General features: G+C 37.6%; 26 protein-coding genes, 6 long non-coding RNA genes and 1 other non-coding gene across 71 annotated transcripts in view; 18 read left to right on the top strand and 15 right to left on the bottom strand.

Annotated features, from left to right (window-relative positions):
* Positions 1 to 8,217, bottom strand: part of bma (SCY1-like protein bma) — a 17,793-nt gene extending 9,576 nt beyond the window's left edge. The window contains exons 1-7 of one of the 5 annotated variants that reach the window (XM_011631612.3): positions 7,701 to 8,217; positions 4,243 to 4,467; positions 3,613 to 3,747; positions 3,230 to 3,457; positions 1,311 to 1,431; positions 914 to 997; positions 1 to 87 (exon numbers count right to left, since the gene is read on the bottom strand). The exon at positions 1 to 87 is cut by the window's left edge and continues 59 nt beyond it. In XM_011631612.3, coding sequence (XP_011629914.2) covers positions 1 to 87; positions 914 to 997; positions 1,311 to 1,431; positions 3,230 to 3,457; positions 3,613 to 3,747; positions 4,243 to 4,395 — 808 coding nt within the window. In that variant the 5' untranslated portion in view covers positions 4,396 to 4,467; positions 7,701 to 8,217. Of the gene's footprint in view, positions 88 to 913; positions 998 to 1,310; positions 1,432 to 1,872; positions 2,420 to 3,229; positions 3,458 to 3,612; positions 3,748 to 4,242; positions 4,468 to 7,090; positions 7,552 to 7,700 lie in introns of those variants that run through there. The other 4 variants (XM_089071100.1, XM_089071099.1, XM_089071101.1 and 1 more) reach the window with 4 other exon arrangements.
* Positions 1 to 18,956, top strand: part of LOC105422333 (DDB1- and CUL4-associated factor 11) — a gene marked incomplete at its 5' end in the record, with an annotated part of 29,904 nt that extends 10,948 nt beyond the window's left edge. The window contains 9 exons of the mRNA XM_089071142.1: positions 14,298 to 14,385; positions 14,552 to 14,786; positions 14,885 to 15,031; positions 15,104 to 15,279; positions 15,361 to 15,453; positions 15,602 to 15,842; positions 16,005 to 16,157; positions 16,230 to 16,336; positions 16,701 to 18,956. Of these exons, the coding sequence (XP_088927268.1) occupies positions 14,298 to 14,385; positions 14,552 to 14,786; positions 14,885 to 15,031; positions 15,104 to 15,279; positions 15,361 to 15,453; positions 15,602 to 15,842; positions 16,005 to 16,157; positions 16,230 to 16,336; positions 16,701 to 16,826 (1,366 nt within the window). The remainder of the gene's footprint in view (positions 1 to 14,297; positions 14,386 to 14,551; positions 14,787 to 14,884; positions 15,032 to 15,103; positions 15,280 to 15,360; positions 15,454 to 15,601; positions 15,843 to 16,004; positions 16,158 to 16,229; positions 16,337 to 16,700) is intronic.
* tan (C45 family peptidase tan) overlaps positions 1 to 27,720 on the top strand; it is a 39,720-nt gene extending 12,000 nt beyond the window's left edge. Inside the window, exons 1-10 of one of the 3 annotated variants that reach the window (XM_089071136.1) lie at positions 19,239 to 19,534; positions 19,707 to 19,989; positions 20,152 to 20,256; positions 22,085 to 22,202; positions 23,767 to 23,964; positions 24,353 to 24,457; positions 25,476 to 25,692; positions 25,861 to 26,101; positions 26,355 to 26,560; positions 27,204 to 27,720. In XM_089071136.1, coding sequence (XP_088927262.1) covers positions 22,089 to 22,202; positions 23,767 to 23,964; positions 24,353 to 24,457; positions 25,476 to 25,692; positions 25,861 to 26,101; positions 26,355 to 26,560; positions 27,204 to 27,310 — 1,188 coding nt within the window. In that variant the 5' untranslated portion in view covers positions 19,239 to 19,534; positions 19,707 to 19,989; positions 20,152 to 20,256; positions 22,085 to 22,088 and the 3' untranslated portion in view covers positions 27,311 to 27,720. Of the gene's footprint in view, positions 1 to 19,238; positions 19,535 to 19,706; positions 19,990 to 20,151; positions 20,257 to 20,714; positions 21,117 to 22,084; positions 22,203 to 23,766; positions 23,965 to 24,352; positions 24,458 to 25,475; positions 25,693 to 25,860; positions 26,102 to 26,354; positions 26,561 to 27,203 lie in introns of those variants that run through there. The other 2 variants (XM_011631606.3, XM_089071137.1) reach the window with 2 other exon arrangements.
* eEF2 (eukaryotic translation elongation factor 2) lies at positions 27,708 to 35,008 on the bottom strand. Its single transcript, XM_011631608.3, has 14 exons — positions 34,849 to 35,008; positions 33,272 to 33,486; positions 32,984 to 33,177; positions 31,843 to 32,051; positions 31,534 to 31,767; positions 31,329 to 31,442; positions 30,988 to 31,134; positions 30,560 to 30,800; positions 30,210 to 30,377; positions 29,714 to 30,003; positions 29,341 to 29,550; positions 29,075 to 29,257; positions 28,716 to 28,973; positions 27,708 to 28,339 (listed from the first exon to the last, which is right to left on the bottom strand). The coding sequence occupies exons 1-14, from the start codon at positions 34,849 to 34,851 to the stop codon at positions 28,271 to 28,273; spliced, it is 2,535 nt and encodes an 844-aa protein (XP_011629910.1). The 5' UTR covers positions 34,852 to 35,008; the 3' UTR covers positions 27,708 to 28,270.
* A 1,233-nt stretch (positions 35,009 to 36,241) lies between these two features.
* Ercc1 (DNA excision repair protein Ercc1) lies at positions 36,242 to 39,379 on the bottom strand. Its single transcript, XM_011631605.3, has 5 exons — positions 39,131 to 39,379; positions 37,970 to 38,088; positions 37,603 to 37,797; positions 37,187 to 37,372; positions 36,242 to 37,118 (listed from the first exon to the last, which is right to left on the bottom strand). Exons 1-5 carry the CDS (start codon positions 39,207 to 39,209, stop codon positions 36,930 to 36,932), a joined length of 768 nt encoding a protein of 255 aa, XP_011629907.1. The 5' UTR covers positions 39,210 to 39,379; the 3' UTR covers positions 36,242 to 36,929.
* Positions 39,380 to 39,398: 19 nt separating this feature from the next.
* On the top strand, positions 39,399 to 40,227 carry LOC148937719 (uncharacterized). Its single transcript, XR_016138027.1, has 2 exons — positions 39,399 to 39,774; positions 39,873 to 40,227. It is a non-coding gene; the product is annotated as an uncharacterized LOC148937719 (long non-coding RNA).
* Positions 40,228 to 40,800: 573 nt separating this feature from the next.
* On the bottom strand, positions 40,801 to 48,931 carry LOC112552237 (uncharacterized). Of its 5 annotated transcripts, none has more exons than XM_089071115.1 (9): positions 48,796 to 48,931; positions 47,733 to 48,333; positions 46,900 to 47,365; positions 45,629 to 45,745; positions 44,163 to 44,252; positions 43,873 to 44,100; positions 42,930 to 43,101; positions 41,941 to 42,007; positions 40,801 to 41,794 (listed from the first exon to the last, which is right to left on the bottom strand). In XM_089071115.1, exons 1-9 carry the CDS (start codon positions 48,875 to 48,877, stop codon positions 41,638 to 41,640), a joined length of 1,980 nt encoding a protein of 659 aa, XP_088927241.1. In that variant the 5' UTR covers positions 48,878 to 48,931; the 3' UTR covers positions 40,801 to 41,637. The 5 variants fall into 5 exon arrangements, with proteins under 5 accessions (XP_088927241.1, XP_088927243.1, XP_088927242.1 ...); XM_089071117.1 differs by having other exon boundaries at positions 40,801 to 41,755; XM_089071116.1 differs by lacking the exon at positions 41,941 to 42,007.
* On the top strand, positions 42,116 to 48,044 carry LOC148937718 (uncharacterized). 3 transcript variants are annotated; one of them, XR_016138019.1, is made up of 5 exons: positions 42,116 to 42,294; positions 42,862 to 43,075; positions 43,866 to 46,570; positions 46,675 to 46,766; positions 46,874 to 48,044. It is a non-coding gene; the product is annotated as an uncharacterized LOC148937718 (long non-coding RNA). The 3 variants fall into 3 exon arrangements; XR_016138018.1 differs by having other exon boundaries at positions 46,661 to 46,766; XR_016138017.1 differs by having other exon boundaries at positions 46,644 to 46,766.
* Positions 48,932 to 49,833: 902 nt separating the features above from the next.
* Positions 49,834 to 52,761, bottom strand: cactin (cactin, spliceosome C complex subunit). Its single transcript, XM_089071109.1, has 6 exons — positions 52,398 to 52,761; positions 51,454 to 52,310; positions 51,197 to 51,373; positions 50,908 to 51,109; positions 50,297 to 50,795; positions 49,834 to 50,178 (listed from the first exon to the last, which is right to left on the bottom strand). The coding sequence occupies exons 1-6, from the start codon at positions 52,649 to 52,651 to the stop codon at positions 49,990 to 49,992; spliced, it is 2,178 nt and encodes a 725-aa protein (XP_088927235.1). The 5' UTR covers positions 52,652 to 52,761; the 3' UTR covers positions 49,834 to 49,989.
* A 150-nt stretch (positions 52,762 to 52,911) lies between these two features.
* Positions 52,912 to 54,658, top strand: Cks30A (Cyclin-dependent kinase subunit 30A). The gene is made up of 3 exons (XM_011631600.3): positions 52,912 to 53,243; positions 54,055 to 54,182; positions 54,257 to 54,658. Exons 1-3 carry the CDS (start codon positions 53,188 to 53,190, stop codon positions 54,322 to 54,324), a joined length of 252 nt encoding a protein of 83 aa, XP_011629902.1. The 5' UTR covers positions 52,912 to 53,187; the 3' UTR covers positions 54,325 to 54,658.
* Positions 54,659 to 55,223: 565 nt separating this feature from the next.
* On the bottom strand, positions 55,224 to 56,678 carry Vps25 (vacuolar protein sorting 25). Its single transcript, XM_011631602.3, has 4 exons — positions 56,521 to 56,678; positions 56,031 to 56,176; positions 55,611 to 55,829; positions 55,224 to 55,538 (listed from the first exon to the last, which is right to left on the bottom strand). The coding sequence occupies exons 1-4, from the start codon at positions 56,580 to 56,582 to the stop codon at positions 55,426 to 55,428; spliced, it is 540 nt and encodes a 179-aa protein (XP_011629904.1). The 5' UTR covers positions 56,583 to 56,678; the 3' UTR covers positions 55,224 to 55,425.
* A 733-nt stretch (positions 56,679 to 57,411) lies between these two features.
* On the bottom strand, positions 57,412 to 59,298 carry LOC105422291 (uncharacterized). The gene is given in 4 exon segments (XM_089071186.1): positions 57,412 to 57,940; positions 57,943 to 58,241; positions 58,243 to 58,841; positions 59,284 to 59,298. Coding segments are annotated over 4 exon segments (1,059 nt in total). The 3' UTR covers positions 57,412 to 57,794.
* A 277-nt stretch (positions 59,299 to 59,575) lies between these two features.
* LOC148937717 (uncharacterized) lies at positions 59,576 to 62,763 on the top strand. Its single transcript, XR_016138023.1, has 2 exons — positions 59,576 to 59,796; positions 62,141 to 62,763. It is a non-coding gene; the product is annotated as an uncharacterized LOC148937717 (long non-coding RNA).
* On the bottom strand, positions 60,523 to 64,286 carry LOC105422290 (E3 ubiquitin-protein ligase RNF34). The gene is made up of 6 exons (XM_011631598.3): positions 63,964 to 64,286; positions 63,201 to 63,393; positions 62,794 to 62,905; positions 62,091 to 62,466; positions 61,833 to 62,013; positions 60,523 to 61,080 (listed from the first exon to the last, which is right to left on the bottom strand). The coding sequence occupies exons 1-6, from the start codon at positions 64,135 to 64,137 to the stop codon at positions 60,905 to 60,907; spliced, it is 1,212 nt and encodes a 403-aa protein (XP_011629900.2). The 5' UTR covers positions 64,138 to 64,286; the 3' UTR covers positions 60,523 to 60,904.
* A 45-nt stretch (positions 64,287 to 64,331) lies between these two features.
* On the top strand, positions 64,332 to 88,315 carry LOC105422288 (uncharacterized). Of its 5 annotated transcripts, XR_016138022.1 has the most exons (5): positions 68,635 to 68,709; positions 70,260 to 70,416; positions 70,871 to 70,982; positions 77,453 to 84,544; positions 85,696 to 88,315. It is a non-coding gene; the product is annotated as an uncharacterized LOC105422288 (long non-coding RNA). The 5 variants fall into 5 exon arrangements; XR_016138020.1 differs by lacking the exons at positions 68,635 to 68,709; positions 77,453 to 84,544; positions 85,696 to 88,315 and adding an exon at positions 64,332 to 65,021 and having other exon boundaries at positions 70,871 to 71,788; XR_967238.3 differs by lacking the exons at positions 77,453 to 84,544; positions 85,696 to 88,315 and having other exon boundaries at positions 68,630 to 68,709; positions 70,871 to 71,788.
* Positions 65,651 to 68,525, bottom strand: LOC105422287 (uncharacterized). 2 transcript variants are annotated; one of them, XM_089071140.1, is made up of 4 exons: positions 68,258 to 68,525; positions 67,801 to 68,140; positions 67,496 to 67,633; positions 65,651 to 67,215 (listed from the first exon to the last, which is right to left on the bottom strand). In XM_089071140.1, the coding sequence occupies exons 1-4, from the start codon at positions 68,523 to 68,525 to the stop codon at positions 67,086 to 67,088; spliced, it is 876 nt and encodes a 291-aa protein (XP_088927266.1). In that variant the 3' UTR covers positions 65,651 to 67,085. The 2 variants fall into 2 exon arrangements, with proteins under 2 accessions (XP_088927266.1, XP_088927267.1); XM_089071141.1 differs by having other exon boundaries at positions 67,502 to 67,633.
* Positions 78,688 to 108,946, bottom strand: LOC105433218 (uncharacterized). Of its 4 annotated transcripts, none has more exons than XM_089071132.1 (6): positions 108,788 to 108,946; positions 108,338 to 108,431; positions 87,358 to 87,653; positions 86,412 to 86,665; positions 85,944 to 86,108; positions 78,688 to 84,567 (listed from the first exon to the last, which is right to left on the bottom strand). In XM_089071132.1, exons 2-6 carry the CDS (start codon positions 108,357 to 108,359, stop codon positions 84,276 to 84,278), a joined length of 1,029 nt encoding a protein of 342 aa, XP_088927258.1. In that variant the 5' UTR covers positions 108,360 to 108,431; positions 108,788 to 108,946; the 3' UTR covers positions 78,688 to 84,275. The 4 variants fall into 4 exon arrangements, with proteins under 4 accessions (XP_088927258.1, XP_088927255.1, XP_088927256.1 ...); XM_089071129.1 differs by lacking the exon at positions 108,788 to 108,946 and adding an exon at positions 108,510 to 108,666; XM_089071130.1 differs by lacking the exons at positions 85,944 to 86,108; positions 108,788 to 108,946 and adding an exon at positions 108,510 to 108,669.
* LOC148937716 (uncharacterized) lies at positions 95,009 to 98,240 on the top strand. Its single transcript, XR_016138026.1, has 2 exons — positions 95,009 to 97,954; positions 98,036 to 98,240. It is a non-coding gene; the product is annotated as an uncharacterized LOC148937716 (long non-coding RNA).
* Positions 108,947 to 109,988: 1,042 nt separating the features above from the next.
* On the top strand, positions 109,989 to 112,098 carry LOC105422285 (alpha/beta-tubulin-N-acetyltransferase 9). Of its 2 annotated transcripts, none has more exons than XM_089071148.1 (6): positions 109,989 to 110,262; positions 110,556 to 110,665; positions 110,796 to 110,852; positions 110,915 to 111,055; positions 111,363 to 111,457; positions 111,909 to 112,098. In XM_089071148.1, exons 1-6 carry the CDS (start codon positions 110,186 to 110,188, stop codon positions 112,050 to 112,052), a joined length of 624 nt encoding a protein of 207 aa, XP_088927274.1. In that variant the 5' UTR covers positions 109,989 to 110,185; the 3' UTR covers positions 112,053 to 112,098. The 2 variants fall into 2 exon arrangements, with proteins under 2 accessions (XP_088927274.1, XP_088927275.1); XM_089071149.1 differs by having other exon boundaries at positions 109,994 to 110,262; positions 111,905 to 112,098.
* A 139-nt stretch (positions 112,099 to 112,237) lies between these two features.
* LOC148937715 (PXMP2/4 family protein 4) lies at positions 112,238 to 113,813 on the top strand. The gene is made up of 5 exons (XM_089071144.1): positions 112,238 to 112,527; positions 112,612 to 112,805; positions 112,890 to 113,002; positions 113,079 to 113,149; positions 113,240 to 113,813. The coding sequence occupies exons 1-5, from the start codon at positions 112,393 to 112,395 to the stop codon at positions 113,402 to 113,404; spliced, it is 678 nt and encodes a 225-aa protein (XP_088927270.1). The 5' UTR covers positions 112,238 to 112,392; the 3' UTR covers positions 113,405 to 113,813.
* On the bottom strand, positions 113,686 to 127,349 carry LOC105422283 (arf-GAP with dual PH domain-containing protein 1). Of its 3 annotated transcripts, XM_089071134.1 has the most exons (7): positions 126,780 to 127,349; positions 116,503 to 116,588; positions 115,899 to 116,124; positions 115,195 to 115,393; positions 114,757 to 115,116; positions 114,453 to 114,675; positions 113,686 to 114,377 (listed from the first exon to the last, which is right to left on the bottom strand). In XM_089071134.1, the coding sequence occupies exons 3-7, from the start codon at positions 116,054 to 116,056 to the stop codon at positions 114,310 to 114,312; spliced, it is 1,008 nt and encodes a 335-aa protein (XP_088927260.1). In that variant the 5' UTR covers positions 116,057 to 116,124; positions 116,503 to 116,588; positions 126,780 to 127,349; the 3' UTR covers positions 113,686 to 114,309. The 3 variants fall into 3 exon arrangements, with proteins under 3 accessions (XP_088927260.1, XP_011629894.1, XP_088927259.1); XM_011631592.3 differs by lacking the exon at positions 126,780 to 127,349 and having other exon boundaries at positions 116,507 to 116,665; XM_089071133.1 differs by lacking the exon at positions 126,780 to 127,349 and having other exon boundaries at positions 113,686 to 114,675; positions 116,507 to 116,666.
* LOC105422281 (uncharacterized) lies at positions 118,024 to 119,421 on the top strand. Of its 2 annotated transcripts, none has more exons than XM_011631591.2 (3): positions 118,024 to 118,532; positions 118,602 to 118,940; positions 119,016 to 119,421. In XM_011631591.2, exons 1-3 carry the CDS (start codon positions 118,468 to 118,470, stop codon positions 119,263 to 119,265), a joined length of 654 nt encoding a protein of 217 aa, XP_011629893.1. In that variant the 5' UTR covers positions 118,024 to 118,467; the 3' UTR covers positions 119,266 to 119,421. The 2 variants fall into 2 exon arrangements, with proteins under 2 accessions (XP_011629893.1, XP_011629892.1); XM_011631590.2 differs by having other exon boundaries at positions 119,013 to 119,421.
* On the top strand, positions 124,227 to 135,298 carry LOC105422280 (uncharacterized). Of its 3 annotated transcripts, XM_089071112.1 has the most exons (9): positions 124,227 to 124,672; positions 128,001 to 128,086; positions 128,890 to 129,142; positions 131,002 to 131,102; positions 131,256 to 131,407; positions 131,511 to 131,759; positions 132,109 to 132,571; positions 133,210 to 133,728; positions 134,444 to 135,298. In XM_089071112.1, exons 3-9 carry the CDS (start codon positions 129,055 to 129,057, stop codon positions 134,879 to 134,881), a joined length of 2,010 nt encoding a protein of 669 aa, XP_088927238.1. In that variant the 5' UTR covers positions 124,227 to 124,672; positions 128,001 to 128,086; positions 128,890 to 129,054; the 3' UTR covers positions 134,882 to 135,298. The 3 variants fall into 3 exon arrangements, with proteins under 3 accessions (XP_088927238.1, XP_088927237.1, XP_088927240.1); XM_089071111.1 differs by lacking the exon at positions 128,001 to 128,086; XM_089071114.1 differs by lacking the exons at positions 128,001 to 128,086; positions 128,890 to 129,142.
* Positions 135,299 to 137,230: 1,932 nt separating this feature from the next.
* Positions 137,231 to 138,987, top strand: LOC105422279 (uncharacterized). The gene is made up of 3 exons (XM_011631588.3): positions 137,231 to 137,578; positions 137,900 to 138,022; positions 138,097 to 138,987. Exons 1-3 carry the CDS (start codon positions 137,394 to 137,396, stop codon positions 138,272 to 138,274), a joined length of 486 nt encoding a protein of 161 aa, XP_011629890.2. The 5' UTR covers positions 137,231 to 137,393; the 3' UTR covers positions 138,275 to 138,987.
* Positions 138,988 to 140,388: 1,401 nt separating this feature from the next.
* On the bottom strand, positions 140,389 to 159,011 carry LOC105422277 (zinc transporter ZIP1). Of its 3 annotated transcripts, none has more exons than XM_089071126.1 (8): positions 157,873 to 159,011; positions 152,361 to 152,602; positions 151,732 to 151,899; positions 151,219 to 151,383; positions 150,945 to 151,100; positions 150,311 to 150,518; positions 149,957 to 150,083; positions 140,389 to 141,178 (listed from the first exon to the last, which is right to left on the bottom strand). In XM_089071126.1, exons 2-8 carry the CDS (start codon positions 152,573 to 152,575, stop codon positions 140,958 to 140,960), a joined length of 1,260 nt encoding a protein of 419 aa, XP_088927252.1. In that variant the 5' UTR covers positions 152,576 to 152,602; positions 157,873 to 159,011; the 3' UTR covers positions 140,389 to 140,957. The 3 variants fall into 3 exon arrangements, with proteins under 3 accessions (XP_088927252.1, XP_088927253.1, XP_088927251.1); XM_089071127.1 differs by lacking the exon at positions 157,873 to 159,011 and adding an exon at positions 154,250 to 154,391; XM_089071125.1 differs by lacking the exons at positions 149,957 to 150,083; positions 150,311 to 150,518; positions 150,945 to 151,100; ... (2 more) ...; positions 152,361 to 152,602; positions 157,873 to 159,011 and adding exons at positions 144,671 to 145,817; positions 146,656 to 148,077.
* Positions 154,750 to 161,734, top strand: LOC148937714 (uncharacterized). The gene is made up of 2 exons (XR_016138025.1): positions 154,750 to 155,526; positions 157,451 to 161,734. It is a non-coding gene; the product is annotated as an uncharacterized LOC148937714 (long non-coding RNA).
* Positions 161,735 to 163,651: 1,917 nt separating this feature from the next.
* jar (Myosin heavy chain 95F jaguar) lies at positions 163,652 to 179,270 on the top strand. The gene is made up of 18 exons (XM_011631585.3): positions 163,652 to 163,809; positions 171,343 to 171,536; positions 171,907 to 171,980; positions 172,063 to 172,192; positions 172,491 to 172,655; positions 173,067 to 173,479; positions 173,705 to 173,973; positions 174,087 to 174,244; positions 174,328 to 174,492; positions 174,661 to 174,884; positions 175,060 to 175,251; positions 175,335 to 176,318; positions 176,579 to 176,718; positions 176,906 to 176,950; positions 177,348 to 177,468; positions 177,556 to 177,673; positions 177,869 to 178,084; positions 178,446 to 179,270. The coding sequence occupies exons 2-18, from the start codon at positions 171,356 to 171,358 to the stop codon at positions 178,595 to 178,597; spliced, it is 3,747 nt and encodes a 1,248-aa protein (XP_011629887.3). The 5' UTR covers positions 163,652 to 163,809; positions 171,343 to 171,355; the 3' UTR covers positions 178,598 to 179,270.
* LOC105422331 (fatty-acid amide hydrolase 2-B) lies at positions 179,114 to 186,650 on the bottom strand. 2 transcript variants are annotated; one of them, XM_089071121.1, is made up of 10 exons: positions 186,227 to 186,650; positions 183,559 to 183,729; positions 183,130 to 183,349; positions 182,449 to 182,666; positions 181,824 to 181,935; positions 181,242 to 181,540; positions 181,060 to 181,161; positions 180,221 to 180,388; positions 179,927 to 180,011; positions 179,114 to 179,794 (listed from the first exon to the last, which is right to left on the bottom strand). In XM_089071121.1, exons 1-10 carry the CDS (start codon positions 186,227 to 186,229, stop codon positions 179,553 to 179,555), a joined length of 1,620 nt encoding a protein of 539 aa, XP_088927247.1. In that variant the 5' UTR covers positions 186,230 to 186,650; the 3' UTR covers positions 179,114 to 179,552. The 2 variants fall into 2 exon arrangements, with proteins under 2 accessions (XP_088927247.1, XP_088927248.1); XM_089071122.1 differs by having other exon boundaries at positions 179,927 to 180,106; positions 186,227 to 186,649.
* Positions 186,651 to 188,278: 1,628 nt separating this feature from the next.
* On the top strand, positions 188,279 to 217,060 carry Axn (protein axin). 4 transcript variants are annotated; one of them, XM_089071079.1, is made up of 9 exons: positions 188,279 to 188,674; positions 188,853 to 189,009; positions 211,245 to 211,400; positions 211,590 to 212,397; positions 212,778 to 212,942; positions 213,147 to 213,799; positions 213,879 to 214,195; positions 214,262 to 214,551; positions 214,628 to 217,060. In XM_089071079.1, the coding sequence occupies exons 3-9, from the start codon at positions 211,313 to 211,315 to the stop codon at positions 214,752 to 214,754; spliced, it is 2,448 nt and encodes an 815-aa protein (XP_088927205.1). In that variant the 5' UTR covers positions 188,279 to 188,674; positions 188,853 to 189,009; positions 211,245 to 211,312; the 3' UTR covers positions 214,755 to 217,060. The 4 variants fall into 4 exon arrangements, with proteins under 4 accessions (XP_088927205.1, XP_088927204.1, XP_088927207.1 ...); XM_089071078.1 differs by having other exon boundaries at positions 213,144 to 213,799; XM_089071081.1 differs by lacking the exon at positions 212,778 to 212,942.
* Positions 217,061 to 217,450: 390 nt separating this feature from the next.
* Positions 217,451 to 224,776, bottom strand: LOC105423344 (uncharacterized). 3 transcript variants are annotated; one of them, XM_011633065.3, is made up of 5 exons: positions 224,542 to 224,776; positions 220,528 to 220,687; positions 220,190 to 220,317; positions 218,393 to 218,515; positions 217,451 to 218,055 (listed from the first exon to the last, which is right to left on the bottom strand). In XM_011633065.3, exons 1-5 carry the CDS (start codon positions 224,597 to 224,599, stop codon positions 217,976 to 217,978), a joined length of 549 nt encoding a protein of 182 aa, XP_011631367.1. In that variant the 5' UTR covers positions 224,600 to 224,776; the 3' UTR covers positions 217,451 to 217,975. The 3 variants fall into 3 exon arrangements, with proteins under 3 accessions (XP_011631367.1, XP_011631369.1, XP_011631368.1); XM_011633067.3 differs by having other exon boundaries at positions 218,393 to 218,500; XM_011633066.3 differs by having other exon boundaries at positions 218,393 to 218,503; positions 224,542 to 224,775.
* A 766-nt stretch (positions 224,777 to 225,542) lies between these two features.
* sturkopf (lipid droplet associated hydrolase sturkopf) lies at positions 225,543 to 227,266 on the bottom strand. Its single transcript, XM_011633068.3, has 3 exons — positions 226,648 to 227,266; positions 226,356 to 226,547; positions 225,543 to 226,272 (listed from the first exon to the last, which is right to left on the bottom strand). Exons 1-3 carry the CDS (start codon positions 226,954 to 226,956, stop codon positions 225,838 to 225,840), a joined length of 936 nt encoding a protein of 311 aa, XP_011631370.2. The 5' UTR covers positions 226,957 to 227,266; the 3' UTR covers positions 225,543 to 225,837.
* TRNAF-GAA (transfer RNA phenylalanine (anticodon GAA)) lies at positions 227,258 to 227,330 on the top strand. The gene has a single exon. It is a non-coding gene; the product is annotated as a tRNA-Phe (tRNA).
* Positions 227,331 to 230,420: 3,090 nt separating this feature from the next.
* On the top strand, positions 230,421 to 278,831 carry wge (BAH domain and coiled-coil containing protein winged eye). 5 transcript variants are annotated; one of them, XM_089071073.1, is made up of 23 exons: positions 230,421 to 231,343; positions 254,512 to 254,736; positions 256,306 to 256,434; positions 257,578 to 257,586; positions 259,225 to 259,509; positions 260,576 to 260,992; positions 261,580 to 261,810; positions 263,578 to 263,745; positions 265,780 to 265,806; positions 266,293 to 266,547; positions 267,598 to 267,708; positions 267,801 to 268,022; positions 268,358 to 268,518; positions 269,088 to 269,729; positions 269,845 to 271,856; positions 271,967 to 272,273; positions 272,446 to 272,655; positions 272,769 to 273,095; positions 273,441 to 273,851; positions 274,425 to 274,653; positions 274,752 to 275,193; positions 275,523 to 276,555; positions 277,120 to 278,831. In XM_089071073.1, the coding sequence occupies exons 2-23, from the start codon at positions 254,532 to 254,534 to the stop codon at positions 277,339 to 277,341; spliced, it is 8,055 nt and encodes a 2,684-aa protein (XP_088927199.1). In that variant the 5' UTR covers positions 230,421 to 231,343; positions 254,512 to 254,531; the 3' UTR covers positions 277,342 to 278,831. The 5 variants fall into 5 exon arrangements, with proteins under 5 accessions (XP_088927199.1, XP_088927200.1, XP_088927203.1 ...); XM_089071074.1 differs by lacking the exon at positions 257,578 to 257,586; XM_089071077.1 differs by lacking the exon at positions 260,576 to 260,992.
* The last annotated feature ends 2,492 nt before the right edge of the window (positions 278,832 to 281,323 follow it).

The following is a 281,323-nucleotide window of genomic DNA, read 5'->3' as shown; positions in this document are numbered from 1 at the left end:
CGTGATTGTAAATCGCGCATATCGTCATGCCCAGGCTGTACATATCGCTGGAGAAGCTCGCGAGCTTTTTCTGCTGCACTTCCGGCGCTGCAACAACAGAGGGTTGGTACAGAGGGATGCAAACAACGTGGAGCGAATCATCAATAATGCAAATAAGAGATCTCTTCGCGCAGCCACGAGAGGAAAGCCGTTCCCTGGTAACGGATTCGATTTTCGGTTTACGAGTCGATTGCAAAGTTTCATCGCTAAAGTTCGAGGGCAATGAAGTTTTTTGTATATAAAATCAATCCCGTCGCTCGCGCGCAGGTTTATTTTTCTTTCCTGCATATGTAATCAAGCGACTTGTTTACGTATCGACGATTGGAATATTTAAAATTTTACGTTCAATCAGAATTCATCAAATATTCTCGATTATGAAATGAAATTCGAATTTATATTGTCGCGACGACTGTGTGTCTAGTATTTCCTAGACACGTTGTGTACTTTTACCTTAGGCACGATTATGCAATAGAGTTGTCTTTATCCAACACACGAAGCTTGCGGGAGGGAAAACAAATATTTACCGGATTAAATATTTAATGTACACTCGAAATATCCGTAAGTTTGTATTTAGCTATTGTAGAGAAATTGATTTCTTTATAAAAAGAATCTCTCTATTTGCAAAGGCATGATACAAGATCTCCGTTTATGGAAAAGCCGTTTATGGAAGCCGTTTCTATTTATGGCCCGCGTTTATTACTCCGTGTTACTTTCATGTGAAGACTCGGAAATGTACTTAACCATGTTAAGTGCCGACGAAAGGCAAACTCCACGATTTTATTATTCAAACTTGCATGACTCGTAAAACGCACGTCGTTACTAGAGGCAGCTTTCTCAGCGTGGACGCGTGTTAACAACCTCCGCGATGTCTTACCTATATAATCAAGATTCGGTTGAGTCATTTTTGGCATGTGCTTCGTCCACGATTGCACCGTTATCGGTATCTCTTTGGCTCCCTCTAACAAGCGAAACGCATTCCAACTTAAGGGTAGAATTACGCATCTATCTTTCTTAATCTCTAGCTAATTACATCATTTATCTTTTATCTCGCAAAATTTTGCTTATTCCGTATCTTAATACTGTTCTATATAATGAATAAATTAAAATAATTTCAGGATTTAATGATTCTTTCGCTTTGTCGTATTGAGCAATTTGATAGGAAGCGTAATATATACTTTATGTGATGAAAAGTGTCTGATATTGACTAAAAATGGACAAACTTCGATTAGCGTTGCTATCTTTAGTACCAGGGATGACGAGATTGGACTCACCGATAAACTCGAACCCCGACAACTTCCACGTGCCCCTTTTCGTAATAATAATGCTCGTCGGGCAAACATTTCTATGGAGAAATTTACAGTTGCCATGAAGAAATAATAGGGCCTCTGTGATCTGTAAAAAAAGTAATAAAAAGTTTGTAATGTCAACTATTGGACGTTCGCTTTTTTAATTTCAATATTTTTTGTAGCGTTTCATGTAGTTTGTATGTTATTTCCTCGTGGATAGAACAGTTTTATTAAAATACCTAAAAATTCTACCAGGATCTATGGATTTAAAATTAAATTTTATTGAGCTATCAAAATAATTATGTAATTTAAATTTATTACTAGAATATTAAAAAATTGCAATATTATCATGCTTAAACGTTCCGTATAATAATTTTAATGGCCCAACAAAATTATTTCCAGATCTGTATTTGGTCAAATTTTTAAATGTTTCAGCAAAACCATTCTTTCGATGTTGCAATTCTAATACTTTTTAATATTCCCTTTTTAACATTATAATTTATGTTTATTTTCCATAGCAGCTCAAGTAGATTTAAATATTACTCGCCAAAGACATAATTGCGTGTTCGAGTCGTTAAATTGCATTGCTGAACGCGATTGCTGTTACACGGCGGCACAAGTTTCGTGGTTTGAGGGGGTTGGCGACATTAAGCATTCTATTACATCCCTCGTAATACATTCTATTATGCGAGCTACGTCGAAGAGTGGCACCGCAGTGATGGAGGTGATTTCGCGTGGTTGCAACCAGGAACTCGTTTTTGAGAAAATTCACTTTGACCATCCTCTCTCTTTCTTCCCCTCATCACCTTTCCATTTTCCCTCTTTTTCTCTCCTTCTGCCTCGTTGATGCACGCATGCGCTCGGATTCGACTTAATTTTCCGCAACGCGACTCCGTTATTGTATCTACGTTGTGCTTACGCACAATGTCATGGTCATGCATGCGTACTCATATGTCGAAATCGTCTCTTCTATTTGTCATTACCGCCTATATCTAATTCGAGCTGTAACGTGCGCATTATATCGTAACAATGTAATATAATATGAGGATAGTTTTTATCGAAAGCTTCGATCACGCGTTTATTGAATATTGTACAGACATACACACACACACACACACACACACACACACACACACACACACACACACAGAGAGAGAGAGAGAGAGAGAGAGAGAGAGAGAGAGAGAGAGAGAGAGAGCACAAAGAAGAGCATTGACAATATCATGACCTGGATAAAAGCACTTAAAAACACACCACTTTGTTCTTCTCCCCCGTGATCTTACTTTATACACGACTTAACTGTTAATGGACGAATGCCATTATCAGTGCGCTGGATTTTAAGAGATCGCAAGGTATGTCTGCGAAAATAGATAAACAAGACGAGTGAGATTTACGAAAATCAGTTTATCGGGATATATAGTCAAAAGAGAAGTTTCATAAATATTTCCTTATGTGACGTTAAGTCGTGTTTCCTAAATATTTTTTTATGTGACTCGGATCGAAATCCTTTTGTTGACAAATGATTTAAATTCTACAAAAAGAATAGTTTTGTTGGCAAATCTAAAAATTTGGTCAGACACAAATCTGAAAATAATTTTGTTGGGCCTTCAAGATTATTACGTATAACATTCACGTTTATTGTTAGAAGAACATTTTTGGATTATTATCATATTTACACGTCCTGCATAATAATTTTAATGGAAAATTATTTTTATTATCTTCAGATTTTAAATTTGCCAGCAAAATCGTTGCTTCCGCGTATGACTTTTACGAAAATTAAAATTATAAAATTATATAAAATTTAATATATTAAAATGATAATATAATGTTTAATATATTATAATATAAAAATCCCCTGGAAGTTTTTTATCGATAATTCGATCTTTGACATCGTGCTCTCTTACCTGCAACAATCCGTACTTGACCTCCAACTCGTGCAGCTCGTATTCCTTGATGAACGAGCGATGATGGCTCGTAATCGCCGGATGATTCTGTTTGCCCATCGGTCCCGAGGATTGCGCTGCGGGGGTATTCGCCAATTGTTCCTTGTACGCCAGGACGTTTGCCAGGCTGGCGAGGACCGGTTCCGAGGCGAAGGCCAACGTATCCGCGCACTCCTCCACTTTGTACGCCTACATCGCCGGTCAAATATAGCGCATATCGATCTACGGAGTGGCTCGCAAAAACGCTCGACGATACGCGACATATAGAGATAACGATCGAAACTGCATTCGAGTGAATTCGCGTGTCAGGCGAAGCCACCTCGAGTGAGCGCGTCAACACGTACCTGAAGAAGCTTCGGATGCGAGTACCGTTCCATCTGAGCGGCGCCCGCACGCAAAATATCCGTGACCGTTTCTCGCCGTTTCGGCTTATGCAGCTTCTCCACGGATCGCTTGTCGAACAGGAATATCGAGACCTCCTGCAAGCAGGAGTAAACGGCATTCCTTCCGCGCACATATCGCCGACATCCCCTCCCCCCCCCCCCGCAATCTCTGAAGTACAATCGAATTCCGAGTCATCGGAATTCGAGCACGAGGACCTCTCGATCTCCCCGAAGTTGGACACGAGATCGAAACAATGAATTGTCCTCCGTTCTCGCGCTCGCGAATCCTCCGCTCGAATCCCCCAGAACTGGAATTCTCTCCGAGTCCGATCAATTCGAATGTAATCCACGACTCGATCACCTCTCTTTCTGTCTCCTCCAGATCCGGATATCGTTAGAAAGATGGGGGAAACTGAATCACGGTTAAAATTAATCGACATCGCAGCACTCGGACGTCGTTAGCGATGGCTAAACCGTTTATCAATATCGCCGTCGGCACGATACTAAGGAAAGTAAGAGATCCAAAGCGTGAGGGGAGGGGAGGGGGAGCAAACGCGAGATTTTTCTCCCGCGATTTTTACTGCTAGTTACCATCCTGTCCTTTTTCCGATAGCCGTCGTATATGCGCCAGACGTTTTCCGGCCCGGCCGTGGCGGACTGCTTGCCGATCTCGTACGTGTTGCGTATTGGATCGGGAAGCAAGTCGCACGGCGCCGTGCTGCTGCCCCTGGACTTCGCGAACATGATGAATCGGCCAACCAGCCAGAGGAACCAGCCCCCTTCAGTGGAACAGCGTCGATCTCGCCCGTTTATTATCTGCCAAACCGAAATCACCGTCGACCGCGTTATTCTATCGCTCTGGAGGATAAAGGAGGGGTTAGAGGAAGAAGAGCGACAGAAGGGGGCAGGGGAAATGGGTAAGGGAGGTCCGGGGTGAAATATCGGTGTAATATCGGGAAAGCGATCTCTATGTTCGTTCGTGACAATGGAATATGCCGCGCTACGTGAGGTACGCTTTTTCTCTCTCTCTCTCTCTCTCTCTCTCTCTCTCTCTCTCTCTCTCTCTCTCCCTCTCTCTCCCTCTCTCTTTCTCTCGCGTGTCTGTATAACACGCGAAATCGGATTCATCAAAATTACACCGATTTTAAACATTATTTTTTTCATCGCTGCCTTTGTTGCGAGAAAATTTTTGCGAATTGACGCGACCGTGCGTAAAAAAAATGGACGAACCGGGAGGATTTCGCGCCGCGAAATTGCGAGAGCAAGAATTCGTATTTGTTAAATTCCATTCCGTTCCTTTCTCTCCATCCCTGCATCTATTTGTGTTTGTCCCTCTTGACAAGACAATCATGAAAATTAAAATAAATTTTACCGAGCATTGAGGGATTAAAGGGATTAATGGGTGGATTTCAACAAAGTGAGAGAGAGAGAGAGAGAGAGAGAGAGAGAGAGAGAGAGAGAGGAGTTTATATTGCGCAATCATGTTACAGCGAATTTTTGTAATTTTTAAATTGTTCGATTTTTTAATTTCATACATTTATTTCCATTCTTACAAATTTATTTTATTTTTGTACTCAAACAAAAAGATTGAAAGAGAATTGAAAGAGTAAAATGAAAAAAAATATGGTGCACGTGCTCAAAAATAGCGTATAATTTATTAGTAAAAGAACGTAGGCGTATACGAATCCACAGAGCATTTAGGAATTTAAAAAAAACAATTCGCACAAATTTCAATTTTGAATATTTTATTTTATAAAACTGTTTCAACGCGCTTTAATTAACATACATTTAACAACATAAATAATAGTTTCATTTTTGTTTCATTTTACAAAAATAAATTTCTCTTTCATTCTATTAAATTTTTGAAAGAATGCTCCGTGTGATTTACGATTGATCTTTTTTTCTTTGTCAAGATTTAATTTGTACTCTCTGTGTGATTAATTAAATTTTTTTAGTCCGCGCTTTTATGTTGTACGAAATATCCAAATATGGCATTCTTTGAATCGGGAATTGAATCCATTTGAGGCATCGCTATAACCGACAACTTATTAATTATCGACATTGAAAGTTGAAATTAAGCGGAAATGAGATTCCGTTATTCTCATTTGCGGATCCGCGGTTTAATTTGGAAATTCACTTTTTCATCCCGATATGTTAAGTAATCCCGTAAATATTGAGCTTGGAAGTCCAGTATCGATTTGCAATGAAATACAAAAACTGGCTGTTTACTGCCGTGCAAATTGCGAATTAAACATTAAACGCGAGAAGATCTCGAAAAACGGAGCAAATGATATTTTTGCGAGGGAAGAAATCTTTGAATGTTCCTTTTGATATCTGGCGACGTGTTCTGAATAGAGGGAGCGGAATTGTGCTTCTAAATTTATATAATGCAAAACGAGAGGGCTTTCACATATGTATGTATATATAACTGAAATTCCCTTAAAGAGACGACTGAATAGATGGGAATGAGAGAAAAGGGTAAAGAGAAAATCTCTTATCAATTCAAATTTATATATCATCCACATTTCAATCTTTTACAAATAAATCCGTTTAAAGAATAAAAATCGCGGAATATTTTGTTTGTAGAATTTATGTTTTGACGTTTGAAACACACAATGAATTTCCACTCTTCTTTGAGAAAAATATCTCGTGTCATTTTTCACGCTTCCATCGCCGAACATAGGGATAGAGATCATTTTTGCACGTCCTTGATACAGGAATATAACTTTGAAAAAGCAATTTTTTTCCAGATATCGGATCGCAAGTATAACGCGATTGAAGCAAATCATCGTTAATTATTCAGTCGATTCGTTAGAGAACGTGACTGGTTGCGCGAGTGCACACTTATTATTACACGCTTTCTTGCACATGTACGTCTCACACAGACACATATTCGTTCGTTACAAGATTCCAATTTGATGTCAGTAACGATACATCCGTCTTTTTGGCAGCACGTAAAAAGGTCATGATCAGAAGAGAAAAAAAAGCGGCTAAAAAGAGAGAGAAAAAGAGAGGATGAGGAACAGAGAGGAAACAGAGCAGACCACCAAATGATGGAAGTTAAACAAGAGCGACAGAGATAGACGACGTTATATCTCATTCCTCAAGCTCTTTCTCCTTTCTCGAGAAATTTCCCGTGCAGGAAATATGATTCCTGATAGAGGCGTCCTTCGTTTCGAGCCGCGTTCGTTTCTTTCCTCTTCCTTCCTTCCTTCCTTCCTTCCACCCGTCAGCTTCCCTATCGCCGTGAAGAGGAGACCTCTCGCTTCTCCATCATCCACATTCTCCCGTAGAATTAATATCGCCCCGTGAAATCCTAATCGCCATAAGTTCTCGTCGGATTGACGTTAACGGGTGTTATCCGCTCCGGTAAATCGATATTAGCGCGCGAGTCGTTAGCGTTTAGCAGCGTATACCTAGAGCGCACCCCTAATCGCACCTCCGATTTTCGACACGATGTCCTCGGGGCGACATTATCCTGCCGGATTTCTCAATGACCTCAATTTCATCCCTGTCATTCCGTACTTTCCTTTCCTTTTCCTCGCGCGCCGCCTCCGTCGCGTCTCCTCCGCCGCTCGTTCGCGTGACGCGAATTTCTTTCCGCACACATGCGAATTGGAAAATCGTGGCACAAAGGAAGAAAGGAAGGAAGGAAGGAAGGAAGGAAGGAAGGAAGGAAGGACGACAAAAAAAATCTCGGGGAAGATGTGTTCTAGCGCAAAAAGACAGTCGTCACGTCTAAGCACTTCGCGAAATATCGCGAGCGCGTGCGGCTGAAACATGCGCGGCCGTCGTCGCCGTCACTGTCACCGTTACCGTCACCATCGTCGTCGTCGTCGTCGTCGTCGTCGTCGTCATCGTCATCATCATCGTTGAGACTCGAACGAAGCTACATGGACTCTCGCGAAGAGGTGGCGATAAACAATACACGCATACTCACGCATGTATCACGCACAGTACACCACGGAGATGTCAAAGAAAGGCAAACATAGAGCATAGAGCGCACGGGACAGATAGACGAACGGGGAGCGCGAGAGTGTGTGACTCACCTGTTGCCGAACGATATCGGGAAACGCGCGATAGCACCACCACCGCACATAGGCTCTCTCTCTGTATCGAGAAGAGGAAGAGGAAGTGGAAAGAGGAAACACCGCGGCGACGGCGGCGGCGGCGACGGCGGCAGCGACGGTGGTATTAGTGGCTGCGGCGGTGGCGGCTGGAAAAGAGAGCAAACAATCGCGCGGGTTCGCGCGAGTAGAGCGGAACGGAGCGGATTGTATAATAAACGCGTGGGGCGCGCGCGCGCGCGCGCGCGCGCGTGCGATGCACGGCGACGCGGATCGAGCTTCCGCGCGGGTGGCACGCGCCCGAATATATGTACGTGTGTGATACGTGCGTACGTGCGTGCGTATATAATGTATATATATATATATATATATATATATATATATATATATTTGTGTGTGTGTGGTGTGTGTGAGTGTGTGGTGTGTGTGTGCGCGGTCGTACAGCCGCCGCGCCGCGGATGGTTGCGCCGATGGTGTATCGCGACGGTGGACTGGCGCGACCGTAGGAGAAGAGGATCCTGTTATCCTGTAAACAGGCCCCTTCCCCCGCCCGTCTGCTCCAGCGGCGGCGTATCGCCGTCGTCGTCAACGTCGACGTCGACATCGCCGTCGACGGCGGTGGCGGCGGCGGTGGTGGCGGTGGCGAAGAGTACGCGCGTGCGCGCGCGCCCTCCGCCTCCTGACTCTCCGCCGGCGCTTGGCAGGTCCTCGCCCGGCTCCGAGCTCAGGGTGTAGGCCTGTGCGTTGCCTGGAAATTATAGGTCTGGGTTGCAGGGTAGGTAGGTTGGTAGGTTGGTAGGTAGGTAGGTAGGTAGATAGATAGATAGATAGATAGATAGATAGGTAGGTAGGTAGGTAGGTAGGTAGGTAGGTAGGTAGATAGATAGGGTAGGTGCTGGTTATACGCACGCAGGAGATGTATATAGAGGCGAGAGAGACGGAAAGAATGGGAATTGATGTGAGAGATACGGGAGTTTTTGCCTCTCGGCTCTCAGCTCGGCGCGGAGAGGCCGAAAAACTTGCCCTACCTGCATCAATACGCTCGATTTTCTCTGTTCCTTTGGCAACCGAGATGTCACCGAGGTGATGAGCGATTGTCCGCTGAGCGACCGGCTGACCTGACTGATTGACCTACTACTAGCGGTGTGACTGATACGCCAAGTTTCTCCTTCTTTAACTTCTTGTTTGAGTAATCGCGAGCTCGTAACGTTTTTTTGTTTTTCTAGGAAAGAATATTTTTACTGAAATATTGAAATTTGAGATACGGAAACAGATCTGAAAGTAATTTTATCGAACTTCCAAAATATTTATGTATAATACAAATATAATACAAATTGATTGCTAATATTATTATGTAGAATGTAGTACAAAATTGATTACTAAAACATTAAAAATTTTCTCAAGATTATCGTTATACTCAAGCGGTTTATATAATAATTTTGATGGCTTAACAAAATTATTTTCATCTACATTTGGCCAAATCTATATTTTTACACTTCAGCAAAACCGTTTTCTTCGTATATGTAATTTTAGCTATTTTGAGCGTCTCGATTTTATTATTGCACCAGTAATTTTCATTACTGCCGGGGTAATTTTGAAATTTGTATTTAAAGAAGAAGGGGGGCGTTAATACAAAGATATATGAGTGTCGACGTAATTGAGAACAGTGTCTTTTTTTATTTTGCAGGATTTTAAGATAAAATAAGATTTTATAGCGTAAAACCTATATTTGGCTATATGGGCTTTCGTGTGATCGAAGCTCTCTCGCGAACGAGAGATAAATGGAATACGCGGCACGGGGATAAAACGAGTCTGGGGCTCGCGGGTTCGCGAAATCGCATCTAAAACGAATCTCGCAAATTGCTCTCGTCTCACCTCGTCCCCGCGTTGAACTCCTCAGATTTCGCCGTGTACAGATTCTGACGTCACGCGCGGCTTCAGCAGAAATACGAGTCACGGTCGCGTCCAACTCGGCATTGTGGCAAGTTTGTCGCGAGTCAATGAATCAATCGATAGACCGATCTAATTTAGTCGTGATCATGCTATTGTGTCGCGGTGTCTATTGTACATACATCCAGCCCGATCGGATCTTTCTCATCAATCTGCTCTCACTGACGATTGTCGGCGTATCCCGGCCCGGCAAATTTATATCGCTATGAGAGATCTGGTACTCCAATCGCCCGTAACGCTCGTTTCGATTATAATACGATTGAGTGTAATTTCAGATAGGAGAAACTACGGTTTTACGGTTGATAACGATTTATGAATAAAATTCCATATGGAAGTTGTTGAACGAAAGATATAATGATTAAATATTTTTCAATGCTTTTTGATATTTTTCTTTTTCACAGTGCATATAATACGTTATGCATATTTAACGACGTTTCATAATAGAGAAAGAACCACAAATTGGCAGGTGGTTCTTTTGAATTTACATGAATTACATTTCTCTCTCTCTCTCTCTCTCTCTCTCTCTCTCTGGTGTCTAAAACATTCGCGAGCTCATGATATTTGCTAATATTTCTGTTTTTAGCTAGTAAAGCTAGCTTTACATATTTCGTTCTGTATATGAGATTAATTATAAACATAGTCAAGATGATGTAAATATTTGCAGCCCCATTTGTAGCCCGAAACATTTGTCGCTTTCATTATTGACACGCGAATGGTTAGTGAAATCAAATAATACGCTGTGTATATTAATGCGAATTAGATGGAAGATTTAATTATGTATTTTCTTTGAAAATAAATGGCCACTTGTTCACTATTTATCGATTTTTAAACATTCATATTTTTTTCTCGCTTGAGTTTAACACGAGTTTACGAGATATAATGGAACGATTTCAACCGGCATCCAATATTCGCCTAGCTAGTATTCTTTTTCTTTTATTCCATAGAACTGAAGAGGATTAAGCGCCTCATTAACTTAATCTTCTTAGCGGCAATGAATATATAATATTAAGTCATTGATATAAATCAAAAACTGCTTGTCTCAACAGAGAAAGAACAGATTTGCTGACAAATTTAAAAATGTGACCAAATACATAATTAAAATAATTCCGTTGGACCTTTAAAATTATTTTGTACGACATTCAAATTGATTGCTAGAAGATAAAAAATCTTTGCAATATTATTTTCGTGCTTAAACATTCTACATAATAATTTTGATAGCCCAACAAAATTATTTTCAGATCTACATCCGATCAAATTTTTAAATTTCCAAATTGTCCGTGAAATTATAATATCTCGTGATCTTTCAAGATTCGCGTTTTTCGGCTCGAGGCTTCGTTTGGAAATCAGAAACGCGCCTAGGCAGAAACGTAAATCGAGTCGTTCGGTGAATATAAAATCAGGAATCCAGCGAAGAAATTTCCTGCGAGAATCCCTTCGCGCACATTATCGCGTCCCGTTATCTGCATTCCGGAGCGTTGTCATCGGCGAGACCATTCTCAGGACGAGAGCAGCAGCCGGTGAACATTTCCGCACGTCGAACCATCGTTGTACAGATACGATTGGATGCGGGACAATCGGAAATAGTGGCGCAATATTCGCTAACGTTATTAGCGCCCGCCCTCGTAACGTGATCGACAAGGCCGAAAGTGATGACGCGTCATCGTGGTGTTTGACGATTTTTCACGATTTTCCAGAGGAAAAATCTGACAGTCTGTACATTCCATAAATACGCGCCCAATCTAATCTACGCTTGGATATGACGCCGATATAACGGCGAGTTCAATATCTCGCGGGCTCGGATGTGTCCGTAAATGTCCGACTATCTAATCTATTAATCTGTAATCCTATGAAAGCGCGTGGGATAATAATTTTCCGCCCTTGCACCGCCGCTTTATAAACAATCAAATCGCGGCTTTGAATCTCGCGCGTGCAATAATGAAATGACATGTCACGCTGCCCAGGTTGAATACTCTTAATTCCGAATCATGATCACCGTGAAATCGGTTTCCGTGTTTCTCTCTCTCTCTCTCTCTCTCTCTCTCTCTCTCTCTCTCTCTCTCTCTCTCTTTCTCTCAGCAAAACGACCATATTTTTCTCTCGTAACGTCAAATGCACTCGGTAACATGAGATAAAATATCAAGATTTGATCAATTTGGCTATGGTTATTAAATTCCTCTTTTTTTTTACGCAGATTTCAAAATCCAAAAAAACTTCGTTAAAATGTCGCGAGGCAGCAAAGTAGTAAAGGGGCAAATTCTCTTTGGCTAGAAATTGCGAAATAAATTTTTCGAAATTAAAAGTGGAAAAACGAATATCCGCAGTGGAATCACTTATCACGTTAATCTATTTGCTTCGTACACGTTGAATATCCAATTAGCCATACGTTGATACGAGGTATGAGATCGTCATAATCCGCTATTGATCTAACCGCGAAGCTAATTGTCGCGAAATTAATCATCGCGCAGAATTAATTAATGATTTCCTGGCGTTTCGAAGTTCGAATCACAGCCACGTGTCTGGCCTGAATTTCGCGACCCCGCCACGTAAACTTTTAATATCGCTGTCCTGCAACACCCTAATCCCTCGGTAAACTCCTCTCTCGATCTACGTGACCTTTACCTCTGTCCTGAACTTCGAAACACGCTTCCGAAGTTTGGACGTTTTACCTTCGAAATGTTATATCTTATAAGCCATAACGAATACGACCCAATTTGCATAATCAGACGTGAGCTTTCCGATAATCCGGAAGGTTCTGAGAGAATTTTCGCAAAAGTCTAACGATAATCAAGATTCACGGTGGACGATTCGCAAGTTCAGTTATCAATGAGAAAAAAGAGAAAGGATATATCGTGTTTATATGTTGCGTGAAATCGTGAAACTGTGCCGAGATCGCGTGGGTCGAGATGGTATGAAGTGGTATGTTTTAGATGCGTCTGCGATTTTCTTGCGATGTAGAGAAAAGAGACGCTTGGATGAATATCATCAATATCGAGTTGTCAGTAAATATGCGATTTTTTTTTTCTTTTATAGACTCAAGAGATTTTCAAAATAGAAGGAAATTTCTCATCTCAGTGGAGATTCACTTAATATCGACAATATATTAAATATAACAAACATACATATTACAGTTTCGCGGAAATTTCATATTTGCATGTGATAGATAAAAATGATTTTATATACGTTGAAAAATGTATGAAATACATTTAAATATAAAATTGTCTTGATTCGAAACTCCAATTAATCAGAAACTAATTTAACCGATAAAATCGCTTGAAGCATAGTTTTTACAATTTATACAATTTGTTGTTCCTAATTCAATCTTTTTTCTATATGTGAATTAACAAAAATCGGTTTGTTGATTATGAACATATTAAAAAAATTAAATTTCATCTATGTTTTCAACTGTTTTTCAGATAAGTTAATCAGTGAGACTGATATGTATAAACAAATAACCGATATTGAATCGCCATATCAAAAATTCGGTATTCGACTTTGAAGGGCTGTCATTTTATAATGATTATAGTAAGTTTTTTAAATTATTTAAACACGAGTAAATAATTAGGCATTTAATAAATTAATAACAAAATATTTGCTATTAATATTTATAATTTCATACATATAATTACATATTTTAACTAAAAACTGATATTTATTTGTTATTGTTGTATAAAATCTAATTTATACACAGAATTAACAAGGTATTGATAAATGGATTTATTTGTAAAATATTTGCTTTATTCTTCGTAATAAATGACGAAAACAATACTTCAGTTTTTTTTATTTTTATACAAAACAAATAAAAAAACTGATATAACAAAATAGCATGCTATTAAATGTCAAACTATTGTATTTTCCTTTTCAAATTGACATTCAATTCAGGATATTTTAAATAATAAATCTAAGATTTTTTTTATAACTGAACTATAGTGTACACTTTGTATTTAAAATGGAATAGATATCTATGTTCGAAATCTGATGGAAGCGACAAGGAAAGTTTTAATGCAATATAATAGATTTTTAATCAGTAATGTAATTCATATCAGTGCATTAATAAAATTAATTGGAATTTGCTTGAAGACATTTGTTTTCCGTTCAAAGAATCGATCGGTGTTGTTTTTCGCGCGCCATTCAAGACGCACATGCGAATTTGCGTAGCCTTCAAAGTGCATACGCATCAAAAAAATCCGCCAATCAAATCGCCGTATACAAAAGGCGCTACATCATTATGTTCCTCGCATTGGACGTTTAATTGGTCGATCCGGCATCTGTATCGCACCGCAGTGTCAAATCTACGATCTTTTAACCTTCTTTTTTTTCCATGTGTATCGCGCGCTATTTTCCTAATCCGATCCTTAACCTATCCACACGTCTTTCACTCCATTGCGCTTTGCTGTCGACATTCTCGGCTAACGTTTCGCCAATCACCGTATACCGACACTCTTTTTCTTGCTCTCGTTGGTTGTGCTTCATCTGATATTCGTTTGCGGAAACGAGAGAACGTTCCTTCCGAAAAAGCGCCTGCACGTGAACGTCATCTTCGTGCACTACGTTCGTCGGTCGGCCACATAATCCTTCTGCGCTCAGCGGCACGACCGTGCCTAACATCCTTGGTACCATTTCTTGTTCCAGAAATCGAATTATAGACTCCGATGATGAGAATAGTGAATATCTGCGAACTGACACAAGCTCGAGAAATCCAGATACAACCAGGATAGTCGTAAGTTGCAAGCTGGCTTCTCTCTATTTCTGCCAATACAAAATAATCTTATAATTTTGGCTTAACTTAATATTTATTTAATTCTTTGAACTAAAAAAGATATAAAAATATAAATTAAATTGGGATTAAAGTTTTGAATTTTTGAAAATTTATTGTGATATTTCAGAACAATGATATCAATTGTATCACCAAATCTACCTGCGGATTCTCCGCGAATGTGTCGATTATACCTTTAATACAAAAAAGACCTCTCAGCCTTGAAGGTTTCAGCTCTAGCCAAAGGTGTAAGATAGGAAATAGTCTTTTACCAAACGTGCCAAGCTTTGTACAACAGTTCTCTTCGAAAGTATTTTGTGGGTCATTTTCCAAGGATGGAAACTTTTTTATCACTGCCACTCAAGGTAATTTTAGCATTGTATTATGTGTTTGCTTTTATACCGCAGTTGTGGTTTCCTTATTAGACTTGATCAGCTGATCAATTATATGTTTGTTTTTATAGATAAATGGTTGTACATATATCGAACGCATGAAAAAGGATTTAACTTATACAGTCAAATGCTAGCACGTGACGTTGGCTGGAGTGTTCTGGATGTAGCATTCAGTCCGGATGGTAACTACTTTGCATATTCAAGTTGGGCTGATTGCTGTAAGTAACATTACGATTAAACATGATTGTATAATGAGAGAGAATTCACGCATCTTCTAACATTTTTTACAGTATATCAATGCCACATATCTGGAGAATCGCTGGAGACATTGCCATTATCTCCAGGCGTACGACGATTCTGTATTTTCTCACTTGTTTTCTCAAACGATGGCAGGGAGATCTTTGGTGGTGCCAATGATAAATGTATTTATATATATGATCGTGAGTGCCAACAGCGAGTTTTGAGGGTTTGTAGGATTATTGAGAATTTAGCGGAGAAAGTGCGCTTGTCATTCTTTATACTTTTACATGTTTCTTGATTATTGTAGTTTGAGAGTCACGATGAAGATGTGAACGGTATAGCTTTCGCAGACGATAGTTCGCAAGTCTTCTACAGCGTCAGCGACGATGGATTATGTAAGGTATAATTGAATCATCTGAGAGACCGCTTTCTTCAACAGTATAAGTCGAGTGTCGCGAGAGAAATCGATGTGCTCGACTATGAACCGATACGTGATTATTCGAAAAATTCTTACTCTATACGTCTTCAATGTCTTCCTGTCGGTTTAGGTATGGGATAGAAGAACGATAAACGAATCTAATCCGCGTGCGGTTGGAGTGATGGCCGGTCATAGGGACGGGATCACGTACGTTGATTCACGCGGCGACAAACGGTATTTTATAACCAATTCGAAAGACCAATCCATCAAGTTATGGGACATACGCATGTCCTGCAGTAATAGTGCCCAGCAAAACATTCGCCGTTTTAGTCACGACTGGGACTATCGGTGGCAGCCAGTGCCTCAACGATGTAAATATTTATTTAAACCAAAAAGAAAAAAAAATATTGTTAGACAAGCTAATTATCCTTATTTCTAAATTATTCAGATACATATCTGAAATGTCTAAGGTGACAATTGTTCTCAATCATTGTATATAATTGTCGAGTACATATAACATTTTCCTGTTTCAGTATGGGTACCGGGCATGTTAGAGGATGATACCAGTGTTATGACATATTATGGTCATTCAGTCCGTAAGACTTTAATACGTTGTTGTTTCTCGCCGCCAAATACCACTGGTCAGAGATTCATCTGCTCAGGAGATTCATTAGGTCGAGTCGTCAGTAAGTTCCGAATTCTGCTATTGGTCATGTTTCAATACACGAGGCTACCGCGTAATTCTTTGTCTTTTACAGTATACGATCTTCTGACGGGACAAGTAATCCGCAAAATGAAAGGTCATGCGGGATGCGTACGCGATATTAGTTGGCATCCTTACAATCATTACATTGTTACCTCATCTGTAAGTAAAATTATCAAACTGCTAAAATATTTCTATATATTCGAATGAAAGAGAAATCTCAATTGTTGAAAGCTGTTGTTGTTGTTGTTGTTGTTGTTGTTGTTGTTGTTGTTGTTGTTGTTGTTGTTGTTGTTGTTGTTTTTAATTCACATCTACAAAGAAAGAAGGAAATACTTATATTATTTTTTTAAAGAAAAGAATTGAAGTTTTCCATCTTCCGAATGTTTATGTAAAATTTGTTTTTTTATGTGTATATAATGATTTAAAATTGTGATTACGTTTTTCAATTCACGATTTATGTACAATTACTTACGTCGTTACGATAAGATACGTATAAATACAACATTACATATCATGTTTTTAGTGGGATGGTAGAATAGCTAAATGGGAATATAGTGAAATACGATCGTTGATGAATGATGAACCACCACCGTTACGACGGAGTGAGAGAATAGCTGCTCGAAGATTAAGGACACTCGAAAATGTGTGAGATTCTCTATTTTTCATTGTTTCTTTTATCTCTTTTTTTTCAAAGCGAACTTAGCGTTTGCTTGAGAAAAAAAGAATAGAGAAGACGTCCAAGAAAAATCTGAATACCCATTTTTTTATGTGTCCACCGAGGATACAGATAAATATTACAAGACTGAATGACGAACGCGATTTTCCGTATCTGTCATTGTGTTAACACATTTTGTGAGAAAACGATTTTCACTGTGATTGATTTCTCGCGTTGATGTTAATATTGACACAGATTGACATTGATTATTGATACAGATTAAAAATCGTTGTTTAATCTATTTCAATAATACAGCAATCCGTTTAACTTGTGCGACCAAGAGCTTCCCCCCTTTCTCTTCACATCATTTATAAATATTTTATATTGTGAAATATTTTAACTGAATTTCAATCACTCTTATCTTGTTTTTATCTTTGATAAGTCATATCTTATCTCGTCAAACGTAACTTCAGTTGATAAATGCAGTCGATTCTTATAAGAAATTTATGTGAAAATCTTTCTTCTTCCCGATATTGATGAATTCTAACTTTAATTATAAGCTTTGATAATTCTTATTTAAAATTTATGTCGTTAAAATACTAAACGTACAAAAAAAAATGCTTGAAATATTGTAAACGTATGAATTTATTACAAATTATCAAGGTTTTGCAAACTACTTCATAATTTGTTTTAATTTTAAAAATATTTTATTATATTACTTAAGTCAACAAAAAAATAGAAGCGATAGGGAAGAATTGGTCGGAGATAAAAGCTATTGCCTCTAACAGACTAAGATAGAAAAGATTTATAGATGTCTTATGCTCCACATAAGGATAAAAATAAAAGGATAATATATATATATATATATATATATATATATATATATATACATATATATACATATATATATTATTTAAAATTAAATTTTAAGATATAAATATTTTTTAACATGTCATTTTTTTCTTGTCATTAGAATAAAAACAAAATTTTATGACCTAGTTAAAACTTAATTGATTTAAAAATCAAGAATTTAATTATATTTTTAATTATGGAAAACTTTTTTAATTGTTGGAAATAATATTCTAGTATTTTAAACAATTTAAAAATTCTTTGATTATGCACTATAAAATGCTTCTTTTCTTATGTCTTTCACAAAACGACGTGTATTTAGAAATATCAATGTTAGGAAAAATTTCATCCTTTAGGATGTAAAAGTACTTGCAAAAAATTGTTTCTCTGAGCTTCAGATATTAAGCATATTCAATTCATCAAAATCAGAAGAAGGAAGAGAAAGTCTTATATTTTCTGGTTAGATTAACATTTTTACCTATTGGACCATTTCGACATACTATTCGATAAAGAAAACTACTTTTGGACTGATCTTTTTCCAAAATATCTGTATTTGGGTCGCTCCATCGTCCGTTTTTGTACAGAGAATTTGCACAGTGAACATTTGTTGAAAATTACACATGTGTAATTAATGCTGAAGTCGACAGATGTTTCATGCTGTACAAAGAGAGATTCCTTTGCGATTGTAATTGTAATGTACAATACTATTATACAAAAAGTAAGTCCAGCGCGTTTATATTAAACGCGACAAGTCCCTTGTACAATCAAAACTTTAATTGAAATTAAATAATTTTGCGTTGCTTTTTAAACGCAGAATAGTGTTCTTACGGTCGCAAAGCATCCTCATTCTGTGATACACAGTAATATTTATCTTAAGGCTATAAACACACACGCGTAGAAGCATTTTTAGAAATTTTTTCACCGCGCTAGAACATATTTTGATCAGATATCGAAATATATGCAAATATTGCAAAAAATTTACATAACATTTGAAATGTTATGAAACGAATCGATTTAACGAGCAATTAATGAAATATTAATTAATTGAAATATTGTTAAAACCACATAGCGTGGCGGGAAAATACCGCTTGTGCGCCGAGTCTTGTTAATTAATTGACTATTAGATAATTAACAAGAGGCAGGACAGTCGGGGCGATCCATGATTTCGAACCGATAATGAAACCTTCACCGCAATTAATTGTAATTTTTTATCTCGAAAAATGTAACATATTGTTGGTTTAATAAAATGCCATATAATTCGGCGTTTTAATATTATTAATCTTAATTCTTTCTTTAACCTATCAAATTTCTCCTTTTACTTAAATAAAGAAGTTCTGGAGTTACAAGACATTTTTTTTTAATTTCTCTTTTCGAAGAATCGTCTCTTCCTCTTAAAAGAATTAATTTATTTTGTACAATACAATTAACAGTTATTGTATTACGTATACTGTATGATTTTTTCCTTACATAATTACTTCATTTTATTATCTTACTCTTAGATACTAACACGTAATTTAATGCATGTCATTATGTAACATGAAATTTAACACGTGTAAGAGGAAAAAATGAAAACATCTGCAAGGCATTCGCGTTTTTTACAATGCAAGATCTTTGAACTGACGTGACCTTTCATCGATACGCCGAAGCCACTAGTAAACTAGACGATAATTGATTTAACTTGCGGGAAAAGTAAGAATTTGGAAGCCGTACAGATTCTGATCGATCGATCGTGATGTAACCTCGGAGCTTGCACGAATGTCGCGATTGCGGATGTACTAAAAATATGTAAAACTTGCTTGTCCAAATAAATCAAATAAATCCGTTATGAGCAAATCGTGGTCGTCTTTATCTACGTAAGTGTTGATATATTTCTTGTAGTGCGCGAGAATCTTGCTGGCCTTCCATCTTAAACACATTTTGTTAAATCCTTGGAGAAATATTGTACGATATGCAATGGACTAGTTATCTCGGGACAAAAAAATCCACATAATTGTCTCCGTAATCGTCATGTATATTCTCTTGCAGGTTTTTACATAGAAATCTGTTAACAGATTCATGATGACAAAGGCTTTTCCAGATTTAGCGGTGAAGATATACCACGATGGCAATGTGTTTTCTGGAACGGTCCTTGAACGCGACGCGGTTCGCGCGAGGGAGAATCTCAGATGAAAACTTTCCGTAAAACGAACGCGATCTTATTTGGATCTAAATGCACCGCTATAAATAATTAGACGGAGCTATAGAAGGAGCTATCTTAATTTCTAATGTGATACCACATTTATGACGATGATACGTGTGTATAAACGAGGTATATATTTTTCCGTATATTTTTCCCCCGTCCCATTATTCATCGCAATTACATAACGCAGACGAACTATGTTATCTTGCGGCAAATAAAAGATTGGACGGATCCGAAAAGGATCTTATCGAAAAGATATCGATTTTGTATCATCTTGCAAATTTTTTTCAGATGAATCTCCGTTCTTCCCCGGGAGGAAACCATTACTCTTGGAAATAGATAAAATGCGCGATAGTATTAATCATGCGATGTAAATGAATCGCAAAGAAAAAATTGGTAAGCATCTCAGGTGTTCCTTAATCTTACTTCACGTAATTTCGATATGACAAAACATGTTTTAATTGATCCAGAATGCCTTTCTAAATCGCTTATTTGATTAAATTCGGTCAAGAAGCGATCAAGGAGCTCCACTCCGAAACGGATATCCGTACACGAAAAGAACAATTTTGCTGACAAATCTAAAAATTTGGCCAGATACAGATCTAAAAATAATTTAGCTGGACCTTCAAAATTATTACGTACAACGTTTAAATTGATTGTTAGAAGATGAAAAATTTTTGCAGTATTGTTGTGATACTTGAGCGTTCTGTATAATAATTTTGACAGTTCAATAAAATTATTTTCAGATTTGTATATGGCCAAATTTTTAGATTTCCCAGCAAAACTTTTCCTCTTCGCATCATCGGTGCTATCGCTCCACAGCGAATTCGATCCGATTGAGGTGATAATAGCGAGCAGGTGTTAATTAAGCTTCCCTTCTCTCTTGAACTATTATCCTCATGTCTCTCCCAGTTTTACCTACGAGATCGTCTCAAGGTAATGGACCGTGGCGATACGCAAATCCTTATTCTTTATATTTCTTTTCTTTTGTTTCCTCGTTTAAGTTGCGGTAAGCGAGCGCCGCCCGCGCAGCATTTACCGCGGCATAAAGCGATAATGCAACTCTATAAAAGCCAGATAAGAGACACTCGCGAGTCTTCCCAGTCGCGAAGACCGTCAGTCGCGCCGATCGTTACTGGCACGTGCCAATAGTTAAGATAACAAATATCGCTTTGCGCGAGTGCCCCTACACTTGATATCGCGATTGTGTTCCACTTGCGACGTTCTTCTTTTTCCGCGCATCGCGAAAAAATCAGGTAGCGTATCGACGAATTTAGCCTCCTTTTCCTTTTCCCATCGTCTCTCTCTCTCTCTCTCTCTCTCTCTCTCTCTCTCTCTCTGCTTTTTTATTTATTAATTTTTTTTTAATTCAAAGATTGCAGAAATTGTCACATGCTCTCATATAGATCGATGAGATATATCTGTATGAAAATTATGTAAGCTAAAATGATATTTATGTATTACACCGATTTTTACAATATTATGTATATTTTGGTGTATATTATGTGTTAAGAATCCATGCATTATCTCATAAAACAAAAAATTTTTAAATGAGTTAAAAGAGAAATAAGAAATTCGGCATCAGTGTACAAGAATCACTTGCAACGATTAACACGAACGTTGTACGATTAATTGACTTGATAAATCAGTCGAATGTTAATTGAAGGCGAGTTTGATATTCTGTGGTATTCAGGGTAATTCCCGAGAAAAAGTAAACAACGCAATAATAAGAAACATAAATTATGAACGCCGGATCTTGTGTGCGATTGTTATATTATAAAATAATGCAAATAATTATACAATTAATAATAAACAAGTGGAAAAGCAAACGAGCCCCCGATCGGGTCGAAACTTCGTTCATTATGTTTTGTCATGCGATTGTATTTTAGTTTTATAAAATTGAATTTTATTTAATTTTTTCTCAACTGTGTTTTATCATCATTATACGTTAAACTAGAATTTTATCTTTATGAATCATGCAGCATTGAAGATGACCCGATCGAAGTCGAAACGTTTGCTTTTCCATTTGTTTATTATTGATTGAATAATTATTTGTATCGTTTTATAATACAACAATCGCGAGATCCGGCATAGTTCATAGTTTAGACTCCTTGTTATTGCATTGTTTTTATAAATGTTAACTATAAATTTTCATTTATTTATTATTGGAAAAAGTAAACGTTCGATTGGAAAAAGTAAACATTCGTTCGATTTTCCACGACAGAAACATGGCAACTGCCGAAACGTGCAAAATCAAATCGACGATCAAGAATATTGGCCGCAGAAATGTCGTTCCCATAATCCACGTTCGAGGAACGCACTACGACATCGGCTTCGACATCGTAAGAATTATAGACGATATTTATTCGACGATTATTTCCGTACAGATTTTGTGAATGCACAATGCAATTTTTTAAATTATCGAGCGTTGCACTTCTCTGAGATTTTTCTCAACTTGAAAATAAATAATTTTTTTCTTTATCGTTTCCAAAGTTTCCCATTTTGATATTAGGACCAATGAAAAAATATTTGGTAATACATTTTATCATTTTATCATTCATTCAAAAAGGGAGCCAATTGATTTCTGTCATATATTTTTTATCACATATTATTTTTCTTGGTATCAATATTAATTAATTAGTTTTAATCGATCGATTAATTTCTATACATACACATATAATATTTTAAGATAGAAAATAAAAATCAATAGGAACTTCTATTTTATGCTGGAAAATCCGTAAAATTGAAATCCGTAAAATTGAAATCCGTAAAAATATTTCTATACGGAAAGGACTTTTGCTATACATTTATACTTTAAAATTTGATCACATACAAATCTGAAAATAATTTTGTTAAATATTTATGTAGAATGTTCAAATTAATTATTAGAACATAAGAAATTTTTACAATATTATCATTATGCTCAAATATAATAATTTTGATTCAACAGAATTATTTTCAACTCTATATCTTGTCAAAATCTTTTAGATACTTCAACAAAGTCATTTTTTCCATATAAAAATATACTTCATTAATAGAATCTTCTTTATAAATATATTTATTCTAAAATTAATCGTAAATTTTTTAATAATCACAGACAAATAATTATTTAGTAGTAATGCATATTTATTTTTACTTTATATTTGTAGTCTCCTGAAGAGGAGAGAGGAAAGTATAAAATGTAAAACTATTTTTATAAGATATGTCTACCCTCGTCCGTCTTGATTGCTATATAATTATTTCATTATTGACAATTTTTATGTCATAGTCTTGTGTACGTATAACATTCGTTTTACACTAATATTTAAAGTAACAGTCATAATTTAATACTTATCATATTCTCTAACGTGACATATGATAATCAACATTCTGGTTCTCTCGACCGGTATTTCGGAATTCGACGCTGTCACTTTTAGCGTCACAAGTCAAGCATGTTCTATCGCGTTTTCTGCTTCTTTGAATGAAAGAAGACCATATTAGAAATGCAAATTGCCACTTGTCAGCAGCCAACGTGATTTATAGTGACACTTGCGCGGGACAATACGAGTAGCGTGCAAATCACGATAGCCAATGGCAGCTCACGATGATATCTCGTGGTCCGATTCGGAGGAACGAACTCCGGTATATTACACATGATATAAGAAGGTGCATAGATAATCGAATCGACACAAGGGCGGGGGGAGGGGGAAGGGCAGGTCGCGATAACGTTTGAATAGAGGGAAAAGAGAGTAAAGAAAAGAGAACGGTCGAACGGGTGCTATGACGTCACCCGGATTAAATTCCTGCTGTTCTACATATAATTAGCACGCGAGACATTGAACGGCATAATCACGGTATATCCGTTCGATAAAAATTTTCTACACTTACGCAACCCGTTCGCTTCCTCTCCCGTTTTTTTCGCATTAGGGGCGCACCTTCGCCAAAATAATCCAAGATTTCGTGGACATCTATCAATCGCTGAACGAGATCTACCTGCCGCTTTATGGAACCGAGGAGGGAAAGAAGATTTATGATGAAACCCTTGAGGTAGTGAAGAAACAATTTCCGCAATATTTGCGGGAGATCGAGGGGACGGCGAACGGCGCGAATGTGCCATTTCATAAGGTAACGAGAAACAGCTCTGGAAAGGAAAAAAATTAGAAATTTTTTCGAAAATCAATTAATTATTACGGTATAAAAGGGAGATTTATAATTTTCATTTTTTTTTTTTATGAGGGGTCTTAATCTTTTAATCTCGGTTTAATTTAGTCTCTATCTCTTTTGAGTTCTTTGAACTGAAGGATAAAAGGTAGGCCGTTGATTAAAACCGTGATTAAAGTTAATCTGTATTGTTAATCTATATTGGTAGAAATGCACATAAATTGATTTCCTCGTAAATCTTGCAAATTTCCCTCGGTTCGCTTTAATTATTTTAATAGTAAGTCGATAATAATGAAAATTGAGTAATTGTGAGGATTTCGGGATTAAATAAAATGTAATATCACCGTTGCAGTTGTTCCTGATGCATCTGGACGACATTCTTCCAAATGTTGTCGGAATGCAGGGAAACGCACTTCCAGTCGGTTGTTCAACCATCATGTGCAATCAACCTGGACATGTAAGAGTGACAATAAATTAGAATAGATTACAGTATTATACGCAGTCTCGCTGCGTATAATGTTGTAATAAGCAGTTTTTTCAAAGCGAAATATTACGGACTTTAAATAAGACATCAATGAAGATATATGATGAAATTCCACGATTAATAAATACAGCAAGTAGTTATTATGTCAGCTAACAAATGAACAAGAGATAAATCAAATTTCAACTTTCTTTGAAACAGAGCCAACTAACGAGCTTTATTTTTATCTTTTATTGATACGTGTAAGTAATTACCTGTTGCAGTAATTATTTCCGCGTTATTTCGTCTATTTGATTTATAATCGTTCTAATAACGCGAAATATTAAATATGTATGAATGTACACACCTGTGCCAGATGCTGTCAATTTTATTTTCTGTGAAAAACAATAGTGATGACGCCGAGATAAATTATCAATTTAGCACTATTTCTTCCTCTAAATCTCTTTACACACAATTACTAATTTATATCACCAAAGACGAAATCACACGCGCTATTTCACCATGGCGATACTAACTTAACGATATTTGCAAGTAAATATTTATGCATTAAGTTCAAAATCCATACAATATAATCCATGCAATATTGCATATTCATTATATGATTAATGTTATATTATTTTTTTATTTACACATCTTAAATATTCACTTATATATCAGTATTAAATATGTAAATTAGTTCAATGCCTTTAGATATATTATTTTCTATAAAAATCTTTCCTTGCATTGAAATCTGACAATTGATTAAAAAATGAACTAAAATATATAATGATATAATGAAGTAATGAAAATTATTTTAATATAATAACTAATAATAACTAAGTTTTTATACTAAGTTTGATCCATAAATAAAGCTGGAATTCTGCAAAAAGGATATCGAATTAATTTCACACATTTAATATTTTATTACATCTTGCGAGATTTATTACTCTTATTATACCTATTTATTTAGTGTTATATTCTCTGCTCTTATTCTGACGAGTGTTTAAAAACGCAGGAGATTCTGGGTCACAACGAGGATGCCCTTAAGGAAACCTTGAACCACTGGTACCTGGTGAATGCTCACGTAATCGAGGCAGGCTACAGAGAGGAAAAGTTCACATCGCTCTGCTACGCTGGTTTCTTACCGGGCTACACGATGAGCTATAATCATCACGGCCTCGTTTTCAGTATCAATACCATCTCTGCCGCGGTCTTGCGATCCGCCAAGACTCGTGAGTTTTGGTCCCCGAGTACCAAGAATCTTCATAATTTAATCGTTAATTACATAAAGTCATCGGGGACAAATTAATTTTGCATTGAAAACATTTTTATGTAAAACATTTCTATATAAAAATTCGATAAATAGTTTTATCCCCCAATCGAGATCTCGTTGCTCACAGCGCGGTACTTCATAACGCGAGCGCTGTTGGGCGTGGAGAACTTCGTGCAGGCGCAGCAGACCCTGAGGAACGAGGGCTACGGCGCGGCGGAGGGCTTCTCGGTGAACATGACATTCCTCACGCAGGAGGGCGATCGGATGTTTCACAACGCCGAGGTGGGCCCAGCCGAGGTCGGCGCCGATCGATCGCGACTCAGCATCCTGACCGTCAGCCCTGGTGAGAACACGTCGCACTGCAACAGGTACATAATGATACCCACATTGCCATGCATTTGCATATGCGTAGACAGAATATACTTCAAACTTTGCAAAACGACGATGTTTGCTTACCTATCACGCTCCCCGAAGTCGAGTTTCCTTCGCTTACTCCCGCCTCTTCTTTATCATTCAACTGTGATAGCGCGAAATACTGAAATAACCGGATAATATACGGCAATTCTATTATCGCAAAACTCATTGTGTTTGTCCTCATATAACGCACTCCTACGGTTTCAGGTACCTACGCCTTAAGGTGGCGGAAATTAAGAAAGCCATGCTGGAAAGCAGCATCAGCAGAGAGAAGACGATTTCGAAATATCCGCCAATAAAAAATCGTCAGGACGTAATCAGTGTACTTAGCGATCAGACGGACAAGGATTACAGGATTTATCGAGAATACGACAGTGCTGGGGCTGATGATAGAGTCAAGACGATTGCCACTGGTACTGAGTTACAGAATCGAATATTTAAACGTTTTCCTTTTTTATTTGCTTTTCTCCTGTCAAATATAAATTAACAATAACATTACATCAATGTTACAATTTTTTTAATCAATATAATATAATAGATGGATGTACATTCGGGGAAAAGTTACCGAAGGCATATCATTTAAATTATTTTTTATACTTCTCATTTTTTTGATTTATAGACTAATGAGATTATCCTGAATATTCTCAGTACGTTTTAAGATACTTCTTGGAATATCCTGAACATATTTTGGATAATTTTTTTGGCACATGTAACTAAAATTGATCCCTTTTGCTAAATTAGTAATATACATATAATCATACATGTAATCATACATAGCAGGCTCAAGCATGAATTCAATGACTACACGTCATTCGAAACGGAAAACGCAATAAGTACAAAAAAATTTCATCATATTTATTTAAGATTATCCTATTGTTGTGTTCGAGAGATCGAAACTAATTAAAATTCTAATACAGTCTTACGTGCTTTTTCAATGAATCAGGCCTCGCTTAATGGAATTGCGAATACTATGAATGTCTCAAACGCAAATAAAAAGAGAAAAAATTGCGAAAGACTTCAGGAACTGATTGAGAATCTATAATGTATTTGTTTCAGGCATCTTTGACTGTGTTGAGCGTACGTGGTCCATCTATACAGATATGCCACGATGCAACGATCCGCTGTTGGTGATACCTATGCAACTCCGAGACTCCATCCCGTAATATTGCAAAGTGTAGAAATAATATTTGTTTCGTTCGCGAAAATAATTTACCGCATTGACATTACTATGATGACGTAATATCAATGTACGTAATATCAATAATCTTGATATAAAAAAGTATGTAGCATTTACAATAGATATAATAAAAAAAAGCTAATGCAATTTGTTTAAGAAAATATAATCAAGATAGATTCGAAGATACGTTCGAAGTTAAAAAATGCGCCATTAAACATTTGCAAAGTGTCAGTGTTAGAAAAAGTCATTCTGTTAAATGTAAGTGAAATTTTATAAGTTAAAAATTAATCATGCAATACTTTTATTAAAATAAATTGATTAAACTTAATTAGTAATCATCACGATTGTATTAATTAAGGGAAATAAAGGAAAACTCGGCGCTGTTCTATTTCGTAATTCCAGCTTTAATTTCTTGATATTTTTGTAGTATGAGTACATTGTTGTGATGATTCTTCCTCTTTAGTATTAGTAGCTTCGGGAACCATTCGCATCCAATTGGTTGAAAGAGTTCAATATAAAGTAAAATATTAAATTCCAGTAAAAAAAGAGGCAATGTAAACAATTACAGAATTATTTTTTACTCCTTTAAACAAAGAGTGGCGCGGTAAACGCCATAATAACAATCATAGCTATTCACCCAATATGCTAAAAAAACGTAAGCAACCGGTCGATCTTGTTACCGTTCTTAATTAAATAAATGTACAAAATATACCCCTTTGCACTTTTACATGCAGATATACGCCGCATATTCCTTTTTTTCGTTTCCTTCATTATAATTACATTTTATTACTCTTGTTCGTATTTATAATTGCGTGTCTCTCATGGATGATTGCGCAAAACAAAATTCATAGTAAATCGATGTTGTAATTGTATACAACAGCTTTAGCGATATTAATCGAATTACAATATTTAAATAGGTATTTAAATATGGTGCGCGGACTTGAGGTTACAATTTGTCAAGGTATGCATTCAAGTCTGGGAGACCCTCCTTCAAACCCTTCCTCTTACGTGTATCCTGCAAGAAAATACAAATTTTCATTAAAATATCATAATATTGTAATATTGCAATAAGCACAATGTTTCGATCTAAGTTTCTTTATTGGAAAAAAATTGTTCGTTTCCCTATTCGAGTAAACCAGCACAATTAACTGGAATACCAAAACTAAAAAACGTTTTCTTTTCCACGAGAATAAAAACAGCGGAGTATTGATCGTCACCGCCATCAGTTATGCACGTGGTAAGACACAAGAATATCAAAATGCTCAATAATGAACAATCACATAAGCCAATAAAGAGAAATGTTAATATTAAAATAAAAAAAAGAATTAATATTAAAATAAAAAAAAAGTTAAGTTAATATTAAAATAAAAAAAAGAATTAAAAATACAAACCTGTACAACTTGATAAGGTCGAGAGTTGAGCTCCATTGGATCACCCGGCAGGATCTGCCAGTGATCGAACACGCATTGTGGGAAAGCTTGGCCACCGGTGTTGGAGCGCAGATCGGCAGTGAAGCCGAAGGATTCGTTTACGGGAAGGTACGCTTTAACGACGAACATGGGAGTACCCGCCACTTGTTGTTCTTCGAATACGTGACCTCTTCTACGATTCAACACACCATAAATACCGCCAACCGCTACCTCTGGGCACTGTAAAAATATAATTTCGATATTTGCTCATTTCGTCGACTTTTTCTCATATATAAAATCGACAACGTATGTCGTCACCAAGTCAATTTTGATGAATTTACCTGAATTTCACATAAGTATACGGGTTCCATGATACGGGGTGAGGCAGTGAGAAGACAGGCATAAAGGCACCGTCTTGTGGTAGGGATAATTTGACCACCTCCTCTGTGGATTGCGTCGGCGTGTAATGTTACATCATGAATGTTGAAACGTACGCCTCTCAAGTTCTCCTCCGAAAGAACGCCCTGCGGTAACATAAAAGTGAATTAACGACGAACATTCGACAACAAATTCATATTCGATTTAAGATAAGAGATTTCCTTTTTACCTCTTTTGTTGCCCATTGGAATCCAGCTACCACAGAATCCTTAATTTCATTAAGGTACTGTACACCCTTGGTGCAGTCGACCAATATGTTAGGACCGCTACCGTCAGGTCCGAAGCACCAGATTTTCCTCGCCTCCGTCACATCGTAATCGTATTTCTCGTTCAAGTAACGAGCACGCACTTTGAAATCATCTCGCGGATTAACTTCGCCCTGCAAAAGTCGACACATCAAAATTTATTTTTGGTTCAAACCTTGAAATTGATTAATATAAATTATCATGCTAACGTTCCATTTTTTTGAATATTACGTTTAGCTTTATTTTAAGATATTAATGAAAAATTAATTTTCTTGGGAAAAAAAAAAAAACACTTACGCTGTCAATATCCTCAGCGAGACCATCTGGCATTGGACAAGCCATCATGAACAGACGATTGTGCTTGTTCGGAGATTTCGACAGACACATTTGATTCGACTGTTCGGAGATCGTTTCTCTGTATGACACAACAGGATCGGACTTCTTGATCGGAATGCACGCATGATCCTCTTCCAGATCCTTGAGACAAATCTCAAGATGCAATTCTCCAGCACCGGCGATGATATGTTCGCCGGATTCCTCAATGATACATTGTACCATAGGATCGGACTTTGCCAAACGTTTGAGACCTGTCGAATTGAGCTTATTTGAATCATAAACGCTGCGATATATTCAACGATATTTAACGAAATTTAATATATCCTCAGATGGAAAAATTTTAATCATGGTTTTCATAACCCAATGCTCGATAAATCTCTCATCATGTTAAATCATACAGACTTCCAGCAAAATGTGATTACATCTAGACTTAATATAAATTACGAAGCTTACAAACCTTCAACCAATTTTGGCAAATCAGCGGGATTCTTTGGCTCGACTGCAACACGTACAACAGGCGACACAGAGAACTTCATAACTTTCATGTTGTGCGCGTCCTTAAACGTTGTAATGGTACCAGTTTTAACCAAAAATTGATCGACGCCGACAAGACCGCAAATATTACCTGTACAGACAAACTATGAGTTATCACATGTGGATATATAATTAAGTAATTGTAATTTCATTTCGTTAAATCAGCTGGCCGTTCTATGTATCTATCATAAACAAGTCAGAACAGGTCTGTAAAGAACAAACATCATACATATATACAATTAAAAATAAAATAAGCCCAAATTTAATACTAACCAGAAGGCACATCTTCGATAGCTTCAACGTAACGACCCATCATCAGAATAGTACGCTGAATAGCTTTCTCATACAGATCCTCCTTCTTGCCTGGTTGGAAGTTGGGTCCCATGATGCGGGCCTTCATGCCAGTACACACCTTACCCGAAAATACTCGGCCGAAAGCATAGAAACGTCCTTTGTCCGATGTCGGTACCATTTTCGAGACATACATCATCAATGGCCCATTTGGATCGCAATTCTAATTAAAAAACAATTTAATTAATAAAAAAAAATTAAATCTCTTTACTTACAATAATTATTAATGACTCTTCTATCAACTCAGTATTTCTAACTTTCTTCATTACGTTCAGCACAGGTCTGTGAAATATTTATCATCATGTATCTGTTAATATTAGATATTCAAAAAATTAGCACATATCACGAACCTTAATTCCAATAGCAGCTTCATCATCGAGCGGTCCTTCGTACAACATCTCCATACGGTATTTTTGAGCAGTTACAGGAGAGGGCAGATGAATGGCAATCATTTGAAGAAGAGCTTCTCCAGCAGGCAACCATGTTCTCATAACAACCTAAAAAAATCATACAACACGATGAAAAATACATTCCAAGGAAAATGAATCAGTGTATAATTGTTTCAAATGTTTCTCAGAATTTAGCGTTCCCTCATTATAATAAATCGGAAGAGGTGTCAGAAAAAAAAGCTATAAAATTATCATCATTATTTCTATAGAACATATATATATCTGCATGATAGAAAAAATACCTTTAATAGAGCCTTTCCATCCTTATCTTTATCTTCGGGCTTCAGCACGATACCCAGCTTCTGCAGAAGATTGTCTGCTTCCTCCTTCTTATAGTTCATAATACTATCAAATACCTGCAAATAATATTTTTTGTCTTAGTTAACAATATCTTTCATAGTGATAATCGTAGATGATCTTATGTAACGTTGTGTAATGATTGCTCACCTTATAAATTGGATCTAAGACGTACATGCAGAAGGATCGTTTATTATCTGCCTCTTTCTGTTTACTCCATTTTTTGGTTTTGGGATTGAAGAAGGATTCACCCCATAATCTATTCATAAGTTTTACCACGTCAATCTTGAATTTCTCGGCGTACATTTCGGAGAATTGTTTTAGGGTGAAAGCCCAGCCGTGAAGACCGGAACCAAAACCTACAGAACCTTTGCTGGGGTCTACCTATATATAACAAATATATGTTTAGGAATTTATTATATATATATATATATATAAAATACTTTGTATTTCACTTACTCTAACTTCTCCCATAGGACCGTCATCGTCGGAATACGTCGCGATAATAACGTTTACATTTTCGACGATACGCTGGAAGGTTTGATAGAGGTCTTCACTATCAAGCTGAAGTTCCAACAAAGCACGATCCATTTTATTCATGAATAAAACGGGCTTGATACGCTCAGCGATCGCCTGTCGCAATACAGTTTCAGTTTGTACGCATACGCCTAAGCAAAAATAAGTCAATAATTGCAATTGCTTTTCTCATTCAACAAAATTGTTAAAGTCAATTGTTTTCTTGTAAGAATTGCATTACTATAAAACACTGAATATATTTTGAAAACAATCAAGGATGTCTATTTTTTAAATATAAAAAAAATTTCTGAAAATTCTCGAAGTTTTCAAATATTTTTGTCCAAAATTCCCGATAAAATTAAAGAATTATTAAATTTTAAAATAAATTTATTTTATTATATATTTTATTGTATTGTGCTTCTCTTAATTTTCTGATCACAAAGAATAATAAAGTTTAAAATTTTAAATTTGAATATAAATATTTTAATTCACTCATTGTAAGGGGACATTGAATTTTTTTCATAAAATTTCGCAAGTTATCCATATATAGCATACACATACATACATAATATATAGGAATAAGTATATCGTATCGATTGTTAACTTGAATGATTACCAGCTCGCATTGTAAAATCAAAATTACAAAAATTTTTTTCTGAGAAAAAATTTACATTTAGAAATAAAATTTCAAAAAATTTTCCGAATATGTAATATAATATGTAATATAATATGTAATAAAATTCAAAAATATTCTGATTTTTAAAAATAAAAGAAAAAAGAAGTGAATAAGAATTCCAGATCTTTTTTTCTAAAAAGTAGACATCTTGATATATCATAGATGACAAAAGGATAATGTAGCATTTGTATCGTAGCGATGTTAATAACGGACATAAAGATAGAGGTCCATTAACAGCGTTTAAATACAATTGCTTTTATTCTTCTTCCATTGCACTGTCAGCACTGTCAATGTATACCGATCAGTTTATGCAAACCAAACGGTATACTGCAGAGTAACCCTTGTATGCTGGAAGATTAACTTTTTCAAAGAGACTGATATATAGGGAAAGAAAATCATAACACATACCGGATACACAATCGACAACAACGAGGGCTCCATCAGTAACACGAAGGGCAGCTGTGACTTCGCTTGAAAAATCTACGTGTCCAGGTGAATCAATCAGATTAATTAAAAAGCCCTTCTCGTCTTTGTCACGTTGATCGGGATTTTTGATAAAAACTAAATCTTTCTCATCGAGTTCGAAGAACATGGAAATAGCACTGAAAGAAAAGCAGTGAATGAGAGAGATATTAATGCGTACTGAAAATAAATAATGTAAAATTCAGAGGAAGAACACGAGGAACGTGAACTTACGTGGACTTAATGGTAATACAACGCTCCTGTTCGTCCTTGCGCGTGTCTGTGAATCGGGTCTCGCCAGCCTTGGCACCAGCGATAATACCTGCCTTAGATACAAGGGAGTCGGTCAGAGTTGACTTTCCATGATCGACGTGCGCAATGACGGACATATTCCTGATGTTTTTCTTCTTGTCCATCATGGCACGGATCTCGTCTACTGTAAAGTTCACCTGCAACAACAGATATTCAACAATTGAAGTATATTTCATCTTGCTGGGACAATCGTTTATTACTAAAACCTATCATAATTAATCAATAATTTATGTCTATACACATAAATGTACAAATATAAAAATTAAATTAACAGTTATCTATACTCTACTTTACTATATATATATATATATATATATATATATATACTTTCTCATATGACTATTGCAACATATTGCAACATTGCAGAAAAATGGATCTTTCACAAATTCAATTAGAAAACGACCTTTTCACAATATACCGAGTATTAAATCATGTTTTAATTGTCACAAAAACAAAATACCTTTGTGATAGACTCCAAAACTAACCATATTGGAACGCACTCCAGATTCGTCGAAGTATTTTAATACGCAGAATTGTCTCGAATTAATTTTAAAGAAGATATCATCTCACTGTTATAGACATATCTATCTATATACCGCGTTACATTTTTCAGTAATCACATGTTACATGACATGTTGCACAATACCACAAAGGAACCCTTCGAAACGTTAGCAGCATTTTTTCGCATGTGAATTTTCGGTCTCAATCCATTGTCCCCGGAATCATCGTTGACGAAAGTCCCGAGGGAACGACGCTGTTCTAACGAGCACGTTGCCTTGCGTGTCGACAGACACGCGAGCTCCATCACGCCACGTTGCAACATATTTCGCTGTTCGAAACATATTTCCTTTGTTCGGAGCATCTCGTGACGACTTTCCGGGGACAATCGACGCAATTTTCCCCGAGTGCGGATTCTCGATTTCAGAGGGAGAATCGCAATCGAGGGAGGATTTCGAAGAACAGCGTTGTCTCGCCGACCTCCTCCTTTCCCCGTTTCCCCTCAACGAGCACGTTGCGTGTCGGCAGCCACGCGAGGCGCGACACGTTGCGAGACGACGGAACATATTTCCGCTCACGGGGAACACGTTGCGATGTCGTCGAACGTGACGGCTTAATTTCTTGGACTCGCGTCCGCGATGACGCATCCCATGCGGTGATCGACAATCCAGATTCATTCTTTCGCTGGTCGGAACGCTGACGGGGATTCCGTGCGGGGCAAATTGCGCAATCCGAAGTAATCGACGGCGGCCGCGGTGAGTTGCAGGAGGAGCGAGCGACCGAGCACGGTTCCACGAGCAAGAGGAGGGTAGGAGGGAGAGGAGGCGCCCCCCTCGTGCGGAAGTTCGGTCGTAGAGACGAGCCTCGGCGGCGTGCTTGGCCGCCACCGCCGTCGCGAGGGTCCTTTCCGCGGGGTATCGGTGAAAAATATTGGCGGTCGCGCGAACGCGATGGCGCGCGGGAGAAACCCGCGGCAACGGCGTCGCGACGCGGCTACGTACCATCTTGGATGTTGTCCGATTGCCGACGGCCTGTTCCAAATAATACGTGCACCAACTATGGCGGACTCCCTCGGAAAGAACAAGCTATCCGTTGTGAGCCCGAACGTCGCCTCTTATGCGTGAAGAGAGCGCCGCGTTGCGGCGGCGCGCACTCCTGCGCCCCCGCACTGCCGCCGTCGGCCAATGCGTGTCGGGCTGCGCGTGCGCGACCCGGGCGGCGCGGTCGCCGCGTCGTCGACGGGTCTGCCATTGGATAAACTAAATTGTCCACGTTATCAATTGGACAATTAGTTATTAATCTTCTGATAGGTGGTCTATTAGAAATTCCTAAGCCACCGGCCAATGCGAGAGAACACATTTGTATAAATTGAAAAATTCAAATGTAATGCAACTTTTACATGTGTATAATCGTAAGTTGAAATCATTATATATGTAATAAATAATTATGATTTCTACTACTTATTTATTACATGAAACAAGTTAGTAGCAGATATATCGTCAGATGCATGACGATTTACATCTCCTGTCCTGATTTACATGAATTGCTTCTACCCACACATTGTCTTATCTTTTTCTATATCAAAACTCTGGTTTACAAGAATAATGTGGACGGAGCAAAGTATTTATACAAATATTTATATAAATATTTTTTTAGGCGGGGAATAAGATCTGCGAAATAAAAGGAAAAAACATTACGGCTATTTTGATACCTCAGTTTTTTGTCTGTTATATTATTCGATGTTATTCGAGATTATAACGATCAAGAGACCGATTCTGTATTTTAAAACGAGATGAAAATTATAAAAGAAAAAATCTATTAGAGTATCTGCGATTTTATATATCGAAGGCTATAGTCAATATAACACTACAAACGCTTCGAAGGATTTGATTGTCTAATCAAAAAAAAAGAATTTTACTAATGCACTAATAAAAAAATGCTTCAAAACATTTGTAATAAGTCCTTGACGGTATTCTACATCTAATAAATTTCTTTACTTTTATAATTTTTACTTTGTTTCAAAATATAAACTCAATTTCCATATGTTATAATAGATCACAACTAATGAAATTATCCGTGTCGCCGCCATTATAATCCCTCATATCCGTTTTCAATGGCTGCATTCAGCAGAGAAGACAAAAATCTTCGATATGATTGCCCTTAATTTCCTAATGGATCTAAATGTATAAACCAATCTATTGAAGAATCTTACAATAGTTGCAAAATTGCTTTTTATGCTGAACGCAACTAATTTCATTCCCCTCTTTGTTTTTCACTCCCACGTCATTGTATTCTATCCTTACATCCATGATTAAGTTTTAATTTTTCGCTCGGTATTATATATTAATGAAAATATTTATAGGCATGCTGTCGCGATCGGCTGATAAAAATATCTTTAAGATACCAACAATTTTTTATTTGACAGTCAATCGCGTAACATGATGTCTATTATATTTTTACATTGAAAAGTTATTTCCTACATATTTCCCACCCTAATCAATTCAATCTGCTAAAATTAAAAAAAATTTTATAAAAACGTTTTAGAAAAATGTATCTTCTGTTTCATTCCATTTTTTCCCTCATTTTTCTTAGTTAAACTATAAAACACATAAGATCAATTTTTAATTTTACCTCAAATATTTTTATATTATTGTTATATTATATTATTTTAGATTAAAATTATTTTTAAATCTAACATTTCTAATCCTAATTATAAATATATCATTTCATTGTACATTTGGTCGAAAATAACATTGGACAATTGATAGTAACAATAAACAATTTCAATAAGTAAGATCTAATGCGTCTAATAAATCTTTTTCTTTTTTTGATTTATAAATTAAAAATCAAAATGCTTATACTATAAATCACATGTAATTTCAAGACTCACGATGTAACAATTCAAAATCACAGCTAAATTTTTCCCTTTAATAAATCAGAAATTAAATATAATATCGACTACTTCCCTTCCTTTTATAAAAAATATTTAATTATAAATTCATTGATTCTATATGATATATAATTTCATCATTGCATAAGATATTCAATATATATGTATACATTTCTTTATTTTGTATTGATTTTACGCACGTAAAAAAGGTTCATGCAAAATTTTGTGAAGCTTTTGAGCTTTGTGTAAACCAAATCCAGGACACAAAGCCAAAGTACTAGGTTGTGCTTTTATAATGTCAGTTAATATACCAAAAGTTGTAAGAAGAGTTGTGGCATCAGTTTTGTTTACAGATCTTACTGTTGTTAAAGCATTAACCAACTGCAATAAATATTAATTATGTAATTGTAAATAAATATTTTTAATCTCTTTTTATGTTTAAAATATACTTTTTGATGGGGCGCTATATCGTTGCGTTCCATAATATCGTCGGGAGGTTTGTTTTCATATATTTTGTAAGTTTCAATAATCTTTCCTGCATCTTCCGCATTCCATGCTAATATCATTGTCATATCTGCCAAAATGGAAATCCTTGTTAGATGTTTTAAAGCATGATGAGGATCAGCAACATCAATCTAAATAAAAAGAAGCATTTTAATATAGATATAAAAGATTATACAAATTTGTTAATTTACATAAAAACTTGAAAAATTATAACTTATGAATATAAATGATTGAAATTGAAAAATTGCATTGATATTATAATATTGCATATTAATAATATAATTGCATTTAATCATATTTAATATACAAAACATCATAATCATAGTTAAGTATTTTATAAAATATTACTAAAGTTACATACCTGTACCAAAAGCACTCTTAAGTTATAAGCATTGCCTAATAATTTCAGCCTTTCATGAATATAATCAGGATTCAGTTGATGATAACGGATTGATAAAAAAAGAGCACATGTAGTTTTGCCCATTACATAGTCTGGTATAATGTCGGAATATTCCCATAGTGCATTTGTTATAAACTTCAATAATGGATTGCCTTTCTGTAGACATTATTAATCATAAATTTTTAAAAATTCTCTTTAAGTTTTAATAATTGATTTAAATTTTTTTAACATATTCATTTTCTGTAAAAAATATTAATTTTAATTAACATAATTTGCAAAATATTTACTTTTAAATTTTATTTTTACATTTTAAAACATAAAACAATACCTGTTTTGGGCTGACAAGAATAGTATTGATTGTGTTCAAAGTTTTTGTTGTATAAGTTTCAGATTTGGCGACTGAAAAATCCTCGAAAAATTCAGATTTTTTTAAGTTATTGAAAGCAGCTGAAAAAAAGAGTCTTATAAAATAAATAGATGAATTATATAATTGTATATAATAATCAAATTATTGGTAATTATTTAAAATACTGGTCTTCATCTCAGATTTTGATTAAAAAACATGCTACAATCTTACAGATTGTTTCGATGTATAAATTGCTACAAATAAACTATGTTCTTACTTTTGCACTTTTCTTAAAAAACCATTACTTCAAAACTTGTTTCTTTTTTAATTCAGCTGATGAAAAATATCTCTTGTGACATAGGAACATCAATGTTTCCTTGTTAATATTTAATTCATTTTTCACAATTTATTACTGATGCCAACACACCACATTGAATTAGAAAATTTACTTAACTCATCTCTTTTTGCTAATAATTGAATAAATATGAATAATTGCATTGTTGCTGATGTCATAGACAATGCTAATGCTTCACTTGTTTTAAAATTTGCACATCATGATGCACAGCGCATGCAGCTAAAGTACGCACACATAGCGCATAGCGCTATATCGAATCACTATGACAAATTTTTTCAAATCAAAAAAGTGTCAACTTTATCACTTAATATCTCGGTTCGCAAGGTAGACCGCCGCGTTTTTCTGTCAGATTCTTTTATTTTGAGTGAAACCGCGTCGATTGAGCCCAATTTTATCAAAATTAGAAGTGAAGACCGATATTCTAAATAATTACTAAATTTTATAAAATTGTAAAATAACACCTGAAATTATCAAATCAGTTGAAAATAAAATTTGCTACAAATTTTTTCATCAATAGAAATGTAAAAAAAATTTATTAATAAAATATGATAGCAAAGTTACTGTAGAAACTGAGCAGAATATGCTATAATTTAAATAATATATTTCACTGTAAAATAATTCTAACCTATTTAATTCTATTCTATTTTTGCTAACAGAATATATATCAACATATATAGCAACAGATTATCGAAAAAACAAATATAATTAACAATAACCTAGCTTAATATTCTATTTAACTATGCTGACAAACTGCTAGCAAAACTTTGCTTAATCATAATGTAACTTACATTGAAAAGAGGTATTTTTAGTTTGTTTTGAAGGGAATGCATTATCCAAATCTTCTGAACTTTTTCTTCTATTACTCATAATGTTTTATTACACAAATAATATGTAAACGTTAGAGTTGCAGTAGTTAACGCGCTACTTGTAACGTTTGCTATTAGTTTTTTCAATAATAAATTAATAACAACAACTATATTCACTCCTTATTAATGTACTCACCAGTACTGGCACTACCAGCAGTACTAAAAATTCATTTCGTTATTAAGCGGCGTCTACAATGAGATTTTAAGACATAAGTGTCGGTCCACAATAGGTGATTTAAGCTTTAAGAAGTAAGAAATTGATCAATTATAATCGAATATGAAAAGAATAATCGACTATGATTGGTCAATTTCTTATGACTTAAAGATTAAATACTTATTGTGGACCGACACTAAGACCGACACGAACAGAATGAACAAGTTTTCTTTTGGTTCTTTCGCTGTGATTGGTTTGCGCGTTCCGTTCCGCTGTGGATTTCCGCGCCATGGGACACCAGCCTAAGACTTAAGAAATTAGCTAACCATAATCAATTATTCTTCTATAAATCGATTGACCAATTTCTTAAGTCTTACGTCTTAAAATCTCATTGTAGACACCGCTTTAGCTGGTAACGTACTGCAATCATAGGCTGCGTTCAGCAGGGAAAGTAGATCAGTGAGCAAATCAGTTCAGTGATTTTTTATTATGATTGGTTTTTACACTTAGGTTCAACGAAGATCTAAAAGCAAGGACCACAGCGGAACGGAACGCGCAAACCAATCACAGCGAAAGAACCAAAAGAAAACTTGTTCATTCTGTTCGTGTCGGTCTTAGTGTCGGTCCACAATAAGTATTTAATCTTTAAGTCATAAGAAATTGATCAATCATATTGAAAAATCACCGAACGCTCATTGATCTGCTTTTTCTGCTGAACGCAGCCATTGACTTCTATATACTCCTTGGGTCTGTTCTTTTTAGCTGAACTAGCTGCACTAGTTCAGAGTTTATCTTTCTTCTTCCAGTATAAGAAAGAAAGATAAACTGTGAATTAGTACGATCAGTTCATCCAAAAAAAAACAAACTTATAAACTGCTAACTCCTTGAGATCGAGTGTGTATCTTTAGCTGCGTTCCGATATTCACTGCCAGTATTGAAAATAGGCCTGTTCTTTTTGACTGAACTGGTTGTACTAGTTCACAGTTTATCTCTCTTTCTCACACTGAAAGAAGAAAGATAAACTCTGAACTAGTGCAGTCAGTTCAGCTAAAAAGAACAGACCCACGATCGACTCCTTGCTGTCATCTACGAGTATCGAATCTCTTCGAGAACTTGCGTCGATTATCGTAAGGATTTTAAAATAGGAATAAAAGATTCGGTATTTTTAATTCGGGACATTTCTATTGCAACTTCTATAAATCAAGATGAATCTTCCTAACGAGTAATTTTAAGATTAGTCAGCAAGAAGGGGTTATCTTCAAACGTAAGTTTCTTTTTTGAATGGACTTTATTTTATAAAATTTGTCCGTTTGTGAGTAAGTTGTAAAGACTTGATTGCAAATTGTCGTTTGATCGAGTTTTCTCGCTAAGACGTTTATTTTTTTTATATAGCCTAGTATTCTATATTTTTCATCTTTTTCTTTTCTCTCTCTCTCTCTTTCTCTCTCTCTCTCTCTGTCTTCTTTTATCCTCTAATTATACGTTTTAGGTACAAAAAGTACAACATAGCGTACCTACAAGGAACCGATCTAATCCAATATCGATACCAAGATGATCACGAACTGGAATAATAATTCGCCAAGACATGTACATATAATATACGTTGATGGTTAACTTACATTGTAATCAAACATAAATCGTGTTACAATTATGCACATCACTGATCGATAACGTCTAACAACATTCGTGCGTTCACGCAAAGTGCACGTCAGGTGTTGTAAATCAGAATTCTAAATTATCGCCTCACTTTTAAAATTATTACTTTAGATGCTTACTCAGAAATCACTAATTACATAATAGACGATTACACAATCGTCCGCAATTAATAAAAATAACTTGAGCAGAAACGAGTTTTAAGTAAAAAACTGCGAGTCCCCATACGAACGCTATGTTACAAAATTAACGTTATTTCGTATAAAAACACAGATGAATCACTTCTAGAAAGTACATAAGCGATATTTGATTAATATAACGTTCTAACATTTAAGTGAAGAAGATTCATGGACCGATTTTGCTGAAGTACTTAAAAATTTGGCCAAAGAATTAAAAATAATTTTGTTCGACCATAAAAATAATTAGTTGTTAGAGTTAAATATGATGATAAAAACTTTTTATATTCTAATAATCAATTTGAATGTCCATAAAAAATTCAGTGGTCCAACAAAATTATTTCTAAATTTATATTCAGCCAAATTTCTAGAGATTTCAGTTCTTTCCATGTTGATGAATTTTTTAACGGGTCCCTTTGCAGCTTTTTTCATGGATGTTCACGCGATCAGGGTTGAAAGTCCTTCCGCAATGTTTGCAGGGTACCAGTTGACTCAAGTGCGTCATCCAGTTGACCTCCGCCGTCGCTGCCTGGTCGATTACCATATTTCCTGTGCGGGGATCCTCTGCGAACAGTGAAGTCGTCATTGCCGATTGTATCGAACCTTGAAAAGCGTAGGAGTATCTTTTAAAGAGGTGCTCGATTATGAAATCGATTTGCAAATGATTTGCCTGTTATCTGACTCAACAATCTCGACTGATCGATTTTCGAGGCAAATCTGCTGATAGAGAATTTAGATTCACGAGTTACCGCCGAGTCTCGATGTATGCGGCGACGCTCGGATTTAAATTCTCTCTTGTAATCCTTGTGCATTTTCCTGAACATGAAAATTGAGTGACATGGATGGAGAAAATTGTCACCGCGTTCTGTCAATGATTATCGATTTGTCCTTTCCGTGTCGGCGGCACTCCCGATCGAGAATACATCTGCGGTGCATGTATAATTAATCAGGACTACACCCACTTCCATTCTATAGCAGGATACGGCGAACATTATGGAATCATAAATCATACATGCACGTGTAATCGCTTCGGCCCAATTGACTCACTCGACTCTGTACGTAGTGCTCTTGACCCTGACAGCGGATTCAGAATCAACGTCAAGGTGAGAGATAGAAATATGCGCGAAAGGACAAACGTTGTATCGCGTATTGAGGAATAACATATATAGCTCCGAAAAAATGATCGATTCCGAGCATTATATATCCTTTTCAAGATTGCCTTTGCACTAGGCGAAGGAGATAAAAAAATATATTTAACGAAACGAAATTAAAAATAATTAAGTAAGTAATAGTCCATAAGTTTAATTCAACTTTAAAATATTGAATTTTTATTTTGAATTATATTTCTATACAAAAAGAATGATTTTACTGAAGTATTTAAAAATTTGATTTGATTCAGATCTGACAAGAATTTTGTTGGACAAAATAATTATGTATAGAATGTTTCAATTGGTGAGAATGTAAAAAGCTTTTATAGTGTATTTTATTATAATTATTTTGTTATTATAATTATTATTTATATATAATTATTATTACTATATTATTACAATTATTTTGATTTTCAACAAAATTATTTTTAGATCTACCTTATCATATTTTTAGAAATATGAGCAAAACCATTCTTTCCGTGCAATGTATACCTCTCTGACGATAATTCTGTCGTCATTTAGTTTCCAGATTACGTTTATATTCATGTATACGTGCCAGTATTACGGGGACGAGAATATTGACTGCTTACGTATATATATAATCTCGGGTTTTTGCGGCTCCTTTCTTCTTCGAGCCGGTGATAGCTTGTCATTCTCGGCGTGCCACTTCTTTAAACACTGCGGCTCGTGGATAGCAATACTGGAGGATCCGAAATCTCGGCCACAAATGTAACATGTAATAGTCCTCTTTTGCGATAAATCCTAGAATCAAATGATTTACATCTGTTTATCCCTTTTTCTATTTATAAAGCATTCGAAGAACATTATCCCGATATGATTTGATTCTAATGTTCTATTTCCAGCAAGTTACTTTATTTTACAATTCTACACGAAAAAAACTGTTTTGCTGTAATATTTTAAAAAATTTGATCAGATACAGATTTTTTAAAATAATTTTGTTGAATCATAAAGTAATTATATAGAATACTTGAACATGATGATATTGCAAAATTGTTTTATATTCTAGCAATCAATTTGAATGTTCTTAAATGTCCTATTATTTTTATTTATTTTGATGACCCAACAAAATTATTTTCAGAGATATTCTATTGGAGTAGTTTTTAGATATTTTAGCTGTTCTTTCTGTATTGCGTGAGATAAGAATGCTTTATTTTATAAGTAATTTCGCGCAGAAAAACATTTATATATGAAAATTTTGAATTAATTTGTCATTGTAAAATATTAAGAGGGTACGCATAGTAACATTTCTAAAAAAATTCTTTTTTTTACATTTTCCAATAGATTGATATCTTATAAATGCTTCTAAAAGATTTTTTAATGAAATTCGAAATATTTCTCGAGTTGTATAAATTATAATGTATTTGATCAATCGCCCTAAAACAATCCTTAGCCTAAATTATTTACTATAGTATATCCCTTTAAAAAGATTGAATGCAAAAAAAAATATTTATGCAAAAGATGTTCAATGACTCAAATTTAAAACGTGAACATTTTTCATGTCTCAGGACTTACTGGATACATCGATGATGAATTTTCCTGATTGCTGCCAGTTGATTTTTGCCTGTAGAGGGCTTGATCTTTCTGCTGGTTCGTCGAATCATTCTGTGCCCATCGTCTATTGCACTGAGGCTCATGGATTTTAATGCTTCTAGTACCGAATTTCCGACCGCAAACACGACAGGGAACAGTGGGTGGTACAACATTTCGAGTATTCGCCGGCGTGGCCGATCGTTCATTATTCTAGAAGAACAAACGATATGTTGAAAAAACATAATGCCAAAGTGGCAAAATGAGTTTGGTACCTTTGGAGTGGCTTTGCAACTTCTCTCGTGGACTGGTAATCGTTCCGGTAAAAACGTCCTCCCACATTTCGCACATGGAACTAATTGCTCCTACAAAAGAAAAACTCCAGGTTCTCGTATTTTTATAATTACAATAAAATATATATAGTTATTACATTTAAATCTTATATAAAGAAATATATTAATTATGAATTAATATATTTGATAAAGATATTGATAAAGACAGTACTAATTTAATTAATAATTATAAAACGGTATGAAAAAGATTATTCGTTAAGAACAAAGTGTCTGTCTAGCTATCTTTAAATATATAACAATAGTTGTATATTAGTTGCAGCAGTTGAAATGGCTAATAATCACGAAGCATTAAAATCACTAATCATTCGATATATAAGGAACAATTCTGATTTTATAATCATCGAAGCTCCTCCTCGTACAACGCGCAATTCTTATTTAATATGCGCTCGTGAGAGTCGTATGCATATGAGATGTTAAAGAGTAGTCTTTAATATTCGACGTCAAAATCACGCACTCGTGAACGACACGAAATCTTCATATACCGCGCACGCGATACACATTTTTCTTGCGAGTTATGCAAACTCTATTCTGCATAAAGTAGTAACGAATTTTTCAAAATTTAAATTACTTAGATTTTCTCTTTTTCTGATTTCGAAGATAAATCTAATTTCAATTCTCCAATTCTTTTCGCATTCAATTTTACTTTGCCAAAGAGCTTCTTAAAGCGTGTGCTATAATTGATCCTTACGTCATCGACAAATAAGCATTGCGTCAAAATTAACGAAGCGCAAATAACAATGTTTGTTCATGCGGAAACAACACATCGCTACATATAGAAAAAAAATTAATATATTAAATCTAATACATTCCAATTAATACAATTATTGTTTCATATAGGTATATAAGCAGCAATATATATTTTTCTTACAAAGATTGAATAATCTTAAATTTTAACAATACGATAATTTGATTTTAATATTATAATTAATTTTGATTTTTTGATTAGCAAATCGATATTTTTGAAATAAAATTAAAAAATAATTATCACAAGAATTTTTAATAATTTAATTTAATAATACAAATAGCTAATTCTAAGAATAATATATCAATAGAAATATAATTTAACTTTAATTTTAAGAAATTATAATTCTTCTGTTAAAACTATAATGTTTTAATTTTCTTCCAAAACTTTTTCTTTCAGTTCATGAAAATTATTATTGAATAATAAAAATATATTTTTAGTAGAATTCTATATATAAAATTTCTTCATATAATCAAATTATATTTATTTTGATATGAATGATATCTATTTAATTTTATTTCAATGTTTACGTATCAAGAGTAAAAAATGCTCTTAAAACAAAAATCTTTTTCTGTGTAAGAATAGCAAGTCCGTGATATATTTAATACTTGATTAATATTATCGACAACAGACGATGTCGATATACCTGACTTTGCTCCCATGCGGCTGCGTTCCAATCATTGTGCTCGATCCCAACCACAGGTCTCTGCGGTCTGGGCCGTCTTTGAGACGGAGGCAGCGAATTATTCTCACGTTCCCATTTCTGTAATATAGACATTGACTTGAGTAAACTTGATAATAAATAAATAGGAAGCTATTATAAATAATAAATATCTAAACATATACTCTAAAATATAATGAAACAATAATTAACAAGTAAATAAGTCTGCCATTATGAAAAAAAAATACTTGAAGAGTCGCTTTTCTCTGATAAAAAAAACTTCGAATGCATTTGTTGTACGCGACTTCTTAATGACAATGTAGAACGTAATGTATAACGTACAACCTACAACTATTTTATTAATTTTACATTGCAGCACATTGCTCCGCGATGGCTAATGTCTCTTATTTCATAAAAAAATATATAATATATATATATATATATATATATATATATATATATATATATATATATATACGCTTATCGCGTAGTTAGCTTAAGGGTGAGTGTGTGCGAGCGCGAATTTTACTTATCGATCGCGAGGATCGCAACGTGAACGTGAGATAAGTATCGCCCGGCGTCACGTTCAGCGTTAAAGTAGTGCAAACGCGCAGATGCAGAATGTATAGAGCATTCATTAAATAATCCATCGTTACGGGAAAAAAACACGGCCGGGTCGGTCGAAGACACGGCCGTGTAAGCGCGCACAAATTGCCGCAACCGATCGCCTGCGTTATAGTTCTCGCTCAACTATGACACATCGGTTACACGAATGCGTACGAATGCATCTTGATATCGAGCTCGATGATATATGCAACGTGGCGTTACACCACCATCGATCTCGCGGAAGGGCCTTGACTTATTACATGCGCGCTATCGCTCCAAAGCTATTATATTAATATAAGCCGTAATGAAATTCTCTTCCACGTAAGGGGAAATTTATTGGCTGCTTTCCTTTGCTTGCTTTCAAAATGCCAGTTGCCTTTCACTCTAATTTTAGACTTCGTCTATTTTAAGGCTTTATTGCATAGGAGACTCGAGATAGAAAATAAATCGTGCTATCACGCGATAAACATCAACCAACAATTAATTATATTAATATTCTAATTTCTTACTCAACAATGTAAGTTATGTATCGTACTACACTTATATATTGTTGAATAGAGATTATAATTTTAACGTAAGGTCAGATGGTTAATTGATGTTTACCAAGCAATTATTATATTTCAGAATATCAATGTCGAGGCCGCCTTTACCTCCATGCACTTAGGCTCGTGTATGGGAAAGCTGGCAGTGCCGAATTCCCGGCCGCATATATAGCATGTGACAGTCCTGGGACCTCGTTTCATCGGCGCGGATGATGATCGGCCTTGCTGGTCCGAGTCCTGAGGAACGATCGGGTCCGATTCGTCCAATTTGTTTCTGTTCCGGTCGCTGCGGAAGTTCAACGCCACCGGCTTTTGAATAGACTTTGGTACCGATGGCATCACGGGTTTTGATTTCGTCGTCGTCGTCGTCGGCGTCGGGAGATCTTTGATCTTGATCTGACTGCTCTTCGGATGACTGTGGAATCTTTCCGGCTGATCTGGACGTCCGCAGGTCTTGCAGGGCTCCGGAGCGCTTCTCGTTACCGACGTGGCGGTGAATATCTCCAGGTCACTCGACAGACCGGTCCTCGAGTTCTTCTTCTTCACAGTTGATAGCACTTTGGGGGGACTGTTTCTAATTGCGTGAATACAGATTACGTAAGTATAATGTGGTAAGAGCGAATGAAATAATCGTAATCTTTAAATGGTGATGTAATTATTTTCCATAAGTAGACTGCAAGACATTTTAGAATTTTAATGAGCTTTAAATAATAACATGATTATTTTTTTAGAAGGAAAATGCAAGATATTTTCGGATTTTAATAAGCTTCAAATAATGACATCATTATTTTCCATAAGTAAAAAGCAAAATATCCTTTCTTTCAATGATTTCCAAATTTAATAATCCACTGATAACTAAATACAAATGTTCGATATTATTTAATGATGTATGCAAGAGTATTGTCAGTTCAATCGCTATCACAATCTTATCTATTACTAACTTATTGTTGTTGTCGTCGAGCCTCCTGATGTCGGAATTTCGTTTGGCGGCGGCGTGCTCCTGTGTCACGGCGGCCGCGTGTGACGTGGCCTTCTGACTTTCGGCGGACGATCGCGATCGGTCGATCTCCTCCATCTGGCCCGGTGCGAACCGGTGCGGCTCGTAAATCTGCTCGAAGCTCCGTCGCTGACGACGCACTGGAACGTCACCGTGGAACGACCAAGTGGTGGTCGCGACGCTGACGACGGCGCTCTGGCGTCGTCGTGTGGTCGACGGCGGCGACGGCAACAGCAACGACGATGACGACGACGACGACGACGACAATGTCGTTGTCATGCCCCCACCGACCGACTTGTCATTCACGAATGACCGATGAATACGCGTCATCGAGTCGCAGAGCAATTCCTTACTGAGCAATGACATGTCGAGTTTATCCACGAGCGCGGGGTCCAGGACGCTCGGCCTCGCGAGATTCGCCGTCTTCGGTCTCTGCGGCTCCTCCCCGCAGAACGCCACGCGCTTCATCTTCGGCGGCCAGGTACCGGTGTGCGCCGCATTTTTCGTCGCTGCCTTCTTCCTGCCGCCTGTTGCCTTGGTCGAATCTATTTAGACGAGGAGATGATCTATCGTTGACTTGAAACGTCGACGATGTAGAACGTAGATCGATTAACCCATTGAAAGCCATAGTCGCGAAAAGTTTCAAGTTTATGTGCATTCATTCATTTTTCAAATACTGCAGTTATCAGGCAATTTCGACAATTAATTCTTAGAAACTGCTTGGAAGTAAATTGAAAGATGCTACGGAAGAATACTTAAAAGAAGACTATAACTCTAATAAGAAGACTATATCGTTATCGTGTGTAGCTTCATTTACGTAAGATTTCATTTCAAAAATAGAATGTAGGTTTTCAATGGATTAGCACGTTAGCATATTGTACATCTCGGAAAGAATCAATCAAATCAAATCCTTAGGTAATTTGCTTTTGAATTGATATAATCAATGTGCCATTTTAGGAATGGATTAAAAAAATATTGCTGACGCAATGAATACGAATAAACATTACCTTTCGGGATATCCAAGTCATCCTTTATTATGAGGAACGTTTTCTGCGACAGGAACTCGCACGGTCCTTTCTTCCACTTCATGACGATCCTATCGATATCGCAATTCTCACAGATCGCGGATACGAGAGTTCTTCGCGAACATTATAATATTCTTTGCCGACGATAAGCTTTCTTTTGCGAACGCATCTGTAAGTTTGCTTTCGCATCGAAAAATAAAATCAATTTAAAAGAAAAAAAAGAAGTTAGCTAAAGTTTTCAATCAGCTGCACTTCAATTTCATCATTTGGAAGTCATAAAACGTCATTCCGTTTGTCTTATCGGCGACGTTCCGGAGAAACTTCGTGCTGGGAAATATTTCCCATTGCCTACTAACTTTCGCTTATATCTCTGACATAGTCGTCGCTTTTCTTCAAATGCGAATTACTCAGTTGACGTCACGAATGTACAGTATTTTCCATCTGACAAATAAGTAGTAAGTAACGTTCCGATGTCTGTGTTTCGAATGAATTATCGCGAGTATCCCACAGGAATTTAATTAAAATTATAATATTTATTTAAAGAAATGATGCGACGCCGAAAAATAACTGCGATTACATTATTCGCGATAAAAATACGGGAACGCTTTCCTGTTTCGCAAATCGCACAACACAAAAATGTTAAAAACGGCTATAGTAATCGACGCGCACTCCAAACAATCATTTATTTTTAATTGTGCGTAAGCGTAAAACGGAAGCGAGGGTCCCGACGACGCGCAGCTCCTTGCCATCGAATTACGCGGCGCACTGCGAGCTCGGCTTTACCTTGCCATTAGCTTCGCATAGCTTTTACCTTGCTATATATGTATGAGTGTGCGGTCGACTGTGTGACAGTACACAGGTGGCAGACGAAAAATCGATCCAACGCCACGTCGTTTAAAAGGATTATACTGCGCCCGACGTGTGTTCTCATCGTGCGGAAGTCGTTCGAGAGAGCGATAAAACTAGGCGCAATTGCAACCTACGGAAGCCGCACGTTACGTTGTAATAGAGCCACTGCTATTTAATAGAGATCTTTTTTATTCTTTTTTTTTTTATAAGTATAATATTAAAAAATTCGGTCGCGTTATATTGTACAATGGAACGATACGGAATATATACAAATTGTCTCCATAAAAAATTATAAGTATTATATAACAATATATATATATATATATATTATCGGCGGTATCTGTATCTTTTAAAGTGGAACCACAATTGAAAAATATTGTTATGAAATTGACATCTGAATCCACGTTTGTACGAGTATTCCCATTCACGATTAACGATCTTGAACGCGATGTCCTCGTAGGGTGGACCAGCATGGAATCGTAGAATGGCGAAATCTTTATTATCGGCGCAGGGTGTCTGAAAATAAAAGTCTGGGATTACTTAACTGAGATATTAACATCAACGAAATTAAAATATTTAAATTGTTAATGCTAATACAAAAAAATCATAATTTTGCAAGAAAAAAGTATCTTACGAGGAAGTATTCCGGCGTGGTATTTTTATCGATGAGATCCGGATAGAAGATATTGAACTTGTAGCCCTGTACGATTTTTGGCGGTGGATTATCCATGTCATAGTGCGTCTGATTGTATTTGTTCCATTCGAAACCGGTGTGCACGCGATTGAAGTAACGCGGTTTACGCGGCCGATACTTATCGGACCATAAGTAAATCTGCGCCTCCAATGACGACTCGACGCTGAACTGTGCCTCGTCCGAACCCATGCCCTTGCGTGCCTCCCGGTGCATGGCTTGCTCCTCGGTCGTCAGCACGTTTTGAATTTTCCTGCCAGTGCTGAGAACTTGTTGTCTCGCGTATTCCAATCGTTGGTTATCTTCGTCCTCCTGTGTAACCAATGTACCTGGTTCAAGCTGCGAGTAGGGTATATAAATTGGCGAGTAGCCTCCCGCTTCGTATTCGCGGAAGGATTCGGACAACAGATCGTCGGCGGCGTTCGTCTCCTCTTGATCATCACTGAAACACACGGTATAATTATACATTTTTTTGTTGCCGGCAGGGAAAAGATAAAGAATCGAATTTCAATATAACAAAGAAAAAAATTCAGTTCAAAAAATAGGATATTTACTCAGATTGACTATCTTCATTCTTTTCAACAGCTGTGCTTGTGGAAGGTTCATCTTGCTTTATGGTGGATTCACTCTTCTGTGTCTGTGAACCTTCTGCCTCGTTCTCCGCTCTGGCCACACCTTGCTCCGCGATCAAAACCTCCAACTTTTTACGCAAGTTCTCTTGATGCCGATCTCTAAGTCGTGCCCTCGCCATGTGGGCTATATGTTTAATACTTCATGTGAATCGTATGTATTATTATTTGAAGTTTTCGAAAGCATTCTTATATCATATATATCATATCTTACCTTTTAATTGAGACAAAAGGCTTTCCCAATATCCAATATCGACACCTTCTGGCTTCCCTGTAATTTTCGCCTGAATCTGTAATTGTAAGGCTTCCAATTGTGCCGCAGTCTTGCCCTTAAAAATAGCTGTGACATCTTTGGCGACCGACTCATGAATTCCTTCTCTTCTGCCAACAGCTGAAAAAAGAAAGGGCGGTATAATGCATATGAATAAGAATGATAAAAATAGAGGAAAAGAAAAGAATCATTTTTCTTACCAACTTCATATTCCGTCCGTTCCAATTTTCTGAGCTTATGCAACTCGTCTTCCACAATCACTGTTATATCATTCCAATAATCTAAATTCTTGCCTCTCTCCAGTTCCTTATAAACTTTTATGTCCTCTATTAGATCCTCCAAGTCTTTCACGTGCAAGCCTCGTAGGTATGTATATGGCTCATGCATTTCCACTGCATCAACCTCTTCCTCCGCACTGATGTATTTGGCAAGAAGATCGATAGGTTTCGCTCGACCATCTTGAATCCTGATACGAGATCTCAGTCTAGCTTGCTCAAGGTGAAACTGATCTTCCTGCCGGGCCCATTGTTCTAACTGAGCAGCCTCCTTGCCTCTCTGCAACATGGTCATCTCTTCTTCCCTTTGTGATCGTTCCAATTCCCTTTCTTGTCTCCTCTTCTTCACCTTCTCCAGCTCTCTTTTATTTTCTTCTTGTTTGTGTCTATTACGAATCTCCAATTCTTCTCTACCCACACCAAGTAAACCTTCCTTTCCTAATTTTTTTGACCAGACAAAGGTAGACAGAATATTGCCATCTCCGAATGGATTATCTGTATTTGTATAATGTAAGTAGTCATTATCCCAGCCCATTCTCTCCTTGCGCCTACGTTCCTTGGCTTCCTTCTTCTTCAGGCGACGTAGGCGCTTCTCCTCCGGCGTTTCTGTTGCTTTCATCAGTTCCTTCTGCCGTTTACGCTCTTCCAGCTGTTTCTGTCGTTGCTTTTGTAATTTCTCCAACAACTTTGTAGAATCCGAGGATGAATCCGTAGACATGTCATCACTGGACTTACTGGTCGAGTCGGACGAAGATGAGGATGTGGACGATGAGGACGATTCCCTAAATAAAAAATATACACTGTACAGACCTCGCTGCGAGAACACAGTATCTCACGGGATAACCTAAAATTAAAAAAAAACAGCTTACCTCTTTCGTTTTCGTTCCTCGTTCTTCCGCTTAGAAGATTTTCTCCGAGACAAGTCACGACGCGTGCGGGAATCATCGTCCCTTGAGTTTTTATGCCTTTCCCTGAATCTCCCCTGTTCTCGTCTAGATCGCGAGCCTTCGGATCGCTCTGCACGATCGCGATCTCTCCGCGACGTTCGTTCCTCACTCCTGTAATCATCCTCCCGCTCCTTCCTGGACTTGTGAGTACCGCGATCGCGTGAGTATCTCTCCATCGCGCCGACGTAAGAAAAAAATAAATAAACGGACGAAAATCTTCTCTGCGACACCTAACCTCATTTCTCTCCCGCGAGAGAGAGAGAGAGAGATAAAACGAATCGGAAGAGTTTCGACACGCGCGCTATCTATTGTGGTCGACGCAGCTGATTCCGGACTATGTGAGTCAACGTGGGAGATAATTCATCGTCGAGGCGTCACAAAAATTATAAAAAATCGTCTGCGGGATCGCAAATCCTCGCAAATTCATCGCGTTTCTCTGCCCCGTTTGCGCATTCCGTGGTCGAGAAGTTCGAAATCTGAGGTGTCTCGAAGGAAGAAAAAGACTCTTCTTTGACTCGCGAGTCCCTAACTCGGTGCACCGTCGCTCGGCCGATATATCCGTTAGAACTTTCAAATTAGAGAGCATACGAACGCACGCGGTCGAGGGTGGTTTTTCGAAGGGCTCGCCGTGTCTTCTAGGCCGGAGCGCGCGCAGTGATCCTGGTCTGGTGTCATTCCTTTATCTCACGTCATCACGGAGTCGAAGGACGCGATGCCACACGACATTTACTATTCCGACAAATATTACGACGATAAATACGAGTATAGGTGGGTAATATCCGTACCCTGCGTGAGTTCTCAAAACGCGGCCCCCCTTTGCACGCAAAATAAGACGCAATGGCGTCTCCCCTTTTAAAAAAATAGCAAGCTGAGACGGCTAATGTTCTGTTTCTTATCTCTTTTATGTGTCATCCATTTCGCTTTGTGTCATTTTTTTGTTTTTTTCCTTCTCTCCTGTTTATCTTTAATTTTTTTTATTTCTCGGTGACTTTGAGATCGAAACGTTTAAATGGTCGATCGAGAAAGTTCGCCAAGCTGACCCTCTCCATTCACAGCGAGATTCCACTATTGTTTGAGATTCGAATTTGGATTGTAAATCTAGTTCGGATTAAATCGCCGGTTAGATCAATCTTTGTCAATCAACATAGATTTTGCGCAGACTTGTTCATATTATAAAGACGATTATGAGAAAAAATGAAAATAAATAATGCGAAATTACAGTTAAAAATCATATCGTGATTTTTAATGTTTATTTTTAAGTGTTAAAAGATTACGTTCTTTCTAAATCAACAAATGACTTAATCTCTTGTTTCTTTTCTCAAATTATGAACATCTAAAAGAGATTTGAGATTTCATAGGTAAAATTTATTATACACATTTGTCATTTTCATTTCAAATGCATTAAAGATAATATGCAATTTGCAAAAGTAATTGTTCTTAAACTTAAATGAATTAAAAAATGAGAAAACGTTAAGTATCAAAAATTCTAAACGATGCCTTCCTATGTTTGAGTATCTTTAATTTAAGTATATTATTTGTCCATTATTTTAATTTCATTCTTTCCTTGTGAATTTTTCAGGCACGTCGTTTTACCAAAAGAAATGGTGAAACTGGTGCCACGAACTCATCTGCTTTCTGAACAAGAATGGAGAGCTATTGGAGTCCAGCAAAGTCAAGGATGGGTGCATTATATGATTCATGATCCTGGTATATACCTAATACAATATTCTGATATTTGACTCATCACCAAATGAAGATCTTCATTAAATATTTTGTTTCAGAACCACATATTCTGCTGTTTAAAAGAAAAATAACAACGCCTGTGGAAATGAGAGGGGAGAAGAACTGAATACGGCGAAGTCATGTCGTCTTGTAAATAACAATTCAGATCATGTTCATATTCGTAGTGGAACACAATTGCGATCGTAAATCACTAGCTACTTCTCTCTTTCTTGATCTTGTAAACAGGATGCGTGTTGTGTACTAATGCGCTGTCTAATGTCGAATTTATTTTTTAAAAATCCAATTGAAAAAATCACGCGAACTAATCGTATAAAAATTTTTTGTTAAATTCCACAGAATAGTCCATGGTCTTTTTATTTTTAAATTACTTCGCATGCCATTCGTAAAAAGATGTCAAGCAAGTATGCTGTATATATGTCTATAAAGTATCTTAGATATTATTTCAGTTTAATTTTCATTTCTCATTCTTTTCTTATCGAAACTCGAGAATAAAAGGTACATCACGATACATATATATATACTAACTCTGACACAAAGTATTCTAGTTATTTAAATACTGTAGTTGTGAAGCGAAGTATTTCGTAAAAACATGTGATCACAGTGCCTTGTAGAAATTTACTTCAAAATTTTCAATTAAATTAGGGCGCTTAGAATAATCACTTTCTTTCTTTAAGTTAACACTTAACGCAAGAATTTTATAATTTATACAAGGGAAACGTAAACACATTTTAAGTTCTAGAATTCGTTCGTTTTGATTTTAGCACCTTGACTTTGGCACAAAAAGCTTTGTATTTATTTCGCAATTTCGAAATGTTCTCCGGTTTCGACTAAACATGTGCCGTGTACGATTTATGTATCTTAAGAGCTATGTAACTGGATACAATTCAATTTCATACTCGAAATACATCATGCGTTCCCACATTCAAATTCCAAGTTAGCTTAGCAGTCGAGATTTTGGTTTTTTTTTTATAAGAAAAAAAAAAAGAAAAACATGTACTGCTGATATTGTGTTAAATAAATGTTTGCACTTATGAGCAATGTTACTTTCTTTACATCACTTAAAAGAATTAATCCACTAATGTCAAGAATTTATCCACAAATATATATATATATATATATCTAAACGCATATATTAAATAAGAGCACGTTAAATATAACTTGTATACTCGTGCGATTTTCGACAAATAACAATAATATTTTCCAAACGTTAGAAAAATTTAACACCTTGATTGTCATCAAATTGAATAATCTCTGCCTTCCTGGCGGCTTCTAATGTCCTGAGTGATCTGATTAGTACTTCTGTATCCAAACCATGAAACTCTAAGACAAAATACATTTATTTATGATTATTCATGATGATATCAATAAATAATGTAGATTTTATGATTTTACCTTGTTCAATTGTGTCTTCCCCTTGCGTTAGTTCAAAAAATGTGCATACAGAGCCGACAAAGCCATTCTCCTGTGCCCAGTTATATATTATGTCACCCCATTCCTCTAAAGTATGCCAATAAATCAACCATCTCTGTTTGGTCTTATCCAATGGAGACGCATTTCCTGATTTTCCTAATTCTTCCAATATCATTAGCACAGCTTCGGATGGTAATCTTCCTATTATGAACTATTAAGGAGCTTACAATAACAATTAGATAAATTATTATAATTAGAATCATAAGTTAATAAAAAATAAATTTATAATAAACAGATATATGCTAAAAATTAAGGCAAGATAGTGAGTATTAAGTATAATGAAGAAACAAGACAATTGTGATTCGATAATACAACGAATAATACAACGAATAGAAAGGATACTATTTATACTAGTATTATTGAATAAAGGATTTATGTGCACTTCGCGTATGTCCACGATCGCCTGCTTCGTGATACGATAATATTCAAGTATCAGACTTTTCCAGGCCGCTATTTGCTTAGCTCTGGTGTCTGCATGAGGCTGAAGCCTGCAATAAACAAAATCGTGATTATACATATCTTGAGCTTTATATAAGACCTGGTCTTTATGAGTATACTAAACTTTTCTTCTTGCTTTCATTAATCTTAAATAATAAATAGTATTAATTTTTCATTTCACATGTAACATATTCTATATTCAGTTTACAAATATAAAAAATAAACTTATTGTTGCCAGAATACACCTCTGGCTGCAATCTATGTTCCTAACCTAATGCAGCAGACAGATATTTATTAGAACAATAGATTATGTCAAACTCGGCTAATAATTTATGTTGTTATTGTTAACATTAATAATCTCATTGAAACCAACGCTTCCTGAAACAATACTCACGTAAAAAACGGAGGGAAACTATATTGCCAGGGCCATTCGATTTCCGCCATTGTTTTGATCATCAACTATCGTGGATAGCTGTCACACGAGTGACATGTGACAATTGGGGATCATGGAAAAAATTGATAGGGAGAATTACTTTGAATGATTATATTTTGAAATATTTTCTTTATATATAATTTTATTATAAAAAATAGTTGACAAAAATAACATTAATATTACGTTGTTTTATCAAAAAATATAATTATAGTATATTTATATGTCTAAAACTAGCCCAGCATATAAAAAAAAAATATAATTTGAAAACCAGACAAGCAAGAAATAAAGATATAAAGATTAAAATAAAAATGTCTAAATCATAAAACGGTCTTTAGTTTAATCTTGACATTTTTACTTATTCGTTTTTGATCTTTAAATTATACTATTTTGATGAACAATGTTTTATAATAGGTCTGTTCCTCTCAGTTGAACTTCTTACACAGTTCATCTTTTTTTTTCTCTTTTCCAAATAGAGAGAAAAGAAAGAGAGATGAATTATGCAAGAAATTCAACTAAAAATAATAGGCCTATTATTATAATTGTGTACAAGCCACTTTTTATATATCGTTGTATTATATGTACTAACACGTAATGCTGGTGATTGAATTTACTGTATGACTTTCGAATAATCAGCAAACTATTTCTTCCATTCCAATGTCCATTTCTACAAATGTAAATTAACTTTAATTTCGATTTAATTTACTTTTTATCCTTTTTCGACTAAAAATTAAAAAGGATAAAGGCAATTAAATGAAAATTAAAGTTAATCTAATGTATATTGGTAGAAATAGACATTGAAATTAATTTTGAAACATTGTTGCAATTAACAGTTGCAGTTGCAATGCACAAAGCTTTCTTATAAAAATATTTTTTCTGTTTATTATGCATTAAATATTATTTTGTGTCCTTGTAGAAATAATACAAACCTGCTATTATGACACTTTGTTTATCATCAAACATTGCTAATACTTTATAAAAGATGTATTTAAAGTGCTTTTAGTTATGTTAGCTTTAAGGCACTTTGAAATAAATAATATAGTAATATCAACTAACAATAAAATTACATTAATATTATTTCTCATTTAACAATATAAATGTAACATAACACATAATAGTTATTTTATAATAGTTATTTTGTTGAATGAGAAATTATAATATTACTGTAATATTGTTATTAGTTCATATTTGCTAGAATGTTGATACTTTTTATATCATTGCTTAATTACACACATGAATTATGAATAAAGATTTCTGTAAATAATCATATACTGATTTTGATAAAACACTTGTTCACATCCATAGACTCTGTACAGCCTTAGGCAAGCAAACAGATTTTTTCCACAGTAGAGATAATCCACTTTCTTTTCTAGCATAATATTTATTCTATTTTATGTTTTATTTCTTCTCGAACGTAGCATGTCAAGATAAAGGGACAATTTTGTTCCATTAATATTCGTATGGACGGCGTCCATGTTTTTGCAGCAGACCCAGGCTCTTTCTTCTGGATGCCAGCGTTAAATTCTATGACTAGATCCGGTTTTACAAATGATGGACTGTGCATGTAGTTTTCATACAACACGTCATGAAATTCCAATAAAAGTACTTTTCTCTGCAACATACAGTTGGAGCAAACAGAAATTGTCTCAGGGCTTGTTTTATGTTTCAATTCTGACCCAATCAATTGTTAGTAACATTATGTTCCTTATTAAATGCAGCAAGACTTCCCAAGTTTCCTCAGTATTTTCTTCAATGAAATTCGCAGCTACAACATAAACAATCAGATCTTTATTACATTTTGGGATGTAGTCTAGTATTTTCATAGCATAAAATAATGTCAATGGTGTAAAATATTGTGAATGTCTGGCTATCGAAATACTAGATGACATTTCCAACTGAGTCTGAACGTTTGCATAAGAATTTATAAATTCATTCATATCCTGAAATATATCTGTATTGGAAACACATTGCAAGTAGTATAGGTCCAGAAGCTGACTTTTCTTATTCATATTTAACAAGTCCAAATGAAGATATAGTCTCAGGGAATTACAGATGTCCTTATGCTGAATGCTATTCTTATGATTTTTGCAAAAACTAATAACTGCACAATTCTGACAATCCTCCAGCAACTGACTACCCCGTTCACGGCAAATTATGCATTCCCATGGAAAATGGATCATTTGCATCTCATACAGCTTTAGACGACGTTTCAGCTTAAAGCATAGCAAGAACATAAAGTTTATTTTTATTTCCTCCCACTCCTCCGAAGATACACCATAGAAAAACTATGTGCGAATTAAATGGGAAAAACTATGTAGGAAAAAGATGGGAAAAACTATGTGGGAAGAAGATTGGAAAAACTATGTAGGAAGAAGATGGGAAAAACTATGTGGGAATTAAATGGGAAAAACTATGTGGGAAATAGATGGGAAAAACTATGCGGGAAGAAGATGGGAAAATCTACGTGGGAAAAAGATGGGAAAAACTATGTGGGAATTAAATGGGAAAAACTATGTGGGAAATAGATGGGAAGATTATGTGGGAAGAAGATGGGAAAAACTATGTGGGGACTAGATGGGAAAAACTATGTGAGGAAAAAGATGGGAAAAACTATGTGGGAAGAAGATGGGAAAAACCATGTGGGAAGAAGATGGGAAAAACTATGTGGGAAGAAGATGGGAAAAACTATGTGGGAACTAGATGGGAAAAACTATATGGGGGCTATACCAAGTTAGTGCACATTAAAGATTGCTACATATGAAATATTTATGTAGTAATAATATCACTTCCTTAATAATGAAATTATTAATTCATATTCAGCTAAATAATGATAAATTCATTGTTGACTATTTATATAATCATTTTTTGTGTTTACATATTTTTACATTTCAATAATTTCATGTATATCAGCATTTAGTATGTATTAACCCGGTGTAGTGCAGCGAATGGAATTCACTATTTGACTATATATCTACTATTTTATATATATATATATATATATATATATTTTATATATATATATATATATATATATATACTACATATTTACTATCCTTTCATTATGTTCCAGACTTTATCGATGCCGGTGTCAATTGTTCGGCGGGAACAAGAGAGAACAAAAATGATCTGGAAGGAAATTTCTTGCAAAACATCTGATTTTCTTCGATAACTTGATTAGCATTTGTCCGGTAACATTGATAACAAACCAAAATGTACAACTTAACGGAAGGAGCGTTGGAGGTAAGTTTTTAAATCGTCACTCAGTAAACGAAAATTTAATATTTTGGGACAGACAGCATCATTTGTATATTAATCATGTACTTTAATGTTGTATATTAATTGTATATTAATCATGTAATACATACATACATACATACATACATACATACATACATACATACATACATACATACATACATACATACATACATACATACATACATACATACATACATACATACATACATACATACATACATACATACATACATACATACATACATACTATGTATATGGGTTATATGCAATCTACATTCAGAGATATGTGTGATAAGTTTTATGACACGTATGAATATGTAAAGGTATATGTCACGCAATAATGAATCAGATATTACACAATGCGGATCTTTATCAATAGCTTGTTGCGGAAGATCTACTTTAAATGATTTCAAGCGGTGCACTAGTTGAGCATGGGTAAAGTCGATTTGTGTGGGTGTATGTGTGTGCGTTCCCGCGCTTTTTCTTTTTTCTGAAACGAAATGTAGATTTTTTTCATATTATCTGCACATTTTTCCCCTAGTATTTTTTTGTATTGAAGCGAAATATATACATCTGCGACTATTATTAACACATTGAATATATCGCTACGATAATCGCTACGATGTTATTAAATTCAGTATAATGTAAAAATACATGACCATGCGCAATCATGGAACTATTACAAATCTCTAAAATAAAAAATATAAATATGTTTATGAACATATTAGTTTATTTTTAACAATAATTTAATACATTAAATTTTTGCATTATACAAAAAATAAACTCAATCAGCAATTAATAGGCATTTATTATTCAATTAGTGACGATGAGAAATTTTATTTATTTCTGCACATACACTCAGGATTTATTTATATATAATTTATTTTCTCATAAAAAAGATACATTCTGTATATGATACAGATTTTATAGAATTTTTAGGATCACAGGAAAATGGAGTGTTACAAGTATGAACATACACACACGCATACATACACATACATACCACATACACATCATATACACAAATTTAATTGTTCTTTTCAGAATTACAAAATTATAATCAGCCGCTAATATTATAATCATTGCGTCTTCAGGCTTTGAAAAACCGCACAACACGAACAACGTATTGTTTGCATATCGGACATTCGGACATTTGTTTACCACAGTTTATACAGCAGGCCATATGGCCACATTCCAAAATTACACACTCAATTGGTGCGTCCCAACAGATTTTACACAATTCTGCCTCGCTGAGCTTTTCCACATCTGTAACAATTCATTTACAATAAATGGCAAAGAAAAAATAAGCATATTTTGTATCAAATTACATTCATGTAGTGTTACGACTGAACAGAAATCCGCTCACCGTCGTCTCCCGTATCTAAAAAAGATACGGGAGATCCTTCTAATGCGTCATATTTTTATAGATAACAGAGAGTTGCGCGAGCATGAAAGCTTTCCATTCAAACTCTGTTCTTTCTATTTTTTATTAAAGAGTTTGTTTCTTTCTATGGAGCTTATTTCGCGAGTGAACACGAACGATTGACATGTGAATGTCCTTCGAATAAAGAACCGTTACCGTGAGCGTAACATTTGTGGAAACTTCCCAAAAGTTATCAACAATTATTCGCGACAATTTTGAAGAGGAGGGAGGCAGTGTACGAAGTGTTCGTTCATTGTTTTCCCGTCTATGTTAGAAGAGAAGATCACTCTCTGCCAAAACACATTATTTGACGGATTTCGAGTGAGAGAGCTGCAGAGCAGTTGCGATCGTTTACCAATATCTTTATCATTTTCTTTACTCGCATTTCGTTAATAAAGTTCATTCGTTTTCTAAAACAGTCTTGCTCGCTTCGCAGTCTTGCTCGTGAATGAGTGAGTGAACGAATGTGTATTGTATGAGGGACTGCTATGGACGCAACAATATTTTCTTCGCTATTAATCGCAATTGACATTAATGTCTGAATGTAAATAATATTGTACAAATTGCGCTATGACATAAATACATTTTATGTTACCTTGTCTAAATTGATTATATTCTCGCCATAATCTTGTCACTTTGTTCAACAAGTCCGATCTCTCTATACAGCCTTTATAATCCACGCGATTTGTATTCAATAAACTTTTTAATTGTTTAACACTTAGATATTCTAATTCTGATGCTTCTTTTATATCTGACAATTGCACTTTATCCGGCCACTGTTAGAAAAGAAAAAATGAGATTATAATGAAGGCATATATCATTTTATGAATTTTACTTAGAAATATATACATACCATGGGAATTTCTGTAACCATATCCGATTTTTTCTCGTCTGGTGTTTCAGAAACTTCCTCGTGTTCGATGATTACCGGTTCCGATACAGTATTCGATGCGGTAGGCTCGATTGGATTATTATCAACCTCAAGTATTTCTTCTATTTCTATGTCAGTATTTCTTGTCGGTCTCTCATCAGGTGATTCATCATTGCTGCTTACAGGAACACTAATAATTGGACTACTATGACTACTTTCACTTACTTCTTCTGCCATTTCGACATCCTCACTTCTTACAGGTTGCTCTAAAACCTGTGCATCTGGGGTTGATTCATTATTTGCAGTACTGACATTTGGCATATTTTCTGTTCCATCAAAAACAGGATCGACTCTGGAACTAAATAGTTGCATAGCTTTAAAATATAAATTTTTGTCACAAAATATTACCTGATTTTAACTCAATACTTTTATGAATCTAAGAGTCACTTTATATATTGATTAATATGTCAAATTATAAGAAAATATGTAAAATGATAATCAATTTTTGTTGGAGAAAAAAATTTGACTCTTAATTTAAGCTGCATTTAGAAAATGCTATTGTAATAATCTATTTTTATCATTTGCAAGAGAATAGAATGATGTAATAAATGTCATTTCAGATATTCTTTCCAAATACACTCTTAATTAATCAATATTTATATAGAATGCTTAAAATGTGACATACTATGACTCTTCAGTAGCATTTTGAGTCCTAGTACTTGTGTTATGATCAAAACTTAAGCAAGAATCAGTTCCATTAGCAAAGAGCATTAGCAAATGCACCAAATCTTCTTTCTCTGAAAACAAAATATGATCCTATACAAAATTTTTCAAAATTCTTCCTAGAATTCTTATTTCTTAATTAAATAACTATTATTATAAAGATAGTAAAACTTTGTATTCTTATATAATAATCTTATAATATATATAAGAAAATAAATATAAAAAATTTTATTTATAAAAAGGATATTATTATAGAATATTATTAAAGGAACATATCATAAAAAAAATATTGCAAAGGAAGACTATCAAAGAGAGACCATTATCAATGAACAATATTAGGTAACTCTTGTCAAAAACTTGCACACATACCAACGCAACCTTTAACAGAAACCTTTTTCGCTACAAGATATTGCCGTAAGTCCCTAGAACGTATCTGCCTGATTTGATTTCTGATAAGTGGTCTCCTTGACAACAGACCACAGCTATCGCAGGAGAATACTTTGTCCAGTCGTTTAATCACACATTCGGAGCAAAAATACCTTAAGCAGTCCACACATTGTTTCTAAAAATTACCCAGAAAACTTTGAAAACATTAAAAAAAACGAATATAATGATGTCATAACAAAGTTATAGATCATCAAAGAGTTATAGATTTTCATCAGATTTTCATCGACTAGGCGAAGATCCAAAAACTCGCGGAAATAAATTAAAAAAAAAAAAAAAGATATAAATCTTTCAATGACACAAAAAAAGAAAACATTCAAGATTATTTGACAAGACAAGTAGGATTAAATGTTAACCATTAAATAATTTAATACGCAATAGACCGATGATGCTTGACGTTACGATAATATTACGATAATGATCACATGATGATTCTTCAGATTCATCATCAGAATAATACGCGCTGTTTTTTTCTCTTTCTTTTCTCTTGCCCTGCCCCTTAAACGAGGGTCAATACAGTCGAAACTCTTGTGCAATATTGGAAGAGAAATCGTAATAACAGTAGCAATCGGATTCAGTGGAACATTTTTTAACTTGAATGCTTGCATATTAACGCAGTTTAATGTCAAGTGCCTGATCGCTTGGCAAAGAAATGTCGTCAAACGCTCCAGGGAGGTTGGTCACTTACTTTTCTCTTAAACAGGTTGAATTTGGCATTGCATGCCTCGCAAGCCATCTCGCTGGGTCTATCGCTGCCGCTCGTTCGTCGGTCTCCTGGGATCCCCAGGATGGGAACAGTCCGAGCTTCGTGCACACCGTGAGGTATCGCCGTGTCGAGGAAGTGATTGTGACTGTGGCACATTCACGTATTCCGCATGAAGCCTACAGTGATGCGAATTCCAAACGTTGTGACGGCAACATAATGACGCACACAAGGCCTTTAGCCCGAGATCGATAGACTTGTGACCGCAGATATTTTTATCGGTTCAGTATAGCGATAATGAGCAGTAAACGAGCCTGAAGAGAGGGAAATGAAAAAAACATAATCATTCGATCGGTAAAGTAGAGAGGGCCTCGTGCGATAAATACGTAATTTAGAGTTCTTCTCTCATATTTTGACAAAAATGTGTCAAATCGATGTCTTTTCACGTAAAAACGAAGATCTAAAGTGGAAAAATCATCGCTCGTTGTTCTGAACAGAGTAATTAAACGTTGACATTATATGTGTTTGATGATTAGGAACCTGTCTTACCGATGTAAGTTACGTTCGCTGATTGGAGCAGGAGGGCGAGAGGGATTAATGAAAATGAAGCATTCATGGAGCAAACTATCAGCATCAGCGTCATCAGTCTATCCTTGATTTACATCCAATGAATAAAGATAGAATGATGAGATTAGGCTCCCATGGTACGGAAATCTACAATGGAACGGAATGCATAGAGCTAGTGATCAATCGTCATGGCGTCATGGGACGCCAACCTAAGGGCCGCGCCGCAGCACACACTTCTGCATAACGCATAAGAAAATTAACCAATCGGAATCTTTCATTTCCATTGTGAGGGTAGAAATGGAGGACTATGATTGATTCATTTTCTTATGCGTTATGCATTATGCCTTATGCAGAAGTGTGTGCTCCTGCCCTTAGGCTAATGACGTGCCCTTGAATATAGGCAATGGGCCTGATGCTAATATGGTACCTTTAATGGATGTCGAGGGTTTGTTTTCGAGAATGATTTTCAGTAATAAGTACGTATATAAACGTATCCATATAGTACAAATGTATAAAAAAAAAACTTAGAGACATTTAGAGATATTCGAGCATTTATAGACGTTTCTAAGATGTCTTTTAAACTGTCTTTGTGCTGTATGGATATATATGATCAAGATCGATAACAATAATGCAGAGTATTTAATATTTATACGAATGTGAAGGAACGCATTGATGTATTTAATTGTTAAATAAAAGAATTCTTTTCCAAGTAACACGCGATTGTCAAGATGATGTTATATGATGTCATTTTGACTGAAATTTTGACTAAAAAGTGATAAAGTTTCAGACAAAATAATACCATTTTGATCTCATCATGACAATCGCGTGTTACTTGGATTGGTGCATTTGTGGTGGATTTGTGTGATTGATTAATTAAGAAAATTATTTAATAGTAAAAATAGAATGACGCTAACAATGTGTCCCTTGAATATAACATTGTAACATTCAAAAACATTTCATTCTTAATCTAAATATTCGTCATGAGCAGACTATAATTTATATTTTTCTTAACATTTTTTTAAAAGAAAATGTTTCTTTTTCTCCTTCTCTGTATATATTATTTGTATACAAAAAAATCATCTTGAAGAACATGAAAAAAGCCATATTTGTAGAAAATATATTTTATTATAATTATTATTTATATTTTACACTCATCTACAATATTTTGTAAATTGCTCATTTATACATTCACGTAGCAATAAAACAGCTAAATGCACATTACTATATTTGTATTATGGCAACATGGTGTTTTGTTTTGGAATCTTCAATTACATTTGCTGTAAAATGTGCTAAATGCGCTAAATGTGCTAAATCATTGTACAGAATATTATCCTTAAAATGTTTGATACCTGATGCCAAGATCAAAATCTCATAAAGAAACTTTATATAAATTTCGTGTTCAAGATTAAAATAATGTCTAACATTGTATAAAAGAAAAATTAAATTATAATTATTCCTAGCCGCAATTTTCAGATAAATTCTCTCTAATTCAGCTATATATACATTAGTTTACAAGAAATATATGTTTACAAGAAATATAATAAAAATTAAATTAATAAATTATGTCGTGTACATATGTGGAAGGAAACGTTCATTCAACTTTACTCATTCCTGTATAATCACACAAGCGCTCGCGAATTCAATATTTTATTACATTCCGTGCCATCGTGTACTATTGTCTCGTACACGTAGCTATATGGCTAAATCAAAATGTTCTCACGCTGTACAAATAAATATGAAATACTTAAAATACAACGGCCGTTAGTGCCATGTGTTTTACCGGCGTAATGCCGGCGACTAGCCAAACTTTTGGCAGTTTCTCGTGTTCGAATGCTACGAATATATGTAATAATACATACATATGCATTTCCGGCCGAATATTTCAGCCTATCACGGTATCATGATCACGGTAATCTCTTTATATTAATACTTTCTATTATCTATTTACGAACTCCTCGGGAGTTCTTTTACGTAAAAAAAATTCGTAATTCGATCAAGTTACGTTAATCGTGATTTCTGACACATTGTTGTAATCGAGTGCTGTAATCTTAGTTAATTCACATTGTCACGCCATTCAAGAAATGCAAGTCATTGCAGATTTAAGCAATATGCGAACATTGACCGCACGCGATCATTACAGCGCCGATTATCATGCCGGAAATCAGAATATTATATTAAAGGACATCGATTCGTGCCAAATAAGGTTCATTACCTGGTCATTACCGAAAGTTGACGCAAATCGCGAAAATCGTGTCGAGTTTGCGAAAAATATTTTATACGATCGGTCCGAGCAAATCGTGCTTAAGCCCAAGTAGAAATTAGAGACAATAAAATAAGTTGTATCGTCTAAACGCGATAAGTTAAATCCGACCTCGTATCTATCATCACATTGTAACGAGTGATAATAATAAACAAGTGATTTGGTGAAGACATTGCTCTGAGTTCTTGGCTCTTCTTTTCATGGTTCCTCTCTCTTAAGGCGAACCGACTATTTCATTTTGTTGTATCGCGAGGCACAACATATTTTAATTTAACTAAAATTACATGGGATGTACAGTATCCTTCGTGTTCTTCCTTGATATCCTCGTGAGAGGCTCCTCGTCGAGATCATTGGAGATTTGATTCCAATGTTCGTCCTCCTCGTCCTCTTCTTCATGCATCGAATCTTTCCTGAAAAGCGTAATAGCATTTTTTATTAATTTATAGTAAGCATTCTAAGATAAGATGTACTGTAGACTTGACTAATTATTGTGCTGAGAAAGTGTGACTCTAATCTTATCATAATTTATAAAAACTTTCATGAAAATTCGTTTAAACAATCGATTCCGGGAACAAAATCCAAAACTAGTCAATGTAAATTAGTTAATAAATTAGTTAAATAATCTAATCAAACTAAAATTAAGATTAAATTGATATTTAATTTAAAATTGATATAAATTAATTAACTAACTGATACTTGTTGGTAGATGGCAGGAATAATGATTTCGGACAATCCTTGAAATACGGCCAGCATTCGCCGTGAAATTTCCCACGATTTTCCGCCTCGACATATTCCTTGAGGAGATTCGCGAACGGCGATCGGCTAGCACTAAAAATATAATGTTTCGATTTAATCTGACACGTTTTTACATAAAAATACTTAACTTATTTAGCTTTCATTTATAAAAGACAGAATGATGCTACAACATGAATGGTGCGACAACTCTTCAAGAGTTCAACTTGCTCTGCTAGAAATCGATAAATCGAAAAACTTACGTGAAGAATAGCTTCAGCATTTCACCGATTAGTCCAAAATTATTTAAATGATGTCCTTGAACCTCGCAGATTGCTCTCAACAAACAGGCTTTCCCGTTCATTCCCAGTGTAGTTAACATATCCTCGGCGGTGCCGTAGAGTAAAGCTCGCTCGCCGCCGTGGAACGCGTTTCTCGGCATCTCCGTCACGTCTCGCTTGTGCAATCTGCGTTTAATGAATGCCGCGATGAAGTCCGCCATCATCATCCCGGCCTGTCGACTCTTTAATTTCCTGTCGAAACTCGGTGGTAGAGCACCGTATGGATTTTCATTGTCTGTCAGGCCCAGCTTGTCGAAGTCAACTGGAATAAAAAAAATAAAATAGTATGAAATTTCTTTTTCTTTGGAACTTTTTTCGTATGAAATTCGAATTTCTTTTCTTAAACTCAATTACATGTATCGCGCGGTAATGTACTCACTCGTGAACGGTAGACTAATAGTCATATTACTGAGGAATCCGTAAGGTGGATGCCGAACGAAGGGTAACGCTAATGTTGGCGTAATTGTCATTACGGTGCCGGGTGGTAATGCGATTCGTCCATCATTCGTGAACCAGAAAACCCTCTTCTGCCTGTGATGCGGCGACGACTCGCCTTCTGAGGGCTCCTCCTTTGCGTTCTCCTTTGTTGATACAGACTCTTTCAGCATAAGCAAAGCGAACAATAGTAGAAGACCTTGTCGTGACATTCTGCGCAACTGTCAGGCAACTATCAAACAGACCTATAAACAGTATTTCAAATAAGAGCGGTTAAAAGCTTTCTTACACTCGAGTTTGTTGCTACGGTCAGATGTATCTCTCGAAGAAATTAATAGATTTGCTAATCGGCAGAGAAGGCTAGTGGACACCACAGGCGACTATGGAGGACCGCAGGTTAGATTAATCGTCTTATTTGCGAATAAAACGTACGGAGTCGCGTATAATAATTTTCATCCTTCTGATGGCAACACCGACGTTTCAAGTAGGCCGCACGACAGATCCCGCGAAATTCATTGCGATAAATCCCGCGTCGATGCGTGCGTATATTATATATTGCAGTGACGAGAATTACGGTACCTGGCGATATCACCAGGTACCTGGAGTCGGTCGTACAGGAAAATATTTTCGCGACAACGAATGAATTTGTCCATCATCGTCATCATCATCGGCGATTCACATCCTGTTCCCGTAAGAAACCGGAGCGAACGCAAAGAGATAACCCTGTACGACGCGCACAAAATAATTTTCACCTAATTATATTTCGGGACGAGTATCGCACTTGGCAATTTGGCCAATTAGAAAGTTCAATAAAGGGGATAGAGTGTCTTAAAGAAAACCATAACCCCCTTTTCACCTGCTGTAGCCATTGTTTTCTTTTGCGCGCTTTTGTTACGTGTCGATTATCGTAATCAGGATTGGGGTAAGCTTTTTTTAAATTAAATTCAGTTAAAATTAATGAAATATGAAATCAACTTAGTTGCAAAAATTGACAATAAATTCTGAAAAATACTTTTTTTTTTTAAATTAACATTTTGTGAACGAATCATGTGAATTCTTGTGTTTTTCATTCTAATATTTAAGATTCTTCTCTATTAGATTAGTGCTTTTTTGTACATAACCTGATGTATACAATGTATGTATATTATCATAACACATTGCAGACTGTAGTCATTTTATACTTGGCTGTTCTTCACAATGTCCTTCAAAAATTCTCGAAAATTCTCGAAAGACAGAATGCCTGGCCTATGGATATAGCTAGTTATAAAATGACTACTATGTGTTAAAATAATACATATATCATATCAAATCATGTTAAATCATTACGTATTTATGTTGTAGAATTATGTTTTAAAATTAAGAGTTAGAAAAGAGAATAATTATATTTGAGGTTATATACAAAAAAGCATAATTACCATGAAATTGCTATCTGCATGCTTTGAGACAAAAGTTAACTTTATTAACAAATAAAGAAATCTAATAGAAGAATGAATATAATCTGAATATTATTAATAACTTTTTACAATATTAAGTTAAAATTTTTATTAAAGAAATGCACTTTTTAGTTTTTTTAATCATTTATTAAATGATAACATTAAAAAAAAGATTATTCATTTCATTATTAAAAACAAGCTAAATATAATTATATTTTGATTAATTGAGAAAATTATTTCAGCTTATTTGTTGAAAATTTGTATATATGTAAAACAATAGATATATTTGATATAATAGCAACATAATTTTTCTTACCAAATTTATTAAAATATATTTTGTAAATGCAAATTAGATTTTTCACACATAATTTACTGCAATAATAATGATATCTACAAAGTTTCTTACGTGTCAATAATCACTTTCAGATAATTTCTTAATCAAATGCACTTAGTTATAAAAAGTTAGACTTGCACAGCATAGTTTTATTAAATCAATTCATCTTTTTACATAAGATTTTCCTACTTGCGATGACGTGTGGTCCGGGTTCACTTGACTTTGGCTTATTGGGGAGAAGCCCCTCTTTGATCAGTGTATAACAGTATAATGGACTGCAAAACCACCTTTGGTTAACCAGGAAAACCAGGCGACCGGGCTTTGCCCTGGAAAAATGTGAGTCATGTTTGCTTGTATATACCGTACATCATTCGTCGCATTGCATTCATTCATTATATTCAACACGAGTTATTCATTTTACGAGCCTCGATAGTTCTGTTCAAATCTGAGTTCATATATTATAATTTATTTGAAATTAAATCAATTTTTTATGCTGATAACATAGACACAATCTTCTTCTTAAACTTAAAGATAAAATATATCAATATAGTCCTTAATCGACAATTGCTTTGATATTATAAATCTGATATAAAGCAACGAAGATCGCTACTCATATCACACAATGTATTTTAAAATCTGACTATGAATTTAACCTGGTTTAAGCAATCGTGCCTCGAATATTGTAACAAATATTCATCGTACATTCATCGTAGTTGACCGGTCATCACCCTCAAAAAAAAGAGAGAAAGAAATTTAAAAAATAACGTTTTTGCACATTATCTTGTTTTAGAAATCAACGGAAGTGCCGGAAACATCGACTTGCTTCGATCTAGATCGGTGGTGAATGCTGGCCCACATTGTTTAGCGCGAGGCGAGAGTTAAAGTTTGGAAGAGGAAAGAAGGTGGGCCGACCGCTAAGCGCATTGTGCAGAATACGTAATATGTATTGACCCCCATATTTCGATATGTACGCCGTGTCGTATCCGCAAAGAGGGCTCACGCAATTGGCCAGTCGATGTATTTTAAATTAAGCCTCGGTAATTAGGTCCCGGTACTGATATCGGCCGCGAGCCGTGCGTTTTTAACGAGGCACCGTTAGTTACCTCGTAAAAACCGGATCAATTTTAAAATCTGGTTTCCACTGGTCCGGAAGGGACGGAATAAAGTAATGAAATTTGGTAATAATGTTAACAACCGTTAAACATCGGTGATGCGAAGATTCTTTCTCTGAAAGAAATTTTTATTCTCAAAGAATACGAATTTTAAACAGAACTTTAAACAGAAGTAAGTTAAAATTCTACGGATTTCATCAACAATTAAAAATAATACCCATAAAAGCAGATAGATATATGTATGTAAAAGAATTTATCTTGATAAAAAAAATAACGAAAGTTTCATATTTTAACTTTTGCTTGAGTCCTCTTCAATACATATGACGTTCAGTTATATAAAATCATACATTAATCATTACACAAACCTAATCATCTGTATAACAAACTTTTCATAATGACAAGATAAGTATAAAAGTGATGTGAAGTGCATAGTTGAAAGATAAAACCAGACGTCGAGTAGATATGTTTTATCGTACAAAAATAATACAGTATAATCAACAATCTTTGATTAGAAGATACATAATAATACGTATAAAAGTAAAATTTTATATAACACATGTTGTGAATAGAATATATATAGAATATTTCTTAAATAATGCCCAATCCAATTAGCCTGGTCCTTTAAGCTTTGTCCACAATGCTAAAAATACCTTCGAGATCTCGAACAAAGGGAAAATTGATCAAGCATTTGCTATTCGTCAATTGGTCAATATGATTGGTTAATTTTTTCTTTGTCTGAAGTCTCGGATTTCTGGCATCATAGATATAAATCTTAAAAGATTGGCGTTGATTGATTTGAGCGCTATTGAGGCATATGTGAGTGAGATAAAGATAGCTCATTCGTGTACGTCCAATAGTGTTCACGCACACCATCAAGTGACTTACTCATATAGGCCGTCCAAAGGATGGCCTATTGATTGGATTAACCTTTCTCAATAATTATTATTTTATTATTCATTATAGAAAAAAGATTTAGGACTTTTAGATGTAATTTTTTATGAGAAATATTGCTATATCAGTAAACTATTTAAGAAGCACTCTATATATGCGTTAAAAATTCAACAATTTCAGATTAGTCTCATTTCTGAGATCAATCATCGCACATTATGGAAAGATAGGAAATGAGGAACGGGAAAGATAATTGGCGTGAATATCGAATATCAGTATTTTTAACATTAAAAAAAGTTATAAATTGTCAAACTAGAAATTATCACGACTGCCCTACGAAATCGATGCTCACCTCCTCCTGTTAATTCGTTAAATTTCGCTGGATTCGTTAACCTTTCCCGAATTAAGTTTAGCGCCTAAAATCGGTTGAGTTGCGGCGCGAGTCGATTTCAATCATAAACGCAAACGTTATTACGGTTTCGCTGCAAACGCGTTGCAACTGGAGAAACCCCCTCGCGTTCAATCTTATTGCATCTACATACATACGTACAGATGCACATTTTATGTTCTTTCGCATCAAAATGCAGCGAATTCCTGACCTAGTGCCTCCTATACTTATGCTTAACGGTAGTATCGTTATAATACTCCGTACTTTGAAGAATCGCACACTCACTTCTTTTCACGAAAAGAAAGAAAAAAAAAAAAAGAATTCTACATCCCCAATATTGGTTTCGATCGGGTCAATAGGATTATTCCTTGACTGAGATTTTATCCGTCAAGAATCAAAGAACCATTGCCACCTTCTCTTCCTTCACTTGGAGTTACACGTCGTAGACTTAATTTACCGTGAGTGTAGCCACGTGTATCGGAAAGAAATTATCTCGCGGTCAGCTACTTTCTAAGTGTAAACGACACGTGCGGTTGTTTTGCTGAGCGGGCAATTAAATCCAGTCGAAGTAATTATTATAGGATGTCGTAATTATTATTATAGAAAGAAAAAAAATGTATGTAATGCCGAAGGATATACGGAAATTAGGTGGATTTTAATTTCTATTGAAATCTTCCGATAATACACTCTCGGATATCAGCGTATGATGTAATCTTTTTTAATCGTACTTCCGGTGTAATATCATTCCGGTCTAAAGATTTATCGGGAGTTGATGTAACGGTCAATGATCCTATTTCTCTCGTATATATCGCGTTTATCGCACATTCGGACGAAAGCGAACGTGATGATTTGCAACCTGTTAGAAATTAGTCTTTCGTATCTAGGATCAATTTATTCTGAGAATTGTGCTAAATTGTGGTCTGTGTTACGCACTTTGTACTTGAATACTAAAACCAATATTAATTATTAACATGTGAAAAATTTATTGGAAAAGGAAAAACAATTATAGACATAAACAATGGTGCTATTCGAGCCATTTGGAATTGTCCAGGATTGATACCGTAAACTGAAAAAAAAAAAAAATCCAGAAAAAATCGGGTCCAAAAGAGGGGGATAATATAGAATAGGGGGGATAATATAGAATTCTATAAGGGCTAACAGTTGGGACTATAAGTTGGGAGACGCCCCGGTCTAAGGCCTTTCTAAATGGCCAAAATTGTCGGAGCGTAATCGCCGCGGGTCTTTTGAGGAAAACGAGGAGGTGCTCAAATTCCTCCATCCGATTGGTTACAGTTCTATATTTCTTATTCTTTAAGGATAGAGACGAAAACGTTCCAAGCATAACATAATGTGATTTTGTATGAATTTGCACGTGCAAATCATGTTATTAGGTATTCTCAATGAAATTAAACATGATAGAAATATATATAATAGCAGTACACAGATGAATTATAAGCAATCATAAATATAGCATAAGTAGGGCATTTATTGTTCTTATTCCGACTCTACTTTTTCACTTATTATAATATAGAAGAATGGTTAACGTGAAATCTAAAGATCAAAGATATTGACACAAAGTGCCTTGATTATACTGTGATTTTAATACATCAACCGCTTAGGAATTTCCTAATCAGTGAACTGATCAGAAAATTTTATATTGATCAATTAACGGTTAACAATTAGATGCTGCTCGATAAGAGCTTTAGAGAGATCTTTCGAAGACTTTCCCCTGAGAGGAAAAAGTAACATTTATTTTTATATCAGTTATCTATACAACAGATAAATACATATTTAACTTGTGCCAGCTTTGCATAAGTTACTTTTGATTTCGTCAACATAACGATTAAAGGTATTTTGCTTTTCAGCGTGACTTTTGACACTATTGACTTTTGACTTCATCGTTTTGATTTATAGCAATTGATAAATATATCTAATATACTAGTTTATAATTAGTATAAATTAGCACAACATTCGATTTTATCAACGGCTACTAGACAATTTTAAGGCTCCTACTCAAATACTTTGCTTTCTTTATTTTTAGAAATTCAGCTCATTGATTGTTAATAGTTTTAAATTTAAATTTAAAAAAATAGAGTTCTCATCGAAATTCGATATAATTTGGACAGTTCTTTGAGTAATTTAGTAGCTTTATTTTGCAAATGTCTAGAGTTTTTGATACATAAAAAAATTAAAAATTTTTGAAAAATTAATTTTAAGATATTGATCTGAGATATATATATATACAATTTTTCGTCAGAATTCATCGAAAATTGTTTCGAATTTAAAAATTAGAATTATTTAAAAGAATTCTGACAGAAATTTTTAATCTAAAAAAATTTCGATTACCGTACAAATCTTAGATATGCAAACAAATGTTTATGTAGATAAAAAAATTTTAGCCATTTCAATAATATTTCAACAAGATTGTGAATCTTTCAGTTAGTTTTTTCTGTAAGATTTCTGAAAGAACAAAAATCGCGGATATCTTGCGATTATTACGGAATATTACAGAACGGACTTAGACCTGTTTCGCGATGTTCTTTTTTAATTTTATCAGTGCTGTATGGGCTTGGTTTTAGAAAATATCCATACACTGTGAAAATGTGCACACGCAACCGTTATTCACGCGTAACCATGTGGACTCGTCGATCAGTAATCATAAGCCTCGCGTATTCACTACACGTGCTTAACCACGGAGATTAACCCGTTCACTTGCGTCCAGCAAAACCGGCGTTCGATCATGGCAACCACCTATCCGTCATCACGAGAACACTTTTTCGAATAGCAATACGTAGAAAAAAACTAAACAGCAACGTGACGGAGAAGTCCGAAGGCGAAAAAAAAGGCTTGATGCTCGATTAAACTTGACATCATCGAGGAAGGAAAGAGGAGGTGCTTTTGTGACCACTTGTTGCTAGGATGAAAAAATGGTGCTAAAGGAATATTCCTTTCTCCCTCCTCTTTATTCAGCTTTAGAAAATAAAATTGAAATACGTATGCCAATGCGAGTAATCTCACTCAAAAATAATACTTATTAAAAAAATTTTCAAAATGATCCAAATGGACTCAAAGAAAAGAATCTGAGGAAAAAATTTGATTTACATATATATCATGACAAATGGAGAAATTTTTAAATTATAGAAAAGATAACTCCTTTCTTTTTTTTTCTTCGTTTTTTATGTCATAAGAGTTCAACAATTTTAACGCAAGAAATTTTATGAATAAGTAGATAAAGTTCTATACTTTACGAAATATTAAACGTGCGGATAAATAGCATCGGAAGAGGAAGAAACTAATTGTAAGCTGACGTGACTAAGCTAACGTAACACGCGCGTAACATCTTACCTTTTATTCAGCCGCAGGTGCAATATTTTGCGGACGGATCCGCCGATGGGACGAAATGTAGGGTAATTTTGATACACACTGATTAACAGAGCCGCGGCTCGGCGTAACGCGATGTCTCCTCGCAGGTGAATCGTCGCAACATGTCCAGTTGAGCACTTTACCCTCGATCCCGCTTGATTTAGGGGGAGGATAAAAAGAAGGGAAGGGTAAAAAAAAAAAAAAAGGACAGAGAAAAGTACGACACAGAGCGCACTTGCGTGCAGTCACCTCACGTGCCGCGGCATTGTTATCCGTGAAAAATAGAACGGGCGACAGACCGGAACGCGGACGTTTTCTTCTACTGCTCGCGATTTATCATATCAAAGGGTCTCTTTTCGTGGAAAGTGATGAATCCATCCTCCGTTGATCGCAACTCTGTCTCACTCTGCCTGATCCTCAGAAGAAAAATTTCGGCACAAGAGGAAGGTCACAAGTTGCAAGTTCCTGCGTGAATCTGAGCCGGCCACTTTTTCGTTGAAGGCATATTTTTTTTCCTGGCGAACATTTTTTTTTTTTTTTTATTTTACTCACACACTTATGTGTCTATCAATTTCAACGTTCATTGATTATGGCACTTCAAATAAAGAAAAAGAAAGATCGTATTTTTTTTTTTTCTAATATCTCAAATACTTTATTTTCACTTCTGTTTCGTCTGTTCGCGGACGCGATGCCTCAAACGTAGCGCATCGGACTCGATTCGCGCACCTGCCAAGACAGAATAACAACACTCGCGATTCCTCGTCTCATTTTAAACTGCCGCACGTGCGATTTCTGGCAGTGCTGCCACCTATGAATTTTTAATTCCACTATATGTTTTACTAGAAAATCCCAGGACAAGCTAAGTATAAATAGTCGTATGACAGTTGTTAAAATTAAATTCAGAAATGTTCAGAAAAAAAGGTTCCACCTAATTTGAAGCTACTCCGGGTAATCATTTACAAAAACTACAATATAAATTTTTTAATGTTTTGGCAGAAACTAGCAGTATAAAACATTTTTTAATTTTTTAAATATCAATATTGATGTAAGATTTTGGAATATTATATTTCATTACATTTTGATTTTATTTTTGATTTTAATTCTGGGAAATCCGAAAATAGACAGAAATATTTTCTCACTCTTTAAAAATTCATTTTTTTTACAAGGAAATGTTTTATAAAGAAAAAAAAACGCGAAATAAGAATAAATATTAATAAAAAATAATTTCGACAATTGCAATTTTCGACGATGTGTTCTACAAATTGCAGAGCTTAAGCTGAATTAAGGGAAAAAATAGTAGAAAATTATTTTTGACCCGTGTTTTACGTTTTTGTTTTATTGATTTCTTTCATTTTCTGGATAATCGAGCCTTATTTGGATTATTAAATAAAACGAATGTGTTTTGTCCGGGCAGAATTATCCTGCGTTTTGTTAACAATTATTTTACCCTTGATTATTGAATCCCTAACTCGTGTTGGTCCCGTTTAAAATCGAGATTTTTAAATTGAAATATATTATGTCGATTACGAAATTTTGGAGAAATATAATACAATATAATACAATAAATACAAAATTATAACAATATTCTGATAGTGTCTTGATCTTCGTTCATCGTTTGCAGTTTATCGTTCAAGAATACCATCTCCGATTGTTTTCGATCACACTTTTCGTCTCTCATGCAAAAAAACGACGAAATTGTTTCAGATATTAATTTAGAAAAAGTATAATAAACCGATGAAATTAACGGAAAGTTAAAACTGAAAAAAATCTTGAATTTGTACTTTCGTCTAGTCTCAGGATCTTCCAGCGCGCGAGTCGAAATTTCTAAACTCAAATAATGCGATTGTCATGATAAAGACAAGGTGACTGAAATTTTATCACCAATCAAAATTTCAATCAAAATGACATGATCATGTGACAACATCTTGATCTTATCGCGATTCATGTACTTGCGAGACGATCTGTAAAATTCAGATAAAACACAGAAAAAACTTCTAGTCTTAAATCAAATATTCTCATATGCAAAAATATAATCTTTTTAAAAATTTTAGTTTTTATTGAATTTGTATTGATGCAAGTATTACTTTTGCTCAACTCAAGAAAAATTTTCTGTATAAAAATATTTTAATTTATATGGAAATGTTTATACTTGCATCAATACAAATTCAATCAAATCAAGACTAAAAGTTTTTCTAAGAAAGTTATAATATTCTTGCTTACATATGGAAATGTATATATCGGTCTCGATTTAAGACTATCTTATATATATATTTTTTTATGTGCGATTGATCGCCCGGAATAGTGACGGCTCGCGTGAATCTATCTCGGATGAGCCGTCACTGTTCTAGATCTAAATACGGACTGAGAACAAGAGAACGAAGAGACACACGCGGAAAAGGAAGACAGACGTTACGCAAAATGAAAGAACTAGCCAATCGGGGAATGAAAAAGGGGAAAATCAAAGCATCTACGAAGATAACGGTATATAAACGTCGCAGAAAAAAAAAAGGAGAAAAAGGGGGGTTAAAGAGGGAAAGGTAGTTACGGTTACAGCATAATAAAGATTACCGTTAACAATGACGAAAATTTTTTTATGTTTAACTCACTCCTGAATTATCGATTATAATTGGTCACGTAACGATTAATGACTTCGAGATGCTTTGATCGATCTTCTTGCCATCGAATCATACGAGAAGAAATGAAAAAAATCAAGTATTTGATCAAATGATTTATAACTTGGTAGTCTAACGTCTGCGATTTTTTTAAATAAAAGAAAAAAGAAAATGCGTTAAAAGTATATGATTAATTATAAATTAATATTTTATACCATAGGCTAGGAATTAAATTACAACCAAATTCAGATGGCACAGGTATATTTCATTCTTCGTATCTATGTTTCTTTGTACTTATGTATGTGTATAAACCAAACTTAAAACCGGTATATTGTTTCTTATAAATCGGCTATTTTGCGCGTTTGTTTAGTTATTGTCCAAGAATAGAATGATATGTTGATCAGCGTGGAGAGTGAAACTGCTTGACTGGCTTCTAACAGGTTGGCACAGCTAATAAAAGCTAAAATATGAAAATGTGTCATAATATAAATGTGATGAAAGAACTCCGAAGCAGCAATCATCTTCTGTACTAAGATCGATCAGATACTTTTACGATTCTAGTTTTTAGGTCGTTTGGGAAGTCAACTACAACAATTTCAGCCGCTTTCCGATATTCACTGTCAAGTATTGTAAATTTATAATATATGTAAAACGCATTATGCATTTTCAATACTGACAGTGCAATCCTTGTCTCGTAGTTTCGTAGACATAAGATGTTCAAGACATAAGATAGAGAATTATATGATGTATTGACTCGTCGCGTGAATCGTCAGAGTGATTGGAGATCCTCTCGCCATTCAGGATGGCGAGAGGAAAACAAAAAAATATCCTGCAATTTTGCGAGAATTTTGAGCGACTTCAATACGCAGACTCGTTAAAAAAATCACTTCGGGAACGTGCAATAAAATCTTCTCTTTTCCCATCTAAGTACTATAATGTTTCGAGTTCTGAGGAAAGTAAGTCGCACTCCGTTCTTTTTAGCGCAAAATAACAATCTTTATTACTATTGCGATCGCGCATTCTTCTCGTTTTTCAAACACGCGTACAAAAAAAAAATTGCATTTATTACACAATTCCTTTTTCATAGAGCAGTGGACGGCAGAAAATTATAATTTTCAGATCAATTTCAGCATCGATGTTTATTTTTCTCAAATGTTCGCAATGGACAAAAGAAGAAGAAGCAATAAACGTCGGCGCTGAAATCAAATCATAAAATTATATTTTTTGTCATAACTGTCATAGGGCATTCAAACACCGAATATTTTAATGATTGGCTCATGAATTGGCTGATGAAAGAGAGAGATATCTTATATTTTTCTGGAAAATATTTCTAAATTCCGATCGAGATCGAAGATATCATAACGAGTGGGAAACGCGCGATCGCATTGCGGAACTTCGATCGATGTAAATTCGATAAGAGGTTTGCTTCGTCACACTTCGTCGCAGTCGCTTCGGCGAAGAATCCGCTTAATGATTGTAATTACAAACTAAAAGATGTCCCTTAGGACTAGTCTAAACCTAAAGCCAAGCGTGCATTAGCAATCTTTCGTCACATTACAAAATTGCTCTATCAAATAATTCCAGAATGCCATAATAGAAAAAAATACAAGCTGCGTTATTAAATGCGCGCGATTTCATATAAAACAATGGTCTATTCTGGAATAAACAAATCATTGCGTAATCGAGAAATTGCTAGTGCGCCCTCAGCGCCAAAAGGCACAATCATTTAATAAATTTTGTACAATTTTGTAAATTTTGTACATTATTGTACAATGCTCATCGAATAAAATTCTCTTGGATCTCGATTAATCCTCCAAACATTCAATGTAGAAGGTAACAACGGGCATTTTACTGAAAAAGTCGGGAAACACTTGGCTCGTTATTTGGCAGTGTAATTAAAGTCTATTTGGAACTGAATTGAAAAATATGATATTATTACTTATTTATATCTCTCTGAATATTAGCTTGAAAAATTAATTATAATCTTGATCTACTTATACTTGATACTCTGATATAATAAATTATAAATTTCTTATAATGAATTTTCCAAAGAATTCCAAATGAATTTTCCATTTGAAAGAGATTCTTTCTTAACAAAAATATACAAACAAGTCCAAGTTTCTTGGAGACTATATCTTCGTGCATAATAATACTATATTTTTCAATTTGATTCCATGAATATTTTGATTGAATCTTAATTCATGACTAAGTTTGAATTAAAATTGGCATGAGAAAATCGATTGACAGATCGATTGACGGATTGGCAGAAGATTGAGACCAAGAGATATATAATGAAAGTACTCAGAATAGATCCTGGTTGGAATTATTCTGTTTTTTTTTGTTTAAAAAAAACAATAGAAATCTAGAAAATAACTAAGAATAATTCTACCTAAATCCATTCCGAATACTTAATCTAATATGAAATATTCTACGCAAAAATATTAGATTTTTTTTTCCTTAATCAATTTTTGCTCATTTTAAACTATACCTACTGGCAAGGGAAGAATCAGAAGTGGAAACACGCAATTGAAATACAGTTTCTTGCAAAAGATAGTTGTTTGTGTCTATATTAGGAATCCCAAATCCTAACTTCAGACACCCCTTAGTTTTTTACAAATTAATATAAATTTTATAATAAATATAAAAATTTAGCGAATAGATTTATTACTTGACATGATAGATCTCAAAAGAGAAAAAAGTCAAATCATCATGATGTTCCAATATTAAGTTTTTCTTTCGTTATTCGCGATGATGCAGTGAACAGTAACGTTGATGGGAGCATCCCGTTTGATTCACGTTGCGATTGCACTACAGCCACTCACAGCGGCCAGTGTCTGCAGCTTTTCCTTTGTTCAAACGCTATGAGTGGCAGGTGATCAATTGCAACGTGATCAAATGGGCCCTACTCGCATTGATTAGTACCCGGGTTCAGTATCATTTACTTTCTTATTTACTACTATCATTTATTACTCTATCTTACTCTTACTTAATTTTTTTTCTATTATACTCTAGTTTACTCTTGATTTTTTCTCTTTTCCTTGAGATCTGTCATCCTGCCAAATGGTTAATCGAGTTAACTTCAAAATTTTTATATTTATTAATTTGTTAAAAAATTAAGGAGTATCTGAAGTTAGGATTCGAAATTCTTGATATGACACGAATTACCTTTTACAACAAATCGCATTTTAAAAGCACATTTTCACATTTGGCTCTCTTCTTGCCAGCGATTAATAATTTAAAAAACAATAAAAAATTGATTATAAAAGTCAAAAAGCCTCTAGTATAGATGCGTTTGAGATTGAATTTTTACTCAATTTAAATTCCTAGAAGTGTGAATAGCTTTATAAGATACAATTGAAATATCCAAAATTAAAATTTTTAATCATAAAGTAAGGAGAAAATCAAAGATTATGATCGATCAATATGATACAAGACATTCTTCTAAAAGTACGCAGTTTCCTTCTTTAAATAAAGAAAAAATTAAAAAGAAAAAATTGTTTTACATGTGTAAAATGTGTGCAGTGTATGTGTATTTGTGTCATAACAGAGATAAGGACCCCACGATTCGTCACTCTCGCAGTATTTAATGACTCCAAACCTTCTCTGCTGTATGTATATCATGCAAATGTCGGCATCATTAAAAAAAGATAAAAAAAATAAGATTGATTTTAAGTTATTTTCATCAAATAATAGAGTGATGGGTTTTTTTTATTTGAGAAAGGAAATTGCATATCTTAATAAAATGGTATTAAACATCATACTCTTCGATATTTTCCCTACTTTATGGTAGATTAGAGATTTCAAGATTTTGATTTCAAAAGTATTCTTATTTAAAGCTGTCTTTTAGGAATTTAAAAATTTCCAAAATATTCTTATTTAAAAATATTCTTATTTAAAGAATACTTTTAGGAATTTCATTGAATAAAAATCGATCAAATACATCTTATAACAGTTGCCGAATAATTGTAATTTAAAACAAAAATTAATCAAGAAAAAGAAATCTTCTAACTCTTTTGCGTAAAATATTATTATTTTATCTATTACTATGATAACAAGATTACGTCATAGTAAAATAAACTTCAGTTGTACTACGTTTAACAACTTTGTCCACGAACACGTTGATTATCCATAATGTTATGATAACCATAGTTTTCGTAATGCAGTGGAATATTTTGATCTGATACATGATCATTCGCACATATCCACATTTGCATGTGTGTAATTATGAATCGACATCATGATATGAGTTTTACTTTAAGTCTCGTGTAATCGTCTCTTGTAATATTTAAGACAAAACAATTGCTATGTTATACTACCTATTGTCTATCGATTAACACAACATTTAACTATTACTGTAATTAGCGTTAACAAATTAAGAAAGTCTTTGGTTCTTACATTCTCTTTTCTAAGAAAATGTATTTTTTTTTTAAGCAAATTGCTTATATATGATAAAGTTGTTATATATAAAGTTGTATCTTATCCAGCGTTTGCCGTTATCTATATAAAATTATCTAGATAATTATTTAGATGAAGAAATGGCTTTATTTTATCTTTATCTAGATGATTAGATCTAGATGATTATTATCTTCGTCTTTATCTTAGATAAAATAAGTGTATCTTTTGCAAATTATCTTAGTATTGCAAATTATCTTAGTAATTTAAAGTAGATTTGATCTAATCTTTGAATAAAAATGAACATTTGCGAGTCATAACAGATATCATTTAATGCCAATAATTACGACTTTTTATATATAAATATTCAATTAATTTTTTGATTTAATTCGTATCAAATATTTTTGAATGAACATTATTCAAACATTATTCAATTGTGCTGGCTATGTGATTAGAATAATATAAATCATTTATATCGAGAAGCGTATTAATTATATTTCGCATCTTTACTTACGTTATCTAACCAATAAATAGTAAAAATTTTATAAAAATATTGTTTTTGTATCTTATATCTTGTTTAATAAAGATTTTATTTTAAAATTATCTAGATCTAGAAGTGACACATCATTTTATCTTTTATCTAGATAAATTTAAATTTTAATCATTATTTTATCTAAGATAAGTTTAAATGTAATTTATTTTATCTTTATCTAGATGATTTTAAATTATCTAAGCGCAACACTGGTCTTGTCAATTGTATTTGTTTTTTGTCGATTCAATGTTATATTTTTCGCAAAGTTATATAAGAGATGATTTTTCGAGAACGCAATTTGTACGAAATGCATTGTCCTGATGTCTTCCGCGTGCGTTTATTTAAAGTAAATGCGAATTGCGAGGGTAAATAGAAAACATTTTGTAATGTTACATTTAAAAATTTTTGAAACATAAACATAATAATAAAGGGACATAAACGAAAATAGGATAACTACGATAATCCAAAACGTCATTGGAGTGTAGAACACCAAAATTATGTAAAATAATGATATAATTGTGTCTCATCAACTTGTAGATATTATAATAAAGTTTAATATTATCGTTACAGAAAATTCCTGTAAAAATTATGCTTTTGAGAACATATTATTTTTTTAAAACTTTAGACTTTGTCGTTGGAACATTAAAATTTGTATTTTTTTTGTGGCAAAAATGTTACCTTTTATTTCTTTTTATAAATATTCAACATATAAATTGTACTCTTTAATCACATTATTTGTTGAGGAACACAATTTTTGAATAATGTACCAGTGACAATGCCTAAAAAGAGACCTAATAATAATATACTTAAATACACAATTTTCATGGAAATTTTCTATATGTCGTCGATTTTTGAGCAGTCACTGTTAATAATACAAACAATAACAATAATGACAACTCTGATAAATCTTATTCGGTCAATGGTGATGGAACAGCCAATGAAGTGGGTGAAGGTGTCGCTGATGGTGCTTGATTATGAGATGGCGATCCAGAAGGTGAAATGGCGTATGGCATTTCTACAGCAAGCTCCACAAGCATGTTGAAGGTATCACCATTGTGTTGATGAAAATATGCGTTTTCTAAACTGCGAGATGAGAGGCCACGATTTTGTAATTCGATGTGTTGTTGAACACTTGGTGCGGTCAGTAGATGCTCACGAGGAGCACTCCAGTATGCAGGTTCGGCATTTTGTATGTTGTTTCTGCACAATGAAAAATATTACTTTTAATTCATTATTCTTAAAACTTAACATCTGTATTTCCTTTCATTGTGACAAATTAAAACTGTGTAAAGGACTTTTAGATTCCTGCAAAGCGACAAGGAAATTGATAAAATGTTTTAATAATTGGAAATCTGAATCTATATACAGAATATCCCATAAATATGCAAGTCATTTTACAAAGGACTTACTATATTTCGTAATAATGAAGCAAGTTACCACTATGTATTACTATTAACCAATATTTATATATATATATATATATATATATATATGTCTTCTCAGATTAAAAAAAAAAACTTATGGTTCTTTTGAAAAATTAATTTTTTTATAACTTCTCTTAGAAAGAGCATTATCTTTTTAGCAAAATCATTTTCTTAGCTTATTTTTTAGAAAGAGTTTTACTCACAGATCTTAAATTAATATCTTATGGCAAAAATCATTATTATGGGATATTCTATGTATCCTATTCTAGTCTATAAATTTAATAGACTTTGTTGACCGAATAAACTCATCTTGTATATTTTTAGTATTAATATTAAATAAAAAAAAAGAATTAAAAAATGTAACCAAAATTTATAACATTACCAATGAATTAAAAAATAATTAGTAATTATAATAATTTTTAACTAATGTAAATAAAAAATTGTTATATTTTCGACTGAGATTTCAGTATCTTTCGTGTAATGTATTTGCTATATCCGCTATTTGCACGACCCTCACAGATATATTCTGCAGGGCACAAGTATTTATGGAATCATTAACTGAGTTCAGAATATTTATTTTAAAATTATTAGAAGTTTTCTGTGTTAAGAGATTGGATTATTCTTTTATATTTAAATTTAATACAATTCAATCTCTGCACAGAAAACAGTCAATAATTGTCAATAATTAAATGAATGTTTTGCTGAATGCAATTAATTTTGCAAAGTACAAGTATTTGTATGGAATCACTAATTTTGCATGATAACAAATATATATATATATGATTTTGCAGTATAATAGATTGAATATGTTACCCGAAACCATCTATTCCTAATTATTTCCTAATTATCCTAATATTTTTTAATTGATTGTTAATCTCATAAATCATTTATCTTATTGTTTCAGAGGAGATGACGATTGTAGCTTAGTGTATCGAAGATTTTAAAACCGATGGAGGATTTGTATTTACAAACAAACAGTTTTACAAGTTGCAAGGCTCTCACTTATATTTCTCACACACAAGAATGCGTTCTGAAATAACACACGAGTGTACCCAAGTATCATTCTATCCTTATTCGATGAACAACAAGCATAAAATAATATGTAGTGTTTTTAAACCCAGCCCAGCTGTTGTGTATCGATTGAAAACTTGCCTTCGCCGAGTATAGGGATGCGAAATAGCGTCGCCGTCTAATTGCTCGACTTGAGCCTCGGCATATGGACGAACGATTACGTTGGGCCACCGTATCAAAGGATGTTCCTCCTCGCTGTGGTAGTCGTTCAGACTGCTCTCATAGTCGTTCCGACTGTCCTCACTTCTGCGTACGCAAATCTTGAATGATACATCTAGCATTTTCGCACACTTATAATCTAACCCCCTTATTTTTTAACTCTCCAGAAAGAGAAAAGAAGAAGAAAAAAAAAAAGAAGCTCGTCATTGCTAGTAGATTAGCGGATTAGCAAATTAGCGGATAAGCGGTTAAGCGGCATTTTCGTTTCGTGCTTTCACACATGTCTGTCGTCATCGTCGAGTCGGTGAAATGTTTAGCTCTTGATTGAAGAAAAATCAGCTTTCGTGAGAATATACATAAAATTGATCGCATCTATCAAGAGGTACTTACTGATACGCAGTTTCCTCAAAATCCGTCCTAGAATTTCCGACGCCCAGCTCCCAGTTCCTTTCGTGTCTCGAACTCTCTCCAATTGGTTCGAGGGGGGTTCTTCGGCCATGTCGCAAAGGGCCGCCAGATTGCACGGCTTGTTGTATCCCGCGACGAGCACGACGTGATATCGTGTAATTAAGAGGATCCTCTCCAGCCGCACGCAGCAAATCGGGTAAAATGCGACGCCTAGCATTTATGAACCAGTTACATACCTGCGAAATTGAATATAGATATCATTAGCGCACTGATGAGGTGAAATTAATCTATAAAATATTTTTTTTTTTTCGTGACATTGGAATTTCTTTTTTACATCGATATAATTAATAGGAGTTAACGCGAAAACTATTTGAAAATTACATTCACAAGATGGATGAAATATGGAGGAAATATAGGAATTTTTTGGCAATCGCGTGTTTTTTTCTTTCAATGCTGTACTTGTCTTGAGATAATGCCCGATTGCATATATGTAAAATCATAAGCAACTTTTGGAAAATTTCATATTTAAAAAAATTTTAAAAATTAAAAAAATTGACAGTTAAAAATGACAGATATATTAAGAAAAAAATGTTATTTTTTAATATAACTGTCACTTTTATTAATTTCATATTTAAGATAAAAAAATGTCATTTTTTTAATATAATTAAATTGTCACGTTATATTAACAATAATTTTTAATATATTACTTTTTTAACATATTTCATCGAATATTCGACTTTTGTAATCGTGAGAAAGAAATTCATTTGTATCTGACATATTTGTCTCACTATTTGATAATTAATATCCGTAATATTTGATTGCTTACACAGGTATAGCAAGATACAAGATTAAAATCGGAAAATTGGATTTTTAGGTATTAATTAATTCTTCATATATACAAAATATGTAAAAAAAAAAAGGTACTCACTTGAAGAACTGACAGCTTTGTCTGATTGCTCAAAGCCTCTTTCTCTGCTTCATTCGGGTATGCGTTCCGTTTGTGTTCGTTGAGCCAGCGTTTTAAAATATTTACTGCATCCTTAGGCAGGTTTCCGCGACGTTTCCGATTTACATCTTGCGTGGATGCGACACGTCGATTTGTATTCCGGTTCGGTGATGGGTTCGGCTGCGTATTTTCTGCTTCCGGATTTATGTTGCGCTCGTCGTCAATCGGTGGCGATATCCTGCTCGCTTGTGCGGCTTGTCGTCTAGTTTGTACTACCACTGAAACAAACATTATTAAAATATTATTTTACATTTTAATTATTACACTTTGCATTTTTACATTTTTACTTTATTGCGGTTTTATATTAAATATTGTATTTTATATTAGAAAGATTATACGCACTGGTGATAATTGTCTCGATTATTGAGAAATACACGCTCAAATGAAGAAATGCTTTTTCGTAGTTCTTTAGAAAAATCTCGACTGAGCAATAATCATATGCTAGCTTTCTTATGGTAAATTTCTACCATGCAGTTTCAGATAGAAAGGTTTTTTATTGATGGACTTTTCTTCTGTACAAAAGCAAGATTGGGAAAGATGTAGTTCAATGAAGGGAAGGGGGAGGGGAAGTGCAGGAAGAGAAGAAAAATATCGTCGTGTGCACCATACTCTTTTTTTAATATTATTTTTTTATTGATTTATTTGCCTGATCCCTTTTGTCTTATCATTCTGACTTTTATGACCATGTTTAGCTAAAAGAACAGATTTTAAGTACGACAAAAAAATAATGTTATTTTCAAAATTATGTAACAGATTATTTTGTTTGTAACAAATCGAATCAAATGTTTTAGTTTCCTGTACATTTTATAAGTTTCATAAGAAATTATTGTATTTTTAAGAGAAAACTAAAAAATAAAACTGTATCTAACTGTATCCTTTATTTATTGCATGTCATTTCTTGCCTACAGCGTTATAAAACCGAATTGGCTTGAAAGAGAGCTAAACCCTCGAGTTCATTAATCTTATTCAGATTTGAAAGAACATTATTGATTTTATTTGAAATCTTTGAATTTTCCTTCTTCTTTTCTATAAATTCTCTTAAATATTTCAACTCTTCAATTAACAAAAACCAATGCGTATAATAACAAAAATTAAAACGTTGTTGCCTAGTTTTTTAGAGACAAAATGTGTAGTTGATTCATGATCATACATGCATATTAAATGCATGCGTAATGAATATTTGAAATTGATTTTTTGGAAAACGAAGTCTCGTAGTATAGAAAAAAATTAAATTCTATATTCTTAACATATCTTTTTCATGTAAAATCACTCCCTTTCCGTTTATACATTAATTCTGAAACATCTTACATAACTTTCAATCAAACGAGATGAAGGACCACGTCCTCCATGGTGGATAAAGGCAGGACGGTGATAATTGTGCAAATTATGTTATACAATATCGTGCAATATCGGCATAGTAAGACTCTCGTATCGGGATTTCATTATAATCTGTTTAACGTTAACGTTATGTTGTATTAGCAGGTCGCGAGTTACGCGGTAAATGATATCAGAGCGTTGCATAAATCAGCGATATCTGCAAAGGGTCAGAAAAAGCATGCGACGCGGGTCGCGTCACAAACCGAGATAGAAAACTACGTCTTTAAATATATTTGCATTAGTATACAGAGTACTTTTTAACTCACACTACTGTTAAAAATTTGAAGTCCATCTAAACTTCTATCTAAACTTTAGTATAGTCTTATTTTTATTAAAGATGTAACTATTTTAATAAAGATATTAATATTATTTATGTATATACACCGTTTGGGTCCGTCAAGCCTAAGATCAAAATAAAAACAATTTTATTTTGCATTAAATTTGATGGATTTATTATTTAATTTATAGATTATAATTTAGCAGAAAGAAAGCTGAAGAGAAATTAATATAGTACTATTAGACTCTTAATCTTTTAATATATACGTCAAAACGCGATGATATAGCCACCGATGAAATAAGCGCAACGAGAGAATCAATCGCGAAAAAGAGGCAACACTTTGAGAAATGCAAGTATTTTAACTTAATATGCCTTTTTTTAGAAGTGGTATTGCCTCGCCACTCGTTTTTCTTGATATTACTGCGATAATTACCCAGCTGTCCGCTTAAAAATATTAAAGTTGGACGTGTTTAATTCTGTTGCAACGATTATTATATGCCGCAATTTCAAAATCTAGACGCCAGCGAATAAAAAACGAGAAGATTCTAGAAAAAGTTTTCACAAAAAAGTTTTCAGCGAATTAAAATGCTTGAAAGTTTTCAAAGCGAATAAAAACAATGCCATGCTAACTATCCTTTAAAAGATATATACATTGAGAGAGAGAGAGAGAGAGAGAGAGAGAGGAGGGGAGAGAGGGGGAAAGAGAAGAGACGTATACACTAAATTTAGCACTTGAGATTTACAGTTACGTAAGGTCCAGTAACCCGAGGGTGTAAAATTAGGATAGCTTTTCCACAGACTTCTATATACTTTTAGACTACTAACTCCATATGTATGAGTGATGCCAATTCTTATGTACAAATTTAGCACGTGCGTTATAAAAATGCCTAATGATGAATATTTGTATATGCACACAGAGTATATAGAAGTATAATTTCAACAGTTTGCAGTTTTGCGAATTTAATTTTTACTCCATTATTTAATTGTCTTAATATTAGATTTCAATATCTTTATTTTTTTCTGAGATGTCTCTTCGAATAATCAATTTTTATGAATGCTGGAAAGATTACGATATTCGCTGCTTCACTTTATTTAAACAGAAATTATACCATAAAGCAACAATGTACATCGACAACGATGTTATATAAATACATAAGAAGAGATTCACAGACTTTTATATATTTCTATATATTCCTAGCTATTTCTATGCTAACTCTTTATATAAGCTTAGATACAATGAATCTCAAATGATATATACGCGAAATAATGCCCGAATTCGGAAAGGAAACTTTTTTCCAATAATAGAAACCGATTTCTTCGGGGAATGATTATCTTTCTCCTTTCGGAAAAAAAGATATTTGGCATTGATGAATCTATATTGTTGCTTGATATAATTTATAATATGTTATAATATGTTTTAGTGAAACTCAAGAAGTGAAATAAATAAATTCATTCAAGAACAATAAATAAAAAGACGAAAAATTCTTTTTTATATGCTTTTTCGTTCTTTTAATTTCCTTATATATTTTATATTTTTATGTTCAACGAGAAATTTTTAAATTGCTAGAAAAACATTTTGGAAAGATAACAATTTATATTTTTGTTCAAAAAAATCATGAAATTGTCAATAATAATAGCGAAAGATAGATATATATTTGTTATAACTATTAAATGCCATCTCGATCATCTTTATTACTCCAAATTTAACACTCAGGAAAAATCGTAGGATACAACATTTCAATTATGTATTATAAATTTAATTATTTATTAACTATTTACAATAAATTATTGGATAAATTAATGTATTATGTTGTTATCAATTGTCAAACGTTGCTGTCAAAATTGTCAAACATTGTTGTCAGAATATATTTTTTTTAAATTGTTTCAATAATATTATGGCATTACTCATAAAAATATATTAACTATTTAGTAAATTATTGAATAAATTAATGTATTTTGTTGTTGTCAGTTGTCAAACATTATTGTCAAAATTGTCAAACATTGCTGTCAAAATTGTCATGTTACTGTCAGAATATATTTTTTAAAATTATTTCAATAGTATTATGGCATTACTCAAAAAAAAACTTATTTAAAAAAAAAAAAAGATATTTGTTTAACCTAAAAAAATGTTATATTTTATTTATTGAAATCTATAACTGCATAATTATAATGGAATCGCTATTTCACTATCATTTTTTTTAAATGTCCATATATGTTATTGCCGTTACGATATTTTTATAGAATTCAGTATTATTTTAGTTTGTATTACTTTGTAAAACTAGTTGCAGGAACATAAGTTTCAGAAATAAAAAAATTATAGTTTAAAATTATAGTTTCAAAATTATTTCTCTTATAAAAGGAGCATAAAAGGATACATAAGGAGAAGCAAGAAACTTCAAAGATACGCAAAAATGTGTCAAAACTTTTTAGATGATCCTATGAAGAATATATAAGAATAAGCATAATATATAAAAGAAAAAAGTTTCGAACATGAACTGATTAGGAGACACGATAGTGTCTCGAATGTCAACTCAACCGAAAACACTATCGTGTTGAATTGAACCACCCCATTCACCCTATTTTAACTGCCTAGAAAAACAGAATCCGATATATAAATTTTACAATATTTGTTCACTCAAATATACATTCCTCAAATATTGCTATAACATAGTTATTGAATAGATATTTGCGGGCATATTTAATTTCAATCGTACATGACTTTCATAAAATCTTATATAATTTATTACATTTTATAAAAATTTTAAAACTACAATTTTAAAATTACATTAAATTTAGAGTAAACTTTTAGAAAATACGTCTTAATCGATATCACATATTATCATCCAATGATCCAATAAGTAAAATGCAAAATATTATTTCTTGCAAAAGAGAAATAATTTATAGTTGCTAATGCTTAAATAAATATTAAAAATTGTAATATCCGCCATTCAAGGATGATTATATAAGAATTATTATATATTATATGATTATATAAGAATTATTTTAATATAATAAATGAACCGAAATCGATTTAATATCCTAACTTGTATTTAGTGCTCTTTCTCTAAGACTTATAATAATTTTATCATGTTATTTAAATAAATAATATATATTCGCGAAAAATTTAGAATACGCATCGAGACGTCACGATTCAGATTGACCTACGGACGATTGACTATTATTGAATATGGATTCGAAGCTGAAGTATGTAATCACTGTATTCAATGCAAAATGCGTTGACAGCACGAATCACAAGATGTCACGAAGGTGAACGCAATATAAATGAACGTGCAGTTTTAAAAATTATTGAATTTAATGGTTATGTTGGCGTTTTGACATATCTCACGATACATCCTATAAGTTCTATCAAAATTAATTCCATAATTCCTCTCACATCAGAACTATGTCAGAATCACGATGTGATTCAGAGCAATTTTTTATATTCACTTCTTATTATTATTATTATGTTTCTCTTTTTCATATTATATTTTATATATGTTAAATATAGTCGAAACGTTTACATTTTCTACATCTCTGTGAATAAATTTTTAGAATTGTTAATCTTTTATGTGGCTCATGATTTTGGACCTTCGCCTTAACTTTTTATTGTAATTGCGTACATGAAGATTAACTAATTTATCTATAATCTCAAGATTATATCCGATTCAATTTTTCTTTAGAATTTAAATAATTTTTCCATAATTTGACAGAAGGATATAGCAAGAAACTTCAAAAAATATTGTTGATCTTTGTATCGCTGATCCTTGAGAGTCTCGAAATTGTATGGAAATCTATCGAGATTATTATGATCACAAGATTAAATGCTCGAAAAAAATCGAGTTTCGAATCTGGAAGGCATTGCTCATCAAAATCAAAGGTGAGTTTTTCGATAAAACAAAATACACATAATACAATAGAATAAGTATATAAGTATATTATTTTCATACGTCAATATTTCATGTGGTTTTGTTATTAGGCATTAAACATTATTTAAAACTGTATATGAGAATAAATAAACATAAAAAAGAACAAAAATTCATCTCTTCGGCTTAAAATTTTTAGAATGTTTTATTTATGCCATACCATCGAATATCATTGATATATATATGTGTTTAAAACAAATTATAAAAAGTAGGCAAAATATAGCTTTCTTCTGTAATTATCGATAATCGAAAACAATTTCACAATTTTTTCAAAAAATTTTAAGAAAGTTTATATGGATCAAACACATTAATTAATATATTTTTTTTTCCCTTTTTTCGTAAATTCTTTGATTTTAAAGTTAAAAAACATTTTATAAAAAATAGTAAAAAGTTTTTACACAAGAAGTTCAAAATCTTATACTTGAACTTATTATTAATTGCGAAAATCGGAAAATAGTATAGGGTTTTTCTGCTCAATTTATTAATATATCGTTTCTATCGCATATGAGTGATATATCACTATGAAATTATATATGACGTTCACAGCGAAAGGATTATCAATTAATGAATGGTATAGGTGATAGTGGTCGACAATAAAGCACGCTTTCACTTATGTACATTTCATTGACCACAAATACGACGCGACAAGTAACATGCGCGAATAATAAAATTATACGATCGTAAGAATACTTTCGCTATTATCGTCATCAGCAATTATTCTTAATTTTTAAATCGTCATTATAACGATGTTTACGAGAACTCATAAAGATTAAAAAAGTTTAAAATCTTCTTCATTCTCTTAACAACCAATCTTAACATTACTTAAAAATATAAATTCTTTTCTAATTTTTAAGTAAGTCCAATGAATGAACTAGTAAACGATCCAATGGATGAATTTAAGAAAATAAAGTAGCCAATTGTATGGAAGTACTGAAAAAATTAAGAGAAACTCTGATTGCTTGATTTATCTTGGCTATCTTTGCTCGGTGGCCATTTTCAATCTAATAACTAACTAGATATCCGATCTTATGTTTCCTGATTACTTGCTAATTAAATATAAAAAGAATAAGAATTAATTAAATTTAACTTTGCGATCTTTAGGTTACATTTCTTGAATTCATCCAATGATACTCGCTCTAATAAAGATAAAGATTAAAATTTAAATATAGCATAAAAAGAGCACAAATTGAAATATTGAAATATAGAACAAGTATTTTAAACATTTATTATAGAAATACCTTTTTTCCTTATTTCGATTTGTTTGACTTACACTTTCTAAAAATTTCGTTCACATTTCTTTGTCACTCCCCCCCTCACGTTACACTGATACATAGATTTTTATTTCAGAGTAATATCCAAAAGAAAAAATTGTTCAGTAAGGCCAAATCGTCTTTTTGTTATTTTATACCTGGTCTCTCATTGCCCATTCTCTGATCTAAATGGCCAACTGGAGGTAGCATCCTTCATAATACAGGTTGAATCTTCAAGTAATTATTCAAAAATTCGAATAATATTCGTGTTTGAGAAAAGAAGAGAGAAGCAAATTGCACAGTTTCTCACATGTCATGGACACAATGATGGAACGAGTCAGTTTCCATTCATAACAAATTATTATAAATCTATGACAGCGAGGACTAATGAAAATTCATTCTGTCATTTAGAATAATCGAGGACAAAACTCTCTAACTTTTCGCTCGTTATTGTATCATTATATACGTCTAATTTCGAGTATCGGCATGACATTCACGAATACATTAATTATGCGCGATGGAAATATCAATCTTGCTCGATTCTCTCGCCTTAATTAATATTCCCGAGTCTGAGAGAACACGAAAGAACAAAATCTCGTCCGACTCGACATGGATTCTCTCGTCCTCTAGAAATTGTGACATTCGCGCCGTTCTTGCCCCTCGGACTCTCGCGACGAACCCGACGACATACCGACGACAGAACCGGCTCGATAAAAGTCCGCGTTTCCGACTCGCGCGATCACGTGCGGGCGGTCGTCATCGTCAAGGGGACGAGTATGACGCGAGTACGACGTCGACGGCGACCTGATCGCCGGTCCGCTTCCTCGGCGTGGCCACATTTGAGACGCGCTTGCGGAGCGGCGCGAAGCCTTCTCTCGCTCTTCGTTCCCGCCCGGCTTGAACGCGATTGCAACATCCAGTTCCTCTCCTAGTGATATAACGATCGTAACAAACGTGATATCGCGCGTACCAAGTTCTTCTGATCACGACGTGCGAGCAACCGCATGTACACAAGTAAGCGCCGTTGACTCTCGTGTGGACTCTCGTGTGCCGGATTACGGAAAAAGCCTCGTGAGGAAACAATGAAAGAAAAATCCGCGGATGTCCGCGGCGATACGCGTGTGACTGCCGACACTAGTGAGAAGCCGACACTTACCAGCTTCATCCCGCTCCAGCCCCCTCCCCTCCCCTCCCCCCCCCCCCCCCACCACCATTGTCGCGATCACGGTAAAGCAAGGGACGGTTGTTTAAAAGTTGCGGTGGGTCGCGAGCATTAAGCTCAACGATTTGTTTTTCTTAAATCTTGAATCGAAAAATTTCTAGCCAAAGAGGTTTTATTTTTTCATTAGATAGACGCACGTTATATATATTTTTTTATATAAATAGAGAGAAGGAGAAGAAATTAATAAAATACTTAGGGAATAAAGAAGGCAAATTCGTTCCTAGGAGTTTGACAATTTTTCTTTTATTGTATTTATATATATATATATATATATATATATATATATAAATTAATATATATAAATTCGAAATTAATTTTGCTTACGCGAACTACATTATTTTTAACGGACTTACGACGCAGCAGTTCAAAGCTAATTTTTAATAAATCAAATAATCAAATTTTGAAATCGATTAATCCTCCCTCCTTTATCCCTATTGAAAATTCTAAAATAAAATAAAATACTATTATTCTATTAATAAAATGTTATTAAATTATATAAATAGTTAGAGAAAAATTACCTATCTCTTCATCACACTTTTTATTTATAAAGTAATATTTTTGCCTCAAATTTATAAATAATTTTTTTCTAAAAATTAAATACTTTATATGCTTTTAACTTCATCCTTGGGTTATATGACAGTGCATAGTACAAGGCATACTACTCATTGCGAATAGAACAGTAGCATGGCAAGTGGTGAAAACACGAATATCCTTTTTATATTAGCGACAATGGACTAACGAGAAACACGAACCTATTCGTCTGCTGTCCACTTATTTGCACAAATTGTTAAAATGACCCGCGCGGATTTGCGTAAAATGTTTAGAGAGCACGCGCTAATCGCGAGCGCTCACGCGAGCGCGTTATTTAGTGGTCTAGTTTATACCGGTATATATATATATATATATATATATATATATATATATATATATTTATAAGTACATATTCTATACGCGCTTCATATGTTCTCTCTGACATGATGCAATATATCCCCTTTGCATTGTTATATATGTATGTGCTCCGTAACACTAAGGGAAATATTATATTTGTCATATTGTGATACAAATGTAATATTACCCTAATCTACTTGCGTTTTTATGAAATCATAAAAGTCCATCTATTTGAAAGATTTATCGTGTTTTAAAAAGATTTTTATTTTTAGAAAGTTTCTCTTTTAGAAATTCGTCTTTTAGAAAAGACAAATTTTTCTGTCATTTATTTTTTCTGTTATTCATTTTCACACCTTTTTTTCATCATCATCATCATCATCATCATTTATCACGTTTGCCTTTTAAGGGTCTTATTAATCCATGATTTATTTTTTTCATGTTAAAATATTTATTATCTGAAAAGTCAAACGCAATTGCGTTTGATCTCAAACAATGAAAAACTATTTCAATAAATTTATTTGGATTAAAGAAAATTTATTAGAGCTGAAGAAATCTTTTTCTCTATATGATTTGACAAATTGTATGCTTCATAATAATTTTTAAGCGGAGGGTCGCTATCAATCGAGTTACTTGAAATTTATAACTTTATATGTGACATTACTTTTTTTTATTAAATTATATATATATATGTATATAATAATATAATTTATTAATATGGTATGTGAAGATTATTATAATAATTTATTAATATAAATAAATTTAATTCTAATAAATATACAGTAAATGTCACGTAAACTTCGTAAATATTTCCTATCTCATATTTTCCATCCCATATTTTCCATCTTACCAACAGCTCTTTTTTCAGGTGTTGTGCTGGCTTCTATTAATTAACAAATTATTTAAATATATTTAACCTCTGATATTCTACTTAAAAATGATCGTATAGAATTCTGCTAGCGAGAACTGTCACTAGAATTGAAATAAATAATTGACATTTTTTACAGCAACGAGACTAGTCGTACCAGTCAACGTATGGACCACCGGCACAATGTGTCGCAATTGGCAAATTGTTAGGAAAGCATAAAGCTAATGAGGTACATTTGTAAAGAATTTTAAATACCTGCGTTAAACTCGAGCAACTCCCAACATGCATTTTTCCAACCTATTAAATTATCTACTTTTATCCACTATATCTATCTTTAATTTTTCATCAGTAAATATGCATCGTACGACAAATATTCTCATAGATTAGACACATAAGTTTTTTTATCAGCGTAAGAATGACGATACGATACATTAAATCTTTCGTGCCAGTCCAATGACCGAAACATGTCAAGGAAACTATCGTCGGTGTGTGTGCTTATAAAAGTAACAGTTGAAGAATAAATTACACAGAAAACGCAAAATGTCATCGAGAGTCGAGACAGAAAAGCTGTAATGATTCAATAGTAACATTTTCATAATGAGAGAGAGAGAGAGAGAGAGAGAGAGAGAGAGAGAGAAACACAGAAGATACCTTTATCTGGCGTAATTCATTGAAGTTTTTTTCGACGCGGATTTCTCGATAAATCAAAATTTCGAGGTGTTTATGTTGTCATTAATATTATTATTATATTATTATTGTAATTAATGTTTGGTGTATTAAACAAATGAACTTTTTCAGGACTGAACACTCGATTTTCGAGAATAGACGGTATCTCTTGATGGTCTCTCGTCCCCAAGAGATCTCTGTCAAATTGCCAGAACTTAATTTTCAACGGCCAGCTATTTATAAATGTTGTACAGACAAACACCCTTCGAAACATTACATCGATTGTCATCGGTTAAACAGTGCAATGTGCCATCAAATACAATTTTGTAACTAAGAATGTTTTTTTTGTGAGAAGATAATATATCACCTTCCGATTTCGCCTTCCATTTTCAAACTGCTCGGAAATATTCGCCTGAAAGTTCTATCATACGCTATTCACATATGCAAACCATTAATTAGCATTGTAACAGCAGATAGCAAGTCGTTACAATGTTGTTCTTACAGATAACATTAAGATAAGCAATTTCGTGCAAGAATGTTTGCTTATACTGAGGCAACTGTCTTGACAAATACTTGAAAATTTCAGAAAACGTTCATAAATTCTTCACTTATATGACTCCACTTTTCATAAAATTTGTGACTAAAATTAAGTAAAATAATTAATATGATTCATTTGTTGCAACATCGATATAATTTAGAAATTGTCATTTCTTTAATCGTTTGCAAAATGAAGGACGAGTCGTTAAAGTTTTTATTGCCGAGAAAGTGATATAACTTAGCTTTTAAAACTCATAATTGAAAAGATAATTTATCAAGAGTGTCATGCATCAAAAAGAATGGCTCTTAAGGGTTTATTTTTAGTAAGTAAGAATTCAATATACTAAAGGAAGAGTTAATGACATTTTTACTCTTCTTTTAGCTTTTAGTTATTGTAATTTACAATATCAATACATCAAAATCACATTTAAAATTAATATTAAAATGTTTTAATGAGTCAAAGCACATAAACTAATTTTCTGGGAAATCTTTTTTTCTCAGTTATATCGTTGCTATAAGAAATAAGATATGTTGATTATTTTTATATTAAGAATTATATATTTTATAAAAAAAAAATTCAATCTGGTATTCCAAAATTTTGTTTCTTACCGATATATTCTTTCTGCAAATTATTATGCATATTTGTGCATATTTTACAATAAGCAAAAAACAGATAACGTTGCATTAAAAAAATGTTTAGTCTATCTTTTACCAATTATTATTAATAAATATTTCACAATTTTCGATAGCATTCTTCCTCTTTGATCCAACTAGCATGCATATTCACACTTCACATACATTTCCAGTTCGTGTTAAGAATCGAGCCTTAACGACGAGAAGATATCGTAAGATAAGAAGTAAAAGTAAATATACAACGCCGAACTCTAGATAACCCTTTTAATATGTCACAAAACAGCGAAGACTTTCAGAGAAGAATTTCAGGGAAAGAGATCTTAAGGGAAAGAGATCTTAAGAGCACATATATTCGACAAATTTATATATATATTTTACAAATTTATATTTATATTTTATATATATATATATATATATATATATATATGTATAAATAATGATATCTACGTATCATTTGAATAGATATTTTGCAGGGATTTCCCTTTTCATTTCCCTTTTTCCTTTTCTTTTGAAAAAACAGAAAATTTTTCGTGAGAAACCGAAATCGTGGCGCGGGGAAGGAGGAAACAAGAAATCAGTCTCGGCGAATACCTCCCGATGACTAGTAAATTCCGGGTTTCTAAATTTGACGTACAGCAGACATACGCAAGAGAGACAGATGGAGAGGAGAAAATAAGAGAACTCCGGGCGCAAGCGCACGATGCGTGCCGGACTAGAATACGAGTTCTATCTCGTAATAAGTGCTCCACATGACGATGCCGGAAAGACGCTCCTAGTGTCGCGCCGCGCGACTGAGTGCCGGTATTTTTAATATTGCTCCTATGTTTAGCCCAGCGAACGGGACGTTAGTTGTCGTCCTCGTCGTCGCCGCCACCGCCGTCATCTTCGACGCGCGAACTGCGCGAGACAGGAAATGTCAGGTGTCAGTTACCGAGCTTAAATGAAGAAACCATCCGGAGCCTAGATTTCATAGTCCTCTCTTTCGCTTTAATTGATTTCCTCTTTCCTTTTTCTTTTTTTTTTTTTTTTTTTTTTTACAACTTAAGAGACAATTTTAGAAACTTTCTTTTCAATATTAATTGACACTTTTGAAAAAAATTTGTGTACGAAAAAAAACCTTTAGAAATCTTTGAAAGAGTTTAACTGCGATCTTTAATGATAACAACAACAAAAATTTTGCAAAAGAACCTCTTTTCTATTTCATCTTGCCCCCTAATGTTCCCATGATTGTAAAGAATGCATTATAATTCTGATATAAATCTCACAAAAGTCTGAAGAATCTGAACTCTTTACCTGCGATTTTTAACATTTACATTTACAGCAGTTATTTCAAATTTCTAGATATAAATTCAAATATGAAAAAGTTATAAGACATCTAAGATCCTGTCGAACAATGCTATGTATAATAATATTAATATATATTAATATTGGCATCATTTAGAGTGATGAAGTGTCCCTAATGGTGGATGAGGGAAAAATCAGAGATGAAACCTCCCACCTCTCTTACTTCTTTGCTTTCGAGTGGTCATGCTGTTGACTCATAGCTAGAGACAGGGTGTAAAACCCCTGAGGAAGGCTTGAAAACAGAAAAAGAGGGGCCTGATCCTCCAGATTGGGGATTGGATACAGGACCAACACTCCTGTCCCTTCTTCTTCTTCTACTTTCTATAGGCTTTATGGCTTGTTTCTACCTCATTCTCATATACCTGTGGTGCGTATGTAGGTGGTGATGCATAGGCGTATGAGACTTACTTTTTCGGAACGCCGGTTCCGATTCGAACGGCAAATTTTTGAGGAGGTTCTGTGGATAAGAAATGCACTCACGTGATTTGTCAGACCGTCGAGAGAAGACACGAGCGTATGAAAATATTTTGATCCTATCGGGACTCGAATCCGGGATCTCTAGCGTACTAGACGAATACTTAGACCAATGCGCTCTAAGCCACGCTCGCTCTTCTGTCCCATAAAAAGAAATTCTGTTTCAAGAATCACAATGAGAAGAGCCGGAAAGACATCCCAGAAAAGAAAGACGACCCAAGGCGAGGATTAAGGACAAAGACTTGACCTTTACCACTCTTCTTTTCTCTTTTACTTTTTGGTACTTTAATATGTACACGTTTTCATTGCTCGTCGATTCAGAATTCCTTAACTTTTAGACCGGTGAGCGGAGAAATTTCAAACATCTTTGGGATTTTTCCGCTCCCCGAACAGAAACAAAAAGACTTTTCATTTTATTAAGTGCTTACTTTCTAATATCCCCCGTTAGGAGAAGAAAAATTTATAATACGTTACGTTTTCGGTTTAGATATTTGAAAATTCTTTTTTTTTTTTTTCGATAATGCTTCAGAAGAAAGGGAAATACAATAAACACTTAACATTTTCGTTCTTATCTAAATTGGAAGTACGCTGACAAGATTATTCACTGATATCAAATTCAAAGAAAAGGAAAGGGGATTCAAGGAAATTACGAAGATATTATACTTAACGCGCGCATTAAGAGACTTGTGAATGGTCGGTTTTCTCAATACCCCGCCCGTTATCCCGCAAATCTATATTTAGACAAACGAATAAGTGATAACAACAGCCGATAGAGTTGAGTATCTCGTATCTAGTCAACGTTTACAAGTAGCGAGATCGGTGGCGATAATCGAGTGAAGATAAACATCTAACGTAATTTATAGTCATCGCGGTGCCGTCATCGCGCTCACTTTTTTTTTTTTCGTTGTGTTAGCGCAAGTTACGGCACAATCATATATGCCTGATAAGAGTCGCAGGTTCGGCGTGTAAATTTTTTTTCGATCGCACGCACTTCAGGCGCAGCGACACGCATAACTTAATCTTTCTCGACGAGTCGTGTAGGTTTCCCCCTCTATCACTCTCGCACTCATACGTAATTTAATACGCTATTTTCAACTAATTAAACGGACTAATTAACGCAATATACCATAACGAATTACGAGCGATAACGATCATATAGAACCAATGCGTTAAATGTCCACATGTCCAGGTGGTGGCTCACTCGAAACTCTTTATTTACAAATTAAACTCATTGTTTCGAAAACTTAATCTCTCTGATATTTAACTCTTCGCAAAATTGATTATCAAACGAACAACAAAATCTATTTTTTTTCTTATTTAATTTTTCTCTTATCGAGAATAATAAAATCATGTAATATAATAATAATAATATTAATAATAACAACAACAACAATAATAATGATGATAATGATGATGATGATGATGATGATGATGATGATGATGATGATAATAATAATAATAAAACTGTTATTGATGGATTGTAATGAACGTAATAATATTGATAAGAATTACTGAGATAAGAATTATTAATTAGTAATTTGATTAATATTTTTAAAATTATCGCAACGAGAAGCGATTCAGATTGCTGATAATATATTCGCAGACATCATTCGCGACAATCATTCCTGTCCAGATTTTAATCGGGAGAGTTTCTCGAAATGTACGTATCTACCTATCGTTTGTACAATAAACGACTAGGAATCGATTCGAGTTACGGATGTGACTTGTGATTCTTTTCCGATTTTTGAAAAATCGATTATCTGAACGATAAATAATCGATTATTAAGCGATTTTTAAAATCTTTGAAATTCTTACTGAATTGATTGCTTTTTTTAGAGAATCAATTCTTTCTTTATAATAGATAGTGCTACTTTAGCACTATCTATTATAAAAAATAATGCAGAATTCACATTGTGTCCGATGATATAAAAAAAAATATTTGTTTTTTAAAACAACAAGAAGACGATAGATGATAGACGATAGGCATTAATCGGCAGACAGGGTCTTAGTATAAAATAATTTTTCCTTCATTTTCTTGAATACATATAAAATATATAAATTCAAGACAAATGTTTTATATTGTGAAACCACGTGTCGTTATGAAACCACGTGTCGTTAAGTTACCGAACTTGCGGCGTAACTCGCTCAAAGCAATATTTCGATTCATTTTCTAAATAAATCGATAATCAATTTTGAAAATCGATTAATCCTCCACTCAACGAAATTCTTGCGAAATTGCGATAAATATCACCCGTCAGGGAATCGAACCTAGATTATTTTCCATGCGAGTGTCTTAACCACGTGGCCATTCGATCACTAAGACATGTGACAATATTTATCGGAATAACTAAATAAATCTTTCTATAACCAACCATCTATGATCTTTCTGCGATTCTTGACAATATTTTTTGCAATCAATGCATCGATTTTGAAAATCAATTTGATTGAAAAGAATCGAAAAGAAAAGAATCGATTTTTAGAATGGACCCTTTAAAATTTTCTTTTTGTAACACTAGTTCAAGGGCCATTGTGAGCGGACAAAATGTGAGTGTATAGACAAAAAAGTTAAAGTGACCTCAACATCGTTTTGTTCATTTTTTTTATTTAATTTTTTTAATTTTTATTTGAGCAACTTGCTATGGTGAGAAGAGAATTATGTGAAAAGAGGAAGACAAAACTATAAAAATATAAAGTAACTATATAAATAGAAGAAAAAAAAAGAAAGCATTGCGTTGCGATTTTCTGGAATTTATGTCTATTTTCCCCGTTCCCCTGTTATATCCTACCTACCACACGTTATAATTTTGTAATTTGTACGTGCATATAAGTCAACCAAAAGTCTTGTCAGAGCACTTGCAGAGCAGGACACTCGTAAAAGAATCCGAAGGTTACGGCCGATCCATGATGTAAAACCACGAGGTCTGTTATCGCATATCAAGTCCTTTAACGTGGCTTCGTTGTCTAAATATAACTTCGGAGTGGCAAGCATGTAAAATATATTTGAAGACATTTAAATTATAATCATGGTAAATAGATTAACCACGTGGCGTACGTGTATTTTAAAGGATTAATTGATTTAGCTAGTATCATTTCTCCACTATCAATTCTACGTAAAATGTAAAAATCGATGCTCGTGATTTTTCTCGCATATTGACTTCATTATTTTTTAATTCTAAATATCATCCTTCAAAAAGATGCTCTTAAAAAAAAAATAAATTATTTTACAAGAAAACAAAATTTGATACGTACGTTGGGATACGATGACGTATCTATGTATATATACGTCAAAGATAGACGTATCTATCTTTCAGTTCAATGTTATTTTGTATTGTGTCTATGTAAACAATATTGATTCTAATGATCCTATGACAATAATTCTCATAGGATTTTGCTGTCGTTTATTGAGAAATAGTTCATTAGTAATAATGCGCAAGGTCTGATTACATATTAGAACAGACGTGATGCAAAGACTCATGAATTTGCGAAAACATGTATCTTCAATCGCATTAAAATTTATTCCTACCAAGTATTCATCGGACATGGTACATTATTTTCTTATTGCATTATATGTTACAAAATAATGGATTTCTTCTACAGCGTATCTAAAAAAATTTATTTTATTAAAAAAAAATCACAACTATTTTAATTTCAGCAATTTTTTAATTATTTTTTAATTATTATCATATTGAATATTGTATTTGCTAAAAAAAAGATATAAAATGGATCCATTATTCTTTGCTCTGATAAATCTCGAGATAAATGTGATCCTGTGTAAAATAATAGATCCAAGAACATCACGCACGTGATGGAACACAGAAATTAGATCGTTATATCCGCTTTAAAAAGGGATATGTTAAATCGATACTCGAATATATCGAAATTATTATCGTTTTTCCACGATGTTGATCGATCTCTCGTTATACTTATAAAAAATCAACTTGTAGTATCTAGTATTTCTAAATTCGTAATCTTTTCTCGATAATGGAAAAAGATCCTCAATCGCAATTTACGAAGATTACAATTTTCGACGCGTCAAGGATGTCCGGGGTGCTCGTTCATCCGATTGCGCCACTGCGCAGACCCACCTTCTCGAAGGAGGGGCGGAAGAGGGGAAACTAAAGATACGATGCGAAAAGAGAAGGACCTCTCGTCACACAGAGTGCTTATGTAACACTGATAGCGCGTCCCACTCTTCTGGCCTCTCGCAATTGCCCCGCGTCATATCGCGCCGGACTGCAAAAGACGCGCGAAACGAATACGAGCTGAATGGCAGCTCTTTTCTCCTGTCTTTCTTTCCTTCGATGTAAATTATTATATCACACGTTACGCAATTCTTTCTCCGCCCTCCTCTCCCGACGCCACTGGCCAATGACCAGGGCTAGATAACACGTCTGCCCCACTTTACGGCCCTGCTAATCTTGGACTATACCTCGGACTAGATTCTTCCGAGTTGCAGTTCTCTTTCTTCCCCTCTTTCTCCTCCACGTTCTTTCCACTCTTCTCACTTTACTCCTCCTTATTACCGCCTGTCCACTCTTGTGTCTCGCGCTTTTGATTTTGTACTCCTGCACAATCTTTCCACTCTTCTCACTCCTCCCTACTACCGTCTGTTCGCTCTTGAGTGTGTCGAGTTTTTGATTTTATACAATAAAATATATTGTATTGTACGAAAACATAAATTCCTATACGCGATTGAGGTTTCGATGCACGTGCGCCTTTAAACGCATGTGTGTTTGTAATTTCAAAAAAATTTTTAGATAAAATTTCAAACAAGAAAATAAATCGAAGAATCGTCCCTTCGTAATGAGCTACTTAAATGACACTTAAGATTAAAAGTGAAAGTTGAAATTTCGGAGGTATCTTTAAAATGCACTCAACTAAACTAACCCAATATTTTAGATAAAACGTGATTTTTCAGTTATTTAATAATGTAAGATAATGCCGAGAGCTTAGAAAAAATCAATTAATATTTTAATCGTTAATGTTTAAAATGTTAAACATATCATAATATATCATTTAAATATTTCACATTATTTAACATTATAAAACTCAATAAACTATATAACTGTATAACAAAGTTGTTATTTAAAGTTATTTTTTTATATCATTTCGATATCCGAATGCCCAATATTCAGATATTGCTTGCAATTTTTAATTATAATTAAATAATAAGTTTCTGAAATTTTGAAAAATACATTTAAATATTTGGATAATACACGAATAAAAAAATTTGTCCGTTAAAAAGTAATTAAGTAAGAATGATTGAAATTTATCTATTATTTAGTCAAACTTTCTATTATGTTTCACTTTTATATCTTTCCTTTTTTTTTCAAGCGTTATCTAAGGTCATAATATATACTATTAATCGATATTGAATTAATTGAATAAATACTATTTCATTCCAAAAGATAAAAAATTCGTAAAAAAAAAAAAAAAACAACTCTAAACGAACAGATCTATTGCCTCATAGAGAAGAAGATACTAGCATTATCGGAAAAATTGAATTGTCGATACTTAGTAAACCTTCCTTCTTTACACTTTACATATCTTGCGTAAAAGGCCAAACAGAAGCAAAAAGTTTGGGTTGAATGTGAATAGAGTCAGGTACAAAGGTACACATATGAAATGAATGCATAAGCGTAAACGACCCAATTGCATTATGATGGTAATTCATCGCGGTTTATCGTTACCGTACTGCATGTGCACATCGTTCGACATTACGGCTTAAGAAAACGAAGATATGTTTCTTCTTCGATAATATTCAGATAAATAAGTATATAGATAAGTGAGAAAGAGAGAAAGAAAGAGAAAGAGAGAGAGAGAGAGAGAGAGAGAGAGAGAGAGAGAGAGAAAGCACGCACGCACCACACACACGCACACACGCGCGCGCACACACACACACACACACACACACACACACACACAGATAGAGGAATGCCAAGAATTGACATACACGTTTTTACCCAAGCTGGTAAAGCAGCTAAGCCTGTTTGCTGAGCAATTGAATATGATTGATTCTTAATTTTAAGATTTCTGTTGACTATTACTACTACTCAGATTATGCTGTTAGCGAAAAAATACATAATAAAAATTTTTGCAAGACAGATTAAAATGACAATATATTTCGATAAAGCATTTACAATTGACAGAAGCGACTTGTAAAATATACCACTCCTTTTGTTTCATTAATTAGTAAATAACAATGTGTGAAAATAAGTTATGCATAATCAAAAGCGAAATAAGTTAAGTTGACAACTATGACAATTGTCAAATTAATAATATAGTTAAATTTTAAGTCTGTTCAATTAATTGCAAATATTGTTTCATTGAAAAATATTTTTGATTAAATATATATTTTGCAAGAATTTTTATAATTTATAAACTAAAAAAAATGTAATTATTATATTGTGTGTATGAAGTCTATGTATTTGTGAAATTAATATAATTTGAGTCGCTATTATCAATTAATTTCAGTATCAATTTATATATATTACTATACTTTTATAATATTCAATACTAAAGTTTGGTTTTTATTACTTTTAAAATTAGTAAAATTAGTTGCAGGAACTTAAATTTCGGAAATATAAAATTATTGTCAAAACTATTCCGTTCTCTGTGCAATCCGATTACCAGAGAATCAAAATTTTGGAATGCGACTTAAATCTGTTCTTTTTGATCTTTCCGTGTTCCTCCAGAGAAAAAAAGGACGACCCGTGCAAGTCAGCTAAAGATCTCAGGTCTTTTCTTCTGTAACGTATACAAATATTTCCCGCGAAATTAGGTACCTGAAGGGCGACACCATCGAGGAACAAATTTTTTTCTTGGTGCAAATATAGCTAAAAGTATTTATTAGACCATTTTAACACGATTGAACAAACTTTCATTAAACAGTATCCAATGACATTCTATTCGATGAAAAAAAGATTTAAAAAAAAATGTAAGCAGTAATCGCAGAGCGAGACGCGAAACGATGACGTTGCTAAACGAGATGCACGCTAAACCGATGCACGCGACATTGCTCCTTACAAAATGACAGTAACAAGTATCTCTAATTTTGACAAAAGAGATCTCGACTTTCAAGAGGGGAAATATTAGAAAAAAAAAAAAAAGAAAAAAAAAGTACCACTATATCGATATAATCGAACGAAATTCCTTGCAGCGAGATGAGTAAACCCCGTAGCGGGAAAGCTGAAGGATTGTGGCATTAAAATTATTGCAAATAACCTGCAATTCCGCCGGTGTCCGCGCATCGTGCTTCAATTCAACTTAGCACGTGCTACGGCGCGTCACAATTGGCCAGGCTCGCGGCGGCGTCTCGCTACTGCGAAATATTACATACGAATGGACGGCGATGCCGACGCGCGCGCGCGCGCGTGCTACGCACGCTCCGCTTAATAAAAAGCGCGTTAATAAAACCGAGCGGAGGAAAATGATTATTTCACTCACCGGCTCTCCGATGGTGCTCCATCCTGATAACTGACACGTGCCGATGATCCGAAGTCCCCGCTGGCCGGTTGTTTACAGTCGCTGACAGTAGTAGCTGTCAAATACAATTAATCGGTCAAAAGTCAACAAATGTCGGCACGCCGATCGCACGTCGATTGTGATTTCGCGTTACCGCTGCCGTCGTCGTCGTCCTCGTCGTCGCCATCGATTCGACCCCGACGTCGGCGAGCGAACACGCGACGCGGAAAGGCGGTAAGGGCGGAAATGCGGAGAGCACGTGCCCGCGCGGGAACACGCTCGGGTCGCCCCTTGCGCGAAACGTCGCGTCTCCATGCGGCATGCGTGGTGTGCGCGCGCGCTCTCTTCTCCCGCGCCGCTTTCGCGGGCCGACGACGCGGTCGCAAATGTCGTCGGGGCTTACATGTGATATAAATACAAAATAGAACTCACCCGCGCGCGATATATCCGTTCGCGCCTCTCTTTCCGCTTTTTCGTCCCGATGCCGCTGTCCTCAACGCGTTCACGTCCTCGTCTCTTCTTACGCTCTCCACGATGCTGTCAAACAATACAACTTGATACACGCCATGAAATTGACAATTGTGACAGCTGTAATTGAGCTTAGGCCCAGTATGTGGCGCTGTAAGTGGCATCGGGTCCAGGCTGTGGCGGGCTCGGTACTGCAGGCACCTGTATCTCGTTGACGATAGCGAGCTTTAATTACAGCCGTTAACGGCACTTCTCTTGTTCTCCGAGAATTATTAAGAATTTCGAGTTTTTTTCCGATAGTACGTGTATGTCTTTTTTCATACTGAAATAAAGAAATTTTATTGTAATTCTTAATATCGGATTAATGACACAAATTCTCGGTACGTCTATCGCTTGTTGTAACGAGCGACATCTGTTGGCGACGGCATCGTTGATTCCAATGGTAATTTGCATCGCTATCGGGTTTAGGCGGGAACCTGATGGAAAAATATATTCTATTCTTCCATTTGGCGAGAGAGATTACAATAGACACAAGCAGAGAAGAAACTGAGAATGAATTCAAGCAGAAAAGAAACCGAGACTGGACTCAAGCAGAGAGTGGAGAGAAAAAGAAAAAGACAAAATGACACTAAACATGCTGTGAATAATAATAACTGAAAATATGTATCTGAGAAGAATCTAGAGAGTCAATTGATATTTCGAAATGAAAGAAAAGCTACAAGTGAAGAAAGTATCTACAACGTTATGTCGGAACGCTTGAAAATATTGATTTATTTCGATGAATTTTTAAAATTCTTATTCTGGAAAAATCAAATGAGTCAAGGCAGTTTATACCACGTGATCCGTAAATCCACGTTGATAAACGAATTTCTAGACTTCTATTATCCGATCGGAATAATTCCGTTTTTCAATTTTTAACTTTTTATCGATATTTCCAAGTCGGAATATTTTCAACACCTCCTAAATAAAGGGAATATCCGTATATTCATATATGACATATCTAATAAATGGAAAATTAATTTTGCTCGGAATCTGTAATAGTAAAAATGCATGAACAGAATTGCACTTGAAATCTGAAAAATGAAATCGTAAAAAATTCTGGTGGGTGCTAGAGTTTTCTATAAGGGGTATATGATAGTAACATAGAGGGAGCAGTCCGCTAATTCGGCTAATTCCGTAAGTGTTCGGTTATATTCGATCTTATTTAGAGTTCTCCCATAAAAAAAAAGGGGGGGGGAAAGATTAATATAATTCCGAGCATTGCTCCAGCTTGTACTTCGTCTCTTTATTCCTAAGTCCGTGATTAAAATATATAAATGAATTCTTAATTAAATCTTTGTTGTTTAATATTTGTCGGTAACCATGAGGAAAAACATAAACACTCGTATCAATGGAACAAATGTTATTTTAGTACCATATCAAGAGAAGCACGTCACAAAGTTCGTATTGTTTATAAATTTCTTTTTAATATTTAATTCTCAGGAATTCACCTAGATTTTTTAGTTACGCTCATATTCATTTCGGATCGATAAATTTTCAGGGTTTAATGGGATTAATCAACAAAGTAAACACATTTTAAATTGTAGATAACATTTGTCTTTTATCACAATCAAAAATGAAGTGACTCAAGATATAGAGATGAAAATTTCAGATTATATGATTTGAATTCCTGAGGGTTAACGATCAAATGTATTGATAATTATGCTGAGTCAAAATAATGGATGATGTTCAGGTATCACGAATGGATGAAAAATCCTGTGCTGCAATATTTGACAAGCTCTGAGCCATTGACACTGAAGGAAGAATTCAAAATGCAGAAGCGGTGGTTGGAAGATGAAGACAGTAATTATCTGGGCTAATATGGGCATTAACACTGAATCTTGTTTTATTTACTCTTATAATTATATTAATGTTTCTTTATATCTCATTAAATGGTTTATATCATACAGCTTCAAGATATTTAATGTTACAGAATGTACTTTCATTGTTCTGGATAAAAGCATCTATCTGTCAACTAAAAATGAAGTAGGTATGTTGCTTTTCATCAATGTTTTTTGGGTTGATCATCTTCTTTTAATCAATTTATTTTAGATGCCATGATTGGAGACACGAATCTGTTTTTTCATGACTCTCGGAAATCATGTATTGCTGAAATAGAGATTATGATAGCTGACGAGGCTAATCGAGGTAAAAGAAGAGGCTGGGAATCTGTTATTTTAATGTTGATCTATGGTAATTTGATTATATAATGTTTGTTCGACTAAAAATAAGATAAAAGGATAGGCTATATGAGGCTATAAGCATAGTATGAATCTATATTAAAGTAAAATATAATAATATGAGTTAGATAGATTATATATATATATATAAATATTAATAAAACAATATAAAAAAACAATATAAAACATAATTTAATTAAAAAACAATATAAAAAATAATTTAATTCAATTACTTTATATTATTTTAAACCAAGTTAATCTTGTTTTGTTTTAATTCTGATTATTGAATGTTTCTTTATTTGTATTCACTTTTATGATAGGTGCTGAAACATTGAATGTTAATAAATTCTGTGCCAAGATTAAATTAAACAATACAATAAGTATAAAAATGTTTGAGAAACTTGGTTTCCATGAGGTAAGTTGAACAAAGTTACTTTTTATTGCATTTAATTTATTATTAAATTTTTAAGTGCTTAATATCAATATCATATAGTGTTTTTGATTACAATGAATTTTGATTACTAATTGCTGTTGAAGATCACTAATCGCGAACAAAACCCAATATAATCACTTTTTAAAGTTTCTGAAATGGTCATCTTAATAATCTAATGTTTGCTCAAGATAAATAATAAATTAAAAATTTTCAAAAATTAAGTTGGCATATTGAAATTATTTTTATCTCAAGATTTAAATAATATTTTAAGATGATAATATAGCTTTATATTTGTGTAATTGATCTATGATAGTCATCTTAAATTTATATTTAATCTTTATAGATAATCTTAAATATAATAGATTACGAATATAAGCCTATAAGTTGTTTAATGTTAAGACATAACTATATGATAAAATTTTAATTTAGGTAGAAAGAAGTAAAGTTTTTCAAGAAATTACCCTTGAAAAAAAAGTATCTCCTGACTGGACAAGTTGGTTGCATTTGGAACTGCAATCCTGTACGCCTAATTAGTGTTATTACAAATTATAAATTATTAATTTTTGTAATTATATAATTTTAACTCAAAAAAATATACAGAAAAAATTTATAAAGTATAAAAATCATGATTGCATTTCTTTTCCATTATAACATATACAAGAATGTAGAGAGAGAAAGAGAGAGAATATCAGGATGTTGATGCAATATGATTTGACGTAGTTGAGTTATGATTGAACGTGATTGAGTCTAAATGGTGCGGCTTTCATACGCCAGTATCAATGTCGTTCTTCAAAGTAGTACTATCCATTTGGGCTCTTATTCAGCATTAGTAATACATTATAGTAACAGTAATATTTGGTTTGCTTGACAATACATGAAATAAGTAATAAGAGACGTGACTGTAACAAAATAAAAGCATGTCGTTGAGGAAGGCTTTCCGGGTTGTGAGTAGTATTATGCAGAAAAGACCGTTGTTGTTCAATTCGATGATATACGGTTCCTTCTATACAAGTGCCGAGTTTATTCGCCAGAGTTTTAGTAAGATGTCCAAGGTGAAATTCTTAAAGAGACTCCTTTACGTCGAGCACGGAGAATTCCATGATATTGTTTATGTTAATGAAAACATAATTTTGTAGCCAGTACAGCCGATTGCTGTGGAGCCTGAAATTCTCTCTGATACCAAAGGACCGATATTAATTCAGATACAAAGACTGTGTGAAATGTTGGATCTAATAGATAAAGAAGATAATTCAGTGGCTTACAACTGGCCACAGTTAAAAAGATATGCGATTTATGGTTGTTTCCTGGCTGGACCGATATTACATGGATGGTATTTCAACAAGTTCACATTAAGTTGTGTAACATTATGTAATGTTCATTCAAATTTAAAAATTAATATAGACTTTCACAACAGGTACAAATGGCTTGACTCGTTTTATAGTGGAAAATCGACAGGCATCGTGCTAAAGAAGCTCTTCATGGACCAATTTATCTTGACACCACCGTTGCTCGTCTTGTTTTTTATCAGTTTGTATCTTTGAATGGTTTATATGAACATTAATTCTTTCACGATAAGCCATAATATTCTTTGTCAATTTTGTAGGTATGAATTTAATGGAAGCCAAGTCGGATGTTCTTCGAGAATGCAAAATGAAATTCGTGCACACTTTTCAGGTTCGTTTCTGTGTTCAAAAACTATATATTACAGGAATTGCATATAAGAAAATTATATATTGCAGAAATTACTTTGTTTTATTTTTTCAGACTTCATGTGGATATTGGTTGCCAGTGCAATTTGTGAACTTTATATTAATTCCACCATCTTTTCGAGTAACGTATGTCAGTATTGCTGCCTTTTGTTGGGCTAACATTTTGTGTTATTTGAAAAATGTACCCACTTCCGAACAGGAACAGAAAGTAAAATATTGACATTTTTCATATATAATACATATACCTGAAGAATGCATTAATTATTAATAAGATATTCGTTAATGAATAAAAGTTTTTTATAAATTTTTTATACAATATTTTGTTTTGGCTGTCAATAAAACATTTCAAAAAAATGTCAAAACAATATTTAATGCACAATTGACACACATGTAGACAGTTTATTGTTTAGAATTTTTCTTTTCGAATGTAGTTTTATTTATGGGAGTAACGTGTTGATAGGCATAGCTTATTACTTTCAAAGAAATAATGATAATGAGGCGTGATAGGCCCTTAGAATTTATTTTTTATGTACAAATTGCGTTACCACTTACGGCTTTATAATGACGGATGTTTAAATAAATCAGTTGATATTAAACAAGTAAATAAAAAAGAGAAGAAATACTGTGAATCAGTGATCTTTAAAGTAATGTCTATTCTAAGCCAGCCTTGCCGTTCAATAAATTGTTCCGTAACAAATTAGATCAAACTTCTGGAAGAGAGTTTCTTTCGGTGCTATGAACGCTATCAGAGACAAGTATCACACACAATATTATTGCTAAGTAAAAATTCTTTGTAATATTGTTACGATACTGCCTACTCCTTCTGACAGTAAGCGACACAAACTGTTCCCAACGCAAGAATGTTATCGAGAAGCGGTGCTTGCAATTTATTCGCGTCGATCAACATTTTCGAGCAGTCTTATGCATATGTTTCTATGCAAACTACATTAACCGTTCGCAAGTAAATACATGACTCAACGGCAACAAGAATGAGTAAAGAACCCGAAGCTACACATGTATATTTCGCGTGTGTGCTGAGTCATATATTTATTTATCTCGACAATATGATTCGATTGTACGATTATCGATGAATAATTATGAAAGACGTCTAAGAGGTATCCAGCCCTATCTCGTGGACGAAAATATATTCATTGTTCCGCTTGTTGTGCGTTTTCTTACGAGTCTTGCCGCTACTGTAAATGAAAACCAACGTGTACATACATATTTCCTGTGGTTAGAGTTTGCATACGTTCCGGTTACCGGCTTACCGGTCGCGTCCTGTGGCGTTAGCGGTTTATCTATTACTTTTTGAATCACATTAATCCATTGCGATCTGTCCTCATCGCTTTGCGCAGAGAGCAGATAAGTCCTATCAGGTGTTTCGAGAGTAAACGAAAATCCTTGATCTCTAGCACCTGGCGGTACGCCTGTCTTTACCGCGAAACCTTCAGAACTATGACCAAGAAAGATTTCGCCTTTCGGATGCGCGTCCTTAAAAAATGAGACAAGAGAACGATATAGATATTTCAAGTAATACAAAATAGTTAGATAAATAAAAATTATAATATGTACCATAGGATCATCATGATACATGAGTTTCCTACCATCCAATGTAAACCATCTCTTTTTATAAGCGTCTGTATGCTTTGGACCAGTTTTCCAGAGAAAGCCTTCGCGCGGGAAATCTCTCGTGAGTTGTGATAATAATTCATTCTCACTTGCACCTGGATACGCCACCTGTAAACGATGTAGTTTCGCACATCTGATGGCGAGATACCAATTTGTGATGACTTCCGGATCTTCGTGGTACACGTAGATATGTCTCGTTGTGCCATCTTTCATAAAAGACAGTTGAAGACTATTCTGATTGCCAGTTTTAAGTGGCACAAATGCTACGTTTAATTCTGATATCCTTAGAACAGCTTTTGGTTCCTTGAAGCAAAAGTGAAATTTATATATTTGCATTCTCGGATTTCTGTATTTCTGTAATAACAATCTCATTCAAATTACCTTATTTTCTTTAACATGATATTTGAGGGTATCATCTGCTTCACAGAGCACAAATTTACGGGGATGGTAACGGGAATCTTCCTTTCCGCGTTTCATTAAAAATCCTTCCATAAATCCTGACACATAGTGATTTTGTCTTTCGGGATGACAAAATTCCTCCCTTTCATATTTTGCTCTTATCCATTGTTCGACTAAAACTCTAACAATTTTCATAATTAAATTTTGAATATTGAGCATTTTATAATCTATATTTAAATAGGAACAGTCATTATGACAAGTATTATGATTAAGCTAATGAATGTATAACAGATATCACAATATCACAACTAGATATGAAGTAGTCAACTTAAATCTTTCTTTTATGTCTAAAAGAAATTTATATAACATGTAACTAGCAAATATTAATTTTAAATTTGGATTGATAATTTTTCTTTAAATGTTATTGAAAATCAGATACAACATACAAGACTTTTGACCTCTTTTTATAAAATCAGTCTATCTGGTTATCAAAAAATAATACAACAGTAAAATGCTACGCTAAATTATAGCAAAAATAAAATTTAATAAGATTTTAAAAAAAACAGATATATAAATATATAAAGTTATATTTTAGGGAATTAACATATTCAAATACTAATAATGCAAATAAATGTATCACAAGATGATGACTAAAACAGGAAAACCACATAAAGTTGATAACTCACTGTGGGGCATCTGGGCTTGGTCTCCGGTAACAAGAAGGTACGCGTTCCTCGTAATGTAATCTCGCGGCAGCATTACCCACTTCGCGTACCCTATTGACCTGGGAATCCTCCCACCTATCTAACTTTAAGTGCTTCACTTTCGAAATATGTGCTCCCATAGACCTGTGCACACCGGCACACCTTGTGCAAACAAATATGCCTATATTGTAAGATGCCCATTCTGGATCTAAAATGTAACAACATTACAGTCAATGATAGTGTCGCAACAGTAGCGCGTAATATTATATGAAGAGAAAAGAAAAGATATCGCCTATAATTTGAAGTAATCGAGACGACTGTCAACGCTTTGACATTTCGCTAAAAATACGATTAAATCGAGTTATCGCTGGCGCACGCAACGCCACACAATGTCAAATATCAGGCGTCACATGCCGCGACTAGCTTCAAGTGACTCTATATTATATAATCATAATATTTAATATCTCAGAAGAAAAATAAACATTTAGACGCATCGCGCGACTAACGTCAAGAGGTTAAGGCAAACAATCGCGATCGAATGCGTCCGCGGCTGTTTAGATAAATAGAATTTTTTTACGGAACGCACTCACTCTTAGCCCCGCAATCTGCGCACACGTTGTTCCCAGGTTTTTTCAAGAGTTCCGCCAGCAACTTCTCGTTCGCATCCGCCATCTTAAAACATTGACAAACAGCAAAGTTTATACATCGTGGACGAGAAACTTGTTCCCTATCGCCTCGATTGCACAGGGAGCGGCGTTGCTAGGAAACGCTTGAAAATAATTCAGCCAATCAACGCATTTCTTTTTAAACCCATCATTGACATAAGTGTCGGTCCACAATAAGTATTTAATCTTTAAACCGTAAGAAATTGACCAATCATAATCGATTATTCTTTTCATATTCGATTATAATTGGTCAATTTCTTACGTCTTAAAGCTTAAATCACCTATTGTGGAACGACACTAACTTCTTAATGACAGTTTCACTAGCTAGGTATGTTAGTGTCAGTCCATACGCAGCTTTTTTTCTATATGTTATACCTGCGCACGACAACGTAATGATAACGATACTGTCGTTAAGAAGTTAGAGAATAGGCTTACTGGACAAAAGACAAGGATTGTATTTTGAAATTTACTATAAGGGCCTATCCAGACAACTTGCATAGCAGCATAATCATATGCATAAGAAAAATTATCCAATCGCATTTCTATCATAAAGACACATGTAAAATGCGATTGGGTAATTTTCCTTATGCATATGGTTATGCTGCTATGCAAATTTGTCTGGATAGGCCCTAAAAACGTATAATACATGTCACGTTAACTATAAATTTTTTATTTAACGATGAATTTTAGACGCCAAAAAATAATGACTATCTTCTAAAAACAGTATAATCAGTATGAGCGGAAATCACGCAAATTCATTCACAAGTAGGTTAAGGTTTGCATTATATGCAAAAAAATTTCAATTTCGTAATTGTAAAATCGTAAGGAAATTGACTGATCAAAATTTCCCTATTCTCCTTATGGGTCGAAAATAATGACTGTGATTGGTCAAATTATTTCTGCTTAGTGCCATTCTACAATAAGCCATATTAGATTATAAGAAAATAAGAATTGATCAATCACAGACGAATGTGAAGAGAATACTTGATTGTGATTGACCCATTCTTACGGCCCACAATCTATGACAGCGACACACGACGCATTGTAGAACAGGCCTTAGTAAAATATAGACAAGTTGTAAACAGTCATAAGTACAGCATAAGTAAAACTCTTACTATTTTTATAACCATTTCTGCTTTTTTTACTTATTAACATGGAGATGACGTGATGCAATAAATAGAGATCAAAAGTGAAGTACTCATGATTGTATAGGGCTGAGTTCAGAAACATTGAATGTATCATTTTATCCTTATTATTCATCGAATGTTAAACAAAGATAAAATGATACTGGGTGCACTTGGGTGTTATTTCTGAACGCACTCCTGTGATATCGACGCAGAATGCTCATATTAATTGCACATGTCACGTGTTGATGCGAGTTAACAGTCCAGTTTTAACACATATGTGCATCCGTTGCTAATCTACAAACTTTCGTGGTAAGAAAATGCTCGAAACGATCTGTTCTCTATGCTACGTTGAATTGCAATTAGATTTTCTTTCTCATTTTTATCACAGTTATAACGTATATCTCTATCTCATTTTAAGTACATACAACGAGATACACTAGTTCGGCTATAAAGAACAGACCTCTTATCTCGAATAGACTCGCATCGATCTGTCATTCCACTGATTTACAAATAGAAACAATATATTTATGTATATATAAGTTTATAATTTTGATATATAATCTAAATAAGGGAGAGACGTACAAGAGATATTTTTGTTGGCATTATCGCGGAATGAATAATTATGCATTGTTTACATTCTATGTTCGGGTTATATTAGTTTATTTAGAGCTAGATATCAAAACATGACACTTGGAATAATCATTATCTTGTTTTCTAATTCCATTGCCAAGTAAATAATAGTCTCTTTTTATATGTACGATGATACGTGTGTGTATCTGTTGCAAACAGCGAATAAGCAAAACGTCAGATATATCGCTTTTCAGGTGAGTATGCTGTATTATTCTTGCAATAATTATGTATTGTTTTTGACACAAAACATTCATTTATTCAAGATTCCCAAGATCAGCTAAATTATTTAAAAGATGGTTGTTTGCAATTGGTGCGGAAAGGAAGGTCACTGAATCATCACGGATATGCTCACGTCACTTCAAGAAAAATGACTTTAGATACGATTTAGTTGAAAATAAACGCTATTTAAAGCAAGGTGCAATACCATCCCTTCGTTTAAACAATAAAGAGATCAGGTATGATCCAATTTTGGATAGCCAAGACACAATTGTTAAGGAAAACCAGCCAAGAAATTCTGTGATTTCATATATGGAGACTACTGAAGCTGAAACTTCAGATACTACAGAATCACCTATGGAAGGAGATAATCCACTGTCTGAAAGGTAAATAACATGTAATATGATTTTAGCATTGCAACAAGAAAAAACTAAATTTATAAAAAAATTAATTTCCAGTAGAGTATCGCTCACTCAAGAAAGCTCAAATGAACAAGAAAAGAAGAATAAGAGATACCTATATGATGTCCGTTGGGAAGAAATCTCTACATCGCCAGTGCAAGCTAAAATTTATTGGGAAGTAGCAATCAAAAAGATCACACGGCAAAAGAAGATTGTAAAAAGTTTACGGCAGAAAGCCAAAAGATTAGAAAAACAGATATTAGAATTACAAACTCTGGTAAAAAAAGAAGCAAAAAAGATGATGTTATGAAAGATAAATGGTTTATGACCATGTGACTAATAATTTAATGTACAGTGATTATAAAAGTATATATTTTATTTAATAATTAATGTAATTATATTTGACATAAGGTATACAAATAAATTTAATACAAATGATGAGTTCCGAAACTCATTAAAAAAGATATATCTGTACTGCCAATGTTTACTTCTAGATCATCAAAATTACTAGATACAAATAGTAAAGTATAATATTTTAGTAAAATATCAATGAAATATAAGTAACTTAATTATATTTACTTAATATACTAATGGTAAAAATAGGATCAGAATTACGTCCCATGATAAACATGGTTACAATCAGCATAAATCTTGGCATTTAGTTATCGTCATTTCCTACTAGCTAGTACCACCTCCACGCCAGATCCTTATATAATGATACACGGATCACAAAGCACTCGCGAGAAAGCGTTTGTTATTTCATAAACATAAATTAACGCTAACTAAATATATGATAATAATTTTTTTTCGAGAATAAAAAAAGAAAATGTATATCCCACTCAAGATAAAATAAAAAAATTATAACATTTTTATTATATGTATAATAAATATATATTTATATAATATATATATATTTTTTGTAATTACTATTTTACATATGTAATGTGTCACGTTTCAATAATATACAATGTATGTATAAAATTAATATTATATAATATTGTATACATCACGGAATTATTTGTAATGTCGAAAAATAAGACTGTCGTGATTGATTATAATGAATGATTAATTAAATATATAAAGAAAATTGATGTTATATAAAAAAAATAGTCTGTTTTATATCAAATTTTTCAAAACTGAAAAAAAATTAATATATCGTTATTTTTATGTTTCTACTTTTATGTTATGTTCCTCGATTAAAATTCCAGCCGTTGTAAATTCGAAAATGTTTACCGACGATCTATCGATGACAAAGTGCACAGGAGAAGCTTTGAAATAGACAGTGCAAACATCGAGCGACTTGTGATTAATGTTTTTGCAGACGGCCGTTGTCGAGGACGAGCCCATGGGGAGCTCTCACTGTTTTGTAGCCAGCCATTTACCACTCACCCTCTGGACATTCGTTACGAGTTGTTGGGCGCTTCGATTGCTAACATCTTCGAATTATTTCAAGTCGGTGCTTCTCTGAATTCAACATATAATTTATCAGAGAAATCTCGTTAGAATTATTATTAAAGTATTCTAATCTTGAAGTATAAAATTGAAGTACATATAATCAAGAGTTGACAATAAAATTTTTAAAAAATTCAAAATTTCTCAGCGGCGACAATAAATTTCGAGATAATCGAGATATTCAACGGCAGAAATAGATTTGAAGGAGAATAAAAAGGAGGACAAAGGGGCTTTGAAGAATAATTATTGAATAATACAAAATCATCGCAAATAATTCTGCTTCCTTATTTAAAATAGTTTTCTTTAAGGAAAGTTGATTTCGATCTTGTCGAAGAATCTGTTATTAAGATTAGGGTCTGCGAGACAGTATCTGAGTATCGCTGCAACGACAATAGGGAAATCGGAAACTTTTGGTCGCACCCTCGAATTCAGGATGCTAATTGGTAGGTGGTTAGCCCGTAGCCACCGGCAAGTTTTCCGAGATTTATGAGTGCGCGGGCGTTGCGGCTAAAGGCGTGAATAAGCTCGAGTCACGACCGGGGGAGGGCAACACAAGATTTTGAATTAAACGTCAACCGCACGATGAGACACGAAACTAACGTCTCGCCGCGATGTCTGGTAATAACGACGCTTCCACAACTTCGCGCATTATTTCCATCCGGTAATAAGTTAACGACGAATATCGCGCGATCTTGAACGACAAGTCACTCGGATATGGACGAGAGCCATATATCTGGCAATTCGAGGCCCATAAATCCCTTGCAAATCACGATTTATGAGTCACCAGATTCGGAAATGCAGAATTTTTATCTCTCTCTCTCTCTCTCTCTCTCTCTCTCTCTCTCTCTCTCTCTCTCTCTCTCCTCTTCTACCTCTCCTACCAGAGAACAAAGATGCGAAATGTCTGGAAAATATAGTGAGGTATTTTACGAGAATCGTAGATTTGAGCAAACTAGAGAAAAGTCTACGAATATCGGGATTCGAAAATCCCAAGATTCAGTGACGTAAAAATTATGCGGTAGAATAGGAAGAAACGTAAGAAATTTCTTCTTGACTTAAATTTCGTTTAGCAAACGTTTGAAATTAAAATGATGAAAAAGAATGTAGGATCGAGGATTTAGAGTCGTCACACGTCCCTTCTTGTGTCTGTAATGAAGATAAAAGTAGTCACGTCATGTGGCTCGTTTCTGCGCTAGCCGTACGAAAATTACAACTAAATTTCAAAACACGGTTTCGTTGTAATTATCATTTGTTCGGCGACTACGTCATTTATCGCTGCTCGCTCGCGCTCGAGCGAATCTCACGTGGGTTTATCCGCGCGCCCGTATACGTTACGTTAAAGTATGAAAAATGATGTATCTTGCGTGGCTTAATGGTCCATCCCTTTTTTCCCACGCACGTTATTCGCGCATCACGGCGTATCATTTCGGAAAATATAATGATCCTATCAGGTAAGATTCATAGTAAAGATAAAATATCCTCATCGCGATTCATCGAGGAAAATCGACGTAAGAGGGCTAAGTACGAAAAATAAAATAAAAGTCTCTCGAATCTCCCTTTTTTTACGACACCATCCCCCTTCGACTGTCGGATGTTTCGGGATTTCTATCCGGACTTCGTGTTTAAAAAATTCTATAAATAAACGTAACATGTAATAAATGTATGATACGTGTTACCACTCGAGTGGCTCTCCCTCAAAAAAAAAAAAAAAAAAAAAAAAAAAAAAAAAAAAAAAAAAAAAAAAAAGAAAAAAAGAAAAGTAAGAAAGACGAAGAGGAGCTATAAATTGGGGGGTGACGAAACTCGGCAAGATGCAAAGACCGTGGGGCAAGTGCAATGAAAGTGCCATTTGGTACAGCACACACGATGCTCACCCCTACGACTGGCACGTGCCTCGAATATAATTTATTGCAGTTGGAATTTTGTGGGGTGTCTCGCGGATCCCCCGCGTGCTCTTTGTACCTAGCGACGGATACAAGCCACTTCTGTTGTCCGCTCGATACACAGGATCCTACCAATAATGATCACTCGACAGAACGTCGTTCTATTTCCGCAGGGTATTGAAAGGAAAAATAGACGGAGGCCCAGTACAAAGTCAGTCATTTTAGATTCAAAAAGTAAAGAAGTCACTTATTTATGGAAAAAAAAAATGTATATAATATTTATTTAAAATATGTTAAATGACTTTAAAATAATATTTACATCTTTTATTTTCTTTCAGGAGGAAAAGGAAGAAATAAATTCTTCGAAAATTTGTTCAGAGCTAATTAAAAGATCGTCAAAGCGGGGATTATTCCTAATATTGCCTAATACTAATTCTCGACTCAATTCATTATTAATTTTTCCATTCTACGATATAAAACATTACTACGAGCGATGCAATTTATTTTTCTACCTATTCACCACCGCCGCGCTCCTATCTCGCGTCTACCTAACGAGCCTGTTTTTTTTTTTTTTTTTTTTTTCCCATCCCCTCGCGACAGTCCGTTTGAAAGGAAGGACGCTCGTGGCATATATCGTCCACGACGATATATCGACTTCATACGTGTCGCACTTGGAAATCGCGATGGTTTCGGTGTGGAGCGTCCCAATAATTCGGATCTCGTATTTTGCCGAGAGCAACACCGCCCGAGCGAATCCCGGCTACCCTCATCGCCAAAACAACCACCCTCGCGTACGTGAGCGGGATGAGCAAGCGGGATCAGGCGGGCGAGAGGGCTCAGTGGGAGAGAAGATCTCCGAAGTTTTGAGTTTGTGAAAAGTTCGAACGGTCCCTTCACACGTCTTAGCTTCTTTTTTCCAGCAGAATGCCTGCTCCCTAGCAGCCGCGATCGGATCACCATCGAGGCGACTTTGTTCGATCCGGCTTTATCTTCGACCATTCATTACCCGAGAAGCAATCGACAGTAATCACATTCGAAGTAAAAAAAAAAAAAAAAAAAACAAACAAACTAAATAATTTACGATAATCGATTTGACAATCATTTTTAGCGACTCGCGTTTCTCGCGTAAAATTATTATGGTCAGATTTAAATGGGACTTCCCGATCTTTCCATATTCTCCAATCTTCAAAATCAGCTTTTGAAATTTCCTTTTAGTTCCCTTAGTAACTTGTAATATTCATTCTCGTTTTTCGAAGAGAGTAATTGGAGATTGAGAAGTGAATATTTAGGATCGAATTAAAGGTAATTCTTTGAAATTGCAGATGTGAATTTTTTTTCTGCGTTACTTGGCAAAAGCGCGGGGATTTTCCTTGAATTAAATGGCACCTTTCGAGATTGCCCCTTTCACGATTTCCGTTTCTGATATTCTTAAAGCGTATTAGCTTCCGTCACGAGTCCCGCGGGAGCAATCTCTCCTAGAAAGTTTCATTCAAGTTTGGTTGCCAGTTATATTCGTATATCCTTCCTGTCCGTTAGGGAAATCCGACGAGATCAGTCGCGAGGTTTACCAATTTATATCTCATTTAATTTGCGGATCAACTCGCGCAAAACTATGCTTTGTAATTCAATTCGGTTGACACAGTACGCGCGGTAAAAATAACAATATACAAAATTGTGTGTAACACGTAGAAAAAAAATAATGACGATGATGAGAATATTTAAATAATTTTTATAGAAGCTCGTTTTTTTAGCTTTACACGTTTGCGAAATCTAAACTGACAAAAGTCGTGGGCGAGACAAAAGAATATTATTGCGAGAGGTTCTCGTTGACAATATCGGAGGGATGCGTGGATTCTGCGTGATGCATCTGCGTGAGCACCGCGGGGGTGGCCGGGGGGAGAATGGCGCGGACGAGAGGGAGATGCTGCCGGACCGAAATCTGGCCTCAGTCGTGCGCGACGCGCCATATGCGGTGGACCATTTGTCAGCCCGCTCACAAAGGCCAATAATCTCGCGTGACACGTGTGCCTCCCCGATAAAAAGCGTTACGTGTCGCGTTGCGTTACGTTGGAAAAAGTTTTTCCAACGCGACAGAGAGAATTCGGCTGTCGCGCGGCGCGGTACCGTGGCACGTGATAACGATAACGATTCGAAGATCGATTCGTTTCCATATGTCTCAACTAGTATACAACATCGATTAAATTTACCTGCCGAAGGTATTTTAATTATTAATTAATTCAGTAAATTCGGTAGGAATTCGGTAGGATTTGAGTTTCGATCGGTCCGCGAGATGTTCTCGTTTTCCTCCGTCTTGAAGCACGTGGCACCCGCCGACAGGGAAAGTGCAAAAAATGTCGTAAGAAACTTTGCGTTTTAAAATAGGTGAGTTATATACTTATTTATATATGCACATATGAATAGATATAGGTTTATTTGTTGTATTTATGTACATTTTATTGCTGGAATTTTTAAAATAAAATGGATACATATTTAAAATTTAGCAACAGCGGCTCTTATAAATTTAATAGTGATTAATTACCTATTTTGAGTATTAAAAACACTGAACAACATTGTTTTTAATATTCAAAAAAAAATAATTTCCAGTATATTATATTGGCCAGCATTAAATTAAATTTCTGCAAAGGGAAAGAAAATTTTAGTGCAGCAATAAAAAGAAACGGATATTAATTCTGTATTAATTTAATAACAACAATATTATTATATATTCGCGGTGATCGCCGTGTGATGGTTCGCCATAAGCTTGTACTACTCTCCCTATGACTTTGCTTCTCCATTCAATCACGCTTTTATTATCTCTATGCTTTTTCGCGACAACACAGCACACGCGGAAAATCCTATCTGATGTATCACGAGCGCAGTTTCAATGAGAATTAAAGTTTAATCTCTCCGATGTAGAATTAAATTGCTTAATGGGCTCCACAGATTCCTCGGAGCATCTGTAATTAAAACTTGACGCAATTGCGACGCGCCACCATCAAATAATGCAAACTTTCGTGAAAAATAGATCCGCTTAGCGGGAGAGCTTACTTTATTTAATTATTGAAATCGTGTGATACGAAATTAAAGACCAAAGTCGACGGATCGCGTTGCAAAGCGCGTAAAAAAAAGAGAGAGAGACAGGGAGAGAGAGAGAGAGAGAGAGAGAGAGAGAGAGAGAGAGAGAGAGGGAGAAAGAAAGAGAGAACGATGATGCACACGAGATAGGCACTAATTTAACGGCGTGCCAAGAAACACCGTTATAAATATACCGAGATTTAGGTAATTACGGGGGTAAGAGTGATTACGCCCACAGCCCGAGCGGACCTTACATTTATTAGGGGGCGGACAAAGCGGCGAGATAAGAGCCTGCTGAATCACGGCCTGATGAGACACGAGCGTGTAAATGTGTTTTCGGTGTACCCGCGACAGCACTTAACAATTGCCTAAAATAACCAGAACCGCGTGCGCCACTCGCGGAAAGTGGCTCTTGCGCGCGTGCCGCTAAATTCGGACCAAATCGAGAATCGGGATGTCGGCGTCACGCGACTCGCGCGACAGAACGTTCATCTACTTGGCTACTAGATCCGCAGATCGAGATATAAAAAAAAGTATATGATATATTTCTGTGCGAAACGCCCGGCGGACAGACGCGTCGGAGAAATAAAGAAAACTGATAAATATGTATATGTAATATATACATATGTATATGTAAATAGAAAAAACGGTTTCGCGAAAATATATAAAAATTCATTTTACGTTTGTTTTTTATTGCCGCACTGGACCGCACTAAAATTTTCCTTCCAAGCTTCGAATATATCTTGGAATATGTTTATTTCATTTTAAATGTAACAACTGTACGTTAGTTTAGCTATAATATAAAATAGATCTTTTGTTGGATCATCATAATAATCAAATAAGAAGATAAGAAAATTTAAGCAGATCTGAAAGTAATTTTAAATTTGTTGTTTATCGTTACACTGGACCGCACTAAAATTTTCTCTCATCAACAACCTCATGCTTATTTTAATAACAATGTATACTAGTTCACTTGGATTATTATAATAATCGAATAAGACGATTCAAATTGGTTACTAAAATAGAAGAAGTTTAGTTACAATATTATCATCATGCTCTTATAATTATTTTATCCAATAAATTATTTTTAGATTTATATCTGGTTTAATTTTTAGATGATTTGATAAAACCGAATAATGCTTCGTAGATCTGAAAATGATTTTAGTTGATCATCAAAATAATTACGTTAATAAAACTGTTCTTTCCGTATTTTCTGAGGTAATCTATATATATATATATATATATATATATATATGTACATATATAAAGAATTGTTTTGTTTCGTAATGAAATATTTATCAGACTTTACGTCACGTCCAATTAGTTTAAAAAACAATTGCTGCGCGCATGTCAAGTAATTTTAAATAACTTTGCAAGTACAACGAATATATAATAGAATAAATGAGATACTCACCCCCACAATTGTGTTCCACCGCTATCTGATGCCTCTTCCATCTCCTCTTCTTCCTCCTCCTCCCTTTTTCCTGCTGTTGCTTCTTCGTAGTATTCGTGAAAATACGGCTAATTATGTGCACAATGCGCTTCGTATATACAAACCCCGCAAATATTATTAATAAACAGTTGACGCATCACGACTTTGCGTTACTCGATCCGCGGATTTACTACGTATTATTCCGCGATTCAAGAATGAATTACATCGCGAAAATGAGAAAAGTTCACGGTGCACAATGGAAAATCCGTTCGACGTCGCCTCGGGAAAAGAATTTAATTCATAACATCGTAAATATCTTATGTAATGAGATTGTAATTTACAAGCGTCGCCCGCTCGGCAGCTCGCCTCGATTCTTATTCCGAATCGCCCGGAACGTCCATCTCGCTCGCGCGACGTCGTCGCGACGGTCTATTTCGCTGGCTCGTAATTACTAATCGCGAAAAGAATAATCGCGTTTCCTCAACATCTCGCCGCTCGCATCTCAAAGGATAATAATTGCGACGACACACGCGGAGCGACTGCCGCGTACAGCTAACCTGCCCCGGTTGAGCGTCGCCACGCAAATAATGACCTTGTGTATACAACAGCGCGCTGTACGCCGTAGATAACCGCCGACGTTCTGTGTTATTATCACGGAATGTTTTGAGCGTGTATTATTAGGGCAAACGCAATATTCCCCGTTCGTTTAATTTCAAACTGATTTCGACGAGCGAGCGTGTCCCGCGCGCGCGCGCGCCTCGCTTCGCGAAATCGCTCGTCGCAAGATGTTTTGTTCGATGTTTTGCTCGATTCGCGAATTTTTATTACAGAAAATATGTCGAATAATTTGTATAGTAGTTAAAGTTTATCGTAATTATAACGATTATACACGGAAAGAATAGGTTTTGTATGCAAATATTTAAAAATTTGATCGACAAAAACTGGAAATAAATAACTTTGTTAGGAAAATAATTATTTTGGATATTCAAATTGGTTGCAAAAATATTAAAAATTTTTGCTGTATTTTATTATTAAGTCTTACATAATAATTTTGATGGCTCCATAAATTTATTTTCAGATCTATATCTAATCAAATTTTTAGACAAAAAGTTTCATCAAAATCATCCTTTCCATATAGATAGCTTATCGATATTCGCTTACGTCACGGGTTTCTTGATAAATATTGTTAGGATTTTCTTGCAGATTATCGCAACATTGAACGCGAATAACATTGAAAAAAATTCGAATAAAGATTATTCGAGTTGATTGAACAACAGCGCAATAAAAAGGTATCTTTATCTTTCTTATTACAGCAAATGAGTTGGAGTCGACAACTTGTTGCGCTGTCGCTTTTCATTTGTCGTGCAATCCTTTCTTATCCTCTTGATATTCGAGCATTTCGATTTATATCGACGAAAAACCGATTACCGAGTGATTTTTCCACTTGGCGGAAAAGATAGTCGCGGGAACTTCCCGGCGTTTCACGTCTTCTGGATAAAAAGACTTGATTGTCCTTTGTTTTTTCCACGAGTAGTTCGTCCCGCCGGGGGAGAAAAAGAGAGAAAATCTAGAAAAGTTCTTAAAGACCAGCGCTATTTCTTCGAGAGGGATCACTAACCCTGACCTGTCTCTTCCTCTCTTCCCGAGACGGCTCAAGCAACTTTGAAATTTTTCGTCGCGTCGTCTTCCACGAAGTTACAAGGCTTACATGTATATCCTTCGTTCCTACTCTCCGCTTATCCACCATCCTTCAACTTTATCCCGTCTTTTATTTTTACGCCATTCGTCTCTTCCCGTGAGAGGAGATACGTCGGAGGAATTTCAAATGAATAGACGAATTAAAAGAGAGAAAAGGACAAATCAATTTCGCGAGATTACAAACTCTCGGGGGATCAGCTTCTCGGTGTCAGCCGGACGTCTCTAACTGTCAACGGAATTATTAAATTTGTACCTCTTTCATTAGGAATCTAATGCTTAATCTGACGTCTTAGTCAGACGTATTTAGCTTAGTCTGAGGATAGGCAAGGAGCTAATGACCGTCGAGATAATCGCGAGATAAGTTCCCGACATGGACGCGTTTTTCATTTCGCAGATAAGCGGGTACCTCAGCGGGTGAGCTGGCCGTCTTTACGAGGGGCGAGCGTCCGCGATGAAGAGCGGAAAATGAGTAGGACCGGAAGGCGAGGCGGCACAGGGAGGAGGACGTGAAGCGAGGGACGAGAGAGGTCGCGCCGCGTTTTGATACGCCGCGGCGAAGATGAGATCGGAAACTGCGTTGTACCTGCTCTCGCTGCTGATCCTATCGCTCAATGATCCTTCGTGGGCTTCCCCGACGGAAATCAGAGGTTCGTCGACGCTAATTTAGCGCTCGCAAATTAGCGCTGCAAAACGAGAACATTGTTATCGGCTTATTATACAAAGTAAGGCGCAGATGCGGCTTTCTTAACCAACATTTTTTTTTTTTTTTTTTTTTTAACAATATTATATCGTAATATTTCCTTCTTGAATAATTCTTAATACGACGTTATTCGTGTCGAGATGCGAATCTGTTCGAAGGCTGGTGACTCGCGAATAATCCGATTGAGGAGAAACTGCAATTCCGGTAGAAGCTCCGACGAGAACGAAATTGCGTAGCTTAATGAAGTACGAGGGTGGGCGAAACTCCATCGAGAAAGAACGTTGATCACCTTTGTAATGGAATAACATTCTCCCGGATCGGGAGGGCGACAACATATTTAACGCCACCGTTAAAATTGCCGATGAGTGCGTTCGTGCGAGCGAGAAAATTAAATGTGTCTCTCTCTCTCTCGTCGACGGGATGAGGTGTATAAAAGCCGCGATTAGCACAGAAACAATTTCTGTGTAATTCGCGGCTGTATTTCCTCTTTCTCTAGCGACGATGGAACAAGGATTGCATGTATCGAGACGTGATCTTACACTAGGGCTTTCGCCCCTATTCGATGCGCCAAAGGAGTCGCGCTAGTTGATGACTATTCATGTCTCTTGTAAACGAGAAAATCGTTACGCGGAGGAGCAACCGCCCGGGGATACTTGATGTAATTAATCGTATGCATTGTCACGCGTCTGTGATATGGAGAACCCTACGGCGGTTGTACGCCATCGGCATCAATGGAAGGCGCTAAATATATATTTCTTGAGAAGCGAACGGGGTAAGGCGGTTACATTTTTCACGTCGCGCGAGGAACGCGGGGGGAGAGAGAGGAATAAAAATTAATCGCATGTAGGAAAACGGAAGTGATACATGCCCCGTGCCCGCTGGTTATTTATTATCCGCATTTGTTTTTTTTTTAACCGTGAAATATATATATATATATATATATATATATATATATATATCGCTTTCGCAGTATTTGAGATTAAACCTCCGGTTACCGCGGTTTAATTAAATATTTGCTACGGTTTGTCAAAGGGGGTGTTCATGAATATTGTTAAACTACGTCGATTGATCGTCGCGCCGTCGCGCAGATCGTTTCACGCGAGTACACGCACGCGAGTGCACGCATGATATAATTAAGATGACAAATATAGCCGAGTCGAGGAGCAGAGGAGGAACACGGGACGAAACACGATATCGGCAAAGCGGCGCCTGAGTCGTGCGAGAGATTGCTTACATCAATGGCAATTAATTAGCCGGTAAACTCTGAGTAATTTCATTAGTCCACTGCAGGGGCGAAGGGCCGTTAAACAAATACGGTCGGGATGTTTTCATCAGCGAAATTTACCGGCGGCATTTCGATGTATAACTCGTTTCTCGTCCATTCCCGCGAAATAATTCGCCGGGCGAGATCGATTCGGAAGGAGATCTCGGGGGAATCTTTCGGTAAGGGCCGAAGAAACAGGAAGTAATACGCTGAAATATTATATTGGGGGGGGTTGCCGAAGCCATAACACGTCTGGATTTTATCTTGTATCAAAATATTATTCGCGCGTTTTCCATTATCGCGCACGCATTTCATGCGTATCTTCTGGCTTTTGCATAATAAAGGGAAAAATATATAATTATTTAATCGGTGTATTCCGCACTTTGAAATATGCATGTTTTTCCAGATGAATCTTTTACAGCTGTTGTTTTTTTTTTTCTTTTTTTTTTTTCATTACGTACTTGCGCTTGTTTCACTGGAAATGCACGTCAATGTATGTTATTTTTTTTCGTTTGAATCATACATTTTTCGCGTTGCAATAGGATGCAATCGTACCATCAGAAATTCGATCGGCTGGATTCGCTGGACAGGACGAATGGGTCGATGCATCGTGCGAATCAGAGCACCGCTCAGGGATCCGCAGGTTACTTTGCAATTATTTTTCATGAAATTATGATCGCTTAAATAAATACAATAGGTAACGTAATTAGAAAGACGTAAGGTAGACGACCGGCACGAGCGATGAACTTAATTAATAATCAAACAAATTCGGACATTCGCCGAATGTTTGTTGTAGGTGATCGAGGTGAAGGTCAGGAAGCTGCAGGTAGGCTTCCTGAAGGAGGCCCGTTGCGAAGGAGCGTATTTTCAATTTTCAGACAGCGCCGAGGATCCCGACGGGGAAACAACAGGTCGATATTGCGGCCACGTGAGCGGAAACGCTACGAGGTATATTCCGTCCCTTCCCCTCCCTCCCGTGGATCCCGCGGTGGATCCCGCTCACCACCCGGGGGGTTGTTAGCTAAGGTCCCGTTCGTTTGCGATCCCGCAGGCTATTTCTACGACGCGGCCCCGACCTGACGATCACCCTGTCGTCGGAGGAGCAATTCGCCTCGGCGAATCCGGTCATCTTCTCCGCGCAATTCTCCATCCTGCCGATCCGTCTGGCGGTCGAGCGTCATCGCGGCTACACCGCCTCCACGTCGCCGACCTGTCCCGTGGAGTGCACCGTCCGAAACGAGCGCAGGTCCTGCAGGCTGACCTCGCCTGGCTACCCCAGCGTCTACCCACGTGGGATTAGGTGCGCGCGATCGACCACTTTGTGTCCATTAAGCTCGAGTTCGCTCCGAAGTTTCGGATGCGGAGAACGGAGTTCGCCAAGATAACAAACCTTTCCTCCGGACCGTCGAACTCGAGCCGCAAATTCTGCTTTTCTTACACGTAAAATCGCTAATTAGACGAGTCGAGAGTATTGAAACGCCTCGAAATTTATCGAGCGCAAATCCGGACTAAAACAAATCTCGGTCGGGAGTAAACGTCAAGGGAAATGAAAGTCTCTCTCTCTCTCTCTCAATTTCGCGCGAAAGTTTTAAATTGTCAGAATTGGTGTTTGAAATTGCGCGGAACTCTGATCGATTTGTAATTCTCAGATGCAGGATCGCCCTGGAGTCGAGTGCCGGCCGCTTCAGAATAGGCGGTCAGCCGGAGGACCATTTCGACTTGATGAACTACGCCGATCAGGAGGGTTGTCAGATGGAGAATTGCGAGGACTCGCTCGACTACGGATCGTCAATCGCGAGAGATCGGGATCACATTGGGGCGGATGAATCTATTATCGGGAACAGTGGCCGGATCTCCTCGATGAAACGCATCGCAGAAGCGAGCGGACAATTAACGAGGCTCAGGCACTACGAGAAAAAGGTGGTACAGCGATACAGACGGAAACAACATCTTCACAAAGAGCTGCCCCATAGAATCGACACGAGCGAGCTGAGACTTCGCATAAAATCAATGCGTCCGAAGATAACGAGGAAGCGCTATCGAGGGGTTGTCCCGAATCGTTATCTCAATGGCGATTCTGAAAGGCCGAGCGAAACGGTCGGTAGCGCGACGGTATGTAGCTCGTTTAAGTGGAAAAGGAGAATAATCGAGGATTTTCTTTCTGATTTGCCATAATAATTTCAATGAGATTAATCTATATAAAGTAATATATACATATATAAAAGAGAAGAGAAATTTTAACGATGATATGTACATGAATTTTAAATTAATATTTCTGATTCGTGATTATATATCAAATAATAAAAATAACGGCTTTATGTATCTAATTAAATAATCAGAATAGTAAAGTAATATTACTAATTAATTAATTAATAATATTAATTAAAAACATATATATATATATATGCGTTTTTTTCAATTAATAATATTATTCTGATTATTTAATTAGTATATAAAGCCGTTATTTTCATTATTTGATCTATAATTATGAATCAGAAATATTAATTTAGAATTTCTAAACATAGCATTAAAATTCCTCTCCTCTCTTCCATTTCTATTTTCTAATAATTCACTCCGCACGTAAAATTGACTAATCTCTTTCTAAAACGTCAAAATCCAGAGGATGACTGAAACGGATGAGATTTCGCATTCTCGCTTGACGAGAAGACTTAATCGCGTCAGGGAGACGTATTTCCAGATCAGTCTATTTGTTCACCTAAATCGATATGTGTCCCGTATAATTCATTAAGGCACCGGGAGCCAAGTATCTCGAGGAGGATCGATCGTCGGGGAGCACCGCATGCGGCTTCGGCGATTATCTCGCGCTTCTGGAAAACGTGAACGGGAGAATCCTGGAGATCTCGAGATTCTGCGGCAGCGGCCGGGTGCCGCGCATCTACTCGCGCGGAAGAAACGTGATCCTGGAGTTCGTCGCTCGCGAGGACGGCACCGTCGCCCACGACGGCTTCCAGGTGATGCTGCACGAGGAGAGGGTCTCGCGGGAGGCGAGACGCGCGCGATGCGAATTTGCGTACAGGAGCACGGGCCGGCCGCGGAACGGCAAGGAGAATATCCGATCCCCACGGAGCTGGTATCCCCCTGACACCGTGTGCACTTACAAGTTTCTCGGTAGAGCGACGGAGAGGGTCTCGATCCACATAAAGATTCTTAGAAACGAGCTCGAGCATGAGAAACCGGAGACGGGAAGGCGAAACTTCAGCCTCAATTCTTGTCCGGGCAACGAGATCACCGTTTATAACGGAGGGCAGGCAAGTGCGAGCTAGTTCTATCGTATACTTGGATCTATCGTACTCGCGGCTTCGCGATACCCTCCTCGGAATAGAGAGAGCCTCGACAAGGATTCGTTCCCTTCGCGGAATTTGTTCACAGAGAGAATAGTTCCGTTGAAGTATGTATATATATATATATATATATATATATATATATATATATATATATATATATATGTATAAAAATTTGGCTGCTATAGAGAGATCTGAAAATAATTTTATCGGGTCATTAAGATAAATATATAAAATGATAATACTGCAAAAATTTGTGATATTCTAGTAACCAATTCGAGCCTCTTTATTATTATTATTATTATTATCTTGATACTTGACTTAATAAAATTATTTTCAAATCTGACCTCAAATTTTTAGATACTTCAGCAAAACTGTTTTTTCTGTATTATCCCTGACACTAGGTTCGCTTTCTTTATCTTTGATAACGTGCAATTAAATAAATTTTACTGTGACTCGAGGGAAATTTTAAGAAAGCGTACAGGGACATTCAAAAACTACACAGTCAATTTCAAAGATTAAAATTAGATAAAAGATAAAAATTAGATTAAAGCGGTACTTGATGAACATCTTTGTGAAATGAATTCTTAAGTTGCCTTTTGTTTTTTAATTCGTCTATTATTCGCGGATTCACTTGCAACTGAAACGGCCTGCTTTCTAAAAGTTCAACAACAATTCGCAGGTGAACGGCAGCTTCCTGATATGGTCCTACTGTGATGCGTCTCATTGGGACATCAACAACATCCAAGTACCTTTGACGTCTAGCGGAAACGAATTATTGATCCAATACTACAGCGCCAAAGGGTCCTACGATGGGCAGGGATTCACTTACGCCATATCCTACCGATTCGTCAGGAAGGAGCGGAACTTGACTGTCGCGAGACGGAAATACAAATCGATCTCTCTGAGGCCAGTCAACCTGTCGGCTCTCAACCTCAACGACACCGACAGCCACGATTGCGACAGCAGGATCGGCACGTTTAAGAACTGGTTCGCGGTGCTGGTGGTCTTCGGCATCGTGTCCTTCATCGGGGCCGTCGTCACGATAGTCGTTCTGACGGTCAAGTGCTTGAGGCTCCGATCCTCCGAGAAGAAGCTCCTGCAAAACCCGAAACAGTGAGGTCGTGCGAGAGTTTCGCCTTTCCTTTCACAGAACGACGACGTAATGGGGCGTGAGCGAAAATGTTGAATTTTATCGTCATCGTAGGAGACTCGTTGAATCGAGCTCGCGTTTCGCGCAGAAATCCGAGAAAGAGATGGAAACGAGTTTCCACCGAAGCTCGAATTCGAATCGCCGGATTCGGATTGCACAGCAATTGGAACCGCGATTGACCGAACTTTTTTACAAGACGGACAACGTGTGTAAATATTTGCGAGGAAAAGGAAACACCTCGCTGACATCTCTTCGATATTTCGCGACATTTCAGGATTTTCGACAAACGAAAAATAATGTACAACTATGTATACCAGTCTGAATTTTTATACGTCATGTACGAAGCAATAGTAAACAGTAATAAAATACAGTATAAGCAGAAAATGAATTGGCAGAATCATTTTCTAACTTTAAGACTATCGAACTCTGACTAACTTATCCATTTTTACCATTTTAGTATTCAATTTAATTTTAATTTTAATTCAATTTATTTTATCTCGCTTTAATTTTTAGAATAAAAAAGATAAAAGTAAGTAAGTTAAACTGTCACTTATAAATGTCTTTTAAATGTCTTTTGCAAAAATATTTTTAAGACAGCTTATGTCTTGATTTTAGACTTTATGTTGTCTGGGAAGTTAATCTATATAATATATTGAAAAAATAGAAATGGACATTAATCACAACAATTTATTATCCCTAATCTAATCTTTCTCTTCACATATCGATCAAGAAAATATTAATAATTCTATCCATATTCTAACAAAATAATATTGCACTGCTTTATTAAATAAATCGAATTTTGTCAAGTCATCCTTGTATCAATTGGAAATTCCTACTCGTTTTTTAAAAAAATCTCGTCTTGCCAATTCTCGTCTTGCCAATTCTCGTCTTGCCAATTCTCGTCTTCCAATTTCACGAAGAAAAAGACTGTCACAATTTCTTTCACAAACCTATACAATTACTAATGACTTGAACGATATAAGATAAATTTTTTTGAAATAGTGAAGAGTGAAATTCTTGCTCATAATCAAGAGATACAGAGTTCGAATGTATTCTTTTTTTTCTACTTGTCTCAATGGAATACGCTCTCTTGCGTTGAATTTGATTCGGCCAGATTCGAACGTCTTCAATTTATTGATTTGAATGTCGAGAGTGAAGTAATTATATGACCTATCACAGTACAGCCAATATAGACAATGAACGCTTCGCGTCGATGCTTTTGATCTCTGCATGCCGGTCCACGTGACTATCCACTATATTAATAGTTAGTTCTGGAGCGAGGAGGGATAGTAATGTCCTATCATAAATATAGCATAGTCACTTTGATTGCAATCCATTTACTTTCTTCCTTTCCCTTATAAAAATTTAATGTTGAAAGTAATTATAATTACTTATCAAAATAAGTATTAAAAACTATTTTGAGTATTTTAAAAACTTTGTTGTTCAGTGCCTTTAACACACAAAAGTATTTTTAAAACGGTGTTTTTAAAATACTCAAAATAGTTTTTAATATTCAAAGTACGGTATAAATTTTCAAGGAATATTCTAAAGAACGTCCTATGAATAAAAAGACGTATAAATGTTCCCTCGAATAAGATATATTATATGATATAATCTAATATTATATTTCCAGTATTATATTATCCGCCAGTGTTAGATTGAATTTCTATAAAAGATTTGTTGAAGAGTTCGAATGATCAATCAATCTGAACAAAGAATTCTAGTCAAGCTACGTGGCAAAGCCTTCTTCAGTTGAGCTTCATTATTTTGTATTTAGCAGATGGAAAGCATACAAAAAATGCAGTTTTGCTGTCATATATTTATGAAGCATCTACATAATAATAACTTATAAATTCAATATATAAATATGTATATAATTATTTATACATTTGTCGATGGTTGATAATGTCTACACCTCCATTTATCTTTAGATCTATTCTATCCACTTGATACAGTCACAAAAATTTACCTAGGTCCGGCTATGTTGAATATCAACTGTCGTTATAGTCGTCCGAAATTCGTCGCGGGCGCCACTCGCGGCCGTCATGTTTCCAGCGCAAGCGCACTCAGCAGCAACGTCACGTGGGCGTGTACTGCGTGTACTTTCTGGCTGCGTTCCGATATTCACTGCAAGTGCTGAAAATCTATAATATACGTAACCTGAACTATATATTTTCAGTACTGGCAGTGAATATCGGAACGCAGCCTGGATATATAACTAGCATTTGGCGAAATTTTGGCTACCTCACCGCCATCTTATGGCTACTTGCTCCTTAAATAATCTGGTAACTTTGCGCGCGCGCGCGCGCGCGTGTGTGTGTGTGTGTGTGTGTGTGTGTGTGTGGTACGCAAGTGTGGAGGTTACCGATCAAAGTCTCGTGTCTGAGACGAAGCACTTATCGTGCAGCAAGTAGCGTGACTCGCCGAAGAGGGGTTTATCCGCGACACACGAAGGAACGGAAATTCGTCGAAGGGAAAGATGGCCAGCACGGGAAATGATGATAGTGATGCCACCGCCAGCGGCGGTTGTTGTTCGATCGTGAAGAAGCTCGGCTTGCGACCGGTCACACGATGCAACCTCGCCAAGTTCTACGCGCCGGCATTCGGCGCCGCCTCGTACACCGCGATGTCCGTCAACGTCATGAACCCGAGTCTCGTCATCAAGTAAGTCGAGTCGCGGTCAAGTTTTATCGTTTTATCGTTTCGTCCTGCGCAATTCAACATGACGCAACGTGATGACGGATTATCCTATCTTCTTCTTTCTTGCCATTACGTAATCCCGAGTATGCAATTTATGGATTTTGCCGTTGCGATAGATGAACGCTCACGGAACATTTCAATATTTTATTTTAATGCGAATGAAAACTTACTTCTACCGAAACCTACTTTGCAACAAAATGATATTCCTGCTTCGTAGAAGGAACTGTGAGATGTAAATAACGCGATGAAAACAGAAATTTTAAATAGCGCTGTCTGTTTTTTCAGAGTATTTCCTAAGAGGGACATAACGAATTTTTTACTGGCTGGCACATTGCTTGGCACGGGATCATACATTTACACACGTGAACACATGAAGACCGCACCACAGTCTGTGAGAATTCTGTATAGGTGAGATATCATAAAGGGACATGCGGGTTCTTTTTGATTGAAACTGAATTTATTTCATCGTATTTATTTTTTAGCACTACTGGGGCGGTATTATTGAGTCTGGGATCAGTCTTACTATGGGCGGTGCTACGTTCTATAGTGCCGCCAAGTCCAGTCTGCTGTACGATAGCTGGTATTGGCACTGGAGTTGCATTTCTGAAAGTTGGCTCGAGTTATCTCGAGTTTGTAGATGGGCAAATCGCGAAAAAATAGGTTACTCTTATATGCTTTTTACTATCCTTTTGTTTGGAATTTATATTTTAAATTGTTACATGAGATAATATTACGTCAAACGAGGAATACAATAACTTTGGCTTCGTGTATTTTGAGCAGCTACTCAAGAATATCTAGTGAAACTTTAATTTCACACGATCGGAGATTATGGAGAGCATAGTTCGATAGTTTGATTCGATATCAGGTCTTTGAAGTTCTTTCGAGAAATTTTTTCGCAAATTATTTGAAAGTAAGTAAGTAATTCTCTCTCTTTCCGCCACGATTTTTTATATACGCGAATTCCTTTTTAAAAGCGAAAGAACAGAAAAGCGCGGATATTCCAATGAAAATCTGAATTGTCATATTGCACAAAAAATGTGATATCGGCGACTCTCCGAGTGAGAAGAGGTTTTGCGGACGCGTTAAGGCGGTACGCTTTTCACTTTGCTCGTCATTCACGGCGTTTGATAAATTATTCATTACGTAAGGTACATTGCTCCTGCACAGATAATGCACTTTGGAAACTGAAATGAAATCCTCGTATTCAACCCGGCACGTTTAGGAAGCTGGGATATACGAGCATTGTTTATCTACAAATATGTTTTGTATGCTGTACAGCGTTCATATAAGAATGCGTCGTCATGTGTAGATAACTGTCACCATAAATATACAAATATACGAATTGTGACACAATAGAAAAAAAAAAAAAATAATGAATTACGAATGTGTCTCCTTTGTCACTTGCCTGAATTCCATTTGTTTTGCACTTTTAAGTAGGTATATATTAAGTAGATAAATCTAAAGGTATATTTAAATTAATTTAATAGCGCTTGAAGTTATTCGATTCCTTGCGCAAATTATTCTATAAAATATTCAAATAATGATTTTCAAGTAAACTTCTCGATGGTTTGAAATAAGTCGAAGGTGCATGAGTAAGAGTTGAAAACTTGGGAAGTCACGAGTTCGCTTCTCAAGACAGCGTATTATCCTCTTCTCGTGACCTCACTGTGAAAGGCGTTTGTTTCTTCAAAACTATTATCGTTTATTTACGCGTGTTACTGCACCCTCGTGCGATTATGGCGAGCACCAAGTCAGATAAGGAGGGGCCTCGAAGTTTAATACACACAAACGCAAAGTGACTCGCTGCGATACTTCATGCGAGCATAAATCTCACCACCATTCGATTTCCAATAGTTGTAACACAAAAAAATATTCAATTAAATTTAATCATTCTGTACTGTAGATAAACGATCGCGTACTTTCTGATACGACTAATACTTTCAAAATTATATATACCATGAGAAATTCGCAATGCAAATGGTCCAATCGCTTACTGACCACAGACGTGATTGATCGACGAGATTTGAATCTTGATAGCTTATTTAGCGACATATATTACGCGTTTGATGCGTTGCAACCGTACGAGAAATACGATAATTTATCTCGTTAAGATGACGTTCCGGATGTCGAGAGGAGACGTACGGGGGCGATTTTACGAAGGGTCCTATATACAAGATGTCTGAGATTTATTTTATTCACATCGGTATTCTTTAATTTGAAATAAATTTATCCTTGGTAAGAGGAAGATCGAGAGTGCGATGTAGTTCCTGAAGATAACGAGCGATTTTCATAAGAAGCCTGGAAATCGGGCTCGATGGATGAGATTTTATTTTTCGTTTGGTTTTAGAGAATAAGGACACCCTGTATAAGCAGACGTTGGTCGATCGCAACGTGGTGTAACGTGCCTTCTCGTGCCTTGTCGCAGCCACTATTGTTTCGTCGCGTCGCAAATAATGACACGGCATGCTTTCCAACAATAACCGTTCTCAACGGGAAACCCAGACGATGATTACGAAAGTACATAGTTTTCGCCTCAGGGGAAGCACGCGTCTATTTTTATCATCAATCTCCGCGAAAGTAGATGTCGATTAGGTTGAAGCCAGGTTAATCCCCGGGTGATCCTCCCCTTCATATTCAATTAATTAACTTTTTACAAAAAAGTCTAAAAGAAAAGGCAAGAGATTTAATAAATGTTGGATCTTGAAGAGTGTATCGAGTGTAAAACACGATTTCTTTCTATTCCATTAAAAAAAAAAAAAAAAAAAAACGAAACGTTTATAATAAAAAATATCATTGTGATAATTTATTAAAATTTCTTACTATAAATGCACATGGTATGTTTCGATTCGTTGAGTAATGATGGACCGACACTCTCGCGGTCGTCCATCTTATCCACTTATCGTTTCACTTATCTCTATCGATATCAAGAAGAATTATTTAACCGCTAGAAAACGCCTTTGTATATTACTATTAATAAATACTTTCGATACTCTGGAGTATCTAGGTCTTGAAGGCACTTAATCATCATACAAGTACAAACTGACTCGGAGTGACGCGGTGGCTTCTTACGTAAAAAGCGGTTCTACTCCTTAGCCAGCAGGTTCCGGGCCCAATCCTGGCCTAATATATATATATATATAATAATATATATATATATATATATACACCTCGGTTCGTGAGAGGCTGTTTTCTTCTTATCTCGCTAAATAAAAGTGTAAGAAGAGTCCCCTGAGTAAAGGCACTGAGACGCGATTCCGAGATCTTTGAGCTTCCCGAGTGATCTCTTCTGACATATCCTGAAGAGAATTCAACTTGCAGCCTGCGGGAATCCAAGATCGATCTTCTAACTGCGATGCAAAGGACTGGTCTCGCTCACGTCGTTCTGCTCCACCGGCGACGACGTCGTTGAGGATGTGATAGCGTTGGTGAGAACCTCGGCGATGCTATCGGTCACTTTGTCGATCGCTCCCGTGACGACGTCGTGATCGTGATTGTCGTCGTCGTCGTGATCGTGATGGTGATCCGATTCATTGTGCGAGTGTCCGTGCGAGTGCGAGTGGGCAGCTGAAAGTGGGTAGACAGAAAGCGATTATTTATACGAGTTTCTCGTGCAGTCAATCGTATCAAAATAAATTTCGTATTAATTTCTAAAATATGAAAGAGATCGATCGCGAGATCCGCGAAAGAAACGAGCTCGAAAGAAATTCGCTTCGCGAAATTATAGTTAAATTATAATTCATTTATTCCCTCTTCTCTCTCTCTCTCTCTCTCTCTCTCTCTCTCTCTCTCTCTCTCTGTCTCTATAATTTCTGCTCTTGGAGAAATTAGAAATGATTGAATTGTTTTTCTTTTTGGGGTGCATGAATTTTCATATAATTTTCTTAGCAGACAAGTTCTTTCATCTCTTTTGTACATTTGTTACAAAATAAAGGGATGATGAAATTCCAAGATCCTCCAAGATTCCTTTTGGAATTTTTATTAATTATTAAAGAGTTGATTAATTTCATCGTTTAATTTTATGTAAATTAGAATTTATTTTAATGCAAGTTTACGGGGAAATTCGGTAAGAGCAAGAAATGAATTTTTATTAACCATCATTGCGAAAGGAAAAGGATGATAAAGCATGGTAATTTAACGTTACATTATTAGACTCAACTAGCGTCGGAAAGTCTCTAATCAATAATAATAGTGTGATACGATGATAGAACGATTGTCTTGTTCGAAGCCGAATATAAGTCTAAGGGAAAGTTCAATAATAATCAACAATTTCAATAATCGTCGTTTCGGTACTTTTCGTTATTACTTATCCAAACTGATAATATGACATTAATTATTACGATGAATTACAGATGTCTCGTGTACTTGAAATGTTGTATTTTGCGATAAAGTTATATCATATAACTCGAGCATGTGTGTGTGTGTGTGTGTGTGTGTGTGTGTGTGTGTGTGTGTGTGTGTGTGTGTGTGTCACGTGTTTGATCGTGCACCGTCATGACACTCGTCGAGCCCTCTGTAATTAATTTCCACGCGTGTATGTACACGTACATACATACATACATACATACATACATATAAAATTCTCCAAACGGCACCCGACGAGTTTCGTCATCACGAAATGCGTCAAACGCGGTTGAGAAAGCCGTCGAAAGTCGGTCGGATCGTCCATCGACCTAAGTGTCCCGGGTCATTGCCATGGGTGGAGAGAAAGAGAAAGAGAGAGAGAAAGAGAAAGAAAGCCCTGGGATGTATAACCTGATCTCTTGTGAAGATCGAGATTCGCCTGTCGACGCGAATCAGCATGACAATGAACCAACCGTCCCGTAACCCACGACGTCATTCCAGCACAGCACGTAAAAACCCGTGCCCCGTCTTGGAAGAAGTGGGTTGTTTCCGCATGCAATTTGCCAATCATATATAGCAGCCGACGCGAGTTGTGTAAAAGTTCACGTTTCGCACAGCCGTAGGAGTAACGAGCTCGTGTTTTGTGTAGGGTAAATGCTCCAATAAATCGTTTAACAGATATTACGGTGGAGAGTGTATAGTCTAATTCCTTTATCTTATGTATGATGAATGTTATAATATTCGAATAATAGCACCCTTACGTATGAATAATATTGTATAATATTCGAATAATAGTGCTCTTTACACGTATACGCGTGCTATTCTGTCAAAATTCTTTGAATATTATCAAATCAAGTAATGATAATGTGCGCATTTTTTTATTTTTATATTTTTATGGTATTATTTTTTTTTTTTTTTAGGATGCAACTAAGTATTGCTGTTAATACTTCTAGCATATTGCGTCATTCAGCCTTTGAATTGAAGCGGAGTGAGCATGTATGCGTGTATAATCTCTCGCGATTTCACGAATCTTTCGCACTCTCGCGAGAAGGTCAGGAAGCAATTAATATTGCGTAACAGGTGACATATCTGTAGAAATAACCGTTATTATGATCCATCTCTCCTACTTGCCGTTACTTTCACGGTGAAATGACGCTCGTGCAAGCTGTTTAGCATTATTCGATTCAATGTGATATATGCAGCACGCGCTGCTGCTAATCAACTGATCGAGCATCACGTCAGCGATATTATAATTGGATCCCGATTCTTCGTCAAAATATTCGAAATTAGTAAAATAAGCTCTTTCACCGGCCAGAAAAACAAACAGACAAACACATTCCTTTCCTTGAGAAATTGGAGATGTTATTTCCGATTATTTATATTTTTAAACCTAATGTTTTTCACCGAGCAAATGAAAGAAAGAAGAGAAAAAAGTCTCGCGTTAGATACAAAATGATTGGATCGTAAAGATAAAAGCTTTGATTGTTAAATGGAAGAAACAAAATTAAACTTTAAAACAAAGGCGATTAGTAAATGAATAACTTTTCGCTTCTGCTGGAATCCACAGTCCAAGTTTTATCAGCCATTAACCGCATTCAACTGGAATAACATCGCAACAAAGTGGCATAAATTTACCAAAAGCGGGGCGGAATTTATCAATTGGCGATAGTTGTTTTCGAGATCGACAAATATGTCTCAGTTCTATATACGAGCGTACGTGTCACTTAACACAAACGCCAGTCTGATTCATATAATACAAATTTTTAACGGAATAGCGTCCAGATAAGATCTATTTTCGCGGCAACTTCTGAACAAAGCGTTGCACGCGATGAGAATTTCACGCCACGAGAATTCCGCCTTCCCTCCGCCTTCTCCCATTTCAACCTGGCCTAACTCTGACTTCAGTTTAGAGTCGGTTTAGAGCAAATCGATAGATTACCGAAGAGCCAAGACCAGGTCAAGTGTATCAAGGACGTACCTGCAATTTGCACCGAGCCGAACAGTTTCCGGAAAGTTTAATTTGAATTTTAATCGCCGAGATATTGACTATTTATAAATCACGACGAGCGAATCATTTGCTCGCTCGAAACTTCCGTATAGGAGAAAGGGACATAAAATTCTCGGCAATCCAAAATATTATGCAACGTTAAGACATCCGTTAAGAAAAAGCGAAATTATTCAGGATAAAATTGACCTTTATGAATAATAACTTACTTCTACTTGCGATCGAGAGATCACGATGAGCAATTCGCTCGTTCAGAACTTCCGTATAGGGGAAAGGGACATAAAATTCTCGACAATACCAAATATCATATAGTACATTAAGACATTCTAAAAAAAAAGGGAAATTGGATAAAATTGGCCTTTATGAATAATAACGTTCTTATACGTTCCCGCGAATTGGAATCGAGAAAGTCGAGGAGGAGATAGCTTCCGGTGAACCCTAATGGAGCCGGAAACTGGACTTTCACCCCGCGGCAATAAATTCGCTGGCCGCGTAATTTTGCGTAATTTTGGACACGCGGAAATTCATCGGTCACGCGAGGAAACGGCGAGGGGAAACGGAAACGCGCAGTAAGCACGAGCACGAAGGACGACGTTAGCGGCGACGATAATGCATTTGTCCGACATCGGCGGTGTATCGCGCGTCGCGATACGCTTCGATGCGCTCTAGAGACGCGGGGGATTTCCTCGCCTTCCGGGAAACGGACTCACTGGCGATCTGCAGGCCCAGCATCAGCGTGAAACCGATAATTATCGCGACGAGCTGCAGCAGGCCGCTCTTCTCGTTCGCCCTCTCCCGCGCCAGCACCTCGAAAAACACCACGTAGAGCAGGGTGCCGGCTGCCATGCCCTGGAGTATGGTGGGCGTGGGTCCTAGATTCTCGCTGTCGTTCTTGAAGTGGTCGAGGACGAGGCCTATGGCGATCCCGATCGGCGTCACCATGGAGAAAATCGACAGGTAGCCGAGCATGGTCCTGGTCGACGCGCCAGCCACGTAGAGCTCCATCCCGACGCAGAAGGAGATCACCAGTTTATGGGTCGCTATCGCGGCCGCCAGATACGCGACCGAACTGATGGACGGTTCCAGGCCCACCGCCAGACCCTCGAATATCGCGTGGAAAGACAGCGCGAGCACGGTCAGGAGTCCTTGCACCGAGGTATTTTGCATCATCGGGCCGTGCTGATGATGATGCTGCTGCTGCTGCTGCTGCTGCTGATGATGATGATGATGATGATGATGATGATGGTGATGATGGTTATCGTGGGTATGATGATGCTTGACCGGATAGTTCAGTTCCGGCATCGTCAGTTCCAGGTCGGAACGCTTCTGGATAATCTGATGTCCTTCGTTCGACAATCCCGAAACAGGTAGGACGAATATAGTCGGCAGCACTTTGTCATCCTTCCCCATCTGATCGCGAGAATCGTCAAGCTGGAACTTGGATCGATCCACGTTTACTCGATCCTCGTTGTCTTCGACATCGTCGGTGTCCTTCCACGTGGTGGACTTGGTCGTCGTGGACACGGTCGTAATCGAGCCGTTCGACATCACCGCCGAGCCCGACGGGCCCGCCTGATTGTTGTTGCATCTGCGCACCGACACGGTCCGGTAGAGCAACGCTTCCGAGGACTCGGGTTTGCCGGTAAGTGCGGCGTGCACGGCTTCCTCGACTAAGTAAACGAGGAAGAAACCGCCGCAGAAGAGCAGCTCGGCCAGGCCGAGAGTGCCCAGATCGGGTAGCTGGCCGTTCGACTGGTGATTCTCGACGCTAGCCCGCACCTCAGGCGCCAAATGCACGAACGTCGTGAACAGGAGCACGCCGCCGCCGAAGCAGAGCAAGAGCGACGTCAAGAGACCCTAAGGACGAGGTCGCGATGCTTTTGGGATTTACGTTTATTTACATAGGACGCTCGATTTATCTACCTCTATGGACTCTTTGGCCGTTTTGGAATCATCTTTCACGCGGCATAAAATAACGTCGCATAAATTTAATTGATTGATCGATTTAAAATTTTAATTCGTTTTCGCTATTCTGGACCCTAATCAGACGCGTATGCACGTATGACGTTCGCAGCTGAGAGAGAGTCGAGAATCGATCGATTCCAGAGAGTTCACAGACGTAGATAGCAAAACGTTCTGTAATGAGCAGCTACTCCGGACATGTTACGATTAATACGTGATCGGCTGACAATCAGATTATTAGGCGAGCTATAGATGTAAGCATACAGATGTAAACATCTTTTGCAATCGTGACCTTATTTCTGACGCGATGATCAGATATTATCCGTCTCGACTTCGTGCCGTTAGATATTTTCGTGATCGCATGTACATTGATACATTTAAGATTTTAAATCAGTAAGTCGTGTATAAATCATGCAGTAAATCTAGAACAAAAAAACTAATCGATATTCAGAAATTATAAAAACATTACAAGATACTCAAGTAATTACAAGATACTCAATATAAGTAATGCGTCTAACGTCTAAAGCATGCAAGGATATCTACTTATGTCAAGGATATTACGCTCTCATTGTATTTATTATTTTCTCGCGAACGTGACTTTCTAACGTTAAACGTCGAGAGGAATTGGATAGATTTATAATTCGACACAAAGACGAGTCGTCCGGAGATGCTGCGAATGGACCGAACACCGGCGATCTCTCGGGTGGGATTTTTGGGTGTTTTTCGAACGTACTTGCTTGTTCGCCGCGAAGGTCGAGTCAATGGTCGGTGAGGGCGCGTTGGACGTCGAAGTGGATGTGGAGGTGCTGGTGTGATTGGAAGATATCGCCTGGCGACGTTTCTGAAATCGCCTTTTGGCGCTATAACGTCCCACCATCAACGGCAAGGTTCCCAGCGCGAGGGAACCAAAGCCGAGACCGATCATCGCGCCGATCTTCGACATCAGAAGAATATTGGACGTCGCCGCGTTCTCCATTTCACCCTTTCGATAGGAAACGGTAACGATTTGACGAAGAGAGGAATGCCGATCTCTACCTGTCTCTCTCTCTCTCTCTCTCTCTCTCTCTCTCTCTCTCTCTCTCTCTCTTTCTCTTTCCTTCTCAATGAAAAACTTCACAATCGCCGGTATCGCAGCCGGGATCACACAACTCTCGTTAGGCGAGTAGTACGCGAGTGAAATGTCACGAGTAAAATCCACGCGGGACGCCGAGGTTGCGGCAAGGTTTATTTCATCATCACTTCACCACCTTTCTCTTTCGTGCATTTCTGTCGGCGACGAGATTCATCTCACGATCCTGCACTCCCTCTAACGCGGACCGTTCCGTTCTCTGATTTTTCGGAGATTTTTTTTTTTCGGCGAGGATGATCGAAGGCTGCTCGCGGCGATCTAAGTCACGGGCCTGATCGAGCCTGAGATCGTTCTCTCAGTCGATCTGCGTTAGACTCTGCAGCTTTGCACGAAGCGAAGTCGATCGCGAGCGGCGAAAAGCTCCACGCGCCGCGACGGCCGATCGGACACTACTCCGGTCTCGACGGGAACTCGGCTCGATCGGACCCCTCGGCCGCCGCCTCGTCGTCTTACATAGTCCGAACCGAACCGTTTCCTGCCCACTCCCGCGGCCGTTACGCTCGTCCTTGTCCAACAATCACCCGCCAGCGTGCATACTCTTTCCGACACCTGCAGCACGGCTGTGATCGTCCCTCGTTCAGTGGCGTAAAACGACGGTCCCGCGGAGTCTCCCCCCCCTCTCTCTCTCTCTCTCTCTCTCTCTTCTCTCTCCTCGCCGGAACGCCGAGATCGAGAGAAAAAAAAAAAACAGCCAGAACGCACATATGAAAGTAAAATAGGGAAGTAAAAGTAGAATGGGGAGAAATAAACGAAAGGGAAGACAAGGACAAGGAGTGAAAGTATGATGAAAAAGACTGGAGAGGAGAGAGTCCAGAGTTGAAACAAAGAGGAAGGCAGGGAGAAGTAAGGGTAGGGGTTGAAAAGGGGAAAGAAAGAACGGATGGAGGATTGGAGGAAGATGAGGATTGTCGAATTTTTAATTTTATCATTACGCGCGACGCATTGTTGGGCACTCTAAACGTCGGTTACATCGCTGTAACCGCAACGGAGCCCGCGACGGAGAGCGACGCGTAATGCATTTTCCCTCCTTCGCGGGGGGGGGGGGAGGGGGGCGGATGTGTTTGTGCGTGGGCGCGTGTACATATACGTGCACGCATGAATGAGAGAAGTTCGTCGGAGACGTTTGTGTACGTGGCGGGGGGCACGCGTGCAGACGCAGACTCTTCCACGTTTGCGCCCACAGTGTCATAAATAACACTCGCGCCGACGAATTAGACCGCAAGAGAAATGAATCTTCTTGAATTGCGGTCGGCATAACGAGGGGAGATTAAGTAAGGGAGTTTAAAGTCTCTCGAATAAAAATCAACCCCCCCCTGAATTTCTCGTATTAGAAGCTAATTTCTCTTAATCGAGAGATGATATCTATTCAATTTCTGTATCGCCGTGAGAGGAATGAGAAAATGTAAAAGTAAGAACGGCTCCGCACTGGTCACTTTCATAGGATAGAGACATAAATTTAGCGATGTGGGCCACCGAGACGATCCACGCCTCCCGATGATTATTCGTCGGCTCTACGATACTTTCACCCTTTATCGTGTGAAAAGCGAAAGGATACCGCCACCGTGTCGGACGTTTCCGTTGGAAACGTCGTCGAAAGCTCGAGGTACTACGGAATATCTCGTCCAACAACAATCGAGATCGGCGACAATGATGACGGCGTTCGTCGCCGTTAATTACTCCGATAAGTAATCGCAATTCACAATCATTATTTTATTGCGATAGTTTCTATTTTTTTCCATCTCCTTCCAGCGATCGCCGGATGATAAGCCGCGCAAACGAGCGTGAAGGATACGCGCGAAAGAAACACTTCGCGTGATTCATATAAATAAATACGGTTCGCTTTTTCGTGTCGTTCATTTTTCGAATTCGACGATTGGTCATCTTTGGCGAACGGGAGAATTTTTCAACGACGCGCAAAATCGAACGTTACGGGAATCGTGCCGTGCCGTGAATCACCGGCAGGATGTCCTTTGCATTTTGTGCCACATTCTCTTTCTCCCCCTCCCAACCCGTTCCCCTCGCATTACCTATCTCCCAGAGTACATATAGTTAGCAAGTTTATACTCAAACGTGTGTCATTTCGAGTATTAGCCTCGACAATCGCACGCGACACGGCATGCAATCTTTTCTCTCTTTGGAGGCTGAAAACGACCCATACATCGACACACCGCGATAAGTTGGCTGTTGACCAGCGACAATATAATTGCACACTGCTAAAAGAGATAAGAATCGACTTCGCTTCGATGACCCTCGACCCCGGATACATGCCCGAAACGTCATCCTCGGTACATTTCGAAATTTCATTCACAGAACACTTTCCCGTTCTTCCCCAATATATTTAGATTTGCACCAATTGAATGTCTTTAATCTAAAATTATTTTTTAGCCTTTCAGCCTTTATGTGGGTACCATTTAGAGAAGGAAGAAATATTATATAAATTATCTATAGAGAAAAACCTATATAGTCGAAAAAATTATATCGACTAGAATCTCGAGTGCTGACTGTCATTAACGCGTCATCATTGATTTAGTGTCTTATCGCATACTACTTACTACTCTCTTGTTTAATAATATTTTTTTTATCGTATCGTCGTATTTTGATTTTTCTACTTGGCTGATACGTAGGAAGAAAGATGCAATTGTGCATTTCGAGTCGCATTCGAGTCGAACAGGAAAGTTAAGTTGATAAATAAGCGAGACGTATCATCACGCATTTCTTATCTATTAAAATTCCCAGTTTCTTTCCCAGTTATTCCCCATTCGATACAAAGAACACAATTAACAGAGCGTGGAGACCGAACGTTTACTTTAATGCTGAATACCTCAATTTTTCTGCGCCTGCTATCACAGAGGAATGTAAGGTCGTTATGCGTTAACGCGAAATATGATCGTTGTTTGTTACTCACTCAACATTTGCAGGCCGAACATTACAAGAAAGCCGACGAGGATCGAGACGTATTGCCTCAGTCCGGTGCGATGTTCCTGCAAAATCTCGAAGAACACGACGTAGAGCAGAGTTCCCGAAGCCAAACCCTGAAACGAGAGGGGGATAAGAATACTCCTTTTTTTTTTCATTCGCACATATCGTGCGACTAATCGGCAAATAACGGCAAATAATCGGCATTCCGAGTCTTCTAAATAGATATGAAGATGTTTTCCGAGGCGCGCTGTTTTGTCGCGTTGTTTATCATTATAGTTTCCCCGAATCCGATTATGTTTATCTCGAGCCGGTATTTCCCCGTCTCCAAAGAGAAACTTGCCTGCAGTATCACCGCCATCGGTCCACTCGCGGCCGCGCTTCCACCGCCGACGAGGGCCATCCCGATGCCGATTCCTATCGGCGACACCACGGCGAACGTGCACGTGTAGATCACGGACAGGTACGTCCTGGTCCTGGATGCGATCAATTCCACGCCGATGCAGAAGGCGATGACGAATTTGTGGGACGCCACCGCGAGGAACATGTACCTGCGTGCGAATCGCATCGTTTATCATATTACTCGATCGATCTTTCATTCAGGGGAGAGGGGGGGGGGAGGCGACTTGATGATCGTGTTCGATCGCTCCGAGAACGATTATTGATGTCATAGTGCTCACTTCCTGAAGCGAGATGTACGTAGAATGCGAGCGTTGGAAGAAGAAAGAATATAAAAAGAAAGGATACTATGACGTCATTAATCATGACCAAGACCCACTTCAGGATTCAGAAACACTGGATGTATTATTTTGCCTTTGTTTTTCATCTCTGTTTCACAAGGATAAAAATGATACCTGGGGTGTTATTTCTGAACGCGCCCTCCCTCCCCCCTCCCCCCGCGGACGAAAATGCTATAGGAAGGGCTCGCGCTCGAATTGGGGATCGGGGATTGTTTATCATTCGCGATTTGCAATTACCAGACATGACCGGCGGAGCTCTCCAGGCCGATCGCCAGTCCTTCGAATAACTCGTGCACGGATAAGCCGAGTACTATTAATAATCCTCTAAGCGAAGTTATCACAAAGTCGTCGTCGTCGTCGTCGTTCGCTATCACCGGTAAGTGACTGTGGCCCCTATAAAATATTGAAAGGAGATGAAGTTTCCCGCCGTTTCTTCGCGCCGGCGAAATGTCATCGGCACGGCGGCCGATATAAAACGATTGATAAATTCATTTCGAGTAAACAGGCTTACCCGTGTGCGTGACCGTTGCTGACGCGCGACACCGACATCTCACCCTTCTCCACCAATTCGCTCGTGCTGCGATTCACGTCCTTCTTGTGGGTATCCTGCCGACCCGCTTGTCGCTTCCTCAGATACGTGTGCACAGATTCCTCCACCAGATACATGATGAAGAACCTGCGGAAATAATCGTAATTATTTTCCTCAAACAATGGTTCAGGTGATATTTGATAAATTTGAGAATGTTAAACATTAATCGTGTCGATAAAATTAATATCTCGATTATTAATTCGTGGAATTAAATGTGAAACAAATAATTATCATCATCGTGAAATCGCGATTATGTGAAATAGATTATTATATCAGAAAGAAACTTTTTTTTAAAGAACAAATTTTGCATTTTGCTTCTTATTGCGAGAGTGTGTTGCCTGTTCGTGAAGAAATATTTTCACGTTCGCGAAGTAGGATTTTTATTTCGCGAACGTGACCTGTACATACGTAATGAACGTCAAAGGATTGGCTCACCCGGCGCATGCAAGCATATCCGCCAATGAAAAGTTGAGCGGATTCATTTTGCCAGATTCAACCAGATTTTGCACGCCTTCCGCCACTTCTGGTATCAAGTGAAGGAACGTCGTGCTGAAGAGAACGCCTCCGCCGAAGCCAAGTAGAATGCCCACCATTCTCATCGATCTATGCGCAATAAAGCGATAGTTAGTTGATTTAACTCGTTAATTCGACCGTATTACATCATCGGTCTTAAAACGGTATCGGCGAGACGGAAAGTGTCTCACTTATGTCATTTAAGGATTACATCGTCGTAATCATTTGAGCATCGCGGCAAATCTACGCCTTGAATCGTTTCTGGAACAATTCCTCTACTCGCTTTTCTACATACATTACCATACAGATGTTTAGATGCAGACATAAAATAGACTTTTATATTACTATTATTTATCGACTTTTATATTTATCTCATGATTATTAAATATTTTTTCCACATGCGAGTAAACGTATCAAGAATTGAATATTTACACTATTCATTCGTCATTTAATTCATAAAAGTATAATATTTAAGAAAATGCGCGCGTTAGTAACTTTTTTTGAGGATTACCGACTATTTCTTGAATTACCGTTGAAATTCGTGTCTTTACCTAGGATTTTGACTGCTCATATCCCACTTTAACCACTTGGCTAGTAACATCGGTACGATGCCCATAATCGTGCTGACGGTGCATAAAACCACCATGGTGACGGCCTTGGCGGTCAATACATCCTTTTCCGAATCCTTGGGGTGAGTTCCATCGTCGTGATAAGGCGACGTGTCGTTTATTCCCACCGCAGCGAGCAAGTACTCTATTAACGACATGGTGACGAATCTTCCAACTCTTATTCACTGTAAACAAAATAATTGAGACATAAGAAATAATCTTACAAGTCGCTTAGAATAAAGAAATATTAAATATTCAATTAAAGATAAATTTCAAATAATATTAAGATGAATCTAAATCTAATTCATATTTCTTAAAAGGTGTAAATTAATAATATTATATTATAAATATTAAATCTAATAATGTTTTAGAATAGTTCAAATTGAATTGCTCTACATTTCGATTTTTTTTTTTTTTTTTTGTATATTTGCTCTGTCGCCTGCCGCATTTTTTAATGAAGCTCTCATCAAAACTCGTTCGCGAAGAAACGTGCCTAATCTTTTTACTACCGAGCTTTATCTAGACATTTCTCGCGGATATTTATTATAGTCAGCAGTTAAACGTCGACTCGGGCATTTTAAACATATTTTATCTCTTTTTATGGGTTTCAGGATATTTCATTACCGCACAAAAATTCTATGTCAGCATATTATTTTTAAATAAAAGAAAATATTATCTTCCTACATTTCCAAAATGTTCAAGCTTTTCCAATTGTTATATTTATATCTTTAATATAAATATATAAATTCTTCCTTCCTCCTTATCTCTCTTTCTCTCTCCCCTCCTCTCTCTTTCTTTATTATTAGATTTATCTCAATTAAAGTAATCTCATAATCTTTTACTAATCAAGGATCAAAAGTCAAGTCTCTGTACAATGTTACTGATAATAGTAAATTCACACTTCCCGGATTTTATGATTAAAAAAACCATTGTATTGTAGTAGATGTTACTGATTAAAAAAATTTTCAGATATGTTAAACCGCTATATAATTAAATTCATAATTCTATTTTTAAAAAGATAAAAACTATGTAGACAAGATGTCCTTCGAAAAATTTATTTGGAACGATTGTTTAATTTCCTTTTCTTTTTTTTTCCATTACTGATTAATATATATCTTATATCTCAAAAGAAAGCAACTGTGTTATCTCGATGATATACGATAGTAGTTTTACATCGCTTAAAAATTTGGATGGCTTTATTATCTCGATGAAACTTGTGTCCGAAACCTGTTATTATATAATTTACGAAACTTGATGCGAATATATCTGGAACACTAAAAATTTCTTCGGCCTGAAACGCAGGTCTTTGTAAGAAAAAAAAAAAAAAAATAGATTGCATCAGCGATGACGCGAAAGCGCAGTAAAAAGTTATTTCAAAACCTCTGGTGTTGAAAAGTTAATTAACAGGCGGCGCGATTTCACGGAACCTAACAATAAAACAATTGCCGGATTATTTCTCGAAACATTAAATCTTGTTGCGCCTAGGTCATTATATATATTTTATTGTTAAGTATTGCAACATATTCAGTCGAATGCAAGTAATTAAGTTGATTGAAATAATAGTTTCACACATTATTATAATTAACCTCGTGAGATGAGCCCAGAAGCGTTTGCAGAAGCCAACTAACATCTATTAATGTGTGTGCTTTTTTTTTTTTTTTTTTTTTAACTTCAAGATTACGGCGCGTAGATAATTTTTCTTTTTCTAAGTAAAAGAGATATCAACTCCTTTGACAAGAAAGGTCAGTGATAAAAAATTACAGTCATTTAGATGTAAATTACACGTCGAATAAATCAACACATCGAATGACGATTGTTCTCTCATCGTGTACCTCTTCTAATATTTTTCTATTAGCTCTTTCCCTCGCAACAACACTCCCTCCTCAAGTGTGACGTCTAACGCACACGTTTGCGACACCGTGTATAATCACGAGAGTCGACGCACTACTAATCGCACTGCCTTTTCCTTCGAGCTTATATATACACGGTGTGCTATTCGGTATCGTCTTCCGATCTCTTCACGTTGCGATCGTCACGTCGTCGTCATGAGCGTCGTGAGATAACGCGTTCGCAGATGGTAACGGACCCACTGTCGGGCGCAACGACGGGCATTTATCTATGTACATATTAACACGTGTCGACGTGTATGTGTGAATGCATACAAGTGTATATGTTCGAGCACGCGCGTGTAGGATTTCTGTGTGAAAAATGATAATGATCGCCTGCGGCCGAAGGATAAGGAATCGATGATGCGGAGGACGGCATCTCGCCTTGCGACATTCGGATGATGATCGATTACAACATAGTATTATAAAAAAAAAAAAAAAGAAAATGGAAACAGAAAGAAGAGAGAGAGATTCGTGCAAGTGCATATTTTTTCTATTTGTTCTTTTTTTTTTTATTTTTTTCTATTGATTTTAATCGATATTCGTATACAGAGAGAACAGTACTGTTGGCTAGATGTGGATTTGAAAATAATTTTGTTGAATCACCAAAATTATTATATAAGATGCTTAAACATAATAATAACATAATACAATTTTTGATTTTTTTATTAATCAATTCGTATGTCGTGTATAACCCATTTTGAAGGCTCAACAAAATTACTTTCATTTTAACCAACAAAACTGTCCTCTCTGTATATACGAATCGATTAAAATCAATAGAAAAAAAATAAATAAATAAATAAATAAAAAAACAAAAGCCAGCAATACTGTTTCTTTTCCGCGTGAAAACCAAAGTCATTGTACCAGGTTTTTTTCCGATCGTTTGGTTCCCGCGCGTTCGCGCGGTCACATCGATCTGTCGATCGGCGGCATTCCTTCGTTCTCTCAGAGGAGGCGAGTGGAAATTGTTGCAAAAAAAGAAACTCGTCCGAGACGTGGGAATAATCGGTAATCCCACCGCGCCGATCTTTTCGCTCGTGCCGATTTCGACGGCGCGATTTAACGGCTGCTCGCTCGTTAGTTGTTTTACCCGACTCGTGCAATCGGCACGAACGCCGGGAACGCCGCCGGGAAGAAGTAACAGCCTTTGAAATGCGCGGCAGTGCTAGGCACCGCGGCGCTCGAATGCAGTGAAAGTGCAGTGCGGTGTGACCCTCCGACGGGTAAAAAAAAAAAAAGTCAAAAGTCACTGGAGCGTGGGGGGGGGAGGGGGAGAGGGAGAGATTTCTGTTGTTCAAGGTAAACGTTCCGCGAGATCACGGTGATCGATCGCGAGCGATCGACCGCATATCTTGGATGTTCGTAGGAAAAAAAATTAATCTTAAATTAAGACGGATATTCTCTACGTGTAAGCGAGAATAATTTACTATATTTTAAATTATTTTATATTTATTTTATATCATATAATTTATTATATTATAATTTATTTTTTAGAAAAATTTTAATCGTAATTAGATTGAATTTATATCTATAGTATCTTAAGTATGAATATTCTCATATAATCAGATAATACTTGTACCGATACAAATTCAATCAAATCAAGACTAAAATTTTAAAAAGACGGAAGATTATAATATTCTTGATGATATGTGAAAATATCTGTCTTGATTTAAAATTAATTTCTCTCTCTCTCTCTCTCTCTCTCTCTCTCTCTCTCTCTCTCTCTCTCTCTCTGTGCGCGCGCGCGCGCGCGCGTGTGTGTGTGTGTGTGTGTGTGTGTGTGGAATTCCTCTATGTCTTTTCGTATTAAAAGTCCATCAATGAACGATTAATCGACAAGAATATCAAACTCCGGGAAGATCCTATATCGGGAATTAAATTCGTGGAAGTGGAAAAAAATCATGGGAAAAATAATTTTCCCGTTTGCTCGTTCAAAAATTAATTTACTTAAATTATTCTTTATCTTTAGATATTTTCCATTGTTTCGGGCGATCCGTTCAACGATTAGTTCATCAGATGTTTTTTTCTTTGCTTTTCCTCCACGGTCGTTAATTAATCCACATTTAAACAATTGATACGATCATCTCGATATTTTTATGATTACGTAATCCCATAAGAGGCTCATATGTAAATAAGTATCGGTCGATTACGCATCGCTATCGTCGCACGTAGGCACGATCGAAAGCACGTACTTATGTACTTATGATCGGTGTCTCCGATATTGATATCTGAATCACGAATCGACCGAATCTCTCATCGAATTTCAACGAATAACGGAAGATTAATATCGCGTAAAGCAGAAGATAATAGATCGGGAAGTTCATCTATCTGTCATCCGGAAAATATCATCAACTAAAAAATGGTTTATTAGCATAATGTTACTAGCGTAATTACTAAAATTACGTTATGTTGAGCGATATCGATATCAGCCTTATTAATATTAACGAATCATAACACGAATCATAACAACCACATCGGCTATTAATAGTTCATTTTATTAGTTACATTCATTCGAGCCTGGCATAAACATCACATTTCGCATCATCTCGCCGTCGAGTTAATAATCATCATTGGAAATACCACACACATGTGCACGGATGGGATCCGATAAAATGTGACAGCTTCCAACTGCTGACGCGGCGATTCGGCCGATTATACGATTTTAAACGCAATGAGCAGGCATCGCACGTACATTTGCATTTGCATTTCTCCAGTGATTCCCGCAAATACACAGGGAATTCCCTCGCACGAGGAAAAATGCGGCTAACCACATTAAAACACCGGGACCGGATATGAAATTTATCCCATAATTTCTAATACTTAATTCTAATACCAGAGAGAGAGAGAGAGAGAGAGAGAGAGAGAGAAAAATTAAAAATTTTACTGATATATAACATATAAAATAAAAAGCTTTCACTCGTTCGAGGACGCTCGACGCCTCTTTCGTCTCGGAAAAATATCGGCGATCTCATTTACATTTCACTGACCGCTTCCTCGTGAGAATTTCGGAAAATCTCTTGGCGCGCACGAGGATAATAAGATTCATGTAAACTCGTGAGTCGCACACGCGTGAGTAGCACGCGCGCGTGTTACTTAATATGCGATACGAGACGTCGGTTTTGTTCAGTGCGCGTACATACGTTGCAGATGCGGCACGACTTCATGGACCGCGTTCGGATGTCGCCTCTGGCTTCGATTGCTCATGTCACCGACAGTGAAGTTATGTTAATAACACGCTAATGGAACGAGAATGATAAATCGCCGCTTCGAGGCGACGCTTCTTCCCTTCCGAATCGAGAATTATTTATTCCACGCTCGATTTCGAGCGTGTTTCAACGAGACAACTTCTATCCATCGAAATGTGCAAACGGGAAGAATTCGACGCCCGGTTTTTGATGACTTTCGTGAATTTTTAATTCCGCCAAACTGACATCTTTCTTAATTCATGCGAATTTGTGACTAACACCGCGAGAATTGAAACAACGCGATTTATTCGCGCGAAAATGTTTAAAGGGTATTCCGGAAAGGAAATTGTTATACTGTTTGAAAATGCGCTTCGTTTTTCTTACCGTGAAGTCACGCACAGCCTTCAGAGAGGAAGACGAACGTCGTTCTTGGGCGAGTCTCTATCCCGCTGACTTGGCAGGCAATCAATCCGAGGAATGCGTCGACGGAAACTGAAACACTGATCTCAAAATGCCGCGGTCGAACGCGTGTACGTGATCAACAAGAGGAGCGTAAGTCGTTGCGAAACGGGACGACCTACGATCGAGATAATTGATCGAATCGGGCGTCTTCTAAGTGATGTCTGATGAACGACGAGGCACGGTCGTCGTCGATGACGACAGAACGTCAACAGACGACACGCCGTCGCCGAGGTTCTTCGCGAATCAACACACTCGCGAGAGAGCAATTCCGATAACGATCCGCGTCGAGATCGGTGTCAGATAATAATTTTCAGACTATTTGCAGTTCTCGGCGGCGGGATGCGGAGGGGAGGAGGAGTGTCTCCGATGGTGCGGTCTTCGAGGTGTGTGCCAGCGAGATGGACCACCGGTGATGCCCGTGCCGTGATCCGAGCTGCGATGCCGGGCGACACCGTCTGCAAAGTAGCGACGCCGAAGACGCGCCCGGTGACTTTAAAGAGGGACCGGCAGAAGGGATCACTTCGCGAGGAGGCGAGCCACCGTGAGACCACCAGCCGGGTGGAATGCGCGAGCGAGGAATGAAGCATCAGAGGATTCCGTCGTACCCGTTCGACGGACGCCCCGTTCAGGATTCCCCTCTGGTGGGGAAAACGCGCGGCGGAGGATCCGGCAGATTCACCGGGCGAATCTGCGGTTTCACCCCGATCACGCGTACATACGTGACGTGTACAATGCGGAATGAGGGGAGAGAGAGCGTGTGCGAGAGAGAGAGAGAGAGAGAGAGAGAGAGGAAAGGGAAGAGAAGGAGAAAGAGAGACAGAGAGAGAACTCGAGAGGCAGCGTTCGAGTCCGGAATGCAGTTAATGACTATCGAATAATCGACCGGGATGGCGCCGTCGTATCTCTCGCATGCGATTATCTCCCTTGATACGTTCTCTTTACCTTATCATCTATTCTTCCGCGGAAGGATCTTCCCCGAAGGGAGATAAGGGAAGTCCCCTATCGCGCTTTCTCGCGGACCCGCGCGGGAGACCCTGAAAATACGATTTTATTGCGCGAGGTCCACCCACAGGGATAAAGTTTCTGTGTAACAAGAGCCGCGCGTGTTTAACTAAGATATATACGCTTATCAACGTGTTATGTTGTGTGCAAGATAACCGAATATATAAAACTACTTTTGCAACTTCATCGTATTTATTTTCTGCCGCATGCCGAAATTATTTATGAAATTAATTTCTATATATATATATATATATATTTTTTTTTATATTTTTATATTATACGTATGCGCGCAAAATTTGCATGCAGAATGTTGTGTATTGATAAAAAAATGATTTAAAACAATATGCTTAACATAACTGCGCGTATGGCGTTATTGATCAATAATAACTGATTTCTAACGTTTAAGCTTTTCTTAGAATTTGTTAGTTTTCTTCTAGTCTTAGAAACACCGGCAAATACTAAAAGATATTGAAATGACAGTAATAATATCGGTGTGTTATCGTAACCATAAACCATTTCAGTCTTTCCAGAATCGCAAGTGTTTATCCGATATAAATATTTCCTGCTTACTTTCATCGCACGCTCCATTGAGTCTCTGCTTAAATTCGTTTAGTAATATTTCATATATATTCGTTGAGTAATATTTTCTCTTTGTGTGTGGCCTTGCAAATTCCATAACGTTAATGTGCCGTCGTCTTTACTTAATGTTAGTCTTTTTTTTTTTTGCTGAGACTAAATATTTCCGCGAAAGAGAAGAGGAATTGAAATGTGTCGAGGAGGCATATATTTCTATGAAGGCAAACGTGTATGTTCTGCGAGCTTTATTAATAACTTTCGAATTTTAGCCGCTTTGTCAAAGCGCAAAAAACAAGTAGAAGTATTTTGAAAGAAATTTAACAATTCTTGATTTCAAAGATAAGAAATCTTTTTATCTCTGCAAAATACATTTCTGTCGATTTTTTTTCTTCAATTCACTTGTTCCGTGTAAATCTATCGGTATTGTCAGACTCATTGTCGGCTCTCACGATACTCCCACGCGTTTATTTTACGTTGTTTCTTTCCGTTCTTTGACTAAACGTAATTACGCAGAATTTGAATATCTGACGTAATCACATTGAGAAGGAAACATGTGCCGATGATACTCGCGCCTCGCAAAACAAATGTATCATCGTCGGTGCACGTGTGTAATGAGATAAATCATGCATTAAAATGTAATTGGTTTACACATCTTTCGTGAGTCGTACGCGAATTGCGATCACGATCGAAACGGCGCAATTCATCAACGCCGTTGTCTTCGCGTTGTCCATGAACTCCCGGGTCGAAGATAAAAGACACCGTAAAATCGAAGAAGAAACCGCATATATTTCACGCTTGTTACACGGATATTTACATCGCATCTATAACTTGAATTGCAACGAACGTCACTGACGAGTGACTAAGAAGACGTCATGTTTAGAATTTATAAAAAAAAAAAGAAAAATTGAGGTCTCCTTTAGGTTGTACGTTTTACCTTTTTTGTTCACGAAATTGTGTAAAGTATGAATCACTTATTTTAAAGAGACTAATTTGACAAATATATTTAACATAGACTAATTTATTACAAAAGAATGGAAATAAAAATTTTATTTATCTCTTGTAAAGAATAAAAATAAAAATAAATCTCAAAAGGAAAAGTTTCTTTAAAAAAAGTACAATATATATTGTTAAAATTTCGCTTTAGCAAAACCAGAAAACCTCTGTGTGAAACTCAAAAATAGGAATATTAATTCAAGATTATTTTTGATTTCGAGTTAATCAAGTTAATCTTCTGATAGCAATACACTTCCGCATGGAAAGCATTGTTAAACGATAAGGATGTAAACAGCATATTGATAAAAATACTCCTATGATTTTTTTTTTCTTATTACTTTCAACAAAGTTTCCATTCCATTGCATTAGGACGAATGTGAAATTCTGTTTCAGATGCTTCGCAAGCTTTCACATCGAGAAAACAGAGTTGAGCGACAATCACAAACCTGATGCGATCGCGAACTCATCGCGATTGTGAAAATTGCGAAATTGGAGAAGTTCAATGCCATCAAACTATTCGTTGCTTTATCACGCCACTTCAATTTCGAATTATCACGCAGATCCGATGATTGCGATCTCTCTTATTGAACAACACATACATACAACGTTGTTTGTCCGTTGTATGTTGATCGATATTGCATGTTCTTTCTGTGTCATCTGTGGCCATGTGATCAGAGAGCCGGAGATAAAGTTACATTTCTCGCTAAATATTAATCACTCGTCGATCACGAAAAACAAAGATTATAATCTGTCAATCTTATTTTTCTCGTCCATAAAGCAATATCGAAATTATCTCGACAAAAATCCGTAGCTTTGTATCAATTTAAATTATGCATAATTAAGGTTTGTAATCGCAGCGATTAGATCTTCCTCGTTGCCAGCCGGAACTATTCGACGATTAATTAACTTGAAACTTCTAACTGCATAATTGTAAAATCAGCTTCCTTCCCGAAACGATATTCCTTTTGCATTTTGTCGATCTCGAAAATCTTTAAGCGAATTTGTTAAATTTGTTTATTATTTATATATTATTTATATTTGGTATTCAAATGGTATACAAAATGTATTGAATAAGAAAACACATGAAGTTATTACTTGTCTAAAACAAAACGTCATCGGGAATACCGCTGAGTAGCTCATCAAACGCATATTCGTGAGGAAATTATGTATGAAGTATAATACATTTGCAAAGAAATGAGATAAAGATAAATAACGCTTGTTTTTTTCCCCGAACATGTACTTTGAGCCAAGTAAATTACTTAATTTCACATTTGGAGACATTCGTTAAATTCTGTGCAAAATATTTGTTCGTTTATCTCGATTTCTGATTCACTTTTTTCAAACGTAAGAATTAGAGAAAATGAAGAGTAAATCGAGATTGAAGTTAATCTAATCGTTGGTAAAGAATAAAAATAAAAATAAATCTCGAAAGGAAAAGTTTCTTTAAAAAAATACAATATGTATTGTTAAAATTTCGCTTGGAAATGGACATTAGAACGTAGTTGTGAGAAACTGCATTAAGAAATAAGTAAAAGGAAATTATGTAGTGGAAAATTCTTGGAATCTTGGAGGCAGTGCGACCTCCTTGCCGGTTATATTTCTCCGATACTTTCTCGATTTTTGAGAATTTCAACTTTTCCATCTTTTTTAAAGCCCGAATCTTCGGAGTTACCCGTGACGTTGAAAGTTAATTCGGTGTATGAGAGTAATATATGAGAAGATACGCTCAACGCTATTATGTATCGCATACTTCAATTGCAGGTATCTGTACAGGTAAGTACAGGGATAGGAGATAAGTACAGGAAGAAGAGAAACGCATACACGAGCTCATTGCTGCTAGAGTGATTTCTGCTTATCTCTCGATGGTCGGTAACGGTATTTCCCCATGTTTTTCTTCGCTCTTGTAAGAGATCACACATCGACGCTCTTCTCATTTTTATTTACATATGATGTCTTCTAAACTACCGGATGTATTTTTTCAATAACATTTCTTCCTCGAATTTGATTTTTTTTTTTATTATGGTAGATATTCATTATTACTCCGGATGCAATCTATTTTTTCGACGAGTAAATCGTTATTAATGCTAAAGTGAAAAAACCGGTTAATTTGCGTTAAATTTTATACTCTCTTTACGTTCTTCTATCTTTAATACGTTAATACGTTAATAGAACCATATAAAAATTACTGTAATACGGGAGGGAGGGAAATAATGATAATGTTAATAATTATTACTCGTAATATGTCGATAATTTACCTGTTGTTCATTGGTGTTATATCGTAAAAATGTAAAAGTTTTATAATTATAGAAAGACTATATTTAAACACTTATTGAATATCTTTTTATATTTTTCAAAGTGTTAAAATTATTATATTTAGTGAAATACCAACACTCGATAAATTAACACGCTCTCGATAATAATCAACGTCACGTTTAATTGACAAAATTTTAAATTCAAATATTGTCATAGAGAAATGTATATTTTAATAATTTATTTTTATTGTGTTATAAAACTTATAGAGGGCCTAGGAATTTATATTATAAGTATAATATTATGTATTATATAATACATATTAATTGTGCCTATTAAATAACTAAATTAAATAATTATACATATCATATTACGTTCAATTAAATTACTGCTGTTGTATAAAATAAAGATAAAATATTACTTTTTTTTATGTCTTATTACACATATATCTTTAAAAATTCATTCGAAAATACAACTTTTTTAATATTTCAATTATACCATATATACAAAATATATACAAAATACTTAAATGTAAAACATGATAATTATCTTTACTACATCATCGTTTTAATTGCGAACATTACAGCTTTAATTGGATCATATGTTTCAAGATCAAAGTGGTACCAGCAACAAGGACACTACCATTACTGGGAACGAATTTTAAATTCATAATTCATTCCTTTTCCTCGAATGTTTGACAATTAAATCGCAATGGTGGCGGATTCGGTTCATCATTCGCGCGTTCTCCGCTCGCGAACCCTTCGATTTTCCCTGACACGCCGAGTGCCCCGAGATCATCTCCTGGCCGGGGGCAACCCCGTTTTTATGAGCGACAGCGAGACGGCAGTACGCGATCTACGTGCTGGTTACGATCGCTGTTTTGCCGCGTGGCATCGGCGGAAACAGCCGTGGATCGCCGAGCGAGCGAGCCGGGCTCGTCGCTCCGAAGCCGCGCCGACAGTTGCATGTCGGATCTTGTGCCGTTCGTACGGTTTCGTCCCGGCTGGCTGACTGTCCTCGCATCCTCGGCGAGACACGGTGAGTAGTAAACCCGTCCTTGCGGAACCGCGTCGTGTCTTCTCACCTGTTTCTTCTCCGCGTGTAAATCGATCCGCGGAGCGCGCGATCCGAGCTGCCCGCGTTGCGAGCCGCCGATCCCTCGACACTTCGACCGCGCGATCGAATTATTGTTTTGCGATAAGCTTAAACGTCCTCCGCGTGCGATACGCCGCGTGTACGCGTGCCCGATGCCTCGATCAGCCGGAAAGATAAATCTCCTCGCGAAGGTAAGAACAACAAGGCGAGTCGTGCGATCGGGTCGAGTCGATATCGGGGGAACCGACTTGTGACTTCGCGACGCGAAGGTTTCCGAGAGAAGTTTAAGAAACCAGCAATTTCAGAAACATAAACAATGCGGATGTAACACGCGATATTACCCTGTTGTCTTCTTCAATAAAAAAAAAAAAAAAAAAAAAAAGAGAGAGATTGTAATTTATTTGCAAATAGAAGCTCCGATTTTCGGATGTACGAAGTCGTGAGCTCGTGCTACGAGAGATGTATTTATTTAACATTTTGTTTGCGAAAGAATTTCTTTTTTTTTTTTTTTTTTCCTGATAGAGGGAAGGATCACCGAAATTAAACGCAATCGTCGTTTCTGCTCAATCAATGACACGCCGAAAGCCCGAATGATTCAAGAGCGCGGACGTGCATTAGTTTTACGTAATGCATTATCGCGTTCCTTTTACGGCGGCCGCGAGAGCCGGAGTGGGAATGAAAAATCGCCATTGGGAATTCTTTTTCCTTTTTGCACGCGCGTTCGCCGGCTTATCTAGTCCGTGATTAGGAGAGTGGAACGGGACGGCGTGGCGTGGCGTGGCGTGGCGTGGCGTGGCGTGGCGTGGCATGGCGTGGCGTGGCGAACGGGCCAGGTGCAATGCAACGTAATGCAAAAGCGTGGAGCGGCCCGTGTGAATTAGTGTGTGAACCTGCGTAAGCGCCTACGTGCACACCACGTAAAACAATTCGGCCGGACGGCGGGACGAAAACGGACGGACGGGGGGGGAGGGGGAGAAGAGAAGGAGAAAAATTGCCCGCGCTTCTCTTGCGCGTAATGCACGACGATACGCGCGCATCGCGAAACGCTCGTCGGTTCGCTTGCGAAATGGACGGATGGATGAGTACCTTTGCAAAATCGCCGTAATTATCAGCGGTTGCGCGGTTTTTCCACGCGATTTTCGTAACGTCCCTCTTCCGGAAGGAGAGACAGGGGGGGAGAGAGAAAGAAAGATTTTGAATCTGACAACGATCCTGATAACGATACGCGTGATAGTGACGAAAGGATTCTATCAGCTAAATCTGACACAATGTATCAGAACGAATTGCGAACAGTCGTGTTTGAAGCATTCGCGTTTATATTTAATTTTTTATATTTTTGCATATATATATATATATATATATATATATATATATATATATATATATTGGGATTTTTTGTTTTGAGTTTCTCACATGATACCATTTGGATTAGCGCGAAGTTTCCTAATTACTTGTCTCGGGCTTCTTATCGGTCGTCACGTAATTGAGAGGCCGCGTGGTGCAGCGTCGCTCTTCCCAGGCTTAAGTTTAATCATCCACACCGTCATGTTAATTGTGATCCTTAACGATAACATTTAAACCAATTTCACAATTCCTCGGAATTCTCCCTCGTTCTTCGTCGTTATTGTTCGGGAGCAGACGTCACCGCGCGACGTTCTCTGTTTTCTCTTTTTCTTCCATGTAATCCATGCAATTGGCTCTAAATTTCCAGAGTGATCGGTTCGCTCCCATGAAATGTTTTCGAACGCAATCGAATATTTCATTTGCGAGATAGGATATCTTACGTATCTGTCTCCGACGATACTCGACTGGAAATGTTGAACATCAGCTGTCAAGATTGTCCCGATTTCAGCATTCGAGACATTTTTTTTCTTATTTTTTGGCCTTAATTTTGAGCTTTTTAGATTCTATGGGATTATTATAAAATTTTTTTTTATATAAATGAGCCTCTAATTTGCACTTGAAATAAAAAACGAATTTCCTATTTTGAGGAAATTTTATTCTAAAGAGGAATTTTCACCTATCTTCAATTTTAAGTTTAAATAAAAGCTGTAGTCTTAAATTATATCAGAAGAGATTTATTTTATTATTTATAGTATCAAAATGTAAAATCTTCACTCAGGCCGAAAGTAGAATAAAAATTTCGATTCGGGCAACCTCACAAGGAAAACAACGTGCGAAACAACATGCAGTCTCATATTAACATCCAAGATATATATTCAGCCGTTCTCCACGACCCTGCGAGAACTCATCGAAATTGGAAGTAGCGCGATGGACCATCCGTCTCGTCGCTTCAACGAGAATAACGGAAGTAACGAAGTGACGAAAGTGAATTCGACGGAACCGAGATTGGTTTTCTCTCGCGGAACGACAGCCTCGCTGTCATCTAGCGATGTCCTCTTGGCGAACGTATGACGTGACGCGTGCGAACAGCGTTACGCAATCGCGGATAAAGAATTGGCCGATTCTATATATGTGCATATAGGTGGGCGAGCTGCCGTGTGAGAAACGACGAGGACGCCCGTGACTCATCCACGATCTCGATCGTGTGCTCGAACGCGAGTCGTGACCAGTTCCGATCGAGCCGTTTTACCGGGTCCCCATTATCGATCGGTTCCTCTTTCAGAAAGTCAAATCGTCCGTCAAAAATTTGCATGCCGCATCTCGTCGGAATTAATTTCTGGCAACTTTGCGGATTAAACATTCCTATTTTAAAATCGGCGATACGTTAAATGGCGATACTCATGTCATCGAAAAATATTTTCGCATTAGTTATCAATGGCCACTTGACGGCGAGAATGCCAGGTTTGATATGCGGTTAAATTGACGGTAATATCCGTCGTATTATATATATACGGCTGATTGATCGGGAATTATTGCATTGATGTGGATCCATTTGAACTCTATTTTGGAGCGAAAATGTGCCGCTCCATTAGTCGGCGCAAAATGCTGGACGGAAACTCGATGCAAATGGGAGATTACGGGACCGAAAGCCCGACCCACTGCACTCGATCTAATCACCAAGTGCTCTTGATGACGGCGGTGGTGCGAAGGTTGTTCCAATTAATGTTAAACGACGTGAAATGACGAGATACGTCGCCGTGATTGATCCGAGAAACCTGTAGCAGCGCGGTAAATTTATTATAATTTCCATTTGCGGAAGATTAACAAAGTAATCGTATTTTGTTCTAGGAACGAACCTCGCATTTCAATTCAACGTCCCGAATTTTATTAATATTTGAAAAATTTATGTTTAGACGAGATTTAAAATAGATGAAATATTGCATATAGAATAGAAATAGATAGATAGAAATGTTGCATAAAATAGATAGAAATGTTGCATAAAAATATATAATTAGACGCGCGTGAACTTGGCGTCATTTTTTTTACCTTTTTACTCACTACAACTTCATTTTTTTATATCTTATAAATCTTTCAAATTACATTTGTGTGATAAAATGAACGTAGATTAATCTTCCAATAAAATAAAAAAAAAATTTAACAAAATGCGATCAATATCGAATTAACAAATTACGATATTATTCGAGGCTATCTCTCGTTTTTGTTGCAATAAAGTTTCTTTTGTCTATTGTTACCTTCTCAACACGCTATTGATAAGGTAACAATAGACAAGAATGTTAAAGATATGTATCTATTTTCTTGGCAAAAAGACGGAAAAAATATATTTAGAATTCAGGCTTCGTTCCATTTTTTTTTTTTTTTTTTTTATATTTTGACTGCCGGTTTTAATGCGGTAAATTCGATGGGCGCTCACGCGTGTCTCCCTGTTTCGGTATGCCGGTCCCACCTGCCGTTTCCTGCTTCCTCTCGTGTCCCTTTCATTCCCTTTCGACCGGCCCTTTCGGTGAATTAGTAGGGGCCTGTCGCGCGACGCATCGGCGCGAGTCACCTCCGCACGCAAAGTGCATTTCGAATCGAGGACTCGAGGTCGCATTAGCGCGACTGTCTCTCCCGAGGACTTGAGGTCGCGAACGAAGGTGGAGAACGCGGTGGAGAAACCGCGCCTCGTTCGGAGAACAATGCGCGACGTCTGACGTCAGGCGGAAGAAGAGACGCCGTGTCCCGCGATAGCCGGGAGGGGGGGAGGGGTCGATACTGTGATCGTCTTGCCGTCGCAAATTTAGGAAAAAGAAAAAGAAAAGTGAAAAAAAAAGGGAAAGGGTTAACGAGACTGCGGGAGGGAAAGGAGGAAGACGACGCAACATCTGTTGACGTTACGGTTTCTTCTACTTATAGTAGAAGGAGGTGAACGAACCGATGCGAACGATTCCTCGCCTCTCTTCTTCTTTTTCTTCCTCTTCCTGCCTCTCTCTCTCTCTCTCTCTCTCTCTCTCTTTCTCTCTCTTCCTTCCTCCTTGCGATGCACCTCGCATCTCGCGGAACGCAGAAAATTGCCTCTTAGCATGCCTAGGCGCCGCGACGTGCCGCGACTCGCAACATTGTTCGAGTTCGTTCGGTAGGATTGATTTAAATCAGGCGTGTTTCGGTACAATCCGTCATTGTTTGCAATATTCATCTCACCTCGGACTTGGGATTCGTTCCGCGGATTAGCGCGATTCGGCATGCACCCGCCGCGCCGCGCGGCCTCGCTAGCTCGCGCGACGTCCTGTGGATCGATGCAAGGATTTACCGCTGGCTTTTACCGTTACGATATCTCTAACGGGATGCGGAGAGTACGACAGAAGGAACAAGGCAATTTCTCGCGCTTTCCAGATCGACCGCGCGTGATTCCCGGCAGTCGCGACTGCTATTCAGCAGTCGTAATCGCGATATTATATATCAAGCGGGAAACAAGTGCAGGAATCCAGGGTGTCTCTACGTCCAGCTGTTCCATAGCCGTGCGAGTTCACAAAAATTTTTATTTATAATAAAAACGGGAAAAAGAAGATATCGGCTCGGAATGATAAATACGAATAAAAATAGACATATATTCGGATTTCTGCGCAGTTTTTTTTTTTTTTTTTTTTTTTCCCAAGTAGAAAAGTCACGCCTATCGGACGCAGTCGCATGCAAATGCGACGGGTTTAGTGCGCCGTGTCGCGGTGGACGAGGGACCCCGGGGGATGCCTTTTTTTTTTCGAAATTCTGTTGCCGGCGGCGCGTGTAAAACGCGAGGTGCAGCGGCTCGTGACGACCTTTGATCGCGCGCGGTTGACTGTCGGAATTGTCGAACCTGGTGTCGGCGGAAAACACACACCGGTGGGTACGGGGCGGTTGTGTGTCGCCGGAACGACGACAACACGTCGTTTTGTGCCTCTGTGCCTGCGATTTTATCGCCGCGCACGACCGCCCGCCGCAACCCTGGAGCGTGTCCGCCGCGCACGCTGAACTCGAAAATCATCGTTAGGATTGCGTTACGCAATCGAGAAAATTGTCTTCGCGCAACTGATGACAATTCATCAGTTGCGCGAAGACAATTTTGATTATAACGATATCGTTATAGGGTGATTATAACGACATCGTTATAGGGAAAGAAAAAAAAAAATAAATTTCCAACTTCCCTTGAGAATCTTGAAATTCGCACAAATCGTTTGCACAAATTATTTGCGTTTTTGTTTCCCGTGAAGATTCTTATCTGGTCAATATATTTTAACGTGCAGATAAGCGATTTGTTAAGAAAATTGTAAAAGTGAAAGCTTAAAGAAAGAAACCGTCCGCGTGTTGCTGTTTCATTATTATATACGTGGAATTTCTCAAACATGAATGCGAGAGTGACATCAGCTTGACGAATAAAGTGTAATCCGACACGTTCGTCGTTTTAAGAAAGAGAAATGAAAAGAACACATGGAGCAGCTGCGCGGTCTCGACGATGAGTAACGGCGATTATTTGAAGTCGTCGTACCTTCCGTCATCATCGCTTATCTCGATAACGCGGCGCGATAAGCGATAAATTGAAGTCGAGAATTTCGATTTTCGCATCAGCCACCGAGACGAGAGCGAAACGTCGAAATATGAGCGATATTAACTTCAAAATACAAACCTAGTATATTTATCCGTCTAATTTTCAAACTTCTGCTTCGCTCATTATCGTGGAATTATCTTGCACGGCATTATTGCACGTACAAGATGTTCCAGAATAGTCCATCTTTAATTAGCAGGCAATATTTTAAATAGCTTTAGAATATAAAATTGCAATTTCAAATTGCAACAGAAATTCAAAATCGATTAGGCAATTCTTTAATTTGTCGGAAAAAGCGAAAATAAAAATAATTTTAATTCTCGAGAATCAAAAGAGAACGATTTTCATGAGTTGATTTATGAATTTTTTGTTCATTAAATAACCAGCTTCTACTTTATTCTTTTATACAAAAATCAAAAGGAACGATTTTTGTGAATCGGTTTTAGGAATTACAATTTTTTTACCGACAAAGAACGATTTTCGCGAGTTGACATATGAATTATAATTTCTTGACCGAGCTTAAATAACGAACTTTCCATTTTATTCTCGTATATATTTTGTTGACACGCTGATAGCTGATTTATCAGAATTATGTATCAAAAGCTCGTGAGACTACCATCTTGGACTACGACCGTCCTCAACCCTTATCGACCGTGTGATGGCACTTTTATTGCTTCTTCCGTCAATAATTACGCGACTTAGAAATAAGACCGAGAATCGCCGGGATTGCTAAGAATCTTCATTCAGCATACGCGGTAAAGCGCCGGAAGTCGGACGGACGGACGGACGGATTCGTTCGCCGGAAACTTCTCCGAAAGATACGGCGAGAAAGTTTCCGCGTTAGCAAAAGCTGTCGTCGACGATTTACGTTCTGTATAAGCGAGAATGACAGTACAGACTTGTTCGTCTTTGTGGCACTCGCTCGTCGATCGCTCTCGTTGCGAATTTCAACGTGAGTCTGCGCTTTCATGCTGGATAATTCCGCGAAACTACCGGATGTCCGTCCAGTTGCAAACGCTTCGTTCGATTTTAAGTCGATCTTTTTTTAGCGAGGAAATCGAGGAAGGTCGTCGTTTATCGTAATTTTCCAATTTTCATTATGTTTTTTTTTTTTTTTTTTAACGGAGGTCAAATCAAAATCAATTTTCGATATTTTTTTTTTTTTTTTTTTTTTTTTTTACAATTTAAATGGTGATCTTAGTGAAGTTTACTTAAAATTGTTCAATGAGTTTGTTAGTTTTTTTGTTTGGATTTCTCCTAAAGATTAATTCGAAAAAGATTCTTCGATCAAGATTGTTAATTATCCGAAAAATACCGATGGTGATCTCAACATTTTTATTAATTAATGTTGTTAACTTTAATTGTGAGATAGAAAGAGCGTGATCTAAAGATACTCCGCCAATGACATTCCTCATAAATAATTTAATATCTCTTTCGCGTTAGAATTATATTATACGAGACGTTGTGTCTAATGCGCTTTCACTCACCTAGAGTGAAGAATAAAATAACGATGATTACGGGGAGTATCGTTGCGATCATGTAACCATTTGTTTCAGGATAAAGCTCGGGATGGAAAACCAGCAGGTATGGGTTCGGGACCCCCAGGAGGGTTTCATAATCGGAAAATTCACGGACATGGTGGACGGGGATGCTCTGATCGTGCCCCTTGACCCAAAGTATCCCCAACGTACGTGTCCGCTGGACGAAGTGTATCCTGCTGGCGAATACACTAAGGATGTCGAGGACAATTGTAAGTGTTTCTACGAAGACACATCTAATTTTACAAAAGAAAAATTTCGGGGAAACGATTCGATTTCGTAAAGGCTATGTAAAAAAAAAAACTACTCGTGGCAGATCTCGCAGACGCTGCAGATGCTAAAAATGGAAGAAAAAGAAAATGGAACGGAAAGACACGTTTGCATCTGTTTATTCCTCGCGATTCTCCCTTTCCTGATTGTTACACACCGTGACGCATTTATGTGTTTCGTCCATTTTATATATCAGAGATTAAGATCACGCGGTCACGCTCGCTTCTCACGCGACTTTCGCTCTTTTGCAAAGGCACTTTCACTGATTTTTTTTCCCTCTCATCTCCTTTTCTTTGTATCATCCTCCCCCAGGTGCCCTGATGTACCTGAACGAGGCCACGCTGCTGAACAATATTCGCACGCGTTACTTCAAGGACAGGATATACGTGAGTAATTATACGCTTGACACGCTGAGGTCGGGCCGCGCATCCGCCATTTTTAATCCCTCGTTACGCCGTGAAATTTCAGACTTACGTCGCCAACATTCTGATAGCCGTGAATCCATACTACGAGGTGAAGGACCTCTACTCGCCGCAAACGATCAAGGCTTATCAGGGCAAGTCTTTGGGCGAAACGCCACCGCACGTCTTCGCCATCGGTACGTGAGCACCCCTGCCACCCCTTTCTTATCCTCACCCATTTTTACCATAATGTAGGTTAACTTTAATCATGGTTTAACTTGCTTTCCTTCCTTTTCTAATTTGAAAAATTAGAGAAAGATGAAGATTTAAATCGAGATTAAAGTTAATTTACATTTAGTAGAAATGAACAATTCTCGCAGTCAAAAATAAGCATTCTGGTTAGAATTCTAGCTGAATTAGCGAAACATCTTTTTGAGCGTTTAATTTTACCCGCTCCCGGAGAAAGTACAGAGCGATTTTTATTTATTCTCATAGGTGACAAAGCGTTTCGGGATATGAAAGTGCTGAAACAATCTCAGAGCATTATCGTGTCCGGTGAATCGGGAGCGGGGAAGACTGAGTCGACCAAGTATCTCCTGAAGTATCTCTGCGATCTATGGGGATCCACGGCCGGCCCGATCGAACAGAGGATTCTCGATGGTAAGGAAAAGAAGCAGAATCTACGAAATTAACAACGTGAAATAATTAAATAATAATTAATAATATAAGAAATTAATAAGACCGTGTCAAAAAAGTAGCGACTAAAAAGAGTTTCCTAAAAGAGTCTTATTCTTTTTGTTTATTCAATATTTAATAAGTTGAAATTTATTTGATTATTATATTTTTTTTACGATATATTTTTATTTCGTAGCAAAGCCCCGGTGCTGAATCTAATCAGATTTATAAAAATACATTTAACGGCATGAAATAATTAAATAATAATTATAAGATTGTTTAAAAAAATTAGCGACGTGTTCTAGGAGAGTCTTATTCTTTTCGTTTACTCGGCGTGCTCAAAAGTTGGAATTTGAGTATTATATTTTTTTTTAATGATATATTTTTATTTCGCAGCGACCCCGGTGCTGGAGGCGTTCGGTAACGCAAAAACGAAGCGCAACAACAACAGCTCTCGCTTCGGCAAGTTCATGGAGGTGCACTTCGACGCCAAATGTCAGGTGGTCGGCGGATACATCTCCCACTACTTGCTGGAAAAGTCCAGAGTATGCTTGCAGAGTCCGGACGAGCGGAATTATCACGTGTTCTACATGATGTGCGCTGGTGCGCCGGCCGATCTCCGCGCAAAGTTGGGAATAAACAAGCTGGACGATTTTCATTATCTGAGAAACGGTTGCACTCAGTATTTCTGCAATACAAATTCGGAGAAGCGATTGAACGAGGCGCAGAAGAGCCGCGAGCAGATGCAAAAGGGCAGCCTCCACGATCCCATCTTGGACGATGTCGAGGGGTTCAACGCTATCGATCAGGTCCGCAGGGGGGAGAAAAACTTCCCCCATTATATGACTTAAGTCGATCTAAATCACGTAATTTTTGAATAATCTGAAAACTTAAAGAAATTTTAAATAATTATTTATTCTCACTTTTTTGCTAATAAATGTATTTCTGTTTATTTTTTAATTTTGTTATTTTAATTTTTAACTTTTATTTTGAACTTTATTTCTAAATTTCTGATTAACTTTGTTATATCAAAGGCTTTTACCCGACTCGGTTTAACGGATGTCGAACGTATGGAGATCTACACGATGGTGGCTGCGGTGCTTCATCTCGGTAATATTACATTCGAGGATAATCCGGAGGACACGAAGGGCGGTTGCAGGATAATTGATTCCGCCGTTGATTCGGGAAAAGCGGTAGCGATATCCGCAAAGTTATTAGGGGTGGATCCTGAAGAGTTGCGACAGGCTCTGGTCTCGAAGGTGATGCAAACTAGCCGGGGTGGTATCAAAGGAACGGTTATCATGTGAGTATGCAAAGATTTTAAATATTTTTTATTATCTTTTTTTATGAATTTAAATATTTATAATGCAATTTTCTTTAATTGTTTTCATCGATTTGTTGTAATAATTGCACTAGGGTGCCCCTGAAAGTTTACGAGGCTAATAACGCCAGAGACGCTCTTGGGAAAGCTATTTACAGCAAATTGTTCGATCATATTGTCGCGCGGATTAACAAAAGCATTCCTTTCAAGGCTTCGAGTTATTATATCGGCGTGTTGGATATCGCAGGATTCGGTAAGAAAATTATTTTTAAATTTTAAAATTATTTTTTATTTATAAAAGTGAAATATAAATAATTTTTTCTTTGCTTCTTACAGAATACTTCAAAGTCAATAGCTTCGAGCAATTTTGCATAAATTACTGCAACGAGAAGCTCCAGCAATTTTTCAACGAGCGGATCTTGAAATACGAGCAAGAACTGTACGCCCGAGAATCCTTGAATGTCCCGAAAATCTCCTACGTCGATAATCAGGATTGCATTGGTGCGTGAAGTGCGTCGAGGTTGCAAAAAATAAATTCAACATTTTGAATCAATTAAAATTTTTACTTAAAATTTTTACTTAAAATAATATTATTCCGCAAATGAAATGATAAATGGTACTTCCGCTTGTAGATCTGAAAAATAAATCGCGTGTCATGCTAACTTTCAGATTTAATTGAGTCGAAGAATACGGGTATCTTCAGCCTGCTGGACGAGGAATCGAAATTGCCGACTCACAGTTTCGCGCATTTCACCAACGAGGTTCATCGCGCGTGGAACGGTCACTTCCGCATCACTTTACCACGAACGTCACGATTGAAGGCTCATCGAGAATTACGAGATGATGAGGGCTTCGTGATTCGCCATTACGCCGGCGGTGTTTGCTATCAAACGGTAAAGTAGCGTGTTCTATAAAGTAGCGTGCGTGTAAAGGAACGTCATAAGCTAAAGTACAGCCGAAGTTATACTTTTAAAAGAGACTTCTTAATTTTCTTTAGACGCATTACAAACTTTTTGCATCGAGAAAAAGTTTTGTACAAAGATTTATCGAACGTTTATATTCTCGCAGAATCAGTTTATTGAGAAAAACAACGATGCGCTGCATGCCTCTCTGGAAGCGCTCATTCAGGAAAGCGGCAATAAATTCCTCAGGACGCAGTTCGCCAATCATTCCCTGCAAAAAGGGAAGCTGACGTTCATCAGCGTTGGCAGTAAATTCAAGACGCAGCTCGGTGAACTTATGGACAAGCTGAAAAGCAATGTAAGAATGAGGATTGCTTGAACTTAGAAGATTCTGAATATTCCAATTTTTCTGTTTGTAATTTTTATCTCAATTTTTTTTAGGGAACCAACTTCATAAGATGCATCAAGCCAAACAGCGATATGGTGGCACATCAATTCGATGGCAATAGCATTATGAATCAGCTACGTTGTTCGGGAATGACGTCGGTTTTGGAATTGATGGAGCACGGATATCCCAGCCGAGTTCCTTTCCACGAGCTTTATAATATGTACAAGTCCTATTTACCGCCGGAGCTCGCCAAACTCGATCCTAGATTTTTCTGCGAGGCGCTGTTGCATAGCTTGAAATTAAACCAGAAGGATTTCAAGTTCGGCATCACCCGGGTCTTCTTCAAGCCGGGCAAGTTCGCGGAATTCGACCGAATTATGAAATCTGATCCGGAGAATTTGCGCAAGCTGGTCGCCAACGTGAAGAAGTGGCTTCTGAAGTCGCGATGGAACAAATTGCAATTTTGCGCGCTGTCGGTGATCAAGCTGAAAAATAAGATCATCTATCGGCGACAACATCTGATCGTGTTGCAGAAAACGGCGAGAATGTATATCGCGAAGAAGCAACACCGACCGCGAATACGCGGTATTGTGAAGATTAAGAATCTGCGAAAGCAATTGACGCGAATGGAGGAGACAGCGAGCCAATTGAAGAATCGGGAGAGGTCGACGCTGAACATGAAAAGGCTCGATGACGACTTGGAGACGGCTATACGCAAAATTAAAAACAACCCAAAGATCATGCCAACGGAGATCGATGGTCTCTATACGTCTCTGGTGAATCAAGTGAACAAGCAAATGGCCGCACTTCAAGATATGGTGAAACAGCAAAAAATTGCCGAGGAACAGGCGAGATTGAGAAAGATTCAGCAGGAGCTCGAGTTAGAAAAAAAGAGAAAAGAGGAGGAAGAACGCAGAAAGAGAGAAGAAGAAGAGAATAGAAGGAAGAAGCTCGAAATGGAAGCCAGGAGAAAAATTGAGGAAGAGCAGAGGAGAAAGCAGGAACAAGAGGATCAGAAAACGGCGGCTGCTCTTCAGGTTCGTTAAATTTTTATTTTAATAATTTAAAAACAATTAATAAATTTCAAAAATTAATTAATAAATTTCAATTATTATAAATATTTTGTATATTTTGTATATTTTTATTTTTTATATTTTTGGTTTTTTTTTTTAATTTTTATATATATTTTAATTTATTTTTAGATCCAAAAAATAACCAAATAATAACCATTATAATTTTTAAATAATTAATAATATATTGTGCTCAAATTTTGATTATTTATCTGTGTTATTTAAAGGCACAATTGGAGAAGGAAGCTATGGAAGAAAGTAGGTATCGAGAATTATTAGAGCAAGAAAGAAGAGATCACGAATTGGCGGTCAGACTTGCTCAAGAATCAAACGGACAAGTTGAGGATTCTCCGCCACCTATTCGAAGGTAACGTATCATTTAATTATATTTAATATTTAATTTTTCTAATTTATCTTATTTATCTTATCTTATCTTGCTGATTTATTAATACAATCGGATCAGATACGGTTTTGCGCAATAAAAGTCATGTAGAGTATTGTTAAACAAAAGTAAACAAAAGTAAGACATTATTTTATTGTTTAAACTTACGCAGTGGCTCCGATGTACGAACACCTATGAACAACAACAGGCTAATAAGGTATCGTATAATTATTCGGGTTTTCTGCATGAATAATTAATGACCAGTGAGATTAGCTCTCCTTTTTCGAATGAACTAACCGTCAGTGGTATCGCAAGCAATATAGATAGTCATAAAAAAATAGCATTTGCACGCCTGTTAACCGTAAGGTTTATGTATCTGTCGTAATATTTTCTGAGTCTTGTATAAATTTTTTACTCCTCACTCTTACACATCGCATGATCCACTAATTTCAGCTTGCACTAACTTTCGACTTTCTCGTGGACTAACGCCAGGGTGAATACGTCGCCTGTCTAAGAGTTTCACGTATCCTAATCCGAAATATTGTGTTACGAAATGTGTTGTGAAATCGCAATTATGTGTGGTATTTTCTTACGGGTATCTGTTCACAATGTAGATCGGAGCAAGTGCGTAATCAGCAGGCGGCTATGAGCAACAAGAAGTACGACCTGTCCAAGTGGAAGTACTCGGAGTTGCGAGATGCAATCAACACGTCTTGCGATATCGAGTTACTTGAAGTAGGTGCACGCGGTTGTCGGTTAAATAACCGTAAATAACTCTCTTTACCTTTTTCTTTCTTTTTAAAAAAACATTGCCCGTTGCAGGCCTGCCGTCACGAGTTTCATCGCAGACTGAAGGTTTATCACGCCTGGAAAGCGAGAAACCGCAGGAAAACTACCATGGACGAGAATGAAAGAGCACCAAAGTCCATCATGGAGGAAGGTAAGTAATTATAATTATTTATTAAATAATTAATATTAAAAAGTTATATAATTATAATTACACCAATAATAATAATTGTATCCGATAATGAATTTGAGTTAATAATTATAACAGTAGATTAATTACCGTCACCGGGGGTGATTGATTAAAATCGCGACCGGCGAGAGCGATATTTTAATCGAATGTGTTTTCCAGCCGCGAAAACTCCAAGGACACCGATGAAGCAACAGATAGTCGAGTCATCCCAGAGATATTTCCGGATCCCCTTCGTCCGTTCTTCCGCTGCCGGGCAGCAGGATAACACGCACGGTGGCGGCAAAAGGGGATGGTGGTACGCGCATTTCGACGGGCAATACGTGGCACGACAAATGGAACTTCATCCCGATAAACCGCCCATACTCCTCGTAGCAGGTAAAATTTCAATGTATTCTTATACACTTATTATCCATGCTAATATTATGTGAATATTTTGCATTGCAAATGCAGCAATTATTCAGACGTATTCAGACGATGAAATTAATAAATACGTAACAATCAGCCCGGAACGAAGCTATTAACCTTCGACCCACGTAACAAACAAATGTAATTGATCGATCGAGGAAGAAAAATAAATGATACGATATTAAACGGTTTTTCCCATTACGTAGATACAATTGTTGAAGTTTTTACGACTTTGCCTTGTCTCACGTTCTCTCGGAAATATTTCATTATATCTGAATCATATTTTTATGTTAATAATTTTTGTTTCAAGGAACATTTTTCTATTCGCCAGGTATTGATGATATGCAAATGTGTGAGCTAAGTCTCGATGAGACCGGTTTAACGAGGAAACGCGGTGCCGAGGTTCTGGAACATGAATTCAATCGCGAATGGGAGAAATACGGCGGCAAACCATATGTAGCACCGTGCGATCGCAAAAAGTGAAGATCTCACAATGAGGTGCAATTACTTTTGCGTTACATCGTGAAAAACACACAATAAATCAATACGGAGATTCGTGAGGATCTTTATGCGACTTACGTAGTTTTTTGTTCGGTGAACGCATCGACGATCTTGTGCCTTCCGAAACGTGCCTTGTGCATTGATGGCACGCGGATGATATTTTTGTATTATAATTTATAAATTACGGTGTAGTTACGTAAAAAAGATTTTTCTCGTCGGTATGTTTATTGGATATTCATTAGAAGTTTTTTCTTCCTTTTTTTCTTTTTTTTTTTTTTTTTTTTTACTCTGGCGATTCTAGGAATTGTTAACCAATCAGTATTCTGTGACGCATTTAAAATATAAATATGTAAAACATCAGAAAATTTTAAACTTTAAAAAAAAGATGTGCGAAAGATTATCGGGATCTGTTATCGCCAATTACCTTTTTGCAATAAGATTTTGTAATTCTGATATATAGTTATTTATAAATAGGATGAACGAGAGTAGAGTAAGGTAAGATGTAAGATTCCTTAAGTTTATTATCGTTAACATGTATTTCCAAATTATAATCTTGTAATAATGTTGTTGTCTATAAAATCCTTTACGCCGATTTAGTGATGAGATTTAGTAGATAAGTCATTTCGAATAGAAACAATAAAGAGTACTAAAGGAATGATGTTGAAGAATTCATACTGTTAATTATGCCGTACAAGTCATATTGTGAAAAATGAACATGGTGGTACCGTTATTTAGTAAAATTTTACAAATATTTTCGTGGTGAGAAATAGCTAGTGGTAATAAAGCGATAGTGATCTCATCCGATGATTAATGAAAATCCACGTGATTACTATGCATATTAATAATTACACAACAATATTAATAAATATTAATATTATTATATGTATATGTGTATTAATAAATCTTTAGCAATGAAGAACAATACAAGTTTTATATGTCATATCCAAATTGTTATAAGATTATAACTACTAAAGCAGATCGTTGTGATCTCCTCTATTTGCGTACCTCTTCTCTTTTGCAGCAGAGATATAACCCTCATCTTTGATTTATTTATAAAATAAAATAAAAGATTTATTAATCGCGTATCGACACCGACGGTGGCACCCAACCACCGAAAGCTGTTTCTAGCTCTTTTGCAACCGCCAGACACAGACGGTCCTGATAAGGCGCGGCTATTACCTGAAATTTTTTTTTACTCATTAACCACAACAGATTAATTATTTCGTTCCAGACAATCGATATTTGCGTATTTTATTTGCGTTTGTATTAAATTTTATATTAGAAAGAGAACTTTGATGGTCAATTAATTACCTGAATGCCCATTGGCATGCCATCGTGATTGAGTCCCATCGGTACATTCACGGCGGGAAAGCCGAAAATATTGACGATACCGCAACTAGAAACGGACAATAGTTCGCATAACGCAAGATCCGGAAGTATCTGATTTCGGAAAGTTGGATAAATAAATACTCCATTGTCCCCCAATAGATCCTGCGGGAGAGAGAGAGAGAGAGAGAGAGAGAGAGAGAGAGAGAAACAAAGTCTCGGATATTAAAATTGATTTATACAGACGTAATAATTGTATTAGATTTTCGAGACACTAACCAGCAGCTTCTGCCCAATCTCCTTTCCTTTTTCTGTATAGTGCAATATTTCTGATTCCGTAAATGGAAAATGCGTTTTGATAGATATGTCGAAGAGGAGCAACTGTTTTGTGTGTTGCGACAAGCCGAAGAAAGCTTTCAACATCTCGATCTGCGCATTTTTCTGATGCTGTGGCAACAAGACAAACATATAATATCAAGATTAATTACGCTAATTACGAAACTCAAAGTTAATCATATTATTTATGAACTTTGTGCACGTCGTAAAAATTCTCCCATTTTATTTCTCAATAAATCTTATGATATTCCAATAAAAATTAATCATTATTAATATTGATAAGATAACACGTTCCACGCATGTTCCTTGCAATACATAATATTTCACGATAAAACACGTTCGCGATTTTTTATTACGATATGGAAAGAGCACGAACGTGACAGATGGAATTAAGTGATCAATTAAATTTTCCTTCTCTATCTTCGTTTAAGGCTGTATTTTAACACGCTCGATGTCGGCACGCATATGGATGGCGTTGACATTTTGCCCTTTTCACATGCCGCCAACGCCATATGTGCGTCGTACGGAGAGATGGATTATCCTTTCTCTTTCCTAATCCTTCCCTTTCCATTTTATTTTCATAAGTTTTCTTTTATTCTCCTTTTTCTTTTATTCCTTTTTACTTTTCATTTCTAATAAAAATTTTTATTTTACACTCGACACATTTTAGAATAGTTTCGGAACACGAAACTGGATAACAAACGTAGCAAAAAACGATTCAGTCTAAATTATTTGAATTTGTATTTGCAATAATATAGAATGAAGGCTAATATCGATAATACCTTAGGATTGTTGACGTCAGACAACAGCTGTGGCGGCTTCTTTATATTTAAGAATCCCGTCAGCACAATTTCGGTGATTATTTCTGGCCAGTCTATTGGTAACTGTAACATCAAGTAACGTTAACATTAAGTCTTGCATACCATATCACCGTTATCACCATACAGTTATATCACGATCGTACCTTCTCCGCGTGAACATCGAATCGCGTGAAATGGTTAGCGGCTTTGAGAATGCACTCCTTGATTTCCGGTGGTATTGGTAATATGCCGAATGACTCGTTCAAACCTAATCGATAGTAGACCCTCACTTGCCTCAAGTCCACGGGCACATCCAAACGTAGGTCGTGATTGCATTTCGACGTTATTACTTTCATAAGCAGGACAAGGTCCTCGGCATATCTGGTTATCGGGCCGAAGGTCGTAAAATACCGAAATAATTTGTCCTCGGTGTATGGCATGTGTCCTTTAATCGGAACAATTTCTGCAAAACAAGAAGTAAAAAAAAATACATATATATATATATATATATATATATATATATATATCTTATCATAGATATATAAAACATATATATATTTCCTTTATTATTATTATTATTATTATTTATTACTTCTTTAATCTTCTTTCTCTAGTCGGTTGATTGAATGGATAAAATTTCTTGGTGAAACATAATATAAGAGTAACGATAAATAAGATTCAATTGGAGAATTCAAGACTAGAGTTACAGTTGGAGACTATTTTTGTATTAAAAAAAATCCATTTACCGGCCGTGGGCTTATGTCCAAAAACACCGTTAAGAAATGCCGGTAGTCTTATAGAGCCAGCCATGTCCGAGCCGAGTCCGATCACGGAGGCACCCGCTCCGAGCAGCGCACCCTGAAACGGGAGTTACGTTTCGTTACGTTTTCCCTCTTGTTTCAGAACGCGTTTCAAATTGTTTCCTCAAACGGGGGATTACGTGCGGCTTATCTAACTAACGTGTTTCAGACGAAAATAATGATATCGTGCGGCGGTGCGTCTTGCGTTTCTTCGAGAAACGTGCTCTCTGGGCGAAAGTTGTCAATAAGTAATAAGTAACGATGTAAGAAACCTTTTGCTCGCGTAAGAAAACGTGAAATTTCCACGTTTCGAACTCAAATTATCGCCTGGAATAACGTAATTTTCGATAAGGCAATAATCTGTTCGATAAACGTTCATAATTCTAATTGGCAGTTGGCGCAATTGCCGCAGAAAGTGGCATATGTAAATTGCATAAAAATTTCTTTTCACGACACCTCGCGTTTACCCCCCTTCGACTTGCTCTCTATTTTGTAAATGTAGACATCAACGCCTCCTCTCGGGAATTTCAAAACGGCTCTCGGATATATTTAATGATCGGAGCTGGATTACCTCGCCACCAGACGAGCCACCGGCTGAATATCTGGTGTCGTAAGGATTACAAGTGCGGCCGATCAGCAGATTTGTGCTCTCGATGCCGGTGGAACACTCCGGGGTATTTGTAACACACAACGGTATCGCGCCGGCATTTCGTAGCAATTCGATAACCGTGGCATCGTAGTCGGCCTTCATTCCTTTGCGAGGCAACGTGCAGCCAGAATGACTGCAACCTGCAATTACAATCTACATTTGAATTTTTATTCATTTCTGCTTAAATTTTCTTAAACAAAACGTTCCTTATGAAGAGAGAGAGAGATAAACGTTCTCTCAGATAAGATAACATTTATATATTTTAAACGGTTGTACCCGTACTTTTTTAAATTTATTTCTTTAGATTACTTTTTTTAAATTATACAAAAATGCAAAAAAAAAAAAAATTATCGCACGTGGAAAAAAATTATTTTGCTGAATATCTGAGAAATAATTTTGTTGATTCAAAATAACTATGTAGAAATAATTATGTTCAAACTGGTTGCTAGAATATAAAAAAATGTTGCAGTATTATCATCATATTTAAATGTCCTATAATAAGAGAAACATAATAATTTTAATGGCCCAATAAAATTACTTTCTAAATTTGTACTTGACTAAATTCTTAGCAAACATGTTTTCTCACGTAGAAATTATTCATACCTTTTACAGCGCAGCATTCCTTGACGGTAAGTGGAACACCATAAAGCGGTTTTTCCTTTTCTAAGATCGCGACATCGAATTTGCCCGCTTTTAATTGTTCGTCGCAGTTCTTCGCCTCGATTATTGCGGCGCTGAATCTATCTTCGACGACGGCATTTAGGAAGGGATTCACTTCTTTAATGCGTGTTATGTACGCTTGCACAACTTCGTAGCTCGTAATCTATTTTTTTTTTTTTTTTTTTTTTTTTTTTTAATATCAATATAATCTCTTACATACATTACGTACATGTTACAAAGTATAGCAAATTATATTTAATTGAGGTAAAATTGATCGTGACAATCATATTGCGTGCATAATAATGTAATATGTGCAAAACAAAAGAAAAATAAAGGCAAAGAAATATTGTTGTAAGAATGCGATTGCCTCACCTCTCCCTGCCTGATTTTCCTAGCGAGCGTTGAGGCACTTAACATGTATAAGGAATTAGTTATTGGTGGTATACTTGATGGTTTCTTGCTAAAATACAACAAGATCCGATGTGCTGTTGCATAAATGATATTTATGATACCAAATAGTATCCGTATTTTCCACAGCATGATCTACAAAGTAAGCATCAGATATACAATGTACTATATGTGTTAATTAAATGAATACTGTTAAATTAAACTCAACAATTTTAGACAGTTGCATTGAAAAAATTTTAACATTTTTCAATTTTAAACAGTTGTTATGGAAAAAATATGCACAAGTGTTTTTACGTCAAGTAACACGTGGCAATCAGGAAGACATTTATATGTATAGCATGACAATCGTGGTGAAATAAGTATTATGTAATTACGCAACATATTTTAAAATTGCCCACGTGCTCGCGTTATCGACAATATCTAGCAATACTTGCTAGGTGGTCTTGTTGAATTCTTGCATTGAATTTCGCGTCACGATTCACGGGGCTTCGGATAATCGTAACCATAAGTCCATCGCGTGATTGGCGCACGGACCATTGAATAACAATACGTTTTTATACGATGGCTAGGTGTTTTGGGACCGGTAATAAACGTGTACGCGTTTCGCATTTACAGTATAAAATTAAACGAGGGTAATAATTTTCCAAGGTAATAGGCGTTGTGCAATATTTTCTTCCGCCATTTCTTCTCGCATATTTAAATAAATTTTTCAATGTAATACTTTTTATTATTTTTTGTTGTGTGTATATAATTCATATAATTCAAAAATATAAAATAAAAAAATAAAATAAAAATAATATAAAATAAAAAAATATAAATTTATGCTCACAGAAATAAATACAAGTATATAAAAACATAGACATATAGACAAAACTGTATGTTAATTTACATATAAATTTATATCTCTTTTAATTTTATAATACGTGATAAAAACATATGATTTTCGCGTTAAATTTTCTATGTGTTTCTTCTCACGCCTACTTGCGCGAAAAATTAATTAAACAAATTTTCTCTCCTTACATGAACATTGAATTTTAATTCAATTTTTTTATTATATTGTGTATTTATAATTTATAAATTAAAAGAAATTAAATTTATATTAATATATACATGTATATATATATATATATATATATATATATATATATATATACATTTCTCGACCGTTTTCCGTTTTCTTTACGCTGCATAAAGTTCGTGGTTAAACATGATAATAAATTCTCTTTTCGCACTTCGCAAGACGACATTTTCCGTGGAAGATGACATGACTAAATGCTCGTGTAAACTGACCGATATGACCTGGGAATTGTACTTTGGTCAAGAATATTCCGACAGATATTTATCCGACAAAGAACTCCTCCGAACGAGTTTTCGCTCGAGGAAAATTCAGCGCGATCGTCGCTCAATCACCTCGAAATTTACAATCTGACAGATTGTAAATCTGTCCACCGTGACAAATGTTTTCCCGTGTGAAAAATCACTTCGGAAGAGAGATTCGTTTCTCGAAATCGCGGACGTCCACTTTTAAATTACATGATGGGTTCAGTGAATACGGTGGATCTCGAGATCATAAGAAAATCGTTCCGTTGCGCAATTGTCGCGATTTATCGTGATCAAGTCGTAATATTTCACATCGCGAATAATTCCTAATGACGAATACCGAAAAGAATCGACGATTTCTCGGTTGTACAGAAGAGAATACGCTTGCGTTATATTAAAAAATATCAGTTACGTAATAATGTAATACTGAGTAAAGTGCTAATCTCGAAATGTGATAAGAACAAATGTTAACGCAACCAGAGATATTAACGAGCTAGACATAACAACATAGAGAATGACTCGCCAAGAAACGTTCATCACTGTATCATATCATATGATAAATTGAATAAATGATGACTTCTATTGTTAATATGTTAATTTAGCTCTAGTTTATGTAAAATTTATAAGAGTGCTATCTTATCGGTTCGAAACGTAGAAGTTAGCTTCGGATATTTAGTAGTTATTTGTACAACGTCGTAGAATAAGAAAAAGCACTGACATTTTTCAACGGTAATTATTGTGCATCTTAATTATTCGGGCATAATGGTAATTGAACGGCAAATTTTTTTCACGATCCTCAATCTTATATAACGGAAAAGTAAATATAAAAAGTAAATCTAAAAAAAATTATATTTTAATTTAGAAGTTAAATAATAATTATCATTGCTCATGTACAAGTCGTTGACAAGTTCTTTACTCCGATTTTCTCAGTATTATCGCCAATAACGCTTATTTTTATCATTTAAACCATCGTTTATCGGTCATTATTATTATTATTATTATTATTATTATTATTATTATTATTATTATTATTATTATTATTATTATTATTATTACTGATTCAAGTGGGATCTAGAATAAAATATAATTCTTAAAACAAAATAAATAGATTAATTCGATACATTCGTTTATATTCGAACTCACAATACGATGACGAATAAAGACGATTTATGTAAAGTTTTATTGACAGTTTCAATAGTGTTTCCACCTATTCTGCTTACAAAACAAATTATTTGTGGTCGTAGTAGAAAGATCGCTGTTATTCCACAAATGAAAAATGTCTAAGAAAGAAAAATCGTTTTGTTGTACGTACCATTGACTGACGTTCAATTCAGCAAACTGTAATGCTATTGATTTTCTTTTGTGGCCTTTAGCCTAAAGAATAATACTTAAAAGGCGCACAAAATTGGACTTCCGGTAACTCAAGAATTTCGATTTAATTTATTTTTCTTTAATTTTCACAATCTGAAAAAAACCGAGATTAACGTTAAAGTAACGTTAATCTATCTTAGGAATAGACATCGGCAAAAAGAGCGAGTACGAAATACTATCCGGTATATTTTCCTTCTTTGGTGCGTGACGTTTCTCGTTAAGGAAAAATACCGCGCGTATCGGCACCGATGGTCAATTTGTTCGAACCAGTTTTCAGATGGTACGTATCCGAAGTGTGCGTACCATCGACACGCGGTTCTGCGACACGGCGGACTGAATGTAACGATGCCACGACTTGGGATTTTAATAAAAGTCGGTGGGGGAATTCTGCGGATCTCCAGGGTGCCTTACGAATCAGATGCGCTTGATGGTCGTGTGCGGAGGACGACAATTCGAGCCTCGAGGATATCGACCTTTAACAAATACAGATTCAAGATATTTGCAAACTGATTCCGTACTGTCTGCCGGTTATACAATTGTTACGTATTTCCTGAAATATCGCAGGCACCATTTTCTTGCCAATCATCGTTCTAATTAAGCGAATTCTCCGCTTTAATTACCAGTCTGCGGTATAAGATTAAATATATTTATATAAACCAGTTATACACAACACACAATTACACAATTACTACAATTTAATTAATAGTATTTATTTAATAGTTTCGCAAATAAATCTGAAATTTTAATTAAAATTATAAATTTTATTTTTCTTGTTCTTGTTTTCAAAAATAAATTGGGTAAGCGAGAGAATTGCATTGTTATTTTAAATTAAAATTTGAAATGACAGTTAACAATTAAATTAGTTCACAAGTAAATTTTAATGGAAATCAACAAGATTTTAATTTCAATGTTAAGATGCTAAATTCGATAATACAATTATCGATATAATACAATTTAAAAAGAATTTAATTAAAGTCTATGTTAATACTGTGATTTTATATATTAATACTGAATCATTAAGTGCATCGAAGTAAAACCGATTGTTTTCTGTTTTCAATACTAATAATTATAATGCAAACTAATTAGCAATTTTTGCTTTCTTTTGTAATTGATTTCCATTACAAATTTTGCTGTCAAGAATATTGGCAAAAATAATGATTATTGTTTTTATATTCGTGCCAATAGATGAGAAGATTAATTAAATAGATTATTGAAAATATAATGGAAATCAATTACAGAAGAAAGTAAAAATTGCTAGTTTGCATTATAATTATTAGTATCAAATATGAAAACTGAAAATAATCAGTTTTACTTCGAAAAACTTATCATGATGCTTACAGCATCATGATAAGAAATCACTAGCGTTTTCGATTAATGGATTTTAATTTTCGCGTCTTGCACTCACTTTTTTCATTTTTTTTTTTCATTGCTCGCATCCTATGTTTATCACGATTTAGATGCAAGAAGTATATAACCCAAATCAAAATCTACTGCAATTGAAAACGCTATAAATCATCGACAAGAACGACAGCGAAAGAAAATAATATTCTTATTTATTTCCGACAATATCATTACTGGTATAATTAAAAATATTATTAAAAATATTATTAATAATTTATAATTTATTCGCAAAACGTCTACCTTTCATACAAAAAATAATTTGTAAAAAATAATATTAAAAAAATATATACTAGAATATTAATAATCTCACTGCAAGAAACGAGATATTAAAACTTAATCAAATTTTTGATTTCTAGTCTGACCGTAGAAAAATATTAGTAATACAATGATAGTAAAACAATGTTTCTTAACGTTTTTATTTCTTTTTTTAGTTTGTTATTTCATATTCATTAATTATAATCATGGAATGAAGGCGCCGTGTGGAATGACCGATGTGATTATCGCGGAGGCCACGCGCGGCGCGACGCGTCACGTTGATTGGCCGACCCGCGAGGCGATTCAGATTCCGTGGGCAGCCGCATGGGCGCGCTCGCGTACGCGACTCGCACTCGTGCGGGAGCCAGCGACCGATGGCGACGACCGCCGAGATGTGCCTGCGAAGTTACGTGGTGCCGTCGTGCCGTCCTTAGATTCACGAGTCGTGCGTCTCTTCCACGGGTTCTGTTGTTATCTGCGCGTTTTCCGTCCCCGCGAGACGTACCACGACAACGACGTCGGCAACGGCGAAAGTAACAACAACGACGACGAAGACGACGACACGTCCCGTCGTCGAGTGCGTGCTGCGAATCGTCGCGCGTGAATGCGTGTATTCGTCGGTGTGGCCAGCGGTGTGGTGGTGTGGTGCGCGCCGTGTCGAAAAAGTGCCGACCAGATCACGGTGGATCATCCGTCTGTACCGAGCGGGAGAGAGAGGGATATGTGTATATAGGTAAATACATCAGAATGCGTGCGAAAGAGCAAGAAGGCGAGAGAAAGCGTGCATGTGCTGCGTGAGAGAGAGAGAGAGAGAGAGAGAGAGAGAGAGAGAGTGAGAGGGGCGAGGAAGAGATAGGGAGGAACGAGGAGAGAAAGGATGGAAAAAAACATGATGTGTGTCCGCGTTGCAGTTCACGGCGAATCGCCGCGAATACGGGAGTTGACACCTTCGCGAGAGCATGGGTCCGCGGCTACACCGCCAGTCGTCCCCGAATCGCCAAGAAGCGGCGTCGTCATCGTCGTCCCGGCATCGTCGTCAGTAAACACGCGCACCGACGGATATACACAGTGAGTCATTGCTCCTTTACTTTCGTCTGCTCGTCGCTTCCTTCCTTCGTTCTGTCCCCGCTCTTCTCTCCCCCTTTCTCACTTCTTTCTTCCTCTCTTCCTCTTTCTCCCTCTCACTCTCTCACTCCTCTCTTCTTCTCTCTTTCTCTCTCTTCCTCTCTCTTCCTCTCTCTTCCTCTCTCTTCCTCTCTCTTCCTCTCTCTTCCTCTCTCTTCCTCTCTCTTCTTCTCTCTTCTTTCTATTCACTTTTCTTCGTGCTTTTCCCTGTTCTTCGGTGTGTTCCTCTGCCGCGTTTGTAATTTCTCTCGATACTGATACCCTGGCCCTGACCTTCGCGGTGACAACCAAGAAAGTCCTAAAGGCATATTTATTCGGCTCCTATCAAAGGACTGTTCGTTCCGCATATCAAAATAATTCAACGGTCAAACTGGTGTATTCAATCTGGGAGGTAAAAGGAATATGATGCGCTTTATTTTAACATTGCCGACAAAGAGGATTAAGCTAAGTTTTTTCCATCTGTCTGACGTTTGTCTACGAAGCCGACAAATTTTACCTGGGATCTTAGTCCGGATCTCTCATTGTTGTGCAAATTTCCTGCTATAGATTTCTTCCAATCTTATTTGTTTCTTCTATAGCTTTCTCATTGTCGGTTTTCTTTGATTGTTTATGCAAGTATATTTCTCTCATATATAAAAAATTGTAAAATGTTTTATGATATACGTTAGAAATATTACTTTAGGAATAGCCGAAAACATTAAACATTTAAAAGAACATGGATATCTATATATATATATATCCGAAATGAAGATTTGGAAAAAAAAGAATGATAAGATTTTAAGATAGCCGTTACCATTTTTTCATACAAATCTGCTAAAAATAACCGATATCTCATATTAAATCCTCGTCGCCTATTTCTCTACCTCAAAGTATATAAAAATATTTATTGCGTGATACTATTGTGATACTTTTTATTTTTCTCAGAAGTCAAGTTCTTTAATGAATCAGACACACTTGTCATTCATAATTTGCGATTTAAAGGAAATATTTTGAAACAACGGTCAGAATCATTCATAAAATCAAGATGCTGACTCGAATATCAGTGAAATTTTTTTTTTTTTTTTTTTTTTTTTTTTTTTTTTTTTTTTAATTTGGTATTCGAGGATCACGTAATTATTGTTACCGAATGAATGAAATACTGACGTTCCCTCTGAAAATTTAGTTCATTAAAAGCGGACTGTAAAGTTCATACACATAAACTACGCGCGCGCGCGCGCGCGAGCGACTACGCGTATCGCCGGACGCAGCCGTGCGTTTTCTCGAGCCGAGATGATTTTCTGCGGTCGGTGCTTTCGTTTCGACTGGTCGCGGTGCTTTTTCTTCGGCCTGCTCCTTGCTCGCCGTGCCGTGCCGCGCTGTCGATGGCCTCTCCTACTCGTATGCCATCGTATACCGGGTGTTCCTTCGAGTCGCGACCATCGCCGGACTTGAAACGCGATTCCTCGTGTTATTCGATCCGAGATGCGTTTCATTTTAGGCTCTTGAATCATCGCATCTTTGTTGTTCATCAAATATTCAAGGACAAATAATACTTGCGAGTATATTTCAAATGCCCATGTGGAATCTACCCTCCCCTCCCCAGTTCTTTCTACTTGACGCTTTGATCCACGCCGAATGTCAACTCTCCCACGTTTTCTCTCGGTCTACGAATTTTCAAGGCAACCCCGGTGTGCTCGTTGTCTTTTAGCGGATACCGCGCACGTATTTCCGGAAGCACGGCGAGAGACACCCGCTGACATTTACGTGAGGAAAACGCGGAGCGGCTACGCGACAAAAGCGACGTTGACGTTGACGTCGGGCACAAGGCAAGGATAATGATATTACGGCTTAAAGAGACGGCTTAACCTAACCGTTAGTTTATTGGCGTGAAGGAGTCGCGGAGCGTGTCTACATCAAAGCGGCCGCTTCCGAGCTCCACTTTGCCCTGCCCCATTCGCCGCCGCCACCACCGCCGCCGCCGCCGCCGCCGCCGTCGCCGCCGTCGCCGCCGTCGTCATCGTCGTCGCCACCGCCGTCGACGTCTCCTCCGACCATCACTACCACCACCACCGAGCTGCTTCTGTCTGTTTCACCGAACTACGACGTATGCACCCTCGACAGAACGCGCGGCCCGTGTAGCTGTACCGTGTCGTCTATTAACACCTATTAACATCTGAAACGGGACACGGCAACTGGCACAGCCAGTAGATAAAGGTCCAGCACCGAGACGCGAATATCGCGACGACGATGTAGTTATTTGTTGACAAATCGCGCACTTCGGAATGAAGGAGAATGTCTGGCCCCGTCGACATATATTATATTGGTCGGAGCATGTGACGAAATTTTTTTGATCCTCCGTCTCTTGACAAATCTAGAAAGAGAGAAGTAAATGTACGTTTATGGATCTTTTTAGATTTTTTTTTATTGGTTGAATTTTTATATTAATAAATCTCTAAAAGTATAATAGTATACTTCTTACCGTGCGGATTCTCAATTGTCCTAGTTTGATTAATTGTATTTATATCGGGAATCTTTCTTATTACTTATTAGTTGATTTTTTTTATCTAGCGAAAAGAGGAATAATAATGTATTTATACAAGTTGGAGATATTTTTATTGTAATCCGATTCTTAAATGTGTAACTGCTGTGTACAAATGTCATAAAGTTGAAATTATTATATATGTAATGAATAATAATGGTTTTTGTTTCTTACGCAAAACGAATAAGTTGAACGCAAAATATATATCATCGAGTGTCTCATAGCCCTTGTTTACATGACTCATACCTACTCATATATCGTTTTATCTCTTTCTACATCTGTCAAGACAGTTTTGATTTGATGTTTCCAATATTAGTTTATTACTTCAAACTTTATAGCCAAGAAAAGGAATCACTCAGTTTACATTTCCTTGATATTTTTTCATCTTTCATCTTATTTTATCTAATCTTATACTATTTATTTTTGTATCTTCTTCTCTAATTATATTTAATTTCTCTTTTTCGCCACAACTTTCTCAAAACATACTTTTTACTTCATCTACTATGTCATTCCACATTCTTCTCTATCTTTCGTCTATATCATTCTTTAACTCTTCAAATCATTCTTTACTATTCTAACATGATTCCACATAATGTCTTAACTTATCTTGTTAGATCCTCCCTTATCATAAAACATGCAATATCTATCCTTTTTATTTATTCATCTTTTCCATATTTCCATATCTTTTAACCTATATAATTTAATCAAACACCTTATTCCATCACCCATCCTTAATTTATTCAAATTCTCCTCCTTAAATAATTCGGGTCACCTTCTATCCTAATTTCCTTGAATCTTTTATTATAAATATATTTCGTCCAATGCTGTGGCTGTGTTCCAAAATTCACTGCCAACAGTAATAACCTATAGTATACGTCTCTCGAATTATAAACTTCCGGTTACTGGCAATGAATTTTGGAACGCAGTCTACACGTCGACGTCTGAATCGAGTATGAGATTCCTCACGAATTTACCTGTCGGAATTATCGATGGTCAAACGTTAAAATCGTTGTTCGATCGGACGGACAACTCGTGAGCAACAACGCGGATCAGGGTTCATTTAAAAATCGAGGATCTCCGAGAATTCTCGGCGCGCGAGATATCCGGCTTTGTGAAACGCCGCGACGATTACTACTTACTAGCCGTTCTCCTCTTCTTCCCCAGGACTCGATTCTCCTTGTCCTTTTATTTACTCCCGCCAGCGGAATAGCCGGCCGGTAATAGATAACACGGGGAAATCTGCCGCGGCGGATCACGCGAACGGAGGGGACACGTGGCCACCCTCCGTGAAGGCGCCGGAGGTGGGCGAGGGGAGAGAAAGAGAAGAGAGAGAGGGGGGGGGGAGAAGAGAGGAAGAGAGAAGAGTAAGCACGCACGGTTTGGGAATCCTCCCCGGAGCACGACACGTTGAAGCGTCGACAAAGTAACTGCCTAGGGCTCTCCTCCTCGTCGTCCTCCTCCTCCTCCTCCTTCACATTCGTGGTTGTGCCATCGCGTTTGATACCACGTGCTCCTCGTCGGGATAAAAAGCGGCCGACATCGGCGAAGCATCGGGAGAGGGAGTCCTTCCCATTTCGATATCAAAGACTCTCCAGCGAGAACCCGCTAAAACGATGCTCTTTGACATCACAAAGCTTCGACGTCCCTCCGCCCACCCCTCCTTAACCTTTCTCTTTGCCCGCCGTGTCACCCACTCGTTCTTTCTCTCCACTTTTCTCGAGTCCGTTTCTTGTTTGCCACAAACGCGCGCCCGCCAAAGAAAGTGGCTTACGTCGTATATATACACTCGGTGCCGTCGACATCGTCGTCGTCGTCGTCGTCGTCGTCGTCCATAGGCAATATTTTCTCACTGAAATCGCGCCGCGGCGGGTGGCGGGGAGAGAGGGGGGGGGTGGGGACTCCTTTAAAGTGTCGCGGCTCCTCGTGACTTCGTGAGATACGCCTTTCCTTTTAATCCACTCACGCGCGCGATGGAGATGTGCGTACGTAACGTTCCCTTTTAAAATCACGAACGATAAAAAAAAAAAAAAAAAAAAACCAACGCCTTCGCACCTCGATTGACAATTTCGAAGCGGATTCCTCTCTTGACAAATATGCCGCACTCTTTTACTATCATCGTTTTTAAGAGAACCAATTATACTTTATTGTTGCAACCACATGCGGCATGCGATGATTATCGCGGGACGTGCTGCTTTTAATGTAAACCGGAAGTATTCGAGTATGCTTCTCCGCAAACGCAAGCGAGCGAGCGAGCGAGAGAGAGAGAGAGAGAGAGAGGGAGAAAGCCAGCATGACATTGCGATACCATCTGTCTCGTCTATGTGCAATAATTGCCGCTGTGTCGCCGGTCGGTTCCCTCTGTTCTCCGCTGTTTGTCCGTTCCTCCCCGACTCCTCCCCCGCTCAGAATTTCTCTTGCCACTTGAGCTTCCTCGGTGTGTCGCTTCATCGCCGCCGTCGTTCCGGTCGCTTTGATTCGGATACCTATCGCTAAAGCTAACCGCCGGGCGACGCTAATCGCCCGGTGAATTCGAAGTGCGCTCTCGCTCGAGTGCTCTCGCTCTCGGACGAACGGGCGCGCTCCTTCTTTCGAAAGTGCCGCGTCGAGGGGACGAGCCGATAAAGGCACACAATGAAACACAGGGTGTCCCTGTGCAACGTTGAAAGGATACCAGAGCGGCGCGGGTATCCTTTGCCCGGCTAATTCGTTCTGGGCAGAAATGCCGTAGCTCTTTTGTCGAACTTTGCAATATTCTGCCGATTTTCAAGAAAAGTAAATTATCTCGTCCCCTGACAGACATTCTAATGTTCTGGGAAGCGGAAAAAGGATCTTGTAAAGATCATTCCGCTCCTATGTTATCCAGCTTGAACGAATGACACGTAACGATCACAGTGTGCCTAATTACGTTTAGTTTTTGAAAAAAATAAGAAGCAGAATGTAGGTCGCTTGTGTGAGGATGAAACTTGTTCCACGTATTGCCAATAATGCTTGAATAATCCATCGCTGTCATATGCGTTGTGGGAGTATATTGCAGTCTAATGTCATTATTAGATTATAATAATCTTAGTAACAGTCAAGTGTGTCACCTTACGCTTCTACAGAATTATGTACCTATTTATCTGTTGATCTGTAAATTATTTTTTCTCTCGCATTAAAAAAATTATTTTTTGCGAATAAAAATCTGAGTTCACTTTTTCCTTTTCTGTTAAAAATTAAAAATAACTTTTATTAAAAATATTTTGATATAATACAAAAGAAAAAATAACTGTGCGTATAATTTATGTCTTTTTTGTGTTATATCAAAATATATATTTTTGAAAGCTTATTTGGTCCCGTTGCTTTTAGTTTAACCGGAAGAGATAGTATGTTTTGACAAGTGATGTAATTATATTTAAAAATCTAAAAATTTTTAAGGAAAAAAATTAACCGTTTGCATTTTATTTTAATTTTATGTTAATTCGATCGCGAATTTATGGCCAATCCTACTCGTTTGTAAAGCATAAGCGCGTTTCACGACGATGAGCATGAAGCACGTAAATTTTTCAGCCGCGATACCGGAAGCGACGGTCGCCGGAGACCATTGCCTCCTTATCCGGCTGACTGAATCTTTTAACATCGGTAAGAGGCAAATCTCGTCCCGCTTAATCCCGCGTAAAAGTTTCGGTAGGTTTCGCCGGTAAATCTGCCCGCGTCCCTCTTCCTCTCTCTTCCTTTCTCGAGCAGCAAGCCGATTGAAATCGATCAAACGGCAAAACTCGGAAGGAACTATGCATTTTTTAACCAACGTAAAGAAAACGCTCGTAAAACTCAGCGAGATTCTGCAGCGTAATCCCGCGCCGTTTTACGTCTCTCGGCCCCCGCGGCGAGATCTTGAACTACAGTTTTGTAACGATCCCTTACAATCCTCCTTTTAATCCCGCTGTGCAACGTCATGAATTTTACAATTTAACCGCAGAGTAAATCGTTGAAAAAGGAAGGATTGTGAGTGGCGTACGAATTTTGTATTCGCGATACTTTTCATATGAATTTAGAACGCGGATTTATCCCTGCGACTTTCTCTCTCTCTCTCTCTCTCTCTCTCTCTTCCTCTTCTCTCTTAGCGCAAGAGAGGATCCTGTCCGCTCGGACAAGTCTCGCGGTATTCTCCCCGATCGTCCCCCAGGCTCCCTCGGCCACGACGGCGATCCCGTTAACGAACGACGCCATTAAGGGCGCATTAACATATAATTTTCCGTGAGAAATTATAGGCGACTCAGCGCCGGGTTGCTTTGCACGGTGTTTATTACGCGTGTCCGCCGCGGCGCGAGAGCGAGTGGGCCCAGGATGAGAAAAAGAGAAAGAAGGATAAAGATAAAGCAAACGAGAAGGAGAGAGGAGCAGGAGCGTCGCACCGGCGTCCAGAGTCGATTGGCGGTGGCGAAGGAGAGAACGTCGGATCGCGATGGGGCTGAGACGCGGGGAGGAGGGGGGAGACGCGGAGGTTTTAAATCGCGTGATGTGTTAGTGCATTCATGCGAATCCACATCTTGCGGAGGGGGCGGAGGGAGAGCGCGTGTGTGGGATCGCGTGCGGCGGCGAGATCAAACGAACACGCTCCGTCTCTCTCCATCCCGCTCCGTTTCTCTCTCTCTCTCTCTCTGTCTCTCTTTCTCTCTTTCCATCTGCCCGGCCCTCTCTTTTTCTCTTTATCATCATCGTTCTCGTCGTCGATGTTTCTCCTTTCCCTTCTCGCTCGCGGCCGAGCTCTGGCAAACATGCTACCAGTTTCTCACTTTTGCTCGTAAGCGTGCGTTCTCTCTCTTTCTCCTTCTTTCTTTTCTCCTCGACGACGACGACGACGACAACGTCGAACCGGCACCGGTTCTCTCTTGTTGGTCTCGTCCTTTGCCTTCTGCCTGACGAGAATAGGAACTCCAGAGACCGTCGTCGCAGGCGCGATTTCATTATTATTATCGCCTATAGTTTAATTTCCGTTAATTGCCGGGTGCGTGGGTTTCCCATGGATTCTGCAAGATTAAAACTACTAATCGCCTTTAGAACTGGTACCTAAGAAATTTGGCTGCGCACAAGGGAATAATCGTTGAATTATGAATTTGATTCTGCAAGCATTAGCGCTTCTTAAGGTAAAAAGCTTTGAAAGAAAATTTAATTTGACTTTAAAAAAATATTTACTGATATACTTACAGAATGTACTTTTGTTTTCGTGTATTAATATTATGCAAAGTTTTCTTTTAATTCTTCGAAAATTTACGAAATTACATCCTTAAAACGTTGAACCATTCGAATCTTTTATTTATATCTGTTGTTTGTTATTCGGCTAGCGTGCAAAGAATTCACTGCTCAAATGAATTACACGGCAATACAGAAATACATCGGACTGTTGTAAAGAGAGCAAAGGCTGAAATTATATAAAATGTGCGAAGCGACAGGTACAGATTTAGTCTGAGAATTAATCGCATCGTGAGTTCCGTTTGAAGAGAATTTCGTAACGGAGTCGTGTACCTGACAATCTCCTTTAAATCGAGGTATTTACCGGAGTCGATAAGATTGTCGGGACGCCAGCTGTTGCGGTTGAATCACACAGCCGGAAAATGCCAAATCGCATTTCAGACTGCACTTGATGCATCGATTTAAGCTCACACCGGCGACTCTAATTCAGGATTTATCCGAATTCGTATTCTATTTACCTCTTTTTTTAATCCAATTGTAAGATTAAGAGAACTTTAATCTAATTGTGGGATTAAAAAATACAGAATTTTGTGTGATGACTTGCGTGATTCTTGCGTCTTTTTCTGAATCACGCAAATAATCACACAAAATTCTCTATTTTTTAAAACATGCCTATTCATAGCTATTCGAAAAAATATTTTGAAAGTATTTCATCGATTATTTCGATATGGTAATCAACAAAAGATCATATCTATTTTTATCAATGTAAATAATTAATTTAACTTCGAATCAATTTATTGTTCATTTTTTTTTTAAATTTTTAGAAAACTAAAATGGAATAAAAAATAAATTAAGATTGAAGTTATCTATATTGGTAAAAATGGTTATTAAAAGAGAGAATTGGAAACTAGAGCTTAACTTTTCATCGCGAAGAGAAATTTAGAGCGTGTGCGTAAATTTCTCTCTTTCCTTCCATTTTTTTTCTTTCGGAACTTCTTATGTATATATATATATATATATATATATATATATATCATTATCTTTCGAGATCGAGTGTCATCCGGCTTCTTTCGTTGACGATCCAACGTCGGCCCGGTCAAACCGCTGACACCTTTCAAGTTGCCGACTTTCCTCCCCTTACGTTTCCTCACTTTTCCGCTCTCCCTTCTCCCCTGCCCCCCCTCCCCTCCGTCGGCCTTCGGTCTTTCGTATGTTTTCTTTATACTCTTCCCGACAGTCATGCGAATTTGTCGCTTTATTATCACGCCGGTACATCTTTGAATCTGACTTATGTTGTTCTGCGAACAAATACCGGCTTTGATTTTTTCAATAAAAGAAAAATGTCAAAAACAGAATTGCGCGTTGAATCTTTTATCAAGTATTTAACATTAAAAAATGAAATCTTTAAAATAATGTAAAAATGAAATAATGTAAAATTGTTTATTACTTTTGAAATCGCTACTTTCCAATTATGTTTTTTTAATAATGAAACGACAACAGTGGCCGATATAATTTGACAAAGTTATTGTTCAATCAAGTTGATAAGGCAGTCGGCTAGTCAGTCAAAAAATCCGAGTTTCCGTTTAAAGATCCTCTTAAGAATTTGCCCTTGTACCTGGACCCTATCACTTTTTTGTCCGCGGCTTCGTTCACGGAGATCCCTCTTCTATCTTTCTCTTTCTCTCAAAAGGTCAGAGAGAGAGAGAGAGAGAGAGAGAGAGAGAGAGAAATAAAGAAAGTGAGGAGGAGGCAGTGGCAGGAGAGGAGATCAGTTTGCTTGCGAAGGAAGGTGGAGAAGAAGAACAAGTGGGGGATGCCGCGCGATAGAAAAGAAAAAGAGAAGCATGCTGTAAGGGATAGAGCGAGAGGGAGAAGACGGAGATAATGCTCGCTCTCTCCCCTGGCTCCTACGGTCACTGTAGTTTCAGTCTCACCGTGTACGTTGGATAGGACACAGGCCCTACAGTCCGATCTTTCGTCATCCTTTCGTTCGGCGTCGAAATCCTCAATTCTTCTCTCGCAATGATTGTTGTGAAATACATCCATTTCCGAAGGACGTGATCAACGCTTCGAGTGAGTTTCAATTCGAAATGTTTATCGTATTCTGGAAGAGAGAACGTTAAATATACAAATGTACGCAGGTGATGAGTAATTTTGTGTGTGTGTGTGTGTGTGTGTGTGTGTGTGTGTGTGTGTGTGTGTGTGTGTGTGTGTATGGTGTGTGAATTAATATGTTATAAATATTTGAAGTGAAATTAATGTTGAAAATCGGAGAAGCATCAGAAAAAGAACGAATCATTGATCAATTCGTTGTTTTTATTTCCAAGGATAATAGACTTTGAGATCAGCTGATGAGTGATAAAGAGGAAGTTGCAAAGAGAAAAATTCTGATAAATCTGACAGAATTTAAATGGCGTATGCTCGTCAGGGAATGATTTTCGATGATGAAAAATGATCGTAATTTTAACGCGGAAGTAAAATCGGTGAATCGTGCTCGATCGGTCGATTCATGCTGAGGAGAGAAAAGAGAACGTACATCGTACTATGGGAGACTTCGATGCCTCCGTCTGGAAAATCTCGGCGCGAATGCTGAAGTCACCCCCGCACACGATATATTCGGGATATATCCACAAGATATTTGATCGATAGATCAATCGTTATGTGATCCTCATTATACGCGAAAAGAGCAAAATCGCGCGATGATCCAAAGATCGTGACGAGAATAAGTTCGTATAAAAGAAATATTAAATCGTGTCTAACACTTTAGTAATCGGACTCTTAAACATAGGCTGTACGTTGACTTTAATTTCGTGAAATCTTATGCGAAAGGAAATTTAAATTTAAAGCAATTCCAGTTACATCGATGAAACTGGAATTTGTGCAACAAGAGGAGAAAGGGAAAGAGAAAAAAATCTTGAGTTTGAGGGAAAGTCTTTCTGTGAATTGTGATTATTTTGTGAGAGGAAGATTTGTTTTTGTGATAAATTTGTGTGTAGTCATGAAATCGAGAATGGTATCGATATTTTCGGGCAATTGCTGGCAGGATTTGGAAAAAGGCAGGTAGACGAGACGTCACAACCGATAGTCATCGCGCCACGACCTGACGACGATGATGATGAACGAGTTACGAGCCCCCATGACCTGGCGTGGAGTTAAGGTATTAATTGCGGTGAATTACGGGAGACTATTAATTACGGTGCGCCAAACGAATTATTAATCGCGACACCTACCCGAGGGGAGAGGGGGGATCATTTCCGCTCTGAATTCCCACAATTATCGCATGAGGTATCTAAATGATTCATGATAACATCTAAAAGAACGTGGTGAACTTAATTGAAAGAATGCAGTTCTGAAAAGCTTATCTTCCTTCATTAAAGAAAAGCTTATCGATTACTTGTTAGGGCTTTTACTTTTTAGGTTGTTTCCTATTTAATTTTTACAAGTCGACACGAACGTCGCTCCGGCTCTTTCTCGGCATCCAATGAGTAATAAGGCTGCAATGATATTTTTATCGATATTTGTGTGACTAAAGCAATTTTTGTAAATAACTCTAATCGCATTCGGCATTTTCAAAGCTAGGCTTTGCGTTAAAACAACACGTGGAGTTAGATGAATTAAACTTTAAGTGAAAGCGTTCGAAGGTTATCTTATCAAGATGATTCACTTATAGCACACAGTAATTCTGTCAATACTCTACTCATGTCCGTTCATTTTTACTTAAAAAGCTTAAGTAATCGTAATCACAAAAACCACATTCTAATATATTCTCGAGTTAAAGCCGGCTCGTTGCACGCCACGTTTTTCTCCATATATACAAATACCCCTTTCCTCCCTCAGCTCTTTGAAATGAGACATGTGTCTTCTTTTAACCGACTGAAGTTCGGTCACGGCTTACTCAACCTCTTTGTCATCCTCCGAATACCTGCGGCGACAGTGACACCGCCCAAGATGGATCGCATAGATATTTGGAAAACTCGAGATAGGTCAGGTCAGGTAGTTGTTTGTTGAGAGACGAGAGACGAGAAGAGGAACCGGCTTCGGTTAATACAGTGCCGAACGTCGTCCTTACCGACGCTACCACCTGGGGCGAGCGGCCCTTCAGAAGTCCCTTTGAAAGATTTGCAGCTTGAGTAGTACCTCCGTGAGGTGATGTGCGTAAAGTCATCTGACGATAACGGTGACACGCCTTTGATCGCTTCCGCCTTGTCTTTCAGTGGCGCCGTCGTGCCTCCTCTCGTACCGGTCGTATCGGTTATCTTGAAAGAGCGTGTTCTCAGATCGGTATCGGGAGGGGGGGGGGGAATCTCGGATTTTATACAACGCGAGAGAGAAAACTTACATGCCAGAATATCTCTGTCCATTTCCACTCGTCTCGAGTCTGTATCGCCTTGAAACCCCTTCTTTTTCTATAGGTATACGTAATATAGATAATTAACAATTAATTACGTCGTTTATATCTACTCGCGTGTGAGTGTCGTGGTGTGGATGCATTGCCTGGACAATTAATTGATAATTAGTTATATTATCATTATATCGAATAGTCGAGAATGATAAATCACTATCTATTAAGCGAGCTAATTAAATTTTCCATTGACCTACGATGATTTATGATTTACGCGTTCCTATAATATATCGATAAGAAAATGGAGGAGTATTAATCTGAGAAGTAGCTGCGTCGCTCTTTTTTTATCTGGTCGAGATCTCAAAGGCGATTAAAAGATTCTTTTAGAAAAATCCAGCCTCTCTGGGCTATCATTGCGAGAAAGAGAAGGGGGGCTTCTGAAAAAATTCGAATCTTTATCTTAATAAACAGAGAGTCTGTGCTCTGAAAAGGGGACCGGTAAGAAAGAATGAGACGGTAAGTAAAGGGGGTCTCGGACATGTCCCCGGCTCTCTTGGGCGCGTAAAATAAATTTCGCCGACGTTGCTCTCCGCAGACGAGGAGCCGAAGGGACTCTCGCGGACGAGAGAGAGGAGAGGTACCGCGGGTTAGAGAGCGCGGGGAGGGACCGGGGGGGGGGGAAGCAGAGAGGGTTAGTTGAAAGGGTTAGCTGAATGGGAGCCGTGTGTATGCTTTCCTCGTTTGAGAAGCCTCGTATCGCCCAGGGCCGTAAGGGAATCACGGTCGCGCCACTGTCTCTAACGCGCCTCGCGATAAACCGCTCGCGCATAATTATTTAACACCCGTTAAGTCCGACACGTCGCGACGGCGGTGTCCGTCGTGACGTTCGACGTTCGTTTGGCTCCGCGGCGCGGCCGTATATGGGCTAATAGTAAGCGAGGTAGGGGAGAGGGGGTGGGAATGTTGGTCTTCTCGCCGGTATTCATACGGATTCCAATCGATGGTGGAGGGTTCGATGGCACCTCTAATACAGGGTAGCCTTCGTGAAGCGTCGAGGAATTTGAAAAACACGAATCGGGCTAGGCTAGTGGATGGGAAAAAAGGGACTCTTGAGGATCGGTCGTTACTTCCGGTTTAAATTGAGTAATGTGAGCGCGCGCACATACGAAAAGTAAATGCGCTCTTTCGTTAGCGTAGGCTACGGTACCACGATGAGTGGAATCTTCGATATCTCCATCATCAGATCTCTCGGTATCCGATTCAGAAGCGAAGAGGACGTTTACCTGTCCCAGCACGAGCGGGTTCTTCCTAGAAACATCTCCGTTCTGAAATGCTGCTATCTTTCGCGGAAGTCTCTCCCCCCCTCCCCTCCTCCCCCTCTTCTCGTTCCTTTCCGTTGCGGAAAAACGTCGTCGGATGTAATCTCAACCCGGGCCCTAATTCCGACGCAGCGAACATCCTTTATGACATAAATATATGGCATTGAAAATCAAATTTGCCGAGATTACCGGCTCTCTATTCCGCTCCGAGACGTATCGAGTTTATTACGTACTACTACGAGCGATTATCGCGAGTGCTACTTTCTCGGGTGAGAAAAAGATTCCGAGTTTACGTCCGCGTTTTTCATTTGCGGGGCTGTGCAAAAAGCGCGCCGGTCTATAATTAGAATTTCAAATGCCACGCGGGAGGAACACGCGGGAAAAGAGGAAAAGGAGGAGGACGGACGGATGCGCGTTCATCGGGCGTTTCGCGAGTCCGTCCACCTCGTCGGTGACGGACCGTTCGACGCCGCGCGGCACATCGGACCCCCGGTTATCCGCACTCCGGGACACCCGTTAGACCCGTGCGGCGCGACGAGGGAAGGGCCCCGGAGAGTCTCAAGCGTGGCGCGGCGAGTGAGCGAGCGAGCGAGCGAGCGAGTGAGCGAGGCGTTCCGAAAACCTGTAATTACGGACCCGGCGTACATCAAGCGGTGCCGCCGCCAGTCGCCAGCCGCCGGCCGAGGCCTACGTCTTCCGTCTCTCTTTTTATATCCGTTTCTTTTCTCCGCCTTTCTCTTGCCTCGCTCTCGCGCGCTTCTCCGCCGTCTCTGCCTCTCCATCCTCCCTCCCCCCCCTTCCTGCGTTTTGCTCCGCAGGGCCGTACTTCTATAGGACACGTTGAAGCGCTGCCCTAAACGGTCGTTTTTATAAACTGAACATCTCATAGAGATATTGCATAGATAGTTGCAATTTATTAAATTAAAAAAAAATTCTTGAAAAATTATAAGTGTAAAATAATTACAAATTATTCTTAAAAATTATAATTGTAGAATATTTGATTGTACTTAAACCGTACCGATCGATTGTACCGACAATGTTACAGTTTTATTAAAGTAAAATTAATAAATTGTATATAAAATGTATACGATTTATTAATTTTATATAATATATTGCAGAATAATTTTGTGTGTGTGTGTGTGTGTGGGGGGGGGGGTGTGTGGGGGGGGGCATCTTTAATACAAATTACATTTCTATTATTATATACTATGATATATAATCGTAGTATCTTTTATTTTTCGGCAATTACGCAAGCTATTTCTAATTTTTAATTCCTGGCAATGTATTGACAGCAGCAAAGGTGAATACAACTGAAAATATTTGAAAATATCATAAGTTAAGATTATCATCAATATATCATCTGTCATGCGATAAAATTTTTGAATGTTGATCGATTACGCTTAAGAACATAAAGAATTATTGAAGACCTGAAAACTATTTTATAATCACTCCATACATTAACAAAAGTCATTCAAAAATCTTGTCATATAACAAGTGAAATATTATTAGTCTAATATTTCACTGGTTGTCCGAGATTTTTTAGACGTGTTAATTGATTGCAAAAGAAAGAATTTGCAAAGATCTGAAAACCTATCGTATAGCCAATCTACATATTTGAAAAATCTGTCGTAAATAAAATATTTAGTCATAGTACGGCACTGTTTCTCTCTTCGGTCTCTTTTTCTCCGCTTCTTTTCTTTTCTTCCGAAAGTACCGCCGTACCTGCGCCGAGGGCCCAACTTACCTATACGCCTCTCTTACTCCGCTTCTCTCGCTTTTCGCTCGTACTTTCTCTCACTGTCATTCCGTTTCTCTTCATCTTCTACTCGCTATTGAAGATCCCGTCGTTCTGAATCTTTCCGGTCCAGTTTGAGCGGCATTTCAAGCTCTAATTACGCGCAAGATTTGATATTTCTTCATACAAGTCGTAACCGTACATGTAACCAATCATAATTTTCTTAATTAAAAATTACCAAAAAGTTCTCCAAGAACTTTTATTATATTCAAATAAAATTTAAATAGCAATTTGTATTGATTACGTCGATTGTATGGATTACGTCGTTAAAACATCGAAAATAATAATGAAACGTCGCGCCAGGTGAACGGACCTTACATAACTTTCGTCACTTCAGAATCACTTTAGCGCAGACTAATACTGTAATTTTGTTATTACTTTGGCGAACGTGGATCGGAAGAGTGTATATCGATACCCAGAGACGAGAACAGAAACTCGCGGTTTCCCGAGGGACTCGCTTGTCGCGACGCACAAAAAGCCGGCGTGTCAGCGGCCGCATAGAGAGGTGTATCGCCGTATGGCCTTTAAGATTCCTCTGCGTTCGCCGATGCCTTTCTTCTTCTTCGCTCGCCGCTCGCTCGCTCGCTCGCTCGCTCCTTCATCCGCGTCTCTCGCGTTTTTTGAAAGAATCTTAATCGCTCGCGCCGATAAACGACCCTCGCGAGAATCGGGAGCGACCGACCGGCGCGGCGGCTGGCCGCAGCCCGTTCTCGCTTCTAACGTTTTTTTCACCCACCGCCCTGTCGTTCCCAAATGTCCGGTACCCTCAATTAACATTCGATGCAAAAATATTTTTGCCATAATTTTAACTCTAAAAATTTGTATTTATACAATTATTTGTATAATTTATATTAATATATTTTAAATATTAATTTAAATATTCATTTATATTTAATATATTTTAAATTTATATTATTATCATCGATAAATGTTTCAATCTTAGAAATTTAATTTTATTGCAAACTCTTACATTTTTTCATATTGTTTAAATAATATTAGGAATTTAGAAAGGAATTTAGAAATTCGAGATCTGTATCTTACGTGGCGACGCATTACTCGTACGGGATAAATAAGAAAAAAGAGACATCGCACTGTGACGAGGAATGAAAAAATGATCACTTGAATCGGGAAATTTGCAGAGAAAGCGGTGGAGAGGTTTTGCGGTGAATTGTCGCTCAAGTGGCTTCGGATGAGCAAATCATTTCGATGGTCCTTCGCGAAACGGCGATTTCAAAGCGTTCTTGACAATCCCGTTGCTGTGCGACATCTCCTTATGGCAAAAAAGGGCCATAGGGCTTTGGCAATTCTCATCTCTTTCCTTCTTTCCGCCTCCTTTTAGCCGCCGATTCCCTCGGGAACGCGAGATTTTTTTTTTTTTTTTTTTTCATGAATCAACCAATCATGCGTGATGCGTGTCGCACCTTTCGAAGATGGGAATGCCGTTTTGCATGCCATTTTAGTATAAATGTGACATGAAATGTATATTGAATTATTGGAGTATTGCGCACATGGAACTTACTATACTATATCTCAATGTGTATAAAATTATGATATTTATAGAAAAATAATAATGCCAACTTATTTCTGCACTTTTATCAAATATTACTTCCGTTAGGTTATTTAAAATTTTTAAGATTAATTTGAATAAATTACTTCCAGAAATGGAGATAATTGTTTTAAAAATAAAAACTTTGCAGAATAGAAATTTCTATAAATATTATAATACACAGTCGAAATAAAATAAAATAATTTATTTTTAATTGTCACGATGGATCTTCTATATCGAATTAAATCTTAGTTCAAATGGGAAAGAAAAAAATAATATTATACTATACTAAAAATAATACTAATAATATTTAGTGTTAAATTTTTTGGGGCTTCATCAGGTATTTTTTTTTATTTTCGTTTCATTAATTACATTTCATCGACTGTAATTTGCAATCGTGGAATGTGGCACGGTTAATCTCGCCGCTGCACTTTTGTCGGTCGGTAGATAATGGCCCTTTATCAGTCTTGGAACTTACACGGCAACGATCGTCTCTGAAATTATATGCCAGCGACATTGCGATACTCTTGATGATCTCATGATTTTCGACTGTATCACATCTCGCGGCCTTCTTATCCGCCCTTATTTTTTTAGAGGCATAAGAGGCGGATCTCAGCTGATCATCACACATAAGCTTAACATTTTTATTTACATAGAATTTAAAAGAGAATTTTTTTTTTGCAAAGTTCGTAATCCAATAAGTGCCAATTTGATAAATAATTACATGTCAAATGTTATTTGTATGCACATGAATATTTGCACACAAAAAAATTCGAAGATCAGATATTCGGTGACGCACTTTTATTCGACGTGCCACGCTTTTGTTCCACGTGTTCACGATACAAGTTCGGATATCGACGGTGACCGGAAGCCGCGATTTCTTTGTGCCTAGAATCGGAAGTCACGGAGGCGTGAATTTTAATATCATTCACGTAGAGAAGGGGGAGAATTTCTCTCGCGGATTCTTCGCGGTGCACGAGGGAAACCGTGCATATAGCACGCTTCGGCAAATCTTAATATGTCACCTAACATGTGTCCCTTTTATACTTTCGCGGTATTTCTCCTTCGCATAACCGACGATAATACCGCGTCGACCGCGCGAAACGGACGCGATTTCACGCTGGACGAACCGCGATTTTATTATAGAATCCCCAAGCGCGAACTGAGTATTTCAAATCTTCTTGGTAGTACCCCCCCCCCCCTCATGTGTGAAATATTGTCAGAAATGTAAAGTGTATGTAACACATTTTGATTGTACACGAAATAAATATTTTATTCGACGTTTAAATACTGAAACGCATTCTTTTCTACGATGAAATGAGAAACAACTAGTACTAAAAATACAAAATCAATTGATTTAAAAAAATTTACAAGAATCACGCTGTCACTGATTTTACACTTTTAATTTTAACACGAATTAGGATTGAGACCAAAAAAAAAATTTATCCGCGCGCAGTAATTTTGTTGGACTATCATTTAAACATAATAATAATAATAATACTACAAAATTTTTGCTTTTCTAGTAATTCGAGTGCCGTACACAATAATTTTGAGGGCTTCACAAAATTATTTTCAAATTTGTATTTAGTGAAACATTTAGATTTGCCAAAAGTGTTTTTTCCATGCAGAGTTGCCGCCAGACTGGAAAAAGTCATTTCCAGTCCTGGAAGTACGAGGGTTAAGGTCATTAATGATAAAACGGGGTGATAGCGATGGTGATGATAGTGATGGTGGGGGTGGTGGTGATGGTGGTGGTGATGGTGGTTGGTTGGTGGGAACACACAGATAACCATTTCGTAATTCGTTAGCGCGCGCCGCGAAGCCTAACTACCGGGCGCGGCGCGAAATATAATAATTTTAATTTCCACCTTGTGCACGCTTCCACGCTCCCCCTCGCTCCTCCCTCATTTTATGCCTACCTAATGACGTTCGTCGTTGTAATTATTCGATGGAGCGCCGCGACCGCTAACATATAATTAAAAGAAAGTGAACGCACGAACTATCAGAACGACGACACCGCGAATCTTCTCCTTCCCCGAGAGCTTCGTTAAATCTTAATTCTCATTATTCCCGATTCGCTTCCTTCCTTACGCAAATAGGTCTAAGCGAGCGAACATGCTTAATTTTTTTTTTTTTTTTTTTTTTTTTTTTTTTTATGGAGAATTGAAAAGGATTTATCGGAACTTTTGAATTTTTCTTGAAAGTTTAATGCGAGCTTCTTGCTGATTATTTATCATTATTTTCATTTGTCAGAAATTTCCTAAGTCTAAGGAATTTTCAGAATCGCATTTTTACAAATTTCAGAAAATTTTTAAAAATTTTAAGTAATTCTTTTATCGATTATATTCTCTTGTTATTTCATCGATTTTTAAAGGTTTAGATCCTTTTGCAATCGCGATTTTTGAAAATTTGAACATTCTGGAAATTTTAGGTAGTGAAACTACTTTTCCGGAACTTTGTCGATATTCGTGGTTTTCATTTTCATCAATTCGGAATCTTTCTCAGAATTCTAATTCTTAGAATTTGAAGCTTCTTCACTCATTATGTTTTCCTGATACTTTATTAATTTTTGTGAATTTTTATTTTGAGATCTAACTTTGAAATTCTTACAATTTTTTCATCAATATATTCAGCAAGATATTCAATATAGGATTCAGACATCTAATATTGTTCTTCTTTCTAAATTTATATAAACTCATTCTTGGCTGTCAATTACGGTTATATGTGCCGTTATATTTTTAACAGATTTAAAGCGATTTAAAGCCAGAACTATATTTTTCCTCTTTATAATAAATTGATAAATTTTTAAGAAGAGTTAATTGACATTAATGAATACAAAAATTACATCTAAAAATGATTTTAAATATTAAAGATATTTTATATTTATTTCTACCTGTATAGATTAATTTTAACCTCGATTTAATTTACTTTTATCTTTTCTTCATTTCCAGAATTAGAAAAAAAAAAAAAAGGAGTAAACATACAGAGATTAAAATTACAAATGTCACACGAATGTTTTGATAGTGTTTCATTGGCATGCTCGAAGTAGCGGCTTTCTTTATCTTGCGAGGGTAAAAACGAGCTCTTACTCGCGTAATCGAAAACGATCGACAGGACAGATTTTCCTTCGAGCTTCGAATTAATGTCACCGTAGATGGCGACACCGGTTTGACATACTCGGGATATATTTCGAGTTACACGTTACGATTTCAAAAGATCTCTACGATCGATAATAATATCGACCGATCGAATGTGGACTCGTGCTTGAGGCGGGTGGAGGGGGCGGAAGGCAATAGAAGAAAAGAAATGCGATTCGGGGATGCGCGTCGGTCCGCGGGAATTGTGTCTCGTGAGGCTCGTCTCGCCACCACGAGGATATTTCGTCGACCAAGTCGAAAGCGTCGGTCCGGCCGCCCGAGAATGAACGCGGGGAGATCGTCGAACAATGAGGGGATGTCTGTAATAGAACTGATACGGCAGGGAAAGCCTCTTAAGTTAATACCTCGTGGCCGCAGTTGCTGACAAACATTTTCTTTCCCTTTCATCGGGGGATATATCGCGTTTCGCCAGTCCACCTTCGGCTCGTTCGGAAGAGGTACGATCGCAAACGGACCGAGGAATTCGCCGATTATTACATTCCCCAGCATTTGAAAGCGTTGCGAATAGCGTTCCGAGATTTCTTTCTCTCACCGACCATTCACTGGTAGCCTTAATAAATTTCGCTTTCTTTATTCGTTGGCGTAGAGAAGAAAAGGATGTGTATACAGATAAGTAAATTATTTTTAGAAGATTCGATCAGGTATTCTGTTGCAAATTGAATCCAAGTGTGTGATTGTATAGCAGATTAAAATGACGTGTTCTTAATATTGAAATATTTTTGTATAACTTTTTTAGGCTGTATCTCTTGATTTTGAATGGTGGAATATGTTTGTAAACAATCCTGTGAAAAAACAATTGGTGTCAGAAGTAGGTATTAGAGAATCTTGGTATGTTCTCAGTGAACAATGCGAGAAAGCATTCCAGCGAGATATTTTGCTGGAAGTCAGAATCGACATAAGCTGCAAGGAGTCTAGATGTTACCCCTACCCTGCCTATCGTCTATATCAGTGTGGCTTCAGTCCTGGTCAGGACGCAGCCTTGATTCAGTATGCTTCCAGCAGTGCTATCGAAGGCATCGAAAGCATCTCAAGCATATTCTTTGTAATCTAACAAAGATTTAACAGTGCATGTATTATCGGATCGATTCACTTTTTGTCAAAATCATAATAGATTTTTGTAGACCTTAACAAATTTGAGGGCTGTCTGCGTTAGACTCACCATCAAGATGGTATGTACTCTGCTTCTTTTTTGATTCAGGTAAATGTGCGGTGGAGCGAGATGATTGACTATGACAGGTTCTCATTTCATATTTCTGCCTTTGTATGGGTCAGGATCAAGTTTCCACATTCATTCGAGAGAGCCTCTTCTCTCAAATAGCTCTATGATATTGATAGCACTGTGCGAAGATTATTTCATTGTAGATTATCAAGAACTAACTTGTGTTTTATATATTTGGTGAATATATATATATATATATATATATATATATATATATAGAAAGAGAGAGAAAACTTCTTCTGTAATCAATATTATGTATGTGTTATGTGTATCTCAAGTTTTTTAATGTGATTTGTGCTGTGATATGTGTTGCGCTAGTGTGGTGAAAGCAGTTTCTGTGAATTAATTATGTATACAGGGGGTAATATCTCTTGTTCGAGTAGATAGTTGTACATTTGCTGCTCAGACTGAAGTATGGCCCATATGAGGCATATTTCAATACCCTGTCATAACAAAGGGGCAGGCCCTACAGGTATAATAGCCTTTTCTTCCCCAGATTGCCTTACCTTATAAACCTATTAATATTTTTCCGCTGTGTTAGAGCTTGATTTCGGTTAATAGAAGATATTAAACTCGCAATGTTGATCCGAACATTTTCAGAACTGGTAAGAACATTCAATAGATTGCGTTATAGGTTTTGTCGATCAATACCATACAAATGGTCTGCGCAATAGGGGTTGTGCATATATACATGTACATACAAAAATGCATCCCTCTGCGCAGCTTGCCAGGAGATGGTCTATAGTTTCTCCGCTATGCTCCACCCTTAAAGTTCCTGACAACAGAAAAACCTCCCTTAGCTGCTTAATTGAGAGATATGACTCACCACAGAGCTCGATCGATCCAGCTTCCCAGATTTCACTCCTTTGTTAGCGGTGTACCACCCCTGCTCTTCCATAGAAATATGAATGTATTAAAATCAATAGCATTTAGAAAATGTAGTTGTCAGATATGACTTAATTACTTAATTACTTTAATTCCACTTATTAAATGAATATACTCTGTCATTTAATCTTGACAGTTATTTTTACTTTTTATACTTTAGCATAAAAATACAAAATGTTATAACATGTAAGATATATATTATAAAATGTATTTATATGTTGTTTCAGGTTGGGACTAACCATGTCCACTAAGAGGCATCGCGGGCGAAAATTAAGTATAGATAATAAAATAGCACATGAAGGTCGTAATAGATAGGATGAGCGCATCTCGGCAAAACGAAGCGCGTTGCTTCAATGAAAACTCTCCCAGGCCGCCAGTGCCAGGTAAGATAAAACTTTTATTAAAAAGATAAAGGAAACTATATATACACTTTAAAATCTAAATTCTTTCAAAACCAGATTCTTTAAATGAAATCAAAAATTTCTTCAAATATCTTTACATAAAACTTTGATATGTTATCTTACAAAGAGAATATATTAATTATGTCTCTCTAACAAGAGTACATTTTTCAGGAGAGGAAACTGGAAGCTATGTCAGCCGGATCCGTCCACAGAGTCCTGCTCTGACACCAAGACGCTCTTCTTTCGCGACACTACAAGCCTCAGGCGGTGGTTGCGATGTTTCCGCGCCGTTGGGATTCGAGCCCGAGGGTTGTTGCGGAACCACTACCATGGAGAGCAATTCGCCCCCTGCTTATGCACGGTGGGCAAGAAATCTGCACTCCTTGTTAGAGGATCCGGAAGGTTTACAGCTGTTCAAGAGATACCTAATTCAAGAAGGGCATGTGGACCCGCTCAATTTCTGGTTTGCTTGCGAAGGCCTCAAGGAGCAGAAGGACACGGAGAAGATCTCGCAGTTGGTGAAGCTCATCTATCGGAGGTTTTTTCTCAAGTCGCAGCTAACTATACCGGAGGATGTGATGAAGGAGGCGGATCGGCGAGTTAAAGAAGGTCGCGCCGATCATAAGGTGTTCGACATCGTGCAGCTGGAGGTTGAGCGGCTGATCAATGAGACGACGTATCCCAACTTTCTTCAATCTGATGTGTACCTGCAGTATGTTCAGTCTTGCCAGAATCCCGATTCCGGCGGTTGCCCGAGTTCGGGTTCGGGTAGTCGCGAGATGTCCATCTCTTGCGGACCCAGTTTGCTGCCCACCGTACATGAGGACAGCGAGTACATCAGCACCGGTTGTATACACATGCACAATTCGCACTCGTCCGGCGGAACACCCGGGGAACTGAGATTGACCAAAGATATGCTGATGGCCACTCAACAGAGTAGAGCGATGGATCTACGACCGAGGCCAGAAGCATACGCCGGGTAATGCCATTTTCTATGAAATTATCGAGTCTTAGGATATCATTCATCACTTGTATAGTACGCTTCAAATCAATCCTGCGATGAATGCCTTAACAATGCTGTTTTGTCCCTTTTTTTTTTTTTGTTTCTTTGAAGCTTGATGTGATGAAACTTGCATAATCTGAATTATATCTTAAGTTTATATTTTATCATCGTTGATTTTTGGAACGATAAATGTCTCCGAAAGATTCGCTATTCTCTTCCTCAATAACATTTTTGATAGTTTGTTTACATGCAGAATATGCAAATTTTTTTTTATTTTTTTGTTTGACAGATAACCCAATTTTTTATTTGTCTTTATTTAGTTGTTTTTCTTTTGCTGTTTTGCGTGGCTCTTATAGCATTTACTTGCAACTTGGGGCTAGTCCGTATCACATGCACGTATCCAGATTGCACGCACAATATTCCTCCTACAATCCAGTATCCAGACAGGATTCTGAGCTTCAGAGTTTAAGCAGTGATGCACGTACCGAGGCGGACAATGTGTCCCTCAACGACGGATCCGTGTAAGTTCTCTCTTTCTTTCTCTCTTTTTAATTTATGCAGCGTTTTTGATTTTGCGTTTGAGATGGAGAGTGGAATTTCTCTCCAACTTTTATCTTGATCATGAAACATTTTTTTTTTTTTAAATTCACCTTGCTTATTATCAAACTAAATTAACGTTGATACTCATTATTGATGTATATTTATTTATAATTTATCATCAGCAGTGACGGGACGAGCAGTAGACAAAGGAGCAAGAAGCAATACAGCAAGCAATCTAGTAGGGCAATTAAAGAATCCGCGAATATAAATCGCGAGTCCATGGCACATCACGTTGTCCCACGAACTCAGCGTATGGCGTCCCCGAAACAGATGTCGACGAAGCAATTCGCGGAGATGCTCACGCAGAAACTGGAGATTCTAATACGAGAGCAAAAGGCGCAAGAGAAATTGGAAAAATATTTGTATCAGGAAAATGATACCTCGGTCGGTAACGACGCGTCGGAGGCTTGCGGAGCTTCCAAAACTTTAGGCGACGCGTTGAAGGAGAAGTTGTCGATGGAGGAAGACAGTGATCAAGCGATTCTTGATGAGCACGTATCTCGTGTCTGGTCAGATCAGACACCATCGAGATCTCCTAGACTCTCGCCCGAAAGAAGACGTCCCGCACATAATTATCCACGGCCTTATAAGCAGAGAAAAGAGAAAGACGTCGATTCCACGTTCTCGGTGGATAGCGGTAATATCCACGACTTCCAAGAGAGTAGCGATCTTGTTGGGGCTGGCTCTATGAGTTCATTAGGCTCACACCTACCTAAATCTAAATCTGTGCCATCCGATTACGCTGATTCCCTCCACAAACAGGATCTTTATGTTCAAGGTAAGTAAAATGGTAAGATGGATGCCGCGTGAAAATTAAACTATAATCATTCAGTAAAATATTTTTTTTTTTTTCGCAGGTCACGATCAAAGATTCCGAAGGTCGGACGTGACGAGACGATCAGCCACGAAAAAATCGATGACAGAACTAACGGATAGCGGAGTGAGCGTCGTCAGCGATGGACAGCCTTCCATAAATAAGGATATTCGTTTGATGCCTCGGTTTAAAGAAATGGACAAAAAGGTAGATCTGAAATATAGTAGCCGCCATGGCAAGAGATATGGTTCTCGCAGTGGATCCTTAGAAAGGCCAAACAGAGAGACTTGGAGCATGGGAGTGCCTGCTCAACCGTTCGTTGCTGACCCGGGAATGCCACCTTTGACGCCGCCACATACGGTAAATATGAGCTATTTCACTTTCTTTTTAATGAAGAGACATGTGTATCATAAAAATTTGTCATAGGTCATACAATTAGAGGAGACTTGTAGAAGGTTAATGGAGGAAAACAAGATACGCACCAGTTGTAAGCAACGACATCTCAACGTTTCGAAACAGACGTACGAATTTGTGTCGCAGAATCAGCCATATGCCCAATCCAATCAGTCTACCTTGAGAAAACCGAAGCAGGACGATTTTACCACTGTTGTGTTCAGTTTTTGTGATGAGCAATTCCCTTACAGAACCAAGATTCCTGGTCACAACGTTACATTAAAGCAATTCAAAGAGTATCTTCCGAAGAAAGGGAGCTATCGGTAATGCTTCGTTACTTATCGATGATCAAACTATTTTATGAATTTTAATTAATTTTTTTTTTTTAATAATACACAGGTACTTCTTCAAAACGGAGTGCGAAGATTTAGATACGAAAGTCATACAAGAGGAGATAACAGACGATACTGAAGTTCTGCCATTGTGGGAGGGCAAAGTGATGGCGCAGGTTAAGGCGCTCGAGTAATAGACTGAATAAAAGAAAAGAAAAAACAAAACCGAGCACGAAAGATGCGTATTCTGACCAAGTGCCGCAATAAATATTATTTAAGAAATCCGCCATTAAGTCAGCAAGCCGACGCGCTCGGTATTTATACATATATACATATTAACGCTTGTCACGCGGCCTCTTTCTCGTAATTGCCTAAGAAAGTAGTTTTAATCGATGAAAAAAGATAAAATATCGAGTCGAGCAATATCGCATTCTGTACGCGTGAATGTTGCAGAAAAGTAAGAAAAGAACGGTCTCACATCACTTCTGTTGAATATTGGTAAAACGTCGTAAACTTTGTTCACGTTATAAATATATTATACGTTATAAAGATTTAATTTGGTTTATTTTCTGCTAAAATATTTTCAATAAAATCATGTCGTAAAATCATTTATTGTGCAAAATCCTCGACATTACTTCAAGAATGATTCTCAATTATTTCATCAGAGAGATGTTGGATTGTTTAGTTTTATTGACAAAAGCAGTAAAACTAAATATTCACTAGGTTGAATTGTAAAACCAGAAATTAGATCGAAGTAAGACAGAACCGTGCTTTTCTCTCATTCTTCGTTTTTGATTGTTTAAATAAATGTAAAACATTTTTACATTTATTACAATGTAAAACATTTTTACATTTGTTATAATATATATTTTCGTATCTATTCAAGCCAGAAGAAGAGGAGACGTTCTTTTTTTTTCTTAAATTCATTAATTTGTCAACGAATTTATATCGAATTTACATGGCGGATAGCTCGCGCGACTGCGCTTTATTGTACATAATTAGTTTGTAACTAATGATGATGATGCTATGCATTTTTATGTCGGTACGGGTTTTGCCAGATGAAATTATTAATATAATTTTGCCTGACACGGAAATCACCACTTTCACGGGATAGTTTGGGCAAGAGCGGCAACAATATGTCGAAATAGCGAAGATATTGTGACAGATTAAATAATTTCTTCCTCTCGAAGACTTCCCATAATTTTCCAAACGACTGTACAAAGGTTCGCGTAGTTGATCGCCTTAATAAGGTCATAGGCACTAGACATTACATAGGAGAGAATAATTATTCAAGTGCTATAAAGTTAGCACCTAAAAAAATATATTACGTATATTCTATGTAAATATGAAACGATGTCTTATGTAGATAATATACGTAATGTATTTTACGTATGTGCGATACAACATGAAATTGAAAACAAATCACGAATCATGTTTTTTCTCCCCGTTGTGCCACTTATTGTTACCGTTGCATCACCGTCATCCATTTCGGCATTGTGAAATAAGTTCACCATGCGTAGCCTAATACACGGCGATATTTATAATATACGTCAACATGCAGTTGGCATGGGGACGATGAAGAAAAGAAGAAAAGAAAAATCATTAGCGTTTAGATTGTAATAATGTTTGTATCAGGTGCGAAAATATGTGCCTTTTTAGTGCAGTAAGATCGAGATAAGTCTAAGAGAGAGAAGGTTAAAAAATATTTATAAATTGCAGTACGGGGGCCCAATCCTGATAGGAAGACGATTTATGTAAATTGATCGGATATTAAAACCCATATTATTATCGGCGAGAACATCAAGTTCTCCTTTTTCTTTATTTTTAATTGTCTTCCTGGTCTATCAAAATTGATTATAGCTTTGTTTAACTCTCAATCATACTGTTCTTCAATTATTCAAATTCTAATCTTTACACACGTGAAGTCGTGCAAAGGATTTGTAGATTCTCGCGTTGAAATGTTCGATTGTATATTCTGATAGAAATTACAGTAGTGTAAAAGTGTACTTCATCTATCATACATCTCTCGATTTGCAAAAGAAAAGTATTGTATAAAAATTAAATCTTATATAGAAGAAAAGAAGAAGAATAAAAGTCGGAATCGAAAAGACTAAATTATAATACACTACAGTACAATGTAAATCCGTGAAAAATGCCGTTTTATGGGATGGCCCTTGATCAATGGTTCGACTTTATAATTTGCCGGATCTCGCTTTCTATGCGTGATCCCCGTGGAAAATTCATTCAAGAAGAAACAGAAACGATATATTCTGTTTATTTAAGAGTAAATAATTGATGAGCGTTTATTTGAAAACTCGATTGTGTCTCCTCAAGCTCGTCGCTATCGAAGACGCGATCGATAACAATTTTTAATTGTACGTAATTGAACATTATATCACGAACGTTAAAGTGTTCCTGTACCTAATTAATTAATAACGATTATTATTGTATATCAAAAATATTGAGAATAATAACGCGATTTTCACTGGATCAAACAAAATTCTTGTATATATTTTTCAGAATCTCATCTTGCAGCCCTGTTAAGGTGTCGCCAAATACCAAGGAATGATTAGATACGTCATCAGAAAAATGGGATATTATTTATCTGATTGAGATAAGCATTTTTTTTTTCTGTATGTTTTTTCTATTTTTTTTCTAAGTATTTAAAAAGATATATATCGACATATAAAGGCAAGAAATCCTTTCTTGCCAGAATATATTAACGTTTTCCTGTTGTATTGTAACCATATTAAGATCCAAAAATGGAAGTTTTTACGAATCTTTTTCTTCACGCTTACACAAAAATTAAATTATATATCATCCGTATCTGATTAGAAAAATATAAAAAAAAAGATTACATGACTTATGGTTGCAATAATTGGATACAATGCTCAATGGACATAAATTTTATTTACAATATCCATAAGATCTTTTCAAAAGTATTTTACCATAAAATTCAATAGCTTAATGGTACATTTGTATCTTTTTTTTTATATATTCTCGTTAAAAATTTGTTTTATCGAGAGTATTTTCGAAGTTTGTTCTGTCCATTTTTTCGCAAAATGGATTTATGGACTATTTTCGGAGAATATATATTTATAACAAATATGTGTAAAAAAAAGTATAATAAAAATTCGAACACTTCCTTAGAAAGATCTATCGACTAAAAAAACCGTAACTCTTGCAAATGGTAAAAATTTGTGCGAGGATGTTTATGGTCTGAAAGTCGTCCACGCACTTATGTCTAAACATTAAATTACGTGATATGATAGCACATGAACATAATGCATATTTTGTTGTATTGACGTTTGTATAAATTCGAGTTTGATGAAATGAGAATCACCCTCGAATGAGAAAGGAACCTCGTAAACCTTTCGATAACAACTATTAATTATGATGGCTATAACTTGGAAGATCACTGTGGTGGTGGATAAGCAGGATTATATGGAGCCTGTTTGGCATATGCCTCGTTATATGGTGGAGGTTGCGGCATTCCTAAAAAATTAAATAAAAATTATGTATACTAGAACAAAGTACTATCTGTGCACTTCTCTGTATTAAGTCGTCTGTAATGTTAATTAAATAACACTAGATTCAAGGGATTTCTAAAGACTTAACGAAGAGAATATAAAATATTTTTTTATAAATTTCTCTAACGACTGCATGTTAAACATTTTAAGATACAATCACCAATATCCCCTTGAATCTATGGGTGTTGGCAAAAAGCTCGCCTTGTTTTAATCGACTTGTTTTAAAACACAAAGGCCCATATTATCGATAAAAGAGGATTAAGAATATGAGCTAAATGATATAAACATTTTTTATGAGATACCTGTTGAATTCGTTGGGTATGGAACGTATGGGTTTTGAGCAGATTGACTGGTGTAATTCGGCGGAACATTTGCCTGGGGCTGAATTACTTGCACAACAGGTGTCTGAACTTCTGTAACAAGTCCTTGTGTAACAGGCAGAAAGATATAAAAAAAATTTCCAAATATACTTCAATTTTGTATCAGAGACAGCGAGCAAATCAATATCAAGAATAAAATCCACAAAATCAGAATAAAAAAATAAATATAATAATTTAATAGAATTTCCTAAACAAATTTCAAAGAAAACAAAATCTAATTAATCGAAATTGTTTTCAGATGCATCCTTATTAAATTAATATTTTCATCGATTAAAATAAAATAATAAATATAATGAATTCGTAATAAAAAAAGTCGGGTTATACATTAAAAAAAAATTTTAACTAATATTTTATGAAAAAATTTATATTTTTTCTTATAATATTTAGAGAGATACATGACCCGTATGCTGATTATAATGATCAGTTAGCAATTTTGTAGGCGATTCTAATATTTGTAAATTTAATATCGAATATGAGCACAAGTGGAAGGAATGTTTACTTGAACACATTCTATGCACTGTACTTGGAAGATTTAAATCAGAAGCTAAAGGCAATCACATACAAGATGTTCCATCTAAATATGTCATCAATATCATGTTTAATGATGCTTAACGATGCATCATTATTTTTTTCTCATGGATGAGTATTGCCCTCAATAATATAAAAAAAAAAAATCAGTCTATAAGATAAAAATATCATTTCTATTATGGATGAAACATTTTGTACATACATCTTAATAAAGTATGCTTAATGCTATGCGAAGTACGGCCGTAGTCAATAAAAATATCAAACTATGTAAAATGTCATGTAACTTTTCGTACTTTGTATGTACATAGTCTCAGACTTTTTTCCACTATGTAAGTTATCTTACATCTAAAATTATATAATTTCTCCACATAAGAATGCGGCAATTCGATAACACAAACTAAAATTTGGAACTTGTATAAAAATACTTCATTGAGAATAATATTAAAAATAAAAATATCTTATTCAGTAATAGACATTCTTATAAGGAGAAAAAAATATGTTTTGATATATATAATATATAGGTACGTTACGCTAATCCCTCGTGGGAATTAGCTCAAATGCCATGTTATATATAAGGAAGCAGGATACAAATGACTGTTAAAAATCTTTCGACACTGACATATAAGTATTCTTCGTAGAGGAATGGTGTGTCGGAATGGTATTATGCCATGGCTGGTCCTAAAAAGAATGACGACTACATTACTGACCAATTCACAGGATTTAGTATGTGTGTGTGTGTGTGTGTGTGTGTGTGTGTGTGTGTGTGTGTGTGTGTGTGTGTACACATATATACATATATATACATATATATATATATATACACATTCATATATATATACATATATATATACATATATACATATTTTATATATATATATATATATATATATACATACATACATACACACACACACACACACACACACACACACACACACACACACACACACACTTAATTTTATTATTAATATGTTTAATATTTATGATTGAGTTTATTTTTATCGCGCAAAAATGTAATGTGAAAATTTTAAAAGAGTATTGCTATAAAAATAGCGGCTGTCTGTCTCTGATACAAAATAAACATTTCTATAACGAAAAAAATCAAAGAAATGAATTTCATTGCGTACGATAAGAATATTATGTCAGAATACATAAAATATTAACACATAAAATTCAAGAGAGAAGACTTACTTCCATATACGGTGCCTTGGCGACGTCGATACCACGGGCAGCAGCTGCAGCAGAGGCAAGATATGCAGCACACTATTAGCCCGATGATCACAGCTGCAGCGATTATCACAGGAATGATGATGCTGAGTCTATAACACAACAATATATATATATATATATATATATATATATATATTAGAAAAATATCGTGTACTATTTTCCATTACGGAAATTGCTTTCTCAACTGCTTATTTTAATTTGTAAATTCAATACTTTATTTAAAAGATCATGCGTCGTTTGGAATTAAGATTATCAAACTTTGTTTATTTAGGACATTCAGTAAATATTCAATATTTTACCCAGTTTTTGCGAATTCTTCGGCGGAGCAACAGTAGGCTCTGTTATTAGGTATATCGTAGCAGCAGTAAGAATAGTCAGATGGGTCTGTAAAAGGTCTCGGGCATGAAGTGAATACCTTCTCTAAGATATTCTGGTTGCTTCCATAAGAACACTCCATTCCTGAAAATGAAGCAGATTGTCAGTAAAATAAATTTACATCACGCGCATTTGAGATTTATGAGCATTAGCATTAGCCGTTAAAAGAATCAAGACAGATTCTGCTGCCAACTGATGACAAGACACTACTCTTTAAACAATTCTATGATTCAAGCTAATCTTATCTTAAGGATAAGAAATCATTATGTTTATTTGATGCTCGAACGTCGGAATATCTACAAAAATTATGCACATAGCACTTCTGTAGAACTCGAATTCTCTGGCGCATAGCTTAGGAACGTACGGTGTCGATTTACAGTTTATGTTATCAAGTGTAAACTCCAAACCGTAATATACGTGAGAGATTAGATGCCTATGATGACGGCATTTCTTTCTTAGAAGAGACTTCGCCAAGCTTACTGATGGTTCAAGAATCGTCTCGAGGCCTTACAAATCGATTTTTAGCCACCCAAGACTGAATTGGATATTTTTTTTGTGCCTCAATCTTTTTTCTCATATTAATCAATGAATACAAAGAAAAAGTGTAAACGTAATTTAAGAGCATTAATAAGAAATCTAAATTAAATTCAACGAACAACGTGATCTAAAAGATGTCATTAAAAATATTTTTTAAGATATTAGTCTTAGAAAAATTGGATAAAAATTAACAAAGTAGAAGAATTGTCTTTTTATATAATCACAATTTATAAATTTAATTATTTTTTTATATAACATAGAAGGATAATAATTTTCGTAATTTTTATAATTTTTTTTTTACTTTTATGCGAATATAGGAATATTTTTAATAAAAAAGACGCGATCGAAGAGTTTGTGGTTCGTGATACCGAAATGGATTCCGCCTATGTTAAATATAATCGATAGTTAGATTGTATACGACATACACATATACGCGGAAAATGCACGCATAAAAAAGAATTAAGAGGATCATCTGCCTAAATTAACATTAGTTTAACCAACACGTGGATTCCAATTAATTACTGCACTGGTCTATTCCGCTCTTGCTAGATTGCCCTTGTAGTTTAAAGAACAAAAAAATCGATTAAACTATGATGTTAATAATACTGGAATTAATAATACTTTCAGTGCATAATCCCGATCGCAAGTGGTAAATTGTTAGAAATTAAACAAGATCGGGTTTCACAAGAAATCCAAGATCGATAATTAAAATCAGACTGCGATGGAAGAAAACCGGTCTTTATTAGGATATCAATTCCCTGAAAAAATCTAAAAAATCTGTAGCTTTCAGAGAATTCTTTTGTTTTTAAAAGTCAAGGAACATTGGAATTTTATTATAATTCAGATTATTTTTTAATTTTATTTCTAGATTTTAATTTTACTCTACAGAAAAGACTTTCGATAATTCTACTTTTGCAATGCTAGCTCTTAGTAATCTGCCAATCATTCACTACTAACTATTAATACTGTATTGTATGTACACATTTATATAACGTACATTGATATGTAAATGTGAATTTTTATAATGAAATTGTTGAATTTTTATAAAGAAAATCCAGTTTCCTTAAAGCGATTAAACTAAATCCGAATATTAAGCAGTTTTCCTTCGTAAAGCTTAAAAAACTTTATATATGTATGTATGTATAAAAAGTGCACGCAATAAATTTATTTCAAAATTATATTTAAAAAATTTTTAATTTTACTTGAAATTTTGAACAGAAATATTTGGAAAATCCAGTAATTTTCAAAGAATATTTTTACAACATTTGAATATTTTACTTATAAAAAAATTAATTATATTTAAATACACTCATTATATTTAAAATGAAATAAATATATATTTAACAGAAATATTAGCTTCATACAGCGAGCCAATCGCAATCTGTTTCCTTTCCCCTCCCCTCGCTCTTCCTGTTCCGTCTTACGGATGTGTCTAACTTTTTGTCATTTTTAAAACGTGAAAGAAAGAAAAAGGACTCTCTCAGGTAATTTTTAGCAGTAACCAACATGTTAGAAATACGACAACAAAAGCCCTAAAATATTTTGCTGAAATTCTTTCTCCCTTAACTCTATTTCATTATTATTCCATCAATGTATACAGGTTTTAGTAAATTTCATGATTCTTTAACTTCCTTTATATTTCATAATATTACATTGAATTTCTTAAGGACAAATATTAGAATCATTATGAAATTAATGAAATAGTTATTTAAAAATTACTTTATTTAGAAATTACTGAATATATTTCAAAATAAATTATTACAATTTTCCCTGTAAAAATATAATATTGTGAAATATAATAAGAGAAGTTAATATATGTATATTGTTAAAAATAAAAAAATTTTGAAATGATAATAAAATAGAGTTAATTTCAGATTTTTGAGAAACATTTTAATATAAAATATTTCTATCAGCGAGGAAAAGAAATATTTAATGTAATTCAGTGTTCAGATTTGATGTTTAAAACTATATGTCTTATCACAAAAGGAATCTGCTCACATAAGATATATTTATCGCTATACATAAACAAATTTTTGCTTATCTTATCTCACCTTTCTAGAGGACTATTTAATATACAGAACGACGATCATATTTTCACTTTCGTCACATTATATATAAAATAGTGGGATATAAATGTTTAATTATAAAGAAAAATGAAATTACTTTAAAGAAACGTAAATAAATTATTTAAAGAAAAGAAAAAAAGAAAACAGTAAAATGTAAATGTTAAAAAAATACGCGGAACTTCACATAATCGCGTTATCGGCAGAGATGAACTTTAATCAAATTTACCGAGCTAAGTTATTGTCGATTTTTTTTTTTTCAGACAACTTGGGAGAAAGGATTAACCTGAAAGAACTTTTACAAAAGATCCGATTTCGCAATATTTGTGGAAAAATGGAAATAGGATATGAATGTAAATCTATCTGTTTTGCGATTTTTTTACTTTGTCAGCTAATCTTTATAGCATTTTATGTCATTATTTAACATTATTTAGCATATTATCATTATATAGCATTTTATCTTCATAGCAGTTATTAATCAGTGAAGTATTAAATATATACTTCACCGATTAATAGCTAATACTTAAAAGTTTTATATAATTTCATTCTACTTTTAATAACTTGTATCCATTAATTTTCTATAATGTCCATTACTTTTTATCTCGATTTAGTTTACTCTTTATTATTTTCTAATTCTTAGAAAATTATTTTTAGAGAGGAAAAGATAAAAAGTAAGTTAAACAGAGATTAAAGTTAATTTATATTAGAAATGGGCATGAACAAACTAATTCTTCATTAACCAATATATGTCTCGTGTATAGAATTATTAATTTTTTGTTAATTAACATACAGAGAAATGAATTGAAATACGGCGAATTATATAATTGAAGATTTTTTGTTATGACTAAAATCGAATAAAATGTCGATTAAATGCCGATTAATTGCAATGATCGAATACGTAATCAACTGCCTGCAAGGAAAATGAATCATTTTTTTTTTTTTTTTTACCATGAAACGAAATACTTGTTGAGAAATTATATCATTTCCATTGTGTGAGAAAAACAAAAATCAAGAGATAGAAATTAATATCGTTAACGTCGACAAAAAACAAAGTTGCGATACACGGCGTCCTTGTAGGATTTTCAAAATCGAATAACGACAATAACAACCGGATGTTCAGTGACACAGAAAACGTAATGTTGCGCAATAACGAGGGAATCTTGGGTTACGAGGGGTGTCACTACTCATTCCCGCATATATACCCTGATAAGCGCCTAAATTCATGAATTGAGACATTAACGATCCTGGTCGTATATGCGAACGCGCCACTCCCCCTTCCCCTTCCCCCATCCCCTCCGATACATTCGATCCCACCGTTGGACGATCTCATTCTCTTACCGTAACTGAAGCCTGCGTGCAAGCAGATCAGCAACAACACTCTCGCGAGACGTGACATTTCGATTATGTTGGATCGTTCCTTTCGATGAATCCGCAGACGTCGCTCGGTACTTGACGAGGACGATTCTTACGACGAAACAACTCTGACGACAAACCTCAGGCGACTACCTGCTAGCTGCTGACTAAGCGACGCTGTGCCGTCCGAAGTGGCTATGACGTAATCAAAGACGCGATAAGTGGCCCCGCTCAGAAAACGTGGGAGAGAGAGAGGGGGTGTAGACACATCGTATTGGTCATATTCGAAAAGTGCGATGATTGAAGAAGGAACTTCATTGGTGAATCCAGAAATTCATGCCAATCGTACGCGATTTCCGAATGGTTGAAGCATTGATGACGTTTCATTTCGCGAAGGAGAATTTGTGGAATTTTAAATTGCTCCTTTTTTCACTAATGTCTTTAGATTTTGGAAATTGCAGGGGGATTATGAGTTTTTTCCACAACAAACGTAACTATAGATTAAAATAAAAATGGTATGGTAATTAAGTAGAAGTGCTGTAAATTCTAGGGGGAAAACTTATAGCAAATTTGATTACTCATACTGCACTAGAAACCCTGAACTTTTTGCACGGTTTATCTTTTCTCTTTCTCCCTCCGCGTTAAAGAAAACAAGAGAAAAGATTAACGATGCAAAAAAAGTTCAACTAAAAAAATGGTTCTATTAATTCGCTTAAAGTATGTTTTTACACTGATTTTCTTAATGGAGGATCATTATTGTCTATTATTTGGTGTTCGAGAATATTATTTATTCATACAGTAAACGATGAAGATGAAATGATTCTAAAAGCATTGCGAATATCGAATGAAACGTACTGAATCTTCAGTTAGAGCGCTGATGTCGCGCGAATGGCGCCAAAAATGAAAATAGCAATAAACTTGAATATGAAACATGCGAAAGTATCGTAGTAAATATTTTAAATTAATAACATAATAGATAATAACAATTCTTTTTCATAAAAGATAATAACAATTCTTGCAATATTTTATTATAAAATTTGATATACAAAAAATTTCATCTTTTTGTTCACATTTTATATCTTATTATTGATGCAATTCTTTAAAATAATCTCCCAAAATTTTAAACAGAACCATAATGATATAACCAATATTATATCAACCATAACAAGAAATGTATAACATAAAAGTAATATAAATAAAGTAATAATAGAAAATAATACGTTCTATACTATAAATATATGAAGAATACTTTAGTAAAAAACAAATGCAATAACTTAGATATTAATATTTTGAATTTTCATTGATGAGATCACCAATTATGTGTCCCATATCTATGTCATCTTTCAACACAAAAGAATGTTGAAAGCCACGCTGACATAATTGAGCATTCAGGTCAGGATGTTTTAACATTATATTCTTATAGTATTTTACTGGGGTCCAATTGTCGCTGGCACCATAATAAAACCAAAGTTTATCAGCATGTTTCGATATAATCTCATGATCAGCTTCTCTGACATATTTCATTTCTTCCCTGGCAAGATTGATTATTCTATGTAGGACTCTCGGATCTAACATTTCCCGTACTGCTCTGACAGATCTAGCTGGGATGCCATAAAACAAACCAAAAGTACGTATCATGAAGGTTTGTACAGTTACTGGAAACATTGATGTAAAGATCCAAGACAGGAAAATTAAAACTGGTGCGATTCGTGATATCTGAAAAGAGAAATACAATTATTAGAATTTTACATTTCACACATGGTGACAGATATTATAACGATAAATGAGAGAAAACACACAAAGATATTGAAGAATATTCCATTACGGGTCTCTGCCATGTATTCTATCGTTGGAAACAACAGATAGCATCTCTGTATTCTTTTATTGATATCCTTATCCTTTAATAAATTAAGTACAAACCAGGCACCTATGGAATGTCCAATGATATGTAGATGTGCATCCTCTGGAACGTACTTTTTTATAAATTCAGCCTGCAAATATAAAATAATATAAGCCATTCATGTCACATTGTTGAGAAATAAAAAAAAAATAAATAAATAAATAAGAATAAGGGCTTGAAAGCTACAATACCTTGTGCTGAAGCTGCGCTGACAGACTGTAAGACTCTGCCCATTTCTGATCACTAGGCATGGCGATATCCAGATCCCATGGGGGTTGGACGTGTCCAGCATGTCCAACAATCCATATAGGTATCTCCGACGTTAATCTCGAGTTGATCGCCTTTATGAAGTCCTCGTAGAATCGCGGAATACCCGGATTCCCTGGAATAAGGAGGACTATCTGCTTACTGGAATGCGGCTGCGGATCTTCTTCTATCCAACGGCCTTGCGATACCACTTCGGTCTGCACTTGGTTGCAATTGATCAGCGCACGATGCATCCTTCAACTTGGACAATATCAATCTGTATTTGTTGGAGTTAACAGGTGCCTACCGTGCTTGTGAAATCAATCAAACGGATTATTGACCACAGCGATACTTCAGACTTGTCAATTACAATATAATTAATACGATTGAACAGTATGGAAAGATGAATGTGTATGAGTTTGGACGCTATCTTATTGTTCGACGTGTCATGTACAAGACTGAGACCGACCGAGGTCAATATTCATCTAACGGTACAAAATTACGTGTGGCATGCGTTACCACAACTAAAGTGGAACGATACCGTCACCTGCATGAGCCGAAATAGCTCAGTTGGGAGAGCGTTAGACTGAAGATCTAAATGTCCCCGGTTCAATCCCGGGTTTCGGCAAAACATTTTTTTTTTTTTTCGCATATTGATCGATAAATTGACAAATAATATTGATATAATTGTGCCGATTAATTTTTATCTCTTTGTAACTTAGAAGAAATATTTCCATTATCGCGTTTATATTATGACCATGAACATGACTTTTATACGATGTAGCGTACAGTTATTTATTGATATCGTGTTTTCTATCGCGAATTAAGTTATTATGATTTCAATATTGCGCGTTCAAATCTGTTGAATCAGTTTCGATAATAATCTAAATGAATTATTCTTGCATCAATTTTAGATTTAATACTTTTTTTGTACATATTTTTCTTATATTGATATTGTTTCGATGAAATTAATCGAGTGAAGCAACAGAGGACTCTGTTAGTAATATTTCGAAATTGCATTAGAAACAAGAGCCAATATTTAAAAAAAATTTTTTCCACTTCCATCAGGTATAGATTAATTTTAATCTAATTTAATTTGTTCATCTTTTTTTAATTCTAACTTAATAAAAAAATTATTTTTAATTAATTCTTAATTAAAAAGCGTTAATAGATTTTTTAAATTTGAAGAATTAAGAAAAGAAAATAATAAATAATAAATTTTAAAAAATTGAGATTAAAATTAACATATATTAATAAAAGGGATATAATAATTATTAATCATATAAAAAAGTTGGAAATAAAAGAAACTAATGAAGATATTAGTGTTGCCAATTCAGTGCAACAAATTAAAATATCTTATTCTAGTAAAGAATTCTTATGGACAAATATCAAAACACTTCAGATCGAAACAATTGAAGATATTGAAACATTGAGGTTAAATTATGTTACAACAAATGTTATTAACGACCCGTTAACTTGAAATTGCTGGCAAATTAGAAGATCTTAGAACTTAGAAACAATGAAAGGAGTAAAAATAAGAAAGTAAAAATAAAGAATCAGGAATAGAGAATTAAATTTCGACATACTTAATTTTTTATCCCTTTAATTTAATCCCTTATTCCTTATTTTCGTTCATTGCTTAGACATTCCATAGACTTAATTTTTTAGATTCATATCAAGGACATTAGATACATGTCAAAACTCTTCGAGATATCAGAAACATCTGAAACAGTCAAGAGTGCTCGTTGGATATTTGCGTTACAACGAGTTTACCGATTGATTCCTTGATTCCCTATCGGTCTTGTGACCGGAGTCTTTTGACGACCGATCGGTCGCATGGAGAACAGTGAGGAATAGAGAGAATAGCCGGCGTCGTGCCGCGCCGTGCCGTGCCGTGCCGTGCCGTGCCGTGTCGTGCCGTGCCGTGGCCAGTCGCCACGACCGCGTCTTGTAGCCGTGCTTTCCATTGGAAAAGTATGGCGGCGGTAATTCGAACGCGCGTCATACAATCCCGCGAGTGGAGGCGCACGCGTCATGGCGTTTGATCGCGCGCTCGCGGGGCGGGGCGATCGGCACGTTCGTGTGTATGTGGATGGCACGCAAAAAGCATACGGGCCGGCCTCGTTATTTAGGGCGTGACGCGGGAAACGGTGGGATGAGGGGGGGGAGGGGGCCGGAAGCGGGGGAGGGAGAGTCGCCGACGGGCGGGCCACCCCTTCGCGGGAAGGCGCCATGCTGACGCGCACGCGACATCCGCGTATAATCGGATGATCGTTCCTCCGCGTCGTTCTTTACGCGCGGTAAAACTCGAGAATCTTCGGGGGCCCCCGTCGTGTAACAATGGACGGCACAGACCTGGCCGTTGCCCCGCTGGGAACGAGGGTTAACGGCGAAATGGGTCGTAGGATCAGGCCCGCGTCGGGTCAGGCTAGATTAGATTAGGTTGGGTCGCGTTCCCGCCCGGATATAAATTAGAAAAATGATTATTATTATTTGTTGCTTTCTTATAAATGTATATACGGATGATGATATAAAAAAAAATGCTTGATAATTCTATTTATACCGCGTAACATTCTGGTAACAGTGGTCATACAAAATAAAATAATACACACACTAAAATAATATAATCGAAGTCTCAAAAATACCTATAATTCCCTACAATCTACAAAAAAATGTTACATAATGAGTCGAGGATAACTCGTGCATACCTGATAAGATTGAATAATTATACCTGATCTTCTGATAAATTATTCAACTTCCTTTTTAGATTAAATCAATTTACGATTATTTCATTAATTTGGTATAACAGTCTTTTTTTATTTAAAATTGTTCATTACTCCACACAAGTCGTTTTTCTTAAAACAGAAGTACAGAAGTAATATTATAAAGTATAGTGAATGTAATGACAACTATTTCTGTCGGATTAGATATTTTAGATATTTTTTTTTTTTAAAGAAAAAGAGTGATTCTTTGATCCTCGCACAAAATTGCAAAATCACAGAGATCGAATTAAACATAGATAACGATGATTCAGAATGCTAAGAATATAAAATTAATTAAATTAATTAATTATTAGAGTATTTATTAGATTATTATAATAATAATTTATATTATATTTAGCGAAGAGTGCATATATTTTTACAACTTCATTTTGTAAATGGTCTCTAGATGTATGAAGAGAAAACATAAATAAAACTCAATCGATGAGTAATTGTGAGTCAAAATACTTTACACATAAGGCGATAATTAGACAGTATGAATCATTTATTGATATGCGTCATAATCCTATTTATAGAATTATAGGAGCTCCTTTTTACATGAAGATATCGTATTTTCTTTAATAAGGTGGTTCGCATGGAATGGAAGAAGAAGATGAATCGGCTGGTCGGCTAAGTAATTTAATTATTTGGAAAGTTAACGTTTCTACAAAAACATTGCAATAATTAGCGGTTTGCCGTTCGATCTCGTTATTGGCGAGAAATTTTCATATAATTAATTATTGAAATGAAATTTCAACTCAGTATTACCGTGCTGCCGCAATCGAAGATAGCAGCAGGCAGCGGCCGAGTCCGCGAAAGAGGGAGGTACCGATCTTCGGGGAGGGAGGCGTGTCCCGTCGACGATGGGCATAGCCTCCCAGATGAGGCGGGGCGTATTCGCCCCGTTCTGGCCGCTGCGGCGGGGCCACGGTCGTTCAAGCCCATAGTCCGCAGTCACAATTCGGTCGTTCAGCGGTGCGGACGTTATACCGTTTTGTGTCGCGCCCGTAAATTCCGGAACTGCCGGAAGCGCAATTCCGCGCCTTCGGTCGAACATTCGAGTCCGTTTCGTCCCGTTTTCCCGAGTGCTCGTCGGACACGCTGGTTCGTAGTGCCGGCGGTCGTTCGAAATCGATCTTCCGTGAACCGTAGGCGCCTGGATCGCGCCGCAGCGGAAACTTTTCTTCGAATATCCCGGTATTTTTGGTGTCCAGTGAAACTGTCGTTACTCTGTACTCGTCCTAGTCGCGGTGTCGTCCCGTCGGAACGTTTTTAGCGAAGGCTCCGGGTCAGGCAAGGCGCAACTTTAAGCTACGCCCGGCCGGCGCGGCGCCCGTATTAAAGGGAGATATGCTCGAAGCACGACCGACGGCGATCGAGTGACAGCCGCTCCGTGGAATCGGAGCCGTTCGGAGCCACCTACACTGGAGTGATATTCTAATAATCATCGAACCGGCGACGAGATGCAAAGTCACCAGGACGAATCCATGTAGGTTCTCGCGCGTGAAACGGAACTTTTTTCTCGGGAGGATAGCCGATGCACGAAATGTAGCTTGCGAGATCTTCCGCGCTTCCGAAGGGGGAAGAGGGCGATCGGTACACGTTGATTCTCTTGGAGTCAACTCGCAAGTACTCACGCTGGATTCTCGTGCTCGCGTACGTTCGACTGAGTGCGAGGAGTGATACCTGGAGAGATTCACGAAGTTTCTTACCGGCGCTGGAACAGAAACGTCGGAAAAAAACGACCGCGACATTCTCGTGATGTGCCTGTGAATTGGATACCGGTGAAAAGGCTCCCACACCCCGTCGCGTCAGGATGACGAAACGCTGCCTGTCGGACGCGTTCGACTAGTCGTCACAGTGGAGTTCTGCTTGATCACAGGTAATTTCCGACGGACCGCATGCCTGCATGTCTCTGCATGAACGAGGGCCCACCTAAATCCCGACAGTTTCTCTAGCTTAGAATTTTTGTACCGCACGGATATGTCATTTACACGACAGATTATGAACCGTAGGATCTAAAAATATAACTATATAACTACATAGCAAACAATGGTTGATCGAACGCGATAACCAGCGGTTTTCAGCCTTCAATTCTTGAGATTCTTCCTCACATCTCGCGGGAGTTACTATTATCACAAACTTTCAAAAGAGAATTGCCTGGGAAACAAGCGAATTGTTGCGCGCGAAGGAAAATCCGCGGTTGGGACTATTTTGCTGGATCTGATATGCGTAATTATGCGTTTCGTCGCGATTATCCTCATTTTCGAGTTCCCCCCCCCCCCTCTTCTCCGTAGCTAGAGAGATTAAAGAGATTATATTCCCCTTAATGTACGAAGACATCCATGATTGTACTTTCTCTGTCGTTGACGAGAATCGATGGCGACTATTACTTCATTAGCGGATCTCGCTCATTAGCTTCTTTTCTGGCGTAAATGCCACCAAATGGAAATTTAGCACGAAAACTTTCAACTCTTTTGAAATTCACATAACACCTCAAGACTGTCGCGCTATTTTGAAAACAAGTTCGCGTTAAGTCAACACGTAATCGACGCTGAATCGCCTCTGAATTCTACGCGCGTCGCGAATGTAATTTTACATCTGCTTGGAAAGACGTCGACGATTCCCCGCGCTCGCGCTACAAGTTTCGCTGGGCTGTAAGAATCAACGAAACGAGCAAACTGTCCAACAGCTGCATGAAACAATTTATTTAGACCCGGCCTAGTGTCGCAAAGAAGCCGAGTCAGCCAAGTCTTTTAGCCGCTCCTCTCCCAAAACTTTACAATGGACCGAAAGTTCCAGAGCAACGACAAGCTACAAATACCTAGCCTATTCCGGATTTCACAGTATATGTACCTTTTGAAAATTTTACGAAATAAGTCTGCGAAAGGACCATTGCCGAGGGAAATCTCGGGAGAGATTTTTCTGCGAAAAATTTTTGAAGGACACCATGGAACAAGGGAGTGAGATGGCGTTCCCTAAGAATAGCAAAGAACAAACATTAAAGCGAGATAGAGGGACAGGGATGGAGAGGGGGAGAGAGAGAGAGAGAGAGAGAGAGAGAGAGAGAGAGAGAGAGAGAGAGAGAGAGAGAGAGATGGATGAGATAGATTTACCTCGTCTGTGAATTCTCCAAGGGCGGTCGAAAGGTACATGTAACTCGCAAATTAACGAGTGAAGGAACATGATATTTTCAAAAGCAGGCAGTCGAGAAATTTGACGAGAGACAATGCGGATAAATTCTGGAAGCGAGCCTGATAAAATAATCCGAGCTGTTACGAAGGTTCAAGGAGTGGATTACGTAAGCGGGAAACAAGTCGATATTTGAATGAGATGAGATCGGTGATGCGGTACCGATAATAGTATTATGCGCAGACGAGGGAGAACATTTGCGGTATGCGCTGTTGCGCGACAGAGACTAAGAACAGTTGTAAACAATGCAATCGTGCTGACAATTAGTATATCAGTCAGTTATGCTAATCTTTCGGTGTTCATTAACGCACATGCGTTTTGCACGTAATCCAAATGAAAAATTCGTATCTAGTGAATAGGTATTAATGCCGTTGATTTTTTTCTTTTCTTTTCTTTTTTTTCCAATCGAACGAAGCATTCAACGGAGCTAATCTACATTCGTCAATATAATATATTCAATCGATGTTAATTTACTGTTACTTTTTTTCTTTTTTTTTTTTTTTCTTTTCTTTTCAACAGAGCAATAACGAGATAAAGCGAGTATGTTATGAAGAACGAGTCTCACCGCGATGAGACATCATTGTAATTTAACTTTGGCGCAAACTTCGTAAGTTTATCACAAACCGATGAGCCACAAAGAATAGAAATTAAACCAAGCGACAGAAGTTGTGAAATACTTGTAGGAAAATCGGAGGAATAGAGAAAGAGAGCCGGGTGGGGGAGGGGAGAGTCTAGCGATCTCCGATCGAAAAATCTCACGCGCTGTGAAAAATTTTGCATGAGAAAGGAGCGGTAAAAGTTCAAGCGGGGAGGATAAGCTAAGACACACAGTGGCGTGTGCGACTGTGTGTGAGTGAAGCAAACGGAGTGTGGCGAACGCGGCGCCAACGGAGAAGACGTCGCCTGCTCGCAGCCGCGCGTCTCCCTCGTCTCACGAAACGCATTTCTATTCTTCCGATCCGACATGAATTTCTTTACGAGGACTTGCCCCTTTATCGGACCACGTGAATCTGACGGGCCAACGTCACTTCCCCCTCCCCCCCCCCCGTGTACGGATACTGGTTTCTCGAGCAACAGTAAGAACACAAGAAGAGCGCTGGACGGAGACGGCAACCTGGTGGGACGCTGTCATTTTCGTCCATCTGGTGCAATTTCGCCGGACAGCCGAAGACCACCCTCGCCCCAATAGGCTAGTACTTTGACCGGAGCCTAATTCCAATCTCACACCGCGTTCTTCTTAAGAATCTAATCGATACCCGACCGATACTCCTCTTGTCGGACGAAACGCCTATTCTTAATGCACGTATTAACGCTACGCGAAAGAGCAACTTTCTATCTTATCTGTATATGTGAAATGAAGTGAAAATTAATTGCCGGTCAATGGTCCTTGCCTCTCTTCCACCGGTGCTTGACGGTATAATTCACGGAGTAATAACGCGCTTCGCGAAAATGCATGCGTACCGTCGGCAAATCGCGAGGCGAACTTCCGCATGCTGCAACTTCGGGAGCGAGTCTCTTCAAAAGGGATACTCGTCTCGCACAATTGTCCTGACGGCAATATGAATCTTAGTCGGGGAACGAGCGTGCTTTGCGACACGATACGTATGAAATACTTCTCATTGACGTATAAATACTACAACGCGCGGGAAAGACATTAATCTCTCTTTGTGCAAAATAAAAAAAATTAATTCTCCTCCATTTTATCTTTTTATTTTTATATTATAATGCTCTTACTTAGATGAGCAACAATGACAACGTTAATTACGTAATAAATAACATTTCCGTAATAACATTAATATAAAATATTTTTAAATGAAGCAATTAATCATTGTTAAGGATATAAACAAAATTTTTATATCCGCCGATATATCTTTGTTGTGCGGGATTATCGTTGGTATTTGTATTAGATATGAATGATGAACTAACTAGTAATTTTCTTTTTTTGCGGAGTCAAGGATATCCCGATGATAGTTCGATTTTTTTATTAATTAAATGCAAAACAAAGCTTATCGACGAGTTCGAGTGAAATAACGCCTTCGTTCTAAGCCACTGGCTGAGAATCGCGCTCCGCTCGATCATTTCCGGTTTAAGGTATAATTGTTGCATATTATTAATCAGCGCTAGATCAAGGAATTTTTACTTCACATGTATCAGCATTTAGCCTTCATATTTGCACGATTGCATTTAATGCGATTTCAACGTAGAGCTGATAAAATTCTAAATCATAGCCGGTCGCTTTTAGCGCATTTTCACGCTAAACCATGACATTAGTGCGTCAAGTCGTATAGATCTCAGAATAGATGCTTCATAAATAGATATAAATAAAGTGCCAGGAAACGCATAAGTGAATCTTTATGCTTCTACATCTCGTAATGAACAATTACGCAGTCACTTGCATCAGTAGTTACGGAGAGGAAAGGTACAAAAAGTCACGGAAATTTGATCAAATAAATTGTTTTACGCAGATGAATGGGCAATAAATAATCCCGAGACATTGTGAATTTATATGTTACACATACAAATTTAAATTTCGCCAATCATTTCTCGATGATTTTAATTGCAAAACGAAACGTTTTATCAGTCGGATGAGTATCGCTGGACGTATTCTTGCGTAACAATGCCTCATGATCTGCGCAGAAATGTATGTTGGTGTGCGTAAATGATAAAAAAAACTCGGATGTAACAAAAAGAAATCATGGGAGTTGGGCAAATCGATAAGTTCATGGGGAAAGTGTTGTGGAAATCGCGAAGGAAAATCGGGCCTAATAAGGCTACCGTTTCCTTCGCGTGAGACACGTGGAGATTCACAACCGTCCAAGTATTGTTATGCATTTATCGCACGCGCGTTATCGATAAGTATACAGCTGTGATTAGATCATTGCATTATCTAACTTATCCTAACTTCGTTTGGGTAACGTTCCATTTTAACAGATAGCCAATATACGTGGGTATCGTGGGTATCCAAGATCTTTCTTCATTGGGTCTTTCCAGAAAAATAACGTTCTGGTACTACAAAGTAGTACACCACGAGTACACGTGAGCAAAGTTCAATAAAACGTAAATAAGTAACATAATTTTATCTTGGATTTTATCAATTTATAGCAAAGCTATGGAGTATTATATTTATCGAGAATATTTATATATTTACTGAGAATATTTATATTTATATTTTATTTAATGAACTTTGACTAATTATCGTTGTACGCGTGCATTTATCAATAATGCCCGGAGTAAGACGCTCGTTTATCTACAAAGGTCGTTGCAAATCGCTCCGTGGTACTTTTCTATAACACATAGAATACACGAAGATCACGGAGAAGAGAGGAAAATGTGGGAAACCGGTTTGTCGCTTTAAGGCATATTATGCAGTGGTGTGTGAGTTTGACAAAGTTCTTATAACCAGCTATTTTTTGGCGGAATATCCGTTGTAGGAAATAAATCGTCCTCGCGCTGCTTCAAGATTTTCCCGGAGTAACTACTGCGCGTAACAAATTTCCCAAGGAAAACGAAAGGTCCGAGAAAACATTTCTATTGCAAACTGCTTTGCACAAGATACACTTTCGGCAAATCGAAGCAAAAGTTTCGCGTTACGTGTTGCGAGTTCTCGAATAGATGTTACGTTCGTGAAAGAATGCACGAAATGTATAGCCCTATCGAAATTAATATTAGATTACAACCTCTCTCGAGGCTTCATCGAGTACCCAGTAAAATAAAGAAAATAAAAAAAGATATCGGATAACTTTATTTAGGATTTAACTCCTGTCAAGCGTCACAAATTAAGTTTTTTTATATCATTATAATTGGAAGATGTTTAAAATTTAAATTGTATTACTATTTTCTACATGGAAAGAAGTAAAAAAAAATTTGAATAGATAAAGTTTGAAAATAATTTTGTTCAGCTATTAAAATTATTATATAGGACGCTCAATCATAATAATATTAATACTGCAAAATTTTTTTCATATTCTAGCAACCAATTTGAACGTCCTATATCATTATTTTGATGCCAATTAAATCATTTTATTTGATCAAATTTTTAGATTCTTCAGTAAAACTGTTGTTTCTTTGTACTCTTTATCTCTCACGATTACGTATATCCATATGCTGAGAATTAAATTCATGTTATCAAAAACACACTTGGTAACGAGCTTTTCAAAGATTCTAGCTACGCCGCGGTTGATTCACAATCCCGCTCGAAAAAAGTTGACTCGATCTAAGATCTCGCTTCGGCCGTATCAATCGCTCGCTGCCTGTCTCGTGTCGGGGTAAAGTGGCGTTTATTTGGCTTCGACGACTATCATTTCGAGCGTTCGTTACCGAGGAGGACCGCTGTCGAGGTGCGTGCAAGCAATGTTCCGCCTACTTTGCCGGAGGAGAATGTTCGGAGGTCTCGCACGGCACGGAATGAGAGAGAGAGAGAGAGAGAGAGAGACAGAGAGAGAGAGAGAGTGAGCGAGTGGCTCGCATAGTCGCCTCGCGAATCACGTACATTTGCCTGCCTGGGCTCGCTCCTTAATGCGGCCGGGAAGTGCACTTTCGCGGAATACGAGAACAGAAGTCGTTCACGACGACAATTGTCCCCGTCGTCGATTAATGACGAATGCCTAACGAGCCGCGGAAAGGCGAGGGGCCGGCCTCTGGTGCACACTCTCCTACGTAAAACGCGCATTAAAAAGGAAATTTGATACCCTCGTGGCTAATGCCACCGAGTTCTGAGATCATTGTAATTATTGTAATTATAAATTCTCATAAAGTAGCCGTAATTGGTTCGCTTCGTACTGCGCTTTTCCTCGGCTTAGAGGAATTTGAAGCCAGATTTTTCTCCAACGGTTTAATTTCATATTAATAGATAATTAGATCGCCTGTAATTGTTGTTTGATTTTGTTAATTATATTACTTAGTTAGGTCATGGCAAGTGTTCGATGTAGATGGATGTTTGAAATGGGAATTATCGCTGACAGGTCGAGGGAAGTAAATTGTTGTACTTGAAGAAAATTTCCTTATTTTGTCCCTTGAAAATATGCACGGAGTTTACGGAGTTCTCTGAAACGCTTCTCGTGAAAGCAGCTCGTTAGAAAAGCGGCATTCAACCAAAGTATGAATTTTAATTCCGTGTTTTTTTCCACGTCGTCCCGCGCTCTCGTCGAACAATAGCGCGGTAGATTCGAGACGATCCGAATTACGAAGAGAGTAAGAGGACTCGCGCGCGAGTGAACGCCTACCTCGAGCGAGCGGGTGAGCGAGTGAGCGGGCGGCCGCGCACGTGTTTAAACTCACACGCGAGCTAGAGGCAGAGGCAGAGGGGACGAGGAGGCGAAAGAGAAGAAGGAGAAGGAGGAGGAGGAGGAGGAGGAAGAAGCGGGACCACACTACGTTCTTACCTACGCGCATCACGTTGCGTGTAGGACCAGCGCGTCGCGAGTGCGTTTCATGTACTCCTCTCGTCCCTTTTGAATGATGTGACCGCTGGAGAGTGCCGTGCGAGAGAGACAGCGAGCGAGAGCGAGCGAGAAAGAGAGAGGTAATGGCAGAGAGAGAGAGAGGGGGAGGGGGGGAGAGAGAGAGAGAGAGAAGGAATACGAGGCGAGGCCTCCTCTCCTTTGTGCCTTGAACCGGTCGGTCGCCTTGCCGTCTTAGCGCCGTATTGCGAAATTTCGTCCTATCAACTTCGCGAAACAGGTTCGCGAAATAATTTCCGCCCCTTCTGCGATCCGTAGGTGGCAAGCGTGATCCTTTTGCTCGCGTCACGACGCAGGATATTGTAATTCGCGTATACTAATTACGTATTACGTTGTATATTAAAATTACGAATTTCCTCGAGGTGGAAAACTCGCACGTCGGAATGGACATCTGGTGTCCATGAATTTTTCTCCTTCGGATTTCTTTAAAGATATCGAGTACCTCGAAGAAGCGTCACACACGGACTTTCGATGAATCTCGGCGTAAACAAAACGTTCCATTTGATTTCAGAATTTAATAGCGATGTTCGATTCGCGTGGTATAGTAGTTCGATATAACGTAGTATATATATATATATATATATATATATATATATATATATATATATATCTCGCTCATGTCGAATTAAAGTTTTACTTTTAATTGAAAGGGGATTAAAGAGCACGGGGAAAGGTGTGTAGCAGAAATATTTCAGATCAATCCTTGAAAGATCGAACATTTCACTTTGCTGAAATTAATACCTTCCAATTCATTTTAATTCGTCTACTTTTCTCGATGTATCAAGCGTCAGCTGTCGATGTCTTTGTTAACCGACGCTTTAAACGACGATATCGCCGAGAATGTATATCAATTTTAATCGCGTACGTCGGGACCACTGGACCACTGAGAAATTTTAAATTATTACGTAGCCCAAGAATAACCATCATGATTATACTTATTGCGACGTAATTTGTCCGCGCGATAGACGACCGATGTCACAGTGATCGTTCCCGGGGAGTCTTTCAGAAAAATCTTCGAAGGTCTTTGCGCTCTTTAAACCGAGTTTCCAAGTGGAGGGGGCACAGCGAGGAATTCGTCGGACGAGCTCTTGCGGAGCTCTCAACCTCTCAGATCATCGTGCGATACATACGTCCCTATCTCGATCGCGAACGATTTACAAAATTTATGGAAGCCGTGCTACCCCGTCTTGATCTTGATTTTAGAGTTCGCTGGTACGACAGTCACGCAGTCAACCGACTTGTGTCGGGGACCATGACGTAAGTTCTCGCTTCCTGTTTGCCCGGATCGACTTGACACCGGCACCGACCACCGTTCGCCTCCTGGCCTTCCGTTTTTTGCAATGCTTTCGACGTATTTGCAATTACCTGCGTCACGAGCGCGCCTGGCACCTTCGGAAGTTCAATCTTGCACGGCGTTTGATTTGGGACTTTAATCTCTTCTTAAGAAGTTAGGAGAACGAGCTCGATGCCTATAAAACTAGATGTATATTTTTGTTTTGTTTGTCCCGCTACAACTTCTCTTTCTGTGAACGAAAAGAATACTTTTGCTGGCAAATCTAAAACTTTGGCCAGATAAAGATCTGAAAATAATTTTCTTGGACTTTCAAAATTATTGTGTATGAATACTACGTTGATTGCTGGAAGATTAAAAACTTTTTTTTTTTATATTATTATCATGTTTAAACTAATAATTTTGATGATCCAACAAAATTATTTTCACATCTGTACCTGGCCGAACTTTTGGATTTGCCAACAGAACTGTTCTCTCCGTGTGCAATCATAAATAGATTCGAAAGGTATAAGAAGTAGAAAATCGAATAAAATATATTTTCTTTGTCGAAAATGTTTAAAGCAACCGTACGATGGATATTATTTCGCCATTAATTTCCAGAAGGAATGCCCTTTAATTAAGATGAGAAATATTACAAAAAATTATGAAGTGACAAATCCCGCGTCTGAACATTCAAGCCGAAGCTGGATGGTGGCCGTAGAGAAAACGCGTCGAATAATTGTTTCATATCCGTCGCAGCGGGGGTGCAAGTGGATCCTAACGAACACGCCGGAGTTTTCTTGGAGCGAAAATGGAACTCCTAATGATCCGACTACTCGCCGGGGGTCGACGGCAAGTACAAGCCGCTAGACAAGAACATTTGGGAAGCACTCGGCCTGCTCCGTCCTTCGGCCGCTTTCTTAGCTTTCTTAGCCCGGGCCGACCGTCAATCATTTAAGGGACACTATTCTGCCTTCTCTGCCTCATCCCCGTTCCCCCGTCACTCCTTTGATCCTACCCTGTAATATTGTTCCTCCCCTCCCTTCGGCTTACTCGAAATGTCAGTTAGCTTGGCCGCCGCTGCGCCATTCTCGCAGATAGGTACACACGCTCGCCTTCTCGATTTCGCCTTTGCCCATCGTTGTCGCTTCCGAACGACGATTAACTACTACGCTTTTGCCAGCAGCAGCTGCTTCGCTCCTCCTCGTAAAACTGAAAATATCAGCCAATTATCGTATTTCCTGGCAACGACGTTGATAGCGCCTCCGAGCGTCGATCTTTTCGCTTTTTTCGGAAGTTTCCGTGCTCCGTGTATGCGGCCCTCGAGCCCGCGACCAAGTAACACCAAGAGGGAAAGAGAAACGACGAGAAAAGAGGAGAGAAGAACGGAGAGGAAGAGAAAACGTGAAGCGAAGTTGTTGTACACGGAACTCGAAAGTTCTCGGACAGTTTTCCCGGACTGACAAACTTTTTTCTTTCTCTTTGACCTTCGAACTAGAATCTTTATAATAATTATCAAGGCTTCGAGAAAAGCACGCGAAAACCGAAGAACCAAAGGGAAGATGAAGGTACACAGCACACGCAGATAAAAAAAGGTACAAGGTTTCGTTATATTCGTTTTTTGTTTGTATTGTGAAATATTAAATGACAATTATCTTGTTGAGTGAAAAGCTTCGTTATCTGTGAAACACAAATGTCTCGATATATGGATCATTGCGAATTCTGCTTGTTTTGTCTTCCATTTAATATTAATTCCGCTTCGGTTTCTTCGTTTTCTCCGTCTACGCTCTAGCGATGTAAAACAGAAGGAGACGGAACGAATCTATAACTCACGATTAGTTAATTTACACCGTGCGCCCAACTAGCCTTGGACTAGACGTTATTTTGCAGGAAAATTGCGATACAAGTTGCATTATTACAATAATAATTATCAGAGATCTTTCGAGATGTAGAGGTACAAAGTATTATACGGAGAAGCCGGTGAAACTATTCAGCCGCAGCAACGATAAAAGTTGCAAGACGTTATTTCGAATGCTATTTTGACTATGGCGACATAGGCAAGCTTAAAACAATAATTTTACCAGAGAGATATTGTTAACTTGCAGAATTGATAATTATTGTTGCAATTTTTTTTCGCTGTCGCAAATTTTTCTCGATATTGGAAGAAAGCTTATCAAAGAATTGGACAATATTGCTCCAATTTTGAAGAATATATCTTTGCTTTAAAATAAAAGCAATGGTAAGTTTAAAATGAAGTTTGGTTAAAATAAATCGCATATCAAGGATTGATTTCTTACTTATTTGCATTTTCCAAGTTTAATTCGAGAGACTTCTTAATTCTTGATATCGAGTAATCGCTATCTCCGAATAACTCGTCTATTAAAATATCCGATGTTTTTCTTGATTTGTCTCATATCTTTGGGAATTTCGACATCCTACCTGATATCTGCGTATAATGACAAATAAAGTAGTACATCGTGACCAACTGTGTAATCTTAATTTCGCATACATCAACGAAACAAAACCTCACACCCGTCGAGATTAATATTCTCCACTCCCCCTCCCCCTCCCCTAACCGATTCACCCCTATTTGTTTTATCCGAAACAACAAGTGCGCCCAGTTGGCTAGGTAGTTGTGCTAAAAATTTGCTCTATCGACTTGAGGGAGAAGGGGAGAGCCAGCAACAATCGACCTGCGCGTGACGGAGCGGGAGAATATGAAAGAAAGGACAAGGAGAGAGAGAGAGAGAGAGAGAGAGAGAGAGAGAGAGAGAGAGAGAGAGACGCGGGGCAGAGGAACAAGAAGGGGCAGGATGGAGATAGCGCAGGCATGCAACAAAAGTAGATATCGCAGCGTGATATCGCTCGAGCGCGCTTTGCCTGTGTGCGAGGGAGCAAGAGCGAGAGAGGGAGAGAGAGAGAGAGAGAGAGAGAGAGGGAGAGAGAGAGAGAGAGGGGGGGAGGAAAAGAGGACGAACGCGGACGGTGAAGAGCAGGGCCTGGCTCTGGTCGAGGGACAGAGAACTGACGAAGAAGAGGCCCGTAACCGCTGCGACATGCATAAAGGGTTCTTATAGTCGACAATTTTTATAATTTTTTTAATCACATTTTGGAAAATTTAGGAAAATTTACATAGAAGAGGTTTCGGGAATTCGAGGAAAGTTACTTGGCGAACTCAAAAAGATTCCTCGAGTATTGTCAAGATTAAAAAGATATTGAATCGATATCACATATCTATACAGAGAGAGCTTATTAACTAACAATTCGATTTAATGATCTACGTTTTTTGAACTCGTGTCGTTATTTACATATCGTTATTTACATTATTATTTTTTACTAGCTATATACGGATCTGATGAAAGGCGAGAGAAAAGAAAATCTCGCAAAATGTCCCCTGTTAATCAGCACGATCATTCCAGCACGGAATCTCATTGCGTCTCTCATAAATTTTTATTTTTTTCTTTTTTTTTTTTCAAACTTTTTTCTTTTTCACTCGTAACTGCCGCGGGGAATCGAGGATAAACGTTGAATTCTCAGGAAAGAAGGTACCGCTATATTTTACTATTACGTGGCAACTGTCTACTTCTATCCCTTTAATGATCCCGATGTCACTTCGACTGTAACGCTGCAATCTCGGTTTTCTGATCGAAGAAGGAAAACTGCGTGCAGAGAGCGAGCCAATCCCGATTTAACATCCATGACCTAATAAGCCTCATACCCGCACCGGCATCAGGAAGAGACGGACTCCGCCGGCGCGCTATTCGTCATTAGGCGGAGTCCGGCGTGCCGTTTTTGTTAATTATGCTTATGCATTTTTTTTTTTAATCGGCCGCCGCCGCCGTCGCCACCGTCGCCGCCGCCGCCGGGAGAGCTCTACCTTGCTCCAAGTCGAGCAATTAAGTGGAATGGCGCAACTGCGTGGAGTAACCTAGTTGTGTGCCTTATCTCGCATCGGCGGCGTAGCGTGCGAAACGCGTGTATCTCGTTGGCGCCATCTTTTTTCCCCTTGCGACGACCGACGCGGGCGACCGTTTCCCGCGATCGTGGATCGTTTTAACCCCGTTCGTTTGCTCCTATTCCGCTTCTCGATGGGATATTTTTTTTTCCGTGCCTTCTATAATATCATTATCCTATTACATTATTATCTGACTACGCCATGATGAGTTTCCCTTTAAAGAAATAAATAAATTATTAGACGTTGAATTCGCCGATAAAGAATTTAAAAAATTCAAATACTGTAATAAACTAGTATATATATATATATATATATATATATATAAAAAAAAAAAGAATTATATTTTATTGAGACTTACAGACTTCGATCGAAATGAATAATTCTGAAAAATAAACAATTTTGTATCTTTTTCGACGAGATAAAGAGGTGGCGAAAAAATGTGGCGTCTTAATAGATTGCTTCGGTATATCGATATAGTTTAATGCGATGAGGGGGTGAAGAGGGGGGAGACTTCAGACGAGATCAAACTGCATTCCCTCGCTACGTGCAGCCTACGATCGCACCTGTGAATAACGAACGCTACTCGCAACTACGTTGATCTGATAAAGTCTAATCACCCCGTGGCGAGCAGGGTAGATAGGGTGGTAATGTCCGTAGTCGGATGCGCTTTTCGAGCCGACGCTAAAGGCGCTTTTCCGTTTTTCATGTCGACGTCGGGAAGCGCCGGCGGCGTTCGAGGATGCCTCGTTGCGTCCGTAACTTTCCGCATTGCTGAACTTTCGCTAGGAAAACGCTATTTTCAAATCTTATCTGAGGAAGAAAATCGGAATAACTTGTCGCCAAGATCCGGTGGCAAAATCAAAATTCTTTCGGTGAACTTTTAATTTAAACCTTAATTTAAACGCATATGGTAATCGCGCGAGAAAAACAACGATAGTGATGATAATTACATACTAATGAAACTTTTGATTTGGACACCAGAATGCCAAGTCTCGCTTCCGAACGAGACCTCCGCTCGACAAACACATGAGTCAAGCCGCAGCATATGGGGAATCATATGGGGATGTTGAACCACACGACTCCGCCGGAGATCCACACGACACTATCCCCACCCGGGCAAAAAGATAGAGACACTCGGCCGAGGACTCGATTTTATCTCTTTTCGACGCTGTCCGTCATAGCTAAAAACGTTCGCCGCCTGTCCCCTTATTCACGCGTGTAACCCAATTTTCACACGCTGTTAAATTCCGCCGAGAAAATGAGTAAGGAGCGCTCCATTAGGGATACATAAATAGCCAAAATAGCGGCTCGGAAGTTCCGTCCTTCGTGGGCGAGCAAATCGGAGAGTCTCTCGCGCGTCTCGTAAAGGTACAAACCTTCCTTCCTAAAATCCGCCCCGCGGTAATTTCCGTCACGCAGACGCGTGTATTTCGTCGAATGTACCGCACGCAACGCAATTCGTATGGGCGTGCTGTAGGTCTTGTTTTTTTTTTTTTTTTTTTTTTTTTTTTTTTTTTTTTTTTTTTAACCAAGTTTTCCCTCGCTTTTCGCTGATAATGCCGAAATGACGACGAACGGTGAAAAATCATAAACGAGTGAAAACGAAACGCACCGTGCTACACGGCAACGACAAATAATAAATCGGCACTTGTCCGCAAGAGGAAACGTGGGGGAGGGGGAGGAGGAACGCGAGAGGGAGAAGAGAAGAAAAAAAACAAAGGCGAGGAGGAAGGAGCAAGTGAGAAGGCGATAGAGAGAGAGAGAGAGAGAGAGAGAGAGAGAGAGAGAGAGAGAAGAAGAGAAAAAGAGAGGAGGAGAAGAGAGAGAGAAAGAGGAAAAGAAGCGTAGCCTCACCTCGAGTAGAAGAAGAAGCGGACGAGGAGTCTCGTTTGGGAGGAGAGGCATAGAGGGGAGGAGGCTGAAAAATTCAGAAAGACACCGAGCAAGAAAAGGAGGCAGTGAAGGCATAGGGGAAACGAGGGGAGAAACGAGGACGATGGAGGAGACGGGGGAGGGGACTTGGCGGAGGCGGGCGGAGGCGAGGGAGGCAGAAAGCGCTCTGAAACTCGTTGTTAAAGCCGATAGAGCGCTACTACGGGCCTGTCGGCCTTGCTCGCCACCGAGCCGAGCGTATATCCCCTTTATGACGAGCGGTAGAAAAAGAAAGAAAGAGGTCTTTCTATCTCTGTCTCTCTCTTTCTCTCTCTCTCTCTCTCTCTCTCTCTCGTCCACTTCCTATATATCTGAACGCGCGGGCGCGCAGATACGAGAGTTCCACCCATCTCTCTAGCCGCGCGAGCATATATACGGGGTGATCCGTGAAATCGTGACCGACCGATCGATCGGTTTTTCGACGCTCTTTCCTTCTTTCTTTCTGTCCCTCCCTCTCGTCACGCTCGACGTCCGACTGCGGCTTCGAGACGAGTGCTCACGATCTTTTGAGACTGGATTTCGACAGTAAATTGCTCTAGAGTCGATCCTTCTTGAGTGGTAATGCGGAAGTAAAAATAGCTGTCGTCGAGGTAGAAGTGGTTGAAAGCGAGATACAATAAAATAGCGAGATCTTTCTGTTTATTTAAGTTCCAGCAAATTTTACTCTCAGACCATTAATTACAGACTTAACGCATAGATAGATGAAACGTTGAATATCGACCGGAACTGTCGATTGCTGTCTCTTCCAACGGAAGACGGAATTCCATTGAGCCCAAGTCTTTGGAACCAAGCCTAAGATTTTCAGAGCACCCTGTAGGCAGCGGAGAGAGGGGGGACCTCCCGCCGTCGTTAGAATCTCGAAGGCGTCGGTCTCGGCCGCGCGTTAGAAACGTGAAGTCGGAACGTACGTTTATTTGTCATATGTATCGCGGCCATGGTTCTGGGTTAGGTCTGGTGCTCGGCTTCGGGTTAAGTTAGGTCTAGTTTACTCCAATTTACGAACGGCGGGCAGTCGCGCGGCGGACAGGGGTGTGGGATGGCGGAGGGAGGGGGACAGCGGGAGGGAAGAGTGCGGCCCGAGGGACTTTAATTCCCTCGACGTGTACGGGGCCCGATGGTTTAAAAGCGCTCCTAAGAACCCGCGGGCCTTTATGGGGGTATGCCAGAATTAACCATTAACGTGTGATTGTACTGACGGAACCCCCGCCGAAACTTGACACCGCGATCTCTCCTGCGTGCTCGGTGCCAAGGCTACGTCGGCTACGGCCGATGTGAAACATAGACCGACTTGTTCGATTGGTCTTAACCGAGCGCGGCCGAGGAAACGGAGTCAGTCGAACTAACACTATCGCGAGCAACGAAATTAAGTTGGCACGACGCGAGCCACTCTTTCGACAAAATAGCCATAAATCGTGAGGGACTGAAGAAAGTCGAGCTTTACAAAAGCTAATTTTCCACGAGAGATAGAGAAATACATGTAATACGTGTAACAATGTGATTGTATGTGTACGTTACATTATTGAAGCTATTTTACGGTTAATACACGTAAGATTAATGACACGCACGAGACGAGAATCCTTTCCTTAAAATGTCATCAAAAAGAAAAAGATGCAGTCGCGAATGCTTCAAACGGACGATAACAGGCTATACAATAAGTAACGATCATTGTTGCAACATTGTTTTTTTTTTTTTTTTTTTTTTGTTGATTTTGCTTATCCGATATTAATCGTTCGATATCTTCACTTTTTCCTTTCTCCTTGATTCAACGAGCAGTTGAAGGATAAGACGTATCGCTTGATACGGCCGCTGTAAGAGATTCCTCGCGAGCAACGTGCACGATTGCGTGTTTAGCAGACGAGGAATCTCCGGTGGGGCTCGACGAGTGAAAGAAAGGAAAAGGGAGAAAGGGAAGAAAGGGGAAAACGCCAACGCCGCGCGGTGCGGAGTCATTTAATTCGGGTACACCCCGTAAACGCGGCATCGCATCGCGGGCGATGGTGGGGCGCCAGTTGCCTAGCGACCTGCCCCGGGAAGCCCTGTAGTCCTCCTCGGGCGCACTTTGTTTGCCGTAGCCCCGAAAACACAAAGCTTTTACGTGCCTCCACGTATACGACCAGGCGTAGCCGGCCGATCGCGGATCGCGACGCAGATAACGACTGACGGAGGGTGCAAGAATGGTGCTCGGTACGCTTAACGGATACTTTAAGATTTGACTCGAGACTCGCTCAGACTCAGCACTCAGCACTTTCCGTGATTTAAGTTCAATTTCTTAAAAATAAAAAATGCGATATTAATATTGTATAATGATTTATGTTATTCCATGTTTCTTCTGTAAGAAGATAAATTAAGACGAATTTTTATCGAGTCAAATTCTCTCGGTCATTTTGACAAGTATAATAAATTTCGTACTTAGAATAAATTTTCGATTAATTTGAGGATTGTAATTTAGACAAATTCGTGTCGTCGAATATTAAAGAAAAAAGGAGAAATATGAAGCGAAGTATCGTGATGACGGATAATAGTCCGAGGTCGTCTCTCCATCCCCTCTCGTTCGGGTGAAAGTTTCGCCGGGAAAATCGTGCGGATGGATCCTTGATCCTTGATCCACGGCTGTTCGCGAGAGTATAAATGGAAAAGCGTGCGAAATTTCAGAACGGCTCTCTCGTCCCTTTAAAAGTCAGTCTCGAATGCAAATTACTCGTGCGAGCTGTCGGTGCACAGTTTTTTTTTTGTCCTCTTGTGAAACAGCTCGGGTATACAATCAGCCCTTAGACGCGCGATTTCATCCTATATTGACAACTTGATTGCCATGTCGTATGTGTATAAATAACGTCTATGCATCCTCGAGAGTTATGGCACTCGCCTAGATGGGACGTCTATATTTTCCGCTTCATTTCCGTATTCGTCGCTGGTATATGAAATGAGGTAAAATAAAAAAAGATGAACAATATAAAAAGATAAAAAAAAAATGAAGGATATTATATAAGCGGTAATCTTTTAATATCCTTTGATGGGGGAAAAATCCCTCAAAATAGATACCGTAACTTTCAAGAAAATGTGCAAGTGCAGCTCGTATACGATCGCCCGCTGGCTGACTGAAAACTGTTAACGAGCGATCACCCTATCGAATCGCTGGTTGCTGCTCAAACGGCGTGTAACGAGAAACCGGAGTAACAACACGCGTGGAACCGAAAGTAGAGTCGCGTGGAAGGAAGTTCGGGGACTCACGGGAGGCACGTAAGCGGTGCCTGAAAACACACAGCGATTCCTTTCAGAGCCACGTATTCCGTGACTCAATGAAGAGATACCTGAAGAGTGTCTTTACACACGATGACAAACACGACGCGGCGAATATAATCGGGCAACTCGGATGCAACGCAAAATACATTACTCATGACGCTCTCTCATCTACCGATGCTGACCCTGATTCTAGGAAAGGGATGAAGGAACGTATGGACGGACGGACGGACGGACGGATGGACAGCCGGGTCCTGGAATGCTGCGCCTAGCTTAAAACCCTCATATACCTGTCCCTCTCTCACTACTACTCACTCGTGTATTCACTCGTTCTCCACGTTGATCTCTCGATCTTCTCGTTCCCTCCTCTCCTCCTCGCTCCTCCGCTTTGGTCTTCTCGCTCGAAGAGAGTTCCTCCCTCTATCTCTTTCTGGCTATCTTCTAAGCCAGAGTTTCTTTCTTCTCTTTTCGTCTTTCGCCGTCCTCCCCTCTGTCCTCCCTCTGCCTGGCTCTTGCTGCGTCGCTTCTTCCTCCTTCGTCTCTTCGTCCTTCGGTCCCCTCCCCCTTTAGTCCCCCTGTTCCTTCTCCTATACTATCACGGTCTCTTTCCTTAGCTTCCTGTCTTCCTTCGACGGTGCATTTTCTGCCTTCTTCGGAGATCGCCGCTTCTCTCTCTTTTCGGTCTGCTCCTCTCCCCAGTTTCTTCAGCTCGAGGTTCTCATTTTGTTTACGACTAGGAGAATTTTCCGACTAGGAGAATTTACCATTCATTACGTTTCGTCAAATTTGCGATTCGTAACAACGAACTCCCCGGGCTCCTCGAGCTTCATCCTTGAACGTCAAGCGGAAGTTAAAAGTATCAGGAAGATACCTCGAATCTACGTAATGGCCTTCGACAAGCTTCGTTATCTCATAACAGAAACAAAATACAAGCTCAGAAAATGTACGGCGCTGAAAAATTCCTCGGTGCGTGTTCGAGAGGTTTTGTTCGATTCGGCTTGCTCGGCCGGCCAGGTGTTCTGGCAGTGAGCGAGCACTATCAGCGAACGCGAGATCCGTGGGTCGAGAGAAGGACCGACGAAGGAGCCGGAGCGCGTAGGTGAAACAGGCGGGAAAGGCACCGAAGAAGGACGGAGAACCTGTCCTCTCGAACTGAGCCTTCTCCTCTCGGGCCTTCGCTGAAGAGGCTTAAAGAAGGCCTTTAGGACTCGGCCCCTCGGACCTTGGTTTATAACCACGAACGCGACGAACGTTGTCGGCTGTCTCGAGCACGTTTCTAATCACGTCAGAATAATTTTTAGACGCAAAGCAGAGATTCGGCGTAGCGGCGTTGCGAAAAATCGCCGAAAATTCATCCCTTTAAGGTGGTGGTTAATGTCCTTGAATTGCTAAGAAAATGGATCAAACTGCTGTTGCACTGCAGCTCTGCTTCCCAAGTGCAGTTTTCTTTATATCGATCAATTTCTTAAGAAAAAAAAAAAAAAAAGAAGAAGAAAAACGATGGAATTAAAGTCCACTCTGTTGATCTTTCCGAGGAAAAATGGCATCTTCCACGCGGTGCGTTGTTAGAGATCGGAAATTTCGGCCCTCGAAATAGCGTGGGGCTGTGTGTGGAAATGACAGCCGGCTCGGCTCGGTCGCCCCCATCATGTCGTGTGGGGGAAGAGGGGTGGCGCGCGCGGGAATCCCGGCCACCCTCTTCCCCGTCGCCTAGGCTGCATATATCGACCCACCGATGGCGAAGCAAAGTGTGCACGACCCCTGACTCGCGTACACATGAGGAAGAGAGAAAGGAAGAGAGAACGACGACTCCTTAACCCTCATCTGCGTTGTCACGAGGGTAAAATTTGACGGACCGACGGATATCGTGGTAGGCGTCGGCTTGGCGATCGCTTATCGATCATTCTCAGCGCGGTCGCCGATAACGCTATTGCGAGAGAACTTCAACGTGACCGATGAATAATAATCGAGGGAAGATAGAGAAGTTCCGAGAAAATAGAAGAACGTGAATAGAAAGAACGTGCGTATCCCTTCGATAGCGAAGAGATAGATATCAGGGGAGAAAGAATAATCTCTATCTCGGAATTAAGCAGGGGAAGGTACGAAGAAGGACGATTCTTCAGGAATATTCGATCTTCGCGTCCACAGATTTTTAATCACGGATCCCTTTCGTACGGGGCAGAAAGAAGAAGACGTAGAAGGAAAAATCATAAAATCGTCACTTTTTTAAAAAAAAAAAAAAAAACATTCTTACGATACATAATCTTCTTCTTTCATACGAAGCTTTATATAATCACCAACATCATTACATCCGCCGGCCATCAATTAATGATAACAGAATTAAGTTTCACTGTCTGTGGCGCGTACAGCGATGTTACTTGAGCTACGCGGTTGTCAAACGAAGCGGAAGTTAAAAAGCAAGATCCCCGCTGATTACGGCGTAATCGGAGTCGCCAAGGAGGAAGCTTGCGATAATCCCGACCCCGTAATTCTCGTCTCACCGATCGGGAGGAGAGAACGGGAGGACCGGAGGAGGGAGAGAGGGAGCGCGAGAAAAGTCGAAGGTGTCAGATTTTTACGAGCACCTGTTCACCATTTTTCCCTCCGCGTAGAGGGCTCACGTCGTCAGGTAGATAGCTCGTAGGGCCCCGCATAAGGGGGTACCCTATCGACCTGGAAACCTGTTCTCCCTGCTCTCTCTTCCACCACCCTCTCGCACTCTCCATCCCTCTGCCGCGGCCCCCGGCCACTCCGCCGCCGGCGGCGGGAACGATGGAAATGAAAAATTAGGCCGTTGTCGGGACCTCGCCTCCTTTGGAACCCCGTCTCCTCCCGTCCATCTCCGTGCCTCGCGCACTGACTTTTTCGTCACCGCCATTTATTTATCGCACGCCGACACGTACGTACGGGGTGTTTGTAAAACACGCGGCCGGGTTTTCACGCGCGGAGCGCGCTCGAGCATACGAGCGAAGTTTTCAGAGGCTTACGTCAGAAAGCGTCCAATAAAGAGTTCAAAGGATCGTTTTTCATTTGATCCATTTGTTTTCGATTTCCCAGAAATGTTTAATATGATTCCGATCGCGTATTCGTACGTTTCAAAGCCTAATCCCTGTATAGCGCGCCTTTCAACTTTGATCGTTTATATAACTAAAAAAAAAAAAAAAAAAAATAAATCCCTCCGTATGCTTTTACTAAAAAAAGAGAAAAAAAAACTCTATACATATATAGAACAGACTCAAGGTGAGAAGCCTGAGGCAATCTCCGCACAGAAAAGTAATTTCCACCTATGACCGTTTCCGGCTCGGAGGAGAAGATTGCCGCGTCAATTATATCCCGCGTCATCGTATCATCGACACTTTCGTTTAATGATTTACTCGTACGCAAGTCTTCGGAAGTCCGGGAGATAGACGAGATAGACAACATACCCGCGTCCCCGCTGTACGTCGCTGTACGCGCGTCTCGGACACCGCGTATATGCGACGAGCCAGTTCGCTCGTCCGAAATGGAACTTCAAACTTCGAAATACGCGCTGAAATATTCTTTCGCGCGTATGAGGAGGCTCGTGAAAGAGAGGCGGCCGATCATAATAATTCGCAGTCGTGCGACTATCGGCGAGCGGGCGGGCGCGCGCGCGCCACGTGTATTCCTCCGACACGGTGTATACCTGCGGATTGACAGGTTATTGGCGGTCGCGGTCGCGTTACTGCACGCGTGCACGCGCGGCAACGAGGGCGAGCGCGCCTCCGCCGCGATTCCGAGTGCGCGTAAGTAAGCGCCTGTGCGCGTAAGCGCGCGTGCACGCATGACCGAGCGCACGCGAGGGCGCGTCAAGGATCGCGATTAACTTTGTTAACAACGCGCGGCTCTCGCCGTTGTAACGCCGCGGAATTGTTTTCCTGGGATGGAAGCGGCTTACGCGAGTTAGCTCGCGCTAACTCGTTGCCTCCTCGTTGTCGCCTTACTTGTTCGTTGTTACGGCGGTGGGCGTAACCGGAAATTAATCTTGAACCAAACTGGAAAGCGACGGACTTTTAATTTCGCCCCCGATGCGGTAAATTCCAGCTCCGCACATATTAATCCGCGTTTTTTTCCTCACTTACACCACGTACGTAACTCGGCGTAACTTTTATCCCGAAAACCTGTAATTCCCGTGGGTACAGATTCATTAACCTGGAATTAATGAGAGGCGCTCGACGTGAACGATGCGGTCGATCTAGATCTTGCGCCACTGGGTTTTCTTCTCGTGGAATTCTTTCAGCTCAACCGTTTATACTTCTAATGCTCCGAGCGTAAAGCTAAAGTCTCTTTCCGTTATTTATGTCTTAATTAATTTGATCCTCCCGCTCCCGACTGGCGTGTATAAATGTACTTTAGGAACTGTCGGTAGATAGTGCACGGCAAGAATAGTTTTGCTGGCAAATCTAAAAATTTGGCCTGAGAATAATTTTGTTGGATCTTTAAAATTATGTATTACGATATGTTCAAATTGATTGGTGAAAGATCAAAAATTTTGGCAGTATTATTATCATTAAACGTTTAAGCGTCCTAAATAATTTTGATGATACATCAGAATTATTTTCAGATCTGTATCCGACCAAATTTTTAGATTCGCCAGCAGATTATTCTTTCCGTGTCGAGCGATCTAAAATTTACACGGCGGTTAATTCGGAAACCTTAACAAACGAGATATCTTTGTCGATAAATTGTAATATTGAAAAATCGCGAAAAAAAGGGTTAAAAAGGGATTAAATCGATCGAGCTTCGAGACAGGATATATCGACTGCCCCGCGCGTACCCTTAGGCGCGTCACCCTGTATATCTAAGAGACTACATTATGCTTGCCGACCTGTTGCTACCCTTTCCTACCTTGCACCCTTCTACTGTTCCTTCCGACCTAATCCACCCGCCGTTACGAAACGAAACCCTCCTGGTCTCGTGTGCGCCTCTACTCATGTACCTTCTCGCTCGGCTCATCGAAGTCGTTCTATATTCTTTATTTCGGACTCCTCCCCGTTTTACTACCGTCTCGCCCCGCCGTTTCTCTCTTTCGACTACCTCGTCAATCCCGCAATCTGCATATTCCGTCCCTCCGTTTTCCCCCATATTCCCTTTCCTCCTCTTCTCTCTGTATTTTTTCTCGATATTTTTTTTAAGCTCGTCAACCTTTCTTTTCCTCAAAGTCGACTTTCATACGAAATGTTGAAGATATTATGATGACTAGTATGGCATTGATATACGGATGATATTGTGGCATCGATACTTTCGACTCGACTGGTTTGAAAGTATAAGCAATTTCTCGTTTGTACATTGCGTCGATGCTAAACGCGAACTCTAAACGAAGATTTATAGGCATAGACGTCTGCGACGGGTCTGTCTACAGGGTGCTCCGAAACAGCGCACGGAAAGAACACTTTTGCTGAAATATCTGAAAATTTGGTCGGATACAGATCTGAAAATAATTTTGTCCATCCATCCATCCAAAATACGTAGAATATTTAAATTGATTGCTAGAATATAAAAATTTTTAATATTATCATCATATTTAAATCTACACAATAATTTTGATAGCCCAATAAAATTATCGATCAAATTCTTACATACTTCGACAAAATCGTTCTTTCGGTGCAGATCGTAATATTAATGGAATGTAATCTTTTTTACCTTTTTTCAATTATTTATCAAAGCAACAATGATATCCTATTCGTGAACAACTTCGTGAATCGATTTTCCTTTTCGACTCAGGTTCTTACTATACTTTCTTTTATCAAGACATTTAAAATCGATACAATGAGAGCAAAATGAGAGCGAAATGAAAACGGCAATGATGCTTTCAAAAATTTTAAGAAAGACTTGACTCTTTAACTTTCCTCGACTCGACCCGAGAATTGACGATTGAAATTGAACGTCGCTCGGCCTCGGCCTCGGCGCGGGCCTTGCTCGCGCGCACATTTGCCTAAAATTGAGATTAATGTCGTGTGTTTTTTTTTCCGATGCTCTGATTGCAGCCTCGGGAGGGGGTGGTTCGATGTTGGTCCCTCCCGTGGCCCAAGGTGGGACCGGGGATCGTCCCGTGGGGGACACGGTGGCACGGGCTCAGCAGACAACCGGCCCCGCTGCCGCTACGACGACCCTATGGCCTTTAGCACCTGCGCAGCCCAATCAGGTTCCCAATCAACAGTCCCAGGGCATACCACCTCTGGCCGCTACGCCTGCGCCCGCTCACAATCAAGGTTCGCATTACATTATACGTATCAATCATCATTATTATCTCGCAGCGGCGGCAACGATCGGAAATTGAACTGGGCTCCGAAAGGATTCGAGAGAGTCCAAGTATCAAGAGTATTCGTCCCAAATATATTGCGGTGCTGTCGATCGAGTCCACCAATGATCTTTCTTTCGCTAAAATAACGACCGGACAGCCGTGATCGCAAGATTACTTTATGTCAAAAACGCTGGATGGACAAATCTTGATTTCCAGTCTCAGAATTCTTAATCCTTCCTTCGAAAGATACTTAATATCGAATATTCAAAATGCAAAAAAAAAAAAAAATGCAAAAAAAATGTTCAATTGAATTTTTTGTTGAGGAAAGATTGTCACGTTCGGTGACAAGAGAGTGTCGCCCTGTTTTTCCTGATACATCCAGTATATGTTATGTAATATTCACTATTGATCAGAGGTCGTTCACGCTTGACGTGTAATACGCTTATCACGCTTTATCAACTCGATATCACGAATTCGGGCTGCATGAGAGACTCCTCGCGCGCCGAAATAGCTCAGTTGGGACGTAGCGTTAGACTGAAGATCTAAATGTCCCGGTTTTCGGCAATGATCGTTTTTGTCTTTTGTCTCCCATACGATGCTTTTAAAGATATGAAAACGCGAGGCTTTCGCTCGATCAGTTTCCCAAACGGAACAAGAATTTATTTCTTTTTTTCCCTTCCCTCTTCCCCCCCCCCAAGTTAGCGTTTATAATTCGGTATTACGGTTTAATTATAACATAATTATATATGAACTGCATTTTGCAGCGTTTATCGATGTATTTGCCTAGACGATTGATTACCGTCCGCTGAAAAACTGGACAAGTTGTATTTCATAATTATTTACGCTTTTACAAAACTAACCCGTAAACACGAGCTGTTTGTTTTGCAAATAAGTCCAGTTTCGAGATATTACGAACTGCGATGAAATGCGGATACGAGCTGCATTGTGACGCATTGTGTTTAATAATTCCATATTAAATCTTGTATACGGGACGTTTGAGCGTCACACGAAAATCAAGAGTGATATAAAAAATTTTGATTATACATTTTTGAATCCGATGAAAAAAAGATACGCGGAAAATACTAAAAATTTTATATCCAACAAAATTGCATTGACCGGTGTTACCAGTCGATACGAAAAAATATGATTTAATCCAGGAAAAATAAAACATTTTAACCATACGATGCAAGAGATAGATCTGTATATAATATATTCTAGTATCGCATATGTTGATTCACGTATTACAAAAGAAGGAAAAGATACGAAGAAGCAAAATATTGGATCTCGTTCCATTCTTCACTTTATAACAGCTAGAACTGCGTCTGCGAAGTAAAGAAAGAAGATCTGGGATTTTCCCCGTTTTTTCGAAATGCTTGAGACAAGTATAATAGTTAATGTCCTGTTTATCTGTACGTGTCAATGCATTTTTTTCAGAAGCGTATATTATTCGCAACCCTAATCCTTAATAAGAGATCTCATGAATTATTTGACTTGAATTAATCATTAATTCTTTGATATTTCAACGATGATGTTACAGGTGTGAATCGCTACGGATCGCTGTACTCGTTATTCACAGGGGGTGGCGGGGGCCCTTACGTCACCGCCACCCCCAGTACCCCCGAGCAACCGATGCCAGCGCGGGCTTATCACGCGACGACGCATAAGGGTAAGTTTACGACTTCCTCTCTTCTACATTTTCTTCGAAGGCCACTCGAGGATAACCCCTTGTCGCGAGCGCGACATTCAAGTTTTACATTTTACAAAAAGGACGAGCAATGTAATCGCTCCCGTTAAATGACGCTGTTAAAAATTACATCCCGTAAAGTATAGAGTAATCGAGAATCTTGGGGGATTTTGCGACGAATTTTTGTAGCAATTTCTCCTTTAATTAAGACGTCTAGAGATCGTTATACTTCCCGCGTTACGCGCGATTCAAGATAAAGACATTTCATAAGCCGGACTTGAGGTTCCGAGCAGATAACGGACGCACACATATGTACATTTCTTTAATTATAACATATGTTATCTATAAGATTGCCGTAAATGGCCGGAGTGATCGCTCGTTGTGGAATCGCAAGCTGGGTTCGGAGCAATCGGAGGAACCGATTAAGAATCGCTTTTAACGTTAAGTCCTCGCGATTTTTCCAGTCATCCTCGCGAGCGGGACAAGTCGTCCTCGGATAATTGAAATTTCGCCGGCGAGATTCGATTTTCGACAAGACTCGGACAATGAAGAGGAATCGACCCTCCCTCCTTCGCGTTTTTTCCTCTCTCTCTCTCTCTCTCTCTCTCTCTCTCTCTCTCTCTCTTTCTCTCTTTCTCTCTCTCAAACCTGTCTACCACGGTGCCACGTTTTGGGTTACACCTCGAACAATGACGTTGTTAGGAACTAAGAAGGCGAGCCAAGGTCTACATGACGACTGGACACGCGGGAATTCTATTTGTGACGCGCGCGTTTTTCTTCAACTCCTCCGAATCCTTATTCTCCGAGCTCGCCGCTTTAATTGCATAATTGCTCCATTGTGAACCGGACGGGGAGACTCGCGGAATCCGTGAAAGGTCTCTTTCGAAGGCGTCTTTCGCGAATCATCAAAAAGCGCTATACAAGATGTTCGTTAATTAACAATAAACCGAGAGAGAGAGAGAGAGAGAGAGAGAGAGAAAGAGAGAGAGAGAGAGAGTGTACAGATTCTTCGATGAATCTCGATGAATCTCTTAATTTTTCACGGAGAAAATTCCATTTCTCCATCTTCCTGTTTCTAATTTCTAATCTTTTATGTTATTTTTTTATGCTTTCCCGATGCTGCAGAACGGACAAGTAAGTATAAATGAATAACTCGATGAAGTACACCTGAGAAGGGAAGAATCGGGGATATAGACGCAAATTTTTTTTGAATGTACTTTAAAAGAAAGACATTTTCTCGATATATTCACAAACGACAGCCAATCAACGGGATATTTTTCACACACATTAATTTGCATAGGCAGATACGTATCCGCATTTAGATAAAATCAATAGTCCTAGCAATGGCGCAGCGCGCCGCTGAGGATATATCATATTGCCGCTGATAGACGCGTTCCCTTCTGAAAATCACTCGTTTTCCTTGCGAAAAACAGGTCTCGAAAATATTAATCTCTCTATTCTGTTGTATTGCGCGCGTCTCCCTTTAGAAACTCTACCGTTAACTGATTATCGATAAAATATCCAATCGGTTAATTATCGGTGAAATATGGAATTTTAATTATTGGCGAAATATGGGACCGAAATGGTCCCTACGTGCTATTCACTCACATTTTGCCAATAATTAAAAGTAGTAAAATGTTCTCGTTACGTAAAATTATTGCGAAAATTTTTGTAATATAAATGTACAATTACTTATTACAATTATACAAAATAAAGAGAGAGAATTCTGTTGAAATTTATGTCATAATAAGAGAGCTTTTCTTGTTATAATTAAGGAACATAAATAAAAAATAGATTTTGTTGTTCTTTACCTATATAATACATATATAAATTTAATACTTATTTTTATTCTTAAATTATATATATATATATATATATATATATATATATATATATATATTATATATTATATATTATATATATATTATATATAATTATATATATATATATGTCTTCTATTTTGCTTTCATTAAATGTTTATTACTCATAAATATGTACGATAGATGAATATGCCAATGAATATGAATATCTGCAGTACAGAAATTATATTCTTAATAATTCTAAATAAACGCGAGAAATCGCATTTACACGGAAATAACAATTTTTTTCAAAGTTTTTTCAAAGTTTAAAAAATTGGCCAGAGAGAAATCCGAAAATAATTTCGTTGGGCCATCAAAATAATTTTGTAGGATGTTCAAATTGATAACTGAAAAATTGTTGCGATATCATCATCACGCTTAAGAGTAGCTTACATAATTATTTTAATGACTTAACAAAATTATTTTCTGGTCTGAATGTGGTCAAAGTTTTAGATACTTTATAGCAAAGCCATTTTTCCGTATAAAAATTTCTAAAATGATATACTCTTGATGATCACGAGTGAAACGTATACGCAACAATTCGCCATATATTCATAAGTCATATCGTCCAGTTTTCAGAGAAACGTACACGTATACTCGATCATTATCATTATTATACGTAATATTACAAACGAGGATCCGTAAGTTCGCTAAGCCTAAACGACCGTACTACGGATCCAGTCGTTCCTACGGGAAGGGAAGAGAGCGGCGTATTGCGCAACATCTCGCATGGGCGTCGTGCATGAAAAAGATAAATACGTTTCGGGGCTAACACGTCGCACGGGACGTGAAGACAGTCCGTTCGCGTACTGCGATACCGTTACGCGGTATTGCCTACTCGCGGCGGACGGAAAGCTTAGGTTTTGTCCGACGAGGGAAGGCCGGGTCGATTAATCGGCGGCGGATTCTCCAGTTTCAGAGAGCGTGTTTTCCGCGGCGGTCGGGGTTGGGGTGGGTGGCTACACCTGGGGCGCTCCCACGCCCCCGCCGGGATCACCCTACAGCCCCGTGCCCGTGACACAGCTGGAGCTGCTGGCGAAAAATTTGGCAAGCCTGGCGCCCGCAGCCGCCGCGGGTCAGCAGGCCCTGAGCCTGCAGGGTGTCGGCGTTAACGTGGCGGGTAGTCTGCATCACGCGCAGCACACGCAGCACACGCAGCACACGCTCAACCTCACCGGAATCCACCATCTGCATCACGGTAAGAGAGAGCCTGTCCGCGCCGCGTCCACGGTCGAAAACGGCCGTGGAGAATCTGAGAATCTGATCTCGGGAATATCTCGCGGAAGAATCTCAAATTGATACATATCTGTATGAAATTTGACGTTTTCCTCGAAAACGAGATTTTCCGAGAATGGCAACAACAATTTGTGAGTGAGACCACATCTGACCACAGCTTTAAACGCTGTTTTCCTCGCGACGCCGTCACGACGGGCAAAAAATTGAAGAGATCAAAATTCCAGATAATATTATTGGTTGCAACGCGTTAACAACCAGCATTAAGTCATCCTCATCTTTATTCTCATTCTCTCCTTAGTCCGCTTGATAAATGTCTACTTAAGGTTAATGATATACGGATAACTCGTTATCCGATCCAAATCGTCAGCCCTAGTTATTACCGCGAATTAAACGAAGAAGTGAAGTCGTGTCGAAGAGTTAAGTAACGGCAAGATAGATATTTCTGATTTTGACGAAGTGTTACATCAAGAAGCAAACGATTAAATTTTGTTACACAGATATTACGTCTCTTATATTAATCCAAATTTAACGAATCTAATAAACTGAATTCGATAAGCAAAGAAATCAAGTGGGTAAATTAGAATAGAATCTTACTTATCAAATTCGCGTAACTCTTCATCACGCGAATAGCAGTTTTGTCTATGCAGCGGACCAACACTCGTAGTATTTCTCGCGCGGAGAAAACCTCAGAGGAAAAGACTCGAAGAAATATGTAAACGTAAAATGTTTTTTTTTCCCCCTTATAATTCCCCGATTGCGTTCGCCGCTGCGTTCCGAGGTTATTTCCGCGGGAATCATCTCACATTATTCTACGTTATTGGCGCAACGTCAATCATGAAATGAAAATAGCGCGGGTCGTTACGTTCGGCTCCCTCGTCCACCATTTTTTTTCTCTACGACATCCGCAACACGTGTGATTCGTGAAAATTATCTTCGCGTCTACGTCGCGCGTGGTAATTACTCGGATCGAGCGTAATCGTCGGTGGCGAATACGTTAACGTGATTTTTCTTGTGCTTTTTCGCAAAAGGTGGCCTCCATCAGAATACGTTCCCGCCTCAGCTGTCTCTGGTAACCGGCAGCGCGCCAACGCTGACCATCAACAACTTCTCGTCACCGAACTCGACCAGCATCGCGCCGACGACGGGCGTCCTCCTGCAGGAGTATCAGCAACCGATAGGCGCAACCGCGGCCGCGACAGGATGTACCGTCACCGTGAACGGTTCGTCCTGTCTGACCAACACCAGCAGCAGCGCGAGCAGCGGCATGATGGTGCACGGTGGCAGCGGCGGCGGCGGCGGTGGCAATCAGGCGATCGCCAGCCAGACCGCCGTTCAGGCCACCACCGCGACGAAGAAACGGGAGGCTTTCCTTTCCAGTCAAGGCCAACCGGTGAAGCTGGAGAACAAATCGACCAGGACGTCGTGCCTCTGCAGGAACGGCAACGGTACGACGTCCGTTCTCCCTCGGACTTTCCCGTGCATTCAATGAATCGCGTACGACACGCGCGCACACGCGCACACACCCCACACATACACACACACACACACACACACACACAATGCGAACGATCGCATCGAGCTTTGAAATTGGGGCTGACGCTTTGGACCGGGCAATAAGCTAGCCGACTATCCACCATTCGAGATACGCGGATGACGTTCGGTTATCATTAGCTTCATTCAAATTACATGGCGACGAATCATGATCTCATTTTCAGTCATTCGCGTTTTCAAAAGTTTGTACTTGAAATCTTTGGACGACTACAGAGACGAACTCTGAGCAAGCTCAAATCTCAAACACCGTGGTTTCCTGAAAACTCAACTTTGTATTTTTCATAATTCGTGAATTAGGATCCCGGGACACTTTTATTTACGCTCTCGCGTAAGAAGTTTGATAGAAGTTTGACGAAACGAGAACCGAAATGTTAAATTTTCGAAATTACAGACGCATCTTGATAACAGATCGAACAAGGGCAGATCATTTTACGCGGATTTGTACGCGTAGACGATGCGATCGGGAATTGATTGATTGCAGGAAAGACAAAGGTGGTGCACTCGGACGTGGGATGCAGCAGGACGCTACCTGTCGTCTCGTCCTGGAACGGACAGGACAGCAACGCTGGCGCTAACAATAGCGGTGCCAGCCTGGCCGTAAAAAGGGAACCTCTGGCTTCGGTGCCCTGTCAAGTTGCAGAAGTTTCCACGTCCCTTCACGCCACCGCCACCGCTGTCAAAATCGAACCCGTTCCGCCGAAGCCCGAGAACGGTAAGCCGACCGCCGGACTCGCAAAAATCTCAGGCTTAAGAAAATACGCCACGACCGCTATAATTATATTCGCATTATGCACACTCGGTTACGTTACGTCAACGGCCATATAGAGAATCGCCATTTGTCGGGTACGTAGGCGACGCGACGCGACACCGATCTTGTTTAAGATATAAAAATGATGATTTTTTTTTTTTCCCAAGATATCTTTACCTCTCAATAAGCGAGGAATTGTCATTCGCGACGATTGCGACACAAGGTTCTCTCTCTCTTTCTCTCTCTCTCTCTCTCTCTCTCTGCAAGATAAAAGATAATATCTTCCGAAAAAACGACGAGAGCGCATTTTCTAACCGCACCGGAGAATCGTCACGCCGTTCGCTTAATATGAAGGCGGTGCGACGCCTTTTTTTGATAAGCGGATAGATACGGGACGGGAAAGGCAGGCGGGAGGGAAGAAACGTGCATAACCGTGCGATAGAGAGCACGAGAGCGAGAGAGAGAATGAAAGGGGGGGAGGGGAGACAAAGAGAGAAGGACCGACGATGTTAGGCGAGATCGTGCGAGACGAGAGACCAACCAGTCGGTCGGCTGGCTTACAAGGGAGAGGAGAAGAGCGAAGAGGAGGCGAAGAGAGAGAGAGAGAGAGAGAGAGAGAGAGAGAGAGAGACGATGAGAAAGAGAGTGAGGGGGAGGGGAGGGAGAGAGAGGGAAAGAAAGAGAGCGGCGGGCAGACAGTCTCGTTAAAGTAGGAGGTGCGTGGCACGCATGGCGACGCAAACACAAGGCGTGGTTCGAAAGAGTCTCGACCCTCTCTCCAGTCGGTCCTGACACATCCGCACTCTCCCTGGTACACACCGCACGGTCCTCGTGCGGTGCCGGTGCGTGATGCCCACACGTGTTACGTCATGCGAGCATAACGCGTGTCGCCGAAGGTGCGGAGAAAAGAGACGAACGGCGGAGGAGGCGAGAAAGGAAGGAGGACCAAGCGCGAGGGGGAGGGGGTGGGAGGGGGAGGGGGAGGGGGGAGGGAGGAGGGGGGAGGAGAGGGCGCGGGGAACGGGAAGATCGAGATGGTGATTTAAATGAATGCACTTCCGAGTGAGTCGCGTTTCCGATGAAAACACGTCGGGCCGAGGATAATATCGGCGAGGAGGCGCGGATGGATAAATGAAGGCGAGATGATTTAAATGAATAGGCCTCGTTGACGAGACTCGCGTAAATCACGACGTCCCGGTAAAATTGCAGTACATCGAGAAGAATCTTCGACAGAACGAGAGATCGATATATCACCGAGGGAAAATGGACGAGATCTAGGGAGCTGATTTGGGCAAATACGTTTCACACTCGTAAAATCCATAGAAACTCCCCGTGTCGAACAACGCGTTTTCCTATCTAATCAAAGATCTAATCGAAAACAGTTTTCACTTTAATTACTAGCGACTTAGACAAAAGCGCGAGCGCTTGTTAAATCGCAGTAATCGAAATATATTTTTATGCACTCACGGCAACGAACTCGTCGAGATATCGGGTTTCTTAATCGAATCCCTTATCTCTCGAACAAAAACCTAGAATTTCGAGTACAAGTTCGACGACAGATTGATTATTCATTAATGGTCTCTCTCTCTCTCTCGAGAACCGCCTCCGTCCGTACCTCAACGTAATGTAATCTCAAGTTCCGCAAGTTCCATCGAGTTTACGATCGAGACGACTGCGGCATCGCCAGTTTCTCCTGTTGCGATTCACGCGCGATTTCCTTAATCGTTTCAGGGATAGCCGTCTCTAATGCTGGAGCCAATCAAATACCAATTGGCATTGCTGTGGGGAGGCAGCGACCGCAGCATCAGGAGACTTCGACATCTATACGCAATTTGTCCTTAAGTCATCACACGTCGCATCACGCGACGAGCTATCATCATTTTCAACCGGACAGTCTGGGTAAGTTCTTCTCACGCAGATATCACGGGTTACGAAACTCTATTCCCGGACGAGATAACAAATAAGCTCGCGAGCGTTAACATTAGTATTCTCGTAAACGTAAAATTTAATAATGCGCGACACTTAATAATGCGAATATGATACATCGTTCTTAGAACCTATATATGTAAGAATTATAGTTTTCACAAAAGAGCATGAAGGAATGAAAAGTGCAAATGAGAGAAATATGTGGGAAGAATGGTCTTGTTAAAATATCTAAAAATTTTGCCAGATGTGAAAATAATTTCGTTGGTCGTCAAAATGATCATGTAAAATTCAATTGATTACATAATTAAAGGTTTCAATTTGATTGCTGAAACATTAAAAAGTTTTGTAATACTATCATCATGTTTAAGTGTTCTACATAATTATTTTGATAGCTCGACTAAACTTATTTTCAGATCTGTATCTGGCCAAATTTCTAGATACTTTAGCAAAATCATTCATTCCATGTATAATATTATAGTTTCTTAAAAAAAAATATCGATTTTTTTTAGTATTACTAATTAATAAAAACATAGCGCTGAAATATAAAATTAGCGAGGTACAGGCTACATTTCAATAGCATGATCGTCGCTTTTTATACACTTAAAAAAAATATTTCGCTAGTCCAACTAGAATTCTAAATGTTATAATTAAAATATATTGGTTTTCGTATCTGCTAGAAAATTTTCTAGAGTATGTAAAATTTATAGCAACATCTAACAATATATGCAAGAAAATTTAAATTTTATAATCAAATCACAGAAAATTTAAATTTTATAATCAAATCACTTTCATAAAAAATGTAAATGGCTATTATTTGATTGGACGTCACAGAGAGGTTTTCTTGTTAAATTTGACAAATTGTTTAAATTCTCTGTCGCCTATATTGATTAGATACAAGACACATGCGATATCACAACTATGTGTTAGTCATTTATCCATTTAATTAATGTTTCGTATTTAATTTCCGCTATGACTGCAAAATCATCATTTTTTTTTATGTAGGAAAATATCAAGTATCTATATATAGGAATATTGTGTCACTAAATATTAGCGTTGGATTTGGGTAAACCTGCACATATATTTTTGGTTCAATTAAAAAATACCTCTCTTGAATAAGTAATATATGCAGTGTCCAATATGCAATATATTCAATCGTAGCGCAATCGTTCAAATTGCAGCCTTAAAACAAATATTAAAGATAATTCGCTTAGTTTTTCTGACATATATCGAAAATTGATTTGCAAAAAAATTTAATATTTATTTGCGTATGCTTTCTTTATTCACCATTTTTCTATAATTGCCGCTTTCAATATCAACGTCAAGGAGCGAATGATTTGCCTGTCGCATTGTCTTGTATCTTGAACATAATTTATTGCGTAAAGATATCGCCGCTATTACCGCAGCCTGTGGCTATTATTTTTATGACGATATTTCTTCGAAAATGACGCCACTGATAGAGGAGAATGTATAGTTTCGCGTAAACTTCGGACTTTTAATCGGTAATCTCTCGCTAACTTTAATTCAATCTCTTAATATGAAGTTATCAAATATACAAATTATACAAGTATACAAATTAAATATTTTTCTATAGATATTTTCTTTGACATAAGATATTTCCTTTTTCTTTCTCTATCGATACTATTTTTAAAAATGCTCGCGTTTTATTGTATTATTTATTTATAATTTATCTTAAAGTCTGTATACGGAAAGAACAATTTGCTGAGGTATCTAAAATTTTGGCTAGCTATAAATAAAAATAATTTTGATGAATCGTGAAAATAATTATGTGTAACGTTCAAACTGGTTGTTAGAATATAAAAAAAAATTTGCAGTATAATCATCATGTTGAAGCGTCCTTCATAATTATTTGACAGTTCAATTTAAAATTAGTTTTAAATTTTTTAATTATTTTCAAATCTATATGTGGCCAGATTTTTAGATACTTCACCGTTCTTTTCTTGTATATAAATCTCACGATTTTTAATCTGTTTTATAACACGAAAAAAGGAGTACAACGCAATAAGGCAGAATACGGTACGTATCCAATCGATGTTCATCGAGTTTCGAACATTCCAAACTAAACGGCTCGTCTACATTTAATTTCTCTACACGGAAAGAATGGTTTTGTTGAAGCTAAAAATTTCGCCAGATACAGATTGAAGATAACTTTGTTAGACTATCAAAATTACAACGTAGGATGTTTAAACGTAACACTACAAAAATTTTTTATATTCCAGAAAATTTGAATATTCTGCATAATTACTTGAAAAAAAATTACTTTTAGATCTGTATCCAATCAAATCTTTGGATACTTCGGCAAAACTATTTTTTCTGAATAATCATTAGTCCTCATTTATTGTCATCTGGTACAAAGAGAAAAAAGGAGAGAGAGGGAGGGGGGAAGGTGTTGTTCACAGCTTCTAAAAATTCAGCTTCTCGTTGTCAAGAGCTCTTTCCCCTCGACATCTGCCGATCTTGATGGTGGATGAACCTTGATGAACAAGCTTGGGTCCGTTGTAGGTTCCAGTACGGCCATGGCGGTAGGCGGCACTACCCTGGTGCACTGCGGAGGGCCTGGAGGGGAGGATCGTGCGGCCCACCTCGCTGCCATTCCCCCCGGGGCACTCGCGCCCTCGCTGAGCCTGAATTCCAGTCTGAATTCCAGCCTGAATTCCACCCTGGGCAGCATCGGCAGTGCACCGGCGGCCGCGGCCGATACGGCCGCCGCTGCTTGGCCGCCCACACTGTGGCAGTATCCGGCTACGGCGGCCGCAGGTGGGTAATCCATAGGATCGAGCATCGTTATAAGAATACTAGAGAGCGATATGCGAAACTACCCCCAATCCGGATCGGATCGAGTCGAGAGGGAAAACAAAATCTCTGGCGTATGGATGCTCGATGGACGCTCGATATCCGGGGCATCGAAGTACTCAGATATTAATAAATTTAAAGAAGTACCCAGATATTACAAAATTTGACGTGAGATAAAAAAAAACTGCTTGAAAATTCGGACGTTCCCTACTTTCGATCGTAGCGTAGTCCGCGTTAACGAAATTCTGTTGGCAATAATTGAATCGTCTATCTGTTTTATACTCCACTATACTTGATTATTCGCCAAAGTTACGTTTAATGAAAAAGCAACGCGCGCTCCTGAGAACGCACATCCCGTATGCGGGATATTTGTCCCCCCGTAAACGCAATTCGCGCAATAATGTCCATTTTTGTCGACGTAAATGGATCGTATCAATGAACAAAGGTTCGAATTAATTAACATCTCGCGATGTATGTATATCATATGCACATCTATTGGCGCGAGGGATTAACCGGGCCACTAACGAGCGACCCTACACAATTTTGGATCGAATTCACCCCTCGCTCCCGCTGACCTCCCCGGCCCCGCTGACCGAGTGACATTTATCCAAATAACGCTGAACTACATCCCTGGTTTACAAGCTCGCGCGCGTATTTTCGCGCCGTGTAAATCATTCACGCATACCCGTTTAATTTAATTCGTCGCTCGATGGATGGTTCGAAGAGACAAAAATTTCGCATGTAAGCGTACAAGTTTCGCGAGCGAACCTCCGATTGATACTTAATTAATGATATTAATAATTTTCCTTTTATCTCGAGTCCAATTGCGATAAGGACGATTGTTATGCAACACGCGAATATTTAAAGGACCCTTAACTCTTAATATTTTTACGTCGTTATTATTTAACCAAATGCAAAATCTAAAGTAAAATAATTAAAAACACGTACACGAAGTAATCAAAATTGAAAATATGCGATTTCACGAAGGGTGAGAAATTGATGTGGCTTTTACAGCGATGCCGACGGAGCCGGTCGGCTTCCCGCAGATGGGTTCTGGGCTGCAAGGTGGATTACAGTTAGTCCGCGATCCAACGACCGGGCATATTCTCCTTATTCACGCCGCGGGTAAAGCAACATTTCGTAAATGCGATTCTAAAACGTATCCCTATATAATGCCCGCGCGGCGGAGATGAATTTTACTCTCCTTCTCCCGACAGAACAAATGCAGCAGGCTCTGGTATGGCCGAATTACCCGAACCACAGCGGTAACGTTGCACCGCCGCCGCTCCTCCTGCCGCCACCTCCATCCTCGATACAGCTTCTGAGTGATATCGGCGGCGCGCGATTAGTGCTGACTGAGAACAAAAGAAAACAACAAAGCGCGCTGCCGATAGTAAAGATCGAGACGGAATGCAGCAACAGTCCAACCGCTATAATCAGTACGTAATATTACTTTTTTTTTTTTTTTTTTTTTAAATTAGAAAGGAAAAGAATTAGAGGTAAAAATACTTTTTTTTTAATAAATATAACGTAGTGATAAAAAAAAAAATAGCTTAAAAAAATTTGCTTTAGTATCATTTTTCTCGAAACTCGTTGTTTCTATTCTTCAATGATAATAATTCGTGGCAAAGCAGTGACGCGAGCTACGAGGTAATTTTAATTCTTCCAAATTTCCGGAGAAAATGATCAAATCGAACGTGTAGCGAGTCATTCAATTGTATTTCACACGTTGCGTAATGTCGCGTTGAGACGATCCCACGATCTTCTTCCGCAGCGTCCACCGAGTCGTCGAAGACCGCCCTGCAGACGATGACGTCCATGACGGGTGCTCTGGTACCGGACGCAGCCCTGGTCACCACCCTGCATTATTACCCTCAGGCGCCGGCGCTCGTGCAAATCAGCCAGGCCGAGCCTACCACGCACTGCAGGTCGCAGGTGGGTAACATCACCTTTCACCAGGTTTAAACGGCGTACGCGGCCAGGCCGAAGCGCGGTATGCGACGCGAATTATTGCGCGACCAGCCGGCCGGCCGGTCGGCCGGCGCAATATCTATGCAGATAGCGATGCAAATCGGGTTTGCCCATGATTAATACAATGTGCCACAACGTTTCCACATTATGCGAATGGCTGGACCGCGCCCGGAGTTTGACGTAATTACCGCTGCACTCGCCCGCACCCGTCTCCCCTCTCTCCCGTTCTCGCCCGAAGGTCCGTCTTTCTCTTTTAGTTTTCCTCGTGTGAAACAAATCTAACGGTATTTATCCACGATATCTCCGGGGAATAGTAACTAAATCTCGGGCTTAAAAAAAAAAAAAAAAGTTAGAGAGCGCCGTCGTACAAGAGTGCGAGATGGAAAAAGGATCTTGACGCTTTTTTATCGTTTGTAATATTTTCGCGTACGTTTGCGAAATAAATTAGAGAGCATTGATGTCGAGAGAAGAAAGAGGGAGGGGAGGGGGAGGGAGAAATCTTTAAAAATTCTTCAAATGCAATTTTCGTGAAGGCCACGTCACCGGTTTCGTGTCTGACGCCACCCCCGGAAATATCGGCGACGATTCATGCGATCGAGCCATCGTCCTTCGGGGTTCAGGATGCCTCGAATCAAACCGACGCGCCCGAGGACGCCGAGGAGCAAAAGCAGGAGGCTCTCGTGAAACAGGAGCAGAACCTGAGTCCCTGTCAGGTCACGTCTCAGACGGGGACGAATCTAGCCGCCGCGAATTTCGAGATCGTGCCGTCGCCGACGGAGAGAATCTGCAACGTCGTCAGAATCACGACGACCACGACCACGGTGAATCCGACCGTGTGCGGCATCGTAACCAAAGTAGACAAGGCGGAGAACACGATTATCAACATGGCTGATTGCGCCAAGTACTCGACGAAAGACGGGAGGAGCCTCGCGAGGGTGACCGAGCACGACGCCCGTGTCGACGAGGAAGTTTGCAAGGACGACAAGCCAACGTCTATCTGTAACAGGGGCGGCAGGATCGGCGCTAGAATCATCGAGATCACCGAAGAGAACTGTGATAGCTTCCACGAGAATCTGGAATTTTTCGCGAGGAGAAGAGACGTAGATCAGCGCGATCGAGATGATTATTCCAAGGATGAGGAGAACGTGCAAGAGCCCAACATTCATGAAAAAGAGGTAAGCTTTAAAGTTGCGCATAACGCGAATTTTGTGTAATGCGTTTTATTTCTGGATATTTATTCTGGATCTTCGGTCTGTATAAAATAATATCTAATATTGTCTTACTTTTCAGATCGATTCGAAGATCACCGACGCCTCGGAGAACGTCGAAGTTCACCAAACGTGTCTCAAAATACCGGAACCACCAAGAGACGTCAAAGAAACGAAGTCAGACGTAGCCGACTCGACGGAATCGCTGAAGGTCAATTGCGAGAGCTGCGACAAGAACCGGAATACCAAGAACGGCGAAACCCGGCCTCAGATCACGGTTAAGTCTTTCGACATGCCCAACATTGATTGCGACGATCAAGACGTGCAACAAGTGGCCATCAAGCAAGAGACTGAGGACAATTGCTACGAAGTGTGTTACGAATCGTCCCAGTGTGAGCCGACGTCCACCAGCGAGCGATCCAGATCCAGCTGCGAGAAATCGTCGCAGGAAGCGACGAAGAGACACTCGGTGGAAAAGGCCCACCATCCGGGCATCGAGAACGTGGTGGAGAAGCTGAAGAAGAATGCGGCGGCTCTGCAAGAAGCCGCGTTACCTCCAAAGATCGAGGAAGTGAAAAAGTCGAACGTGGAGATCGTCAAGCCGCGAAGACACTCCGAGACGATACCGAAGAAGCTGCATCTCCTGAGATCTTGCCAAAACTCTCTGGAGAGTGGCATAGTTGACACCGAGGTCTCCTCCTCGCAAACTGCAATGTCGGAGCAACATGTTAAAGACCAATCGGAACGATATTCACCTCAGAACAGGCATCCGAGCGGCGACATGTCCGCAGGCAAGTGCCTGCTTGGCGAAAATAACAACGATAGTAGGAGTAACAACAATAATATCAGAACTTTCGAAGATAAGAAACTGCTCGCGAAAAATGAGAAGAATGTTTACGATATTACCGCCTACGTCAAGCCCAAGACTGTCTGGCGCTGCGAAGTGCAGCCACTCGGGAAGTCTAATGCGATTCGTAAATCCGATCAGGTTGAGGACGCGTCTTCGGAGACAAAATCTAAGATACAGAGGCAAAAGCCAGCTATCGACGTGAGCGGTCTCGAGTTGCTATCGAACAGCATCGAACAGTTGGAGCAACGAGTCGGCCAGCCGGAACATTCACAATTGGACGCGGATCCCGAAAAGTCATCTGTGAGAAACAAACTGATAAGACAGCAGAGTGAGAATAATAATAATAACGTCGGCAGTTCCCTCGGCTTGCTCTGCGCGCTGGCCGAACAGATCATGGAGGTGGATGACAAGATCCCTCGGAAATTAAACCTCGAAAGTTCGGAGGAAATCTCGCATGCCGGTAGATTACTGTTGAATCTGGGCAGAAGCAGCTCTCTCGAGAAAAATGAAAATAAGAGGAAATATGTTGAGACCGATGATCACCGTTCCAAACGATTTAAGCACGATGATCACGAAGAGGAGATGAAGAATGCGTCGCTGAATTATCATGAAAAAGATATTCAAAGACAAACGATGGAAATTGATGAGAGAAAACAAAAAGATACTTTCTCGAAATCGAGAGAGAGTGTTAAGAGTATCGATTTCGAGGTAGAAGACAATAAGATCATTGATGAGAAAGCCGTCGGTTCGGAAGGACAATTTCTCAGAAGCGATAAAAATAGTTACTCCAACGCAAAGCTTGTTAAAGACCTCCAAGTTTCCTCGGACGAGGCATTTAATGATATACAAAGTGCCGATACTATTGCGAAAGAAGATAATCTGTCGGACTCGGAGAGCGAAATTTTCGAATCGAAAATCCTGTCCGAACGGTTGACGAGCTGCGAAATTAAAGATAACAAACGTAAATTATCCGTCGAAGAGAGAGACACGAAAGACGTCCACGACTACAAAAACGCACGGACCAAGTTGGAAGTGAAGAAGTTCATAGCCAGGAAAGGAAATCGCGATAATGATGACGACTGGCCGTGTATGAACGCCACGGAACTCGACATGAGAGCCAGGATGGCCTATCTTCAGAAACAATACAAAGAGAAGCGGAAGGAGCTTTCCAAGCTGAATTTTCCCAAGAAGGATGACAAGAAGAGCTCTGGTAGGCCACGGAAGAAGAGTCATTCTTCTATTAGGTAAGTATAAATCGAAGCGATAAATTAAATTACAGAGAATTCGATATTTTTAAAACGTGGCGAATTTGCTAAGTTTATTCGAATAATTCAACTATTAATGAACGTTTCAGTTCCGATCACGGGACGCTGTCATCACCACCTTCATTGGATCTTATGAATTCTCCGTCGCGAAAATCACCCACGAGATCGATGGAATCGCCAGAACCTAGCGCGCACTCGCCGTTAGCTTCAGCTGTTCTAGCAATGCCGAGGTGCAACGTGAATCTCGTAAAGCTCGGAGAACCCAGGAGTCATATAAAGCTTTTGGACAGCATACCCAGTATCCCGATATCAGTGCCGCCGGTGACGTCACCGATCCCAGTGTTACCTGGTTCCAGCAAAGCAACAACAGAAGACGATGAGAAAAGCACGGGAACGGTACATAAATTAATTAATATCAATTTTCTTCTATGTAGCTTTATATATTTCTTTAATCTATTTGTTTTCTTTTTTTAAATCGTATTATCTAACTTATAAAAAGAATGATAATCTAGAAATTTTTAAATAAATGTGATTCTCCATTTATTAATCTTTACTTTCGATTTTTCAGCTGGGCTACGATACGTCATCGCCAGCACCGACTGTCGCAAGTTCGACTTCCGCCTCCAAGAAGAGGAAAGTAGGACGACCACGAAAATTCACGTGCACCTCGGGCAGTGCCAGACATCTGACGGAGACAATCGTCGCTAAGAAACCTAAGAACAAGAGTTCTCTGGTGGGATACGTGCTATCCTCAAAGAACAGACATTTGCAAACGAAAGTAAGTTGCTAAGATTTATTTCTTTTAAATTTCTAAATGTTTACCATATATCATTAATTATAATACAACCGCCGATATGTACAATCGCCACTGCAATAAGTATAACTTTTCAGCAATGTATAAATAACAAAACCGACTATACCCCGTTGCCATTTAAATCTGGAGTCTCCTCTCCAAAGCCACAAACTAAGATACAAAAAGTTACAAAAGCGAAAGCAGAGGCATCAAAGCAGACTTCGCTGCACAATAAGAAGGTCATCAGTTCGATCATTGCTAAAAAAGCAAAGCTAAGTCAAGAAGTGAAATTTGTGAAATATAGCGGTAAAATAAAACCGAAACTTAAAGCGGAGGTGATGGTAAAAAATTGGGAGGACGACGAAAATGACACGGTGCAAACTGAAAATGTTTCCAAAGAACCCGCAGTTCAAAAATCAGTCGAGGTAATAAATTCCTATACTTTTTCGCCAATTTTCATATTTAATTTCACAAAAATAAATAATAAAAAGATTTATCAAGAATTTTCTACAAAATTATAAGTTTCTAACTAAGTCCGCATTTTTTTTATAAAAATAGGTAATTCTAAAAAAATTAAAATAGAAATCTCATAATTATTTTATTATTCAATGTAAATATTAAATAAAATAAATAGCAATTAATAAACATAAGTTACATATGCAATTTTTGTTTACACCGAAATTGCCGTTTTATAGATAAAATTGAAAAAAAGTTAGTACGAAATAAGGAATAAGAAATATAATAATCCTTCATGAAATTTGATCAATCAGGAGGCACCGATAGAATCTGCAGAACAGATAGAGCCAGAGAAGGAGCCAGAGAAGGAATTAGAGAAAGAGCCAGAAAAATCGCGACATGAAAAGTCGAAGAAGAAGAAACGAAAGTCCAGTTCATCGCAATCGCCAAATCGCGATAAGAAGGAATCTAAACGGCGCAAGTCCTTGGAATGCAAGCAATGCGCCAAGGCAGCGAAGATTACCGAGAACATCGTTAACCGATGCAAGTTGACATCTGATCATCTGGATATCGACCAATTACGAGTGCTCATGGCGATGGGTGGCCTCTTCTACGCAGGCAAACTGAGCGCTGTGCAACCACCTGACGTTTATGCTATCACACTAGACGGTGAACGTGGAAACAAACCGCACATTCACTCCAGAGAGGAGATTCTCAAAGATGCGGTAACAAACTAAGACTCGATTAGACATTCCGATTCTGCGAACAAGTACAAATCACTTCGCTTTAACCCGTTGCCTTTATAATTTATATTACTACAGAGTATATGTTAAACGAGACAAGCTCAAGAGATGGATTGCAATCTAAATTTAATAAATACAAGCCTAATCGTTCGTAATTCTACAATGTTCTGGCCAAGTATGAAATTATTTCAATCGATTTTGGTATGCAAAATTTATTTAAATAATTAGAAGGCAATGAGTTTACACACATGCGAATAAACGTTAGAATTTTTTAAAAAAGTGTAAGAAAAAACAATTTTGCTGAAATATCCAAACATTTGGCCAGATATAGGTTTGAAAATAATTTTATGGAACCATTTTATAATTTTATATAAAACTATTTGCTTTCACGTCTTGGCTTTTTAACCAATACATGTTCTTACTCACAACTTTCTTAATAAAAGACTGATAAATTGAATCCAATAGAAAATAATAAAAAAATTAATATTTCTTCTTATAAAACAAAATACGAAAAGTATATATAATAAAATAATCTAACAGTATTTTGTCCTACAGATTGTTGAAGTGTGTCCCACTTCAACGAAAGAGCTACCACCTGGTACGAGACTGTGCGCGTATTGGAGCCAACAATATAGATGCTTATACCCGGGAACTTCCGTGAAGCCGATGGTACCTGATCCGCAGCACGATGAGAAATTCGTCACCGTAGAATTCGACGACGGGGACAGCGGTTTAATTGTCTTGGACGACATCAGACTCTTACAGCCTAATTATCCTGTTGTGGGTACGTGTCTATGCGTACCGATATTTGAAAATTTAAAGCTTAGCTCCTATCATATGATAAAAAATCAAATTTACTTTTATTTATATTTTTATCTACAGTATACGATCCGAATCCTCTATTGTCGTTGGGTAAACGACGACGACAGACATCAACTTCGGAAGACAAGCATTCGACAAGCAATCGCACCGTTTCACCGAACAGTCAAACCATTCTATCAACTTCACGAAGTGTAGTAGCTAGCAACAACAGCTTTGCCACGTGTTCCTACATGTCCAATGTAGAATCGACAAATGTCAACGAATGTGTCGATGCGGAGACCGAAACGAATGTCGAAACGAGCAGTACGAGTGGTACGGAATATCGCAAAAAGAAACACATGAAGAAAATAAAAAAGAATAGAAAGCTACTCGAGGCACAAGAAGGCAAGAAAAAGCACAGAAAACACAGGTCTTGTAAGGAGCACCGAAAACATAAACATAGAAAACATCGGAAGCACAAACATAGACATCATGGCAGCATTGGTGATGCGAATAGTATAAGGTATGTATATATATATATATATATATATATTGGCACAATCAATACGCTTATATTTTACATAGCAAACTGTAGAAGAACTGTAAAAAAGTTTTATTTGTTACGTGCAATGCATGAAATTGAAATTTAAGTTCATGTAATTATTACAATTCATAAAATTTATCTTAAATATGAAATTAAAAATTAATCTCATTTTCGCTCGAGCAACATTATTGGTTGGCAAAACGTTGGCCAGACGTAGCCAATATTGTTGGCTGACAGTTTGCTAATTAATATGTGCTATTTGAAAAGCTTTTTAACGTTTTTAATAGAAACGTTGAAATGTTTTTTAGCAACCGGGAAAACAACTGGGAGCAGAAAAACGAGGGAGAAGCAATTACAAATTTGCCGAATGCAAGCTTTTCCACTACCGAGGAGACGAGACTGTCCGAGGAAGATGATGAAACTGAAGAATCGATAGTGCCTGCTCAGAAAGATAACGCGGCGCAAATAGAACTTGAAGAACTGTCAGAATCAGTCAGCCAGAAAGACGATGAAGTTCGAACGATATCTGAAGAACCGTCGGAACCGTCTGTTCAGCAGATTCAAGTAGAGCCTGAAGAAGAAGAGCCCATCCAGCAGACTCAGATAGAACCCGAAGAATTGTCAGAACCCGAACAAGTTGATGAGGCTCAGATAGAACCTGAAGATTTCTCAGAAGATATCCAAGCGAACGATGAAGAACCTGAAGAACCTGAAGAACCGCCAGAAGAACCGTCGGTCGAGAAGAAGCTGAAGAAGACGTCAACGAATCGCGCATCGACGACTCGCGCTTCAGCAAGTCAAGTTTCTGTCAATCGCAGCTCGATCAGCCGTACCTCGACGAGCCAAGCGGTTCCTGCTTCAGCAATTCGCGGTTCCACGAGTCGCGTCTCGGCGAATCGCGTCTCGGCAAGTCGCGCAACGACGAACCGCGCCGTGACGAGAAACGCTTCGACGACACAACAAGCTTCGACGAGTACCGGCACCGCGAGTCGCGGCTCTAAGAACCGCGCCTCCAACTCGACGACCGTAGCCAACCCGTCGAATCCCATCGAGACTCCCAGTCCAATAGCCCGTATGCTGCCTAATAAACGCCACTGGAAATGGGCGAGCAACAGTCGCGTCTCTGGCGGCAATCAATATTACACGGCTATACGACGCGGCAGGGAGAAGATAAATATAGGCGACAGCGTATTATTTTATTCCTATCGCAAACCTCACGAAAAGCCTTACATCGGCAAAATCGTGTCACTGTGGCTGAATCAGAAATCAGAAATGAGGGTCAGGTCCCAATGGTTTTACCGTCCAGAGGAGCTGCAACCGCCCTGCACTTTAAACCCTCCGGTAATTTTTTTTCATGTAATAATGTAAGGAACAAAAGCTAAACTCGAATTTTCAAAAGCATTATTATAAAATCATTTTCTATAGCCATAATGTTAAAGTTATGTCAATTAATGTTAAAGATAAAAAAATTATACAAATTTATTTTTACATTTTATATGATTTTCTTGTAAGTATTTCGCTGTTTACAAGAAAAATATATAATATGTATTTATATAATATAATATAAAATATATATTTATATAATTTTGTGACTTATATAACGATATACGGCTACAGTGTGAGTAAATGTCAATTTCTATCAGTATCTATTTATTTTAATCTCAATTTAATTTACTCTTTATCCTTCTCTAATTCATAGAATTAAAAAACAGATAAAAAGTAAATTAATCTATATTGATAGAAGTAAACATAAGTTGAAAGTGGAAACTTTTCTAAAAATTTAATTTTACAATTAACTACAGTAAAATTTTACAATTAATTACAATAAAATTTTATAATTTTATAATTAGCTCGATATTGAGAATTAAGTGATAGCAAAAAAAAATAATAATTTCTTATTTGCAGGGCGGTCTGTTCGAATCGAAGCATAGCGATTCAAACGACGTGCAAACGATTTCTCACAAGGTAATGGTGCTACCACTTGAAGATTACAATAAAATATTGCAAGCATCGCACAGACATCAAAAAGGCTACGAGGATAACGATCCTTACTATTACTATGCCGGCTTCTATACGCATCCAACGGTAACTTATGCACCCGGAGTTACGGCTGTTCTAAATGAATGAGAACAGCTTAAGCTGACGATTAAGTTAGCCGGAATTACTTAATCGCGGTCAGCTGACAACTCTGCGAAAGTTTCGATGCGATAACCGTTTGAAATGAACGGCTCTCTTTTTTTTTTTTTTTTTCTTTATAAGAAGAGGAAGACAAACTTGAAAGCTTATACGCTGATAGAAACGTAGGCGATACGTTACACGCAAGAGAAAAATCATTTCTCCACGACTCCATTTTATTGCGAAAGAGCGCTGCTCATTAAATCTACAAGGCACAAGCATTACTTCATTCGCGAGATACTTAACGAAACTGATAGTTTCTCAGAGTAGAACGCTTTATCACCTGACAGTGTTAAATTTCATTCAACATTCATTTATTCAGAACGGAATTTTCCTCATTGATTAATAACAGCATTGTTTTATCTCTCTACTTTTCTTTAGATTTATTACGCAGCGGGAAAATGTCTTTTCATCGTAATATGTGATATACGCGAATATTTCATCGATCCGCTTGTGATCGATGAAATAAAAAAAAAAAAAATAATAAAAAAATAAAAAGAAGTATATATTATTAAACGCACGCGACGAGCCTAAAGGTATTGTAGATTGGTAAACTTCGTAGCCTACACTTTTTAACCTTCATAACCGGCAATACTTGTGCCTTGTTCAAAAATTCCTCCCATCGAAATGCGATCCGACTGCCGTTCGGTTTCTGTGAATTTCCGAATTGTAATTACGCTTACACTATGCTAGCAGGGAGGACAGTGTGTGTGTGTGTGTGTGTGTGTGTGTGTGTGTGTGTGTGTGAGAGAGAGAGAGAGAGAGAGAGAGAGAGAGAGAGAGAGAGAGAGAGAGAGTGTGTGTGTGTGTGTGTGTGTGTGTGTATGAGAGAGAGAGAAAAAGAGCGAGAGACATGGCTCGATGCAATAATCACACTAAGTGGCATTAAACGCGGAAAAGAACGAGATAAAAAGTTATTCACTGTACATATTGTAAATACGAACTTAAGAACGTATGTCTAATAATTTGGCGTGCACACGCGTTGATATAAATCACGTTACAAAAGTAGTAGGTTCAAGTTTATACAGCTTAAGTCTTAAGTCGTAAGTTAATGACCCGAGTAACAATAACGTTTCAATATTTAAGTAACAAAAAGGAAAAAAAAAAAAGTGGGAATACATACTATTTTCATGCTCGGGGAGTGAAATTTTTTTTAACCGATCGCCGAGGCAACGTGAATAAAGTACAGCTTCGCTAAAAGACGACGAAAATGATATTCGAGTCATTCTTTATGAACAACAGCTTTCAGAGAATTTCACACGATTTGTCGTGTGATGGATCAATGGACGAGCACGAGGTATCGTGTTTTCACTACGCTAATCGATACGTCCTCTCTAACGCGTTTATGTAATAAGCATTTGCATATTTCGCGATGCAGTCAGATGCTTTTGACTTGAAATATCGCGGATGTAACGAGCAATAAAGAATTAATTCCATCAAAAGCTCGCTGGAAAATCAATTATTTAAATAACAGAGACTGTTCGCTGAATTTGAGAAGCTGTATCCGGAAGGTATTTCTGTGTATTTCTATAGCCGCCACAACGACAGAAGTAAGAGCGTTTAACGTTCCCCTGAGGAACCGGATGAAATTTTCTTAATAAAGCTTGACGAGACGTTAAAATATTAAGGTGTAAATTTACGATGCGCATCAGGTAGCGTAACGAAAGGGCTTCTGTCGAGACGATAGCAAAGAGATGAATATTCGCTATTTATCTAAGGTGATAGGAGTTAGGATGATTCGACGATATCGATTCGTATTGGAGCTTACATAAATTTAAATCGGATAACTCGGATCTAAATGGTCGAGAATGTACTTATAAGGAGAGCTCGTGATACGCGTCTCGCTGATTCATTTCGCTTTTTGCGGGCACGGAGCGGAATGAATTATGAACAAGTGAAGAATCGTGCTGTTGAATTTTAGAAAGAGACCGCGAGGTTGACATAATTAAATAATCCTCGAGCATAAATGTTGTATAACTGAATTCAGAGCCGCGTACCACGTGCTCCTCTTGTCAAACTAAAAATATCACCCTCTCCTCGTACTATATTTCGCCCCATCTTTCAATATGTCAATTACTTGACAGTGTTTGGTTTTTTTTTTCCCTCTCTCTCTGACGCTACAAGAAATCTCGATGCATACGCACGAACGTAGTGATGTGAAACAAGGTGCTCCACATAAATATAATGATAATGAAATATAATGACTTTCTTCAATTCGCAATATAGACATTCACGCCCATTTTTGTCAATGTAGATTAATTTTTTTTTTAAATTTCGGTTTAACTCATTTTTGTTTTTTTTTTTTTTTATAAAGATTTAAAAAAAGAAAAAAATAATTTAATCGAGATAAAAATTAATCCACATCGATAGAAATGGACGTCAGCCGGAGAAATTCGGCAAACGTTATTTTTTCTTCTTTTTTTCTTTATAATTTTAACAACAACAAAATGCGTAAATTAATTAATTCCTAGAGAGCGAACTTTTTATGATGTCCACTTTTATACTCGCACGCAATGCGTCGCGTTCGGCAAGCGAATGCGACAAGCACCGTTTGCACCTTCAATGATTAGAGGTAATTAACGTCTTAATCTTCCTAAATGCTGAATTTTTTTATACACCAGCGACTGTTAAGAGAGTTGAATCGCGGTCAAATGTTTGCGCGATAGGCTTGCTCCGTTGCGAGAAGGATTCGAAGAATCGAGAAACGTTCGCTAAAAACTGATAATGCGAATTGATAATGCTCGCTGAAACAAAGATGCATAAAATTTGACATTTGATCCTCATCTGCAATTGTCAACTTCTACCCAAGTCGCCCTCCGAGCGTTTGCCAGTTACTTTTGAGATTATTCGTACGAGAATATACAATCGAGTTAGCAAAGTACAATTCCCTAACAATAATAATAATAGAATCGTACGCGTTGCAAGATTGACGCTTCGATCGTAGTTTCCCACCTTCTCTCATCGTCGGGACTCTGAATTTCGGTGAGGTCTCGGGATGTGAACGAAATTAAAGACCCTTTTATAGATGCTAGAACTTTTAGAACACTTTAAGGGAAGACTTATAGACGCGTTATAGATATGACAAACGACCCTTCAGGCAGTCGATCGATTTTTGTGAAAAATGAAAAAGAGTCTGTGTACTGAAGAATCATAAATTTCCTCGTGAACACAGCGTGGACATTTTGATTGCGTGATATCCGCGAGAGATTTAAAAAAAAAAAAAAAAAAAACCGAGAGTTAATTGACGATTATTCGATCGACTGCCGGAAGAGATTTTCCAGTTTTTTTGTTTTTTTTTTTTTTTTTTAAATTTAACGACCGCATCGAAATTCGAGGGCGATCCGGCGATGTCGTGTCGCATTTTTTCGAATGTGTGAGGCCTGTACAATACCGAGGATATTTCCGAAAATTGCTATAGCGTGTACTGTAATATTATTAACACTAGAGTAGAGAAGTTCTTTCGAAAAAATTGAACTGGTAGGGAGTGTGAAGAGAGTACAAACTGAAGACACAATAAACTGCGCGCGCGAGTGGTGCGATAGTCGAGGGAAGTCGGGGGAAGGATTAAGAGGTACTTATATACACGCGGTAATAAAATGGTAAATTCGTTTTTTTTTGTGTAAATATACATATAGGGTGCTCCGTTGTGTACATACAGCGCGCCGAGACTACGCGGCGCGTGTCGCTTTTAAAGATATTTTTGACGGTTTTCGACTTGATCCATTGTATAGATCACACGATTCAATCATGTAGTAAAAAAAAAAAATATACATACGTGTGTATAATATATAGTATTTTTTCATGAGGGTCGCGACGGAACGACGACGAGTCGACCAGGCTTATTAAAAAAAAAAAAAAAAAAGAGGGGAGGGGAGGGGGGGGAGAAATCTTAATCCGCGATCAGCAAATTTCCAGTGGACGATTGCTGAATGTC

Source organism: Pogonomyrmex barbatus, unplaced genomic scaffold (genome assembly GCF_055798465.1).
Source record: "Pogonomyrmex barbatus isolate J1 unplaced genomic scaffold, ASM5579846v1 scaffold11, whole genome shotgun sequence".
Taxonomy (NCBI): Eukaryota; Metazoa; Arthropoda; class Insecta; order Hymenoptera; family Formicidae; genus Pogonomyrmex; species Pogonomyrmex barbatus.
Note: the sequence above shows the minus strand (reverse complement) of the source record. Positions and strands in the feature narration are given on the sequence as shown.

What these genes read in the sequence shown, in the direction of transcription:
- eEF2 (XM_011631608.3), bottom strand. An exon ending in TGTTGTCGATTGTGTATCCG is followed by an intron (nt 32,052 to 32,983) that starts GTATGTGTTATG and finishes ATTTTTGCTTAG; the next exon opens with GCGTATGCGTACAAACTGAA. An exon ending in TCGCTGAGGATATTGACAGC is followed by an intron (nt 29,551 to 29,713) that starts GTAAGTGTTTTT and finishes CGACTTTTGCAG; the next exon opens with GGCGAAGTTAATCCGCGAGA.
- Ercc1 (XM_011631605.3), bottom strand. Translation starts at nt 39,209, where the DNA reads ATGAGTAATAGAAGAAAAAGTTCAGAAGATTTGGATAATGCATTCCCT. An exon ending in TTCTTGTCAGCCCAAAACAG is followed by an intron (nt 37,798 to 37,969) that starts GTATTGTTTTAT and finishes TAATGTCTACAG; the next exon opens with AAAGGCAATCCATTATTGAA. An exon ending in ATATAGCGCCCCATCAAAAA is followed by an intron (nt 37,119 to 37,186) that starts GTATATTTTAAA and finishes TATTTATTGCAG; the next exon opens with TTGGTTAATGCTTTAACAAC.
- LOC112552237 (XM_089071115.1), bottom strand. Translation starts at nt 48,877, where the DNA reads ATGAAGTGGAAGAAAGGACCGTGCGAGTTCCTGTCGCAGAAAACGTTC. An exon ending in ACGAGCCTAAGTGCATGGAG is followed by an intron (nt 45,746 to 46,899) that starts GTAAAGGCGGCC and finishes TCTATATTACAG; the next exon opens with AAATGGGAACGTGAGAATAA. An exon ending in GCATACATCGAGACTCGGCG is followed by an intron (nt 41,795 to 41,940) that starts GTAACTCGTGAA and finishes ACGCTTTTCAAG; the next exon opens with GTTCGATACAATCGGCAATG.
- cactin (XM_089071109.1), bottom strand. Translation starts at nt 52,651, where the DNA reads ATGGAGAGATACTCACGCGATCGCGGTACTCACAAGTCCAGGAAGGAG. An exon ending in CCTTTTGTCTCAATTAAAAG is followed by an intron (nt 51,110 to 51,196) that starts GTAAGATATGAT and finishes TTAAACATATAG; the next exon opens with CCCACATGGCGAGGGCACGA. An exon ending in CCACGCCGGAATACTTCCTC is followed by an intron (nt 50,179 to 50,296) that starts GTAAGATACTTT and finishes TTTTATTTTCAG; the next exon opens with ACACCCTGCGCCGATAATAA.
- Cks30A (XM_011631600.3), top strand. Translation starts at nt 53,188, where the DNA reads ATGCCACACGACATTTACTATTCCGACAAATATTACGACGATAAATAC. An exon ending in GACGATAAATACGAGTATAG is followed by an intron (nt 53,244 to 54,054) that starts GTGGGTAATATC and finishes TGAATTTTTCAG; the next exon opens with GCACGTCGTTTTACCAAAAG. An exon ending in TTATATGATTCATGATCCTG is followed by an intron (nt 54,183 to 54,256) that starts GTATATACCTAA and finishes ATTTTGTTTCAG; the next exon opens with AACCACATATTCTGCTGTTT.
- Vps25 (XM_011631602.3), bottom strand. Translation starts at nt 56,582, where the DNA reads ATGATCAAAACAATGGCGGAAATCGAATGGCCCTGGCAATATAGTTTC. An exon ending in AGTTTCCCTCCGTTTTTTAC is followed by an intron (nt 56,177 to 56,520) that starts GTGAGTATTGTT and finishes TGTTTATTGCAG; the next exon opens with GCTTCAGCCTCATGCAGACA. An exon ending in GGAAGACACAATTGAACAAG is followed by an intron (nt 55,539 to 55,610) that starts GTAAAATCATAA and finishes ATTTTGTCTTAG; the next exon opens with AGTTTCATGGTTTGGATACA.
- LOC105422290 (XM_011631598.3), bottom strand. Translation starts at nt 64,137, where the DNA reads ATGTGCCACAGTCACAATCACTTCCTCGACACGGCGATACCTCACGGT. An exon ending in AATGCTACTGAAGAGTCATA is followed by an intron (nt 62,467 to 62,793) that starts GTATGTCACATT and finishes GCAACTATTTAG; the next exon opens with TTCCAGAGTCGATCCTGTTT. An exon ending in ATATAATCAATTTAGACAAG is followed by an intron (nt 61,081 to 61,832) that starts GTAACATAAAAT and finishes GAATTGTTACAG; the next exon opens with ATGTGGAAAAGCTCAGCGAG.
- LOC105422287 (XM_089071140.1), bottom strand. Translation starts at nt 68,525, where the DNA reads ATGTCACGACAAGGTCTTCTACTATTGTTCGCTTTGCTTATGCTGAAA. An exon ending in TATTAGTCTACCGTTCACGA is followed by an intron (nt 68,141 to 68,257) that starts GTGAGTACATTA and finishes TTTTTATTCCAG; the next exon opens with TTGACTTCGACAAGCTGGGC. An exon ending in ATGCTGAAGCTATTCTTCAC is followed by an intron (nt 67,634 to 67,800) that starts GTAAGTTTTTCG and finishes TTATATTTTTAG; the next exon opens with TGCTAGCCGATCGCCGTTCG.
- LOC105433218 (XM_089071129.1), bottom strand. Translation starts at nt 108,542, where the DNA reads ATGGCGACGACGAGGACGACGACGACGGCAGCG. An exon ending in GGACGACGACGACGGCAGCG is followed by an intron (nt 108,432 to 108,509) that starts GTAACGCGAAAT and finishes TGTATTTGACAG; the next exon opens with CTACTACTGTCAGCGACTGT. An exon ending in TTTGAGGAAACTGCGTATCA is followed by an intron (nt 86,109 to 86,411) that starts GTAAGTACCTCT and finishes TTGCGTACGCAG; the next exon opens with AAGTGAGGACAGTCGGAACG.
- LOC105422285 (XM_089071148.1), top strand. Translation starts at nt 110,186, where the DNA reads ATGAGGAAAAACATAAACACTCGTATCAATGGAACAAATGTTATTTTA. An exon ending in CAAGAGAAGCACGTCACAAA is followed by an intron (nt 110,263 to 110,555) that starts GTTCGTATTGTT and finishes GATGATGTTCAG; the next exon opens with GTATCACGAATGGATGAAAA. An exon ending in GTGGTTGGAAGATGAAGACA is followed by an intron (nt 110,666 to 110,795) that starts GTAATTATCTGG and finishes TTAATGTTACAG; the next exon opens with AATGTACTTTCATTGTTCTG.
- LOC148937715 (XM_089071144.1), top strand. Translation starts at nt 112,393, where the DNA reads ATGTCGTTGAGGAAGGCTTTCCGGGTTGTGAGTAGTATTATGCAGAAA. An exon ending in GGACCGATATTACATGGATG is followed by an intron (nt 112,806 to 112,889) that starts GTATTTCAACAA and finishes CTTTCACAACAG; the next exon opens with GTACAAATGGCTTGACTCGT. An exon ending in GCTCGTCTTGTTTTTTATCA is followed by an intron (nt 113,003 to 113,078) that starts GTTTGTATCTTT and finishes TCAATTTTGTAG; the next exon opens with GTATGAATTTAATGGAAGCC.
- LOC105422283 (XM_089071133.1), bottom strand. Translation starts at nt 116,588, where the DNA reads ATGGCGGATGCGAACGAGAAGTTGCTGGCGGAACTCTTGAAAAAACCT. An exon ending in CGCAGATTGCGGGGCTAAGA is followed by an intron (nt 116,125 to 116,506) that starts GTGAGTGCGTTC and finishes GTTACATTTTAG; the next exon opens with ATCCAGAATGGGCATCTTAC. An exon ending in TGTATCATGATGATCCTATG is followed by an intron (nt 114,676 to 114,756) that starts GTACATATTATA and finishes TCATTTTTTAAG; the next exon opens with GACGCGCATCCGAAAGGCGA.
- LOC105422281 (XM_011631590.2), top strand. Translation starts at nt 118,468, where the DNA reads ATGATACGTGTGTGTATCTGTTGCAAACAGCGAATAAGCAAAACGTCA. An exon ending in TCAGATATATCGCTTTTCAG is followed by an intron (nt 118,533 to 118,601) that starts GTGAGTATGCTG and finishes CATTTATTCAAG; the next exon opens with ATTCCCAAGATCAGCTAAAT. An exon ending in GATAATCCACTGTCTGAAAG is followed by an intron (nt 118,941 to 119,012) that starts GTAAATAACATG and finishes ATTAATTTCCAG; the next exon opens with TAGAGTATCGCTCACTCAAG.
- LOC105422280 (XM_089071111.1), top strand. Translation starts at nt 129,055, where the DNA reads ATGAGATCGGAAACTGCGTTGTACCTGCTCTCGCTGCTGATCCTATCG. An exon ending in GTGAGCGGAAACGCTACGAG is followed by an intron (nt 131,408 to 131,510) that starts GTATATTCCGTC and finishes GCGATCCCGCAG; the next exon opens with GCTATTTCTACGACGCGGCC. An exon ending in AAACGGTCGGTAGCGCGACG is followed by an intron (nt 132,572 to 133,209) that starts GTATGTAGCTCG and finishes TAATTCATTAAG; the next exon opens with GCACCGGGAGCCAAGTATCT.
- LOC105422279 (XM_011631588.3), top strand. Translation starts at nt 137,394, where the DNA reads ATGGCCAGCACGGGAAATGATGATAGTGATGCCACCGCCAGCGGCGGT. An exon ending in AACCCGAGTCTCGTCATCAA is followed by an intron (nt 137,579 to 137,899) that starts GTAAGTCGAGTC and finishes CTGTTTTTTCAG; the next exon opens with AGTATTTCCTAAGAGGGACA. An exon ending in TCTGTGAGAATTCTGTATAG is followed by an intron (nt 138,023 to 138,096) that starts GTGAGATATCAT and finishes TTTATTTTTTAG; the next exon opens with CACTACTGGGGCGGTATTAT.
- LOC105422277 (XM_089071125.1), bottom strand. Translation starts at nt 146,898, where the DNA reads ATGGAGAACGCGGCGACGTCCAATATTCTTCTGATGTCGAAGATCGGC. An exon ending in CCTTCGCGGCGAACAAGCAA is followed by an intron (nt 145,818 to 146,655) that starts GTACGTTCGAAA and finishes CCTCGTCCTTAG; the next exon opens with GGTCTCTTGACGTCGCTCTT. An exon ending in GCTGGGCCTGCAGATCGCCA is followed by an intron (nt 141,179 to 144,670) that starts GTGAGTCCGTTT and finishes ACCCACTTTCAG; the next exon opens with CTGCCCACTCGCACTCGCAC.
- jar (XM_011631585.3), top strand. Translation starts at nt 171,356, where the DNA reads ATGGAAAACCAGCAGGTATGGGTTCGGGACCCCCAGGAGGGTTTCATA. An exon ending in CGATAATCAGGATTGCATTG is followed by an intron (nt 174,493 to 174,660) that starts GTGCGTGAAGTG and finishes GCTAACTTTCAG; the next exon opens with ATTTAATTGAGTCGAAGAAT. An exon ending in AAAGTCCATCATGGAGGAAG is followed by an intron (nt 177,674 to 177,868) that starts GTAAGTAATTAT and finishes TGTGTTTTCCAG; the next exon opens with CCGCGAAAACTCCAAGGACA.
- LOC105422331 (XM_089071121.1), bottom strand. An exon ending in TGGACATAAGCCCACGGCCG is followed by an intron (nt 181,541 to 181,823) that starts GTAAATGGATTT and finishes CTTGTTTTGCAG; the next exon opens with AAATTGTTCCGATTAAAGGA. An exon ending in GCATGCCAATGGGCATTCAG is followed by an intron (nt 179,795 to 179,926) that starts GTAATTAATTGA and finishes AAAAAATTTCAG; the next exon opens with GTAATAGCCGCGCCTTATCA.
- Axn (XM_089071078.1), top strand. Translation starts at nt 211,313, where the DNA reads ATGAAGGTCGTAATAGATAGGATGAGCGCATCTCGGCAAAACGAAGCG. An exon ending in CTTTGACGCCGCCACATACG is followed by an intron (nt 214,196 to 214,261) that starts GTAAATATGAGC and finishes AATTTGTCATAG; the next exon opens with GTCATACAATTAGAGGAGAC. An exon ending in CCGAAGAAAGGGAGCTATCG is followed by an intron (nt 214,552 to 214,627) that starts GTAATGCTTCGT and finishes AATAATACACAG; the next exon opens with GTACTTCTTCAAAACGGAGT.
- LOC105423344 (XM_011633065.3), bottom strand. Translation starts at nt 224,599, where the DNA reads ATGTCACGTCTCGCGAGAGTGTTGTTGCTGATCTGCTTGCACGCAGGC. An exon ending in GAAGAATTCGCAAAAACTGG is followed by an intron (nt 220,318 to 220,527) that starts GTAAAATATTGA and finishes GTTGTGTTATAG; the next exon opens with ACTCAGCATCATCATTCCTG. An exon ending in CCAAGGCACCGTATATGGAA is followed by an intron (nt 218,516 to 220,189) that starts GTAAGTCTTCTC and finishes CTGTTACACAAG; the next exon opens with GACTTGTTACAGAAGTTCAG.
- sturkopf (XM_011633068.3), bottom strand. Translation starts at nt 226,956, where the DNA reads ATGCATCGTGCGCTGATCAATTGCAACCAAGTGCAGACCGAAGTGGTA. An exon ending in CAGCGCAGCTTCAGCACAAG is followed by an intron (nt 226,548 to 226,647) that starts GTATTGTAGCTT and finishes TTATATTTGCAG; the next exon opens with GCTGAATTTATAAAAAAGTA. An exon ending in GAATATTCTTCAATATCTTT is followed by an intron (nt 226,273 to 226,355) that starts GTGTGTTTTCTC and finishes TTCTCTTTTCAG; the next exon opens with ATATCACGAATCGCACCAGT.
- wge (XM_089071073.1), top strand. Translation starts at nt 254,532, where the DNA reads ATGTTGGTCCCTCCCGTGGCCCAAGGTGGGACCGGGGATCGTCCCGTG. An exon ending in CCAACATTCATGAAAAAGAG is followed by an intron (nt 269,730 to 269,844) that starts GTAAGCTTTAAA and finishes CTTACTTTTCAG; the next exon opens with ATCGATTCGAAGATCACCGA. An exon ending in AGGAGATTCTCAAAGATGCG is followed by an intron (nt 273,852 to 274,424) that starts GTAACAAACTAA and finishes TTTGTCCTACAG; the next exon opens with ATTGTTGAAGTGTGTCCCAC.